We start from the raw sequence: 278,570 nt of genomic DNA, 5'->3' as shown, positions 1-278,570 counted from the left end.
ACACTTGGGATGTAGGGCAACAGATCTTCCAAGTCTCTCCTTTTATCTCTTGTCACAGGTCGAGGTCCTTGGTAAAGTTTCTCAAGCTGGATTGAGGCCAGACTAGCTAGACGTCCACGTCTCTGTGTGGGCGTAATGTCCAGTTTGGAGAATGGCATGTCCTCTAAGAGTGTATCTTTGAAAAATATGGTGAACGGATCACTCTTTGTATAACGCAGCCATTGTATTTTCAGCCAATTGACCTTTGAGTTGTCAGTGTCTGTTTTTCTTCTCGTCACTCGACTTTCAATGTTTTCTGTTGAGATGAAGTCATCACTCGTCATTACTGTCAAATGGAAAGCATTTTTCTTCCTAGCTGTCATAATTACTCGGTGCCAGTCTTCAGGACAGAAGATCTGTTGAAGTCTGCTGTGGTTTTCGATGCTAGCAAAATCACAGTCGTTAGGGAGGTATGAATGTCCACTCTGCATAAATTTGTGGTCAATTATAGAAATCTCACGATTGTTTTCACTTTGAAGAAACCTCATCAATATGAGGGACATTTTGAAATTTCTATTCTGGCCCGTGCAGCTATCGCTATACATTACCACACGATTTGCAGTGGATGCTCTTGTCTGAATATGCTTTAAAATACACGCACCTACTTCTTGGGATCCCTTGGACCCAACGGTCTCATCCCAGCAATACATAAAGCCTAATTTTGTGGCAAGTTCATGACAACCAAGATTGTACAGGTAACAATTTCTTTTATAGTACAGTAGAACCCCTCATATCCGGCCTCGGTTTTACCGCACCTCGGTTTATCCGGCCACTTCCCGGAAGCCAATATCGAAATTTATTTACCACGGCTTGTAGACGCGCAGTTGCACGCACTAGTCTCCCACGACTCTTGCGTTATTTTTGTGTATCTATTTGTTTACATTTTCCTGTGTTGTCCTCAGTTGAGCTAATAGGTTTAACCTGTAAACAGTTCGTTGATTATTTCCAGTGCGGTTAGTACAGTACAGTACAATTGTTTTGTTTCGTCAAGTGCTGTGTACTGTAGGTTGGTTTATCCGGCCGAATCGTTATCCGGCCAGGGGCTCGGTCCCGTGGTGGCCGGATATGAGGGGTTCTACTGTATGCGACTTGGCAGGTTAGTTTGGGAAATGCCAATGACTTCTCTAAATCAAAGGTAAAAGCATAGAAAGTGTTATCGGATTTTGATTTTTCAGTATCTGTTAACATGCTCTCTCTTGCCTTCTCTGCCTTTCTCAAGTGTACCACATGTTGTTGTTGTAATGTTCTTTTTTGTTCTTCATCAACTATGTGGTCAATTTTGTTTTTAAACTCGTCACACCTAATACATGTACTGTATCTTTGTGAGGAGCATGGAATTGAAGATTAAACTCAGTGTTGAATGTTCTTCGGTATATGCCCTCTTTAACGGGTCTTATGTTATGCTCCGTACAGTAATCTTTGTAAAGATTGTACATCAATCGAATGTTGAGATTTTCTGGCATATACTTTCGGTTAGGGTTATGAGCCCTAGTATAATGTGACTTGTAAGAAGGAAAATTTAATATGTGCTGCCTCACTACTGCCATCTCAACTTCAGGAATTTTGTTTATGGGATTTCGTTTACCCCGTCCATCTGCACCAGGAGAAAGGCCCTTCTTGGCCACCTTCAAAGCTCTGGTCATTCTACTGTCAGAAATTTGGTAAGTACCAAGAAAGTACTTTTTACAAACGTTGACGCTTGTCCCATCAATCAGTATGACATGAAAACGATTAGTGCTTGAATTTGTTTCTTTTCCACCGCCTCGAGGACGTTGACGTTCTACTTTGTGTTGTTGAACTAATCCACAAATGAAAGAGTTTTGAGCAGAAAATGAACCTATTTTTCAGAAGGTGTTGAAAGCATTTTTTCGAGATTCAATGGAAACTTTTTCTGAGCACTTTTTTACAATTGCAATTAGCGTTTTGAAAAGTTTTAGCTTTGACTTCCTTACCCCTTGCAGTTTTGTAGCATTCTCCCAGATTTCGTTTCTTTTTCCTCTGTTCTCTCTTACCCGTGCCTTTTGCCCTTTTACGGGATCTATTAATTGGATGAACCTCTTCATTTCCACCTGCTACATTCTCGTCTTCTCTACCTCCTCTTCTTACATCTTCTTCATCGTGGTCGTCTTCTGAAGAGTCTGTTTCGTCTGAAAAAACACACCAACTGTCAATAAAATAACAGTTGGCTCTAACTTTGGGTACATACATACATTATACAGACAAACATTTTGTAAAAAATGTTTACTTTAAACCTAAGCCTATGGCTTACTCTAACCTAAAAATTAATTTTTTTAGTTTACCTGAAAGTGCAGATTCAGATGGAATATAATCGTCACGATGCATTATCGTGTAAAATACTTGGCTCACTACTGTCATAATCCATTATCATATAACAAATAAACTGTGACTGTAACTAACACTGGAATATAAACTCACTGCTTCATCAACAAAAGCAAACAACCATGTGTATTCACTGTTTAGACAACAGCTGTTTCTGGAAATGTGATGCAAGTCCAAGTTACACCACTTTTCCTTATAACCAACAGATGTCTCTGTTGTCAGCTAAAAGTAGTGCTGCACTCTGTGTGGTCCCCAATAGTGTATTAGGACTTGCACCATCATTGCACAAAATAGATTTTGGTATGGAGAATCCATTGCTGACCATAATTCAAAATTTAAAAAAAAAAATGGACTTAACACCACTTTGCCTTTAACCGGCTCATATTACAAAACTGTTTTATAAAAAGATTTAAATTACAGTAGTAATTTAGGAAATAGTACTTTTTTAGTGACAAATAGGTTTTTATAAGATAAAAGTAGTTTAATAAATTATAAATTTATTTTCATCAACACTGGCATCTTCAGTTCTCCACACATTACTGTTCCATTTGTAGATTAAAATGACACACAGTACACAACAAATGACATATAAATAAATAAAAAAAAGTGTGAAAGTTAACCACGCTAGTTTGTATTTCAATTTGTAAATATTTTTATTTGTTCCTGTGTCATGTGATGTGTGTTTTTCATTTTAAACTATAATGAAATGCTAATACATGGAAACCTGAGTATGTCTCAGTGTCGAAGAAACACGTTGCAACATCACAATATTAAGGTACTGTCAGAAAGTAAATGAATAATTTATTATTATTAATTATCTTTCAGCATTAAGAAATGAACTGTAAATGTAGTTTGTTTTGAAGTTGTGCATTGAACTTAAATCTCTTTTTAGGTATGGTAATATTTTTTAAAATCAAAGATGTACAATAGACAAATAATTTTACACACAACGTAGCTATGATGGGAAGGGTTGACTCAATGAGAACCTACATACTGGCTTAATCAATCTGCACAAAATTCCAAATCTTTTCAATTTTTTTATTACAAAAGCTGTCTGTAACAACTAAATAAAAATAGAAACTTCCCTTGATCTAAACTCTGATCACTGACCTATTATTTTAACAAACAGTTCTTCTGTAGTGTTAAAAAAATCCCCAACCCTTTGCAACAAATTCATCAACTCGGACGTTTCAGGACACTTTGATCACAGAACAGAATTGAAAATTCTCTTAAAAACCACTGTAGTTTTTAAGAGACATGTATTGACGATACCATTGAGTCATTTAATCTATCTCTTCAGGAAGAAGCTTGGGAAAAACATCCAGTGTTGTCCAATAAACCTAAATCTATATAAAATATAAATTACCCTGTATTTATTTGGAAGAAAGTCGACAAAAAAGTTGTCTGCATAGAATTTGGCACATTCAAATATAATATCAAATATAAAACGGCCAATCCCATTCCTATAATTTTGGAACTGAATGATTCTTGCGCCTAATCCAGTCAAGAAAAGGCTGAGGTTTTTAAGTTGTATCCAAAAGTACAGATGTTAAAAAATATCTCTGTTCTTGAACTCAGTTATATCTACCAATAAAGTGTTTCAATCCATCTGACACTCAAGAAAAATCATGTGACTGCCCTGCATCAGTTGGTTAGCAGGATTGAGGAGTGGTTTGCAGCGAAAGAAGTAACTATAGATGTCTTTCTGTACATTTAGGGGCTTTTGACAATACAGACACTCCGGCGACTGTCAATGCAGTCTCAAGATGTGGTATTATTGGTCTGATATGTGACAGAATAAGGGCCCTCCTGCTCACAGATAATGTGGTTACTATCACTCATATGGAAGCGAGCATCAGTGCAAGAGCCTGTTGTGATGGAACTATCACCTACATTTTATAACTGACTAGCTGTTTCCCGCGGCTTCGCACGCGTCTCTTAAGCTTTGCCCGTATATTTCTTTGCCTTCAAATAGTGTTTGGATATTTTAATATACGTAACTACTGTGTTGTAATTGCAGTTTATAATGTGCAGGCGCTTTGATAACTTTTATATCTTGCAGTACAGCCTGGTGGTTAGTTACATCAATGGGCATTGCGTATAAACCTTCTACATAGAAAAATACAAATTTTCATAGTGATCGGTCCAATAGTTTCTGAGTCTATAAAGGACAAACACACAAACATTCATTTTTATATATTATGATTGCAGAAACAGTTTAAACAAAATTTGTCGTTTCTCTTAAGCTTACTCTATGCTTTAAAACTATAAGTGTAAAGAAATTTATATATAAATATATTTTTTGTCGCATTATATATGTTTACAAAGAACAGCTGATTAAAAATTTGAAAAGACTCTTTCACTTAATAACATATGTTTGCTGCAATGCATTTCTTACGGGTATTTCTGTAACCAGTGGGGCGGAATCCTGAATCGGGAAAGGGATAAAAAGTATCCTATAACCTTCTACAGATCAAGACGAACAAATTTAAAAAAAAAATTAGGCGAATCCGTCCAGCCGTTTGTGAGTGATGCTGTTACACACGAACAGTTTTCATTTTTATATATATAGATTATTGTGGTGTCTTCATACAGGTATGCAGATGACATTGTAAATCTTATGCATGGCAAGCTTAACACAACAGTTATAAGGAACTGAGGAGTGCACCTCTAAACAAGTTGGGAAACTGGTGTGCTGTAATGGGCGTTAGTTTCAAGGCTGCCATGGTCAGTTTTAGGGTATTGGTCTATTCTAGCTGGAAGGCTCTTCCACTGAAGGTTTGAAGCCAACTACTTGGCCGTCACCCTTGATAGGAGTCTGAACTGGGGATCCCATCTGGAAAGGTTTTTCACGAAAAGGAAATGGTCCTTGATGCAACGTGGACGTGTGATATGTGGGTTATGGAGACATAAGACTTCTGTATTGGATTGTTGTCTCCGTCATGAGACATATATTAACGTTTGATTCTGTTGGCATTAAACGGAGATTAGGATAGTGGTAGCCAGTCTGACCAGCATCTAAAGAATGGCTTGCCATGCTATCACTGGGACCTTTCCAAGTGCACGAGGCACAGTTCTAAATTCCTGTCTCGACCTTGCCCTTGTGGTCATTGTTATTCAGGCTATGGCAAGAAGTGCCGTCTTCAGCAGGTGGGGCTTTGGTCAGCCTCAGACTGTAACAGTGGGCATTGCAAAAATAGCATCTTGTTTCAGAGGGATGCTTTGCATATGATGTCTGATCAGATGCTTCGAAGCTTTTCCTTTTGTAAACCCTTCAGGGTTGTTACATTTTCTAGGGGCGCTTGGTCAGAGGGAAAGAAACGTTGTTAAAGGGTTAATCAATGTACCTATTTGCTGAGTTGACTGTGCTATAAGTACTCAGATTATGGGACCCAGCCAAGGACAACTTTGTTCCTTTTTACCAGTTCATTCAATTAATGCATTCCCATACTGCCTTGAGTCAAAGGAGAAGGCGTCAAAGCTGTCTGACTGATAGTATTCATATCCTGTATCTTTAGGTCCTCTTTATGTGAGCTTTTTGGCACATGTTTCAATTGTCATGACTTCAGCCTGGAAGATTATGGCATATTTCCCTAAGGTCATTGCCAATTTGGCTTCTGATCCATAAATTCCAAACCTTGTCCTGGAGTCTAAGCATGCACCATCAGTGTAATACTTCAGAACACTTTTAGTAGATTACGCATCCTTTGTAATCCATCTCTCTCTACCCTCTATGAAGACAAAATATGGTTTATCAAAGAGATACTTCTTTACCATGCACTTAGACATGTAAGTTATCATCGCGGTCTTAGGAAATTCTTGTATTATTACCGAGTGTTCTTCTGAGGAAGTAGGTTTCATCACCTTTTTACTCAACAGCTTCATAGCACTTAATGTGGCTCCTATCCCAGAGGAGTGTATCACAGTACCAGGGTTGTACAGGAGCTCATTGCCCAGGTAATGTTTATAAATGTTAGCCTTTGGAGACTGTAGCCTCTTGGCTGCAGTATTTTGTTCTGATTTGGGCCACCACTCAAGGGTTGCTTATGTAACCATTGGTTTAATTATAGCTTCATATATCCAGTATATAGTCATCGGTTTTAGTCCCCATTTATACCCAAAGAGTTTTTTACATGCCCAAGAGCTTTTATTTTCAATATGAGGATTCCATGTAACCCTTTTGTCAATAACTACTAATTATTTGATCACACTGGAATACATTATACTAGTACCTTCCGGAGCAGGTAGAGCTAGTTCAAATTCCTTTTTCTGGCAAAGGTTCTTGATGGGTTAATTCTCAGACCCTTCCCATGCCGCCTGTTGCTTATAAAGTTAAGGGCTTCTTAAGTGAGGCGTACCAACACACCTTTATTCCTTCCCTAACCATAAGAACTAGGTCGTCAGTATAACATTGTAGTCTTTATCCCTCTTTCTTCTGCTTCAATCAAGACAACAGTAACTACCAATGCGCAAAGAAAAAGAGAATGTACCAATCCCTGAAGAAACCTTTTCAGGCTGTAATTGTGACAGATTCCTCTCCGAGCTTTGCTCTTACTTAACGGTTTATTAAGTGATCTACAATCCACTTCACAGCATCTGAAGGAACTCCAACTCTTTTCAGTATTGCCTCCATATATTCGTATGCTACCCTGTCAAAATCTCCTTTTTTGCGTTGGGGTATTGGGGTGGATTCACAGATCCTCACACATCAACCTGAGCTTATTGTGTGCCCCTTTGATGTTAGAGGGGTAAGCCTATCTGTGTGCCCTTAATTAGACTAAGAAGCTTTTCCCCGATACTAGCATCTGGTTCGTCGCCTGGTTGTTTATCACCGAAAAGAGCCCTTCTCCTTGCTCCCAGTCTCTCACAGTCCAGTATTATGTGTTTTGCAGTCTCTTCAGACTTATTGCAGAGTCTACACTCCGAGTCCTTATTTCGTAAACCTAGAGTGTTTAGGTGCTTCCTGAAGTGGCCGTGTCCAGTGATCAAGGCAATCACTTGCTTAACCTGATCCCTGCCCAGCCCCATCAGCCATCTGGTGAAGCCGGAGCTAGAGTCAGTAAGCAGTCTTTTGCCGAGTGCTTGTCCTTGGTGACTCTGCCACAGTAAGCGGTGTGTCTTCCTGGACCATTTGTTTATAATTTGGTAAGCAGCTGACTTGCTTATACCACAACTCGGTTCTGGACCAGTGTATGGCATGCTTGCTCCGCTTTTGGCAAGCCTGTCGGCGCATTCGTTGCCACCTATGCCTGTATGGCCCGGTACCCAACCAAGACGTACAAAGTTGCGTGATCCAAGCTTGCAGAGAGTGTTGAAGCACTCCCAAACAAGCTTGGATGAATTGCTGTTGGAGTCAAGAGCTTTAAGAGCTGCCTGACTGTCTGACATTATGCAGATGTTCTTTCCTTGGTACCCTCTGGTGAGGCCTAGGTTGGCGCAGGCCAGGATACCATAGATTTCGGCTTGAAATATGGAGCAGTTCCGTCCCAAACTGCCGCAAAGGGCAGTTCTAGGGGATTGACTAAACACTCCATATCCGGTTCTGCCCTTAATAAGCGAGCCATCCGTGTACCAGACAAAGCTCTTTCTTATTGTTGGGATGTTATCTTGCGATTTCCACTCATCTCTGGAGTAGAAGTCAACAGAGAATGGCTTATTGAATACGAACTCCGTTCTCATTATGTCTGAGACCATTTCGAGAATAGCGTTTGGGTTTACAGCTTCGGTGATGGTGCCGTGGCCCGTTTTAGACGTGCCATTCCTCCACAAGTCAGCAACCATCAGCCGATAAGCTGACTTGCGCGCTTCAGCTTTTATGTAGACATCAAGAGGCGGAAGTCCTAAAGCCACCTCGAGGGTCGCTGAGGGACTGTTCCTAAATGCTCCGGTTGCAAAGATTGTGCCAAGCCTTTGTAAGCTTTCAAGCTTGGCTTTAGCAGTTACCTGATTCACCTTTGTCCACCAGACTAATGAACCATAAGTGATTTGAGGCCTTACAACTGCTTTGTAAAGCCATAGTGCTATATGGGGTTTTATGCCCCATGAGATTCCTGCAAGTCTCCTGGACGTCATGAGCGCCCACTTTGCTTTGTGCAGGATATTGTTAAAATGATCATTCCACGTAAGCTTATGGTCTAGAGTCAGTCCTAAATATTTGACTGTCTTTGACCACTCAAGCTGTGTGGATGCGAGTTTCAGCCTGGAAAGAGACTAGGTTCTTTTTCCTAGTGAATGGTACAACTACTGTCTTAGAGGGATTTACTTTCAGTCCCTCTCCATGACACCAGTTGTGTACATGTTGAAGGTTGGTATTCGTGATATCAGCAACAACATTTGTATGTTTTCCCTGTACCATAAGGACTATGTCGTCTGCATATCCTTGGACATAGATTCCATTGTTAGTAAGGTCCTCAAGTAGACCATCTACTACTAGATTCCACAGTAGAGGTGACAGGATGCCTCCTTGAGGGCATCCCCTTGTGGGTGCGATCACAAGCGATTCTTCATTGAGATCGGCCCTGATCCGTCTGGAGCACAGCATGGCCCTAAGCCACCGGCACAGAGCTGGCTCGAGGCCACGTCGCTGTGCTCCACTTACCATCGCAGTGAATTTAGCATTGTCAAAAGCTCCTTCAATGTCTATGAAGGTGCACAATGCCAATTCCTTGGCGGACAGGCTATCCTCAATCCTACTGACTAGTTGGTGCAGTGCTGATTCACAGGATTTGCCTTGCTGGTATGCATGTTGGTTGCGATGAAGGGGTGTCTGAGAGAACTCCCTTTCTCAGGTGCCTCTCCACCAGTCCAAGTATACCTTGTGTGCAGATTGTTATATCAATAACTTCCTGTCTAATTCGTGTTACGAACGTAGGGCGGTTACCATTATTACATATAAATAGATCCCTACTTAGAAGAAATTGTAAAAGTGCCTCACCTCTGGGGTTAGTGTTGGTGCTGCCCCATCCAGCAGAGTGATGGGCATTGGCGTCACAACCTAAAAGTAGTTGTTGATGTCTGGCTTGTGCTTCTTCCACCAGGAGCTCTAGGTCTCTTGATGGAGGGGGTTCCCTGGCATCATATGGCAAGTATACGGAGCCTACAATTGTGCTCTGTACTATGCCTCCCTTCTTCCAGGTCAGTGTGCCCACAGTGAGATCTCTGGAGCAGAATTCGTTGAGGGTTAGAAAATCCAAGCCTCTCTTCAACAGGATGCAGGTCCTGACATTCCTTAGAGAGGTACAGTAAATTAACTTACCTTTGGTTTCATTTAGGCCCGCCACTCTCCCTTGGTGAAGCCATGGTTCTTGAATTAATGCCAGATCAAATCCCTCCTGGAGGAAGAACTGGCAGAAGGCTGCCGAAGCAGCCCTACTGTGCTGTAGGTTGATTTGTAGGACTCGTGGCATTGACCTTGACTGTCGAGGAGACAATTGAGACCTGCCAGAGTCCTAGGTTGGCTCTACAGTTGGAAGCCTTCACAGCCTTGTAGCAGACCTCGTCCAGGAAACAGACGAATCCGTAACCTTTCGGATCTGGCTTGGATGGAAGGATTTTCCACTCGTTTACGTTTAGGTTGGGATTCTGCTTTTTAAACATTTCAAGTACCTTTTCAGGTGTCTTCTTCAGAAGCTTCGGTTGAGCTCTGAAAAACACCCTAGTGGACCTCAAGATGTCCTTACGCAGACCCACTCTCAGAGAGATGTCGTCTCCCAGAGGTTTTGTTCTTTGAATTACTTCTTCCAGCCAACGTTTGGTGTGCTCGTTGATGCAGGAAGCAATTAAAACACCTTTCTCTAGGTAGGTGCCCGCAAACGATGGAACGGAACCATCCTCCAGGGGTTGGATTTCCTCCATAATTGCGTCCTCGATGGCTTCTCCTTGCTCTTCACTAAGCTTCGCATCCGGGTAGCCATCGAGGGCTATGGCCATTTTGATCGCCGCGACCTCTCTGTAGGTAGCCTTGGATGTGCTACCAGAGGCCTCGGGATCGTGGGCTTCCGACTTTTGGGTTTCCCTCCTAGCCTTCTTTGCGGGCCCCTCAGCGGAGGGTGGGGTGGCCAATGTGCCTCTGGGGCGTTTGGCCGACCCCTCCCCCGCCTTGGTACCCGCAGTTGGGCCCGGAGTTGAGACCTCCTGCCGTTCTTTATTCTTTTTCTTCTTTTCCCCCCTCCTCCACGTGGAAGGGTCAAAAGCTTCACCCTTTTCAAGAAGTTTAGCCTTTAGTGCTTCTCTCCTTTGAGCTGTGGTGAGATTAGGCCTCTTCATTCTGAGGTTGCCGAGTTGCTCTGTGGCATCATCCAGCGTACCTGTAGACACGGGAGTGCCTGGGCTGTTGAGGAGCTGATCTTCTATGTCTTGAAAGGCTTTTGCTTCCTCAGCGCTTGTACTACCTTCCTCAGATAAAGCCTTGCCATGTATGGGAGCTTCAGTGTGCATTGGAACCTCCTGTGTTCCTGAGGCACTTTGTTGAGGAGAAGGTAGGGATGTTGGCATAACAACCTATTGAGTTGTGTTACCAGGTGATAGTGTATGCGAGGTAGCTTCAGGAGCTACCTCAGCAGGAAGAGGTAGGTTAGAAACAGCTTCAGGAACCGTTTCAAGGGTTGGTTGGTTTTGGTTTTTGTTTTTGTTGTTTTTCTTCATGATGTTCCCACGAGTAGCTAGTGAATGGAAGGTCGACCCAGACAGAGCCCCGCATGCCTGGGTAAGCTGCTTTAAACTGGAGGGTCGCCGGTATCCAGAGTCCGCATAGTACGACTGGTTTGCCACCAGCCATTCAGCCCGGGCCTATGCTGTTCCACCGTGGCTTGGCCCCTAGTGGGAGAAATGAAAGGAAAACTAAATCGAAGGGTTGAGGAAGTTTACCTCAGATAGAAGAGAGTGAAGAAGAAAGATAGGCTGACACATAGACAAGTGTGCCAGCCATAGGCCTCCAGAACAAGAAGAGAAGGGATCTGGAGCATTAGTTAGGGTACCTCGGGGTCGCCACTACCCGTACAGCCTCGAAAGTAAGACCGCCCCTGAGGGTAAAAAAAACTCCAACTCTTTTCAGTATTGCCTCCATATATTCGTATACTACCCTGTCAAAATCTCCTTTAGTATTCATAAAGACATTAACTAGGGCTTGCTTTTCCTTGAAGATGGTTTTCACTTACTTCACTAAGCTTTGGAGAGCAGTATAGTGGTTGGCTGACATTCAACATATGCATGTTGAAGTGGACATACCGACAAGGTTTCATGCCTTATGTGTTTATTTATTATTTTCCCATGGTTTTCACCACGAGAGAATTAGGTATAACAGCCTCAATCTATTTTTCAAATGCAAACACCGCCAATGTCGTCATCCAGTGTTTTAAAAATAGATTCAAAAATGTTGCTGTTCCTGAACAGGGTTATTAGGTTATTTAAGAAACCCCTTTTTAATAGGGCTAGAAAGACCTAGAAACCTACCATCCCTCTATGACCCATCCGCAGTTCTCGTGATTCACCTTGCAGGAAATTGTCTAAAGTGCTTTTGGACATTTTAACGCCATTGGTAGGAAAAACTGACTCTTTTGATCCAGAGATTTTGTAGAGAAGTCAAAATTCCTGAAGTTGACTGAAACTGACAAGCTAGTAAGTTTTGACGTTGAAAGTCTATTTACAAATGTAGCAGTTCCTGAAACTCAGAATCATTGAATCACGTCTCAAAGAAGACCAAACATTAAAGGAAAGAACTAAACATCCCGTGCCAGTAATTATGGAACTGTTAGAACTATTCACTTAATGCAATTATTTTGAGTTTGAGGGTCAAATTTACAATCAAGATGAGGGGATGGCAATGGGTTCTCCACTGTCTCCTATTTTCGCCAGTATCATTATGAAAAAGCTTTGACTTCAGCTCAGTTCAAACCAAATATTTGTGGAGGTATGTGGATGATACCTTTGTTATTTTTCCTCCCGGAGACACTGAATTGAATGAGTTTTGAATCACATTAATAGTATTTTTCCTTCCATCCGCGTCACAATGGAAGTGGAAGTCCAAAACAAGCTTCCTTTTTTGGATGCGTGTGTATTAAGAGATAGGGATGTCCTTAAGACAACTGTTTTTCGAAAGAAAACACACAGGAAAATATTTAAATTATAAATTAAGCCATAAAAAATCTGACAAAGAAGGAGTAGCCTACTCGTTATTTGATAGAGCAAAGAGCTTATCCTCAGATAAAGATGGCTTAAAAGAGGAATTTAAGACAGTTGAATCTGATCTTAGACGCAATGTATAGGTACCCTTAATTAGTAATAAATAAGTGCAAACGAACCAGAAGAATCATTCCTGAGTGAGAAAAACAAAATAGTAATATATTTGCTTTTATGTAAATACCTTATGTGCCGGGATTATCGGAGGAAATTAGAAGAGTAGCTAAACACATACAAAAATTACTGAAAAATGTTTAAAAAATCTGTCATCTACGGCACTATCTGAAACAGAATCAACTTTTTTATCCAAAGGGTTATGCTTTTCTGTAGTTTTTAAATCAGTAAAACCTCAGTACCTTGTAACTGGATTTAAGTCGTCTTTTTTGCAGTTATCAAAGGAAGAGGGTAATCAATTTTGGTGAGAGTCCATTCTTTTATTAAACAAAATTCCTACATAAAGCCCACTCTTAATACATTGAAATCAGGGCTGTATCGATCCTTAGAATATACGATACAGTAAAAATCTTATCTATCGACAAAGGAAACGCTACTGTTGAAGTAGGCACAGTGGCGCATAAAGAAAAAAAATACAGAAAATCTGAATGCTGCAAATAAATAAATCTTTATTGTCTTTACAATGTTTTGGTCTGAGGGTCGGTGTGCAGTGAATGAATGAATGAATGTTTATTCCATCAACTGAAATACACTTAAAATTAATGACAATAGTAAAGCACTAAACATAATTGTTTTGAAAACAATAGTTTAATAGTTATCTAGATAAGATATTACTTAAATACTTAATAAGGAATAAAGCCTGCATGGGCATTCAGCCTGTGCGCAGGCTTCAGTTGATCGTCCGCTACAATAACTTAAAATGAAGAACTTGATATCTTTAATAGCATTTAATAATTAATAGAATGTGCTAGAATTTTGAACATAAAATTTATAATTTAAAATATAAAAAAAACACGATTTAATATGAGAACTGGCTTGTTACGTTTAGTAAAAAAAAATTCAGTGTTAGTTTATCTATAATAATGCAACGGCATCATATCATTGTGTTTGGCCCATGGGAGATCAAGTCAGCATGGTTCTATGTAATAATAGTAGTAGTGTGGTGTGTACTAATGTAGCGTCTAGTATGAATGGTAGTGTAGTGTAGTGTAGTAGCAGTAGTAGTATGGTTTAGTAGTAGTATAGTGGTCTATTGGTCGGGCGCAATATTATAAAATGCATGAGGATGGGTGGTGCAGGTCAGGCCGCTCGGTAATCTGCAGATATAATAGACTCTACTGGTGTGATACATAATTGGAGTAGCAATTGTTTCACTCTATTTTTGAAAACAGGCAAGGAGGGTGATTCAAAGAGAGTGCAGCTATTATGATGAACACGAATATTTCTATATAGAATGTTAGATATATAAAAGGGGTTTGTTGTAGAATACTCTTTACGTAACTGTAAAGTAACAGTCCTAACATTATGCGCATATCTAGTATCATGATGGTGGGTAATTTCTGAAAAGATTGTGTTTAAATTGAGGTAAATGTACGTCAGGAGAGTCTTTAAAAAAAGTTGGCGAATAGTAAGAATAGCAGATTCTCTAAATAGAGTGTCAGTAGAATAACGTTGACTTTTGTTAAACCCTAATTTAGTATGCGTTTTTGAGAAACAAAGAGGGGATATAGAATAGATGGCCTTGTCCCTCCCCAAGCAATTATTCCGAAAGAAAGAAGTGATTGAATGTAAGCATAGTAAGCTAATTTAATTTCTTTTTCCATCAAAATTTCACTAATTTGTCTGAAAGCAGATATATTTTTTTAAATATTTTGTACTAACATATCTATATGGTGGGTCCAGGTCATCCGAAAATAAAAAATTACTCCAAGGTAGTCCACCTTCTCTACTTCCTCGCAAGTACACGTATTAATAAGATAGTTGTTACCACAACTATGAATAACCAAGTTTTGTAAATTATAATCTGTACTATTTCTTAGGTAAATCGGCATAAACTTTGTTTTTGTCATATTAAGAGAAAGGACATTTTGGTCAAGCCAAGTTTAAAAAAAAAGTAAGATCACTGGATGCTTTTGCCTGTACTTCTGGCCAAGACTTTCCTCTTAAAAAAACAAGGGTGTCATCCGCAAATAAGAATAATTTACCATTTAAATGCAATTTTGATATATTGTTGATATAAATTAAAAATAAAATTGGACCAAGAGTGCTGCCATGGACCACACCGTATTCCACAGGTAGTGGATCACTGTTTATACCACCAATAGACACACATTGTAACCTATCGATGAGATAGCTCCGAAACCATTAGAGAGCAGCGCCGCGAACCCCAACATTTTCAAGCTTCAATAGTAATTTGCTTCTGTATACGGAATCAAAAGCCTTTTTTTTAAATCCCGAAAAATTAACATTGAACGCGTTCCATCCGAAATGCTATCATTTATCTCTCTATTGATGTCAAAAAGAACGTTTGTGATGTTTTTGTCATTCCTAAACCCGTACTGAGAGTCACACAGTATTTCGTTTTCTTGGAGATTTATGTAACTAGTTGATCTTTTACTATGCGCTCTTACACTTTTGAAAATACACTCAACAGAGAAATTGGGCGGAAGTTGTTTTTATCATTGAACTCGTTGAACTTATGTAGAGGGAATACTTTTGCCAACTTGAAAAAATTTGGAAAAACGCCATTTATAGTATCACTTCTATAGGCCTTGGTAGGTTATAAGATATTTTCCCCAACCAGAGTAAAATAAATATCAATTGCCTGCACTCTAATGATATTTAATATATTTTTTAAAGGGCATAAGTCTTGTGGATTTTCTCTGGTCTAGAGAATCCAGTGAGCTATTCACAATATTATGAAAGAAAACATTAGATTTCGAAGAGGTGTGATCGATAACTCTGCTGATTATACATGGTAGGGTTCGATACGACCTTCAAGTTCGATTTAATTTTTATAGCATTGGCCTCATTTATTTAAATTCCCACGGTATAACTATTTTACAAATTACATTGCTTAGAATGACTGACAATAGCAAATGCTCATAAAAATAATACGGTATGAAAAATCAAATTCAACAACTAACCATGCCTATCACATAATAAATGAAACAAACAAAAGTGCTATCAATAACAATAGTGCAATAATAAGTAATAATATAACAAGTAATAAAAATAATAATGCAACAAGGACAACAATAAGAATAACAGACTAAAACAACAAAGATGACAATGGAATAATGGAGTAAATATTAATATAATCCTGTGTAGAACTCGACAAGCTCACTCCGACTCAAATGTCTCCAGCCTTACTGTCAACACAGCACGTTTCAAAGCTCCCAGTCGATTACAGAAAAAGTCAACTCCACTGCACACCTCGTTGCCTAGCCGAAGCATTCTTGGAACAGAGCTGAATTGCAGATGTTCATGTTCTACATTTGTAATAATAATACATTATTAATTACCAATAATCCCTAATTAATAATTAATACGTACAACTTAAGTAGGTACCAGTATACTACATAATACACTTGTAGATATCATGTAAAAGATATGAAGTATCTATATTTAAAGTGTTAAATGATAGTTACAATTTATCATAGAGTACAAAGATGCCTGTCATTGCATAAGCAACCATAGAGGTAAAACTTATCAATACAACACACACAGTAACAGCACAAGTTTACTTTCAAACCAATAAAAAGTTTTTACGCCTGCCACGTAGCGAACAAGAAAAAAAGTCAAAGATTATACACAGACCGACTAAATGAAGCGAAATGAAAACTCAGTTTGTCTCCGCTTTGAGTTTGACTGCTGACTTTAGACTTCGGACAATTAGGAGGACATTGTTATTTTAGTTTACGAGTTGAGTTGTAATGCAATTGAAATTAAACTGTGTTTAGTTCCGTTTTATCTCTGTGAGTACTGATTGTTGATTCTCGAAGTCATAGTGAATTGGCGAGAGCATATTTCGATTTTGTACAGCCTACTACTCTTTATGCTGAAGATGGCCTAATATTTTTGTAAGTTACTTGAAACACCAAGCTGTTACTTCAATAGCCTACTAGATTTATGCATTACTAAGTAATTGACTAGTTTAGTCTGGTTTATTATAGTCATAGTATGGCCTGATTAACTGGAAAGGGGAGGCTTGGGTGACTCATCTTCATGATTTCTGGAATAAATATTTTTGAGCATGTTAATATAGGTTTTGCAACCAGGCCTAGGTTTATTAAGACCAGGCTTTCAAATAGATGCAGGCCTACACTACAGGATTATAGCTATAAACATGCCTTATCTGATAATAGTGACCTACTCATAAACTGGTGATCTATTATACCAACTTTAGAAGAGCTGTAATGTAATTGAGGATGTTAATAGATACTAATTTCAGTCTAACCTACCCTCATTTATTGTTAGCTTAAAATAGTCGCACCCACCCAAAGAGCTTGCTGTGACTATGTGATGCATGTAGTGGACAAATATTTTTTGGGAATAATTGAGCAATTGATGAAAAAAGAAATTAATAATTAATAACAAAACAAATATATTGAAACTAAGAAATACACAGGGGTTATTTCGTAGGAAATCAACAGTAATGGAACCAGAGAAATGGGAGTGGTGTTATTTTACTCAGTTTTAAATGTTGATGTACAATACAACATTCATTATCGTCAAAAGGGTTTTTTTTAATTGAAATCAACATTTTAATTTTCTTAAAAAGTACATTTTTTAAATTTTGAAAAATTCCTATAAATAGTTTATATTTTTGATAAGTTACCTATTTTCAAAATTTCAAAGTAGGAGGTTAATGGGTTTGTAAATAAATAATTATTTAAGAAAGGGTGTTCACAAGTTTTTGTGAAAATTACATAGCCTACTATGTTTCCTTACTTTACTCAATTTCATTATGATGGTGATTATTATCATAAATATAATTAGAGTATTTAAAAGAAGGGTTGCTCCTAAGATAGCAATTTAGTTATTTATAAAATAATTGTTTTAGTTGAAAATTATTTTTATTTTATAGCCTAGGTACAGTAATCCACTTCATTTGAAAATGTTAGGAGACGTTCATAAAAAATTATTAGGAGACTGACTTGAAAAATCAACTAGATCAGAGTCTCCTGATTTATTTATGAGCATCTCCTTACATTTTAAAATAAAGTGCATTATAAAAACAATTATTTTGTATCTAACTAAATTGCTGGTAACTTGCGGTCAAATCCATCGCAGTGGTGATAAACCATGTTGTTCAGGAATCTCCTAGGCACATTTTCCTTACTTTTTTTTTTACTTATATGGTAAAATAAAAGAAAACATAAGTGCAGAGGGACAGAACTGCAACTAGCCAAATGTGTAAAACTTCATTGTTTTGATTATTCTGTTTTGTAACATATTAATACTCAGCTTATAATAGTAAGTTAGTACAAAAGTTTCACCTGGAATAATTATGCTAGTAAGGAAACCATTTAATGCGAGAGTAACTGTCATTATAGTTTATTATGTATAAATTATAAAGACGAGGTATATTTCAAAGAGCAATAACAGAACACAATATAATACAAACCATAATTAAGTACGTTGTGGTGATAATAAAATATAAGTTTTCAAAGGTATATTCTTGTTAGTTATAATAATTAAGTTGTAGGGTACTAAAATTAATAGGGGTCTAGACCAGAAATTATTTCCTATTCTGTTCGGCTGATTGCCTGAACATCAACCACAGGTGAGAAGATACTTTCAGTGCAGTGTAAAGAAAATATTATTTATGTTTGATCTACTATCTCTCTTTGAATATAATTCTGTTTTTTATATTCATTGTATATAAATTATTGTTACTGTAAATCAACTTGAAATAATTTACAAAACGTGGTTTATTACCATAAGTTTGTGCTAATTTTTTCTAGAAGTAAAGTAGACCCAAGTGTAAAAATTAACATTGTATCTAATTTGTCAGAAATGCAAGAAAACTTATATGTGTTTGATAGTACATTCTGCTTAGGGATATTTAGTGCGTTTCATGAAGATCGTGTGTATCACTATATAAAGCTCGTATTGTGAGGTATTAAAAGAAAGTGAATTTATTGAAAAGAATTAGTGTTTCTAGTAATTTATAGTTTTAGCTTCTCAGTTAAAAAAGTTTATTGTTTTGAAGATTCATGTGGTGCTCACCCTGGAAAATTATTAGTTAGTGTAAATATTAATTAATAAAATTAATTGCAAATAGTTGCTTGAAATTTGTAAATATTTGAAGGCAATTTGGAAACTTTCATTTGATATTTTAGATGAAATCTCAGTTTTATATTCTTCTTATACTGGTATATGTACAGTTAATGTGTTTAAAGTATATATTAATGCTTTGAAATGTGCTTTGTATGACAAGGTTGACTTTACAAAATAAGTATATACCGAAAAATATATTAACACTTATCATGATGGTTATATGGATGCTACACATTATCTATCCAAACATGTTATTGACATAATTTATTGAGAATCAGGGTACAGTAAAATCGTAAGTGAACTATCTGCAAATCCGAAACATCAAGTCAGGATGGCTGCATCGTCTAATATGCTACTCTTGACAGTGGAGTTGGTCTTGTAGTTGTGAGTTCGTTCTATGTCTGACACCAGGGATTTTTTGCGGTGTGGTGTACATATGAGTCACTGGTTTGTGGTAAGGCCCACCTTAAATTAATGGCTTGAGTGGAAGTTGGTGGGATCAGTGTATTTTTGTGTAAGTTTACCAGACTCAAATGCCCGTTTTGCATTTTTATCTTTACTAAAAAAAAAAGAAAAAAAACAATCAATTTGTGTTACCTTATGTTTTGAAAGTTATTATCAACTCTTTTAGTGCCAGGGGTCTTGTTACGAAACAATGTAAAAAATATACTTGAGCGCCAAGTCACGCTTTGAGATGATACGTATTTATGTGAAACGTGCTGACGTCTTGGAACGCGATGATTTCTATTTCATTTAGAGTACGTCTCTAACTTATCCAATACTGGATGACATCATACCAAAGGCAAAAACATGAACTGAACTAACCTTTTCAGCTGTTATATCTACTTTGTACTCCACTAGATGATGTATACAACTAAAAAAATAATCTTTCTTAGTTGGTTGGGGGTGTTGTGATGACTAGCAGGATGTTTATGTTGTGTAGTTGTGCATTTTTACTCATTGTGAACTTGGACATACAATTAAATTGTCTGGAAAAGGTAAGTTGTTTATGTTTGGAGTTTCATATTGGTAAGTAATGTTTTATGGTAAAATTATGTTTAGACTATGAACAAGAAATTAGTTAGTAGTTAGCTTTTACATGAATGCTCACATTTTAGAAGAAAAGGCTATAGTGCTTAATTGTTTTTTCCAATTATGTTTATAGTATTTAATCTTAGGTTTATCATACACAATATTTTGCATTGTTTTAAAATTATTATTATCATGAAAGTATTGAAATATCAAAATACATTTTTTATAATAGTTATTTCACCCCTAGATATACTACATATTTTTCGTTTCCTTTGAAGTGTTGCTATCTGAAGCGGTTTTAAAATTATATATATATATATATATATATATAAAATAATTAAATTTTACATATTTTATGATACACAGGTAATTGACCTTTCAAACGAATCAAAAGAAGCTTTTTATGATGAAAAATAAGTGTTAGGTGATTTTTTCCTTCAAACCAACAAAAAGAAAAGCCCTGCACTACAATGTTTTGCAGTTTTGTTTATAGCATTTTATTAGCCTATCACAGATGATTTTAATTGTTTTTAAATGCTTTTTATCATGTTAGTAGTGAAATTTCAAAATTCATTTTTTACAATAATAATTTTACCTCAAACTGGATATATATTTTTTCTCATGGAAATGTCATTGTGTAAAGTGATTTTTAAAATTATAAAAAAGTCAGAATTCTAGATATTGTGCGATGTACAATTCATGTACTTTAGAATGAAATTAAAAAATCAGCTTTTTAGGATAAAAAGAAGTTTTTGGTTTATTTTTTAAAAACTTTGCGTTTTGGTCCAAAAACCTGTGGCACTTTTGCATAGTCACTCAAAAAGACAATCCGGAATTTTTCAACATGGATTTTTTTCTCCTCTGACACTAAAAAGGTTAAATCATGACCATAATAATAGCTTTTAAGGATTAAAAACATTTAAACCTTAATAACAGGGAACCATTTAAATCCTTGTGACAAATTTACTGTGTTGAAGGGTTAATACACAAATTAACAAATTACAGCAAAATTTTATTTTAGTGTATAGAATTTTCGTTCTACACATTACGTTTCGTTAACGTAATGTATGTAGCAAGCTGATGACAGTTAATGTAAAAACATGATGTGGTTTTAACAACTTTAGTTTATTAGTTTTACTATATGAAAAGTGAACATATCGGTTGTCTGTTGTAATCTTAAATTGTTCATTTTCACTTAATTTACTTGACTCATGTTTTATTACAATAAATAAAATTAAGTCAAACCATTTTCTTTCAACACAGTGGCTGAACTATAAGTATTATTTTAATTACTTTTAAGACACAGTTTTATTCTTTTCAAATAAAGTTTAAAAGTAAGAAAGATTAATATGAACAAAACTTTTGTAAATTGGTTATATGTTATTTAAATGTTTTGAGTCCTGTTGAAGTTAAATTTAAATTAAATCTGTATTTATATTTAACATCATGTTAAAAAAAGTGCATGTATTATACATACACACTGAATGTATATAACTTAGTATGCTATTTAAAATATGTTGAAATATTAACCCTTTGACCAGTATCCCGCACATTATTAGAGAATCAACATGTCATGTGTCACCAGCGGTAACCCAAAACACTCTGCAGGATCTCATACATTACTAAACAATAACAATAATAATCTTTATTGCGTCAACAATTATTACATTGCATGCATGTGTCAAGTACATTCATAATAAGATACAGTTCCATTGCAGTTATTGCTATTTAATTGTATAACAGAACTGGGGGTTTATTTTTATTCTTGTTTTCAATAGTTTTCAATAATTTTCATCCCAGCAACTCAACATGAACTCTTCAACGGAGTAAAACGCCTTTGACACCAGGAGGTGTTTTAATCGAGATTTGAATAGTTTAGAATCAATGAGATGTTTTATTCCCTCAGGCAGCTTGTTTATCAGTTTCACACCAACTTGGGACGGTAAGTGTTCAAATGCACTCGTTCTATGTTGAACAATCCGAAAGTTGTCCCTGCCTCATGTCTCGTATTGGTGGACGTCACTGCCTTGGATCAACTCACATTTAAGTCGACAGTGTAGAACGACGTCGAGAATATAGAGACAGGGTAAAGTTAACAATCCAAGCTCTCTGAAGGCATCTTTGCACGACTCTCTGAAATTCAATTTCTAAATAATTCTGATAGCTTTCTTTTGAGCTCTAAATACTCTTTCGAATTTGTATTTAGAACAGCTACCCACAATCTCAAACCGTAAGACAAATATGGATGTATCAGGCCAAAGTAGGCAGTTTTTAATACATCAATAGAACAGAATTTTGCAAGGTTACGCAAAACATAAATGCCAGAAGCAACCTTGGAGCAGATGCTGTCAATGTGAAAGTCCCATGTCAGTCCTCGATCAAGGTACATTCCAAGGAACTTAACGGATTCGGCCTCTTCCAAGAGAACATCGTCCATCATTACTGCGGGACGATACTCCTGTTCTTGTTGATGCCGAAGGCAAAAATTTATTAAGTTTGATTTTAAGCTGTTTGTTTTCAGATTGAGTCTTGAGAAATGTTCGATGCATGAATTTAAATCGATAAATGATTTCACTTCAAGATCAGTTTTATATTTTGATTTAATACAGAGAGTCGTGTCATCAGCATATTGAATAACCTTTCCATTCTGGATTGATGTATTCAACTTGTTGACATAAATAAGGAAGAGAACTGGCCCTAATATTGATCCCTGAGGGACACCATAGGGCATTTTGACCCTATTAGACAGAGCATTCGCAATCTGTACGCATTGTTCTCTATCTTTAAGATACGACGAGAGCCAATCGTACGGCAAACCCCTAATACCACTAGTCCATAACTGGTGCAGCAGTGTCGCATGATGCACACAGTCAAAGGCTTTGGAGAGATCGAGAAATATGCTCATAACACGTTCTCTTTTCTCCAGGCCATCGACAACATTATGAATAAGTTCAGTTACGGCATCGATGGTCGATTTGTCTTTCCTAAACCCGATCTGTTCAGGACAGAGAATTTCGAAGCGGTCATGGAATTTTTCAAGCTGATTGAGGAAAGCTTTTTTAAAAACTATGCTAAGAACTGGGAGGATAGAAATTGGAAGATAGTTGCTAGAGGTGCAAGGATCATCTTTTTTGTAAACTGGAATCACAGTGGATATCTTCAGTACGGACGGAAAGACACCCTGTGCAAACGAGAGATTGATTAATTTTGTGGTGTCAAAATATGCTTAAAGCACTTTTTGATTAACCACACAGACATTCCATTAATGTCACAAGACCTCTTAGGTTTGAGATCCTGCATGATACGGGCCACCTCCACCTCACTCACAGGACGAAGGAACATGGACGAGGCCGATCTAGTCAATAACCCTCCGCAGGGTATATTCTGATTCAAAGAACTGTCTGTTCCAGCAACAGTTGAAAAGAAATCATTAAACGCAATTGCCACTTTTAATGGATCATCAATAATTTTGTTATTAATTTTAAGTTTCGGAATTGAAAATTTTGAAGTATTTTGTTGTTTTGTGTTTAGGTTAATTATATTCCAGGCGCTTTTTGAAAGATTATCGGATTGTTTTAGTTGGTTTTCAACGTCTCGTGCCTTGGCATTTCTTATGGCTTTGCGGTAATCCTTTTTGAAATTTCGAAAAAAGCGTTTGAAATCCTCATTTTCAGATTTAACATATATTGAATGATAAAATTTTAGTCTTTCTATTTGTTTGGAAAGTTATAATTGTTCCCCTGGATGGACATGTGATATAACAGAAAACGGTAGAATCCCTTTTACGTAGTTTCTGTTGTGCCCAACAGAATGCAGTGGCTTGTTTTTTCTGTTTATTTTCAATTATATACATCTCACTGATTCACTGTAACTTAAATCTGTTTCAGAACAGTAAAATATCAAAAGCAAAGAGCTGATTGTATTTTGTTTGTTTACATCTGTTGTTACATTCATCTTTTATATTAAACCAGTTTTGTACTAAATAAAAAGTGGACATGGCATTTACAGGTCTGTAAGTGATTCGGAAATAAACATTTGTTCAACTAGGGACTATTATGTAGAATGACATGAGAAACTTATGGATGCAACTTTAGTAGAGAATTTTATGAAAGGAAATATTGATTATTGTGAAGATAATACAGTTGAATGGATGGACACTCAGCCAGCAGCAGTATTGCGACACAGCATGGAAGTGATGTCGTGCTGTGTATCTCAGAATGTTTCAAAGACTTTCGCACTTAAAAGTTATAAAGCTACATGAACTGTCAGTTGGTCTTCTCATGCCTTTCCTAAGACAACAGATATTAATTTATTTATCTTTATAATGGATTTTAATCTTTTTTACATGTAAAAATAAAACAACTCTATTTTTATAAATAACATAACTTTTTTCTGAAATTTAGTCAGTCTGCTGTTTAAAACCAAATAAAACAAAACAAAATAGCTCATTTTAGGGACATGACTACTGTTTAAAAAAAGAAACTATCAATCAGAGCCTTAACAAACTTCTATAATAAGTATTTTCTTTCTTTACTGAACACATATTTTTGTATTAATTATTTAATTAATATAAACTAAATTATCATTTTTTCCATAGATGATAGTATAAAAGATAATTGGTTCAAAGTATTTTCCAGTGTCATAGTTTAAAAGTATAGTATAACAATTCTGATGAATTAATTCTAACTATTGAGAATAAATTGTCACTGATATAGACATGTTAAAACAACTACACCAACATGACCTAAACATCACATCACATCATGATCATGATCTAAATACTATTAAGATGAAGTTATAAACATTAATTGCATAGTTGTATCACCATTGATGAAAAAATATTTATCTTAGTTGCATCTACAAGATGTTTGATAACTGTGAACCTAATAATCTTTTGATACACTAAACTCGGCTAAAATAAACTGTTCCCATGCAGTAATTTTTATTTTACTTTTCAGTAGTTGTTTGTAATTACTTGAACAACTACTTTTTAAGTTGGTTCATACTAATAATGTTGGATAGGTTTTTATGCTACTTAGTAACATAACATAGCCAAAAATTGAAAATTTGTAACTAATTCAAAAATAGTTACATTTAAAATAATGTTGACATTACAAGGTACTAAACCCAGCATAATGCTAAAAACACAATAAAATTATTCAACAAATATGTAAAAAATTTATTACCCAATTTGTCTGGGTTAGATTAAAGATAGTTGAGGAGATAACATTTTCTTTCGTTTACAAGCATTTAATTAATGTATATAATTTATATTTAGTAAAATTGTAAAAATGCATTTCTCAGTATTATTCATTATTGATTTTGAAGTTTATTCCTGTTTTTTTCCCTACTGTTACTAAAAAAAAACAGAATTTATAAACATATATATTTTATTACTTTAAAGTTTACTGTATTCCAATTATTTTCTAATGTTATGTATTAGTTTGTTATATGTTTGTTGTTGTTAATTGTTATCAATGTATATGTTGTAAAAATTGGTAAACCGTTCGAACAAACATATAGATTTTAATCATATAAGAGCAAGAAGTGGTGTTATATACACTTTTTAATGTTGGAAAATGTTTGTATTTGTCTATCTATGTACCATATCTGTATATAAGTATCTGTTACGTCACCTTTTGTGAAAATGATTATAAAACTGTTGAAACAATTGCTAGTTTGGCTATATATTTTTAAACACCATCAAATTTCCATCCAAGGTTAATGGGACTAATATTTTGTTAACTTAACGTGAGTAGAATTTGGATATCTTACTATTGTACATGAATTAAGTAGGTCTGACAGTCCTGCCATAGGTTCGCAACAGCACATGCTGCTTTTACAAGAACAATGACATTAGAGAGCAAAAGGTTTCTTAATAACAGGATTGGTTAGATGGTCTTGATATTTAAATCAGACCATATAGATATAGGCTTTTTCTATATGTGCTGATTTCTGAAAGGTTATAGATATTTCTAAAAAAGATTAAAAGCATGGTAAATTCTGCAACTGATTTTGAACTAAATGAGAAGAACTTCCACAGTCAGTTATTTCAGTCTAAAGAGTATTAGGAGTAAAGCTTGAATAGGAAAAAAGATTGCAAATGGCTGCAGCATATTCCAAGACAGTTCTCCGAATTAAGAAGACTAACCGTGGCTCTTGTCAGGATATAAAGCTAACATCCATTCAGATTAATGTCTTAACCCTTTTGGTATTGTAGCCCGTGTGTCATTGCATTGAGTCACCAGTGTCAACCATTTATTTTTACATTATTATTGAGTATTAATATTGTTTTTAATGGACGACTTTAAGCAAATATCGTATTCTATAATCTACAGATTTGCTTATTTGTAAGACTATAACTTGAAATTCGCTAATTAATAAAAACCAAGAAATATACCTGGATTTTTTTCTCAACTCTCTCCAAGATATTTTTGTTACACCTGGTGAAACAACTGTGTCAACATGTATTAAATTCAAATGTTGAAATGAAACAGGTAAGTTTTCAAATGAGTTGTAATTATTATATCTTCAATACTGTGCTAATTTAATAGTTATAAAATACTTTAGTATTGTACACACACAACTGTAAAGGAATAAATTCAATTCAAGTTGAATAATCTTTTAAATGAGCCCTGATGTTTATGTTTATGAACTGTTACTGCTCTTTAAGACTGTAATCTGTAATCTCTAGAATGTCTTATAATTCATTCTTTAAATTTGACTTGTGCCTAATATTGGCTGTACAAGTTTTAAAAACTGCTATGGTTAGCCTCTACCAATTATTTTACTGTAAATATTACAAATTGTGTCCTAAATTTCTGTCTCATATTGAAGATAATATTATTTAATTTCCATAGTTCATGGTGTAAAACCACCATGTTAATAAAAAAAACTAGTAAAGAAGGTAAATTTAGTAAAGTATTGGTGAAAAACATTTTGCCATACTTTGGAAAAGTCAATTGTTTTTAGAATTTTTCACATAAACTACTATCATAAAAATAATTCCTACTATCTGTAATATCAGTACTGCCAGTTGTTTCTTTGGTCGTCAAAGTCAAAATCTCTCTGTATTAACAATTGTATTAGAAAATTTATTGATGTCTAAATTTTGGGACAAAGAAAAGTACAACACATTTTTAGTAGTCTCACGTGAACATCTAATTTCCGCCTCTGAGTAGGAATTCTTCCAGCGTCTGAGCATCAACCATCTGCTCTGCACCATCTGCAAGTTTTCACCCTCTGAGTTTTGATCATGGACAACAGTGAGTTTAGCTTGTGTCCCATATATGACAGGGGTTTCATCAGTAGTCAAACAGAAAGTTTGCCTATGGTTCCATGTCAACGTCTGGCACAGTAACAATCTCATCTCGTCTTCTAACAAATGTCAATTGCTTGGTTCTGATCATGTTAACTGCTAGTTCATATGAGTGCGAGTACTGATTGGCCATATTGAGTGCTGTATATGAGGCCAGTTCCTCTGTATATTTATATTTCGTGCAATTAGATTGTGTTAACTTAGATGATGATCCATGTCATTAGTGAGTTAAGTAAACAAAAACATGGTTTAAGACTTATCCCTGAGACATACACCTACACATAAGAGAACGTTTAGATTTGTGTTTTTTATAAATAACTTCTTTGTTATTATGAATAATTTCAACCACTTGCTGTGTTCTTCGAGATAACTCTTACTGTCTGAAGACAGTGTTACTTATGACAGAGTTTTGAGTATTTGTGAGATGAGGTTGTGTCCCAGGTAGTCAAAGACTTGCTGAAGTCAAGCATAACACTAATTATGAGTGTTCCCTCTTGTAGTTGGCCTCTCATGAATTCTGCCAGTTCTACAATCTTCCTGGAACAACCACTAGTTGTTAGTAGATTTTGTTGTGTTTAGATAGTCTCTAAGTATCAGTCTTTTAAGTATAACATTTTCTATTACTTTAAGAAAGGTGATAAAGAAATCACTGTTTAGATACTGATTTCTATGTGCCTTTTATGTTTGATATATATTTTGCCAGTTTTAGTGCCGATGAAAAACACTCCTGATAACAGCAACTTATTTATGATTGTGACAAGTATAGGATGAGAGCATCATTACAGTGCTTCAGTAATTTTGAAGATACATCATTGAGTCCTTCTGAGGTTTTGGTTTTCAAGCCCTTTACTCATTTCTTATCACTTCTCTAGTAACGTCAGAGAGCAGAATTGGACTATAATTTGCCATATTATATGAATCTTATGCCTTTTGTATGTTGATTATTAATGTGCTATGTTTGTTGTGCAACTTCTAGTGAAGATTTCATTTAGATTCTAAACTACTACATGAGAGTTACTTCTTTCCTCTCTATCTATTTTTAATGTCAGTTGTTATTTTTCTATGGTCTGCTTTTACTGTTTTGATAGAGCTTTTGATCAGTGGATGCTTAACCTGTATCATGGTTATGTAGTCTGAGGTCATATCCTTTCTTAGTTAGGTCTGTTGTTGTTTTATCCTATGGTTTGAAACATCCTTTAATCTTAATAATATTGTTTTGTCTTTGTAGTTAGTTACAGATTCTGTAAAAGAAACTGGATTTATTTTTCTTGACTCATACCACAAAAAAAGAGGAGGTGTTGTGTGTAAATATCAAAGTATTTAATATCGTATGTGTTACATTTGATCTTTACATTTTTACTACAAGGTTAGTTACAACAATTTTTAACATTTGGTGAAGGTATAAAATTAGAAATTTTTCATTAAGTTGGGATTTAATTATTTGTTGGAAAGACTGACAACTTTCTTGGACTTAATGAAGATCTTCATTTTGTATGTGAGTATAAAGTAAACTGTTAGATAATTATTAATCAAAGATTTCCCATTGATTTAAGTTGTTATTGATAAAGTGAGTTTTTAGTTCGAGCTATCATATAATTTAATAATTCAGAAAATCCTTTGTAACTTTTGCAGTTTTCTTAGAAGAAAGAACAACAACATTGGACTCATCATGGAAGGCTACACAAATGTTATCGGTAGTTCGTATGATTTTGATGATCTAGATATTGAGGGAAGAGTTGTTGATGAATGGTCTGCAGAAGATGAAAGAAAAAACGCATTGAATTTTAGAGGGCAAAAGGTATGAGCTAGATATTAATTTTGCATCCTATAGTTATTGATTTATTTTAATTTATAGTTTTGTTACACTAAATGCATTCCATAGTGTTTTTGTCATTAGTAACCAATCTTTATCCTTATTTTTAATAGTGTAATTGGTATTTATAAACAAGATTACCCATCATGACTACGTCTTTTTTTATAAAGAAATATTTGTGAGCTATTTTACTTTTATTAATGTTGAAAATGTTAAATAAATATGATATTATTTACTACATGAGCTAATATTACAAAAACCTATATTCATAATAAAAATATTAATATTATAAATATATTACTTGTGGTTCTACTTACGTACCTCTTTTAATGTCTTTCCTTAACATGTTGATTATTGTGGACGCACCTAAGTACTATTTTATATTTTATGTACTTAATACAAAATATTATCTGCAATGCTATCCTCACTGAATACTAGTCTTATGCCGCAATATAGCTGTTAATATGTAGCATAAGTTTTCCAGTTCACATCGCTTTAAAACAAACACATATTCAAATAAACAGTGTGCCCATTTGTAAATTCATGGATGATATTTAGCCTGGCACCTCAATACAATGCATAAAGACCATCGTGAATTTTGTCAAGCCAGGGGAGCAAATAAAAAAAACAAGTTTTAAATTATAAAAATATAGAAGACATAAAAAGATGATTACTTGGTGGTGGTATGTGGCACAAGTGACATGGCAAGAAATGAAGTTTTGACTTTTATGTTTGAAACCTTGGACGGAGCTATACATAAAAAACAATTTAGTAGATCTTCCAAATCAGTATGATCTGGTTAGTTGGTCATGTGTCAACAAATAAATTGAGAAGACAAATAATCGCCTCTTATGAATTTAGTGGCAAGTACTCTAATGTCACATTAGTGAATTCCAGTGAAGCAGACAGAGTGACACACTCATCAATATCTCTATTTTAATTTGCGAAGAAAGAAGTGGTTAGCTGAAATAATAGCCATAACTGCGACAAAGGAACCTGACTAGGGACTGGACCTGTGATTTACAACCTCCTCCTCCAGGTACTGATGTTGTGTCAGAGAACTTCTTGCCAATTGGTGAAAACTGCAGTCCACAAGCAGAAACTAACAAGAATTAAAGGACGCATTCCTTGTCATGTATCTAAAAAAATGCAGTGTATAAGAAATAAATTAAAGGAATTAAATCTATATGTAAATAACATAAATATATGTTTTAATTATAAATGAACACTAGCTCTGTCCAGAAGAGTCTTTGTTATGTGCCAGTAAGTTTTTGTGTAGGTAGTATTTTTTGTTGAAAACCTTCCCTTAGAAAAGGGACTACAGTATATATATGTTAAAAAAGTTACAATATATAAACTATTGAAGTAGAACACGTTTATCGATTTTGTTTTTGAGGTCATATGTAGTTCTTTAGTTAGTTTTAAATGTTATCATTATAACAATTAATTTATCAAACACCAAAATCTGTGTAATATCAATAAGTAAAATGATTTATTATTGAATAATTAGTGGCCATTGGAATTTTTCACTTTTTATCGTGTGAACAATAAATTTGACAAAATCATCTACAAATTATGTCACTCAAAATTATAGTGCAAATAGGAATAATGTAACTTTCTTGGAACAAGATGAAATGAGGATCAAAGGCCTGCTAAAGGTTAACTTACTTAAAATAATAGTAGTTGTTGGAATTGTGAACTTTTTATGAAGCAAAAAATTAATTGGCAAATATTAACAAGAAGTAAAAATAATTAAAAGAGTAGTCGAGTAAGTAAATGAGACCTAGGACTTAAATCTATTAAGGAATACTCCAACATCAGTGCAGCAATTGGTCATAAAAGAAATGGTAATCCGTACGTAGTGTTTTTTTTTTCAATTCTTGGAGGTGTCTGAATTTGTCTTCAATAATCTTCAATTTACTTTCATACAGTCTTGGAAACTGTGCTTGAATTCTGTCAATGATGTTGCCTGTGGACTGTTTTGGGTGTTGTTTTTAATGTGTTGATCTTCTTGTGATTTCTTCAACTTGATAAGATTTTTCTTCACAAGTAAGCAAAAGCTTGTACTCATCGTTAAAGTTGATCTTATAGTAAATTTTACTATTATCTCCATATTTCAGGCAGCGAATATCAGTTACTTTGGTATCTCCGTTCTTTATGCCAGGACAAATGGATTTATGCAATACTGGCTGTTCATAATTTTTGAAGAATGAATGCTCTAATTAAGTTACTTTATAAGTTCTTGTGGTTTTTCTGGAAATATTTACATAATCAGCTGGGGACATGGATATCTCTCTGCCTCAGATGCCGTTCGATGGGTGCATGCATGGAGTAGCATTCCATTTGAGTATGCTCTTTTTCCAAGTATTTGCTTTCAGTAGTGATCTCAATGGTTAAATACAACAGTGCGTTGCTAAAAACAGCACTTCTGTTTTGATAATGGGATGTTCACTGTATGAGATGATTTTCGATGTGCCTTTGCAGTTAATTCACCCTCTGATTTTTTCAACATATAGCAATAGCCATCGTGTATGATAGATTGTACATTCAAAGGTTGTGGACAGAAAGTTTCCTTCTGTAATACAGAGCAGAGACATTAGACTTAGTACATAATAACAGGGAATGTAGATCTACTGTATAAACATGCTCTTCATTTTTTCGGTTTCTTTTTCCTGCCTAGCAGCAATTTTCTTGTACATCCTATTTGAAACCTAACCTCTATGTTTCTATCTTGAACAAAACTAGTAACTCCTGCTTCCTTTTTAAATGTTGTTTTCATCATTATTTTACATGAACAGAAGGTTTTTATACTAAAACAGCAATGATTGTACTTCTTACCTTTAAAATCATAAGTAGTAAGGCACATCAGTTGTGTATGAATTTGTAACAGCCAAAGAAATGAACACTGCTCACACAACACACTACAGCATGGTAACAGGTGGCCACTACAAGGAGTTTATTGATTTGCAAAAAAACAATTCCCTGCTAATATATATATCCGATCCGGTCACTCGGTGAGTCACAGCGCTCTGTTCTGTACAGTACTGTCGTGTGTGTGCATCGCATTTCAATATGACTGAACGTGTTGAGCAGCGCATTTGCATTAAATTTTGCCAAAAACTTGGCCATTCAGCATCACAGACGATTACCATGGTACGGAAAGTTTATGGTGACGTGTCTATGGGCGATACACAAATAAAAGAGTGGTTTAGGCGGTTTAAAAATGGCCGCATATCAGTGGAGAGTGATGGCCGATCTGGCAGGCCTTCAACGGCTAGAAACTCTGAAAATGTTGAACCTGTTCGTGCAGCAATTAATGAAAACCGTCGATTGACTGTCCGAGAGCTGGAAGAAGATTTAGGAATACCAGAATCGTCAGTTTGTAACATTTTACACAAAGATTTAAAAATGAACCGTGTTTCAGCAAAATTCGTTCCTCGGCTGCTGACAGAAGACCAAAAGAACTGTTGACTTGAAATCGCACAGGACAATCTGTATTTGATAAAAAGTGACCCAGGGCTATTTAAAAAATTTATTACTGGTGATGAGTCATGGGTTTATGGCTACGACCCTGAAACAAAGGCTCAATCTTCACAGTGGAAAACTCGCGAAGAGCAATGGCCGAAAAAAGCAAGACAAAGTTGAAGTAATGCCAAGACAATGCTGACAGTGTTTTTGACCAGGACGGCGTTGTTCATCACGAATATGCTCCAAGAGGCCAGACAGTGAATAAGAAGTATTATCTTTAGGTCCTAAGGTGGCTACGAGATGCAGTGGGAAGGAAACTACCTGAACTGTGGACAAGCTGTGACTGGATCCTGCACCACAACAACGCGCCAGCTCATTCCTCAAATCTTATTCAGCGTTTTTTGATCAAACACAACATCAACCAACTACGACAGCCTCCGTACAGTCATGACATAGCTCCTTGTGACTTCTGGCTATTTCCGAAATTAAAAATTCCTTTGAAAGGAAAAAGATTTGACGATGTTGAACAAATAAAACAAAATGTGACGAAAGACCTGTTACCCATTCCGCAAAATGAATTTAAGGAGAATTTCCGGAAGTGGGAGGAGTGTTGGAATAAGGTAGTGCGTTGTGGAGGGGAGTACTTTGAAGGGGACTAGATTGCCGTTGCCACCGAGTAACGTTAGTTCATGCCAGACGTCAAGGTCGGATACTTTTTGGACACACCTCGTATATGTGGTTTGTTTTTCCCTTTTTTGTGGATCTATAATTTTTTGGAGTTACTGAGTTGTAAAGGGTTGTGTGGAGACCGTACACCAACAATATGCAATGAAAATCTCATTACCGTACATTTGGAAACACATGTTTTGTTAATTAGGTCAACGTTCTGTTCTAGGACTTACTTATTTACACATTTAGCTTCTGATATAAGAAATAGTTCCACCAGCATAATGACAATAACTTACCTATTGAATATTTACAGACTATGTAATAAATAACATTTTAAATGAAACAAATTAAAGTAAGTGATGTATTATATTGTTCACTAGGACCTACCCACGGCTTTGAACACAATTTACTTGGAATAACAGACACTTCATAGTTATATCCTTTTTTAATGGTGTAATAAACACTCCTGATGATTGATTGTCACTGAAAGATATTCATATCTCCTGATTTATTTCTGAACAAATAAAATTAAAGTTAAATAGCAATATTTTGAGATCCTGAAGCCAGAGAGTGAAACAGTTTTTATGAGTACCAGTGATATACACAGATTTCTCTGCAACATTCCGTAATATTTGAATGAATAACTTCAAATATTTCAGTAACACTTGAAATAGTTCAGGCAAGATTGGAGGAACACCAGGTCAGTATACAAAAGTTCTGCAAAAGTCTTTTTGGTTCAAAAAGCCCCTACTTCCGGTCATTATAATCTACTTCTGGTTTAAGACATTGCAGGTACCGATGTCTTGTCACGGGCATAATAAATGTGTGTTAAATTTCACCTTTATAAGACTACTGGATGTTCTAGAACTAGAATATAGTTTTTCCAGGGGTTTTATTGCCATTTAAACCTCTATGGGTTGTTGATCTTCATAAAAATGATTTTGTTTTTATATGTAGGTAGTGAGGAATGAATGTGTCAAATTTCATCTTTCTAGGATATGGAGAAGTTAAGAAACTAAATATATTTGTTCTAGTTGCAACAACCTCATTTCAACACCTATTGATTTCACTGTTGCCTGATCTTTATGAAAATATTTTACTCTGTCTATTTAAGTCATGAGGCATGTGTGTGCTAAATGTAAACTTTCTAGGATATCGGGAGGTTTAAAGTAAACCTTTTGGTAGTGAATAATAGTAAAACAGAACATTTAGATTATACTCTTGGAAACTGTATTCCTGGTAATAAGTATAGAGAACTTGTTAAACCATTAGGAATATACATGGGTACTCAACTAAATTGTGATGCTCATTTAAATTTTCTATGTAAAACATTAGCTAGTTTCATACCTTGTCATGAAATTAAAATATAGTATAAGTAATGAAATGTTGATCACAACATATTATCTCTCCATTCCCATCTATGGTATGGTAGAACATTTTGGGGAAACAGTAGTAGCCATAACTGCATTCAATTGGCAAGAGTTTCTTGTGTCCCAATTAAAAAATTTATAATCATGGTATTTAGTAAGTTCAGTTTTTAATAATTGAGAATTAGTTAATATTGATATCTATCATCATCTATTTATTTTTTTATTGTTATATATTTATGTACCTTTGAATGTATTTTGTATATAATATTTTATACTGTATATAGCGAAATGCTGCTAACACTACAGTTATTGTTTTAAGTGAGCAAACTGTAGTGTTGCTGTGTTTGTAAGTAATTTATTTTTTGAGAATTTTGTTAAAGTATAATTTGTTAAAGTCTAAATTATTACACACGTTTTATGGGATGTTAAAGCTGTGATAGGAGTAGTATTTTACTTTTAAGAAAAAGTGATGTTTTCCATTGCATTGTCATTTGCATCTAGGCAAATAAAGATTTCTTAATTGATTATCTTAGGATTTTAATTGTTTTTCCAATGTTTGACACTGTGAGAACAGGAAAACTAGTTGTCAAAACCTAATAATTAAAGTATATGTGATAACATGTTGGCTTTGGCCACCTCACCTCCACAATATATACTGCAATTGATATACTTAGCCAAAAGGCGTTTAATAAGATTACAAATTGAAATTAATTCAAAAAAATATGTTTTATTTTACAGATAAATGCTAATCATCTCGAATACATTTTCCCCATTGGATTGGGAGCTTTTTGGTTCCATTTTCATAAAAAACATTTGGTTCTTTGTTTTAGCCATTGAGTCAAAAGTTATTACTGATCTGTTGTCTTTAAAATGCTGCCTTAAAGTGCTTCATTAAGAAGTCAAAAAAGATGAAAATAACAGTGTTACAAGTCTGAGCTGTAAAATTGATGTTACAGCGATTTTTGTCGTAGAGGTAGCATCCAAAGTTTTTCTTTATACATTAGCCACAAAGTTTGGCATTGTTGTGCAAAAAAATGAAACTTTTGCCGCTTGCTTTTCTATTTTCTTTAAAATAACAATTTCTTCGTATTCAACACTGCACAATAATTTTATATATTAATTTTGTATGAATATAGAAAAAATGAACATCACCTTGCAGATACAAATGTGTTTCTATTATCACTTGAGCCAACAACCGTGTCTTTGCCTTAATCTGTGCGCTTTCTCTGCTCGTCCTCCAATTCACATTCACCTGTTTGAATTCAGGCAAGTTTGTCATCTGTGACAATACTAGAATTTACGTAAGATTCGCTGCAAAAAGCTGTAACTAATGTCACTGGTGGTCCTCCGATAACAGGTATGGAACCCATCAAGCTGCCATTTTGTGAAATCCCGTCTTCTGTTTGACACTCCAGTAACTGACGTTCAATTGCTTAACAATTTCATAAAGATGCACAGATTTTCTTCAGTGAGATTTCAACTGGCGCAACACTGGCCTCATTCAGATTTGTTGTGTGGCAGTTGTGTGCTACGTAGACACACAGATACTTGATAAGAGTATTGTCACAGATTTGTGCTTGTAATTGTCACAATCTTCAAGAAGTTTACCCCTTAAGTTATAAACTTCATTAAAATCTACTACTCCATAAAACTGTTAGGAATACAAGTAGATACTCAACTAATTTGGAATGCTCATGTAATTTTTCTTCATAACATGAGCATTCCAAATTAGTTGAGTTATTATTCGAATTCGATTATTCTAGAAAAAAGTAGATAGTATCTCAAAAATGAAACATATTAGATAAACAGTAACAAAGGCATGAGTAACACAAACTAAACACCACTACACAACACAGATGGTCTGTAGCAACACATGATGCACTCACCACATCATGCAAGCTGACTAAAGCAAAAAGTAGATTAATTTGTAATTTTTATTTTATAGGTTTATTTTACTGAGTCTTAGATTAGTTCCTTGTATTTGATTTTATTTTTAAACCATGATGCTTAATCAACAAAATTCAGCAATCAAAGTAACAAATACTTACAATTAATATTAATGGAAGGAAAAAACATTGTTATTTCCTTGTCTAAGGAAATTAGCATTTAAAAGAAATTTGTCAAGGAAAATTGTTTTTAGACTAATAAAAGAAATTTTTATAAATTATCACTAAATAACACACATACAAAATAGGATGGAAAAATTTAATACTACTTGTGGTTAATCGGGAGCACGAATTAAAAGAGTATATTTTATTGTTACATTATTGTGATCAGCACCACTTTGCCCATAGTTGCTACGTTTGCATAGTAAATACAGAACATTTTGCCTTATCTGAGAGCCATCTCCATTAATTTAATCTAATTCCTTTCAATCATGTGTTATTGGCTTTATAATATAACTGTAAAATATTCCTGTATTTTTAACCTTGCCAAGTTTAAGGTATTTTATTTTGACAGTTTTTAGAAGCTACAGTTTTGAAACTAATGCATGAGTTTAAAAAATGTTTACCACATTTATGTATACTAAATAAATAAGCTTGTATACACAATTGTATAAAAAATATGTGAATTAAAATATTAGCATAACATTTGGAATGGTTTATACCTGTTGTTGCCATAACTGAAAAGTATGTGTATGTTATATTTGGAAATATATAGTGTATAGGAATTATTCCCCACTATAATAGAAGAGAGTTCATTAAGAGTTTTATTTAGTTACACAATCAGATAATCAATAGTAAGCTTGAAATAACATATTTTTTTTAGTTCAGTATTATTGAGTTCTCTCATATAGTTATAAGAAGCAGCATCGTGAATCACAACACCAATAATCAGGTAAGTATACATTTTTTGCAGAGTGTTCAACAACATTAAGTTTTCCATATTTATTTTAGTTTATTTGAGCTTTAATGTAATAAAAAATGTTAATTCAATTTCTTTCATTTTATAAGAAGAGAAAACCTGTTATTAAGTCTATAACTTGAACATATTTAAATGTTTTATATATATATAATACATTGTCAGTATAAATATATTGTCTTGTTAAATCAGAAGTTAGGTTAAAAAACAAGTATTTTATATAGCTATAAATGTATCTAATTTTCACTTTCATTCAAAAATCATTTTGGCAGACTATGACTTTAAAGGACACATAGATTTGTTGTTTAATTCAACAATTTTCATTTACACACCCTAGTCTTTTTAATAGTGATTTGAACTTTTATATTGGTTGACAAAAGTCCATGTAATGTGTGTGATATAGTTATCGGAGCTGTAGTTTATGATAAATCGTCCACCAGAAGAACTATCTGCTGGAGCTCAGCGAAGATATGTTTATTCAGTTGTTATAGTTGATGTAGAAATGTTATCTGGATCCTTCAGTATCATCGCTTTATTGCTTCGTTATTGTGTTTGACACTGCCATTGGCCGTCTTTCAAAGTTTGTCTTATTCAAAGGTATTTATGAAAGGTGTATATGATAATAGTTGAATATTCTGTGATTCTCATGAACTTTTTACTTGTTTTTACAGTGAAGGAGCTTTGTGAGGAAATAGGTCTAAAATTGAAATAAAGTAAACTCTAGTTTGGTGAAATAATGTGTATCACCAATACATACGTGTATTAAACCTTCTGGTGCTAAGAAGTCTAAACTTTTTATCCAGTGATCATTTGGTCCTACCATTTTTTGGTTAAAATGCACTAAACTATAAAAAAAAATGGATTTACGTTTACATTAATGGATGCGTGCTCTGAAATTGAAACGTTTATTTTCTGCAGCTCATAGAATTTACTGAATTCCTGCAATTTAAAAATCTTAAATATTCAAACTGATAAAAATATGTCTTCGTACAACACAGAATGAAAACAACAAAAAATTAAACAGAATAGAATGTTGCTAACTCTAACAGCAACAGTCAAGATTGCATTGCGTGTCAGATACCTTAGCTTTTAATGAATTATGGACATTTCAGCAGTAGGAATGAACTATAATTTAGCTTTTAGTGGCCATTAAATATAGTAATAAAGGAATTTTTATACATACATTTAAAACACACGGTAGCATTTTGTCACTTCCAATCCCCGACGGATCCAGTAATTTGACCCAACCAACTTGTGCTGGCCACACACTCCGTTAGGCGCATATAGCCAGTCTCTAGGTTACCGCCTATAAGGCTGGGTCACAGAGACCTTCAGGCTCACTGCATCAGTCCCCAGATCTCGAATTTCTAAGGCTGCCATTAGCTCTACTAGCCTTCAGACAGTTTCGCTCTCCCCGATCACATCCTTCAGTGTATCACTGATGAGGTCACGGTTTGTGGTTTCCCCACAAAGTTCCAACAAGACACCTCCAGTTCTTGTCTGGCTGATGGTTTGGCTCAGTGCGCGAATCATCAAGGTATTTCTCCCGTTTTATCTTTTAGCAAGTCCACATAAGTCCGGCGACTGATCTCTCCCGGGGTTAACAGAGGTTATATGCCACTAGTACTGCTATTAGCAGTGTCTAGATAGTTTATTTCGCTGCTAGATCATGCTGGCATTCACATATCTTTTATCACTACTAATATCAGATTTCATGAATCCTTTTTTGTTTATTTATTATTTTATAACTTTTTACAGCCTTAACTTTTTTAAAGTTTATTAATAAATTGTGTTTAGACACGGTTAAAATGTTTGTATTCGTGGTTGTTAAGTCGTTAAAATGTTAACAAGATCGATAAAATTTTTGCAGATAGGGAACCAAGTTGATTAAAATTTTGTATACATGGTGTCTAGATGCATGTGAGTGTAATATTAGAAACATTATGTTAAGAAGTTATCAGTTGGATTTAGAAGACAACCCTGGAATTCCCTCAGAATCAATCATTGATCAGGACTCAGGCCAAGGTAGCATCCAGTTCATGCAAGATTTGATGTGTTCACAATAACGATTAATCTATAACATTATACTTGAGGTCTGAATTATGTGAAGAAAGGTATATGTTTGATAATAAACTTACGTTTCAGACATTTAGCGACAGATGTAATTTTTCCTTTTAATAATTGTTAAATTGTTTTAATACGTAATGATATATCTTCACTCTTTTCATATATATTATAGTATAAACATTGTTTTTTTTTCTCATTTTCATTTTTAGCATATATATAGCACATATATGTATGTATATATATATATATATATATATATATATATATATATATAATTTGTTTATCAGTCTAATATGTCTTATAGTGTAGTACTTGGAGACTACTGCACTTATATTTTAATGGGAATGTAATGGCCGTTGAATTACTTTCTTAAGTTTTCAGTAGAATGATGAACTATTAATTTTAAATTGCATTTATGACTAAACCTTTCAACAAGCTGAGACAGTGAAGTGTAACACATTTTGTGTAAAATAAGTATTTAAAAAATGTATACTAAGTTTTGTTAATGTATCCAAAATATCTACCAAAATACATTCTCAGATATTCAGTTATTGTTATCTTTGTTCAATGGGCTAAGGGTGAAGTGATTGTGTATGTACAAGGATATGTGTGGGAGAATATAAAGGTAAAGGTGTGAACAGGTGAGACCATAATTTTTAATAAACATACTTTAAAACATTTGTACATTGTGTCATTTCTAAGGTTCTGTTTGTTCTGATTGATTTGATTTTAAATTAAACAACAGTTTAGAAACTTTTATTTTGCATCATTACCAGGTTTTTTTACTTCAAGTGATGTGATTAACTAAACAAAATTGTAAAAATTTGTTTAGTGTAATTTCTAAGTATATTTCTACTCCAATTAACCCTACATCGGGCGCTAAACGGAGTTTTCCTCCGTGTGTTTTTTATTATTAAAAATAGTACTACTTTTCTGATGTTGGCAGTCGTTTCCCGCAGTGTACTTCACGAGCATCTTTCGGGGAAGCGAAACAATAGCCTCCCGCTTATCTTTGTCAAAATCTGTCAGTATGAGGTCTACTTCCATGCGAGACTGGACGATTATGAGTGCCAGTCTCATCATTTTACAATATATTTTATTTGAATTTTGTGAAATGGAGAATGAAGAAGAGAGACTTGTCGGTACAGTACCCGTGTGCTAGGGAACATTTCAGTACTGTTTATGGAGTGAACATTGTCGTTATAAGAACCAGAAGGAAAATGTTTTGAAACTTTGTGTAGTGTTAAACAAATTTTTAGTAAAGAATAAATTTTGATTTTAGAATAATAATTGACATTACAATTGTATAATATCTCAAGAATTGAAGTAAGTTGTTTTTGTAAGAAGTTAAAACTAAGTTAATTTCCATATATTATTACAGAAGTTTAAACATTTTTACAATTAATTGCATTATTCCTTAAAATAAATCATGTTGTTATTATACAATAAAATTTTTTTAAATTTCGAAATTCTTATTTGGAAAATTTATGACATAAGAGAGTAATTTTTATTTAAATTCTAAAAAAGAATATATTACATTGTAATTAAATCAGTATGAATATTTAAACAAATAAAAACAGTTTAAACGACTATAATATCCATTATTCGCTAACCTGGAGGAAACCTCCGTGAGCGCCTGATGGTGTTTCTAATTTTAAGCGCCTGATGAAGGGTTAATGTGACTGCCTTTACAGTCATCTGCACATTGTATATTTAAAAGTCTAATTTTACTACTAAAAAATATCCGAAATTCTGGTTGTAAAAATAAAACTTTAATAACGATTTTGATGTTCTAATAATAACAGTATAAAACAGTAAATAAAGTCATCCGTTGTTTTTAATATTAAGGGCAGACATCCTCACAGATACTGAGTGTGTTAAATGAAAATATATTCCATTTAAAACAAGGATTTATGTAATCAAAACAATTTTAGTAGCCTCTGAGGTAAGTTACATTTAATAGAAAAATGCTGTAATATGATGTTAGATTGTCTAGGCAACAATTACTGTTAGTCTGGACTATGATCTTAAGTTTCCAGTTCACACAGTTAAAGGAAGATTTAAACTATGTATGGTTTTATTATATTATTTAGAGATGTCAGATGTAAATGATATTACATGAATGTTTTTCGTTTATAAGATGTTGCAGAATAGAAGTCTCATTGTGGCTTGAAACACAGCAACTTTAAATTAAAGAAATGCGTAAAAAGAAAATGATAGTGAACACTTAAAAGTTTTACGAATCAGTGGAATCAGTGATTTGAAAACTTTACTTTTAATTAATAATGTATTTTTGTTTAATTGATTACTTATAATATAGATAACAACTTGTAAATTATTTTCTTATTTGTATTGTATATGTAAGTGGGTTTTATAATCATTTTACTAAGAAATATAATATTTCTATTTATATTTTAGCTAATAAGTAACGATTTCATAACATACAAGAATTATTGTATATAATCCAGAAGTTATCATTTAGTTCAAAAGAGATCTTATTTTATTTTGAATATTTATTTCTATTTTTTTACAGTAGTTAAAAAAAATTCAACAAACTTTATTTTGTTTTTAGTATTATTAATATTTGTTCATTTATTTATTTACAGCGGTTGGATGAAAGAAGTATATTAAGTGAACGAGTGAGGCTAGACAATGGACAACAAGCCCAGGTTTTCTCTACTGTCAAGAAACAGGACTCGGTGTGGTACACCTGTCATGTGTGCTCGGACACAGTGGTTGGACTACCACAGCTCCGGCAGCATGTGGAGTCCAAGAAACATCAAACCAATATGATGAATCCTGTTCACCCTCGAGCAAAGTTTATAAAATTGGATCCCAAAGGTAATTATAGTTTATAATAAAATATTTGTATATAAAACTATAATAGGAATTGTTTGTGATTATTAGAATTACACATTCAAATATGCATTTATTATGTTTTGAAAAATTCTTGTTTAAGACCCCACAGGTCATTCCTAGAATGATGCTTTCAGCAGTAGCTGTAGAGCTGCACTCGAGGATCTACTAGTGACTTCTCCCATTAGACTTCATGTCATGAGTTAAAAATATGGATAAATTCTGTTTAGTTTTTCATGAATAAAGATGGAGGGATGGAACGATATTTCTAGATAATAGAAGTCAACGACTTTGCTTTTTTTTAGTCACTGTTACAACTTTGCCCATTTCCCCAAAATGGGATTTGGAGGGGGGCTCAAAATTTTTGAATGTAAATACCCATTAAAAGTGATACCTCATTTGAAAGGTAACCTGTGTTTTTTTTAATCAGAGGTTTAAACTGCTGTCCTAGGACAGTTTGACAATGTCCAAGTCTGTTGTAGAAACTTAAAAAAAAGATACGCTGTATGGATTCATGCGGGATTTCTGGAATTTCGGATACTATTCAGATCCTAGAGTCATTAACCTACTGAGGTTTCGTTTTATAGATGTTGTTTTTAATGTGACCCCACACAAAGTAGTCAAGTGGAGATAGATCTATTGATCTTGGTGGTGACTTGACACTTTTCTCTCCTGCCTATCCAGTGATTTGGAAAAATGTTGTTTAGATACTCGTGGTCATGCATGCCATAATGTAGAAGTTCTTCATTCTGCTGGAACCAAACTTCATTATAGTTGTTGGTTGCTACTTGGATAGCTGTATAAATCTGATTTTGTAATATTTCCTGGTATACCCTCGGCATTAAGGTTTCCACTGTTCCTTTTCTTTTATCAAGACCTTTCAAATGAGGTGTCACTTAATGGGTCTTTACATTTAAAACTTTTGAGCCGTCTCACGGCTCAACGGGTAAAGTTGTAAAAGTGACTAAAACGTTCACTTCTGTGCCCTAGAATGGTAACCCGGGTTCCATCCCTCCATCTTTATCCATCAAAAACTGAACAGAGTGTATCCATAATTTTCACTGACACTGTATATAAAACCCACTTAACGAATGATAGCTGCTGACTACGGAGAGGAAGCTCGATTGGTAGGGCCCAGTGCAACAATGCTAAAGTGGTGTGATTCAGTGCTTGACATAATATTGAACATGATGGAGTGAAAGTAAGGCATTTAATGTACACTGTCTTAGCCTGTGTCAATATGGGGCTGACAAAGTGTTAGGTCGATCAACACATGAACTGATAGCCAGACTGCTCTTATGGTTATAAAGTCAACTGATTTGAATTTAATTTAATGTATCAAACTCACTTACAAATTAGTTTAGGATGCTTGTTGAATTTTGTAGTTATAAGTGAGAATTTAAAAAAATATAATAATCATGACGAAATATTATAAGGATGAATTGAATTATGATAGAATTGTCCTACTTACGATTGTTACAGAAAATGTGGCACTGGAGCCTGGAGAGCCTGTACCACCAGGGCTAGAGGAGGTCATCATTAAGAACTGTATAATTCAGCCAAAACTTGATGCTAGTAAATCTGCACCTCTGATAGGACTTGAGTTCATGATTGAATTGACTGAGTCCAGTCTTGGCGAAGGCACATACTACTATTGCTTGTTGTGTGACAAAAATGGCACAGAGCGCAATATCTTCATTCATTTTACAAGCGTATTCCACTACATGAAATACTTGGTAAGTGTATTTGGTCAGTAAGTTGTTTAAAAAATCAGGACATTGTATTGATGATGACTCCACTTTTCTTTTCCATCATTCTAGTTGAAACTCTTTTAGTCATTAATTATACATTGTTTACATTGAATAGCATCAACTTCAATATCAATACAACTGTGTTTTAAACATTAAAAGCAGTCGCTTTAAGTAAGATTTAAATTAATTAACTTTGAAAGATTCATTAATAGAGTGCAATGCCAGATTTATTATGTATTTAGATTTGTTTGTATTTAGATGTTTTATTGTTATCGCACGTTATTACAAGTCTGGGTGTTTGGATATAATATTTACATTAATATGCAAGGAGATATCAATAAATAATTTTAATACTAGTGTTATCACAAGAAACCAATATTCTATACTCATGCATAGTTTGGACATTTGATATGGCTGGACAATGTGGTGAGTTATTAAAAATATTGTTCTGGTAACTCTAGCTATTATTTTGGATGGGAAAGAGATAGCAATCTTTGGTTTTCACTATTATTTAAGTTTTTTATGCTCTTCAAAATGAGGCGTCACTTAAGAGGGGTTTACATTTTAAAATTTTTGAGTTGCTCCTAAAATCCCGCATTTTTGGCGGACACAAAAGTTTTCAAAATCACCACATGTAACTTTTTTGGGCACCACTGCCCAAAGGATATCTACTTATATAAACTGTAGAACAAAATAGAAATGGGGGTCCTGACTTTTTATTCACTCTATATGCATCAAAGAATTTGTCAAAATCATCATATTTGTTTTTAACATTTGTTGAGATCGTTTGATACAGAATGAAATAAAATATTTGGTTTACTTGAATTTTAAAGTAGCTCTTTACTGTCTAAGAAATCATTGAAAGGGTAATGGACAAAACTTTTATTTTATATGAATATTTACCAGATATTGTAATATTAGTGTCATCAGCATATAAACACAACCAGGGACAACTCCCGGCAATCCGCTCAAGTAACACAAGAACAAGAGAAGTCTTAGGATTGAACCCTGGGGCACACCATACCTGACTGGTTGCAGTTGTGAACATTATTTTGGAATAGTGGTGTAACTAAGACTTAATACTTGGCTCCAATTCTGCATACTGTTTTTGTCTGTAAAATAATATCAAAATCAGTTCAATTATTTATTTTTTTACCTTATTTTAGTTAATTCATTTCAAATTATAAAACAATAATCGATTTGAAGTAATAAGGAGAAATATTCAGTTGTCTTTTCAACTCTTGGATCACTTCGTTTGTAAATTTTCATAATATACAGGACTACCAGCAAAGTATCGATAAATTGAACTCAACAGTGATAGGTCAATTCATTGAGAGAGGCATCTCTGAAATCAAATCATATAATTTACTGAGAATGAGTCTGTTATTTTACCTTTTCGATAAAAGGATAAAAAACTACTACCAAAACATTAAACCGTATCGAAAAATTGATATATTGATGTTTATGGTTTGTTACAGAGATCATTTAATTTTTGTAGCATTTTTCAAATCTGGAAAAACATTCAAAAAGGAATTGCATTCTGTCAAAAAATGTGTTAGTAATAAAGTTTAAATTAATTTTGTGCTCTCCATATAACAGCAAGCATATGGTTATTGCAATAAACAGTTATTTGTGTGAGATGCTCAGTGCAATGAGACCTTTAGTTTTGTGTATCAAGCAATTCATATTTTTAAATAAACATTTGTCAAACTTATGTGTACTAAACAAAACTTTCCCAAGATACATAATCTATAACATCGGATATCCATAATCCATCATCGTTCCTCTCAGCGTAAGGGTTAAATACAATATTACAGTAATGTTGTTTATTTGGTTTATAAGTACTAGAGTATCAGAAATTTTCGACAGGAATTTGAAAAGTGTGGCCACCCTGTATGAACAATTTACAATAACAATTTTTTGTGCAACCAAAGATCGCTTGGCACTATTTTAAATCTACTGAAGCTTTTTCTCTACAAATATATTTTACTTCTACTATAAACCCTACGTACAATTTTATATTTAACACTTTGAGTGCTGGCCCTAAATGACATGTAACTCTGTAGAATGCTGGGCGTTTTTGGTGGTTTTCAAAAATTTATTTAAAAAAAAGTATTTAAGGTATGAGAAAAATACTTACATGCCTCAATTCAGCTTACTTTCGTCTTTCTGTTAACGTGAGATTGTTAGTGGTTTTTTAAAAAACTACACATAAAAAATGTTTTTTTAAAACATATACTTTTGGAAAAAAAAATATTTTTTGAGACAGTTTTTTTATCTAACTTACTAAACTAAGCATATATACAATTATTTACAATGACCCATTTGCAAATATAAACTGTCCTTTGAATAATACAAATCATGTTTTTTATGTTTTGTAGTTTTTTTGACAAAAAACTATGCCGTCATATTGATGCGTCGGCATCACTTTCGCTGTCAGCACTGTTTTCAGCATCTGTAACATAATAATATACTATGTAAAATATGAATATATTTTCATTTTATTCATAAGAATAGAATATTAGTGGAATAAAGTTAATTTATTATAATACAATTTATAGTTTGATTCACGAAAACAATAACATAACCAAACTTTTAGACTGATGTTTATATGATAAACAGACTTACATTTGTACCTGAAGTATGTGTCTAATCTTCTTCCATTAAATCAGGATCAATGTCAGAATCGTCAAAAATACTATCTACACCAATAAAACTATCTTCATCTAATACATCACTGATCGCAACGTCGTTCAAGCTGCGAGAAGCCATGATTGCGACATCGACTGCCGGCTGCAACGAACGTCACGTCAGCGACGTAAACAACGCGACGAAGTTGCTTTGTCATTAAGCTCATACAATACATCTGACGCTTTCTAGCGGTGAATTGTGTTACTAAAAACCGAAATAACATTGTAGAGTAGGCAAAACCCGTTTAAATACGGACAATGTAATATAATACCAATTGAAATGACAACCACGTAAAACTACGGGATTAGCATTCTTCAGAAGTTTCGCCGTTCCGTAAAATTACGGGATTAGCACTCTAAGTGTTAAGTTATGTATGTATTATACAATAATAGGATGTAATATTTTCCAGAGTGTCTATTTTCCTACTGTAGCCCGAAAATTGCAATCTCTTCCAAATAGGAAGGTAAAAAAGAGTTTTGGTCTGCTGGTAACAGAAATTGTGGCAGATATTGAGGCCAAGTATGGACGTTTAAAGCCAAGAAGTGAAACTCATGCAGATTTCCATGCTCCTGGGAGGAAAGATGAAATATTGATGACTATTCGTGATGGACCTCATTTTAAGTAAGTGTCTAAAATGCATGAGCATTAGTTACCTGATCCTTTATATTTATTTTGCAGTGCCAAATGTTTATTTATAGTTAGATACAATTTCAAAGGAAAAACTACCTATCTGCTATTTATTTAGTAAAACCTCAAAGATTTGTAATTTTTTAAATAAAAATTGTTAAAGGTTGAAAATGGATCTATTTTCTGACAATTTTTTACTTTTTATATCAAGAACAATAAAATCATTCCTTTTACCATCAAGCATAATTTTTAATTGAATATGTAAAAAAACAAAGGTGATTTGTTTTGTTAAGATGGCTTTTACTTAAAATATTACTTTATTTACTTTTATTTTCAAAGGTTTTATGTTAATGTTTTCTCTTTTGCTTCAAAATGAGTATACCCTTAAAAAATTTAAAAAATATTTTTACTATACAATGTCTTTTAATTTTTTTTAAATTCAAAGAATTATTTTCTTTTTGTTTGAAATATACTATTATTAGTGTTAACCTATCTCTTGCCTAGAATTAAAGATGTGTCACATGTTTATTTTTTTTTTTCAAAATACAGTTTTTCTATATAAACGATTGGTAAACTAACTCAAATATATTCTATAGTTAAATTCATTATCTAGGCGTAGTATATGTGGATAGCACGCACTTAGCCAGTTCAAAACTATGCATAGTACAAATACAAAAAGCTAGGGCCTAACATTTTTTTTTAACCAAAGCAAGTGGGAAGGATTTCTTTTTGACATGTTCTAAATATTACCTAATCTCTTTATCTTTTGTTTTTGGTAAGTAAAAACAAACTAAAAGCTAAATAATACCACAAATTAACTCAAAATAAATTAAAATATCAACTGTCTGATTTGTTTTTATTGTTTTAATGTCACAGAACACTGTAATATGAAAGCAAGAACCTATAAACAATACATAATTTTTAATAGAATATAAACAATACATAATTTTTAATAGAATATTATCAATTTGTGTAACCTTGAAGTAATTAGTAGCCGTATAGATTTGACCAATAAACATAATAAAAGTACTAATTATTTTTCAGAATCTATTAATTAAGAAATATCTTACATCTATAATTTTGTAATCTTTTACTGTACATTTATTTGCATTTAGTGTATTGAACCATATTTTTGATAATCATGATCCACATTAATAGTAAATAATATGTCTTTTTTTCTGCTCTAAAATTTGTTGCTACCTATATTTTAATCAAAACAATGAGTGTTCCGATTATATATTTACACTCCACTTTTGTGATATTCATTGAGCATACCTGGCATGTGTAGCATGTGAAGTTCTACTAGGTTACACATGTCTCACCTTATGATTCTGCTACAATATGGTAAAGTTTTTCACTTCAATTTTTTATCTGTGATATAATTATTGATTGAATTTTAATAATACAAGGGCTAACCAGAAAGTAGATTATGTTTCGCTTTGTAGCCAAAAGGAATAAAGCCAATGGCATTTCTCCATTCAGTGCTATCCAGATGTGCTAATGAGAGGTTTCTGTCGCTACTTGTTGTTTTACTATAGCAGTTCAAAATGTGTAACGCAATTGAAAATTTCATGAGTTGTGAAAAGCGGTAATACGGTTTTTGTTGGCTAAGCACAATAAACCAATTAATTGTGATTTATCGCTATTGTTATTACTGAAGGTGGAGTGCATCAGTGGTGGGTTAGGTTTAAAAATGTCCGAACTTACATGATAAACAAAGTGTACGGCCAAGCATTGTGACCAATGAAATTGTCTCTAAAGTTAAAAGATTAAAGAAGATTGCTGTATCACAATAACAGAACTCACTTAGTTTTCCTCAAATTTCAAGGAATTTGATAAATAAAATTATTATGCAGAAGTTAGATTACCATAAATTTTGTACAATATGTGTTTTTGCACGTCAACGTCTGACCACACACAGCAAATCGGACTTGAGTCCGATGCTTTTACCTGGAAGATATTTCCACATCCACCTTACATCCAGCAACTACCACTGCGAAAAGGTGTGACTTGTTGAAGTCTCAGGGGGAAGAATTTTATAACGTTGGAATTTCAAAACTAGTTCACCACTATGAAAGTGCCTAAATTTGTATGGTGACTGTAGAAAAATTATATTTTAGTACCATTTTATAATGTATATAATACAATTTTTTCTTGTATTTTATTTATTTTTTACATAAAAACTTAATACACTTTCTGGATAACCCTTGTATTATTGTTGTTTGTTGTTTTAGGTAAATGCCACATGACTATTTATGATTACGTATTATAAATATATATATATATAATATATATATATAATACTTGCTCCCGGCGGAGCAAGTACTTTTTGCGATTCAATGTTTATTGAAATTATATATATATATATATATATATATATATATATATATATATATATATATATATATATATATATATATATATATATATATATATATATATATATAAAATCATATGATGTCCACAAATTACTCAAAACAAAACAAACAGAACAAAATTTAAAAATTAATTCAGCAATACAGCACATTTGTTAGTTACAATTAGCTGATCTTTAATTAGCTACTAAACAAAATTTGTACAGAGGCCCCAAATCTGTGTAAATAACAATTTATTTATTGACAAACACTTACATTGTACTGAATTACAACATTTCTATACACTTGTCAGTACGTTTCGCCAACACTGTCTATCTCATTAATTGCATTGTTAATGTTTGTCTTCAATTCCTGTAGAGTTTATGAGGATTGCTCCTGTAAACAATTTCTTTTAAGTAGCCCCACAAAAAGAAGTAAAGACTAGACAGATCAGGGGATTGTGGTGGCCACAATCCTGTTGAAATTATTCTCCCGTCCAAAAATCATGGCATGCCCATACTAGAGTGAGGTATATGGCAAGTGTCACCATCATGTTGCAGCCAGCAGTAACGCTCATCCTCTTGCAATAAGCCTATGATCTGTTGTATAATGTCTTGATAGAAGGCAGCATTCACAGTTGTTTCAGAAAATAAAATGTTCTATTATTCTTCGTCTTGTAACCGCACACCTTACTCCTATTTTTTGTGTGTAGGGGAGTTTTGATGAAAATATGCGGGTTGTCAGTACCCTAGATCCGGTAGTTTTGGCTACTAACATAACCTCCATGATGGAACCAAGCTTCATCTGTAAAGAACGCTTGATCTAAAATGTCAATGTTGCCTCTAATGAATGTCTTGAACCATTGGCAGTAGTGAACCCATTTGACACTATCAGCATCCTTCAGTTCATGGAAAACCTGCAATCTGTATGGATAGCATTTCAGTATTCTTCTCACAGCAGAATAGTCTGAACCTAATGAAATGTTCTTTTCCCGGATTAGTCTTTGCAAATATTTATGTGGAGATCTCGTAACTGATGCTCTAATATCTTTAACGACCTGCTGAGTTAAAACTGACCACTGTCTGCCACAACAATTTTCTAACACTGAACCTGTTTCATGAAACTTATTAACTAACTTCTGTATTACACTTCAATTGGTACTTCTTTTTCAAATTTGTCCATGAATCGTTGCCGAAACACATCAGGAGATTTCATCACTAACTAAGTTTCAATCACGAATACGCGTTCTTCAACAGTTAAGTGCATTTTAACAAACAACAATGCACTAATATGCATCCTAACTCACTTTGTTCAAACATCAATGCTTGACCTTCACTGGTTCAACTGCAATACACAGGGATTAAACAGCCATACCCACTCCAGCTCCAGTCATACCAACATTAGAAACAGTATTTATCCCATTTCACACAAATATAGGCCTATGTATTCTCCCAAAAAACATTAATTTTTACAACCTAATTGGCAATGGGGCCTCTTTTAAGTTCAACACCCTGTAACTCGAGTAGTGTATTTTAAATGAAGGATGGTGCTCAACCTTTACTATTCCGTTATTATTTGTCATAGTGAAATAAACTGGTATGAAAATGTTCAAATAAAAGTAACCCATATTTCACTACCCTTCTAAATGTGTCATAAAATCTTCAATTTTAGAGTTATTACAGTTTGAAAATTGTGTATGGCCACCATTTTTAAACCTGGATGATATTTTTCTGAAATATAAAAAAAATATTCTGATATTTTAAAAATTAGGTCTTAATGTTTTAAATGTTTAATTTATGAAACATTTTGCAAAGTTGGAACTGTATACTTTTATTCACTAAAATATATATTTTCCCCCTAAAACACAGACAAAAGCAGACGATAAATGAATTAAGGTAGAACAATACTTTATAAGACATATTTTACCTAATTTTGATTTAACAAATCAAATGGTGAAGTTTGATAGAGTACTTTATGGACACCCTTTTTAGTTACTGCAATGTATTTGAAACAAGATGTAACAACATTAAGAAACTTGAAATGTTAAGACAAGATATAATCTAATGGGTTTTTTAACTTAGACGACCAAGCTGCACTCTAATCAGCGACAAATATAATTTCAAACAGTTCCTCTGACCTAAGTTGGATGAAAAAAGTATTTTAAAACAAAGGTGCGCCCAAAATGGGTTCTAATGATCAATTTTTTAAAATTTTAGAAATGCATAGTTATAAATAAAGATAATATAATAAAATAATCTCAGCATTAGAACTCATAATTTTGTATTCATATAAAAATATATAATTATTGGATTATCTACACAATGTTTTAACAATTACAATAGTATGTAAGCAATCAAAAAATAAATTAACACTCGTTGTCTGGGATTAAACGCAAGGTCATTGAGAGGTACTGCACCCTCTCAAGAATGTTCGCCCTTTTTCTGCATTTGAATTTCTTTAATTTCAATTCTGTTTTCAGAGAAACAGATGGTGAACTGTTTGATGAGAAAGCAACTGCAGAAAATGTGGACAAGAAGAATAAAGGTAAGGAAGAACACATTGTTATATAGTAACTAAGAGTATACTACACTAAATGGTTTTATTTTTTTACCACTAAAGTAAATCTGGCCAGTAGGAGTGGATAGTTTAAAGTTTCACACCACACTTAGTAATGATAACATTTTTTTTAGATATGATGAACATATAGTTTGTATATATATATATATATATATATATATATATATATATATATTTGTGTATGGATGTGGCAAATGTGCAGTAATGCACGAACATAGACTTTGGAATTTTTGGAATTAGGAACTGCAAACTAAATAGTATTTTTGAAACTGCAATAATTTGTTTCTTTTTTTATCTATCTACATGCTTTATCACAAAGTACTACAAAATACGTAGCAAACACGAATTGTAAACTTGGATTTGATCTACATTTTTTCATACAGAAATAATGTTATTAACACATTTAACACATTAACTGCGGTAAACGTACCGTACTGCTAATCTGGCTGTCCTAAATACAAAATATGACTCATGTCACAGTGAAGGTGTTAACAACGTAATCTGTAGCTATATATGTATCATATTTTAAACATTGGTTGCGGTGGACGTACTTTACTGCTAGTCTGGCTATTCTAAAATCGAGACATGATTCAAGTTGCAGTGAAGGTGTTAAGCGATTGGTCATTTATTTACTGCGAATCAGCAACTGTCTGAGAATAAACATAGCAGAAACATAGATACTCAATCATAAATGTATAAAATAAGAATTGTAAGCAAAATATTATTGTTCTAAAAACTGTGATTATTTTATCTATGTATAGGTTTACATATACAAAATACAACATAACACCTTTTAGCAATCGGTAATTTATGTACTTAGTAGTTGTCCACGAATAGCAGCAGCAGACTCGTGATGATGCATGATCATAAATACATAAATTACAACATTGAGCAGAGTATTATTAAAATAACTACTGCAATTATGTTAATTATCTATAGACTGGATTCAGTCTATTCGTTATTCAGCTTTGAAACATAACTAATTGTGATATTGTGAAATCGTGTTTTTGAAGCGTATTTTAAGAACTTCTGTTGGTTCTATTCATTATTTCATTTGTAAAATATTTAGAAAATCAGTATTGGAATGGAGTGAAAAGAGCCGCCAAATCAAGAATCCTCGATACCACTAAGAGTTGAGGTATCGAGTATTGGAATTGACTCATCCCAAAATTATTTCTATATTCACAGAAAAAAGAAGAATCACTCAAAATTACTAACCAACTTAAATTATAATCTAACATTAAAGTTACCTAATACCAGTTGGGCGGTTACAGAGTTGTGTGCACCTCCACCTCCTTCGAAAATCGAGGAAACTGGAAAACTTGACGAAAAAAAAGAGCTTACTGGAAGGTAAGTTTGAACATTTAAAAAATCACAAATTTGATTGTGCTATAAACCCTGTGAACAACATCTATTACACAATCTATGAATTTGATTCACAAGGAACTCAGGTTATCTTTGTAGGAATCCTCAAATCATACTGGAATAATTGGGGATGAGATGACGAACAAAGCAGTAAAGAGAACCCTCAATCTACTTATCTATGCAGACTTTGTATCTTTCTGCCTTAAAACCAGTCAGTCAATATAAAAGACATTAAAAGGGGAAAAGTTGTTAGTCAGAAAAGTCAGATAATAATCTCAAGGCTTTCAAAGACACAGTTGTCGTTTAGGTAGCTATTTGTCATTCAAGTAGCTATTTGTCAGTCAAAAATGAAGGGAGGAAATGGTGTTGTACTGACTATTCTCTGACTACTTGTACATGTCTTAAGAGTTATTCATAAACTGTGAGGGATCTCCGTTTTGTACTGGTTTTTGACGTGGCCCTTAGTTTTCGGCACATTCTCCTTTAAGAGCTGGCTGTAGTGAATTGAGTTTTGCCTAATAAATATAATGTTAAACTTCAAACACTTTAACACTTTATTTTCATTGGAACTATGGGAGACTGTTATAATGTTAATGTATAATTAATATGCACTACCATAATGTGAGTGTAATATTTTTCTTTGATAATAATCTAAATGTTTTTATCTCCTCACCAGTTACCACGACACACTCCAATTATTCTGGTGTAGGAGAAAAGTTTTCAAAATGCATAGGTTAATACATTTCAACAAAACTGTTACATGTTTAATTAGTTACAATATGATAGGGAAGTTTATTGAAATTAGTAGGCCTACAACATTATCGAAATTTTTATTTAAGGATATTATTTATTTGAATGTGTCATCATAGCACTACTGAACCATTAACGTCTCTTGGTGATTATTGTAGAAGTGTTTCAAATAATCACAAGAGAATTGATCAAGCAATTTGTATTGTTGCATTTTTATGAACAACTGATTTTAATGAAACAGATGATTACGACTTTTCATAAGATACAGCTAATTTCAATGTAACAGACAGATGATTATTGCTTATAAAACAATTGTATAAACACAAAATAAAGTAATTATCTGTTTATTCGTACTGATATAACCATACAACCAATTTTGTATTGGAATTATATAATTATGATGCTTATTAAATGTAACATTTATTTAATCAAACTTCATGTTGATTTTAATCCTTTTTGTTTAAATTTACTAAAATTTGATCACCTTAATCTTATAAAATTAAACACATTTTGGCATACTAACTAGAATCGTTTACCGGACCTATGGATTTTGGTACACCAAAATAAGAAAACAGCTAGATCACAAATCTAACACTGAAGATGGTAATCCATTAATTTCAGACAGTTGTCGAAATAATGCACAAAATCAAGAACGAAGCAGTAAAAAAAATATGTAATGTGCCAACAACACAGAGACCTCATGTCAGCATGTCCCTACAGGTGGCTAAACATAGAAGAAATCTCAATGCAATAACACCAAGCAATAGAGCCAGCACCAATCCAAGTCCAGTAAAAATATCAAATCCGCCTATAAGCAAGGAACCACCAATGAATGCAAAAAAGAGAATGGCAGGAGAGAGTTATGAAGATTTCTTCAACAAACACATTCAATTTTACAAAGAGTTACTAAGAATTGCCGAGACAAAAAACCCACGATAACGATAAAAGACAGGCATAAAATCTAGAACTCGAGAATCATCCCTTATTACCACATTGTGAAGACCAACAAAACACAGCACTTGAAGAAGTCACCTCAACCAATAATCAGACTATCTCCAAGACTAACCCAAATTCTCACAATTTTTTAGGAGTACTTCAGATGAAAAACACCAAAGAATGACAGGAAATACACTTACTGTTCTCCACCAAAACATTGACAGAATCTCTAATAAAATCGAGCGCCTTAATACTTTCCTTACCAGCTTAGAACCGGATCTCGTAATCCTAACGGAACATGGACCAAAATAAGGAAATAATTGGAAACACAAGGCTAATAGGATATGTGTTAACTGCAGAATTCAGCAGAGAGCGTTATCGCAAAGGGGGGAGTAGCTATTTTCTGCAAAACCCACTTGAAAGATGATGTTGAAATACACAACACGCATGATCTCTGTGAGGAACTGGTCTGTGAAGTAGCGGCAGTTAGAGTGAAACTTGGAAAATGCTGCATTTTTCTTGTTGGAATTTACAGGAATCAGGGAAACATTGAAGCTAGTCTTGGAGATAGTCTCAGATGTCTTAGAAAGTATTCCAACAAACAATCCAATAATCATCATGGGGGGATGTTAACATTGACAGTATAACAAAAAATCATGAATACACTCTGATGAGGGATATGTTGAGCGGACATGATATCCAGAACTAGACCTGCCACCAACAAGAATAACGCCAACTTCAGCAACGTCAATTGATTGTGTCTGTACTAATATTACGCTCAAGGACCTCAATGTAGAAATAGTCAACACTGGGATATCAGACCACACAGGTCAACTCTGCACAATCAACTGTAATAGAAAATCACCTCCACCGCCCACTATCGAACAAAGAAATATGTGAACGGAAATCTACTTCACCTGAAATATTATCTTAGGCCAGCAAGACTGGCCAACAGTCTACCATGCAAAGGACATAGAAGAAAAATACAAACAATTTTCAAAAAATACTCCTAAACTCAATAGACTCTACATGTCCATTAATCAGGTATAAAATTAAAAAACCCAAATACACATTGACTGACCAAATTGCAATACACATGAAAAGACAGTTTCTCGAAGCACAAGAAAGGTACAATATATCAGGAAGTGAAAATGACAAATTGATAATGTCACGGCTCAAAAAAGACTATGACTTGAGGCTGAAACTCCTTAGGAAACAAGACCATGCAGAAACAGTATCAAGGTCAGATAACAAATCAAAAACTCTTTGGCAAATTATAAATTCTGAAAGGAAATCAAAAGATGAGAAGTCCCTACCTTTAGCACTGGATATCCACGGAAAACATGTACAGGAACCAAAACTGATTGCCGATCACCTTAACACGTTCTTTACCAATATAGCCCACGAAACCATTCAACTGAATGGACACACTAATTTACAGAAAATAACACCAGCAGAAAATTTCAATGTCCCAACTTTGATACTTCAACCAACAAACAGAGAGGAAATGACTAAACTCATTCAATCATTGAAGGTAAAAACTCTACCGGTTACGACAATGTCTCTACAAGACTCCTGAAAATCTGCAAAGAGGAGCTTGTCGATCCCTTAACAGAAATTATCAAATAGTTCATTTAGCCAAGGAATATTCCCATCTGCATTAAAAATAGCTAAAGTCTACCCCAAATACAAACAAGGACCCACCACACAACCTTCAAACTACCGTCCCTATATCATTGATACCAACCTTCTCTAAAGTAATTGAAAAGCTTGTTCTTAATAAGATTTTAGAACATTTATCAATGAATCAACTTTTGACTCCACATCAACACGGTTTCTTACCAGGTAGATCAACTACAACTGCTTTGATAAGTCTTGTAGAGTTTTTAGCTGATCAACTCGAAGGTGGGAAACACTTCCACAGCCATATTCCTTGACTACAGCTAAGCCTTCGACTGCCTTAGCCACGACCACCTGCTATCAAAACTAGCTACGCTTGGAATACAAGGACAATCCCTGGAATGGTTCCGAAGCTATCTCACAGGGACGAAGCCAGATGACAGAAAGTGAAATACACAGCCAAAGGAGTTACACGCCAAATATGCTCAGGACTACAAGCCATCACTCGAGGAGTGCCGCAAGGCTCTGTTCTTGGACCAGTCCTCTTTATCCTCTACACAAACGATTTTCCTCAGTACATGGAGGATTTCAGCAGTACACTGATGTATGCTTGATGATACTGTGCTTCTGCTCGGGAAAACAAATCAAGAAGAGCTAGAGATAGCTGCTTACACAGCTGTTAATATGGCAGTGCAATACTGCCATGGCAATGACCTTGTTGTAAACGAGACAAAAACAAAACAGCTATTCTTTGGAAGACACAAAGACACTGTAGGAGGACTGCCTGAACTGGAGGAAGTCAGCACTTCAAAGTATCTTGGAGTGACAATAGATGACTCTCTGACGTGGACACACCACATTGACAACCTCTGTAAAAGGCTTAGCGCAGGACTGTACGTGATCCGCAGGATGAAACATATCAGCGACCTAAGAACAGCTAAAAACTGCATACTATGCTCTCTACGAATCACATCTTCGATACGGTATTGCAGTCTGGGGAGGTACCACACTAGGCAACCTGCAACGGGTCCTAATACACCAAAAGAGAGCAATTCGGATCCTTGCAAGCCTACGCACAAGAGAATCATGCAGGCAAGCCTTTCAAGAACTGAAGATTCTCACTGTGGTCAACCTATACATCCTAGAAGCTGTGACCTACGTACACCTGAAATCACCCGATGAAGTGATGACTGGAGCACAGCAACATGACTACAACACTCGGCATGTTGCAAACTACCATCTTCCAGCTCACACCGCCTAGCGCCCACGGAGAAGAAGCCAACATATGTTGGAGCAAAGCTGTAGAACGCCCTCCCACTAGAACTGAAGAGGAGAGACCGGCTGCAGTTTGGACACAAACTAAAACTCTGGCTTCAAGACCATCCATTTTACACGATAAATGAATTTTTAAATTGTACTGTTCTCTAAGAATATGTTCAATAAAGAATTTACCACCTGGTTTATGAAAACGTTATAAAACTGTTCTTAACCCTATAAGTGGCAAGCGCCGTCACAGCCATCGCTTCACATTTAAGGCTGTTGCTCCGCAACCGTCCATTATTTTTAGGCCTAGTTTGAACTATCATAATCTCCATGAAATTTCCTATACATATCATATAGTATAGTGTGTATTCATGTTACTAATGTTTGCTGGCTTAAATGAATCCAACAGTTTTCGTTTGACCTGGTGGCAGACGAGAGAACAGCTGTCTACTCGTCTCGTCACTGTTTTGTTTGGCGAATTTGCGTACTGTTATTGTCAGTATATTATTGTTAATCGCGTTGTTTGTGTTACCGGTAAATGTTTCGGTTATTCCTTCGTCATGGAAAATGTTGGGGTACTTTGGGATTATACCGACCACACCAGTATGAGGAACACAAACATATAAATTTATAGAAAAAAAAAAAACATTATAGAACGAAAAAGCAACTCTTTAATTACAAACTTACAATGATTATCAATTGTTAATGGGTTTCCTGTGACGCCCAGAATGCAGCAATATCAAGAATGAGTGAGTCTAGTGGATTTCTGCCTTCAGCCGCAACTGCCGACCGCCACGCATATTTTAGATGTAGGCAACTAGTCATGATCTTGTAAAAAACGAATGGCCCCCTCTTCGCTCCTGGGTAAATCCCAAATTCTCATAGTGTCACCCATCACTAATCTATTACATACACAGTAAAACACGGAAGTACAACAAAGCGACGCACTCGACAGACACTTCGGCACGAAAGTACAAGAATGCGGCGCACCAGCTGAACGGGCGGCGAGATTCTGTAGTCACGTTATCTACTAGACCGCTCGACTTGGACCTCTGTCTGAGGATGGGGAGGGGTTTGCGATAAGACAATTCCTGTTTTATATTTACGAAATATACTGTGCTATGACAAACTAAGCCACTATTATAGGCCCTACACTACTGGGAGGAAAAGACAAGCCCCTTCTAGTGACTCGGAGTAAAAAACCAGTTTATACATAGATTTAGTTTTTCCCATCTAACTTTTTTGTTCTTGTAAATAGAAAAAAATGTATAGGAAGTAATTTGTTTAGAATAAAATTGTGTATATTCTGTGAATTTGACATTATTTTGTAGCTCCAGTAGTTTCAAAGTGACGGACAGTAGAACTTAAAAATTATTGTTTCGAAAAAATTTTTTTACACATCTACTATGATATTAATCTGAAAATAATGATAAGGAACCAAATATTATATTTTTTCTTATCCTACAGTTCATAAGGAAAACAAAAATATATAATGTTGCTAGGTTATCACTTAGACAATATTTTCTAAAAATAAGTTTAACGATCACGGCAATTTACACGAAAACGGCCTGCCACTGAGACCAAAAATGACCGCCACTTATAGAGTTAAACATTGATTTTGTGTGGAAACTGTTTACCATTATACAATAGTCTATTCCCTCACAATTTATTTGAGATGCCTTATATTATAAGAGCTATTGAAAATTATGGATTTGAACAATTCTGGACACCCTGTACAAGGATTAAATCTTGGTTTGTTTTAATTTTTCCTCTTAATTTTAGCAAGTTTAACAAAATCAACCGTATAAACATGGACAAGAAACAACTTCGATCAAGAGATGAAACTAATCGGAACAGCAGTCCGGATGTTCAAGTAATAGATATTCAGCTACCCAAATCTCCAGGTAAATTTCTACTCTCTCATTCTATTTCAAATCATTAGTTGTTTAAAAATAATATTTAGTTGCTTTATAATATTCACATGAGCATTACAAATAAACTGAGTGGTCAATAAAAGTTTTTCTCAGTAGGCTACGTTAGGGACGTGACTATCCAATTACTATGGAATCAAGCCCCGACTTCTGGAAAGTCAGAATACCATTAAACTCTTATTTTCAGAAAGGCCTATCAGAGTTTACCTTGTGCATGTGTGTTTTCTACACTACCAAGTATGATTGATTTTTTGGATCTGCTTACTTCCAAAAATCAATATTATAATAATTTTATCAAGAGAAAACACATAGTAGTTGAAATAGCGTGATTTGTATTGAGTTCATATAATTCCTTTGTTACAATAATTTTGTGTTTCAATGTAAACAAGCTTAGAAAATATATTATTCCTATTTTATATTGCAGTTTCATAACAATACTGCTGAATACTTTTTTAAAGTGAAATAGGTTAGTTTTCAGTCTTGATATTGCCAAGTTATAAGGTATGTAAGAATGTGGTTTAAATTCTTCTTATGCACTTTTATGTAAAGTCATATTAGAAATGTGTGAAGAAAACATTTCAGACAATGACATGTATTTAAGAAAGCATTTGTTCTAAATCTTTAATTGACGTTTGGCTATGGCTTTCCATGTATTCCTAACACAAAATCTTTGCTAGGTTCTCCCATCTAGGGCCAGATAGACTTGAGAGTTTTAAAAACTTAATTGCTCTAGCTCCTTTTCTCCATCTCTTATAAAAAGTGGATTGCCACCAGTAGTAGGATGTTTGTAATATGTTGTTATTTACACACATAGCCTATATTAGAAAAACATAAATTTTGTCTTTTATAGTTTATGTTTGCTGTGTTATTAATAAAAAATACTAATAAATAGAAAATTTAAAAAATTCAATCTACAAATAAAGCCAATATACAGTAAAAGATCCTGAATTAGTATGAAAGAAGTTTATATTTATAACCAAGTAAATATAGACTATATAGAACCAAGTAAATATAGACTATAGAACCAAGTAAATATTTAAGAAGAACATTCATCACATGACAAAGTTTTCACACACGTACATTAAAAATCGAACTTCTCACCAATTGCAGAAAAGAAGAGACGCTCGAGGAGTTTATCATCGATTTCAACAGTGTCCAGCTCATCATCACTGTCCAGGAACAGAAACCGATACCACAGACATCATTCAAAACTATCGAATAACTCAAGGTCACATCGAAACTGGTCCCGTTCAAGATCCCGGTCACCGGGATACTATCGCTACCGTCGCCGTGTGTCCCCCTCGTACCCGAAGAGATACTCACCGGGACGGCGCAGTCGAGACAGATCCCCTGTTAGGAGATATGACCGAAGAGGATACAGTCCTGATAAACACAGGTTGGTGTACATTGGTTTCTGTTTGACAATTTAAGCCTGTCTCTTGCACGTTAGTACATACCTAGTTGTAACATAAATGGAATGACGTCATTTGACGTCGTGCATTGAATTCTATAAACTGCTGACGTCTTTTGACGGCGCCGACTTTTACAGTAATAAAGCATTTCACAGAGCACTCCACAATTAGTGGCAATAGGCAATAACTCTTATTCTTTAAGGGGACATATTGAACCACAATTTGTTTTGTGGCAACAATCACAATCCGATCATATAGTGACAGTTTGTTTTGTCCACTATGTATATTTTAGAGGGCACGTGAGTTGAACACACACATATCTGCATCAGATGAACAAAAATATTTTTCTTACCATATAATACTCTGGTGTTAACAAGGATTATTTTCAAATTTTTATTGAAAAATATCTTATGATCACAGAGAGGTTTCTTGAAAGGATGTAAGTTTTCATTTATAAGTGAAACCTAGATACTTGATCTAGGTTGTTTATTACACTACATACAATGACATATATCTTTGCTGCAATTTATTGGATGAATCCTTAAGGATTTGCCAAAACTGATAAGATTGGGACCAAGAGAAAAATGTATTTAATGTGTTTGATACATTCAAAGATAACTTATTACAAGGAAACCATATAGATATTTTTATATATGTTATTGAGATTATTTAGAATGCCCATATATTTTATTTAGATAATCCTGCTTACTTGAATATAATTCACCAACTGTTCATGCACTATAGGAAAATGCCCTACCATCAGCAATTACTGTCACTACTGAAATTTTCAGAGGAAAAGCCATGAACAAAGATTTAAAACAAAATAGGCCCAAGAAATGACTCCTGAGGACTAACAAATTTGGAATTTGTAAACTGTTTTCAAATGCAGACTAGTCAGGTATCTCATAAACAATCTAAAGGGACACATCGAATATCAGCAGATTCTGTTTAGCAGCAAATGATGTGTAAAAATAGCCAGCATAGATTATGGGCTGAATCTTTTTACATATATGTAATGGTCATCAATACACTTCTAGACTGGTCAGTGTTTTTTATCCTAAGGTATTTTGCAAAATTAAACATATTTCTATTGCACTAAACATTGCATTAAACAAAATTGCTCTATTTCTTATATTTTTTTAATCTCTGGTCTAATAACTGTTTATCATTGGCCTATAAATAAGGTTTCTCAATTTCATCCTTCAACTATAGTTTCTACAAAAATGTACCTAAATGTAAAAAAGATTACAAGTTTTGGAGAATTCAATTAAAACATTTTAAATTTTACTAAATTTTATTTATTTCCGTTCAACGGCAACACCATTAATTACAGTGCAATAACAGGATAGATAATAGAACAAGTAGCAAAGTATAAATATACAACAAATTGTAACAGTATAAAAAATAAATAGAATGATGGGTATCAAATAACAAAGCCTCATTAAAAATTTATTGATTTTATTAAAAAAACATAAACAAAGGTACAAACTGATTTTAATGGTAACAGAAGTAAATATTGATGTATTGAATATAATACAGGTCAAGCACTGACTATACTTTAGAAAGAGAGGCCATATGGATTGAATTTCACTTCACTAATATTCCACAAACATGTTTCTTAAATGGGCAAGGGAGACACTGAAGAAGTCAATCTCAAAAAACATAAGGCTTCCCTCCCTCATCAACCTTGATGGACTGCTATTACAGTTGTCTGTAGCTTATAGGTAGACATCTCTGCCAAAAGACGTATTTGGATCTCGTACCTCAAGGGACTCCTAAGTCAATACTGTACAGCAATGTACTCTAGTCCATGAAGCCATTCTTAAGTTTAAAGAGCAGGCTGAAGTCTGAGACCCTATGTCTCAACTGCAACTCTTAGAGCCTCTCCGAAACTGTTATGCCAGGACTACTGTGCCATCCAACAGTTTTCTTTTTTTTTATAGTTTTCATGTTCTAGGCATCTTCCAAAAACAAAAATAACAGGATTCCACAAAGTAACACTCATATTTGCTAGTTTATAGTTTTTAGAAACTCAGTAATGTACACAATACAAATTAGTGTTATTCATTCAACTACAGTAAAAACATAAAATAAAGTCAAATCATTTGCACAACAAAAAAATTAAGTGGGAGAAAAAGAGTGACAATAATAGCAAATATTTTGGAAAGCAAAAATTTATTTAGCAAATAAATTATATGAAATATCTTTTGAGCCTTAAATCTAAAAGAAAAGTAATGAATGTTACACAAATTTAAAGAGGAAAAATCATTCTATCCAAATATGCAAAATACAAAATCTAGTTTTTTTGAAGGCGACTCCTTCCAGTTATCTTGTAACAAGAAATATCATTCAAACCATTGTTTTTTCAAGTTGGTGTAAAGCCAACTATGTACTGAGACTCTCTCCAAAGCAAAATAAAAATTTAGAAAGAAATCTGCCTGTTAACAAATAATTAATAAGCCTTATTTTTAATTTTTTTTCTAATAATTTAGACAAAATAGGATGTAAAGAAATTTGATGCTAATTTTATGCTGAAAGCTTTTTTCATCTTTTAACCATTCACATTGTTCATCTGTTTTCTCTTGTCTTATTTCAGAGTAAAAGAAACAGATAGATTTGGAAGATCTCGTGATGCCAAATACCGCAGGTAAGCCTAATGAGATATTGTTGTTGTCTTGTTCAAGATTTACACTTTCATTAATTAATAATAAATACTTAGATACGGTTATTTAACCAGTTTAACCATGTACAATTTTGTGAAGCTATTGTAGACACATGTAGAAATCAGGATCAAATATGGCTGGCAAAATGTCTTATTTGTCCATCCACAGTATATCTTAAAAACAAATTGAGCTGTAAATTTAAAATTTTCCAGGAAACTTGATTTCTATATAGGCAACATAATATTAAGTTTGGTGATAGTGCATGTCCCTCTATAGAACTTTCATTCCATTCTGAGCAAAGCCTGTTACATAACATGTAGGCAATGGAAATTTTGGTCCACCGTAGACCATAAAAATGAAATGTCTGCCTCACAGCTGATAGCAATATTTTTGGTTATTATTTTTTCATTAAAATTTTTTTCTGAATTAGATATTTTTCAAACATTCCGGAAAGTTTAAGAATGAGTGTTAGGCTCACAGAGATGTAAACAAGGAGCGAGTGTTGACTGCCTATCATGTATTATCTTTCACAACATCTGAGTAACTTTTGTCTTTGACTTGTAATATATTTTATATAACAAATGTCCTTCATTGGCTTTGCAACTGATTTTAAAAACTTAAAAATTCGGAATCTTTTAAATTACTCTAAATTTGAAAAGAAAATAATCAAACAATGATTAGGAACAGTATATTTAATTCAAGAGGAAACTTTTTAAATTTTGAACTGAACATGACAGTTAAATTTTACAAATAGAAAGTAATTATTTTATTAGAATAAGATGTCGAAAGGGGGACAGGACTTACGGTTGCTGATATTAAGCAGGGATCCATATTCTCTTAGATACAGCTTGGAGCCTCATTCAAACGTTAGGAACTGGTTAAGAAAGGAGGAAGGGAGAAAGGAGAGCTAGAGACACTATGTACATAAGAAAACAAGTTCAGGAACAATGGTCTGTTGTGTACTGTCAGACAGAACAAGTGAGCGAGCCCTAAATTACGCCTCATGCCCAGAAGATGTGGTCACTACATGTGTGGCTGTCCATCCAATTGAATGGGATCTAAACAGTTTTTAAACTAAAATTTCCAAATCAAATATTTTTTAAAAACTAGATTTCCCTTTGATAATTCGATTTTCAAAACAGGAGCCTAGTGCGCCCATTAAAGTTTAAATTAAATTAAAACGTGTACATGAAACTTGCTGTGTTTACATTTTTGTGGTGGTTTCAATTTAAAATATATAGAAATGAATCTCATGCATGCCAATTTCAAGTTTCTACATTGTAAAACAACGTTGTAAAAATATTTAAAAGTTTAAACATGGGTTGTTTTATAATATAGTATATATGTACTGTTTGAAAATAATAAGTTTTATTGTGTAAATAAAAATCCAGTTACGAATTAGTTTCTGTGATCATTGTAGTCTGCATATAATTTGGAACACTGATAATATTATATATATTGAAAAAGTAAGTTACTCGACTTGAATTGTTCTGTACATATGCCTTTGATACATATTTTGGTCCTCAAGAAAAATTTCAGTAAAAAGAAGGCAAACTTTTCATAATTGCTTTTTAAATATAGTAGTAAATTCATTAAATAATATAGGCTACAATTGTAAATTAGTTTATATACAACTAAAATAGCTTTTTTAAGGAGGTGAAGAGTGTTATTCAGCCTTTGCTCCTGAGTCATGCAGAATGGTCCCCTTACTTCATAGTGAGGATCTTATTATACAGAGTGGTGCGAGTTAGAACAGTACAAAGTTGACAGTTACAATGATAAAAAAATGCTCAAGTTACAAACATGATTTGAACCTGTGCTGTCTCTAACGCAGTCTCCAAGTCCTATGCCTTAAACCTTGCAGCTACCAGCTCTTCAAACTTCAAAAATAATTATATAAATAATTAATTATACAATTATCATTGAGACAAAACAAAATATAATGTTGTTTATTTTTTTTAGGGAGAAAACAGAAGACAGATCACCAGGAAGTACTGAAGAAAAAATTAGATGGGCAAAGTTTAGGGAAGACTTGACAAAAATTGAAACTGTAAAACTAGAGAAACTAAAATATCATGAAAAGAATCCTGAGAAACACCCTCAATATCCAGAGGAATGGAAAGCATTTTGGAATCGAAGGTATAATGAACTTCAAAGATCTGGAATAGATCCTTCAAAACATGATTTTAAGCCTGAATGGATATCTTTCTGGACAAAAAGAATGAAAGAGCTGTATGAAGAAGATTTGGGGAAAGCCAAAGATGAACTGAAAAAGAAGTTTGATCTACCAGAAGATCCTGTAGATCATATGGAGAGAAATATGCCCTGGAGGCATTCAAGAAAACGAAATACTAGCCCTGGTTTGGTAGATATATCACCTCCAACACCCGATAAAAAAGATGTGATAGCTGACATTAAGACTACTTGGAAGGCATTTACAGGATCTGATATTAAAGATACACCTAAACGGCCATTATCTCCTTGGGAAGATGAAGGTAAATCACGAGACTACTTTCCGCCATCAAAAAGAGATTCAAGGTCAAGACAATCAAGATCCCAATCTCCAACACAAATTTTAAATGATAAACTTTTGGAAGATATGCCTCAACGGAAAACTAGAACTTCCTCTCTCATATTTGTTCTTAGAAAATTGACTGTTTTAGAGCCACAGCTAGGTTCCCTTGCTCCTAAAGTATTTGAAATTTTGACACAGTCATTAGCATTGGAAAAAATAAAAGAGGATGCATCATTAGATTTACTGTTTGATATAGAGAATTGTGTATTTCTTGAAACCGTCAGAGAAAAACTAATTGCACTATTATGTGCTGGAGTTGTTCCAAGAAATGTTGTTAATACAGCTCGCTCAGCAATCAAACATATTGACATTTCATTATATTTGGCTTCTAAAAGAGAAAGAACCTTACCGATTGAAACATTGAGGAGTGGTGTAGCAGGGAATAATCAAAGTTTACTTGCTGCCCAATATATTCCCCAACCAAAACTAGAGCCAGTTGTTGTTCCAGGAGTAGGTCAAGTAGATAAAATTGCAATTGCTCAACAAATTGCTGCTGCATTAGTTGAACAAGGTAAGACTAATGTGACTGAATCAGAACTTGAACAGCTAATAAATGCTGTGGTTGGGATGGCTGAAGCTTCTGTAAATTCTACTCAGCCTATGACAACAGCACATTTTCTCCATCAGTTGCAGTCAACGCATAACACATCTACTGCCCAAGTAGTTCCTACATCTTCATCCATGTTCCATCCAAAGACAGATGTTTCAAGTCAGCCTCAGTCTATTGTTTCGAATTCTCAACCTGAAGCAGCATATGGAGCTCTCAAATTGTTACAATCAGCATACAATGATACAATGAAATCAGAACAAGAGTCTCCTAAGCCAGAAAATAGTGATAATGTTGTACCTACTCCATCAAAGATATCTGATCAAGAATTGGCTGCTACCCTTTCAGCATACAACAACATGAATAAAGATGACCAGCCCAACTTCATCCAGAATCTTCAAAGTTCTAATCCAGAAATGTACAACAGGCTTCGTCCCTTTATCCCTGCAAATGTAACAACTGTTTCTGATCACTCAAAAAGATCACCTATAACTATTTCACTATCAAAAGAAAAAAGTGAACAGAAAATAAAACCACTTGCATCAGGTAGGCTTTCTCCATTTTCTTCAAGATCTGGAGGTGCAAACCCTACTGTTGGAGAAGAGGTTATATTGGAGGATGATGATGATGAAAAAACAGACGTAAAATTTGTTTCTGAATCTAAAACAAAACCTCAATCTTCTAATCTTTTTCCAGATATTTCCAAATATAAGAGTGATAGAGATGAAGAAGAAGACGATGATGATGATGATGATTATTCTTTTGAAGATGTTTGTAAAGCAGCTCAAGAAAAGTTAAGGCAAAAGCAAGTTGAGGAAGATAAACAGATCCCTCAGTCTGTGGATAAAAAAGAAATTAACACTAACAAAACATTTGGTAGTAGTAGTAGTGTTACAAAGTCGGTTTTGTCAAACATTGATAAATCTAGTGAGTTACTATCAAAAAATCATTCATCATCAAACTCAAGTAACCAAATAAATAATATTAGAAATGAACAATCAACCCAACAATTGATTCAACAACCAATCAATCCAGAAAAGATCAGTGAAATTCAATCATTTAATTCTCAACCTACTCCCTTTCACAATGCTGGTACATCCTCAACAACCAACTTCCAAGAACAAATGAGAAACCAACAACAATCAGTAAAATCGAACATTGATCCAGCACATCAGTCATATGATGACGGTTCATATCAAAACTATCAAAATAGGAATTCTAATGAACAAGTATATCCTAAGCCAATCAATGAATCTTATGATAACAGTAGTAACTATTATGCTGAACTACCATATTCTTCATTTAACAAGGAAACTTACCCACAAAGGACTCCATATGAAACTCCTTCTAGAGATGTACAGAGAGATCCATATGAAGCACCATATAGGGATCAATATAACTATAACGCACCTTCAACAAACCTTGCTTATGGAAATCATATGAATACTTATGACGATCAGTACAGATATAATGATGGCTCATATGGAGGTGATAACTTCAATACAGCTCATCCATATGAACGTTATCCACAAACAAATTATCCTAACCCTCCTGCTCCATCTCAGAGATACCCTTATCAAAACTACCCCCCTTATTAAAGTAAATTTTACTTTCTATTTTTTATATATATATATTTAGTAGATGTTATAGTTATGTTTATATTCATTTAGCATGAATTATCCTGTTTAGTTTGTAATGTGCAGTAGCATTAATGTAATTATAGGATTGATAATAAAATGTAAAAACATAAATATTATGTATCTGTTTTCCTCTTTAAATTACTTTAAAGTAAGACAGTTGAAATCTCATGTCTTTGTCTGTACTGTTTTGTATCATTTGATTGAAAATTCTTTAGATTATTATTGAAGATAGTTTAGTTGTAGTAGATGGAGGATAATAACTTTCTTAAGTATAATATTTCTTATATTTCTTACCGAACAGCTAACCTAATTTTAACTATGTACAGAAAAATTCATCTCCATTGGTCTAATGTCATTAATTAACAGCTAGGGAGCGAGTGTCGTGAATATACATAATATAATATAAGAATTGAACCTAATTATTCTTAAAACCCATATAGAGGTTTGCCCTAAGGTGTCAGCTACACTAGTTTTGGTGGGAGTCAAAACAGAAAGATTGTGAAAGGGTTAAAAAACTACCAAAGTGAGTAAAATTTTCAAAAGTCATATTTTTTGTAACACACTTTAAACCTGCAAGAGTTTTAAAATTTAAAAAATTGTGATGTGGTTGTTTATTTTGTTTGATGTCTTTATTAGTTCTCTTTAAGCAAACTTGATGTAACTAATTTCTTTTTAACCAAAAGTTACCAAATATATACAGTTTGTGATAGCTGTTGAAACTTGTTATAAATAGATAAAATGCTCAGTTCTTCCTTTTGCATGATGAATTTAATATCACATTAAAGGTTGGTCACAAATGTGTTGCCAAAAGGGTTTTTTTCAAAAATTTCGAATTAACGGAGCTTGTATGTAATTAACGGTAACAAATAAAAAAATACATCAATTTGGGAGTTTGAGAAAGTCTAAAAAGACTTAAATAAAGCATAATAAACTAACACTAGAAGTAGAGAGCAGGAATAATCTGGTAGGACCATCATCTTAAGACTAGATCCAGGAACAAAATAATTGCTATTACATCAGTTCCAGGTATGTTGTATGCAGGCTTTCTTACTGTCAGTCAAGTAGGATGAACCATGATCACAAATGAAGTCCATTTTGGGATTACTGATCTGCACTCAGCTCAGTAGATGCAGCATACAATATTTTCTGCATAAATAAAAACTCCCTGTGTTAGGGGTATTCTCATTTATTTTCTCACTCCAATTATCCAAGACCTACACTCTTTAAGCTCTTTTCTTATTGGAAATTAAATATCAATTTAAACAAACTCTCCAATAATATAAGTTTTTATTTTTGTGAGGCCTTTCGTACTCAATGAGAACATCTTCGGACCCACATAACTGAATAAAAGTAATAATAACAATGTTATTATTACTATAATAACATAGCCTCACAAAAATTTCAAGGAGGATTTTGTGGTCTCTGGTTACTAAAGAAGGGAATGGGGTTTTAATGTTTAACCTGTTGAGGAGTAGCTGAAAGTTGTTCCAAAAGAGTACAGACGGTTATAGCCGTTTGATCCCAAAAGAGTATTGACGGTTATGACCGTCCATGACGGGGTTGCTAAAACAATCAATATTGCAACTATTTATACACTCTAGTGGTGTTCTTACATACTATTTCGACTGTGAAATGTTCAAAGTAATTATTGCTGTACGGTGCTGGCTCCTAGTGACGGAATACATAATCACAGATTTGCCGCCAAATGTTCTGTAATTTTCTCGCGCCATGTCCATTTATAGGCTATACATGGAATCAAAAAACCCAAATGCTAAGGTTCACATCATGGACTTCCGAATTAACGTTATCAGACAGATACTGGAAGCACATGTTGCACCAAGAGAAGAGGCCGCAACTGTGACGCGTCTGTTGGGTGGAGCCCAGCAGCCGCTACGCTTGTCAGGTCGCCATTTCCCCCGCCCACTACCAGTAAGGGGAAATGGCCGAAGGAAGCTAAAATGCTGCTTTGTGTGTTCAAATACAACACGGGGTGAACGTAAAAGGAAAGAAACTGCTTATGAGTGCACAAAATGTGAAGTACCCGTGTTTTGAACACTATCATACGTTTGTAAAATTCTAAATAAAAAACAAAATGTATGAATTTATCAAGTTGTAGATCCAAAAAATGCATTTTATTATGATATTTTGTAATGTTTCAATACATTTTGAATGAAAACAACAAAAATTTTTTCTTTACTCCCTGGAGTATTAAGGACAATTTTGCTTACTCTAGTATACATTAGGTAGGATGACGGTTATAGCCGTCAGGACTCCCCAACAGGTTAAAAAACAAAACATTTAAATTGATTTAAAAGTATATTTTTACTATTATTACCATTATTATGTGTATTATTATACATTACATTTTTACTAGGAATAGATCAATTCCGATACTTTCAGATGCTGTGGCTCTTTTTACTCGAATTCGATACCAACAGAAGTGCTTGAAATATGTTTGGAAAATTACAATTTCACTAGTGATATGGAGAAGCTGAATCTTGAATCCTAATAAGTGTATTTACGGATGACAGGTGATTGTCAGTACGCAAATTACGATTGCTAAAACGTGTCTTTGTAGTTCTTTGTGTAAAAAACTACTTAGAAATATACAGCAACAAAATAACACGATTTATAGATAATATTTTAATTGAAGTTCGTATTTTATATGTCTGTATTTGTCAACTCTAGCATGTCTGTGTGGTTGTAAGTTCGGACATTAGGTGCTCGGCGATAGTAAAGATTATGAATAAATTTTATTTCGTCTATACTTTGAAATCTATATGGGATTTCCCATTTTATGCGTGGGAAGAGTTAAGTATACATTAATTCCCTTTTTATAGATAAGAGCTTAAGATGTGAATTTTGAATAGATTTTATTTTAGTCTTTGCACTTATATTATCACTTCTGGTTCGATTGAATTACATCTCTGACACTTCGGTTGAGTTTGCCTTGTTGCTCTTATAAAGAAAATATGTACATAAAATTAGGTTTGTGAAGTCTACATTGGTCAAAATTGCCATTGTTATTTACTCCGGTTTAAAACATTTCTGGTGTCAAAGATGAGTTTACCTTCTTTCCCTGATCAAGAAAATATGTATAATTACATAGGTCTCAGAAGCATAATTCCATTTGAATCATATAGAAGAGTGGCTACTTATGCAGGAATTAACCAACGATCAGTACTCGGCATCTTTAGAGACAGTGAAATGCACCTGTACTTCACTTCATCAAGAACTGCATGAAGATGACTACGTTCTAAGAACGAACTTTTGTTTGTGGTCCCGTGATAAAATGCATGAAGATGAATATATTTTTCGCAAGGTTTTATGGTGTGACGAAACTACCTTTCGGAGCAATGGAGAAGTGAATCTTCACAACATGAGGTTCTGGGCTTTTGAGAATCCCCAATGGATGCGAGAGGTAGATAACCAGAGGTACTGGATTCTCAGTACTTGGTGCGATAGTATTGGTAACCAATTTGTTGGACCTTTTTATTTCGAAGGAAGCTTGGATGGAAATAGTACAAAAACTTCCTTATCGATAACTTACCTCATTTATTCTCGGAATATTCCAGAATAAACTGTCCTAAAATGTGGTTTATACACGATGGGGTGCCAGCCTACTACTCTGAATGGTACTACAAGGTTTGCTATTTATATTTTTGGTTTTGGCAACACTGTCTGTTTCCAGGCATTATTTCCGGTGTTAACTTTACATTGTTGAACTTAACCTCAACCATAATATTTTGTCATTTAAGTGTGATTAGTGCTGTTAGTGTGATTAGTGTCGATGGGTATCAGTATGGCTAGCATCTACAAGATTCTACGTAACGCTTCATTTGGCTGTAAAAAAGTTTGTTCCCGTTGGATGCTGCATAACCAGACCAATGATCTAAAGAAAAGAAGGATCATGTCGACTGGTGCATCGAAATGTTGAACAAACGTTCTAAAGGTGCATAAAAGGCTTTGTATAACATCTGCATTGGTGAATAATCATGGATCTACGCATATGATCCCGAAACAAAATGGCAATCGTGTGTGGCTCTTTCAAGACGAGCCACATCCAACAAAAGTTGTTTGCGGAAGAAGCACATTGAAGCAAATGGTCACCCGTTTCTTTGGCATTATCAGTCATATGGCAACAGGGGTGTAAGAACAATGTAAGACAGTCAACTCTGAATGGTACACAACCATTTGTTTGCCAGAAGTCATTGGGGAAATTCGGAAAACGTTAAAGAAGAGGCGAATCATTCTTTATCATGACAATGCAAGCTCTCACACCACTGCTCAAAAAATTGAATTTTTAACGAACCAGAAGGTCGAGTTGATGGGCCATCCACCATGCAGCCCTGATTTGGCACCCAATTACTTCTTTTTGTTCCCACACATCAAAAAGAAAAAACTGTGTTGCCAACAATGTTCAACATAACAACAATGGATTACAGTTAGAATATCTGTATATATAAGGTAAGTTGAATAACATAATTGTTGGACTGAAAAAGTTAGAACATAAATCATTGTAGGAATAATTTTTTAAATTTAAAGTTTCTGAGTTTATTATTTTTGTTGTCATTTTAAGATATTTTTAGGTGTTAAAATGTTTTTCCTGAATTCTTAGGAGGTTTGAAATATGAGAGTTTTTGTTAAAATAAAGAAGGTAGGTTTCTCGGTTCAACCGCCATACATCACTTTTATTGTAGAGGAAGCTTTTATCATAGAAGACTATTTTTGCTTATTGGGAATTGGATATTTGGGTGGGCCAAATTTATCACACACTGAATTACGATGTGAGGAAAATTTTCACAAAACCCTGCCTAGTAATGCTGTAATCATTAATATTGTTCAAAAATTTGGAATAACAGGTATTGTTTTGGCACAACTGAAGGTGTGCTCTTGTCACCCAACTACTGTCTGTACAAATGAAAACTACAGAAGACGAAGTATTATAGGTACCGAAAAGAATCCTAAACTGAAAATCATTGAAACTGAATATAAGCAATATGTTATTGATAAGAATGTTCATAAACATTGGTGGTTTTCCCTACAAAATATAAACTGGGCAACCTTTGAAAAGTATAAACAAAAAAATCAGAGTTCAGCTATGGGAGAGGTGAAACAGTCACCCCTTATTCCTATGATTCCTTCAGATTATGTTTAATTTTAAAGGATTGCAGTTTAAAGTCAAATTGTTCTCTGTGACAGTGCGAAATAGTTCAAGAGCAATCGTTAGAAAATGGCAGGGGTGGATTTAAGGAGTTTGTGTTCCACCCATGGCCAACCGTGTGTGGCCTGCTCTTGATTAAGCTCTCCTGACAGTCTGGTGATTGGAGGTGAAATGAGAAGCTTATCAAGTATGGCAGAACAAGATACAAGATTTTACAGGTTTCCAGGATATTGAACACCTAAGAATGCTTAGCTTAAGACAAGATAGTACCTGCATTTATTTGCACATGTTTTCTAAAACGTTGCAGAGGTATAACATTTAAAGCTGGTGCATCATCTATATTAATCCTAGAGTAAACCTTTTATAATTGGAATTAAACTTACATGATTGACCTCTCAGCTCACCTGGCCACATTGGTGGCTGTGTCTGTTTCTCTGTGACACGTCATTAATTTATGACCTCGTTCTGTCTCTCAGCTCGGTGGGCCAAACCTAGTGGCCCTCACTTTTCCCATTCAGCTCGTCGGGCCACTAGGTGTGATCCAATGTATTGCGCAGTTTTATAATTTGTTTTTTGTTCAATCCTTAATTGAGCGTTGCTATAAAGTGCTGTAACCTATCGGCAGAAGTCTGAACTACGTCTATACAAGGTCTGTTAAAAAAAATACACACAACATCTGATGTTTGGCATTAGTTGTCATTCTGCAACTAATGCGCTGCACATCTGATGCAGAGAATCCACTAATGTGTAATTTCCACCGGCAACTGAACCGCCAAACCGATGTTTGGCATCTGGGTGATGTAGTGTGGTGGTGGAAACTAGACATTAGTCACCACAGACTTGTTGATGCTTTCGAATGAATACTAGAGTTTTATGTTGTGTTATTAACCTGAGTTGTGACACATGAGTGAAGGTGCCCAGTTTATGATTGTAATATTATCGGTCTATATTTTTTGTTTACTTTTTAGTTTCCGAAGCGGTGAGTTATTATATTTGCTGTAATGGATTGAAGGAAAGGAAGTCCTATTTGGAATTATTTTACTATAATTGACTTTGATAATAAAATTGCCAAGTGCAACCATTCTGGGCTGGACATTGATACAGTTTCAAACTTTCAAGCTCACATTTTGAAAGAAACATCCCAAAATTGATTTAAATTCAATTTCTAGTTAAACAGTGGTACCAAAATGTCTGCCTGTTCATTCTGCATATATTGGAAAACAATGTTGATTGTGGTTATGCTTTGCAGTCGATGATGCAGTAAATCAGGCTCAATTGACTTTCAGCCTAAAATTCAATCATCAATCAAATCATTCGTACAACAATGAACATTTTTCGATTGTTAATGGTGTTGGTTTTAAAGCTTATAGTAAAGCGCTCAACCCATCTTATGAATTGCCTATTAGAAAAGTCATTGCAAACAGCTATACACCTGCCACTTAAAGCATGCAAAACTAAAGTGCTGGGCAAGATGGCAACAACAGAACGAGTTTGTTGGTGCTTGTCAAATATGGAGAGTTATTTGGCACTGACAGCTCATTTCGTTAATGATAATTAAGAACTTGTGTCAGTTCTTTTGGATTGTTTACCTATTGAAGAGTCCCATACAAGTCAGAATTTTGCCAAAACGATCCACAGCATCACTGATACTTACAGCATATCGAAAAAAGTGTTGATTGTACTAAGTCATAGTCATAGTCATAGAATCTTTATTGTGATTTCTTTGGAGAAATACAATGGAGTCATTTATACACTAAAATACAATTAAATAACTACATATAGTATTTAAAAGTTAAGTTTATAAGTTTTCCAGTTGAGGAATTCTTCTATGGTATAAAATGATCGGTCTAGGAGCCATTGTCGAGTTTCTTTCTTGAACCGTCTATCTTCTGTTATTTCTTTAAGGTGGTCTGGCAGTAGGTTATACAGCTTTGGTCCCATATAGCTGGGCTTCTCCTCAGACAGGGCGAGGCGGTGGGTGGGCAGTGCAAAGTTGTAAGCGTGTCTCGTATTGTAGGAGTGGGTCCCTCCTAATCTTGTAAGATTGCAGGACTGGGCAAAGCAGATAACTTCGAGTATGTATAAGGACACTATTGTAAGTATCTTCAGTTCAGTGAAAGCAGCTCTGCAGGAGTCAGATGGGTTTAGGTCAGCTAGTATTCGAATAGCTTTTTTTTGTGCTACCAGGACACGATGGAGGTTTGAGTGGGAGGAGTTGCCCCAGATCACCAATCCATATCTCAGGTAGGATTCAAATAGTGAGTAGTAAGCAGTTTTAGCTGTTTCAATGTTGCTGATATTTTTTATGCGTCTGATAATGTAAGTGCTACTGCTGAGCTTTCTGATTAGTTGATCAATGTGTGGGTTCCAGGTTAATTTGCTGTCAATGATGACTCCTAAGTATTTAACTTCATAGTTAATTTGTATATCTGGTAGGCCAGAAAGATCTGTGTTTCTTCGTCCAAAGATAAGTTGTTGGGTTTTTTTGTTCGTTTAACACCAGATCATTTTTTTCACAGTACTGTTTTGCTAGGCTTAATGACACATATGAGGCTATTTCAAGTTCTTCGGTATCTTTTTTTGCTACTAGCATGGCCGTGTCGTCAGCGTACATTATTACCTGGCTGTACTCTTCGAGATATCTAGGAAAGTCATTGCTGAGCAATATGAAGAGCACAGGGCCAAGAACAGAGCCTTGTGGGACGCCCCTATTCACTGGTAGTGGTTCAGATGTTGCTTTACAGACGCTGTTGTTTTGTGTGTATGAAATTTCTACCATTTGCGACCGTCCCTCAAGGTAGCTCGTTAGCCAGTTTTCTGCCATTCCCTTAACACCCATTTCTCTCACTTTTTTATAAGAAGATGGCCCAGACAATCAAAGGCCTTGCTGAAATCTAAAAACAGGCTGGTGACGTTTTTTCTTTCTTCTCTCTGGTCGATAATAAATTCTGCAAGTTGAATGAGTGCGGTTGTTGTGGATCTCCCTTTAAGAAAGCCATGTTGCTGACTGGTAAGGATATTGTGATCAGTTAGATGTTTTATCAGCTGGATTAACATTACTTTCTCAATCAATTTTGATATTGTTGAGAGCAGGGATATTGGTCTATAATTACTAAATTGCTCTGGTGGTCCTTTTTTAAGTTTCGGGTATACTTTAGCCAATTTAAGATTTTGAGGAAATGTGCCTTGAAGAAAAGATTTATTTACTATGTATGTGAGGGGTGGTGTTAGTTCTTCCTTGCAGTGCTTAAGGATGTTAGAGGAGATCTCATCAGCTCCGGCAGATGTTTTTGATTTCAGTCCAGATATTGTATCTATGATTTGTTGGTAGCTTACGGGCTGAAGGATGAATTCAGGTAAGCGACAATGCTTTAAAATAAATATTGTTGGGGCAGTAAGTAGTTTCAACTGGAAACATTTTGGGTGTTATGCCCATAAAATAAATCTTATTGTACAAGATTCTCCCAAGATCATTAGTTTTGTACAGGGCAAAGCTTATATTGGAACTTTTTTAGACGTAGCAATCTTGCAAAAGAAAAACTGATGACACATCAAAAGGATTCTGGCAACAACAGTCCAAAGAAACTCATACAAGACGTTGCAACTCGCTGGAGCTCAACATTCCTAATGTTGCAACGCTTAGTTGAATTGCAAGATGCAGTAATAACTCCTTTAGCTTTAAGCAACAGAGCCGATTTGAATTTAACACTCGAAGAATGGAAAATATGCTCTGAATTAGTCATTGTTTTGGAATCTTTTGAGAGTATCACTCATAAATTAAGTGGTGGACACTTTGTAACAGGAAGCCAGATAATTGTCTTTAACATCAGGCATCAGCAACATCTGCTCAATTTGTCTAAGGAATCCTACCATTCGGATGTACTGGATGTGGTAACAAGTCTCCAAAATGGAATTTCTACTAGCCTGAAAAACATAGAACATAACCAAACAACTGGAATCTGTACCTTTTTAGACCTCGCTTCAAACAATATGCCTTTACGTCACAAACAGCTAGACATTGTTATTAAGCTTGTAACACAGGGTTGTAATAGTGAAAAAAATACCAAAGCTGATTAAAGAGACAAGTGATGAACCTCCCAAAAAGAAGGCTGAAAATCAGAACTGTCAGCATTAGGTCTGGTGAAAAAGTGGAAAACCTTCCCAGGCAAACGCAACATCTGCAATCATGGAAATGGTTTATGCAATACAGTTGTTAAAGATCCGGTTTTGCAAGGACCAAAATTATGTTCAAAGGACCAATAAAATGTCCAATATTAAACTCACACTTCGATAGCTGAGCAGATGGAGCCCATACGTTGATTTTCTAAGAATAACTATTAGTCGAATTGGGAAAAATAAAAAATACGGATAAGATCAAAGAACATAGTATTAGAAAAAAGGCACACAATTAAATCAAGAATAGAGTGTGTTAAAATGGTTTTCGTTTCTATTAAAAAATGTCCAAAAATAATGTCCGAATTAGTTGAGGTTTTTAAATCTTGGTTGAGGAGAAAATTTTCTCTAATTATGAAGGACCATAAGAATGATGAAGCACTGTTACCTTGCACCGTCCATTGTCTGATACCTTGACACAAATGAAGTAAATGAAGTTGGGTTGATTGCAGTTCGACCTGGGTTGCTTCCAAGGAACGTTGCACTGTTGGAGTTCTTGTTGATGGATGAAGATTCCACATTCACTTGACACTGTCCTCGGTTCACTCACGAATGCTGATATTCCACAGGGACAAAGTTACCTTTGGCTCGTTAACAAGATAAAGTCCGGCAAGGGGTTGACGACAATTATTACACTATGAAGTGGCAAGACTTCTAATTGCCATAGAACGGCTCAAAGATTCACAAGAACAAGAAAAAGGGAGCACGGCCCCAAACTAAGTTGATGCTGGTGTTGACGTACGACCGAGCGGTACGGAGTCTGTAGAAGAACTGCAGATGATGCCTCTGAGGGCTTTTCTTGTCCGCGCCCTGGACGCCTGATTGGTCGACCTTATACCACGTGACAATCGGACCACTATAGATTTGGAATGCTGGTGGGTGTGTACAAAGATAAGTGAAAATAGATTGCTTATAATTAAAATGGTATCGAACAACGGTGGACAAAGAGCAGTCTAAATAAAATACAATTCTGGTTATTAGTAAAAAACTATATTAATGCGTAAATTTGATTAATTATTATAACTAAATATGAAAACCTAACAACAGTAATGTTATAGGTAATTAAAATTTATATTAATTTAATTATTAATATGTTTAGTTAGTGTTTTATCAGTGGTACAAAGGGTCGAGATGTGAACAGCGATTAGCGTGCCGGACGCCTGAGCACATCAAGAACAGATGAAAACATTGATGAAGTGAAGGCAATAGTATTTCCAATTTTCGATCACCGTTAAGGAAGTTTCTGAGAATCTGAACATATCGATTGGTATCAAAACTATCAGCGCATTACCATTGCTGTTGGACTCACGATTACACAAATTTGCTCCAGAGGTTCATAACTGGTTACAAATCATGGGTTTATGGTTATGACAGAAGCCAAAGCTCAATCATCCCAATGAAAGCTGCTGCACAAGCCAAGACCGAAAAAAGCACGCCATGTTAGGTTGAATGTGAAAGTTTTGCTTAAAGTTTTTTTCGATTGCAGGGGCATCATAAGTTCTTGCCACAGTGTAGAACTGTCAATAAGGAATATTATCTGCAATTTATGTACAATTTGCACATAGAAATCCACCAGAAGCACCCGGATTTGTGACAAAAATTGGCTTTTGCACCACGATAATGCCCCTGCTCACACATCATTTACTTGTGCATGATGTTATGTCAAAAACAAACACACTAATGATGCCGAAGCCACAATATTCCCAAGATATGGCCCCTTGTGATGTTTTCTTGTTCCCGGAAATGAAGAGGCCCATGAAAGGACGACACTACACTACAATTGACGAGATAAAGACGGCATCGAAGGAAGTGCTGAACAAGATAATAAAAAACAACTTTTTGAAGTGCTTCGAGGAATGGAAGAAACATTAGCACAAGTGTATAATATCAAGTGGGATGTAGCGTTTTTAAAGCTACATTGGTTTATTTTTTTAATTAAAACTTAAATTAAATGAAAATTTTGGGAAAGAAATATTGGGATTTAATTTTAAATTAGATTGTGAGAAGTTAGGATGAAAACGAATATGTAATCCTTTGGCAAGTTAGTACTGGTAATTTTAAAATTATTAGGAAGGCGGTTCTTTGCCTTGAATTGATCAGAACTTGTCTTGGCAGATCTGAGAAGGCTTATTGTTCTCCTAGGTGAATACGGCTGGGCCAATGAGAGAACACAGCGGATGTCCATCAGAATTGGTGGGAAGGGGAAGTATATAACCGCCAGCTCATAATTTTTGCGATTATCGTGATTAAGTGAATTACAGTACGCCGTGTTTCTAAAAAAATTTTCTGCGAGGGATTTTGAGGTAAGCATCAAATTTATTGTACGTTATATTGAAATAGTCTTCCAGATCTGATATTAAATTAATTTTGTTGTCTTTTTTTATAGGAAAAAATTAAATTTATAGAAACTACAGAGCAATCTGAATAACTGATTCTCAATGAACAATAGAGCACAATATAATCATAGAAGTTACATTAGGTTCAAACTTGCAAGAAGAGTGAATTAAAATTGAACTTTGTTAATAACTTTAATTGAAATTCGGAAATTTAGTAATTTTAAAAGGTCCTTTGGCAAGAAATCAAAATATTAATCAAATATATCAAACTAAAAATCAGACCTCTCTTCTGAAATAAAATAATAAAGTTTTCAAATAAAAATCAAATACCACTTGGAAATAACTAAAATTTAAAATGTTCACTTAAAATTCAAAAATAAAAATTTAAACTTCTCTTCCCACTACTTAACTTTCAAGTCTTTGCAATTCAGATTACAACTCTCTCAAACAATTATTAAAATTCAATTAATTACCAATTAATAATTCACAATAAAACAGTTCCAAATTTCCAAATTTCAATTAAAGTTAGAAGAAGGATTTTGAAAACGAGTTCCACTATCATGTTGTGGCTGAGACAAATACAATAATAAGGTCAGGCTACACCACCAATCTGTCTGTTTTAATTACTAAATTGGGCGGCATAGATTAAGCAACAATGTTTACAACAAGCTGGCGAGAATAACCTTCCTCTTCAGAAGACTTAGAAACATGCTATCTGAGCCACATTTGGTCACGAATCTACCATGCCTTGTTTTATAGTCACATTAGATATGGACTGATGCTCTGGAGTCACGCAGCGGGCTGTGCTTCTCCTTCAGAAGAAAGTACTTTGTATAATCTCATCCGCTGGTTATCGAGATCACTGTGCTCCAATTTTTCAGAACTTGGGATCCAGACTGTTTTCGGCCGATATATTCTTCAGAGTCTGGTTTATATAAGAGAGAACTTAAGACTCCTTCCAATCTAGAGGGGACACACACTCTTACAATCTCTGTGGTTTAAACAAAAGGGACTTACCCTACTGCCGGATTAGTAAGACAAGGGACTGTTTTCCAGTGCTGGCACTCAGGATGTTTAACAAACTCCCTGAGGCCATTCAATGTTTGAAGAAAAAGGAATTTGAAGTCAAAATTAAATTATGGTTACCCTCCAAATCATGTTACTCTTGATGAGTTTTTTGCTGTTTAGATGGAGGAATGGACTCCAATCTCGTGTAGTACCGCCATCTTGCATAGAGTTTTATTTTAAATATTATTTATTAATTTTAAGTACAATGACACAGTCTATCCAGCTAGTCTGGTCAAAAGATGCAGTATTCAAGTAAGCTTGCAACATTTTATAAGAATAACAGAAATTTCATCTACTCCAGCAGAATAAGCAAATTTCAGAGTGCAGATTAATTGATGATTAGTAGGTGTAAGAATTGAAAGAGAGTTTACTGTGAGGCCTGATAAGATGCTTATGCCAATTTTAGGTTGTTGATCATTTTTCTTCAGTCTCCTCAGCAATTGTTGTAAAGTACTCATTGAATGTACTGGACACCATGTCAACGTCATCTATCACCTCACATTCATTATTTACTGTCCGCCAAATAGCTTTGTGTTTGTTGGTAGCTCTATTGATATAAGATTCATTGGCAGATCTTACAGGTCATAAGCTATCGTCCTTGCTACAGCTTCTTCTCTGTCCCCGTGACATTTAGTTGAAACAAATCTGTCTTCAGTTTCAAGGAATTGTCTCCTCAAAAGATTAGAATCATGGTGTAGCAATTCATGTTTCTTATGTTTGTAAGAGTTGTTTCTAGATGAGGTCTTAGGGCAGGCAATGTCCAAGACAATAGTTGTCAGTGTATATATAAAGTTGAAATACACTGTTTCTGTGTCAGTTGAATGGTACACTCTGTTCCACCTCTGAAGAGCAAGAAGTTCCTTAACCCATTGGCCTAGTAGTTTTTCTGGTGCTGCGTGGACCTGAACTAGCAATTAATTTTGCTGAAAGTGTAAAGGTTTCATATAATTTTTATAGAAACCTAACTAATTAAGTTATTACCATGGTTCTTTTACCATCATGTTTCTAAGAAACTAGGCTACATTTTACAGCTATAAAATTAATTTTTATTTAGTTTTACATTTACTAATAATGTTAAATATAACAAATAATGTTTGGTTTTTTATGTAAAAAAACTTTAGTTTTAATTTTTTTCACTATTAAAATTATTTATTATCTAAAAACTGAATATATATTATTGTTCAGTAACTCTTTGTCATGAAAAATAAATAATATTCAAATTTTTATTTGAACATTTATTATTTAAAAAAATTATATTTGAGTACTCATCAAGTGCAGTTTTTCCATCAGTTTGCACGGGTCGCAGATTTGTAGCATTCACACACAATTTGCATATAAAAACAAAGACTACACTAAAAAAATACACTTTAATAATAAAATAAAAAATAAAAAAATAAAACTTCACAAACAACGTTGTTTCTATTTTGCAGACTAGCCTTTAGCCTTGCAACAAAACAAAATTTTACTGAATATAACAAATAAATATTTAAATGGATTTTATAAAACTACTGTAATAAACTTTCAATAAAATTGTCAGAAGTGCTAGCCGTAATATTAGACGTAACATAATCCTAGTATCAACACAAAATAAGAAACTGGTAATAGATTACAATTATTGAAAAAAGTAATAATTTTCTGCCATAGTTGGCACATCTGAACTCACCAACAACTCAAAAGATCTGCATAAAGCGTATTGGCATACCATCTAACGGGAAAAACTATAAATACTTTAAATAGTACATCGCAACGTCACCAGATTGTGCTGCGCACGTGAGTCCAGGTTCGGTCCGTGCATCACTGCACATGGTATATACGTGAGTCTAGGCCAATGGGTTAAAACTGTCATGTTTTGAAAATGGAAGTGTCTTCTTGTTTGTTGGTAAAGTAACTACAAATTTTGAAGGAATGTCTAGCTGTGAAACTTGTCCTAGGTGGTCAGAGAGCCCTATGTGGATTACCTTCACAGTTATGGAGTTATGTTTAAGTTTTATGCAGACTATGTCAATAGATGTTGGTGATTCTAGTTAGAGGGTGGTCCATTTGAGTTGTTAAAAGAAGTGAGCATGTCAAACAACAAAAGTGTTTCCTATTTTCCCTTGTCTAGTATGTCAACATTGAAATCACCCACAATACAAATGCCATTATTCTTCAGGGGAATATTATCAAGCCAGTCAGATAAAATGGTTAACGCATGATCAAGCATGGACCTAGGAGGACGGTAGACTCCAATAATAATAAAGTGGTTACTTTTTCTTTATCAGAAGTTTACTGCCGTGAGCTCGCAGACTAATTCACTGCTTAGCTCTTCCAGATTGGGTCCTTCCACTAGCCACAGGTGTTATTTTTGTAAATAGCTATTCCTCCTTTTAAGTGGTTTTCGCCACGAAGGAGAGATTACTAGATTGTAGTTTGGAAACTGTGCAGCTTTGATTGTCTTAGTATTTAAGCCATCCTCTCCAAGTACAACAATGTCTGGATTTGAAAGATGAAGGTAATGTGATAATTGTTCAATCTTGTTAGTGCTATTGAACCCTATTTTTATAAATCCACTAGTCTCGTCATTATAAGACCAGATCTTTTAATAACTAGTTGTATAGTCCAAACCTTAGTGGAAAGACTTTCTCTACAGTATGGCAATGTCATAAGTATACATGTGTTTACTAACAGAATGCACACAGTGTAGAATTAGCTGAAACACTGTATAACTTGAAAGTGCATATCACTGGTACTGTTATGAAAACCCAGAAAGGAATGCCTTTGACTTAAATAAAAGAAAGCTGAACAAGGGATCAGTGAACTGTTATAGAAAAGAGACAAGATGTCTTGTTGTTTAAGATAAGAGACAAGTCATAGTTCTTGATACTCTCTATGACATATCAAGAGAAATTGTAAAGTGTATAGTCAAGCAAGGAGTCACAGAACATCTACAAGCCATCAGTTATTTGCAAATGCAATGAGTACAGGGGCAGTGTTAATATTGCAGATTATTATATTGCCTTTTATCAATTCGATCATAAATGGTGGAGAAAGGTATTTTTGTAGTTGCTAGAGGTAGCAATGGTCAATTCCTTCATACTATTTAACACTAACAAGCAGTCTGGAAAAAGGAGATTCTTCAACAAACTTTCAGGAAAAGTTGATCAGACTCATAGTGGCCGACCAGAAATACAAGAAAAAGAGGAAGATATGCTAATGTGGATAAAGGACAAAGATTAGATGGAAAACTTCATGTAATTTATTCAAAGTAAGGGCTCCAGAAATAAGGTTTTAGTGTGCAGTAACAGGTAAAAGAAAACAAATCAAATACTTTTGCAACACATGCCTGAATAAACGACTAGACCCAGGCCATGCTTTAAGACACCATTATATTATGACTTATGATCATTCTCAAAAAAAGTTCAAGAACTACTTGAGAGTAAAAAGTTAAGTGATTATTACACTTACGTGAAAGGGTATCACGATTTCCTAAATATGTTATGGTTGTTTTAGTGGTATTCTAATTTCAAGTGTTATTTTTCAGTAATTTAACAGAGATTTGTATGTAATATATCATAGCATACTATGCCATTGTGATTTTATTATAATTATTTTAGTCCCAATCAAAATATTTGTAATTATATATTTTAACACTTGATGTAATAATATTTTGCAACACATTGTAACATGTTATTATATTGTGGTGGTAATGTGATTATTTCAGCTTTAATCATAATATTTGTAAGTGTTATTTTGAAGCATTTTATAGTGATTTTTATACAATATATTATAAGTTTTATGCCATTGCATTGTTATTATAATTATTTTAGTTCCAGTCAAAATATTTTTAATTTTATATTTTAAGATGTTATGTAATAATGTTTTTGCGACATATGGTAACATCTTATGGCATTGTGGTGGGAATAAGATTGTTTAAGTGCACAATATTTTTATGTCTATGTGTATGCATTTTATGTAGCAGTTCACCTTTAAATTGCTCTATTTACATGTGTGAAATTCCTTTTAATTGTAAATTTTTGTAAATAATGTTGGTAAAATAAAATATGTATGAAATAAATGCTTTTCATGAAATTGTTAGTAATTTATTACCACATATTCAATTTATTGCAAATAGCTCTCGGATACCAATATTTTTTTACAAAATAAGATACTTTTAAAAATTACATTTATCACAACTCGTATGTCATAAATTATTATATCACTTAATATTTTTATAAGAGATGAGAATATAAAATCAAATATAACAAAATTACAGCTAGAAAAATGTAAGAATTCCATTTAAAACCCATCATTTAAAGAGCTGAGGACAATGACTTCCTTTTAAATCCAATTCAAAGTGATGTGCATGATTACCCAATCACCACCACAATTCGTGGCCCAGTGAGCTGAAAGGACAATCATCTGAGACTCCATCTGAGCTGAGTGAGAGGTAAGTAGTTGGCCACATTTGGGACCTCCCGATCCCAAAGGGTTAATATTAAAAATTACAAACTAAATTTTTAAACTGTGACCATATTTGTAAACATTGTAATATGCTTTATATAGTAGTAATTTCTTTATTATGGATTAAAATGTTAATATAATTTTGTAATTTACTATGCAATTTAATATCTATGAATAGGACTTCTCTTAAAGAATGAGAAATTTTCTGATTTTATTTTTTGTAAATATTAATGGTCAACAATAATTTATTATGCTTATGTACAGTTATTGTGGTGAGAATTTTTGGAAAATTACCATTCTTATATCTCATAAATTACAAACTAGGCAGAATCATCAACTTCAGTTTTCTCAACAGCTTGTTCTATTAGCCTTAGCTATTACCCTTAATTATCATTTTTAGAACTTTAAAGACCTTTATGAAATCAGTAGACTAGACCCACATTGCTAATTTAAGCAGAAGAGTTATCCAGACGATCCCATATAAGTGTTCAAATTGCATGAGGAGACAGTAGAACTACTATAACTGGAATTTCCTTGATAGTCTAGTAAATGAATGGCCAAATAAGGGGTCTAAAAGGAAAGTCAATAAGTGGAAAACCAACCATGGAAAGTTGTTCGGGGTACCTGGTAGTATAACATACTACCACCTTAGTATAACATATTGTAGAGAAGTTATAGCATGACCGGTGACTTCGAGATGCGCCGTAGGCAAAGACGGAACTAAAGTGGTGGGGGGTGGAGCGGCTCAGTCTGTTGCTGTATTTAGCCTTGTGAACTTCGGTCACCAGTCTTCTATACGTGCCACCCAAAAAACATTCGCTTGTTCCAATTCACGAGTTGTAATACAATTTGTGAATTAATTTCGTTGTGCTCATTACGTTTTAAGTAAAGAGTTTGTGATGGATCGTAATGTAAAAAGTAAAATTGGAGGTAGAAAGGTTATACACGGCCAAACAAGAGAAGTGATTGCAAATGTTTACCATTTTATGAAACGGGAAGCAGAAACCAACACACTTATAAATTTGAAGAAAGTTCAACAGTGTGTCGTAGAGGCAACTGGAATTTCTGAAAGTAGGCTGAGACGAATAAGTCCAATTGGCAATTCTTTTAGTACGCCCAACAAAGTAAGAAAACGCAAACATACTAAAAGTGATCTGGACAACTTTGATTTGGGTGTAGTTCGAAGAACAATAAATAATTTTCATCGACAACGGGGTTTTGTTATGTTAACTATTGCGTGTGGATCGTTGGCGTTATTGTTATTTTAAGTATACATCATTAAATTAACTTGATACAAGTTGGTAGATAAAACTGAGTTTTTTCTTAAACTCAGAACTGAAGAAAAATGCAAGACACTAACAGTTCTCCATCAGAACGTAGACAGGATGGCAAACAAAATAGAAAGAATAAACCACGAGATCAGCACTAGAAAGCCGGACATTGTCATCCTCACAGAGCATGGTATGAATAAAGATCATTTAGAAAATGTACGACTATCAGGGTACTCACTAGTGAGTGGTTTCAGCAGAGTCAATCACCAAAAAGGAGGAGTCGCTATATATAAAAACGATGAACTGGGAAATAACATATCAAATCTCAGCATTGAAAACCGCAGTATCGAACTGATATGTGAGATAGCATGTATAACTCTCAAAATAACAAAATCAAAGTACCTTTATATTCTTGGCATTTATAGAACAACTAGCCACCTCGACACATCTATAGATATGCTGACTGACCTGCTGGACGATCTCCCAATGCAGAATAACCCAGTCCTAATCATGGGAGACATCAATATCGACTCTTTGAAAGAACATAATGAAAAAACCAGATTCAATGAATTCCTTGCCTCCTATAATCTGCGCAGACTTATACTCCCTGCAACAAGGGTTACACATAATACTGCATCCTCAATAGACTGTGTTTGTACAAACATAGCACAACATAACATCGACGTAGAGGTTGTGCACACAGGCCTCTCAGACCACACTGGACAATACTGCGACATAGGAATACCAACACAGGCAATAAAGACGCTGACCTCCAGTCGCAGACATCTCAATAACAGAAATCTTGAACACCTCAAGCAGTACCTGTCAACCCAGGACTGGGAAAGTGTGATCTCAGTGAACAGTGTGGAAGAAACCTATAACAACTTCTCCAATATCATAGCTTCTGCACTAAACACAGCATGTCCATATAAAAGAACACGAACAAGGCACAGCACTAAAAGAAGAGTAATAAATGACACCGAAGCTATGGTCATGAGACAAACCTTCCAAAGTGCATGGCAAAAATACAATCAGTCTGGCAGAGATGAGGACAAGAGAGATGCTGTAGAAAAGAAAAAGATCTATGACCTGAAGCTCAGAGCCCTTCGACGCCTGGCTAGTGAAGAGCACATACAACTAGCGAACAACAAGAGCAAGGCTTTGTGGGACATTATAAATGGTGAAAGAAGACCAAAGGGTGTACAGGCGTCAAATATGCAACTACGTATCAGAGGGAAATTGGTAAATTACCCCAAAGCAATTGCTGACCACATGAACTCATACTTCGTCAACATCGCTAATGAGACCCTTAAGCAAAACAATGTGGTATCTCAACTGCCTTCAGACGGGAATGATGTTCTGAGCCTTCAAACTATGTCGCTACAGCCAACTACTCTCAAAGAGGTCCAGAAGATTATTGACTCTTTAAAACCCAAAACATCGGCAGGAAATGATGAAGTATCAGCCAAGCTTCTGAAATACTGCAAAAATGAACTTTCTCCTATTCTTGTCCACATAATAAACAAATCTTTCTCCCAAGGAATCTTCCCATCAGCTCTAAAAAGCGCCAAGGTATATGCTAAACACAAGAAGGGAGATAAGACAGAGACCTCAAACTATAGACCAATCTCATTGCTGTCAACCTTCTCTAAAGTAATCGAGAGGGTTGCTCTTGCCAGACTGCTAGGACATCTCAAGTGGAACGGACTACTGACAGACAGACAGCATGGTTTTACTGGCGGAAGGTCTACCATAACAGCACTTATTGACCTGATTGAACATATTATAGACCACCTAGAAGATGGGGACACTGTTGTTGGCGTACTGCTTGATTATAGCAAAGCATTCGACTGCCTGAGCCACGACCTGATAATTAGGAAACTGAATGCCCTTGGAATCCATGGTGTGGAGGCCAAATGGTTCAAAGACTACCTGAATGGAAGAAGCCAGGTAGTAGAAGTAAAGCATACCCTGAAGGAATTGACAACCATAATTAAGTCAGACCCACTCCGCATCCAAAGAGGAGTCCCACAGGGATCTGTTCTTGGACCAGCCTTATTTGTACTCTTTACAAATGATATGCCACAACATCTCCAAGACTATACCTACAGTATTTTGTACGCAGATAACACAGTGCTGCTCACTGGAAAGAAAAGTACAGAAGACCTTGAAATTGCTTCATATATTGCATTAAACGTAGCAGCTGAGTACTCTTCTGTAAATGACCTCGTCCTTAACGAATCTAAGACAAAGCAGATAGCTCTGGGAATAAATAGAGAGAAAATTTCAGAGCTCCCCAGTATTACAGCAACCAACGAAGTAAATCACTTAGGGATCGTGATAGACGAAAAGCTGTCCTGGGAGGGGCAAGTAAACAAGCTCTGTAAAAAACTTAGCTCAGCTATCTTCGTTATAAAGAGGATCAAGACAATAAGCACTCAAGCAGCCAGCAAAACCTCATATCATGCACTGTTTGAGTCGCACCTGCGGTATGGCACTGTGCTATGGGGAGGCTCAACAGCAAGAAATATGCAGCGCGTACTGATCCTGCAAAAGAAAGCTGTAAGAGCAATATCTGGCCTGGGCACAAGAGACAGCTGTAGACAATCTTTTAAAGACCTAGGTATCCTCACTGCACCCTCACTCTACATCCTGGAGACAATAATGTATGCCTCTACACAAGACCTGCCTAGTCACCAAGACAGACATGCCTATCTTACCAGAAATGCTGCAAACTATGCGTTACCTCCACACAAGACAGCACGCTACGAGATGAAGCCAACCTATGCTGGAGCAAAATTCTTCAACTGCCTGCCAGAAGCACTCAAGAGTACCAGCCGTAACCTGCTCAAGAAGAAGCTAACTGCCTGGCTGCTAGGGAGATCGTTCTACAGCCTTGAAGAATTCTTGACCTGGAGAGAACATGAACATTGACCACTTAGTATCCACTGCTTAGTGTCCTCTGACAAATTATTCAAATGCTTCATATCCTATACTGTTTGACACCAATTCAGATCTTGAAGATCTTGTATTAAGCCTACTCAATAAACTCAATCAATAAACTCAATAAACTTATTCTAATATGTATATTGACAAATTAGTTTAACCAGTTTTATATTAATTTTTAATTTAGCAGCTAGGCTGTCAGTTGAAAATTTTGTAGTGTATAATTGTATCTACTATCGTAAATCCTGAAGCTTACACGGTTAGTATATGATAAATTGAATTTTAATTGCTAACAAAGCGTAACAATTACAATTCTGAACTATTGTCGTCATTGGAGATCAAGAATAATATAAATTCCTACCCCTTCCCAATTTATGAGAACCCTTTCTTACCACCAGGTATCTCTACTGCGAACTCATTAAGAAGGGTGAGCTATGAATACAATTTCGGCAGAACTAGTCATTGTTAAGATCACGTACATCCGGTCCCAATATTTCCAAGATTTCCTGTATTGAATTCCCCATCATAAAAGTCCGTCGCCGTAACTACAAAAGAGTCTAGAAATGTTCAAATATTCTCAAGGTCTCCTATACTAAATTTTGTTCATCATAAAAGACCACCATGGTAAGAACATAAGGGTCTAGAAATGTTGGCAAACACTACAATATTCGGCTCCCGCCACCACTGTAAGCCGGGAGCCGAAAACTCTCAGTAGGGGTAGTAGCACCGTATTCACTCCCCTACTCTAGATTGTGCCCCCACGAGCTCACCTCCTCCACTCCTCACGCGCATCCCACCGGTCATGCTATAACTTCCCTACTATACTAAGTCCTCAACTCTAGGGGTATCTCAAGAGGGGATACTAACAAGTAGCCTGAACAACTTCCCACAGGTGGTTTTCTGCTTATTGACTTTCCTTCTAGAATCATTCGTTAACTGGGCTATCAGTGAGATAGTAATGGGGGTTACAATAGATCTTTGCTCTTCTTTTCTTGTGACTCGATACAATACAAACCAAATAATGGAAATGCAAGCAATACAGCTGTTTGAACTGACAAGTATCTATCAAGGACGAAAAATCTTTCAATTTCTAAGATTTATTTATTTTATCATGTTGAAATAGTTCTAAAACAATTTAGAAGTGATAACATATTCTAAAGAACAACACTAGAAGAACTAAATCCAAATCTAAATCTAGAGCAACATAAAGGAACTAAATCTGTCTAAATACAATTACAATTTATTATATTGCAGGCAGGAGTGCTATTGGCTCAACAATGGAGCTCATGTATCACAGTTGTGTGTTGGAGCTATCCCAGCAATAGAGCAAACCGAGTTAGTCTACCCATATTACACTTCACATAATAAAGGGCTAAATTAAAAATTCAATATAATGTTTCACTATTGTAAAATCAAAACTTACAATGTAAAACATTTAGTTTAAAAATAGCCGTAGATCAAATACAATAGCACAAAATATCTGTTTGAGTGGACTGCAGTAACGATTAATTTTGTAATTTCAGCATTAATTCATATAATAGCAAGGTAAGCATGTAAGTACTTAGGGTATATGCAGCATTAAGTCTAGCTTTGTGGTGTAGGAAAGCTGACTAAATACACATTTACTAGATAAAACATAATAATACACCAATGTGTGTACAGAAACATTGCTATAGCCAACAACACAGTAAGGCTTATAGCAGCAGTCAGTTATGATTTATTCACTACTATGTATAACACTCTTGATTATGAAACCTGAAGATATATCACTATGGAACACCTGAGAACAGTCAGTATAGGCGATTTAACTTGGTCAGCATACTTGATCATCACCTCCCCTTTCCTCTTGCCAAAACGCAAAATTCAAAAGCATCCCAGAAGCTTGCTGAATAGTTAAGAGACTAACGAGTAATGTAAAATAGTTACATCCGGACTCTGAATACGCATACAAGAGCTATTTAGAAAGTAAGAACCATTTCCACTTGATGCCACCAACCACGATATATTGGTGTGCTCTTGCTCAGTCAGCGTCCAACTGTGACAATGGGAACATCTCCATGCTACCTATTTTTTGAATATTCAAATTTGAAATGTGTGCTGCAATTGAAAATCCTGCCTATTGTGAAGTGTGGTCTGTGATTCATTTTTTGTTGGGAAAAAAACTTAAAACCAATAGAATATCATCGGAAACTGTGTGAAGTGTGCAGGAACAATGTAATGACTGAAAGTTCTGTCAGGACGTGGTGCATTCAGTTTTCAAATGGCAGAACAAATGTTCATGAACAAGAGAAGAGTGGATGTCCGAGCATTGTCACTGACGATCTGGTTGCCAAAGTTGACAAAAAGATTTGTAAAAACCGTTGTTTCATAATAACTGAGCTTTCTCTATGTCTCCCACAAGTTTCACGGACTTTATTGTTTGAAGCGGCAAGTAAATGTCATCTTAAAAATTTTGCTTTTGCATGACAATGCCCAACCTTACATGCCAAATTATACACAAGAACTCTTGGAACTGGAAGGTTTTCCTCATCCCCCACAGTCCTGATCTTGCTCCAAGTGATTTTCACTTGTTCCCGAAAATGAAGACCTGGCTTAGCAATACAGCATTTTTGACAATGATGAGGAGCTGTGTATGAACATATTTGAAGTATGTGTCACTGAGATCACAGGTAGCAGAATTCTGACAAGAATTTCTAACCTTGTTCACCCACTATGATAAGTATCTGAATCTGTATGATGATTACTATATAGAAAAGTAGTATATTTTAGTCCCCTCTTCATATGTATGTAATAAAAAATGTTTTTCTTTTACTTGGTTTTTTAAATTCCAAAACACTCCTTACTTTCTGAATAGCCCTAGTATTACCGAGTTAACAATAAAATAAGTTGCTGAAAAAAAACACGTAGATGGAAGGGAGAGGTTGATAATAACCATAAGAAAGGGGCTTTAGCAGGAGTGATGCCAATTCATCAAGGTTGTTGACACTTCATGCCAGAAACACACAGGGTGGATCACTACAGAGGGCCGTTGGTGTCGTCACTTCTATCACTCCAAGAAACAGTCACTGGATCGGGCTGGGACACATGGTTTAAGGTATTTCATAGTTACAATAATGGAGTAAGACTAAGAGGACCTCCAAAGCGTCTCCGGCACCTCGCTGCCTAAGGGGCAATGAGAACCTCACTTTGTTAAGATCGAATGACCGCTTTACGTTAGGTCGTACTAAGACAAGTTTCAAAGTGGTACAGACATCCAGTTGATGCTCTTTCAGATAGACAGATCCACGCTATATCAGCTGTCCAATAGGTGAGAACTATCGCCTCATCTGATGTCAGAGCTTAAAGCCCATTAAACCAGTTTATTGATTTTCTCCACACCAAGAGTAAATCCAAAAGAAACTATTCCAAGCAATGCAGCTAAAATTTACTCCAACTAGACATAATTATAAATATTATACACTAGCAGATGTTCAGGTTTTGTGGGTGGTAGTCAGAATACTGCTTGGCTATGCCTCCCCACAGATTTGCTCAGAGTTGATCAGGCGGCTCTAACCACACCCTGAGATGCTAGTAGTAGTCACCAAGCGGCAATCCACAGTCAAACCTGTGTAGGTTTAATAGAACAACACACAACAATTGCAATTTATCAAGGGGAATGGTTCACTGACGGTTAACAAATCCTACCTTTTTTTCAACAATACACAACAAGTACAGAATAGTGTCATCACAGCTTTATATATACGAGGTCCAATCAAAAAGTATCCTACCTTTTGGTGCAACGTAAAACTGAAGTTACCTGAAAAAAGCTGGCGTTAATTTTCTTCAAAATAAGCACCCTGAGAAGCAACACAACGATTCCAGCGACGTTTTCCACTTCTGGAAGCAGTCTTGAAAATCACTTTTCGGCATCGCCATGAGATCAGCCGTCGTTTTTTTCATAATTGCTTCTCGACTTTCAAATCTGGTGCCTTTCAATGGTTTTTTGAGGTGGGGGGACGAGCCAAAAATCGCATGGAGCCATATCTGGAGAGTACGGAGGCTGAGGAACTTGCGGAGTGCCGTGTTTCGCCAAAAAATTTTGAATGAGCTGGCGCATTGTCGTGGTGTTAGCCGCCAATTTTGAGACGACGCCACAAGTCAGGTCTTTTGCGGCGAATCGCATCTCGGAGACGACGTTGGACACTTAAATAGTTACTGTGCATTCACAGTTTGACCCTCAGGGGCATATTCATGGTGCACAACTCCACGGTGGTCGAAAAAAAACAGTAAGCATCACTTTGACATTGCTTCGAACTTGCCTTGCTTTTTTTGGCCGAGGATCCTGGGGAGACTGCCATTGTGATGACTGAAATTTGGTCTCAGGGTCATATCCATAGACCCAGCTTTCGTCTCCAGTTATTATCGATGTCAAAAAAGTCCGCATCATCCTCACAACATTGCAGCATGTCCTCGGCAACATCCAATCGCCGGTTTGGCTTCTGCTCGTCTGTCAGCAATTTTGGCACAAATTTTACGGCTACCCGGCGCAATCCCAAGTTCATCCGTTAAAATTGCTTCAGCTGATCCGAAACTGACATCTAACTCCAGTTACTTACTTCCTCCACAGTCATTCGACGATTTTCATAGATCAAAACTTTTGCTTTCTCGATGATTTTCCGGAGTTCGACTTGTTTTTGGTCGGCCCGAACGCGCGTCACTTTCTGCCGAGGTTCGACCACTTTTGACACGGTTATACCACTCTTTAATCTGCGTAACACTCATTGCCTCATTTTCGAATGCTAGCTGAATTTTCCGAATGGTCTCACTTTGTTTTTTCTCCGAGTTTCACGCAAAATTTAATGCAATAACGTTGTTCCACTTTTTCCGTCATCTTTCACAGTTAGAGAAAAACCGATACGCGCACTTGACTTATCAGTTACATACTGACCCGTCTCCGGCGAACCAGTCGGGGGATCAAGATAAAGACTTTGTACCTTTCCTTATCATAGTAGGAAACTATTGTCGCAACAAATTCTTATCTCATTTATTGGCAGCAGAAGCCGCGATACACGACGAGGTCGGATACTTTTTTATTGGACCTCGTACACTAAGAACACATTTAAAATACTTTTTTGGCATAAAGTTCTTATAATCCTCTTTTTAAGAATATTTTTTATTGTAAAAATAATAAATCTATTTAATATAACTGATCAACTTATTATATTACGAACTAAAGAAATGATATGAAAAATGTAATATTTCAACTTTTTTAACTTAATTAATTAGTAAAATTTTTCAGATGCATACAGAGGGCCTTCTTAGGCATAACTAATTTTAATTTAATTTTGAAAGTATTAAAATCGTCTATTGTTTTCATTTCATGGGGCAGTTTATTTAAATATTTTAGACCTGAATATGATTGTTTATTTTCATACGTAATTAATTTATATCAGTTAAAAGCCAGGTCATTTTTTGCCTTGTATTATATTCATGACAATCTCTATTGCTCATGAAATTATTACAATTTCTTTTGATAAATAGGCACAGTTCAGAAACATACTGGCTATAAACAGTTTAAATATCCAGCTCCAAAAATTATAACTTTACTGAATCATCCCATTTTAATTTTAACGTGCTATGTAGTGTAACATTAGCATTTTATTTAGATTAGATTTACTTCTACCACCATAAAATATGATGATACCATAAGTAATATGTGAATGAATTAACCCAAAATAAATAGTTTTTAATGTATTTCAATTAGAAAATTTTTATAGGCGTTTTAATGAAAACAATCCGGAAGATACATTTACTACAAATTTGGTCTATGTGCAAGTTTCAGTTAAAGTTTTTGTCCTAATTTTAACCCTAAAACTTTTGTTTTGTCTGCATATTTGATCATTTATTTCCTCATTCAAAATCATATTCAAGTTCACCAGCTGTTTTTTTACATATTTTGTTTTTAATGGTTTCAATAACAAATTTCTTGAACTTATGGATTGGTCTGGATATAAAAGGTTAACAAATGTTGAAGTTTTTATGTCTTTAATTGAATTTACTGATATTTTCAAGTTGATATCTGCATACAAACAAATTTGCTGAAATTGTCTTGTTTGAGGCAATCGTTTGATGTAGTATAAAATAAGTAATGACCCCAAAATAAATCCCAAAATATTTTACAAGTTTGTAGTATGAATTAACATCAGTTAGGTCTTTAAAATTGAATACAAAATTTATTTGTACAAATTTTAACGTATTCACCAGATATGTAATGAACCAATTAAGAGTCCTTCCTCTAACACTTAATTTGTGTAACGCATCAATCAAATCACTATGTGCTACACTATCAAAAGCTTTACCAGTACTTAAATCTAAGGATATTCCAATTTTTTTTAACCTCATCTATTTAATCAATAATTTAATCTATTAGTTGTTTAACAGCACTAATCACTGATTCCCCAGGGTGAAACACCATGCTGTTCTTTATCAAAAAGACTATTAATTTATGAGCATTTCATTAGTTGACTTGACATAGCTCACCCATAAAGATATAGAAACTTCCCTGTTGTTAGTTAAGCAGTTTGGCAGGCCATCTATAAATAAAGGTTTAACCTTGGATATTTTTAGTTTCTCTGGAAAAACAACATTACTGAATGAAGAATTAATTAAATGAACAAGAGGTTTAATTACATACAGTCTAGCAAGCTTAATGACTGGTATCGGGTGCCTCTTCATAGCCTGTTGAATATTTATTGACAAATGACAAGATAATTTTTCCCAGCTAAATTTCTCTAATGCTTGTGATATAAAAAAGTATTGATTTATTTATCAGTGTTACATTTTTACTACATGACTCAGCTAATTGGGAATCAAAAATTTTGTTGTAAAAAGTTGTTAAACGTTTCTTAAACTATTTTAGGATTGTTAACAACTAAACCATCATTATTCAAAGCTGTGTTTGTGTTTCTATAGGTTTTTTTGTTTTCTTACCAGTTTCAATGTTAATAACTTGCCAAGTCTCCCTGATTTGAAAGGACCTAGAAATCAGTGAATTCAGATATATTTATTTTTCTACTTAACATCAACAATTTTAATTTTAAAACTCTTTCAATTTTCATTGTTAATTTCTCTTTACAAAGAAGTAATTCTCAAAATTGCATTTTTAATTCTAATTAAATCTTCACTTATCCATGACTTTTCTAGAAACTTGTTTAGTTTTAACTTTAACAAAACAAACATCAAAATAATAAAAAAAGTTAAACAAATTTATCATACTTTTCAGATATATTATAAACACTGTTCCAGCTTTCTTGTGATATAAATTTTAGAAATAGTTCATTACTTCCGTTATTGAATTTTATCCTAAACCTAGTTACATTAATTATTACCCCTATTATTATCTAAACTCCACTCTATTACAAGTCGGACATCATGTCTGAGTTATTTGTAATAACACTGTCTACTGTACTTGTGTTTAGCAAAATTGGTTAAAACATTATCAATACTAGTCTGAACTGTAGCACAGACACTGGTAGAAGAATCTAACAGATGACACTCATGCCCAAATTGTTAGATATTAAATGTAAAAAAATACATTATTCATTTTCAGATGAAAAATTATTTGTTGCTATTTAATTTTTGTGCTGAAATCATTAATAGTATTTTGTTGAAAACTTATGTCATAACTTTAAGGTATAATAAGACAAACTAGTATGGATTTGGCTAAAAAATACTGCAAACTTATATTTAGGTAGTGAAAATAAACACTAGGTAGAAATAAATCAATTTAATTCACACTTTAAAATATTTTTAAGGACGTATTTTAAAACATTTAAATAAAGGCATTATGTTGGATACATATAATGAAACATTCTTTAATAATAATGATCAGTTAGAAAGTAATTTAGGAGCTTCAAACGATAATAAAAAGACTTTCGACTTATACCACTGCCATAAGAAAGAAGCATCTAATTAAAAAGTGCAATAAAGTATACCTACAAATTCATTCAGAATTTCATGGAACAATATTTTTAAAATATCAAAACAACAATCAAGAAGTGAATCAAATGTTGGATTCCAAATCAAAGAAAACATAATATAGCCTCTTATTTTATTGAACTATCCATCTGAATTCAAAATAATTCAATTTCCAGAGTCATGTAAAGCTGGTGCCACCCATTTGAAATAATACTTTGAAATACATTGGAATCATTTGTTTATCTATTAGCAGCGATTGTTTGACATTAATTTGTAAAATATTTAAGTATTGTTTTGTCCCTGCAAGTGATGCCACTTCTACGAAATTTGTGATCTTGAAGATTCAAAAAACGATACAAATTTTGGTTAGTTTTGTTTGGGTGCCACTAGTAATCTAGAATATTTTTGAATATGTCATACAGAAATATTGAACAGAAACTAAAAATACTACTATTTTTTTTGTTTCATTAGGTAAAAATAGCAAAATAAACACTAAAAGACATTTCTACTAGTTTTTCGTGTGAATTGTTTAGTTGTTATTACTTTGGTTTCAACGGTCACTGGTTTGATGATGTGTATTCTATAGCTGGGATTACGTCATATAGATATTTAGTAATACAATAGAATAATAAAAAAATTATCATAGTTCCAGTGATTAATGTCACGATTTACAAATAGGTTACTTACTGATAATAAGTGAAAAATTCCTAACTCAAACATTCACAACAAGTTTATAAAAATAATTCTAAATTTTCTTTAAATAATGCTCTAAGTTTTGTTTGTAACATAAAGACCTAAATCGACATGTAAAACATTTCATTCAGTTTATGTGTGTAAATCTAGGGGCACCCACAAGGTTTTTTTAATATTTTGTACATGAACACCAAACAAATGGTGCAAATATCTAAACAAACGATTGCAATTAGCTACAAAGTATTTTTTGAAATAAAGTACCGCCAGCTTCACATGGCTAAATTTTCATTAATATTTGTTTTGCAATTATAATCAACAAGTACATTCATAGCATTTTAAGATTCTTATTTTGTTAATCATTGTCACTCAACCGCAACATCCCTGGCAGGATTTCATGATGTCCACTTTTTCACAAGCACTGCTCTATAGAGTGTTCCTGATATAACCAGAATGCCATCTACAATAAACTCATGGCCTCTAAACAGCGGGGAGGGGGATATATCTTTGGTATCATTACAGGGTAACTTTTGGTACATTTTTACAGAAAGTCGGTCAAGGCAGCTGTTTAGACAAAGGGATAAACCATATCTCAGTAAGATGCCATTGAGAAACATCCATGGCTTTGAAAATTAGTGAAGCCTTTTATAAAACACATGATCTGACAAACTTTGTTTGATATAACAAATTTATGGATGGAAATTGAAACACAGTAAACAAAATTAACATAATTTAAAAGATTAATTTTCAATATAGGTGTTGGAGAGTACTTAATTTTTCACAACAGTGAAAAGATTCACGGAAAAAAATCATTGAACGTAAAAATATTAAAATAAAGATGATTTGTTAGATGTATTACACACATTTTTGTGTTTTTTCAGATGTTTAAATGTTTAAAATGGACAGAAAACAGTGGAATGTGAGTGCACAAAGTCATTGCATTTCTTTAACTTCGCTTTCAGCTGAACTGTTCTTCTCCCAATCCTCCAGAAACTGTGCCACTTTGTTGTGACCAGAGAAAATTGCTTCATCCAGAGCAGTTTTTCCCCATCTGTAAAATTAATATTTTATTAACTGGTGTTATATAGAACGGTTTTAAGTAGTATGTTTAATATAACTTTCATTTATAAAACGTTAACCATTTTGATGATTAATGAAAATCATATTTATAGTGATACCCAAAAATGCTTAAACATGTACAAATGTTTAAGTCAAGTATTATATCTTTTTTTGGAATCATCTACATCCATATCTTTCAGATTGTTATGAATATATATTTAACAGCAAAATTAAAATTAATAATTCTTTACCCCCATCACTACAAATATTGCATTGCAAATTTACCATCACGATGGTGTTACTTTTGATCTTATTCAAAGTTTACACATTGATTTGTGTTTGGAAATTAACATTTAGCCCATGTTTTCAGTGAATATGTAAACATTTTTTACTTCTAGTTATCACTTAAAAAGATAAAATTTCATTTTAAATTGTTTTATTAAGCTTAATGATGTGTATAGTCCATCTTAAAATATGATTAAAAAAGATTTATGAACAATACTTAGTACATAACATATATACAAGGTTATCAACACAAATACATTCCTGCCAATCACATTATTCTTTTTATTATTTATGCAACTGCAAAGTATTTTTTGCATAGTGGATTTTAGATCTTATGGTTGCACTCAGACATTTTCCATTATGTGTATATATTCTATTTTTTTAGTGATCGCATAACGTTTCTTATTCGGATATGCCTGGAGAAATACGAGTATGAGAAACTTCAAAGTACACTAAACTTGCACAAATAATTATGATGGTCCATAAAGTTATGACTGTTTTTACTAGAGTATGTATAAAAAACTTAAGTTCTATTCAAAATTTGTGAAGATGGTCTAACAATAGCTTTATATTTAGATAAAACCTACACACTATTTTTGTACATTGTAAACAACATAAACAAAAGAAATTTTAATAAGATATAAAACAAACGATAGAGCAAGATTTAGTAACTATAACAGTGACTCTGTTCAGTTCACCTAAATGTAGTATGTGTGGGTGGATTATATTATCCCACACAATCTTGCAGTATGTTGGTCATCTTATTCCCACCATAATCATTTTGGTTTCATATTTTAAGTTACATCTGTTGTACATTATATGCTGAGGTATACAATAGACCTCTTCAGATCTGTACATTTTGTGTTAGTATAATCACCTGTCTTTAGAGTTTAATATTACCCCACACAATCTTGCAGTATGTTGGTCATTTTATTCCCACCATAATCATTTTGGTTTCATATTTTAAGTTACATCTGTTGTACATTATATGCTGAGGTATACAATAGACCTCTTCAGATCTGTACATTTTGTGTTAGTATAATCACCTGTCTTTAGAGTTTATAGGTACTCCACACTGCTCCACCAGGAAGACTACACAGTCATAGTGTCCTTCAGCTGCAGCTAGATGTAATGAAGTCCGACCATCGTAATCTGCCAGTGCCATATTCATACCAGACAGTCTGTATCTGCATCACCAGTTAATTATATCAACAACATCCCACTAATATTATAAATGCAAAAGTTTGGATGTTTTCGAGGTTTGTCCTCCAAATCACGCTGAAACTGCTATAACGGATTGTGCTGAAATTTGGAACATGTATAGCTTTTTGGTCTGAATTAACATTTAGAGTGCTTTTTACCACCCATAACACATTCATTTCACCATATAAAGTCGAATTCAAATTGAAAAATTAGTTTGTGTTTACATTCAAATGTTATGATAAGAACGAAACGTATTTTGACAGCTATAGTTCTACAAACTTTCTGAAACATCTGGTACATTTGAATTTTACATTTGAATGTTATCGTGTAATAAAACAGATAGAAATAAAACATTAATATATAAATTTTACTTCAGATTGCCCAGTGACGAATTAAAATCATCTAATGCATTAAATACTGTTATAAAACTAACCTTAATGAAACAAAGTTATGAAATGTTTTCACATATTTTACTTTAAACTGGTGGGCTTCCCTTACCTTGACATTAGATATTACATTTTAACAATGGCTTACGGAAAAACAGAAATGAATACTAACATCCCTTACCGATACATTCTTTCCCTGGCTAAAGTCCAAAAAACAAGTCTAACGCAAAACTTTAATAACGATTATTTTGGAATGTTGCATAACCTTAATAAGGATTTCCCCCTTATACTGGAAGTACATAAGAAGTAGGTAGGACTTCCTCCTAGGTCGTAATGGGTTTTTCAGTCCTTAGCAAACTCAACTATGTCAACACGATTTTGACCAAAAGTAGATTTCCGAGAACTAGATAATTGAACGTATATAAAAATTTGATCAAGGCAATATGGGAAGCTAACCTGTGACATAGTAGGTAAGTGAACTTAAATGGTCTTAAGTAGGCACTATTTAACCAAAGTAGGCATCTCAGTCCTACGTAAGTATATATATATATATATATATATATATATATATATATATTTCTTCTTCGTCAGAACAACAAGGCAAATTCTACTATAGTACTGGAAATATCTTAGACCTGAAATATATGACAAGGATTGGAAATATACGCTTTGTGACTGAAGTAAGTTTCCGAGACCTGTGTGATCTGAGATTTGTGTTTTCTTGATCGGGATGACAAGGCAGATTCACTGTGATGTTATGTATATAATTAAATTTAAAACCAGAAATGCTCCTACACATGCCAAACATCGATATAATAATTAAGTTAAACTCTGATACTATTTACCACGAACTTAAATAATATCTACCTGATGTATGCCTACTTACGTTTTTAAAAATTTTTATAGGACTCCCATCATATTACATCATATTAATTGCTTTTACTAAGTAATATAAGGACTTTGGTTCTAAGATTGCATGTGAAGCCGTGGGTAACAGCTAGTTTTATATAATTATAACAAATTATGAAATAGCCTACCCATTCGGTGTGATCTTGTATTAATTTTTTTTGTTATTTGGATGTTTCATCTACTACTATGTTTTTTCTACTACACAGCCCATGAACAAGTCTCTGTTGATGAGTCCTAATAGGTACAAAATCAAAACAATTCTGCAGCAGTACTTACCAAATAAAAAGAATCATTAGATGGGGCATAAAACTATAGATGATGTGTGACTCAGTTGCCATGATATTGTGTAAGATATTTGTGTACAAAGATTTCCGTATGATGACGCCAGAAAAAAATAGAAGAGATGTAGGAATTGCGTACTGGTTTTTTTTTCTCCCTTGGAGCGGCCTACTGCCATGCACTTAAGCCTCAAGGGCTTTTTGCGCGCCCCGGAAACACACCACGAGGCCTACCAGTCAATGATTTCAGCAGTTCCACAAACTGCCGAAAACAACCTATCAGGTCCTCCTGGGGAAATTCACCACCCTTGTCCAAACTACCAAAGATGACATACCGCTCCCTTGCTATTGAAGTGCGATCAAAGAGCAGGTGCTCGGCAGTTTCATCCTGCTCATGAAGTAAAGAAGCTTTACTTTATGCAATTACCTAAATAAAGGTTATCATGTCTTGTGTGGCTATTATATTTGTCCTCATTGCCTTTAGTACAGTACTTATACATTGTTACTACCTATTACACTGGGACAATACAGGACAACCGAAAGCATTTACCTGAACAGCCAACAAGGCCAATATTTGCTGTTGGTATCATAAGTTTTTTTTTAAGCATTTATTCTTCTGTGTGACCACAGGAATAAGAAGTAAACAAAAGTATAAGTTATTCTGACCACTTTTAAGGCAACAACTACTAAAGTGACCAGTAGAATTCAAAATCAGAAAGAACGATTCCTAAACCAGGTGTCAGATTATAATAAATACATGGGCAGTATAGATAATATATATCTGACATGATGCTTTACACTTGAAAGGAAGACTTTGAAGTATTTAAAAAAAGTAAGGTTTAGTGTTATGAACAGAATATTGCTCAATTCCTGTATATTGTGTGGTGAGCACAAAAAACTCCTGTTATGAAAACCTACGGACCATCTAAAATATATTCAAACCATTATTTCTGAAATTGGAAAAGAATGAATTGACATAAAAATCAATGTTCTCCTCCTGAGGATCAACCAAGGAAAGTCTTAGGCTTGCAACAGCTACCTCTGCAAGGAGTGCAGCACGGAAGACACAAACGTCTGTCAACATATTATGTATCAAATATAAGAAAGGAGTACATGTTAAGTACCTAAATAAGCACATTTCCAAGAAGTTAAGTAAAGATGGTGTAGGACTAGTATAAATAGATTTTATGTACCGGTACATAGAAAAACATTTTGCACTTTTAGAACGATCAAAAGAACAAGAACCAAAATTTATGAGTAAGTAAATTTATTATTTGATGTATTGTATTACTTTTTATTTTTTTAAACTTGTTTAGGATAGGTCTAGATACGTTTTCATAAGTGAGTGAAATATGACAGTTACAATATTATTTTTGAATTTTTGATAGGTTATACAAAATGTATTTTTGCCGTATTTGTTTTTTATTGCAATACCATGTTACATTATAAGATAAAATAATCTATTATGTAAGGTTTTTATTTAGTTTTACATGTTCTTTCACTTGCTTAACTGAAAAAATTTACTTGTAATTTTAAAAAATTTCAGTTTTCATGTTTGTGTATGTATAACAACCTTTTTACATGAATAAGAATAGAACAAAACTGTTACATACCTCATAATCCTAATTTTATTACAAACAAATAACAATTACAAACCAATCTAAGTTTATCAAATTAGGTTGGTTAATATTTTTATATAATTTTTCCACCAGGTACTTGCAAAACTGTGAGAAATGGTTGATCAATTTATGTATATCAATTGGGAAAATGGCAGTGGCAATAAAGGGTTAATTAGCGCAAATTTAAATTATAAATTTTTCATTAAAGTACTCCAAGAATAAATGTCAGTAACTTTTCATTCCAAACTTTTACAAGCTTAACTTCTGTACAATTTTTGTATGAATAAAGACATTAATGAATTTATATAATATGTATGCTTATTCTGCAATATACATATTAGCTTATTAGCTAACATGTACATATTTTAGCTAATATCACACCTGCACAGAGCTTCATAGTCCCCTCTTGCAGCAGTAAACAACAGATTCACAATATTGAGACCGTGAGTCTCGTACTTGTGCCGCTGAGGATCTTTCTTGTTTGAATTGTGTTTGTGGTTGTCAAATCTATGGAAGTTGAAAACTCTCACCATTTCCTAGAAAATATGACATGCCATTATCAGTGCCACTAATAGAATATTAATTTCTAATAAAAATTGTGTTATCTTAAGCTTTTCAGTGAAAACTAATAACAGAATACTCATATTCACAATGTTTATTCATGATTTTTGTGTGTGAAGTTTGTATTTTAGATCAAATGTTCAATTGCTCTGTCTAAAACATACAGTATTATTTAAGACTTAAATCTAAACCACCCTGCTAATCAAAAGGCATGGGCCAAACATTTCTAAATTGTTTTTTAACCATATACAATAGAGTCACAATTGATCCAATCACAAATCCAAATTAGAATTTCTTATATAGGAGTATCACAAAAGTCAAAATTGAGAAATAGGGAGACTGTAGCTCTGCACATAGATGTTTTATCTGGCAAAAGAAGGCTACAAGAACCAAAATATACATTCCAGACAGAACTTCATGTTTGTTTACAGATCTTTAAAGAACTAAACTTTTCCTAGTTTGTGTAATTGGAATAAAGAATGTTAAATTTACACAAGATATTAAATTCTCACAACTGTAGACAGAACTATTTATTATAAACAGTATTAGTTGTATTCAGGAAATAAAAAACCAGTCATATCTTTATGAAAATAAAATTTTTAAAAATCAAAAAGCTTTGAACTGGTGAATATGTGTATAACAAATTTTGTCTAAAAGTATTTAATCTCATTTTCCTGGCCAATTCTAATGCCTCATGGGCCACCACTGCCTGAGTGAAGATCTTATCGAACAGAAGGGGGAGATTTATTACAGTACAAGATTGATGGTACTTATAAAAAGTGCTATAGTTACAGACATAGTGTCCTTCAGCTGCAGCTAGATGTAATGAAGTCCGACCATCGTAATCTGCCAGTGCCATATTCATACCAGACAGTCTGTATCTGCATCACCAGTTAATTATATCTTAACATGTTCTATCCATAACTTAAATCCAAGGTTAAACATCTTAGACAGCTCGGCCTTCGGCATTCCCTGGATATATTACATACATCTATTTATAAATAATATTCATGCCATAAATGGGATGAAAAGAATGTGCTGGATATAAGTATCTATTCTATTTCCTAACAAAACTGAAAAATTTAATTTATGGCCCACTTAGCTTGGAATAAGCCATTTTTATTGTTAGATGAGTAATGACAATACCATAAGCTGTACCATAATGAATGCTGAAGTTGCCCACATATATGACAAGACAACAGAACAGTGGAAGAACAGTGTCTCACCATGGGGTATAGGGAGGGTTGTGAAATTTGCTATAATTGTTTCATAAACTTTAACTGTCATTATAAATGTAATCCACATAGCTTGGTTTCATTGTCTTTCCTAACATACACAGCAACACCACCAATTCTATGAATTAATCCTATAGGTTTATTAATAGCTGGAAAGATTGCTTTGTACACAATTAATTTGGTATGCACTTATTTACCCCAGTTATTGCACTTAACATATCTGGGCCAAGTGCAGATAGACGTTGGTTTTATTGTATAATTGTTTAATTAGAACAATCTGGAGAAAACTTAGGGCAGTCATTATTGCTTGTGGACACAAACGTCACTCCAGCAATCAATTTTAACAAAACCTTGTAGTAATATTGATTGCAACTTTCATACTTCACAGAACTGAACTCCTCGACAGCTGTTGCCTAACTGATCGAGAGGTGGGGACCATGTACAGATTCCCATCACATTGGGAATCACTATCAGCATCCCTCCACAGACACCTGATTTAGCTGGTAATCCAACCTAAACAGATGTGACATTTTTGTATCAGAATATAATATCACAACCTATAATTATAAAATTAAAATTCTAATTCAAATAATTTTATTACATTTTATTGCAAAACATCACAAGAAATAATTTCCTAACATATCCCATATAAGATGTTAATATGCCAAAGATTTATGCAGTTTAAATTTTGATACACCTGATGCTTGAGGTGTATTCAGGTTCTTCTGCTGAAGAACCAACATAAGTATCAATCACCATATTTTACCATTTTTTTTGTTTACCATTCTAAAAAATGGATTGCCATAAAAAGATTTCTTTAGAACATTTTTATTTGTATGAATAACATAGAAAATGTTAGTAATTGCTAACAATTAGTTGAAATTAAACTAAATTTAATCAGGTTAATATCCAATTGTCTTGAAAAGATATCAATCTATTTCCATCTATCCATTTATACAGCCCAGTTGTAGAAGAAAAGATATTGTAAAAAATTGTATTTATTAATTTTTTCCAAGATTTCATTAGCCACCTCCAAAATACTCTCCATTAGATGTGATACATCTGTCTTTTCTACATTATTTGAAGCATCTCAAAAATTCTTCAACTTTGATATCATCCAAAACCCGTTACTAAACTACTTTTATTGCATTCACTTCACAAAAATGCTTTTAGATTTTTCTTCATTTTCAGTAACATAAAACGTAACAAGGGGCTAAGATCTGGTGAATATGAAGAGTGTGGAACAACAGGCCATCCCCAAGACACCAATGATAGGATGAAGGAATCATTCCCATAGGAATAAGCTCCTAGCTAGTAGTGGTGTGGTGTTAAGATTTGACTCTAACCATATACTTCCTGCTTACAGGTCTTGAATAAATTGCAATTACAATATTTAAAATAGCAGAAATTTCATGCAGATTTCACATAAAAACTTTTCAATATAGGTACTAATAAAAGAGCTGTCACAGTTTGGACTTTTTGACCAAAATCTTTTTGAGCAGAGTGAGTGAACATCACAACCAATAATCAACTTGACCACATTCATTTGTTAGACCTGTTATCACGCACAACTTTTTCCATTTAATCTTTCCTGTATCTCTTATAGTTTCTAAGTTCCCTTCAGTGTGCATAAAATTTGGAATACACTGTATATATTTCTTAAATATCTGAAGAACACGATAATCACTATTGACAGAATAACACTATTTTAAAGGATAATTAGAAGCACATGCGAACGTGAGTGGGCTTAGTTAAGTAATCTAATATTGTCATATTATTGACACTTATACGACTATTTAAAAATATATCACCAAATGAACTGTGACCTGCCTTAAATGCAAACTGGCCAGAGTAATCATACATCCCACAACTGTGCATGAGAGAAAGGACATCATGGATGGAATCCGGAAACAACACAGGGTCTTCTGTGGTAGGGCAGACACCACTGTTGGCCAGAGTAGCCGCTATTACTGACATGCTTTCACAGCTCACCTCCAGTGAACAAATCTGTAATAATTGTTTTTATATGTTATTTCTTAATAGTTGCCTTACTTCTCAAGAGGTGTAGGCAATGTAGAAACTCACATTTACCATTAACTACCAATATCCTTCCACAAGTATTTGTATCTGAATAATAGCACAATCCAAACAAAGTTTAATTTATTACTTTTTTTAAAGGATGTTAAAACTGTGATAATATGAGTAGGCCACTGTATTTATAAGAAAAAGTGGTGTTTTCCATTACAGTTTTATATATGTTTAAAAACAATACAGATTTCTTGATTACTTTGACATTTTTGATATAGGTACACTTACAAAGACAATATTACAATGTAGAATCATCCAAACAAAGCATCTAAGTTGTCCCAGAATTATTGTAAATGCTACAATTAAGATTTTATTGATTTTTAATTTGAATGAGAGCCATTAGTAGTATTTTATTTAACACGTTGACTCTAATGTAAACTGGATACATGTTGACTGTGACAGATTATTCAACAATTGTATCTTAACAATTGTGTACTCAGTATAAATCCACAGTGAATGTGTTAACTACGTGTATTGTCTCTAGGCAGTTATTGTTCGCTAGTTTAACATGTTGACTGTGACGGACACCCTAGAACCTACGCTATTGTTAAGATATTTAAGATCTCTCAGTATAAAAACACAATGAATGTGTTGTTGTTAGACAGTTATTGTGTATCACTATAATAATATAATATCATTATTGGTCACATAATTATTCCATTTTATAAATAACCAATTTTTTAAATATTAATAGTTAATCTGACCCATCACCAAACAAGTAGTTTAAGGTTTTGAGCCCAGAAACTGAAATTTAATATTATTACAATAGAAATAGAACAAAGTTATGGAGCTAGAACATGTTAACTGCTGTCTCTAGACAGTTATTGTACAGTAGTTTAACATGTTGACTGTGGCTGATGCCCTAGAATGTACTGAATGGATAAGATATTCAAGATCTCTCAGTATAGAGCTGTAATGAAGGTGTTAATTCGTAAAGAAATTTACTTCAAATACATCTCATTTGTTTTTGCTAAACAACTGATCTTATTACACAATCAGTTAAAAATTACCTGAAAATAAAAATCTAAACATTCTTGCAGGTTTGTCTTGGGTGGGTAACAGTTGTGTTCTCTCATGTAGTGTGCCAGAGCGTAGTTGCGATGAGCTGCTTCTCTCTCTGACAGGAATGTTGCATTGTTGAACCCCAAATGTTCTCCTCCAGCCAATCTCTTTGCCACAAACAAAATAATTGATTATTGATATAACATTTCTGTACTTTATAAAGTATTTAAGATGCTTTACAAAAAATTTGGTTTTTAGATATATCACATATTTTCTGATGTTTTAGGGGGTGTCCATTTAAAATTTTTCCAGGTGTGCAGAAAAGTTTAAAAATATATTTATTTATTTTAGTTTTTAAACAATTATCTAGATTCAACGATTTGTTAATTTTTCAGGGTTTACAAAGAAATATTAAATGTAATTTCCCTGAGAATAATGTCTTTTAAAAGGCTTTTTGAGTGTCTTCAAACACTTTTTGTGTTAAGTCTTTTTAGATAAGATCTTTTAGATAAGATTATTAATATCAAACTCCATTTGTAAAATCAGTATCCTTTTTAATATTTTATGATATTTTTATATAAAAATTAAGCTTATTATTTTTATGCACTTAAAAGTATATAAAAGGTGCAGTGTAGGTGTAGAGGTCCTATGTATATTTGGTGAAAGGATTTTAAACTGAAACTGGCTAAACCAGTGATACGCATATGCCTTATAAATGTGAGTGGAGCAGGATTTGCTGTGATGTATAGTAATTGACAAACATTTACTAAAAATAAGCTTTGTATCTTACCGTCAATCCAATCCAAGTTCATGTGTTCATATGGTGGCATGTTACCCATTCAACAGTAAATATGACGTTATCACAGACAACCAACCTTTTGATAATATGATGTTGTCTTCTTTATTGAAGTTATTTTTTTCCTTCTGTATGCATTTATAACACTCTTATAGAAAGTCTCACTATCATAGTAATCTATCAATAAAAGGTCTGTGTCAGAAGAAGGTTTTTTAACCAGATTAAGAGAAAATCTAAAAGATGTTGAACTGTTTATTATTTTAGAATAATATATTTTTGAAAATATAGTGAGATTTTGTATGAAAACTGCAACAAAATCTAAGTCATATTAATTACTATTTGTGAACTAAAATACTAAAAAATAAAAGTATTTTTGTGGCAAATTATTTAGACCTAGAATGTTCAGAATGGCAATGAATTTGTAAGCTACAAACCTCACACAGATAATTTTAAAGAAAGATAGTTGAAATTAATACAACAGATAGAAGATTAAAGCGTGAAAAATATTTGATTACTTATGTATTTTCACAAAAACGTACAAATCATCTGGGAGATTTCGGACAAATTAACATTATTTGTCTGCAAAAGTTTAGTTTTTTTGTAGCAAATAAAATTACAATTACACTTGAAATAGAACTGATACAGTAACTAATTCTTACCTTATAGTAGTCCATTGTAAAGTCAAATTTCTCTGCTGCAGTCAAATCTGGTTTTACCAAAGTTTTCAAGAGGGAACACACAAGAATGGCACCAGCATTAATCATGGGATTATGTGGTTTTTCTGTTCAAAGAAATAAAACAAAAAGCAAACTCAGCTTTTACAATTGTAGCCTTTAAATACTAATCAATAATGGTAACTCTTTTAAATACCATAATTATATGTCTTTAATATAATTTTTTTTAATATTTGAAAACACCTAAAATCATAAGTTGAAAAGTGAATGTAGCTACTTATTAACTTTAAACTGTAAGTGGAAACAGTTTTATTTTTAGCTATCAACTATTTTATAAATATGCTTTATAAAACCAAGTAATCACGGTATTTGTTTTCTTGTTCAGGCTCTCATGACTGTTGTTAGCACTAGCTCAAAAGAACTAATTTTATTGTCTGAGCATTAGCAGAGCCTATCACTCATAGAGTTGGAAAAATTTCATTTCTGTCTTTTCGCACAATATCTTGAGAGGAACAACTAACGTGTAAACTAGAAATCTTGCAGCTTCATTTCTATAAAGACGATATTGAGTTTAATGATGATGCATGTCACTCCACCGTATTAAGTGAACATTGTTACATTGGTCTTATGGGTAACCAACCATAATGGCAACAAAATTGCAGAATAAACATTTCTTTTACAAATTGAGTACAATCATACGTTTTTATGCGTGACACATGTAGCATAACTATCTACAAGATATGTTGAGAAAGACTTGATCTGCAGACTTAAAATTTTTCATGAAACTTCATTTTATGTTGCATGTCCATCCATAAGATTAGGCTAGGTGTCATTGTAACCAATTACTCAGTAGGCTGGCACAATTATTTCTCTTTTCTCTGGCAGGACATCTCAAGAATGAAATGAGCTATTGACTTGAAATTTTGTAATCAACCTCAGTAAGAAGTCTGTTACACAACATGGTACTATTCATTAATGATTCAAAATAATTACTTACTATAGTTGTCAAGGATGAGCTCATTGAAAATTCTGCCACTCGGCTCGTGTCCCACATACTGATGCACAGTCTGTTGTCCGAGATTGTCTAGCGCTATCCCATAGCTCAGCGGTTTACTTGGAAAAATAAATAACATAATACACACTATTATACAAAATTTTATTTCCTGAATAGTTGTTATATTTTGGTTAATTTTTTTGGGATATTACATTGTTACATTTTTAAAACCTTTTTATTCTTAAATTTTAAAGCTGGACCTTTTTCATGTTCACTTTCAAAAGTTGTTTGGTTAAACCTTATTAGTGAAACATTTGGTAAAACATTACCTAGGTATTTATTCAAAGAGTTACATTTGTACTGTACTCAGAATCATAAGAAGAAAACTCTCTCAATAAAAGAATTATTTGTATGCGTAGCACCTTAGCTACATTTGCATAGTTTGTTTTTTTTTACTTTTAAATAAATTGAAGAAACAAAATAAAAAAATAAATTAGCTGTATGTAGGATTATGAACAGATAGGCATAAAATGTATTATGTTATTCCTCATGAAAGGGTAGAGTCTAAAACGGAGAGGAAGATTGTAACTTGAATAGAAGGGGAGGATTGAATTTCAATATATTCTATTTGATTTGCTATTGGTTAGTTAAGAACCAATCAAACTCATGGGAAATGATGTAATTGGACCATTGGAAGGAAGTTAGCATAAAAAAACCAGTTTCAGAGACTGCAGATTCTTCTCATCTTTTTCACTGTACTTAGGAGTATTATTTCATTTTGTAGTGTTTTCTAGTCTTAACATCGATCTGCAGGGATGTTGTGTAAGCAGGTAAATCAATTAGTTTTTTGTATTATATAAATACGATCCTTAAAACAAATTAGTTTGTTTTGTACTTAAGGATTTTGGAGAAACACTTAATATTAATTTGAGAAAACATAAATAGATTGAAATATATTAAAAAGATACCTGCATCAATTTGTGAAATTAAGCAAGTAAGCATGAATATTAAAAATGTTCAAAGATTTTACTACAGGGAGATATACTGCCATCTAGAAACAGTACTGTAATACTGTACTTGGAAACAGTACTGTATGTCTCGTGTATTGGCACTAATTTTAAAATTGACTAGCGTTTAGGAAAAATTAATTTTTTTACACTACTAGTAATAACTACCTGTAGGAGTTCTTTGATGTATTATAGAAAGAAAAGAGGGCCCAAAGAAGTTCTGAAACCTCATGGTTTATTGGTTTTGAACTTTATGTGGTGAATGTTAAGATTCTTACAGCTATTTCTTATGTATGAAATCTCAGCAAAATGTTTTCTCTCAAATTAACCCTTGCAATTGTTATGATTACACATGTGGTAAAAACAGATCATGTATCAACAACACTAATAGAAGACATTATCAGAACATTTGAATAATATTTTTTTATTTCTTTATCCTATTTGTACAGTATTACCTGCATGACTGAATAGTAAAAGGTATATTAGTGTCACCCAGGGAAAACCTTTGGCCATCAACTGTACATACACTAACTCCCCAGTAGTCTGGACTCATTCTTGCTAGTTGTGGGATGTACGAAGCCACCTAAATTAACAACAGTTTATTATGTGTACTTATTTGTAGGTATTATTCTTTCTACTAAACTCATTTACAAAATACATAAATCATCACTGATATCTGTTACACTATGTATTATTACAGGCACTATAGTCTGGTTTATTAAGACAAGTTTTGCAAGCCATCCCGATTCAGAAGCAATTGATACTAACAGTAACTAATGTGTTGACATATTAAAACTGTGAAGGCTGATATTTTAGGTAGACTTAGTGTACAAGTGTAATTGTTCTCATGATAGAAATTATAAAAAAATTACTTAACTTTATTAAACATAAACCCTAGAGTTGAACGCTCCCACCAACTCTTGAATACTCAAAACATCTCCTAAACTTTTTGTTATTAAATTTTGTATTTCTAATAGTTTTGGATATTGAGTACATGTAAATACCATGAAAAATGTATTAATAATACAAGAGCTGTCTATAAAGTAACAGACGTTTTGATATGGCGCGGCAATGGGCAGGACTAGCTCCGCCATCTCGGCGTTAGAGTGTTCCTACACTCAGTATGCAACAGCCGTGGTAAATTGTGCATCGTGTCTATGGTACTTTGTAAACAATGGAATGTTGAATTGAGTGCTGCAATTGAAAATCCCGTCAGTTGTGAAGTGCGATCTGTGATGAGGTTTTGAAACAAAACTTTATAAGACACTTTATAAACAAAACTTTCACAGTTTTTTTTGACAGCTCTCCAAAGTTATGAAAGGAATACAGTAGAACCCCTCATATCCGGCCTCGGTTTTACCGCACCTCGGTTTATCCGGCCACTTTCCGGAAGCCAATATCGAAATATATTTCCCACGGCTTACAGACGCGCAGTTACACGCACTAGTCTCCCACAACTCGTGCGTTATCTTGGTGTATCTGTTTGTTTACATTTTCTTGTGTTTACTTTTCAGTAGCTGTGTTGTCCTCAGTTGAGCTAGTAGGTTTAACCTCTAATCGGTTCGTTAATTATTTCCAGTGCGGTTAGTACAGTACAGTACAATTGTTTTGTTTCGTCAAGTGTTTTGTATTGTGTTGCAGTGTCATTTTTATGTACAGTATTGAAAAAGAAAAAATGAGTGCGTCAAAACGAAAACGTAACGTGGTGACAGTGGAACAAAAACTTAACGCGATCGAACAAATTGATAAAGGCGAATCAGTGGCCAAAATATGTAGTGAACTAAACGTGGAAAAGAGCACGGTTAATGACCGGCGTCGTAATCGAAAAACTTTGATGGACTATTGTACACAAATAGAGAGTGAAAAGGTTTTATCCGAACGGCGGTATTTGAGAAAACCTTCCAATGAGATGGTTGATGACGCTTTGTGGCTTTGGTTTTTACAAGAGAGAAGAAGGGCACTCCTATTTCAGGACCAGTTTTAAAAGAGAAGGCTATGATTTTACATACAAAATTGGGAGTAAACACTGAGTTCATAGCCAGTAATGGCTGGCTAGACCGCTGGAAAAAAAGACATGGAGTTACATTTGTAAACATTTGCGGCGAGAAAATATCAGCAGATGCACCATCGGCGAGTGAATTTGCGGTCAAACTGGAAAAGATGATACAACAAGAGAAGCTTGTCCCAGATCAGGTCTATAACATCGACGAGACCGGGCTGAATTTCAAACATTTGCCACAAAAGACATTCTCTGTTGGGGATTCAAGTTCAGCTTCAGGGTTTAAACTAAACAAAGAGCGTATAACGGTTGCCCTGTGTTCAAATGCATCTGGGGAGCATAAACTCCCACTTTTAGTCATCGGTAAATCCAAGAAACCCAGAGCCTTCAAACACATTAATGTTTCTTCTCTTCCTGTGGTTTATCGTGCCCAGAAGTCAGCGTGGTTGGACTCATACATCTTTATTGACTGGTTCCTAAACGAATTCATTCCTAAAGTCAAGAAATTCTTAAAAGAGCATAAGTTGCCAGAAAAAGCTATTTTAGTGCTTGATAACGCTGGAACCCATCCCCATGAACTAGAGTGTGAAGAGTCTCCCGGAATAAAATTGTTTTTTCTACCTGCCAATGTTACAAGTCTTATCCAACCTATGGACCAGGGTGTAATCGAATGTATGAAAATGCGATATCGGCGCAAACTTATGTCTGAGATTTTAGGTAAAATGGACACTGACGGCGTGGGTCTCGTCTCGGCTCTGAAGCAAATTAACATAAAGGATGTTATCTACATGACTGCTGAATCATATGATCAAATCCCCAGTACAACATTTGTCAAGTCTTGGCGGAAGCCCTGGCCAGATATTGAGAAATTGGTCAATGGCACAGTCAATTTGATCCAGATAGCAGATGAGCAGCAAGAGAATTGTAATGCAGAACTTATAAATGACCTTGTAGCATTAACTGGTGGTGAAGAAATCTTAAATCAAGATGTCCAGGAATGGGTAACTGGTGATGATGATTTAGAAAACGAATATCTAAGTGATGAACAAATCATGCAGAGTGTTGTAGAAGAGTACGAAAATGAAGAAGCAGAAAAATCAGATGATGACACTTCGGAAGAAGATAAAATAAGCCATGAGGAGGCAAGAAATGCACTTCAGACATCACGAGCCTACATAGAGCAACAGGACCACTCAACAGCTGTTGACGTTATGTTATTCAAAAAGTGGAGAGACTATGCCTTCAAAAAAACAATGGACATCAAAGTTCAGCAGAAAATTACGGACTATTATAAGCCCTAATGTAATCTTCAAAACAAATTTATTGTGAGTAATTTTTATACCTCCATCTTTATTTAACATTAATTTATGTTATCTGAATTCACAAATGTACTGTATTTTTATGTTAATTATTTAACCACTTTTTCTTATACAATAAATTTTTTATTCGTTTTACAAACGTGTGTATTTTTATAAAAAATAATCCCAAAAGAGATTTTAAACACTACTTTTGACTATATTTATTAATTACATATTATTATTAGTTAAAATTATCGTTTTTATAATAGGTTGGTTTATCCGGCCGAATCGTTATCCGGCCACGGCCTCGGTCCCGTGGAGGCCGGTTATGAGGGGTTCTACTGTAGTTATGTTTAAGGTATCAGAAATCATAGAGCAAAACCATACATAATTTTAGATGTCTAAAAGCATATGTAATAAATTTTGTTCTCATACAAGTTTTGCTGCTTTTCCAAGATTCAAGATAGTGGCCTTGTAACATTTTGACAGGTATATATAAATAGGAGTGCAGGAGTAACCATAATCAATACAGTCATTTCTAACTGATTGGGACACTACCTGACATGATTGTATTTAATATACCCTGACCAAGTTTGTAACTTATTCTATTAAAATTTTCTGTACATTAGCTGTTTATATTAATTAGTGAACAAAATTTTCTAAGAATTTCAAAATATAGGATGAATAAAGTTACTGTTAAAATATTTGTATTGGGTAAGATTACTATTAGCCCAGTCAGTGTTAAAAAAAGCTTAAAGTGAAAGTTCTGGTTTAATTGTTTTTGTGATTTGCTTTATGTTTTCAGTGTTTCTAAACAAATGTGTTGTTTTCAAAAATTGTGTTGTAATTTAAATTTTTTTTAATACAAAAATGTGATTATTCTGGTTTTTGACTTATGACTTCAAAAATAAGCATTCTACCAGAAAAAGGCCCTTTAGTATAAAGAATGTAACATTTTCTATAATTTATGTCAACAGTTTTCTGTAAGACCTATATGTAATGAGCAAGGTTTCGTTGAATATAAGGAAAAATCAGATGACTAAGTGTAAAAGCAAAACTTGCGTTTTATTCAAAAGTGCTTACTTGCACTCATCTCTGTCGCCATATTACTGTCATAGTGCTGTGTAATTGTTTTGTTTAGTAATGTTTTATATATATATATATATGTATATATATATATATATATATATATATATATATATATATATAACATTTATTATCTTGTACAAAACTGTTAGTCCTGGAAGCAACATCGTTAGATAATTAACATAACTGAGGTCTGCATACAAAACAACCGCTCATTTTCTACCTTCAAGGGAAGCTGCAGCATAGCAAAATACCCTAAGAGTGTATTTTCAGATTCAAGATTGGCTTGCAAATAAAATATATACTGTACAAATTGGGCTTGAAGAAAACCAAGAAAGGGTTTTGTGTCCATATATCGAAATCTTTCACTCTTATTGTACCAAAACCATTACAGTGCTAACATTTTTAAACTATGGATTTTTCTTTGGTGATGCATGCCATACAAAATATGTAATAAATATTGTATACTTCAGTACTTAGTTTATTAAACAAACATTTTTATGATGTAACATTTAATATAGTTAATCATATATTGGATTTTAGGCTCAATAGTACTATGTAATTGTAACAGTTTATTTTAAATGCTAGTATTTTATTGAAACCACAACTTACATGTCCACTAATGTTATCTTTGCATTTCCAGAATATCTGTTCAATACGTTTTGTAAATCCTGGAAAGTCTGGAATGACAAAGTTATGCCTTAATGCTTGTGATATAAGTTCCAAATTTGTAGAGATCAAGCTGAAAAATAGACAGAAGCTTAAGATCATTTCTTTGATGAATACATATTATAGAGAAAATATTCAATATTACTTAAAAAGATAAAAAAAGCATACCATGTTTTCCATACCAAATGTGCATATAACATTGCCATATGCACTTTTAACTTTTCCATTACAAATTAATATTTGGTCAGCAACGCTAAATACATTTTACCTATCTGAATAAATAAAAACGTATTTTTACAAAAAAAAATTAGTAAAATAGATCCAAGCATAATTTTAGAAGATCATTACGGAACTCGTCTCCTGCTCGTTTCACAGTTCCGGGTTGCTCTGTTCACACAACTTTCTTTGACCACTAAACATTTAACTTTTTTTAACATTACAAGCAACGTAAACAGAAACAAACAGAGAAAGGGATAGTACTAAAAGGAAAAGAAAGAATATTAAGAATGCCACTGATACTCTCAATATTTACCTTTTTTAATTCACTCAATTCCTACATGTGGGTTAGGTAAATGGCTTATACAATGACGTCCCATACAGTTCACATAGCAATAGTAACCTTATCACCTAGTCTTGGAGAGCCCTGCACACAGTTCTAAGCAGCAAGGATGAAACTGAGCCAACATCAAGTTGTACTGGACCTCCAAATGTCATCTTCTCCTTATAGTACATACTCCTGTACGAAGAAAGTTGGTTAGAATGTGAATGACTGAACTTAACCTCAACCTGAAATTCCAAGAAAAGCAGAGTCTATCACGCCTATTGATGAGGATGGTCTCTCCCTGGAAGTCAGATCAAAAAACACCACTGAACTCATGGAATGTACATAACAATCTATGGAAAGTATTCAAATTGATTTCAAGGGTCCATTTGAAAATTAAATGTTGCCTGTTATTGGGACGCTTACTCTAGATGGTCTTAAGTGTTCCCAATGAAACAATAAACCAGTCAGTCAGTAATCACATGTTTACGATACGGATTGGTAAGATAAATAGTAACTGATAATGGAAATCAATTTTCAGAGTTTTGTTAAAAAAACATTTTACATGTGAGAACTACACCATATTATAGAAGTTCCAATCGATATGTGGAACGAGTAATACAGACTTTTCAAAATAAATATCTAATGACTGATATAAGTGACCACTTAATACAGACTGTGCTAATGTCATACAGAAACACACCACACAGTTCAACTGGTAGCAACACCTTAGAACCTTACGAATCTGAGAGAAAACTGAGAACGTTTATTGATACCTTAAAACCTGATGTATGAGGAAAAATGGAGTGTTCTCAAACAAATAAAAAATTGTAATATAACCAGCACTCAAAAGAGAAAAGTTTTAAGAAAGGAGATACAGTGTGAGTAAAAAGAAATAAAAATGAAAATGGAATGAAGGAAGCACATTAGGTACTTAAAACACCATTAACTTATTGGGTCCATATTTAACACGAATGTTGAGTTTAGCTCCAGTTTATCTTTCCCTTAGTGCCCTTCCCACCATATGTGGAGTCCAGTTTGACAATCAAGAATTTATAAAGCATGCCGATCACTTGAGGAACCAGACAGAGTAATTCAAACAAACTTCAAACCAACACTAGATGACGTGAACATCAATAATTATGAAAATGAAAGTAATACCATTAATATTTCTGAAAAGATGCTTACTGAAGAACCCTCTGAAGTATGTGAGACACTTGTTCGAAGATCACAGAGACTCATCAAGAAACCAAAGTATTATCATGATGAAATACTAGAGAATAAATGAAAGTAGGGGTATTGTAATATAAACTAACAATATCATATGCTTTTATGTTTAATGTTGTCAATGTTAGTTTGAAATCACAAGTACAAATCTTACCTTTTCAATATGTTTTTTTTTATTTCTTATTTTATAATTCTTAAAACATTACAAATACATCACATAATAACATAATTATGATGAAGTTAATGTGTTGTATTGGTTGGTAAAACTTTCGTTACATTTTTAAATTACTTCGATACTCTGTCATATCCTTAGCTTGATCTTCTTTAATTTTACTAGGAAAAACACTGCATTTAACAAGATTAAAGAGAAAACTTTGTGATGCAGTGGTCTGATCCAACTGATTAAAATTGTCTGAAAACTAACACTTTAGTTTCACTAACAAAATAATTTTCCAATAATCTGTTGTTAAAAGCCAAAGAATTTACTCTAACATTTTTGATCACAAAGCCCTCATCTTGGGACGAGGCTATTAAAACAACATCCACAAGAATCTCCTTCTAGTATCTCTTATCATCTACATATCACCTTGCTTTGTACCACATATCACAGTAATCATGCAACTTCCCAACTGCCACTTGAAATTGACACTTTTTTTATAAAACAAAAAGAAGAGACCGATCCCCTTTTAAGCCTTATTCTGTCCGTCCTCATGGGCCACCGGCCTGTAGAAGGATCTTATCAAACAGAATAAGGGGGAGAGTCGATACAGTACGAGGTTGATGGTAATGATAAAAAGTGCAACGGTCACAGACAGGATTTGAACCTGCGCTATCTCTAACTCAGACCCAAAGTCCAACAACTTAGACCGCTTGGCCATCGGCACTCCCATGGCCGATACTCTGTTTAAAAAGACTTAATATTTTTCCTGAAAACAATTTGGCACTTCCAACCCTGTAAAAAGTTGGAAAAGGCAAATTTACTCATGCTATTAAATGCCTATGCAACATATACAGATACAACATGAAACTGATTGAAACTTAGATCATGCTTCTCACAAGATGTTATAGCAATATGGGCACAAACTTGTACTTTTGCTTCTTGAAAATAGATATAAAAGATGTAGGAACTGCATGCTGGTGTGTAGGAATTTTCCTTGCCTACTTGCAGACGAGAGTGATAGATCTTAGCAGCTAGAACTTATCACTGGTCATCATATCCCAGAGGAGGGACAAACCACTCCTTAGTGGCACTTTCAAACTTGCTGGAACAGTGTGTGTGGTTAACTAACAAATGAAACCCATGGTTTCAGCAGCACTTTTGCAGGAGGAATTTCTTTATTTCTGGTCACATAACCAAAATCATCTCTCTCCCAGCTCAGCTCATATATACATTGTGGACAAATATATTACCATCGCCTCAACATTGTATTCAAGGAATATTGAACCTTAGTCCAATGCAATAGTATGTAATATACTCTGTAGATTTCTCTATTATTATATTTCAAACTACATTTTATTGACATTATATTAATATTATCATTACCTCTTAAATGAATTTCTATCAATTAACACTGTCTCTGAAGGCCGATCTTCATAGTCTGATATTTTCAGTTTTCTCATGGTACTGTAAAATTCTTTCAATCTGGGATCATTCTTTCTTAAGCCAGTTACCTGTAATGCCTGTTGAAAAAGTATAAAATTAATATGATAAAACATTTCTGCAGACACCATTTTAATTCAAAACATTAATTATAAACATTTCAAACTATTTAATCCCCATTACTGGATTTGTCTTCAAATGTAAAACTGATAAAACATTTGAGGAAAGATTGGAAATTAACACAATGTGCTCTATCATAGCATTTTGTAGGGCTCTAGAATGTGATTGTATTACATTTTCTACTTTCAATACAAAGATTTCACATTGTCAAATCTAAGCAGGAGTGATTTTTTTAATTAGAATTTTATTTTACAAAACTTACAAATAAATATCATTTTTCTACATATTCTTCCACTCCTGAAATATATGTTTCCCATCGGACTGGTAGCTATTTTATTCCATCAATGTAAACACTTTTTCCATGTTCTCTTTGCCATTGGAGCACAAACGCCTCCATTACTTTGTCGTTCTCGAAACATACCTCCAAGCTCTTCTTTGAGGGGCCCAAAAAATAATGTCACAAGGTGACAAGTCTATGCTATGGATGTGCCAGTGTTTCTTACCCTATGCAACAAATATTTGCCTTGTGGTGTTACCTGCATGTAGTCTGGGATTGTTGTGAAGAATAATGACACTTCTGTCACAATCTGTTGTACACTCCCGTAACCAATATTGAATTCCTCAACAATTTCAAAGAGCTATACATATTGTAGCTATGTTGGGAAAAGTTGTATCAACGTGAATGTTGAGTTTAGCTCCAGTTCAACTTCCTCTTAGTGCAGTGTCTGAAATCTAATGCTGTGACAGACTTGACTCTTCGAATCTGGAGCCATCCAGATTCCAGGAGTCAAGTCTGTGATGTCAAATTTCAGACACTGCACTAAGAGGAAGTTGAACTGGAGCTAAACTCAACATTCACAATTTCAAAGAGTTTATACATCAATTTTCATTAATGAAATTTTGGACTGCCTCGCTGTTTACCTCGTTTGCACTTGTCCTTGAGCAACGATTGTGACTCTCTTTCTTGACTTTTTCACACACTTCAGAAAATTCCTTGTGCCAAGCTAACATGGCTTATTAGCAGGGTGTTTTCCCCAAACTGTGCCCGTAATAGCTGCAAAATTTTGGTTGGGCTTACCTCTTCCTGGGGCAAAAACTTTATTATAATCAGCTACTTCACGGAGACAGCACTTTATGTTCACTTTTGGAAAGTTGCGATCGTTTTCCCCCTCCCCTTAACATAACAGGCTACCTGTGCATCAATAAACTTTGAGGTTATATAACTAGTCTTGTTTACATTTGAGACACTCTTGTAGTATTTTCAAGCTATATTTCATAATTTTCTTTGGAAGTAAAATTAAAACCGGAAATAAAAAAATAAAAAATAACTTGTACTTTACTTTACTTCCACCCAGTTGAATCCACTAATTAAAAAATTATTTCCATACTGAAATTTACAGAAAGTTTTTCACTATAAATATGTCTTCATGCAAAAATTGTAACATATCTAGGTATAATTTCTTTTTTACTGCTATTTCAGTAGGGTGTTTAATGGAAAAAATAATATAAAGGCGTGACATTGTAAATATAAAATGTAGAAATATAAAAGAAGTAAGAAAATGCACAAAAATAATACTATATATGAAACATTGAATTCTAAAAACCACAGATAATAACAAACTTACTGCTAGAAATTTACCGACATTGACCAATTGACTTCCTTCTTCTCTGAAGATTTCAAACCAAACATCCTCTGTAGTCTTTTCAGAATCAAAAGACCTAAAACAGAAAACATCTTTTGTTAGCATTTGAATTAAATTATGACCATTTTAACAACATTTCAAAAATTAATCTTAAAAAACTAAATTCTATGTATGAAGATTTGATTAACATAAGAAGTCATAAGATAATGTAATCTAAAGTAAAATTAAACCTAGTAACTTTAAATTGTTGACATGCTTCAGATTTTTAGGATAAAAGTACTATTTTTGGCAAGATATCTGAATGATATTTATACCATTGTATTCACGAAGTATAAACTACAGATTTATATATATATACTATAGATCTTTACCTGTAATGAAACAATTTTGGTTAAATGCTGTTAATAAATATAACTTCGGAAGCTCACGGCAGCGGTCTGAAGAAACTACCAACTATATTATTTCTAACTAATAACAGGACTGATATGATGTGACTGACACACAATTGCAAAATAACACCAAATGCAGAAAATTAATTATCTTTTCAGCACTGTGACTGTCATTTCGTTCTGTGTCCTACTTTGTTTACAATAAACGTTCTCTCAAACCCTTACAACGGACCCAATAAATTGCATAAAATACATTGTTCGGGAAAACATAATAAACTCCTTTACGATTTTATGGATCTAAATTTTTTTTATCTCCTTGAAGATGAAGATCTAATCCATCAAAAGAATCTGCAGTAAGGTATTTTGTGCTGCGGGGTTGGCAAGAGTTTCAAAACGAAGTTGGGAGAAATTTCTCTCTCCCAAAATGTGCGTATAGTCAGTTTTCCTTTTTTATAATTCTAGTGTTATTTATATATGTTATATTATTATGAATTTGAAAAGAAAATAAAGAATAGCATATAGGCCAAGTGAGAACATGTTATATGCAAATCACATATATAAAGCGATGGAATGGTATAATTTTATGGGTATATATACCCATAAACACTTACCCAATAAAATCACTAAAGATCATGATTACAATTCTAAATAAAGAGACAGACTTACATACCCAATCCAAAGAACCGAATTATTTGAAATATCTCCTTATTATAAAGGACTAAAATTTTACAATTAAATTCCTATATCTCTATCCTCTTTGTCACTAAAAAAGTTCTCTATAAGGTTAAAAAAATATCTTAGTAGAGAAAGAATATTATTTAAAAAATGATTTTCTATTTGATACACCGTTCATTGAACAAATTAATCTCCAAATATTTAAAATTTTATCACTAATTATTTTTAAACGTTTTTTAAATTTTGTATATATTTTTATTTTAGAATAAGAATATTTATGCATGGTAATATAGGAATAAAATATTAATGATTTACCTGTGCTTTTAGAATTGCATAGTTTCATGTGTGAGTATATATGTATATGTATTGGCGCACTGTTTTATGTGTCATATTATTCATTCATTAATTATTAATCATGTTTATAAATTGTTTTATTTTTAGGATAAGGATATTTTAATTATATTGATGAGTCACCTGTTGTAGATTTGTAGATTTTATAAACTATCACTTACGTGCTATGATCCACTTCAGTAAGTACACTTTTGTAAAACTCTGCATCAGGTGGTGCATAAACAGCTTCATGCATTTCTCTTGAATAATTAGCCTAAAATATAATAAATGTCTTGATTAATACAAAAATTAAATCATTAATACTTGATAAGTAATACAAATACTGTTTAAATTGCCCTATAAATGAACTGTATATTTTTGTTATGAGAATTTCATTAGACAAATCACCTGTCACAAAATGTATTATGTAATTTGATGCTTGAAAATGAATAAAACATATTTATTTGGTTCTAAGTGCTGCACATTCTGAATTTCGTAATTTGCTTTTTATAGATTTTATTATTTATATTTTATCCTATCTCTTGTAATAATAGAAGAATAATCTCATATATTGACCTATTTGTATAGCCGTTATCTACATCTGACATGTTAGTAACATGATTAATTAATGTATCAACTGAAACTTCTGAACTTCTAGGCAGGATGAAAGTGAGATTGGCAGTTCAGATACCAATTATGTGTATTGGTTCGATCACTTACTAATTAAAATTTTATTCAAGATGGAAGAAGAGAAGTCAAATTGAAAACTGCAGGAATATGAAAACTGATTGATATGAATTTATATGCAGCCATGGCTAACAAAATAAAAATGGGAAAAATAGATATAAACAGATTTGTCATAAACACCTTTGAGGCAGGCTGCATCCTATTTAGTGATTTCTTATGACAATCAAGAAAATGTCAGTAATATAACTCATTGTAAATTGGATATGTTCTTAATGAACTCTTAATAAAGAGTTAAATAAAAAATCAAAGTACTGTGTTAATTTGATTACCAAATTTCGTAACACCTTGATACTATTTTGAATGTAGTCCTAAAAAAGGTAATTAGATTATTACATTTATTTAGTAAAACTGATTGTGAACAAGTTCGATTAAATTATATACAAGAGCGGAAATGCTATACAAAATTGTATGAACAAAATATGCCATAAGGGATTATTATTTTGACCACTTATAATATGAATTCAAAAGGGATTTAGTTTCGGAAGGTGATAAATGGTTTCAAGGAGAAAAATGGGAGATTGGTATGACATTTTAATGAATTAATGGATTTCACATTTTGTGCCTGCAAAATCTCCTTTATTGTCAAGTGACATTTGTTATGCAGAAATTGCTGTAAAAGGATGCTATGACGTAATTATGTTACAAAAATAGAACTCTACAGTTTGAAGATTGGATTCTTCAAGATTCAAAAAAATCAATATAAAGTTAACCATATACAATAAACATGTAATGTTATTAAACAGGAGTTATCATGTTGACTAGCGCAGACGAATTTAAGCCATTCTTTGTCATAAGAGTACTCAAGCTTACTCAGTATATGATGACTCAAAAGTAATTATTCATAATAACTGGACCTTTAAGAATTTATCTCAAATGAGGTTTCTAAATAGTATTTGTGAAAACAATATTTTCAGAAGAATCCTTATTCTGCACTATGTGTGAATGAGGCATACCCCTAAAGAAAGGGTTTTTGGATTGTAGATTTTGGATTACACATCTCAATAAATGCTTTATAATAATAAATTCGTTTATTTGTTGTAAAACATGTTACATGCATTGGCAAAGTCTAATTCAGCTACAGACTAAATAGCATTGTCTATAAATAATATTGAATAAGTATAATACCAAAATATTATGTAATTAATTTTCCAGTTGAGAATAACACATTGTTTCATGAGTTTATCTTGAAACAATAATTAAAAGTCTATTTTGTTAATAGATAAACTAATCAATAATATAGGAAAGGTTTTGTTACAGCCATTCATAAAGTTTATTTTTATACATTTTAAGAGAGTATTTTTCAGTCAGATGTTTCAGTTTGTTATGCGCTTTTAAGCGAACTACAACATGACTATTCAAATAGTTTATTGTGGTGTCGGTTAATTTCTTTAGTTTATTCAGGTTATTACTACTATTGAAAAAAGGTGTGTCGTCAGTGTAGAGAAGCGTATTAGCATCAACAGCCAATGTTATGTCATTTATATATAGGATAAAAAGTAAGGGTCCAAGTACTGATCCCTGAGGGACACCATACTCTATTTTGACTTCCTGTGACCAATTTCCTTTGACATATGTACTTTTTGTGTTGTATTAATGAGGTATGATTTTATAAAAATCAAGAACACATCCATGAATTCCATAATACTTCAATTTGGCTAAAAGAGTCCTGTGTTCTATACAATCAAAGGCCTTACTCGGATCATATGTATAGTAACTTGCGCAAAGGCCTTATTTTAAAAGTTGACAGTATATTTCGTATTAACTTGTTAATGGCATCAATAGTGGATTTACCTCTTCTGAAACAAAATTTTGATGTACGAGGTCTGTCCAAAACGTATCCGACCGCCGACCAGTAGGCGGCCGCGGCGTAACCGACCGGCTCGAACCGGTTATTGGAGGGGAGGGGCGAGCCTACTCCTTCCCATATTAGGCATTGAATACGATTCCGGTCACTCAATGAGTCTCAGTGCTCTGTTCCGTACAGTACTGCCGTGTGTGTGCGTCGCATTTCAATATGACTGAACGTGTTGAGCAGCGCATTTGCATTAAATTTTGCCAAAAACTTGGCCATTCAGCATCAGAGACGATTACTATGATACGGAAAGTTTATGGTGACGTGTCTATGGGCGATACACAAATAAAAGAGTGGTTTAAAAATGGCCGCATATCAGTGGAGAGTGATGACCGATCTGGAAGGCCTTCAACGGCCAGAAACGCTGCAAATGTTGAACATGTTCGTACAGCAATTAATGAAAACCGTTGATTGACTGTCCGAAAGCTGGAAGAAGATTTAGGAATACCAAAATCGTCAGTTTGTAACATTTTACACGAAGATTTAAAAATGAACCGTGTTTCGGCAAAATTTGTTCCTCGGCTGCTGACAGAAGACCAAAAGAACTGTCGACTTGAAATCGCACAGGAAAATCTGAATTTCATAAAACGTGACCCAGGGCTATTTAAAAAAGTTATTACTGGTGATGAGTCATGGGTTTATGGCTACGACCCTGAAACAAAGGCTCAATCTTCACAGTGGAAAACTCACGAAAAGCAATGGCCGAAAAAAGCAAGACAAAGTTGAAGCAATGTCAAGACAATGCTGACAGTTTTTTTTTACCAGGACGGTGTTGCTCATTACGAATATGCTCCAATAGGCCAGACAGTGAATAAGGAGTATTATCTTGAGGTCCTAAGGCGGCTACGAGATGCAGTGCGAAGGAAACTACCTGAACTGTGGACAAGCCGTGACTGGATCCTGCACCACGACAACACGCCAGCTTATTCCTCAAATCTTACTCAGTGTTTTTTGATCAAACATGACATCAACCAACTACGACAGCCTCCCTACAGTCCTGACATAGCTCCTTGTGACTTCTGGCTATTTCCGAAATTAAAAATTCCTTTGAAAGGAATAAGATTTGATAATGTTGAACAAATAAAACAAAATGCGACGAAGGACCTGTTAGCCATTACGCAAAATTAATTTAAGGAGTGTTTTTAGAAGTGGGAGGAGTGTTGGAATAAGGTAGTGGCTTGTGGAGGGGAGTACTTTGAAGGGAACCGGATTGCCGTTGCCGCCGAGTAACGTCAGTTCATGCCAGACATCAAGGTCGGATACTTTTTGGACACACCTCGTAAGTCCATCAAAACTTTGTTTAAGTCATATAATAAAATAATCAAAGTCAAAGTTTATTTTCTTCTAAATAGTCACTTATTTGGTCATAGACCAGTAGTTCTAGTAATTTAGAAAAGACTGGGATGACCGAGATGGGGCGGTAGCTACTTGGATCATTATTGGAACCTTTTTTAAAGACTGGACAAATTCTGGGCACTTTCAGTTGCTCTGGAAAAATACCCTGACTCATACACATATTGAAGCAAAGTGTCAATGAGTCAACAAAAGTATAAATCAATCTCTTTAACAGATTATTAGATATATTGTAGATGTCATTACTGTCTGAATTTTTTAGTCTTTTAGCTGTACCAATTGTGTCAGATGGCTTGATTGATTTAAACAATAAAAATGATAAATTAATACAATAAACTTTTAATGAATTTAAACAGCTATTAATAACTGTACCAGTGTTCACCTTTATATTTTTAGTAAGTCAATCAAAACTTACTAAAGTCTTCTAAAGTAATATCAGTTTGAAGCCTATGGGGTGTACTTTTACTGATGCTTTGAATTATTTCCCATGCTACTTTATTTTTATTGCTGATGGTCTTAATATAATTGGTGTTGTGATAAGTTTGGTGTTTTTTATGGATAATTTCTACTCTGCTTTTGGTGGTTAAAAGTTGGAGAAGCTCATTTAAAGGCTCCCTAGAACTTCTGATTAAAGAGTCAAAACAACTTTTCTTTCATATTCTTTAATTCACTAGTGTACCATTTATATTTAAAATTGCTTTTAGTTATAAGTAAATTTTTCTTAACAACTGAGTAATAATTTATATTATTTAAACGAGTTAGAAAAAAGGACTGAAAAGATTGTTTAGCGTCAGTGATCTTAATTTTATTAATTAAGTGTTCCCAGTCATTCAAACTTGATATTAAATTGCATATTTCTGGATTAGGCAAAACAATTTGTAAGAACATGTCTTTCCCAATAAAAACATTTTTACCATTTGATGGAATAAGAGCTTGAGTATCTTGTACATTAAGATCAGCCATTACACCATTATGATCAGAAAAGGGAAAACAAAAAATGTTACAAGAGTTAACCCTATTCTGTTCACAATTAACAAAAATGTTGTCAAGGCAATTTGCACCTCGTGTAGGAGATTGGTCCAGACAATAAAAATTGTACTCCCTTAATACATTTAAACAATATTTAATGGATAGTTTGTTCTTTGTAATATCAAATTTAATGTTCAAATCGCCTCCAATAACTATCATATAGCTGGTCCATTGAGTTAAATATAATAAAAGATTTTCAAATTTATTGACAAAACTTTTATGGTCACCATCATTTGAATGGTACAATGAAACAATGATTAATTTGAATTTATCTAATAATATAGCTGTTTCTTCAAAATTAAGTTCTATACAAAATTCTGTAACATCATGAGGCCTTACATGAAAATTATTGTGGACAAATATTAATTTCCTCCTCTAATCCGGTTTACTCTACAGAAAGCAGATGCTCAGTAAAAACAATTTGGAAAAGACGATAATACCACTGATTGTTTAAGAAAATGCTCTGATAAGCAAATGACAAATAGGTTCGATTAATTTTTTATTAAAGTTTCTAGAACTGTGGTTTTGCCATTAAGACCTGGAATGTTTACAAATAGCAATTTTATTTATAATAGTGACTAGTTAGAACAATTTTCCAAATGACGAAATTGCAAATTACCTAGTTTTAAGTTAATTAAATTTCTATAGTTAGATTCCTTTTGTCCTCCAAAAAATGACTTCAAACTGATACACCCACAGGGTGCTCCAGAGGATACTGATCACTATCACTTGTGACATTCACAAAAAGTATGATCACTTGAAATGCTCTTATTTTGCTCACGGCACTTCACTTGTGAAGATGACAGAGTGTTGACCTCAGGTACTGGGCTCTCGAAGTTGTTGTGAGGGGTGTTTGTTCTGGCTCCATGATACTGATGGCATTCTCCAACCTCCTCACAAATCTAAGATATGGGAGGCCACTTCTCAACTTCTGGGTAGGATGTTCATCACAGGTAACAATGCTGACAGAGGCTCCTGTGACTTGACTAAATTGTAGTACCCTTGCAGCAAAATGTTCAATTGGAATTCCATCTCTGACACATCCCATAGGGGAGGAGCATTAGATAATTTAGATCCTTTTTTATGAAAACCTTCAGTAAAGTGCTTAAAAGACAGGTCATAATCATCTAAGTCTGGTTTATTAAAAAAACAGTTTTGTAACCAGGCCATAAATGGAGGCTCTAGATTTTAGTTTCTGCTATAGTAAACACCAGCTTTAATTGTTACCCTGCATTCCGTGAAATCAACTAAACTGATACATCTTGGCCATTATTTACAGAGATTGGTAAGGTTGGGGTCAACCTGAATGCTGCCACTGTATCGGCAGTTGTTTTTACTTTGAGTTGCTGTATATCTCTCATAACAATGTGGAAAAACAAAAGTTAATTGCCGATCAGTTCACAGTTTTTGGTTCATCTGGTAAACAATGTTGTCTGTCTGAATACTGAGCTTGACATCATTGTGTGGCAATTTATCAACTATCAATTTGAACTGTTTCATTCATTATTGTAGGCACAACTCGTAATGGAAATTAGAAGATAAAGATTTTGTTACAGGTAAACATGACAACACATGCTTCAAAAATGGTGGGAGAAAAAAACTGACATTGTGATCTGATTCACTAGCTGGCAATTTGCTACTGAATCAAAACAACCGCAGTGACTTGATAAATAGCCAATGGATGGGTGAAATATACTTAGATATGCAAATATTAAAATACACCCTAACAGCCCTTACTTCAGGGATAGAACTTGTACATATGTATTATTTATGTATCCATATTCAACCATTTCATATTCAATATTGTCACAATTTTATTTTATATTTGTCACTCTCCCGACCAATTGCCTCATCATCGGTAAGTCTGATACCAAAGTCCAAAAAATGTTTGTCACCTAGCTCTGCTTTATCAATGATTTCTGTTTAGTGCTGCCATAACACAGTTTTTAAAATTACATATTAAATAATATATTAACAATACCATTGGGCTTCTTTACTAAATGTTATTCTGCATTGTGTTCCTATATAGTTGTAATATACAGGGTGTACATAAAGTCCTGCACGGGTATAATATTTTCTGAACGATAACAGATAAAGAAACAAGATTTGGTACATTAATACTACACCTAAAAATCTACTTTTTGAAGGAACTATCAGTTTTCTGTAATATCATGGGGACGTCCCGCAAGGAGTCAGAAGGAAATCTTAAATAGGAGCATAGGTCAATATGGACATCATTTTAAAGGGCTTATCTAGCAGAGTTTAATGCCGCAAACCGCACTCAAAAAGATTGATCCAGTACAAAATGGCGGCTGTTCAAAGATTTTACTTGGTTACATTTTATTAGTAGCCATAACCCCAGTAAAGCAAAACTGCAACCAAACGAATACTGCAGCTAACTACTACATTATGCTTGTCAGTTGTACAGAAGTGAATTATGACATTAGTTATCCTCAAGGGTTACAAATTTGGTCCTAATATATTGATAACGGGGAAAACCTGATAACAGTAACAATTAGAAATCTCTTATCTTTGGGTCGCAGTTAGGACTTTCCTATTAGCCAGTCTATTCATAGTAGGCTATTCTAGTTTTCTTGTTTTAGTAGTGCTGTCCATCCATTTTATCAGTGCGCTTTAGTACAAAAGAGTTTGTCGTATTGCTTGTAGTTCTTCAACTACACTATGTCGCTTGACGAACGTGAACGTATAACACTTCTTATGATGGTTGGGGAAATAACAGACGATCACACGAGGAAGCATACCATTTATTTAATGACTACTTTCACGAGAGGCAGCCAATTTCTAGAACAACTGTAGGGAGAACTGTTCAACACTTTTTGAAAACAGGAAGTGTTTCCGATCGTCATAGTTCGCTGAGATTTCTAATTGTTACTGTTATCAGGTTTTCCCCGTTATCAATATATTAGGACCAAATTTGTAACCCTTGAGGATAACTAATGTCATAATTCACTTCTGTACAACTGACAAGCATAATGTAGTAGTTAGCTGCAGTATTCGTTTGGTTGCAGTTTTGCTTTACTGGGGTTATGGCTACTAATAAAATGTAACCAAGTAAAATCTTTGAACAGCCGCCATTTTGTACTGGATCAATCTTTTTGAGTGCGGTTTGCGGCATTAAACTCTGCTAGATAAGCCCTTTAAAATGATGTCCATATTGACCTATGCTCCTATTTAAGATTTCCTTCTGACTCCTTGCGGGACGTCCCCATGATATTACAGAAAACTGATAGTTCCTTCAAAAAGTAGATTTTTAGGTGTAGTATTGATGTACCAAATCTTGTTTCTTTATCTGTTATCGTTCAGAAAATATTATACCCGTGCAGGACTTTATGTACACCCTGTATATTTGTTCTGTACCTTGCTCAACTAAAATTGTGATATTCCTCTCTACAGAAAAAAAAAAAAACAGTTTTATGGAGAACTATCAGTTAAAAACGAAAATATTCAGATTACTATAAATAACTCATTAAGATACTATAAATGAATAACATGCAACTGTAATTTTTATATGTATAAAATTTAATTTTTATAGAGAAATTAAATTTATTATATTTATACCTTGTAAACATTCAGATTTTTTAAATGCCACCACTTAATCATTATAGACAAAAATGATCTTTCCGACAATGCATCACAATTAGTAATTATTTACATGAGTCAGTAATATTACAAAAATACAAATAAGTGTTTTTCCGTAGTAGGGTAGCTGGATTAAATCAGGCCATTAGTGCTAAAAGTACTTTGCCATAATTCAACAAGACGGTTAATTTTTAAAATCTTTATACTCATCTTATCAAGATTTTTAAAATGACATTTAATTCTGTCTGAAACTATAATGATGGTGATTAATTAAAAAACCTGGTGATGGTGTTTATTAGTGAACTTATGAAATAATTATGGAACATAATCATGATTTAAGACATACTAACTAATATCACAAAGAAAATTATTCTTTTTATAATTCAATGTTGAATTACTTACTGCATGTAAAATAGATGGAGTTGACATGTTCTGAAAGTGGAACTGTAGTTTTGGATATTTCATCCCAGATGATACTGTAAAGAAACATCTTCTCAACATTTTGTTATTGATTCGATTGAGCAACAAAAACCTTCCCAGAATAGGTAGCATGTTGAAGTATTCAACAAATACTGACCACTTGTATTTATTTGTACTGTAACTCAAATGATAAGAATTCCACAAGTGTTTGTAACTATGTCGTCACATCAGCAATTTCATAGATAACGGATAGACTCTTCTGTACACCTATACTTTTGTATTATTTTGCTTCATAAACTAACAAACAAAACACGGCAACATATGTTGATTAGAACAATGATTTGTTCTGATAGTATTTCATGAATGATACTGCATAAAAATGATGACACTCATATTCTTTAATGATGAGAAAGACTTTAATTTGATACAACTAGTAATGTTAAAATTAAAAATAATAAGATAAAACTAACAAAAGATAATAATAAATGTTGGAAAAATGTGTGATTATTGCTAGTTGGTTCTTATTAATAAAATAAAATACAACAAGGATGTACCCAATCCTAGGTTTATAAAGCCTATTGCACTAGTCCATTTTAAAATGTCCAGTAACACTTGCCCGTCATAAGTACCAATACTTAAAAATGAGTCGATTACAATCATGATGCAATGATAACAAACAGTATTATGTAGTGTTAAGAGTAACAAATGACTGTGGTACAAAGATGCAACCCATATTCTCAAAAGATGGTATCCCAAACAAAGACAATTTGGATTGGAACAAATGATCATTGCAATAAAATACATTGTGAATTTTATCTAGTATGAACTACTGCAGTACAGAGAAGGTTAAATTTGCCATAGATTCCAGCTGGCAGGGACTGAGGAAACTGTTTTTCTGTTGGTTCTGGTTCTTTTCTTAACAACCAATGAATTTAAAATTAACTGTATGTACCGAGGCCTCAGTCATTACAAAATATTACATTAAATAGAAAAATATTTGCATTAGTGATATTTTTCACTGAAATGAATAATTTATTTAACAAATATTTACCCTGGAATGCCTGTAATCAAATGTAAAATTTGTGAAACCATTTGGAGGTTATTCACCTATTGCATCCCACGGACGCATGCGGCCAAGTGCAGTTTGTGATTGCTGTGCTTCCTTGATTGACTGAATAAAAAGAATAGATACTTATTTAGTACCATTTTATTCAGAATAAACTGTTCATATAGTACTGTGTATTTAATTTTAAATGTAACATTTGGGACTTGGGATTTAAGAGGTTAATAAATATCAAACACATAGATCCATACAGTCATGTACATAATAGCCTTTGTATATCTGAAAATCACTTAATCATTACTTTATAGATTCTTTAATTTTGAATAAAGTTTAAAATTGTACAGCTAACACCAAATATTAAGTAAGTTTACAACCATATAATAGCTTACTCTCAATTCTAGGAATGAGGCTATAAGCTTGAAGTTTCCTTGGCTAAGGTACTTTAAAATATAAATTATTTACGTTTTTAAGAATGTGAGGATTTTGTAATAACAAAACAAACTTGTTTTGGATATCATAAGAGCCAAAGATTTAATCATAAATAATTATTATTAAATACTCAATGATTTATGAGGACCAGTATATGACATTGTGTATTATCAAAATTGTTCCAAAAACTAGGCAATGCAATTTTTTAAATGTTAAAAATTAATATATCGAAATAAAGCCTACAAGAAATAGAACTATTCACTTAGATTCTTTATCCATTGGAGACTCAAGTCTCTAGGGATCAAGCGGGAAAAAATCACAAACATTTAAATTTAGGTATTTACAATGTATTTATTAAATTATTGTCAGTCACAATTAAATGCATTTCTTATATTATGTACAAATTATAAATTCAAATTTCAATTGCTTTCTAGAGTAAAAAAATAGTTACACAAATAAATATTGTTTAGTTTGATTAATTAAATAACAGTTTCAGTCTTATCAGGTGAGTGGAGGTTGTACGCTGGAGGGCCGCGGCTGAGGAATGTGGAGGGAGGGTGACTGCCCGTGTAACTAAACGCTCGCGTCCCGTGGTAGTTGGAGTAGACAGACCTAGCAGACGAGGGTCTCTCACTCTCCTGGTCCAATGAATGTGTGGAGCTCTGTTGGTACATTGGGTTTGTGTGGCCCACCAGTCTGCTGCCATCTAACCATCGAGTACAATTATTAACAATAATAACGTTACTTGCAAGAACAGTTTCATTAACCTTTCAATGTGATTTCAGCCTCGGCTTGAGACCTAGCACCTCTGTTGTAGTTTCAAATGAATGTCACTCTTTGGTGTAAATCATACGCTAACAGACACAGATGGAGTTTCAAATGGTTTAGGTATCACTACAGCAAAGACTTTTTTTACTTTACTCGATGTATTTTTTTCTATTCAGCTGTTTATCAAATGAAAACATATATCAAGTTAGTAGGATGCTCTCTACTGTTGAGAAAGATTGCAGTACAATCAAAAATTTCTAAGTAAATATGTGTACTTTCATGTGTCTTTATGTGCACTTTTTTCAAATCAGTGAATCCTCAAAGATAGTTTTTCAGGTACACCTCCTGATTTTCCTAGGCATTCTACAGAAAATAAGATACATGTATAATATATTTCTTCTCTATAAGAACATATTTGTTGTAGTTTAAATATTTTCACTTTGTTCTAAAAATTAGCATATACAGTACCATCTTTGGAGTATGAATGTGAAACCGTTTTACTGTTATAATTTACTTTCCATTTATTTTGAATACTTAAATTTCAGAAATAAAACAACATAGAAGACTGTAACTTAATGTTAAGTATTCTTCATAATGTTACCTTTCATTTAAGTACACATATGGCTATGATCAAATAAACTATGATAAATGAATTTTTGAAAATACACTTTTGTTCTTATAAAAATCTGCCTGCCATCGAACACTGCCAGTCTAAAGGTTAACTCATCCTGGCTAAAACAAAGTAATTAACTAATATTATATATATATTAGTATTTTGCACACAATTTATTCTTCTTCTGTCACTTTTACTACTTTCATGTATTGTACAGGATAACCTAGTTCATCCAGACTTTATTTATTCAGATCTCCAATTTATCCAGATTAGTTCTACAAAATGGAGGAAGTTCAGAATAATGCTTACAATATAACAACAATTGTAGTAATATTAACAACATTGTAGTAGGTTGATACAAGGTTTTTTTTTTTAGAGAGAGGCAGGAAAATGCTTTTGCGCACAAAGGTGGCCAGCCTGTAGTGTGGGACTAATACTTACGTAGAATACCCACTAAAAACCTCCTCTACTCTTAGGATTCTAGCCTGGAAACCGCTTATCGCTTTAAACTTCGGGCTAGGCCTAATTTTGGCTTACGCCCAGAGGGCTCGCACCTATCTAGTCCCGCGTTCCGGTCCGGATCACGCTTTTTGGCGCAGAGTATACCCTGTGCAAAGCTGGACCAGCAGCACCAGTAGTCCTTGCCATCCAACATCCGGTCACAGACCGTGTCCACCGAAATCATACCGAAGTTTGAGTCACTTCAAGGCGGAGCCTTTCCCAACGCGGGCAGCGGAAGAAAGTGTGTTCCGCGTCGTCGGGAACGCCTGAGCTATAAATACAATCCGGCGAAACGGCCTTGCCCATTCGGTGTAGGTACGACCGGAAGTAGCCGTGACCACTCAAAAACATTGTAAGGTAGTAATCCACCTCGCCATGCCGCCGTTCTACCCACGGTTGGATTTGTTTGATAAGTCTAGCAGTCCAACGTCCACGGGCGTCTTGTTGCCAGCTGTTTTGCCATTGCTGGTACGTACGAGAGCGCTCCTCGGTCCTTGCAGTGTCCTTGCCGATTTCGCCTTGTCGCTGATAAATTGCCTTCCTCTCCCCTGCCAAAAGCTTGATGGGGATGACTCCAGCAATAACCAGGACGGCAGGCTCAGACACTGTACGGTAGGCGGAACACACCCTGAGCGCCGCTTGACGCTGTACCCGGGCGATCCGTATCCGATAAAATTCAATATTTAGTGCGTCTGCCCACACCTGAGCTCCGTAAAGGAGCACGGACTGGACTGTAGACATTAACAGTCTTCTCCTGCTGGACTTGGGACCGCCGACATTGGCCATGAGCCTGCTAAGATGAGTTACCATCTTAGAGGCCTTGTCCGCTGTAAGGAAAATCTGGTCCCTCCAAGTCAGCTTATTGTCCACCAAGACGCCAAGGTATTTTGCGGCTCGCGTGGTCTGGACCATTACATCTCCCACTCTTAATGGGACGACGGTGTCGATTCGTTTCTTAGTCAAAATCACGATCTCTGTTTTGCTCAAAGCGAGCGACAGTCCGTGATTTTCCATCCATCTGTTAACGACTCGCATGACCTGGTTCAGTTTAAGCTGGGCCATTTCCACGTTGCGTGCAGCAATCAGGGCTGCGACGTCATCGGCGTACCTAACTAAAACCGTTTCCTCCGGCATCTCGGACCTAAGGAGGCTGTCGTAAGCGACGTTCCAGAGATCCGGGCCTAAGATGGAACCTTGTGCGGCACCGGAAGTGACATCCACCGTGCGCGGTCCGTCTTTCGTCTCGTAAATGAGAGTTCTGCATCGGAGGTAGTCTTCTATCAGCCTCCGCAGATATGCCGGGATGCGAAAGGTGTTATGCAACGCGTCCAGCATATCAACCCATCTCGCCGAGTTAAAGGCGTTCTTGACATCAAGCGTAACAAGAAGCACTACTCTGCGAGAGAAACGGTTATAGCTCTCGGCTCTGTTCACCGCTTGCTGCACCTCTCCGATTGCGTCGATCGTTGATCGTCCCTTCCTGAAGCCGTACTGACGCGGAGACAAATCACCGGCAGCTACAATGGCGAGAGTCAGTCGGGCTCGAATCAACTTCTCGAAAAGTTTACCTGCCGTGTCCAACATACAAAGAGGCCTGTAGGACGACGGCATATCGGGATCACCTTTCCCCTTGCTAATCAGTACTAGCCTGGCGATTTTCCAAGGAGAAGGAAAAATCCCATTGGTCAGACAGGCGTTATAGTACATATTCAGCAGGAGTCGGGGATTGATGTGGAATACTTTTTTGAGGGCCTCACTAGGAATTCCATCGGGGCCGGGAGCTTTGTTGCTCTTCAGGGAGCGAACGGCCATTTCCAACTCCTCGTTGCTGAAGAGAGGAAAGTCCTCTACCCGTCCAAAAGCGACTTGTGAGCGTAGCGGGTGGTTCGGAAACAGAGATGTGACGATTCTTTCCATGGTGGCGCCCTCCATAACGGAAGGTGGAGTGCGGGCGCAGAGTCTCTTAGTTACAATCTTGTAACCCAGACCCCAAGGATCGGAATCGACATCATCTATCAGTCTCCTCCAGCTCTCAGCTTTGCTCCGGTTGATGGCCCAGCGAAGAGTTTTCTTAGCAGCCTTGTAAGCCTCCGTCTTGTTAACTCTGTCTGCGAGTATTCTCGCTCTAGTGGCGACTCGTCTTGCCCTCAGGCAGGTGTTTCGTAGCTCTGCAATTTCTGCTGTCCACCAATAAACGGGTTGCCTAAAGCGCCGGTGTTTCCTGCGTGGCATTGACTGGTCGCAAGCCGAGACAATTAATCCCATCGTAGATGTTACCAACGCCTCAGCACTAACCTCACCAGCTGCCGCATGATCCACTGACGCTCCCTGTGCTATGACATTCGTGAACTTCACCACGTCCAGCTTGTTGGTGTTCCAGCGGCGTGGGACTTCCTGAGATACATATCCTCGGAATTGGGTCGTGTCATTATTGTGGACGTCGAAAAGAATATACTGCTGGACGCTTCCCACGAAATCCTCCAGTACTCTCCAACCAGAGATCCTCGCCAGCAAGGACTCAGACGCGAGAGTTATGTCGGGGATCGTACCCCTCTGCCCGGGACACCGGGAGGTAGGTATGTCACCCTCGTTCAGAACGATAAGCCCGGCCCTGGAAGCAAAGTCCAGGATATATTTCCCCCGGGAGTTAGTAGAGGGCATTCCCCACTCGACAGCCCTCGCGTTAAAATCTCCGCCTACGATGATGTGCCCAGTGGTGTCAAGCACACGCTCTTCCAAACGATCGATTTTGCTACGGAAGTCCTCAATGGCCTCGTTGGGAGTGAGGTAGCAACTAAAAAACGTCACGTCCCTACACTTTACCCAGGTAAAACCGCGGCCGCATCCATGACTCCGCACCGGCGATTCTGCATTGTTTCGCGCCCAAAATTCAGCAGTACCGAGACTGTCGGGAAACCAGGACGGTATGTCTCTATTACGATACTGCTCGCTAACTAAAAGCGCATCAACACTGTGTTCCTGAGCAACCTGGCCCAAAAGAGCATCAGCTGTTCTGGATCTCTGGAGGTTGCACTGAAGTAGTCGCATCTACGTGACTTTCATCTTTGCTTTTTCAAGTGCAGCTTTGAAAATGCTGCACTTTCCAGAACCGGGAATATGCCCCAGAGAGTTCCCGCCGAGGCCCTTAGCTTTGCAGAGGAAGCAGCAGGACTTATCGCAATCCTTCCTCTTGTGGTCGTTTCCGCCACACCGAAGACAGTTTTTACTCCGGTCGGGCCCCTTACAGTTTCTGGAGGAATGACCGCACCCGAGGCACCGGAAGCACCTCGAGACGACCAGCCTCCGTCTGAGCCGGCAGTTTACCCAGCCGACCTTCAGGTGCTGGAGGCTCAGCAGCTTATTGGCGAACTTGTCACTTAATTCGACAACCGCCATTCGCTGCTGGCTCCGGTTTGGTTTTGTCAACCAAACCTTAAGGCCCGCTTCATTTCCTTTAAATTCGGGAACAGCGTTCACGATAGATTGGATCACCTCCTCTTCCGTGGAGAGCCCGTCGAGGTCCCGGATTTCAACCGAGGATTTCGGGTCCAACTCCCGGATCGCTCCCTTCTCTCCCAGGGCTGCCTTCAGAGAGGCGGCAAAGTTGGCCTTGTCTGCAGAATTTCCCAGTTCCAGTAGAATATCTCCGTTCTGAGTTCGACTGATAGACTTTACCACGGTCGCTGTATCCTCCGGCTTGGCTTTGGTCTTTAGGTCTCCCAGGACTTCAGCAAAAGATCGCCCCCCTAAGGGCTTGATCAGAATTGCTTCTGACCTGTGTTTTCTTGGCCAAGGTCTCTTGCGCGCTGATGGGGGTTTCGCCCTTTGCGACTCCCTTACCGGAGTGTGCGGAAGAGCTTTTGGAGGAGCTACTACCGCTTGTTCTTTACAGGCTGCCTCCGCTCGCCTCATCTGCCGCCTCTCCTTCTGAGAGAGTCGTTCCTCCACTCCCCGTCACCAGATGGCTTGGAATCAGGAGGTAATTCCCTCTCGGAGGCATCCTGGGGCCTGGTCAGTCCTCTTTGAGAGACCTGCATCGCCCTTTCCATCGTGCTAATTGTTGGCATCTGGTCGCTACGGCTCTTTGCCTCAGGGCTTGGGCAGGACGTCCTCCGGGCTCGCTTACGGCCAGGTAACTTCTTTTCAGAAGTGCCAGCTCTCTGGTTCAGCCTTCTTAGAACCAGGTCCATCATCTGTTGGAGCTGGTCCTTTAATTTAGGGAGGCCCTCTTTTACATTGATATAAGGTTTACATTGCTACGAGAGGTTGATAATTGCAAATGTAGAAGAATTAAATAATTTAACCTTTTGTGTGCCAAGCACGTGATCGTACTTCCCAGAAGTAGTGTACCAAAGAAAAGAAGACAAGTTTTTTTATATGAAAAAGGAAATATTTCTTTGTATTTGTTTTCTCATAATTAATTTCTGTAAAACAAAATATTAAGCTGTTTGTATTTGTAAAAATTCCTTGTTATGTGTAAATAATTTTTACTGTATTTCCGGTTTATCTAGATTTTTGTTCATCCGGATAATTTTCGGTCCCAATTAATACATGAGATTGTACTGTATTATATAACAACCAAATATATCAGTGTATTATTTTTTTATACAAAATTGAAGACTGATTTCCCATGTATAACTACAGTAGTATTGATAGTGACTCTGCATTTTCTTATATATGTATAAACCTACCTTGACTTTGTTGCTGATCTATGAGCCTTGTGACTGGATTTTGATGGGAAATCCTATTTCTGCGTTGAGATGATCGCGTGGCGTGGACGATCGTCCATGGTTGGAATGTCTTTGGGATGAATAATACTGAGACATCGGAGCACTGGTCCTCTGCAGGGGCAATCCCCTGGAGTTGACACTTCTCCTCTTTACTCTTCGAGGAGTCATTGGCCTAGGTGATGACAGTCTTGACTCGGGGTCTTCTGAATCAAGTTAATGAATTACTATTGTATAAAAAAACTGATACTAAACCTTTGAAAATAGTCTTTACAAAAAATTATTATAGGTTCAGTGTAAAAAAATGACACTATTTTTATGAACATAATTAAAATATTCATTTCTTTCTTTTGAAATTGTTTCAAAACAAAAATGAAAAGTACTTCATATTTTTTGTGAAAATCATATTATTTTCAATGCTATTGCCTCGTAGAATTTATTCACTTTTTCTAAGCTACTCTGATTTTTAAATTTTACTAAGGATTGGTTAAACCCAATAAAAAACCAAATATTGGGCCTTTTTTATAATGTCAATTTTGATTGAATAAAACTTTATCATTGAACGTCTATTTTTCATATTGTGGCACATACATAAATCTAAGAGCTCCAAGTCCAATATGAAGAGCAAGTTTTTTATCTTTTTGCACTAAAGCTCATTTGGCTTGGTCTCTCATCTCTTGTTTCAAACTTATTGAAGATAATTCATATTTTATTAACAGTGTTGAAGAAGTTTCTACTGAAACAGCTGCAAAATAATAGTCCTTGGTACGCATCACTATATCTGAACAATTCAGTGTTTTTGCAAATCACTTGGCATGCATGATTCAAACACAAGATAAAAAGAGAGTAATAATAAAAATTGGCTGAAAATTATGAGTAGTGTTTACATAAGATGCCACTAAGCTTTTAGTACCACTGTACATCTTTATACAATAGTACCATCTTGTTCAATCTTGTCTATCAATTGAAAATTGCCATAATATGTAGAATCCTTTAGTTTTGGTGCCAGAACTAAAGATACTTAAGATAGCCCAAATTTATATTTGAGGTGGATAATGTTTGAAGTTATCACCATTGACAGAGGTTGATTGTTTAGATAAGTAAATAAATAATATATGTATTATTATGTATCATATTATAAATGAAAAAATTGTATTATATATTGTATATATATAGAGCTGATGGCCAAGTGGTCTAAAACGTCACACCTGAATAGATATAATACAGGTTCAAATCCTCTCTGTGGCTGAAGCACTTTTTATTAGTAACATCGACTTTGTACTGTATCTCCTTCCTTGAAAATACAAAATAATGATCATCCTCTATAATTAAACTCAATTTTATCAATGGTAATCAATAGGTCACATTTTCTTGATCCATGAATCATACATGATCAGTAACTTACGCATCATCATGGCTTTGTAATAGATGTTGTATGAGTATATTGCACTGACAACTAGTAGAGTTAGTATTCAAAAGAAGAGGGTTAATGGATGCCTAATTTATATATCCTTAGGTTCTTTGTTACCCTTTGGGTTTTGTACTAGAAGCTAAATCTATGTTATCTAGAACCAAAATAATTCCAGCCATGCTAGTTTTGTGTTCTATACCAAGCTGAAGGGCATCAAAGAGTCTTTATTTCCTTTCTCACAAAGTTCCACCAAATAGGAATATTAAACCAGTTTGTTGCTTCATGAATGAATTAGTAACGATTCTCAAATTACATCCCTAGAATTTCAGGGCATGAAATTTACTTCCTAAAAATGATAACGGGTCAGAAATTGAATGAAACAGATAATGTCAACTACAGTAATCTCTATAAATAAATGCATAGATTCTCCAGCATCTGATTTTTTCTATAATAGAGGTAAACTTTTATCTTAGTGAATTTGGGGAACAACATTATATGAATTGGCTAGGAAATACCTCTATGACTAGTCTGGAAACAGCCACTTCAGTTGCCTAAATCAACTTAAAGTACGTTGTTTCTGTTCTGTGGTTTGCAGTTATAAACACATTTTTTATGAGGAAATTGTGATTGAATGTTAATTTTGACTGTTATGAGCCAAATTCACATTTTTACAACCCAAAATTGAAGAAATCTAGAGATTGAGAAACTTATGGTTCTGACAAAATGAAGATATGTCAGTTTTACCAAGAAACCAGCTTGTGTCAGTGTGTGACCAAGAAATTCTCTCAAAAAGAAATGTTTTGAAAGAATTATTTCCTGGAAATCTATAATCTATCGTTTTGGTGATGTCAGATGGCCTATACCCTAACCAGATTTGAGTATATTTATATGACTCTTTCTTTATCTAAAGGCAAATGAGTTCAAAGATTCTCTTCTGTGAACAAGATATTCAAAGCTGTATATCTCTCCTTATGTCTGTGGCAGCTAATGAACTCAATCTTAGTGACTTATTTTGTAATGCGAGGGTTGACCACAAAGTAACAGATGTTTAGGACTAGCTTGTCGGAGCTGCCATTTTGGGGTAGTAAGATTCCTACACTCAGTACGCATGGAGCTATGGTGATGGGCAGTCTGTATCTCTCCTATTTTTCTCACTTGACTTGTTCTCACCTATCTAGCCTTTGTCACTCACTGAGACTAGTTGTAAAATGTGTGGTGCAAATGAAAATCCAACCACCTATAAATTGTTTTCGGTGCTTAAGTTTTTGTTGGCAATAAACTGCAAACCGATTAAATCTATTGCCAACGTGTGATATTATGGGAATGGAATAATGAGTGAAATCGAGTGAGGCAGTGGTAAAGGTAAAAATCACTATTTCACAAGCACCGAACTATCAGATCAAGCATGAACTAAACTTCATGAAATTTTTGTGAAAAAGTTTGGCTACCACAAATTTTATACCAAGTGGGTGCCAAAATTCTTACAGAGGACGACAAAAAACAATTTTTTTCAACAATAATTTTGTTGTTAGTTTATATACTTTCTACTGATGATCTAACTCACTTATGATGACATTAGACTCTAACGCTCTTTGTATCAGTTTGAAATTGATCAGGTATCCACACTAAATTATGAAAATAATTTTATTTATTGGTGCAATTCTTTGAAGGTTATTTTTGACGATGCAAGGATTGTGAAGGAAAGAGGATTTTTCCGGACATTTGCCATCGTTCAGTGAAACAATAAATCAGTAACACTACGTTTCGAGATCTGCAATCTGATCTCTTCCTCAGGTAATAACTAACTTAATACATTATAATTTATTATAAACTACATTTAGAGATATACAGCATTGAATTTCAGTTAAAAGCGCTACCCTTTTTCTCGCTTGTGCGGTACCAAGTTAGCAAACAAGGGCTTGTTTAAATCATTATGTTAACAATAAACTTATATTTAATGCTCAAAACATTATATTCCTTATTTAAACCTACTTAGGATTTACAATAAAAATTAGTGACCATCTTGATCACAATACCACGACTGTGTACACATTTTAACATCACCTAATTAGTGAAATAAAGAAGATAAACTCTAATTTTGAAATGGTAATTTACTTTAGCGTTGGAGCAAGAAGCTAGTACATAAATAAGAAAAACTTCATTAATGTTTGCCTACACAAAAATGATTTCGGTTTAAAAGCAGAGTGGAATTTCTTTGCCTCATCACACGGGAAGAATTCTTGCGATGATATTGGGGAACCACGAAACGAGGAGTTACACTAGCTTCACTTAAAAGACCTTACACTGAACATATTCTGACTCCACAAGATATGTTCAAATATTGTTGAGAAAATGTTACTGGAGTTCAGTATATTTTTGTTCCTTCAGCCGAAATCAAGCAAATGGAAACAAAACTTACTGAGAGATTTGAATGCTATTTACCAGTGAAAGGAACAAGAAGCTATCACAGGATACATCCCCATAAGAGGCAACCAAATAAGATGTTTTGTTATTTCTGCAAGGAATATAATGTTTTGAGCATTAAATATAAGTTTATTGTTAACATAATGATTTAAACAAGCCCTTGTTTGCTAACTTGGTACCGCACAAGCGAGAAAAAGGGTAGCGCTTTTAACTGAAATTCAATGCTGTATATCTCTAAATGTAGTTAAGTCTCAGTCATAATTTTTTTTATGAGATATTCCTATTTGTATAAAGAACATTGTGTAAAATTTTCATTTATTTTCATTCAGTCCCTTTTGAGTTATTAACCCTAGAAAATTGACATTATTAGGCTTTCGGCCATTTTTGAAAAGCTCTAGAAAAAAAAAAGGAGAGCATTCTCAGGGCTAAAACTTTTTCAGTAGGTAGTTATATTAGTTTTCAACAAAGAAATAAAATATTAGTAGTGAGTCTCTTTTCCTTCTTAAACTTTTAGGGTCTTAAAAAGTAACAATTGACGATTTTCTTCCGAGATTTTGCAGAACAAGTTTGACTGACTTTCTTACACAAAAGAAACATTATTATAATGTCAAATTGAAGTTCATTTTATGCTGAACACACTGGTTTTTGGATTATTCTGATATCTTTATTTGGCAATTAAACTTTTCGAAAAACTGCGTATTTTACTAAAATCTGCAAAACCGCCATTTTAAAAATGGCCGCTAGGAAAAAACTATGACTTGTAAAATTTTTTCAAATAGTGTTTTGTGATTGTCTACCCATAGGGAACTCATAATAAAAAAAATTAGGCAAATTAAAAATGTTGAGCAACAAATTTTATTTTTATTGGGTGATTTGAAATATTGACCCTTATTTGGTATAATCTCATTACTAAAAGTAAAAAACTAAGAGAATTAAGATGCTTAAGGAGAGATGCTCGAGACTGATTTATCACCGCATGAAAATACACACAGCCAAAATATCAACTTGTGATGCATCGTATTTAAAATATGAATATAAATAAAGTGTATATTTAACTTATATATGTTTTCGTTATGTGTATTGCTTGGAGCTTATTTTAACTCTTGATGAACATACAATTATTATATTAATATTCGACAAAACTCACCCTCTGGTAGTTCATGAGCACTTAGGTCATCCCCGGTGTTGGTTGATTGTCTTAGGCTATACTCAATGGAATAAAGTGGTGGTAGTCCATCAACTTTTTTCTTTTTACCACTTGGAGCTAAAACGAAATTTAGTTTATTATCCCGTCCATTTAAATTTATGTTAAGACAGAACTTACATCAATATAAAATTAGGACTAGACACTATTTGATGTTACTCATGAGACTAGTTCTTAAAGACAATCTTTGAACTAATAGCCAAACAGATGGACTGGTGAGTTAGAAAAGAATCACTCACAAGTTTTCCTTCATAACATTTTATTAAATTCAAGTTTTCAGTTGTCAATTGGACTAGAAAAGTTAAACATGATCTATGGTTTTCTATCCTATTTGAAAACTGTAACTACAACACAAAATAAAACTATGAGGCAGCATAATATACAATATGCTAATTTTTAGCCCAAATCTACCAATATTGTATTTCTAATAACTTTTAATTTTCCAACTACTGATTTGAGTAATATTATTGAAAACATTATCATGCTTTACAATAACTCAATACATGTTTAATATATTATAGTGACTCTATGCTAACAACTTTCGTTATAGTAATATGTTATATCTTTTGATAAACTTATTTATATGCACTTAAAACATTGTTAAGTTTCATCTTCTTAAGAGCCAGCTATAGTAAATTGACCATGAGTTTTCCCCCATAAGAACAATATTAAACCTTAAATATTTTATGGCCTTATTTTTTTATCATAGTGTTGTGGGAGATGTCTCATTTATATGTATTATTAATACATATCCAAATAATTTTTAGTTATTTTTGTTAGGTGTATATTTTTTATATTTAAACAATGAAGTACAAAAAAGTTGAATTAGCTGAATAGCTCAATATTTCAAAAACTAAAATACGTTTGGATGCATATTAATTATATCTTTAAAACGAGACATCTTCCATAATTCTATTACTAAAACTAAGGGTGTAAAACTGCATGACATTTAAAATTGTTCTTGTGGGGAAAAAACTTAAGGTCATTTTACTACAGCCAGCTTTTAAGCATGTCAAGAGTTCAAAATAAATCAAAACATTTGTGGATTTTGCAAGGATTTGAATTAGTAAGACACTACATTTTGATTTACTTTCTCAGAGAAGAAAAATTGCTAAAACTGCATAAATATTTATTTTGCAGTGTATATAAGTATATTTTAAATTAACAATATTACGATATAAGTTGAAAATTTTAATGAATTGGAAATCATATTTATATAACAACATAAACCACATAATTAGATCTGATTTATTTATCAATTTCATGTAAACCTCTTGTAGTTATAAATGTAATAGGATAAGAATATCTTCTAATAAATTTTGTTTTCACATTTCAAGTTATTTACGTCTTGAAGCAATATAATAGCATCAAATAACTACACAACTCTGTCAAATACTACAGTACTAAGGCTCCTTAACAACTTAACACATTCACTGCGGGTGACGAGCATGCTTGTCATGTGAAAATGGCGCGCCGGGTGGTGGACGGGCAAACTCGGCATACGGCAGCTGCTTTCATATTTCCTCAGTGTGAGCTGAGCAGTTGCCTGGGAAGGCTGTAACACTCATAGCGAGATATGCCTTTTCGGTGAGTCAGTTGGTGCGATTCGTCGCAGGTTCACCATTTTCGTTGGTTGTGTATGCTTTGCAATATTGTGTAAGTGCATTATAGTGTCTGTTGACTGTGTAAGTGTATGTACTCATAATGGAGGAAGACAATAATGTTATTGACGATAATTTTTCATCTGATGAAGACAATGAGTCGAGTTTGAACAGTTCTAGGGACGGTGAAGGCGGTGTCCCCCACCTGCCGGCACAGCCAACGACATGGCTGGTTTACGTGACCTGCCGTTCACTGGTCAACCTGGCTTGCTCGTTCTCATTCCAGGTGACAATAAACCAATCGACTGGTTCAATCTCCTTGACACCGTGTTTTAGAGAATATCATTAGACAAACCAACCTGTATGCCCTGGAACTATTTTGTGGCCCCACCACTACTCCCGCGTCTCGCATAACAAAATGGAAAGACTTAGTGATGGCCGAACTAGGAGCATTCTTAGACCTTCTACTGTTGACTGGCAACATCAGACTGAATCGATTGAACGACTATTGGAAAACTCATCGGTTGTTGAACTTTCCTATGTACAAGGAGTACATGTCTCGAGATCGATTTCTTGGCATTTTGAGATGTCTGCATTATTCAGGAGTTGATACCCCTGATCACCCCGAAACTGCTAACGACCGGTCTTTTAAAATTCAAAATATTGTTGATTATTTCAACAATAAGATGCGAAAGATCTATTATCCCGACCGTGACCTGACAATCGACGAAGAGATGGTACTGTGGTGTGGCAGACTGGTCTTCCGCCAGTACATAAAGGGCAAGCGCCACAAATATGGAATCAAAATTTATTCCCTGAATGAACCTGAGGGACTCATGCTGTGCTTCCATGTTTACACGAGGAGCCATGACTCTTGTAGTGGCAAAATACCGTCAAAGTCGTCATGAAGATGATGACTGATTTCCTGGGGAAAGGCCATTCCCTGTTCATGGATAATTTTTATAATAGTTTTGTCTTATCATCCAAACTTATACGTCACTCAACCTACACTACCGGCACCCTACGCATTGACAGACTCCATACACCTCCAGCAGTGAAGACAAAGGCATTGGGCAAAGGTTAAACAATAGCGAACTATGCCCAAGTGTCATGATTGGAAAATGGAGGGATAAGCGGACAGTGACCTACATCTCCACACAATATGACAACGAGATGGTCCAAACCACCAACAGGAGAAATCAAAAACGAACGCTGCCAAAACCAATCATGTACTACAACTCTCAAATGAAGGGGACTGACCGCTTGGACCAAATGGTATCCTATTACCCCTGTGAGCGCAAGACCCTGCGATGGCACAAGAAAATTTTTGTGCACTTTCTCCAGGTTGTTGTAGTAAATTCTTTTTACCTGTACAACTCGGATAGACTGTCCCTGTATGACCTCCGAGTTCGTTTTCTTGAAGACCTGCTCCCTCCAAAGGAAGCCCTACTGCTCATCTTACTGACGCGCAACAGCATGCATCGTCTCTCCAAACTAACGAAGCACAAAGGAAACAGCAAGTCAGTTACCCGGAGGTGCCGCGTTTGCTACCAAGAAGGCAAGCGTAAGGAAACAGTGTACTATTATGCAGTGTGCCCTGACGAACCAGGTCTGTGTGAACTCAGTTGCTTTGATAAGTATCACAAGGACAAATAAGTAGTTTTTAGTCTTTGGCGATGGGTGGGGATGTATATAGTTTTTTTCTAACTTTTACTCGGGGAAGGGGGAGTGTTAACTGTTTTTGATGTATATTTTTCAAACTAATATGTAATATATACGTGTAATTCGCGAGTGTTTGTGCCGAAACCTAGTGCGCTGCGAGCACATACAACATGGGGACAAGCACCCGGTGCAGATGACAAGCAGACTCGGCACGGACATGACGTCACCCGTTCCGGCCAACGAAGCTTCCAGGATACCTTGGACAACCCTTTCGGCTATCCTGACTCCATTTAGGGTAAGTAAAAAAATTCCTGCATTTTCTGTCGCCGGTAATTTTGTCATCCACAGTGAATGTGTTAACAGTGTTCTCATATAGAGATATCTTTTTTTTTTCATTAATTCGATCTATTTATAAATTGTATAAATACTACAAACTAAATAAACTGGTATGTTTACAGAATAGAAACATGAGGACTAAGGAAACCCAAGTACTGTAGTCTTCATTTTAAACTTTGACTTGCTGCCATTTTGGTTTTCACAATTATCTTTGCTTTTAAGATATTAAAAGAAAGTGGTCATTAAAATGAAAAATGGGTTTACATTTGAATATTTTACAACTAAATTATTGAGAATACTCACACACTGAATACAACTGCAAAGTGATAAGTAAGACATGGAGACAGTCGGCATGGTAGCAATATGGTACATGCTACAGACAAAGTTTTACCCAAAATATAGATAAAACCTTGAAAATTAGTATTTTTTGTATGTAATCGTTATAACATATTTTGTTGGTACAAAAGACAAGCTTGGAACTGCGTGATTTGAAATTTATTTAGACAATAAATATTGATATACATTATAGTTAACTATATCAATCTATTGCAAAAGGATAAATATTTTTTTAAAGCAAACATAAAATAAATAGTTGTTGTTAATGAACTTGTCTGAAGTGTACAGTTGTTATCACTGATTTCAAAATTTGACTGTGTTAGACACCTCAGGACATTCTAGGTTTTAACCCTAGAAGTGTGGAACCAGCATATTTTATGTCGGTTGTAATTTATGTGTGTTGTGAGGAACCAGCATATTGTATGTCGGTTCAGTTTTTCATTAAAAATAATAATTATTTATCTTCAAACAATCACCATGTTTTTGGTATCATTGAAATTGTGAGATTCCACTCTACAATTTTTATTTAAACTGTTATTTTCTAACTTCAATATTACGGTCGTGGTGAAATGTTTTCTGAAGAAGTCATCATTTGAGTTGAATTTTGCGGGTGGCCGGGTCAAAGAAATACGTCATTTTAAACCAATCACAGCAAGTTACGTATTGCCTGCAAACAGTGCTGCCATATGTCAATAGACGCGAAATGAAATATTCTTTCTTCCAGTGGAAACAGAAAGTCATTAGAACGAATAGTTGATTTACTATGAATATTCTAAAAAGAAACAATTCTAAAGTTGTAAACCAGCATATTTTATGCTGGTTAGTATAATAACATTCACACAGTTATTTATTGTCAATAAAGAAAATAAAAAAAAACAGTGTAAAGTGAAAGAAACGATCTACCGGTAAAATCTTTCAACGGTAAATTTAGTTCAGTAGGTTTCCGGCAGTGCGAAACGAAAGAGATGAATCACGACGTCGCATCAAGACCAACCCAACCCATCCCTGTCGGCCATTGTTGACCATTTTATTTCACCACGAGCTTATTTTTTTACCGATTTTCATAATTTAGGTCTCTATTTTTTCAGGTTGAAATACTCAACTGCATAAATGCATATGAAATGACAAAAACATTATAAAACAATGTTATTTTGAACTATAATATCTATTGTTTATATATTGTCAAAAATTTTACAATGCAAGGTTTTACAATATTTGATGCACAACAATTATTTTTTACTCAATTTCAAAAATTATTGAGTGTATTTCTTTCAAACATTATGTGCTAACATAATATAACAAGTAACAAAATTTAAAAAATGTTTTCATATTTTTTTTACATTGCAAACCAGATTATTTTTTATGAGTAAATTCTTCAACGTGGGACTGTTAACAAAAAATGTCATAACTCAGTTCCTTCTCAAAGTATTTGAATATATCTTACATTTTATTTTAGCTAAACAAACATACGTACTAAGGGTATATTCAAAAATTACATAAACATAAAGTATAAGTGAACATTTTTAGCTTGTTTCTGAATTTTGTTACAAAATATTTTCATTTTTCAAAAGATTTTTTTTTGTAAGCTTATAATAAAATAATAGTTTATTTTTCGTTGTTTACTTTTAGTGTTTTCAAATAGCATGTATAATTTACAATAGAAAACGGTTTTTCATATAAATATATAGTCACATTTGGAGGTAAAAAAAAATGAAAAGCCTAAACCCTTGTACATTTTTGTAAATTTTCGCTTTTGTAAAAAAAAAAATTGGCAAAATTACAATTTTTGTTTAATAGAAATTTTTAATATAATTTCTAATTTGGCATAGAATTCTCTACATTTTATACATTTAACATTTTGACCTTACTGTAATATTTCAATACCTTACAGAGGTCCAAACTTGAAATTTTCATATAAAACTTTTTGCAATTTCTCATTATTTTCATGAAAATATATACTAAACCAAAGAATATCAAAAGATTTATTCCTATTTCAAATAGTGCAACTTCTGAGAAGAAAAACGATATATAACAATATATGTTTTCTTGATATTAAGTATTTTTTACGAATTTTTTAAAAAACCCTTGCAACACGTCAAAAATGGACTGACGTTTTATCTTTGGTAACATGGACACACTTCTAGGGTTAAGAATACTCACGATCACTCAGTATACACCCACAGTTACAATGTTAACCTGTGGCACCAAAGAGTATGGCTCATCAATGTATAATAAACACTACATTCTTTATTTAACCCTATAAGTACAATTTGCATATTTTGCAATTTTTATTACTACATTAAAAGAAATGATTAAAAATATTTAAAAAAGACGTTTTTTACTCTGCCAGTTGACAAGACCATCTTTTTATACAAAAATTGTATTTTTTTTCTTCACTTTATAGACCACGTTTTTCTGAAAAAGGTGTATAATACACGATATATGAATGCATTTTTCTATTTAAAATATTATTTTAAACCCTTTCCAATCAGATTTTCTTTCACCTGTTTCCCTCCTCACCTTCTATTCATTTCAGCATATTTTCAGTGAAAAACCAACTTTTAGCAAACTGGCTCAAATTAAAGTAAAAGTACACCATTTCAAAGTCGAATGCCATCCGACATACAAATGTAATGGCAAAAACCCAATGTCTGACGTTATCAGTTTAAATAAACCATATCATATGCTTGAAAATGAGCCAGCACTTGGAGGATTAAAGAAGCTTAAGGATAATATATGAATTGAAAGGATAGCAATCTTTCGTTATATTACTTGTGTGTATTTAACAATCTGAAACTGTTCTTAGGGTAATATTTCAATGTAGTAGAAACTTTTTTTTCTACCCACCCATCCATTTAAGAATACAACTGACTGCCAAGCTTAATTACAAAATAGACACTGGAACAATAAAAACTATTTTTCTCTACCAGGATATGCTAGAAAATTAAACCAGATTGTTATCTTCAGCTGTGTACCATATGTCTGATATTACTTTATATCAATGAAATGTATGCAAAAGCAGGTAAACATGTACTGTGTATGGTTTCAAGCAGGTTCTATGATATATCTATAAATACTTTTTAATGGGTGTTTTTGTTACACCCATTATTTATTAGCATAATTTACAGAGTGAGAAATAAAAGTACAACAATTTATTTTTTACTATTTTATTGAAACAATCACTTTTCAGTTAAAACAACAAATCTAATAAATAAATAAATTTATTTTCATACTTTAAACAAGCAACTGAATGTTTAGTTTATAAATTCTTTGTAATCAATATTATGAATAAGTAAATTAAAATTAATCTTTCAATAGCCACTGATAATTAATGAGAGTCACCTATGTTATTTTATTTTGTACTACAAATCATATTGAAGAGATCAAATTGATAAATGAGTGTAAAACATAAACAACAAATTAAACTATAATAAAAAATTCCAAAAACACTACAAAATGTAAAAATTCATTTCTAAAAATATTTATTTGAATATTAATTTAAAATTTGAAATGTAGGCACTGATTAAACCTATAAAACTTGCATCACTGAAGGACAACATTAATTTTTAAAGTCCATTATTTCTTCTTGATCTTACCATCACCGTTTGAACAAAGAGTGTGCATACTTATTGATTTAAGAATTAAATACTTATTCATACCATGACAATTTGCACGTATGTTCGTGGAATAGTTTGTAAAGAAACATTAAATTGCGGCAATTATTGTGCCTCAATTTATTATTCAACATTCAATTATGTGCTATGACTGCTTGTCATAATTTGTACGAAATACACAAATTACGTTTGCTGGCCACTCATTATTTGCCGCAACTGTCATTTTCTGTACCACACCGCCTAAATTGCCAAAATTACAAAACATACTATATGATATGCTGAATTGACATTTCATTTTCCAAAATTACTAAAACGACACAAGGAAAATCAGCAAGCTTACCTTGAATTAACTTTTTTTTATTTTTTTCTAGATACTGTTATCACTGTATAACTGTTGATAATGTATATATACATGACAAAGAAATTTAGTAATTTTGTCTTGTGAAGTAACTAATTTACTTTCAGTAGTATGTTTTATGTCGGTTATGTAAATTTGAAAAACAATTTCCAACAAAAAATTATTTTTTTTACCTCTACATTTGTTGGATAACAGTAAATAGGGGTTTTCCTGTCTTGTCTTCAAGAAACTGAGAGTATTCAATAATACCACGTAACTCCTTATCAACATGAGGTCAAGGTTCAGTTCCTCCAGCCCTTTTATCTCAGGCAAACATAAACTGGTTTAGGCAATACAAACAGTACTGTCACAGCAAAACTCCACAGTTTTGTATTTTTAATATCAGCTTGGTTTTTAGTATAATTTTGTCCACGTAAGATAAAGTTGAAAGTCTTCACTAGAAGGTACTGCAATAGTTATACATTTTTTTACTTAAGTGTTTACATTTTATTCTACTAGTTTTAAAAGCAATGTCACTTAGTGAGTTTGAGAGAATCACGCTGCTTATGATGCGTGGGTATGGATATCTAGTTCGTCCCTATGAAGAAACAGCGCATTTGTTTAATGACACTTTTCTTGATAGACCCCCAATTAGTAAGTCAACAGTGTTTAAGACAATAAATAACATAATACGTATTAATAAACTTTTAACACTTTTAAACTTTTATTCTTCTTACTATGTACATTTCGGAATCATTGATTCCATCTTCAGGTACAAAATAAGGAAGTTTAAGACAGTAAAAAGATTTGAAGAAACTAGAAGTCAAAGATCGCGAAAGAAGTGGCAGGCCTAAATCAGCAACAAATGAACAAAAATCTTTGGTTGTACTCCAAACATTTGTTGAAAATCCCAGCACCTCGGCCAGAGTGGCTGCAGAAGATCTTGATATGAGCCATACCTCAGTGTTGAATGTTTTACACAAAAACAAGTATCACCCTTTTAAAGTAACCCTAACCCAAGAACTTGCAGAGGATGATTTTGATCGAAGGACTGAATTTTGCGAAATAATAATGAGAAAATGTGACGAAATTCCAAATTTTTTAAGTTCGATATTGTTTTCAGATGAAGCTACATTCTTTGTTAATGGACAAGTTAATAGGCATAATTGCCGTTACTGGGCCGACCATAATCCACACTGGATGATAGAAGGCCACACACAAAGGCCTCAGAAAGTGAATATGTGGGCTGGAATAATAAACAATAACATTGTAGGACCGTTTGTGATAAATTTCTTGCCGTTCTTGGGGCAAATTTTAATGCAGTATGGTTTCAGCAAGATGGAGCACCGCCCCATTACTATTTGCGGGTGCGCAATCTGTTAGATGAAGTGTTTCCTAACCGTTGGATTGGTCGCAGGGGTACCGTTGAGTGGCCGGCTAGGTCACCGGATCTTAATCCACTAGATTTCTTTTTGTGGGGCTTCTTAAAAGATAATGTGTATAAAACTAAACCAGCCAACATTGAGGAGCTGACAAATCGTTTATTAGAAGAAGCAAGAAGAATTACACCTGAGATGCTTCTAAATGTGTCTGCAGTAGGTTTTTATAATAGACTAGCCCATTGCCAACAAGTGTTCGGAGAGCAGTTTGAGCACCTCATTTAAAAGGTATGGTTATTTTTTTGTAATACATAGATAATTTTTAATTTAATTCTTTTGGATAATTGTGTTCCATAAAGTGTCATTTTCAGTCAGAACAGTTTACTTGAGACTGTGAAATTGCGGAGAAATAATAATTAATCAAACGTTACTTATGAAATTCAAACGTTTTTACTCTGGAAAACACATGGCCCGTACTCTGGATAGGGTCAACCTTTTTAAGTGCGGTTTGCGGTAATGAGTTTCTCTTTACTAGACCTTTAATTTGATACCAAACTCGGCCTATGCTTACATTTAAGATTTTCGTTCGACTCCTCACGGGCCGTCCCCCTGAAAAGATAAAATGTCCCCACTGGTCTCAAAAACTAGGTTCTTAATACAAGTGGTGATGTACAAAATTTAATTTGTATAAGTGAAGCCATACAAAATTAGTGAAAGCGTTTCCATACTTTTTTCCACCCTGTATAACTGAATCGTTTATTTCAGAAAGGGCACAAATCACATTTTTTTTCAAATATGGTTTTTTTGCAGAAATAGTTTCTTTGGGTGTAGACACATTTACTGTTAAAAGGTCACATCTCTAACTGTATTCCATTTGTTACTATGGGCAATCTGAAAACTAGATTTATTTTGTGAAAGGGCACATATCCTGGACATGTGCCCTTTCTACAGCAAACAGACTACACTAGACAGATGCGCATGCTTGAGCAACAGTTGCCTGCACTGAGTTTGCTTGGTCTAACCTCAAATGTTTGTTATATTGTTCAGACGATTTGGTGAAAGCATCTTTGTTAGTCTTTCGTGTATTTATTTACAATATTAGCAGAAAGAAATGATGGAAAGTGACACTGACACTGACCAAGGTCTAGAAATTCCATTAAGTAAGAAGAGGAAATGGGGAGTTCACAACAATGATAAGTACAAAACGTAATATTATTAAGAAGGCTCGGTTATCTGGAGAGCCTTATAGAAACTACAAAGGAGCTGAAGTTCCTGGAAAGGTCCTGGGAAAAAAACAGTTGTGGGTAAGTTGTTTTAAATTATATTAATTAGGATTACATAATTTTTAAATCATACACAGAAAAAGGCCTACACTAATCAGTCTGACAAGAGTCCAGAAATTTATTACTGACTTTATCAATAGTAAAGCTTACAAAACTTAACCTATAAACATAAGCCATAAAATTAATCATGTTATTTGAACTTTAACGCTAAAATATATCTTTATCGTTTTAAATAAATCCCAGGTGTACAATAACTTGTGGGTTGTATAATCAGTGATATGTACAACAATTACTTGTAAGGTATTGCTGTATAAATATTTAATAACAAATACTGACAGTTTTAGTACAAATGTTTTTTTTTTCAGGTTGCCACAGAAATTGTTTGGATAAAATACCTAAAGATGATCAAGTACAAATGTTTTTGGAGTTGTACAAGCATAGATAACAAAAATCAACAAGATTCGTTTCTGCAAGGACTTATGGAAATTAAAGCAATTTAAAAGGTCTCGACCAAAGCCAGGTATTCCCGCTGAAAAAACAAAAGGTAAGAGGATACAGTTTCTTATCATTTATCATACAAAGGAGAAAAATATTGCCGTTTGTAAAAATGCAATCATAGCATTGTACTCTGTCACCACTAAACGACTTAGAAGGATTTCAGACTTACTAAGTGTAGGAAAAATCACCAAAGGACAAACGTGGCAAAAACCCTACTAAGGTAAATGTTGTGCCTCCAGAAATATGTCAGAAGCTAAAAGATCACATTGAGTGCTTTCCAACCAAAGTGTCTCACTACACAGGAAAGCCTATAACTTATCTTTCTGCTGAGCTGAGCATTAAAATCATGCACAAACTGTTCACACAAATAAATCCAGAATTGAACGTTAAGTACAGTACATACTATAACTTATTATAAAGAAAACTATAACTTCAGATTTGGTAGGCCACAGAAAGATGTGTGCGGTTTATGTGAGGAGCTTACTACCAAAATCAAAAGCAATACGCTAAACGATAATGCAAAAAAGAGTAGCGGCAGCGGAAAAAATAGTACACTTGAGACGTGGAAAAAAATTCTATTCTGCTTTAGAATTTGTTACAAAAAAGTGTGAAGATGAGCCAGACACATATGGTATTTGTGTTGACTATATGCAGAATCTACCTTTACCTAATATCCCAGTACAAGAGATATTTTTACTACCGCCAACTCTGGGTTAACTGCTTTTGTGTCTATGACTTGAAAACAAAAAAGAGCACAACGTATCTCTATCATGAGGGAATCGCTAAAAAGGGAGGAAATGAAGTGTCTTCCTTTATTTTTGATTTTATAAAACAAACATGTACCCGAAACGGCACTAGAGATTCATGTTTTCTCTGATGCGTGTACAGGCCAAAATAGAAACCACACAGTATTGAGGGCCTTGTTATCAATATCCCACAACAGAAAATACCTGTAAAACAATACTTTCCCGTAAGAGGCCACAGTTTCTTGCCGTGTGACAGGACTTTTGGGGTTATTAAAAGAGCAATAAAAAACCAAGACAGAGTATATACACCCGAACAATATGAAACTTTGATAAAAGATGGCACAAAAGGGAAAATTGAAACTGTAATGTTAAAAGACAGTAGCATTATCTTGGATTTTGATCAGTGGTGGCCTAAAATACTTTAAAAAAGTATGTAAATTCAACAGAAACCATGACTATGAAAAACAAAGGTAGAAAAAAAGCTGAAAATATCTGAACTATACTATCTAGAAATGAATGAAGGTACTGTAAAAGGAAGTGAAACAATCAATGGATTGGTAAGCAGCACATTTCCTCTCATGAAACCTAATGTTGTACATATACCATAACCCATCAGAGCGAGCTTACAACGGAAAGAACCTAATTAATGAAAAAAAGATTGAGGACATAAAAAAAAGTTCAAAAATACATACCAGAAGAAGCAAAAATCATTCTACGACACTATCATAGCTTGGCCAACTACACGTCAAGATGACCTGGATTAAAACTAATAATGGAAAAAAATTTAAGTCTTTTTTAACAGTTAGACACACTGTTTTATCTATTTTGCAAATTAAAACATTAAATTGATTGTGTAAATATGTGTTTTATGATCATTTTCCCTGTTTTTAATGGAAGAAAGGGCACATATCCAAAACTAAAAAAAAATTGTAGAGGCTACAATTAAAAAAAATTAAATATGTAAAATTTGTGTGGAATATGTATTTCAGTATACTTCTTCAGATAATCTATTAAAAATTCACAATAAAACTCGGTTTCTTTTAATACAAACGGTTTTTTTATTGCTGGTGTAAAAATTAGAAAAATGTGACATGTGCCCTTTCTGAAATAAACGATTCAACTGTAGATATATAATACAGTACTAAATACATTATCAATAGTTATACAGTGATAAGTGTCTAGACAAATTTGTATTGGCAACCCTGCTCCCCACATTGACTCTGCAACCCAATTGAACAGACAATTAGAATGCCCTCTACTGGTCAAAAACAATTGCAGTATAATCAAAAATGTCTAATTACATGTTAAATATATGAACTTTTATGTGTTCTCTTAAATCAGTGCCCCCTAGAATGTAGCTTTCAAGATAAGGCTGCTGATCTTCCGATCAACTTGTAACAAATCCCTAGCTTTCATTAATAATTCAAACAAAATGACACAAGAATCTAGACTGCAAATTTATAATACAGTGTTGCCGCCGAACGGTCATGAATAGTTCTGAAAGTCTGATTAAAACTTATCCAGTCATTGATTTGGATTCAGCCCCCCACGAATAAATGTATAAATATTTTTTAAACTTATAGAGATTCAAATGACAATAAAAATGTGTTGTATTTGGGTGAATAAACAGAAGCAGAGAAACAATGTATTTTTTATAATTTTCTTTATACTAGTGAAATATATATTCAAACAAAAGTACTATTATTTATATCTTCTCTTTATTTTTTCTATAATAAAGACATTTTCAAAATAAAAAAGATGTTTAAATATTTACAAAAAATATAATAAACACATCATTATTTAATACGTTCAAATAATGATGGTCCAAGTACAATAGTCTTTAAAAGTGCCTTGCAGCGAGTATTTTTAGAAGGCATCAGTCGGCCAAACTGTGGTAAAAGTCCATATAAAAATATGTCCTACAGAATTACTGGCTAGGGATATAATTACATGTACATTTTTAATTGTTATAAAAACAAATTTGCTATGAAAAGAAAATTTAAAGTGTAAAAAATAACAATTTTGAAGTTTTATTTATATGTTATATGTAAATCTATTTGTAGGTGTAGAGTTACATTATTGCAATTATGACACTATTCCTTTGTACCCGGTTGTACTTGTTCTTAATGAATAAACAATATTTCAATTTGAATAACCTAGAGGACATTATTAGTTTATTATGTTTCAGTTTTCTTAAGCAATATAGACGTTTACAATTTTTTCTATTTGTATAATTAATAATATAGTCATGGTAATACTCTTTTTTGTTATATTTCTTAGTTATAATATATTCCTGTATGTAACTGCTTTCTGTGTATGAGAGTTATAGCATTACAAAACAGCACAAGTTTAGCGTGGTATATTTTTATACTAATGGTAATATCAAATTGTGTGCTAAATAAGAATATAAAAAAGCTAAACATTGTATCATCTTTAGACTATATTATTATTATTACAGTGTGTATATGTGTGTAAAATATCTATATTGTTTACCAGGTAATTGTTTTTAGAGTATTTCTAAGAGAATTACTGTTGAGGCTAATGTAATCCTTTGCATATGATTTAAATTTGACCTGATATATAACTGTTTGAGAGCCAGTAATTTTATTCTTAGTTAAAAGAAACAAAATGATTATCCAAAAACTAACCTATTTATATAGTTACACATTCCTAAATCAATAATTAATTTCTTGGATTCCACTACACAATCAATGCTAAACATCAATGAAAACTCTTGTAATCAGGAGCTGCCTCTTTCACAAACTGTTTTATTTGTTTTTTTTTTTAGTTAAATTAAGCCCTTTTTAATATCATTGTATGTGTTTTAAAGAATTCTTTAAAATTTAACTTAGTATAACATTTTATATCATTAAATAAAATATAAAAAGCACTTAAAGTTAATAAAGGTTTAAAATGTACTGATAACACACTAACAGCATTAATATAAAAGAACCATCTCTGACTACATTTAGTCTCATTGTTAGTGGATTAAATGTTATTCTTTTTGACTTACAGGTTTTTAAGATTGGTTATACAAAATGTATTTTACAAAAGAAATACCCTCTTCAGAAAGTAAAGCTTAATCACAGAAATTGCAGTTTGTTATAAAATAGTGTAATGGAAAATGCCCTACCATTCCTAAGCCCCTCAGAAATCTGCTTCAGAAAAATCATTTGTTTTATAATTATGACAGATTTTCTTGTTCCAGTCTGACAAAAAGACAAATGGTTAAAATTAGTGTAAATGTGAATGTCAAAAAAGGTAAATAATATATTACATATTGATGTATAGAAATTTAAATAATTATATAAAATATTACAATGAGTAATGTTTCTGTTTCATGGTAAAAAAATGTAAAAAATAAATGTGTAACATATTCTTAAATTGGCTTCAGCCTACAACTTACATTTGTCAAAATAATTTCTACTGTTCATAATTTCTAACTGAAGTTATATTTTATTTATGATTTTTATTTAGCATTATAACTAAAGAATATTTCTATATTATTCTTACAAAACGGTAGGAGTAAAGTTTTGTATGAAAATAACTTTTTTCTAATGAACTACTATATTATAAAATAGATATTATTTTTGATATTGGATTTTGGCTATATGACCTAAAAAACATTAGTCACTGTCAACCTAAAAGACTTGTTTTGTGTCAAAATAATTAAAATGTGTAAATCAAACAATCTGAAAGGCAAATTTAATAATTATGAACAGTGAGTACTCAAAAATATTATGAACTTAGGGTTGAAAAGATATGTTTGCAATGTTATGATTAAATGTGAATTTGTTTAAGTATATCACTTAGTATTTATTTAATAGCAATATAATTTTTTTAATATTAACAATAAATAGAACAAACAGAGAACTTAAATCTTAATTATTTATTTGTGATGCCAGTACACTAGTTTTATACATTATTTATGCTCTGTACATAATGACTAGCCAACATCACTCTTAAAGCTAAAGCAGTAAACAGTAAAACACCATGATAACATTACTTAAAACTTTCTATATTAAAGTAGTTTATAGTATCACTAACATTAAAATCAACACTTATTACAAATTAGCACCATGAGAAAAACTTATAAATTAGCATTATTTGTGTTAAAACCAAGCAATATCAACATGCACTTGACTAACTACCACAATACAGTAAGGCTGTTTCATCATTGTTCAATTCTTGGTTCGCTTTGTAATTGTGTTTGTCAGGTGACCAGACTCTGACAAGAACTGTTTTTGCAATCCTCTAGTGAGAGTGCCGGACTGGGAAGAAACTGGTGCGTAGTGAACATACATAGGCTGAAGGGCTAGATGCTGAGGGCTTTTTGACTCTAGTGCACCCATAAAGTCAACTACAAAAACAGAAAAAGAGAAGAACTAGCAATAATCATGCAAGATTTGTTATATTTTCTACAACTATTGTGCTATTGTGGCTACTACTAAAGCATCTGCTAACCATCACCAGATTGTATAAACAAAGAATAAGAACGTTTAGAATAAAACAAAAAAATTATTCTTTACAAGTTTATTACGTAACAAATGAGTAAAAAGTTATTTTTTCAATTATCTGTAAATATATTTTGCTAACTTAATTCTAGCAATGATTTGTACTGGATATACTAAAAATCCTAATAGTACTTTTCTATTTTATGGAACTTGGTTAAGAAACAGTTTTCTTACTTATATATTTTAAACTATTATATTCAATATTTTTTCTACGTATTATGCATGATACGTAGAAAAAAAGTTAAAAAATGCACAGGGTGTAAAAAAGTTTCACACGGGCTTGATAATTCTCGAACGGCTACAGATAAAACAATTAAACTTGGTACATCATTGCTGCATATATAAATCTACTTTTTGAAGTAACTACCATTTTTTTGTCATTTTAGGCGCATGGCCTGCAAGGAGCAGAAGGAAATCTTAAATAAGAGCATACTAGGTCAAGTAGTATCAAATTAAAGGTATTTATTAGTAGAGTACAATGCTGTAAATCTGACCTCAAAAGGTTCACTCTTAAAAAAATATACACTGGTTAGAAGTTTGAAACTTTTCACAGTGTAGTCCTGTTCGATATGGTTTAATATTCTTGTCTTGACTAAAATTGTGAAAGAGTACTGGACTTAAGATAGTTTTTAAGGTAGTTAGTGGCTCTTCACATGCAATGGAGTAAGGACTACAAAGAGTTCATACAAAATTTAAATAAGCGTAGCTCAAGATGTACATTGTTTTAAAGTGTAATTTAAGATGTACATCGAGTAAATTCCAAGGCCCAACGTAAATATAAGAACTGTCAATTATAATATCTGATACTAGGGTTTTCCCTTTATCATTCATCTCTGCTAAAGAACTCCTTGTAGACCATCCCTTACTGGATGTGAAGAGCCACTAACTACCTTAAAAACGATTTCTCAGTATGAAGTCAGTATTCATTTACTAAGTATAAATTTCAGAATTTGAGCCAAGACAATGACATCTAGACTAGGATCTATATAGTAAATGTTTCAATCTTTAAACCAGCATAATTTTTTAGAGTGAACCTTTTGAGGTTGGAGATTTGTGGCATTGTACTCAACTAATAAAGACCTTTAATTTGATATACTACTTGACCTATGCTCTCATTTAAGATTTCCTTCTGACACGATAAAAAATGGTAGTTACTTTAAAAAGTAGACTTATACGCGCAGTAATGATGTACCAAGTTTAATTGTTTTATCTACACATTATAAGTATTTATTCATGCAGTAAATAATATAGAATAAATATAACTGTACTAAAACCTGTCGTAATCAAAAGCTTTACTTTGTTTTCATGAAATGTTTATTAAAAAATATTTAGCACTGATCAGATCACTTCATCCACTTTAAAATAAACAACCAAATCAAATCTTACCACTTTACTTTTGATGTCCTTATTTTAAATGCATATAGTTATTAAAATTGTTAATTGAACTTATATACTCCTTAATTATCTCACTATGAGTACATAAACAAGTTTTCTTTCAAAGAGTCTGATGATTACAAGGGTATCTGAAAAATTTCAGACAGTATTATACTCAGGTCTGTTGTCAAGTTAAAAATTTTAAATGTAACAGCACTATACAATACTTTATTTTGATCTCCAGATATATATAATATATATATATATATATATATATATATATATATATATATATATAAGCATATAATCTTTCTATATATTGCTCACCATTTTACTAGTCAAGACGAGTCATCACTTTTGATTCCTCAACAATGTTTCTAACCTAATAATGTTACCTTGAATGATTCATGATCGATCTATGTTCATACTACAACTAGACCTGATTATGTTTGGCAAAGTCTGCACGATATCACTTCCTTAGGTCTCATTGTTTCTACCTACTGACCAAACCCAATTTATTAATTTTGTTAAATAGTTTATTTGATTTGAAAAATTGCTATTTTTTATATTACAATAGTTATCTTTATAAATATTTAATGTAAATCAAATTTGAAAGTATACACAAGCATTGCAAAAAAATTTAATTTTACACAATTTTAATGTTATATAATTATAAGAAATATGTTATAGTAAGAAAAATATGATATTCTGGATTACCAGTACAGCATCAATATTGGGAGAACCAGCAGTTGTCGCTCTGTCTAAGGCAGTGACTTTGTATCTTAGTTATGGGTAGCACAGATTAAAATCCTGTCTATGACCATAGCACTTTTTATCAATAACTCGTACTGTACTAACTCTTCTCCTTATTAAGGACCTGACAGGTCTGATAACTCTGGTCCAAGGAAGAACTCTATTGATTGATTGGTCAGAAGGTGAAAAATTGCAGTCCGTCCATCTATTAAATCCGAAGAACTCTATTCGATTTTGGGATCAAAGGCCAGTTCGCCCGTCTTTGCGATAACTCTTTTGTTACGTTCTGTTGAGTTCTTCGATATTCTATCATATTGGTTTATTCCCTTTGATAAAGTCCTTATTCAATCAGGATAAACCACATAACGTTAAAATGCATCTCTCCATAATATACGTAAAAGTAAGGCAGGGCTCATATTTTTGGTAACATAATATACTTAAAACAGAATAGCAGTCTTAATCTATTGGCTCACAGCTGTTACTTATGCAAAAACTATCCTACTAACACATCAAACCATTCCATCAAAGGAAATGCTTATTGCAATAAGATTTACATCACTAACATGATGTTTTTTCTAATTATGTGATTTTCTTAATACAAGTAGAAAAGAGATTTATTTCATAAGCATAACAAATTTGATGCTTAGCACCTGCATGCATGTTTCCTCTAATGCCCACAGCAAATACAAATTATACAAAATTGATAGTTATTTTGAAGAAACTATTAATTTTATTTTAATGTAATTAACATATTTTTAAAGTAGAAGATACAACATTATTTAGCAGGCTGTGTGTATTGTTTGGTACTGTTGGTGTGTCTGCAGATGGCAATGAAATATGAGTATGTTGATCTGCGCCTGTGGTTTGTGGCTGTGTTGCCAGCTAATACAATCCACTGAATAATATTTGGAAATATTATACTACAATGAAAATAATGTTAACAGCACAAAGTGATATGGTGTGAACTTTATGTTACTGATTACAAACATTCTAATGTTTTGCATATGTTATGTAATATAATTTTTAGATTAAATTTTTGTTGTACTATTTGCATTATACTGCAAACATTTTACTGTTATGTTTTGCTTCAATGTTTTGATCACTAAGGTACAGTACGCGCGCTGAAGGTTCGGCTCCGAGTCAACCGAGCGGACTATGGCGGGGGACGGGTGGATTGCCCGATATAACAACTGTTCTGCAGACATCCGCCAATGTTTGGCCCGTTGCAGTCTGAATATTTATTGTCCCTGTTCTCAGGATTCTTTATACATCAGTGTTTCGTATTCATTCATCTGTCATAAAATTAGTGTATAAACAATACACCCCAAAACACTTTCTATTCGAATATAATACAATGAAATGCAACATAATTTCATTAAAGTTTAAACTTTTAGTTTATCACAGATCACCACTATGGCCTAAAGTGTTTTTTTTTTTTTCAGAAATAAACTATTGCAAAGTGATTAAATGTTAAACTTTCAAATGGTATTGCCGAGTTGCATTTACGTGAATGGGCCATAAACTGTAGGGCAGCGGTGTCGGTGATACATTCCACTTCAGACTAAGTTACGGCTAACCTAAACTATGTATCTGAAAAAAGTTAAATCTAAAATTAACTTCAGTTCATTCAGAAAAACTTTCCCGCTGGTGAAAGTTTCCTGACCAAATAAAAAAAAAGTCCTCACATACAAACTTTTTTGTATCACAATTTTGGCACAGTTAATTTTAAAATATATTTTATTGAAGAAAAGTAAAAAATCATTGAAACTTAATACATCCATTAGCATTGGCATAAACAGGAAAATAGATCTGCGAAGTTTCAGAATTTTATTTGTACAGGAAGTTGGTCTAACCATAAGTTGATTGTCGAGCGAGAATTAAACATTGCCGTCCGTGACGGATCATTGGAGAGTCAATGTTTTTATTTGGTTAGTAGGGCAACGACAGGGCCGAACCTTCAGCGCGCGTACTGTAAAAATAAATACTTACAGTATGAATTTTATACAAGGCAGAGTCAAATACGAGGGGGTACCCAAAAAAAAACCGGAATTATTTTATAAAAATTATATATTATCAAATTTTTTACAATACGACCTTATCTCCTTCAAAATAATCTCCATTACAACTAATACACTTGTCCCAACGGTATTTCCATTGATCAAAACATTTTTTATAGTCATCTTTAGAAATGGCTGCAAGCTCGAGCTTCGTTTTTTTCTTAACCTCTTCAACGCTGTCAAATCGTTGACCTTTCAAGCCTCTTTTCATGTGTGGAAATAAAAAAAAGTCGCATGGAGCGAGGTCAGGCGAGTAAGGCAGCGGAACCATGCCGTTTTTGGCTAAAAACTGCCTAACTGAGATGGCTGTGTGTGCCGGTGCGTTGTCGTGGTGGAAGAACCAGTCTCCAGTCTGCCACAAATCGGGTCTTTTCTGGCGAACACTGTTGCGCAATCTTCTTAAAATCTCCAAATAACTACTCTCTGATAGTTCCTCAATTGTCTGTCGACGGTCGGAGAGCACAAGTTCACGAATTTTCTCAACATCTTCGTCCGTTCGAGAGGTTGATGGACGTCCAGAACTAGGTTTGTCTTCAATCGACATGTCGCCATTTTTAAATCGAGCGAACCACTCGTAGACCTGAGTTTTCCCCATAGCATCATCTTTGTAAGCTGTATTCAACATTAAAATAGTTTCTGCAGCATTTTTACCAAGTAAAAAACAAAATTTCACAGCTGCACGTTGTTCACTTAAACTAGCCATGACAAAAAACGAAACAAGAACAAAACAGGGTTAGCGAAAACAGTTACTACGAACGAACAGAATGCACTAGGACAACGGAACTGGGGTCACTGAGCTCGCAATGGGTTGCGCGACACACGCCTAGCGGCAGGAATGTGTACTACACGCTGCCGGCTGCCAGCAATACAATTCCGGTTACTTTTGGGTACCCCCTCGTAGTTCCCGGAATTGGGTTATGTATATTTATTGAATAAAGTTAAAAACTTACACATCTGTTTTCCCTCAAAATACTCTCATTTTGCAACATACTTGCCCCAACGTTCATACACCTGTTCAAACAATTTTGGGACTCATATTGTGCAATGTCTTTAATTGTTTTTATTGCCATTTCCTTGATCCTCAGCATCTGCAAATTTTTTCCCTTCAACAATGTTTTCAACCACGGAAATAGGATGAAATCGGCTGGCACCAGATAAGGAGAAGTAGGGTAATGTTCTAGTGTGGTAATACTGTTCTTGGCTGGATAATTATGTACCAACAAAACCAATGTGCAGGGGGGCATTGTAATGAAGCAAAATTAAATTCAATCTATGTTCAAATGATTATGAAAGATGCTATGGATACTACCATGTGATGAATTTACCTTTCATACAATTTTGTCAATTGTTAGTCTTCTGTTTGCTTGTACAATCTACTATTTGTGCCATTCATAAACTTGACTCTTCTTCATCGGCTCGTCTCCATAAGCATGAAAATTTAATGTTCGTTCGCTGTTCACTAATTTCCATTTTTTTTAATCCAAAATATTAATTTGCAGACATATGAAAATATTCTTCACGAGTAAACAATGGCAACTGAACGATATTAACATTACAGATATTCTATCCCCAGAAATAGTACCAACTGCTAAAAAACAAATTTCCCACTGGTTGTATATTTTAATCGATTTATATAACTTTTTGACTCTACCTAGTATTAATAAAGCTTGGATTCAAGACAGTGTATTAAAATTGTTCGCTTTGAAAAAAATATAAACTGGTATACAACCAATTCTTTGCCAAATATCTTATGTTTGTGTAACTTAACTTTTTTCACCAAGACTTAGAAACTTATCTTATAGTAAAAGTTTTTAGGTTATCTATGACTTAAAACATATTGGGATTACATGTTAAGATGTATTTGTATTGGCTCATAAAAAGTGTTTGTAGTTACTTTGCCATTTTTAATAATTGTTGGTAATGAATGCACAATTTTTATAATTTTACAAAGTGCTTTATACTTTTATTATTGGATGATAAATTGCATGTTTTGGTTATTTGAAAATTGATATGAGGGGATCTATCAGGAGACTTAATTATGTACTTTCACACAAAAGGTTTTTTTGGCAAATACTTTTTTTATATTGTTTTTGTATACAGAACTTTTATTTTATTTCTATATGCAAGTTATGCATTCTTTAGCAAAAATAAAATTGTATAATATGTTAATAAAGTGAGTGCATTTTACAACAGTTTGGAAACAAATCAGCCAAAATAGGCCTGCCTGTACCAATGGATACCACTACGGGTTTTTTAGTGAAGTATCCATCCTCCATTTGCTAATCAACTGTTACGCGACCAAACGTCTCAGATTGGTTATGTAGATTAAGGGGGAACCCTTCCGAGACTGGGAAGAACTAGAAATTCGTTGCAATCTGCCCAATCAGTGAGTCACTGTACTCTGCTTAGTATTACATGAGTGCTTCCATTGCGCTTCCAAGACTCAATGTCTTGAATAAAATCTATAGCAGGGGGTCAGAAATTTGGCCTTCTTTAGAAACACTATAATCTCTATGATACACAAAGCTTTTAGTGACAAGTTTATGGGTGAAAATCAAATAAAAGTTATTTTTAGGCAATTATGATCTGGCAGGCTTGTAACGAATAAAAACCCATTACAACATTAATTGATTGAATGGAGTTGGGAGATCTTTGCATTAAAAAATCTGCAGTTTTTGAAATTTTACAACAGAAAACAATGAAGAGACTCCTCTTCACCCCATATGATCTGAAATGATCAGTCGTATAATAATCGGTCAGCAATGGAAGGTTGAATACTTTTCTATCAGACCTTGTAGACAGGCAGTTGGAAGGCGTAAATATTATTTAAGCATTTAATAAGTTTTGAACTGTAAAAGTTTAATTACAATAATGGAAACCTTTAAAAACTTATTTTTATATTTTTATGTTAAGGAAAACTAGAAATTATAAAATTACTAATAAGTGTTTCAATACACATGTTGCTACATATAACACAATATAATTAATAAAAATTAGATCAGCTGTATAGTCTATAACAGCTTCAATATGTGTACCCATATTAAAATATATAGACACATAACTTTTGATTTGATTTATTACAAGAATGTGTTTATCCCATTGTGTTAACATTCAATGGGCTATTAATTGTGAAATTTAATAAACTGTTAAAAGCTTCAAACATAAAAATAATCCATTTAGCAAGCTAAACATAATGTAAAATTTGAAAATGTAACTTTGTGATTGTCTTTATATATACCTTATATACACAAAGACAAATACAATTTTTTTAAACACATTTACTTTATGGTAATAGAGGAAATCCATTGATTTTAAACCTAACATGTAAAAATTAATTATTTAGTAGGAAATTGTCAAATGGGGAGAAAGTAAAATCAAAAAACTCATATAAATGTGTAAATTAACAAGAAACATTTATTGTTTTGCATGAAAACATGAATTGAGGACGATTACTATTTAGTTCATAACTTCCTCCAATTACATCAAAAAGGAGAAAACAAGAATTATTGGTTCATTCTAGATGAATTTCTCAAACTTCTTGGAACTATACTGTTTTTTGATACTTTAGGTTTCCCTGTTAGTTCATTTTTCAGAATTGGCAACCAAAGCAGGTTAATTTCGCCTAGTGGTTGACTGATTGGTTGATCTGCTAATTTAATGTATGCCTCAATTAATTTCCTTTTAAAGAAATGAGGTTCCTGATGTATTATGTTGGCTTCATCCCAGTTAATATTAATATGATAGTCTTCAGACCAACAATGATGTGCATTTTTTTTTACTTTTCTTTTAGTTCCTTTCTCGTGTTTTCTATGTTCTTTTACCCTAAGATTATTGGCCTTTTTTTTTGCCTATGTATTACCTATTGCAACTACATTTTATACCATAAACACAGTTTTTGAAATCCTGGGTGTGGTTTTTTGTCTTTGTTTTTACGAGACTTTGTCTCAGAGTGTTGTGTGTTTTAAACGCAGTTATAATATTAGGCTTTCTACTTATTCTTCTAGTTTTTTCCGATAATTCCGGCATATAAAATATTGACCAAAACACAAATTTATATCTATTCTGATTTATTGACCAGGAATGATTCTTCTATTTCGTTTGTACTTGTTTATTACTGATTGAGGGTGTCTTGGATCTGAATCAACTCTTAAATTTATTTTTTAATCCATCTTTATCTGAACATAAAGATTTTGTTCTATAAAATAATGAGTAGGCCACTCCTTTGTTGGCAGATTTTTTGATTTGATTGACAGTTTAAATATTTTCTATGTGTTTTCTCGAAAAAAAAATTTGGAATCTTAAGGACTTCCCTTTATCTCATTACACATCCAAAAAAGGAAGCTTGTTTTGGACTTCTATCTACATACCTCCACCAAATCTTTGGTTTAAACTGAGCTAAAGCCCAAGCTTTATGTTCAAATTCCTCTATAAATATATTGGCATAAATAGAAGACAGTGGAAAACCCACTGCCATCCCTTCATCTTGATGATTAATTCTGAAAAATGAACTAACAAAGAAAACTAAAATATCAAAACAGATAAGAGATTGGTAATAAACCAATGTGGAGTCCCAGTATGGTTTTGTGAAGTTTATTTAGAATGAACCAATAACAAAAAAGGCCCAATTCTGTTTCCTCATTTTAGATGCTGATCGCTATTTTCTGTGATGATCGCTACTATTGGCCTCTGGTCATTTTTCTGTCGTTGGTCAGTGAGTATAGACCTATTGTGACCTGTATTCTGTAGTTCAGTTTTAATAATTAGTGTTTTATTTTCTTTTTATTAAGTGCATGTTTTAGAGTTAGGGTGCATGAGCTGACACACAACATGGTTGTTGTGATTCCAGACACATTACCCATGTCACAACGCTCTGATATGATTTGTTTATTTTAACCTAGTTAGCTGATGTAGAACACTGTAAAAGTTAGTTTTTTACTTCAAAATTAACATAAACCAAAAAGAGAAAACTAAATAAAAACAATTCTACTTCAGCTCAAAAAAGTCAGAAATGTTGGATTCCGTTAGAATCTCACAAATACCATTTGATCTACAAAGATCACCCATCCATAAATATAATAATCAATAGTGTATGATACAAATTTGCTCACTTTGAATAAAATAATATCTAAACCAAAATCAAAATTATTGTTTAAAAACAACCTCCGCTGTATAAATGTTAACAAGTTCACATCTGGAAAATCACACAAAAGCATTAAACACACATTAAAAACAACTCATAGGCTTTTGATGATTGACTTGAAATCTAAAGTTCTTTGATCAGTAATATTGCTTTACCGGTAAAATACGCATCAACACCTGCTGTGTCAATTGCTCTTTGGAAGTTACATGATCGATACCAAATGGGTCGGTTGACGTTTCCAAAGTGAACTCTTATGTTTTTTTTCATACATCTTCTTTATACATCTGTTTTTTGAGTAGAAATCACATTTATTACAATCAACCATTCATTGGGAAAATAATCACAAGTCTTTCAAGAATACTAATAATAATTCATGCAATTTTATTAACAGCTGATTAAATAAGAAAAATTCTGTTATCATAATGCATCCTACAATGATGTTTTCACTCAATCGATTTTAGACTCCTAACAAACAGTATAGAATTGTAATTTTATCAAATTTACAATCACTGACAATAATTATAGAATCACTTATATCCTTGTTTTATTATTAGGCTTAAATACTCTTTTTTCATATATTATATGAGCAACTAAGTGATAAATGTATGTTTTTCATACAAATAATTAAAAATTCTCATTATAAAATAGATACAGAGTGGATTTGTTTAGCATGCAAAGCAGTTAATCAAAGATTAGATGACATGCAACTAATATTAAAAAGCAGGCACAAGCAAAGCAAAATACAATCGCCTAGTTCCCTGATAACTCAAACCTTGCATTGTAATGTAATAAACCAAAACACACCTTTAAATAATATTTTCTCACCTAAATGTAATACCTATAAGTTGAGGCAAAAACAAACAGCTTTGTAAACTCAAATAATAACATAGTAAAAAATAATTATTTTTGAAATTATTGCAATTCTTTTGACCTTTAAAACATAAATATGTATAAATAAAATATTTTCAAATTATTTTGTTTTTAAAAATTGTTGGAATGAAATACAACTGTTGCAATGACTGCTGATTTCACATTCTTTCTATTCCTGTAACTCAAAATCTTTATTACCCAAGTCTGATTCCAAACTATGTAATTTGTAATTTAGGTATATTACAGTGGAATCCCGCTAATCCGAAGATCCAGTTAACCCAAACAGAGCTCCAATAAAACCTCATCTATTAGCAAAGTAAAATTAGGACTTGTATAACAAATGGAATCACAATTATGAGGATTTAAAAATTTTAAATTAATTTAAAATCCAATCAACATCAAATGACAGACAATTTGGGGCTAACATCTCTTTCTACACTGACAATTTGATCTACAACAAATGACATCATTATATCAAAGGATGTCATTTAAAAACTGATCTACATCAATTGATTCCACAAACTTGGGGCTAGGCCTATATACATCCAACTATGCATTTTATATACATTAACAATACCCTAAAGCTTGTGTACAAATTATTTTACACCCTATATAAGCAGAAGGAGGGTTAAAAAGTCGCCATAACAAGATCTTTGTACAAGTAATCTTAAAAAGTAGTACCTGTACTAATAAATCTAATGCAATGTGTTGAAGATGATAACCATGCTTGATATATACATTCTTTCCTACAATCATTATACCATATAAACCAGAAAAGATATTTTATATTAAAATGTGTTACTAAAAATATTTAATTTACAGAGTTTTGATTTTGCTTGACGTTTTAATAGAAAAGACATTTTACATTCTTCCACATTTAATTTATTTAAAAAGCGCTTTCGCCAGTTAAGGGATCATTTGCTTGACGTTTGTTTGACTACAAATTATTAAAAAACAAATGGAATTTATAATATCAATTTTAAAATTAAAATAAATGAGCTTCAAGAAATGTAAAACTGTAAGTAATAAAATTTAAAAAAAACTAAAAGTAAAAAATTACTTTACTTTGGGAAATCAAGTCATTTAAAGGCAATACCACACAATTTCTGAAACAGCGCAAAAAAATTAAAAATTATGTCCAATAGACATTTTCCCTGTATTGCAGCCCTTCTAAATAAAAGTGTAATGTTCCATAAACAACAAAAGGGATCACAGTCACAAAGTTTAGTATTTTATATCATAACAACAATGAATATTCATATTAATTACAAAATATCAGATACTTCATTAATGAGAAGGAGATTAAAGATACCTTACAAATATAACAGATTTACTGTTAAAATAAGTCTTGTAAATGTTCAGAAAAATTGGTTATATGAGATTAGTTTTAATAATATTTTTTTCATTTATTTCTTCATTCTTAACACTCTGACCATGGTAGATGCACTAGTGCATTCTGACTGGATAGTTAACCCTAGAGGCGGCTATATTAAAAGTACCTGTTGCCAGCTATTTTTGGACCATTTTACAAACAATTTTTGTCCATAAAATTATAAAACCTATTTCTCTTACACAAACCTATTAGTTTTTTTATATAATTTTATTCAGCGTTAAGATTTAAATTATAAATATATTAATTATATTACGTTAGATGAGCACATGAAAAAATTTATGATCAGGAAAACGAGAAAGTTTGGTTTTTGGATCAGGATTTTTTTTTTTAATTTAAATAATGCTTAAGAAAAATATAAATAATTTCTTTATCCCATCAATGTAAATGTAAAGAAGTTTTTAAATATTATTCCCTATACATATAAATATTATTTTTTTGATTCCTCTAAAATAAAAAAGTCAGTGTTAAATAAAATTTCTATAAAATTACACTTATATGTCTAAAATGTCTAAATACTCGTAATATATAATTAAAGAAAATAATAACGCAAATCACATCATTCTGTTATTTTATATGAAATCAGTCAAAACACAAAAAATTATTTTTTTACAGCAACATTTCCTAAAACTATTTTGTTTTCTATTATGCAGAAAAATATAAACAACTTTTAACACCTGTAGTCTAAATGTAATTCCATACATAGAAATGTATATTTTAAAATTCTTAAATACATAAAACTATAATGTATAAAAATGCAACAAAAACACATTTTCAAAGGGTTATTTTCAGCTCTTCATATCTTGTAACCTTGTAAAATATTTTATGAAGTAGCAATGTTGTAATTATTCATTTGTACATTAAGATATGTAAGTAAATATGATTTAGCAATGTACAGAGTAAAAAGTAAATTTACAATAATAATCCCAGTTAGTTCAAGAATTCACTTAAAATTTAAACAATGAAATTTAACCACTATATCTGGCCAAAACTCACTATATTTTCCACAAACACAATAGATTTCACAACATTTATAATGGTAAACTACACTACGCTTCACTTCACTACATATAACTACAACATAAACTGTGCAACGAAATCTGAAAACTAAAACAACCTTCACCGAGAATATTGCGGACGCGAACCAACCACTCAAGAAAATAGTGACTCACTATATTATAAAGCGTAATTTGGTTTAGTTTTGCAAAATCAACAAAAACTAAATACACAACTAGTTTGATCGAGCCAAGAGAGAAACTCCAGCTTGAAGTGTAGCATATATGTAATTTTACTTGGTAACTTATAAATTACACAGGCAATAAATACTTTAGATAGCAATACTTTTGTAGCTCTTATGGCAAATTAGGAACACAACAAAATACTGATTGCAGATGTAGAATAAATAATTCTTAGCTCGAAAACAATTTTTCTAGTCAAAAACTTACAACAGGCAAGATTTAGTGCTTGATTTGAGCTTTCCATTGGTACTGTTTGCTATAAACCAATCCAGCTATGATTTTTTATAAATTATGTAAATGTCAGCTAGCGGTGCACAAACTCTCATGTTACTCTCACAGTAAAAGGTTTTTACCATTGACAGGGTGGCCACTCACAACCTCTTTTCAAATTCCCAGTTTTTCCTGGTTTTCCCAATCGAAAATTTCTGATTCTCTAATATAATTTTAAGCTAAATAAAACAACTGTAAGACTGTATTTAACCCTTATGCCAAGTGCAGCAGTGACGGCTTATCGTAACCAGCTATATTTGCAAGAAATGCAGTGCTCTAGCAAATTTCGCTTTATATTCTTTAGAAGAATTTGAGCACTTTCCCTTAAGACCTTAATATTAAATTTTGTAATAGTACAACAAAATGTGCAAATTAATAATAAGGATTATTTTGATTTTATTTGATTACGAAGTCTGAGATGTCTGGGGAATGTTTATAATTGAAATTTTAATAGCCGACACTGATCCAGGTCTTGCAAACAACTGTTCATCACTGGTTGCAGCAGTAATCGTGAGAGCTCTTGCACCTGTTTAGACGTGATTTTTACAGTTGGAAACAAAACTTGCGTAATTTCTTGCCAGTGTAAACGCAGCTCAGTGGGCTTTAGATGTTACTGTGATATCATAACACAACTTAATTTTCTTTGTTTTAACTATGTAATCTGTAAGACCCAATCAGAATGTGTATGAGGAGCACTCAATCAAAGACCAACCATGGCCTTGGCCATGATGGAGCGGTAAGCAGTAGGTTACGCGTGCCGGATCGAGCTGAAACTTAAAGTTTAATGTTTGTATTCTACACATAGGGAACACTCGACACTGAGACAGACATGAGTGGCAGGGCGGTACCACACAATGCCACTTATCCGCCACCAATTCTAGAAAATAAATTGTCTCGGTTTCTCCTGCCGCTCAGGCCTCAGCTCATTCTGTCATTGCTGTGCACCATATCAGATGCAAATGCGCCCTTCTTGGCGTTACTTGTTGTAGCTTACTCACTAATTTCTTCTCCAAAATGACACCTCAAAACTGGGTTGCACCTCTTATAAAACTGTCAAACATATTATATTATTCAACGAACCATACTATTAACCTTGTTTAAAGGGTGAATAGTGTAAATTTTAGGCCTGTGCTATCTATCTTATACACGTCTTGTCAAAATAACCATTTTCACTCAAGAATAAGAGTTGAACAATATCGTCCGGAGACCCTACTTCAACAAAACTGAATAATATTTAAATAGATAAAACCCATTTGTATTGCGGTCAATACCTTCAGATGAAGCTCCCGAATATATATATATATATATATCGTCGATCTTCATTAACAATTTCACGATCCACGTCGCAAAAAATACAATGTTTCGAGAATAATCAGTTCTCGATTCAAGGAACTTTCAAATTATGTCTTGGTTTTTTTATAAGTTCTTGGACATGGAAAAACTGTTTTTAAAAATTTCCCGGTTTATTCCAGGTCAGGTGGCCACCTCTACTTATATAAATTATGAGGCTGTGGAAGATGTATTATAAAAAAGCAAGTATCTTTTGATTGGTATGCATTACTTTGCATTTGGAGTAGTATTTCACAATTAAATGTTGATTTGTAACAAAAGCTACCAAAACGACTACATTGTAGCTCCACCGCCACCAAAGATAACATTTGAAGAATTACAAAGTAGGTCTACAGCCATTCTGGGGTTAAGAGTAGTCAAAATTACCCAGTATAGAGAGAGCCACAGTGATGGTGTTGATACTTCACATTTTACATCATACAAAACTTCTTTTCTTTTTTCAGGAGATGTTTTGTTATATTATTGGTTTTAATGAATTTCTATATCAATATATTAAAGCTTTACTAAAATTATGAATTTTTATATTACAACAATTCAATATAACAACATTCAACATTTCCATATTTCTTGCAATAAGTTATATCTGTATAAATAACTTTATCTAAAATTATAATTTTGTATCCAAGTATTTAAGATTTACAAAAATATATATTTAAACCCTAAATCGAGCAAGCTAAAGCTCTGAACTAAAACAAATATAAATATTTCTATTTATTTTTACCAATTCTCAAAATGTTGGTCCATATTTTAAAATACCTTGTCTGTGTAAATTTAAGTTGCATTATGTAGCAGAATATGGAGGGATTGGGATTACTTGTGTATACATCATGCTGCTAGGCACATGCCTGGTTTAATGTACACTGAATTGTATTTTGTTCTTACTGTCCTCATTTTGAGATAAAATTTTCATTATTTACAGTTTAATATTTATAATTTTTTAAACAATATAAATACTAATATTCAGATTATTATTGAGATAGTATAAAAGAGATTAATGCAAGTGAAGCATTTTAATTAATTTAATCTATTGATTTTATTTTATTAAGGTAATGGTGCTTATTATTTACATGTATAATTAATTGTACTTACAGGTGTCATCTTCATCCATAAGGGACCAGCTTATGATTACACTTGATACCAATCCAATAGCCTGCAATAAAAATATTAGTTAGAGCAATGTTTGTTGTACAACACAAAAATATTTATAAAAACTACTCGTACCTATTACAACTTTTCATAATGTTGGCTCCAAGTTATTCACTGTATCTCAACACAAAAGGAGTAAAAAATACCTTATTGACGCTTTACGATTGATCCCAGTAACAACTATTCATGTAAGATAATAACATTTTTACAATAATTATAACAAAGCATACAGTTTTTGAAAACTGATATAATGTTATATTAGTCACCATACTGTAATGGTTTAAACTTTGCTCTTCAAGTTTACCATAGTTTTATCATGGTATTGCATAAGTAAAGCAGTCTGTACTAACGGCCAAACAGAGGTGGAGCAAAGCCTGAGCAGACTCCAGTAGATGATATTCCAGGAGACAGTCGGAGACAGAGTCTGGCCGCAGAGGTCGCCAAGGCACCTCCAGAGTGCTGAGATTGGCCAGGTACACAGGCTTACAGCCCGGACCGTTCACCTCCCACCAGCTGACACTGCCTGTACCCAGGTTCAGCAAGTCACTGTCCTACATTACATAATCACACAGAGAGTACAGATTAGATAGTGCCTGAAGGTGTTAAAATATTCTAATTTTAGTTGAGTCTTCTCTAATACAAGTTTGGCCAATATATCCTACTCAAAAATCAAGTTAACTGTAAGAATGATATGTTATGTCAAGCTTGGAAGTGGACAAATGATCATTACCCATGATATGATATAAGAATAAAGAATAAATATAAAGAAATAAGAAAAACAACAAATGTGCCAAAAGTGAATCTGGCACAAAGGACTAAAATTATTTAACAATTAGAGTATTATGTGGCATAAGTTAAGGACACAGGCCAAGGTGCAATGTGTCCAAATGATGAAATACTTGGTCACAACCAGAATTTTCAAAGTTTGCTTACTATATAATATTTTTACAATTATGTTTCAAACCACACTTAAACAATCCAGAAACATAAATTACTGGCACTAAATGCTCTACTTCGTAACCAATTTAAATTTAAAAATACAGTATAAACTCTTAAACCTCACAAGAAGAAATAATCTTTTCTAACAGGTGTCAAAATGTGACACGCATAAAGAAAATCTTTCAATAAAATCTTACAACTGCTTTCCAAGTCCAAACATTTAAATCTAGTATTAGGTATTAGTATTAAGAAGTCCAAGTATAAATTAACCAAAAGGAATTTTTTAGGTTAATGTGAATCTCCCGAGATTACTACGAGGGCTGTTTTTTAAGTAAGGGCCGTTTTTTTTTTTTGTAAATAAACAACAATTATTTTTTTCAAAATACATTTATTTTCAGAATCTGCAACTTTTCTTTATTTTTCTACATAGTTGCCTTGTTTGTTAAGGCACTTATCATATCTTAAAACTAAGTTTTGAAATCCCTCTTCAAAGAAATCTGCCGCCTGCTATGACAACCAGGAGTTCACGGCCGTCTTGACTTCTTCGTCGTCATTGTAGCGCTTCCCGCCAAGATGATTTTTCAAGTAACGAAAAAGGTGGAAATCGCTCGGAGCAAGGTCGGGGCTGTACGGCGGATGATTCAAAACTTCCCAGCCAAAAGAGTCGATCATTTCCTGTGTCCGAGCAGCGGTGTGAGGCCTTGCATTGTCGTGGAGGAGCAGAATTCCCTTTGTCAGCATGCCGCGTCTTTTGTTCTGAATGGCGCGTCGGAGACTGGCCAGGGTTGCGCAGTAGGCTTCTGAGTTAATCATCATTCCTCGCGGCATAAAGTCCACTAGCAAAACACCGCGCCTGTCCCAGAACACAGTTGCCATAACTTTGCGCCGCGACAGCGTTTGCTTGGCTTTGACTTTGACTGGAGATGTTGTGTGCCGCCATTCCATGGACTGTTGCTTTGATTCAGGAGTGATATGGGATACCCATGTTTCATCTCCTGTGACAATTCGACTCAACATGTCGTCTCCTTCCTCGTCGTAGCGGGTCAAGAAAGTCAAAGAACTGCTTAATCTCTTTTTTTTTTGTGATCCTCAGTGAGGAGTTTGGGTACCCATCTTGAGCACAATTTTTTAAAGTTTAGGTTTTCTGACACAATTTTGTACAGTACTGACCTGGACACTTGAGGAAATTCCATAGAGAGAGTGGTTGTTTATTAATTTAATTGACTAGTTTATATGAAGAAACATGTTATTTAAAAGCAGTTATAGTTAAAAATTCAAAAAGGCCAAATATTCAATGGTTTACGCCAAAACTTAAGAATTTTAGAAGTTTTGTTTTAGTTTGTTATGACAATTTAAAAAAATAGTAAAGGTACAGAAAGAGAACTGTTGGCTTAAATCAGTGTACAAGGAAGCTAGAAAACTGTATAAAGCCTTGATTAAGGTAGAAAAGCTATTGGCAAATGAAGATTACATTAAGAGGTCTAAAAATAAATGTAAAGCTGCATGGAATATTATCAAAGCTGAAAAAAGCACAGAAGTGCAATCTAATGAGTCTTATATTGATTCTAATGTTTTTTAATGATTATTTTATAAATTGTAGCACTAGATATGAATAAAACTCAAGTACCTGATGATTTTAGTGTAGCTCTTAGCTTAGTAAATAATTATGTAAATAGTTGTACTCCAAGAAATACGTTATATTGGAAAGTAAATTGTTGTTGAAGATGTCCTAAAGTGTGCTTCTGAATTAAATCTATCGGGTAGTGAAGATTACTATGGTTTTTCGAATAAGATTACTAAACAGATTATCAGTGTCATAGCTGAAACCACTAACTTATCTATTTAATCGAATGTTAATTGAAGGCACATTTCCTCAATGTTTAAAAATAGCAAAAGTAGTTCCTATCTATAAGAAGGGTGATAAAAAAAACCCCTTCCAGTTATCGTCCCATATCTTTAATACCTATTTTTAGCAAAATATTTGAATATTGCATCAAAAACCAATTACAAAACTTTTTCATGCTAAATGGTCTCTTATGTAAAAGAGGCAGTTTGGGTTTTTTACCAGGAACTGAATACTACAAAAGCTGTAGAAACTCTAGTTGGTAATGTTATTCATAATTTTGAGTATAAAAAGAACATCATCTGCAACCTTAATTGATTTGTCTAAAGCCTTCGACAGCATTACCTCATGAGTTACTTATAAGTAAACTTTATTGCTATGGTGTGCAAGGTAGTGAGTTGAATTTGTTTGGTATCTTATTTGCAAAATAGAAAAAAAATGGTTGTTCAGGGTTCTACTTCGTCTCTCATTAAAAAAAACAATTCAAATTGGTGTGCAACAAGGCTCAGTTTTAGGTCCTTTTTTATTTATCGTTGCAGTTAATGATTTTCCTTTCAATTTACCCTGTATGTCAGTTTTTGTTTGCTGATGATACTACTCTTCTAAATCACCATAGTACACTTAATGGTTTTAATAAAAAATACAAGAAAATGCAATGAAGGTAGCAACTGAGTGGTTTCAGGCTAACAGGCTTGTTGTAAACAATAGCAAAACAGAAAAATATAATTTTTTCAATGGACCATGTAATTTACAAATGTTTTAAGCCTGTTAAACTATTAGGAATCTTTTTAGAGACAGTAGACTAAGCTGGGAAAAGCCATATAGAAAAATCTTTGTACTAAATTGGCGAGAGTAATTTTCCTATTGCGCAAATTGAAACTCTGCATCACCGAAGAAATGCTAATAAAACCTCCTACTATGCCTTTTTCCACTCCCACTTAGTCTATGGAATTTCTTTATGGGGAAATAGTTGCCATTCAAATAAAGTGTTTGTCTGGCAAAAAAAAGCAATAAGAATTATAAAAAATCTTAATGAAAGGGAATCTTGCCTGCAAGCTTTTAGGGATTTAAATATCATGACATTGCCCTGTTTGTATATATATTATTGTTTACTGGATGTGAAAGCAAATCTGCAAAGTTATACTGTTAGAGAAACCAAACATACTTATAAAACTAGAAAAAAGTACATGTTAGGAGCTGCCAAGGACCAGGCTTGAAAAACAAAAGGTAGTCATATCTATATGAAAATAAAACTATTTAATAAATTACCAAAAGGAGGATGGATTGTAAATATAAATAGGTTTAAACGAGTTGTAAGCAAATGGCTTAAAGAAAAAGGCATTTTACTCTGTGGATGAATATTTGGCCTGTGATATTAGTTCCTTAAGTTTATAATTTTGTCTAGTCAAGTTTTAAGTTTTTTAACCTTTATTTTATAGTTTGGAGATTTTATGTTTTAACCACCTGACTTACATATTTTAAATATTTATATTGTTTACATTTTTCATTGGGTTTTAATTGTATGTGTTATTTGTGTTTCTTGTCCACTCTGTGTTTTTTTATATATATTTACCCTACAATGCTTTCTTATTTCTTAAATAATTTTATACAACCACTCTCTATTTATACCAATTATTAGTTTTTGTAAGTTCCTATATCTTGCAACATTCCTGTTAATTTTAAAATAAGTCTCCCAATTATAAAAATTGTTAATTTTTTAAGTATTACTGCCCAATAATGTGACGAAGTCTATTGTAACTAATTATGTTACTTAATGACTAATAAAGACATCTTGAATCTTGTGAAACCGTCGGTCCTCATGAATTTTTGCGTCAACTGCAGTAATCAAATCTCCCGTGATCACAGATGGCCGGCCTGAGCGATCTTCATCGTGGACATTTTCGCGGCCATCTTTAAATTCTCGGACCCATTTCCGCACTTTACCTTCACTCATTGCCTTGGCACCATACACCTCACAAAGCTGACGGTGAATGTCAGCAGCCGACATGTTTCTTGCAGTCAAAAATCGTATCACTGACCGAATCTCACACGCGGCGGGTGATTCGATAATCTTAAACATTTTAAAGATCCACAGTAATGCATACAGGTTAGCTACAGAGCTGCAACTGGCATGAAGTTGTTCGCTAAGAATGCCGGGAGGCGGGGCGCACGCTCGTTACGGCAGGAACGCGAACTACTACCGTGTACGGGAGAACGGCCCTTACTTAAAAAACAGCCCTCGTATGACAGTCCCAACATTTAATTTAGTGTTAGCCTGCACAGTCTATATAAATAGTTTCTGTTATTAAAAGTAACATAATACAAATTATTTATAAATATCGATGATTTTACAATAAACTTAAGCATAATAATTTGTTAGAAAACTTCCTATAAAAATATTTGTAAAATAATAAGTATAAAAATAATAAACAGGAACAAAAGTTTTGGCAAATAGTTCAACTTCTAATATTTTTAATTTTGTTCCAAAAGTTTAAACATTTTCATCAAGTCATAATCATAATACAGTAATTTCCAAATCCATATAAGGCATAGAAATGTAAGCACAACTTCTTTGAAACGTTTAGGTAATTACTGAGTTCTAAGCACAAGTTATAATGCATCAATTGATGGATATTTATAAACTTTCAATTGGAGTTGAAATTTCATGAATAACATGACATAAGATAATTTACAAATAGTACATAAATATATTTTTTGTTATATAATGATTACTTTTAAATATTCTTAGTTGATACTGTAATTATTTTCTATGGTATGCTTTTTTATTATTTGATGGTACCTTAAAATAGAAATGTTTTAAAAATAATGTAATATGTAAATAACTTATTTGACTTAAAAAACTGTTATTAGTTTCTGATCAATTACTCTATACAGCAAAGTTTAGTAATAAGCAAACAAAACAATTTTTGTAATTCTGAATTACCTTGTCTAGTCCAAAAGCGTTCAAATAGAAACAGGCAACAAAAACATTCCAACAGCACCAAAACACACACCAAACTGAATACTAAAACAACAACAAATAGATGTCAAATAAATAAAAAAAATCATAAAATTAAAATAATGCAGACTAGTAAAAAGTTGTACAATTCAATTTCAAAAAGAGAAAATGAGACTTTCAGTTTAAACGGTCAATCCTGGTGACACCCAAATATAGAAATATTTTTTAAGCCACAGATTTTTTTTATTATTTAATAATAAGTTATAATTTTTGCTACATTAAATGTTCATATTTATATATAAGAATACCAAATCGTCCTTAGTTTCCAAAAATCAGTATTGATTATTTTTTATGTTTACAACTTAAGTATCAGCTGATTTGTAGTCAACTGTTCTGATTAGTTGACTTGATTCCCGCCAGTCTCTCAAATGTTTCTATTACTATTAGGTGACTTGGATTCCTGTTATTTTTTACCATGTTCACTATTATTATTTGATAAATGCGTTGCATGTCAACACCATTAGTATGCCACAGTGGCGTCATAGTTAGGTACTTTTTATGCAAAAACACTTTTCATCAAAAAGTGTTTATAAACATTTAATCTACAAAAATGATGTTATTTAGCAATATTACTAGTATACAGGGTGTACATAAAGTCCTGCACTGGTATAATATTTTCTAAACGACAACAGATAAATGAACAAGATTTGGTACATCAATACTACACCTAAAATCTACTTTTTGAAGGAACTATCAGTTTTCTCTGTAATATCATGGGGACGTCCCGCAAGGAGTCGGAAGGAAATCTTAAATAGGAGCATAGGTCAATATGCACATCATTTTAAAGGGCTTATCTAGCAGAGTTTAATGCCGCAAACCGCACTCAAAAAGATTGATCCAGTACAAAATGGCGGCTGTTCAAAGGTTTTACTTGGTTACATTTCATTAGTAGCCATAACCCCGGTAAAGCAAAAACTGCAACCAAACGAATACTGCAGATAAATACTACATTATGATTGTCAGTTGTACAGAAGTGAATTATGACGTAGGTTATCCTCAAGGGTTACAAATTTGGTCCTAATATATTGGTAACAGTGTTTAAAATAGGCTCTTACGTCAATGCCGTAGTGTGGGGGTGCTCCGTCCTGTTGAAACCAGATATTCTGGTAATGTTCTCCAAACATGTTTCGAAGTGCTGGTGTAATTTCATTTTCTAGCAAACGTTAATATGATATTGCACTTAAATTTCCTTCAATAAAGAAAGGACCTACCAACTGGGTACCTATCACACCAAGCCAGACATTCACCTTTAGTGAATACTGGCGTATGTGCTTCCCGCATCCAGTGAGGATTTTCGCTACTCTAGTACGTAACGGCAATTGTGCCTGTTTACACTTCCATTCAGCATAAATGAACAATCGTCTGAAAACACAATATTGTTTGCATCAATTTCGTTGCAATCTATTTTGGCCATCATAGTTTCACAAAATTCTATACGTCGATCGAAATCAACTTCGTTGAGTTCGTGCACCAAATGAACTTTATAAGGCTTAAAATTAGACCCTTTCAGAATCTTTTTAACAGACGTAACAGAGATGTCATGAGTTTTGTGTTGCTGAGCGTAGGGACTCTTGCGTATTCTCAATAAATGAGTGCAATACATCTAAAGAGTTGCCTTCAGTTGTCGCAGTAGCGGGCCTTCCTGTCTATGACGATCGGAAACACTTCCTGTTTCCATAAAGCGTTGAACAGTTCTCCCTACAGTTGTTCTAGAAATTGGCTGCCTCTCGTGAAAGTAGTCATGAAATAAATGGCATGCTTCCTCGAGTGTGATCGTCCGTTGTTTCCCCAACCAACCATCATAAGAAGTGTTATACGTTCACGTTCGTCAAGCAACATAGTGTAGTTGAAGAACTACAAGCAATACGACAAACTCTTTTGTACTAAAGTGCACTGATAGAAAGGTTGGACAGCACTACTAAAACAAGAAAACTAGAATAGCCTACTATGAATAGACTGGCTAATTGGAAAGTCCAAACTGCGACCCCAAAGATAAGAGCTTTTTAATTGTTACTGTTATCAGGTTTTTCCCCGTTATCAATATATTAGGACCATATTTGTACCCCTTGAGGATAAAACCTACGTCATAATTCACTTCTGTACAACTGACAATCATAATGTAGTATTTATCTGCAGTATTCGTTTGGTTGCAGTTTTGCTTTACCGGGGTTATGGCTACTAATGAAATGTAACCAAGTAAAACCTTTGAACAGCCGCCATTTTGTACTGGATCAATTCTTTTTGAGTGCGGTTTTGCGGCATTAAACTCTGCTAGATAAGCCCTTTAAAATGATGTGCATATTGACCCTATGCTCCTATTTAAGATTTCCTTCCGACTCCTTGCGGGACGTCCCCATGATATTACAGAAAACTGATAGTTCCTTCAAAAAGTAGATTTTTAGGTGTAGTATTGATGTACCAAATCTTGTTCATTTATCTGTTATCGTTTAGAAAATATTATACCAGTGCACGACTTTATGTACACCCTGTATATGCCTGTACGTACTATATCAAGAGTTCTAAGCCAAATATTTGGTTAATGTGATACATGTCCACACAGTTAGTACAGGTGGCATCAGGAGTACTTTTATATAAAAAAATACAGTTTTTAAAAACAGTGTTTATATTATGTAATCATAATGCTAAATGAATTCAATAGGGTAAAAAAACTAAGTTAGCGATTTCAGGTGTGCCCAAAAAAAGGTTCAGTTTGAACGTGTTAACAGAAATTTAGCATATCACTAAGTGATATTTAACAACAATTGTATTACTCATTTTAGTACTCACTCTTTATTTCTGCCTCAAAATAAAATTTCAATTAACTTTATGTTCTAAAAGCTAAGTTTTGAGTTATTACCATTTGTAGTATTTCAATAAGGCTATAAAGATTTACAATTTCTATGGTAATTCAAAAAGTATGTACATAGACATCCTATGTGGCTATATTATTGAAAAATACAAATAGGTACATTTTTGCACGGAAATGTATAAAAAAATATTATCATCCTTTCTTAAATTTCTTTGATTTTAAAGAGAATAAAGTTTTACAGCAGTGCTACTAGGTGTAACATATTAATAATTTCCAACAAAAATAATTTATTGCTTGTATTAAAGTTCAAGGGTAAAACGAAGGTTTTAATGTAAACTTTATTCTTGTTATCATTCTAACGCAAAGGAATATCCTACTGAATAGTTGTTGGAATCCTATTTTTTTTCTTATTGATACCAAAAAGATCATATCTATTTTTGGGAGCAGATAATTGGAGATTGAATTCTGTGTACAAACATATACCTGTATTACATTACCTATTCATACCTCGCTATACCTTCGTGTACTACCAAATCAAAAATTAAAAACAAAAAATCTGCTTTATTGACATTACAACAAAAATTGATATAAAGTACTTTTAATGAGGTGAGTTGTTGATTTTTCATTCCTAAACACTACATATCACAAATATTACTACACAGAAGTTATAGTTTCTGTATAGCATAAGTTTTATTTTTGTATATGTTTTGGAAATAAAACCAGTTATTTGTTGTTTTATTTAGCAAACACAGTTTATTTTTTGTTTTAACACTAAAATTTTATTTTCTCAATCTGGCAATTAGTTTTTAATTTTATTAAGCTAACATATGTGAAACATTTAAATCTATTATTGTATTGCAAAACCATCAATGTTGTCTTATGTAGGTAATATTCAGTTTTCATTTTCAACTTTGAAAGAAAAAGAAAAATAGTAATAATAGCTTGGTACATACTATTTTACACTAAGTATTGCAGTATATCTAATTTAGTTCAATTTTAAATGAACTGACTTATAAACTAAATTAAATACTTACTGCAATTGTGTATCTAGGACGGTATTGATAAACTCCAAAGAAACCAAATATAACAAATATTATTTGAAAAAAATTTGCAAGAATAGGTCCCCACATATATCCTAAGAAGTCAAATACTTGTCGTAAAGTTGTTAAAATCTGAAAAAGACAATTTAAAAACATTTTATTGATACGAAAAGTAAACACAGTTAAACTAATAGTTAAATAAATAATAGTTAAACTACTTGCTTCCTTCAATATAGTAAAGATACAAAGCCTAGAGTTTAGTTTATCCTTACACAGTATACGATATCAAATTATAAATATGAAATCGAAAACTAATGTTAAACTTCCTAGTCAACTCAAAAAGCATGAAGGTTTTGGTAGGTCATAAAATAATCAATCCAATAATCAATGTAAAATATGTGCTATCACAGAACAAAATGATTGAATGATCTGTCAAATGATATACCCAAATGCACACCAAGTTGGGTAAACATTAACATCACTATTACAATGCAAAATACATAATACAGGGTTTAATAATTAGTTTCGTTAATTAGCCATGTCACTGTTAAACAAATTTCTCAAACTGGAAAACTGGTAAAATATTTATGAACCATCATAGATTTATTTTCTTTTTATGTAGTGTAACATGGAAAATTTGACTGTACTTAATTCAATATGACAGATGACTCAAAATTGTCTTTAGTTTTTCAACATTTGTATTACATGTAATGTTAAAGAAGATAGTTCGTTAAAATTTTGTTTTTTATAATTAGATTTTGTTATATCCATTATATATTAAAATTTCCTTCTGAGCTAGAATAAATAAAAGCAATAAAGCAATATTAGCCAATGAGTGTACACACTGTTGTACCGACTAAATTGGCTGATTTACATGATGCTTTCAGACAAGGCCTGTTTCCAAACACAACATTCGCTATACCTGGTTTGTTCAATGAATTTAGCAAAATGAGAGATCGATCTGTGTTGGTTTTAACAATGTGAGTATTCCATTCCCCCACCCTACAAACACATCCCCCTACACACCTTGTCCTTACTGCAAAGTTAAAAAAAAGAGAACATACAATACTAACTTTTTATTTGCTATCTGCATTTAATCGCTACTTATCAAATACCGTAAATTGTAACACTAATTTTTTATAAAATTCAATTTTAAACAAATGTTTCAGTCAAAATTTAGTTGTAAGTGTCAACAGCTGTTTAGTGTCAGTTAAATTTGGATTGTGAAACATAAATACTACTTTTTTTCTGAATTCCAAAATATTTCATGGAACTTTTAAAATCTTTCTGAAATTAATATTTTATAAAAAGAATTAACCAAATTGGTTTAGCCATTTCCGAGATTAGCACTTATGAACACATTGGCCTTATTTTATTTTTTTGAAGTATTAAATTGTTTTGTGTTTTAAAATGTGCAAGAGTGAAATTAGTCCTTAATTTAAGCACCTACAAATCAGGCACGTGTTTTTAATAAGTTTTTATAATTGTAATGTTAAGTGTGATAAGTGATCATTCAAACCACAAACTATAGTACTGTCAATTAACTAATTTTCAACCGAAATTAATTAATTTATGTTCCAAGTTCACACAACACATTCAGGTAAAGCATTGATATTAAGGAAATAGCTAGCTTTAACACACTAAGGAGTAAACAGAGATCATGTAAAAAATGGGTTTTTCCAATTGAATCATGATACAAATCATTTGGAACCCTTATCAGTGACCTAAGGACTTGTGGTTTACATCTTATCTTCAATCACAAGTGACTTAGTTGGATAAGGCATCTGTCAGTTATATCCTCTGAGCTTGGGTGCCAATTTTCAAAACCCAACAAAGGCATTAACTTTTTGCTTTTCTATTTTTCAAAAAAAAAAAAAAAATATAATAATAATAATTATGGTTTATATATTAATTTTGTATTCTACTATGTAATATTACTTTTTCTAGAACCAGATCATTATTTATCTCTTTGCAAATGATCTCAAAATTGACCTCCTGGATAGTATAAATAAATGACTGACTCTCAATTTGAATACATCATCTTTGTCAATTAATGAATCACAATTAAAAAACAACACCATTCAGGATCCATCATCAAACAAACATGTTAAACAATCTAAATAAATGAAAAACAATACAAAATAATTGCAACTGATGGTATTTCAGATTTATCCCTTGGTCTATTATAAACCTAGACTGGTTATGTGAGGAACCTGTATGTATTTATTATGATTTGCTAAACTACTTTCTGATTTATAATAACAATATCTACCTAATGAATCCAGTAATATCCTAGGCAGTTAAATATCTTTTAAATCTGGATCACATTATATTACTACCTCTTGAGCTAAAATAATAAATCACTCATCCTAATACCAAATCATTAAGCCCCAGAAACAGAGAGCTCAGGTTCACATTGGAGACTGTTGGTTTTAATCAAAGACTTGATACCTGGACTCATTGGAGAGGTATAACTACAACCATGCAGCAAAGATTGTCTTGGCACTGAGCAACTATTTGGGTACATCTGAAAGCCTGGATATAGATATTGTACCCACACCACAACAGATAAATTATTATGATTGTGAAATCTATACAATAATTTTCACTGAGATAAATTTACAGCTTAATCTCAAGACCAAACCATGGAAATACACTGGTTATATCATCCCTACACTGACAATGACTGACCTTCTTACTAAAAGAGCACAAATTTCTATATTAGTAAATAATCATAAAAATTCAACCTCAAACGGGAGACCTTTTAAAAACAATGATGATAAAACTTAAAAGAAATATGGATTATAAAAATATTAAAAAGACAACCGATAAACAAGAAAATGAAAATGTTCCTAATAAAAAAATTTAAACTGGAAGGAGTCAACTCTACTAGGATTAACCCAAAAAAATCCTTAACAAGACCATGTGTAGCAATATTTCTGGATGGACAAGATATCCACAATCAATAGGTTAAGGTTGAATAAAACTGAAAAAATGCCTTTGTATCCAAAAATACACCAGAAATCAAGCATAATAAAAATATTTTTAAATCTAATCCAACAGCAAACTCTACACAATCCCTGTACCAAAAAAGATATTATGATGGCAACATTATAAAAGCTGATTTCTACATAGATAGCCAAGGAAAGGATCTCCCTGAGATAGTAGAAAAGTACAGCAGAAACAATGTAAAGCTGAGTGGACTAGTCACTCAATCCAGGTGCTGACTTAAAAAAGTACTAAGCAACACTGCGATCTTGACTGTCCTTTAATAATATTAGCTGGGTCAAATGATACTCTAGAGACAACCTTTAGAAATAATATACAGCAAACTAGAGGATGAACTACAGACTCTTGGTAAGGAAAGTGCTGTATACATTACTGCTATTCCACATCGCTATGATTTATGAAAGGATGACCCAGCCGATGATAAAATAGTAATGACTAACAATTACATATGAGAATCTTTAGAGAGAACTAACAGTATACATTTTATTGATCTAGAGACTTATTAAAAAGATACCATTTTACCACACATGGACTACATCTTAACTACACAAGTAAAACAAATCTAGCATACCTCATTATAAACACTTTAAAAGATACTAAAAACAGCTTCAACAACCAATGACCAGGCTACTCCCATCAAAACCTTCTTCTATACGCTCTACAAAGTCTTGTGTTAAATTAAATAAAACCCCACATGCTCAATATACATCTTCACACCAAATTTCTGAGATTGAAGACATATATATTAAAAGTACGTGCGAAGATCACTGAGACAAACTTTAAGAACACTATCATTCAATATGAAAATGAAGAACTAGCTTTTGCTGACTGTATTTAAAAATACCTAGATATGGGAGTAGGAGTCAAGCAGTGATTAAAGAGCAATTCGGCAGATCACAGCAGTACTTCAAAAATTATTTAGCTCATAAAAACCAACAAATGATGCAACAATGCCATAAGCCAAATAACTAAATCTAAATTTCACCATAAACTTAAAATACATAGTTATAGTGTGGCTTTCCAACACCTGACAGAAGACTTTAGAAAAAGAGGTTTCATACATCTAATATGTTCACCTTTGGGTTGTACTCGTGATAAAATTCAGATACATGAATTTATCGTCAATAATTAATGAGTTTCATCAAAAAAACTGCAGGCTCAGTCAATATAATTACATATAATGAACACTACACTCGAGAACTCAGAATTGGACTTCTATATCAAGAGTTTGTGGAAACATTACAACGTGCTGTCTAACATAGCTGTTGAGATAAGACGCCAATCACTAGCAACCAACCAGTAACATTATCATATATGGCTGAATTTCCACTGTTCAGCCGGAGTTCAATAAAGAGTCTGGTCGAGAGTGAAGTGTCCACTAGCATTGTGAACGATAAACATATTAATAATCATATTGCTAATTATAGAGGTAACAGGGATACCTATAATTCTAGTATATTTCTACTTTTATTCTAGTAATTTAACCCTTTGCGATCGGTCGTCGACTATAGGTCGACCGCGGCAGTTTCGCTGAACGCTCGCATGTCGACAATAGGTCAACCGGATATTAACTAACAGAAATTAAATAAGACCTGAGGACTGTCGAAGCAATTTTTATTGAGACCTCAAAGGGTTAAAAGATGTACCTAACCAATAGTTTAAGAATCTTTTACCACAATATTTAGAGCTTAGGATTAAAAACTTATAGAATTCAAATTTTAACTGAAGAGCTTCAACCTCGTTTTCAATAGTTTTATGTTTTGTTGAATGTCATTTACTTTCAGAATATTTAAAAACAAGTTGATTAAAAATATTACATATGTGCTAGTTACTTTAAAGTTAACAGGGAAAGGGTGAGGTAGCTATTAACATCAGTATGGTACTATTTCAAAATAAGGTGAGCCAGTTAAAATGGGTATCTACATGTAGCGTTGAAGACACTCATAAGTTTTTAGCCATATTTCTTTTCAAAATTAATGTATGTATTATAATATTGGCGCTAGACAGTGGAGCAGTTGAAGATAAAACGTCTCACAGTATTCTAATTTGACTAATCTTAAAGAAAGCTTCTAGTCCAAGAGATCATCATCCTAGTAATTCATATTTTATGGAAATTCCTTCCATCTATTATTTTATTTAGGCATTTTAAAAATGCATACTCTTTTCCACAAGTAAGTATTTACTATTATTTGTAACAATGTTTAGAATAAACATCAAAGCCACAAAGTTTTAATTGTAAGAAAAACTGCTTATTTACTTACCAACTGAAGCACACAATTTGTCAGGCAGAAATTTCGAAGACTACAAAGTCCCATGTCATAAAATTAATATAATAAATTTAAATATCATTATGACACTGGTAGCACATAGTAAAATGCTACCAGTAAGTTAACAATTTTTAATTGACTATATTTAAATGTAATTTGATTAGCCCTTTAAATAAAACAGGCATGATTCTTCCTGAGAACCAATTACTGTTTCATATTTGAAATATAAAGTTCTATTTCTTTGGAATTATCAAATCAGAGTTTACATATTATTGAATCTTTGAAGAGATTTATTTATATCTTCAGACAGCCAGAAGACACCTGTAACAAACAATATTAAATAGTTTACAGTGTGATGTAAAATTATTACTAAAATTAGTCTTCAAATATCATGATGGTATACTTCAAAGAGGGACAAATTTGTCACAATGATGTCCAATATAAGGCAGAATATATGTATGGACATTCAACAGCACATGTGGGTGTCATCGAGACACTGCTCAGTATTGACTGTGCAGTTGGGTGATCTACAATTCACAACTTAGTGATATCGCATTCGGGTAAAAGGATAACTGTACCAATTCTGTTAATTATACAAGCATATGCTGTCAATATAATAGATAAATGTACATAATAAGAATCGTAGCATTACAACAAAATATTGTTGTTAACATTTGCAACAATGTGTTGAGAGATACATCATCAAACAATATTAAAATAGGCGATTCTCACGGAGTTTTTCACTGGTTTTTGTCAATTAGTTTTCAGTAACTAGGCTAGGCCAACCACTACGATCTATGACGTGTACATTGAGTGGCCATTTTAAAAATCAATACACCATTGTACCACTCATATAAATGTCAAAATTTGTGACAGTATTTCAATTTCAGCAGACATTTCAACTAGTTAATTAGTGCCATTCCTATCTTCAGTATGCATCGAGCTGTGGCAGCGGGAGGTCTGTGTCTCTCCTATTTTTTTCTAGGGTAGCTCACAAGTTAACAAGACAAACTGGATTTTTTGTTGACTTTAAAAATGGAAAGTGCTTCACAAGTGACTAGGATAGCAATATAAATTAAATAAAAATAAGGAAAGGCAACAAAAAATTTTAAAAAGAGAAAATACCTCCTGGATAGAGGAGATAAAACCTCAGATAAGGCAGTTTGCTTTTGAATATACCATTGAACCTAAGATAGTAGAGTGGTAAATCTTTGGGCAGTGCATTCAGTTATCAGCTAGGGCCTTTGAGTAGGTATGACAGTGAGGTAGTAGGTTAGGTAAGGTTTTGTTGGCTTCGTAAAAAAATAATATATTTTACTGTTATTTGTATATTTGTTCAGCATTTTTTTCTATTTTAGTATTTTTTGCCTAAGGTGAAAATGGGTAGTCATACAATGAGATAATAGATTAGGTAAGTTTTTGTTAGCTTCATGAACAAAATAATATATTATTTTACTGTTATTCTCATTTTTTTAGTAATTTTATTTTAGTATTTTTGGCCTAAGGTCAATATTGCTATCCTTAACACTTTTTTAAGAACTAGATTTTATAGTTAGAAAAACATGTCTTATCACCTAAATAATTTGAATTGCTGTGTAGAGAACTGACTCGAGTTACTATGGAGAGAATATGGAGAGAACGTACTAACTTTGTCATATTTCAGTTATTTTTCACTTGATTTACATAAAGGATATGCCATTGTATTTATAATAAAATTTGCTAAATAACGTTATTCTAATAAAATATTTGTAATAATATTTTAAAAATTAATAAGTATTTTTAAAATGAATTTATGTAAAATTTTCATTATAAAATGTGTATTATAAAAGTCTCCAAAAATTCAGATAAAGTCTGATGTTTGCAATATTGTTGTTTTTTATAGGCCTAAATGTTTTATTTTTTCATTTTTTATTTTTAGAGAGTTTATATTTGAATAAAATATGTGTATGTATAATTATGAATTATAACCAAATCATTAAATATTGCAACTACATATTTGGGACACACTACGATAAGTGAATGCAATTTATAAAATCAATATCAACAAACTATATTGCTTATTTACACCCATCGAAATAATCAACCAATACTGATTAATGCATTTGAACAAAATTAATATCATCTATACTAAGTGTAAACAAACACATTTTCAAATTGTAAACATAATATTATAGAATTTTAAGTAACTTCGTTGAAATAAGAGTAGTTGTAGGTAGGTATAGAAAAAAAAACTAAATAACATTGAAAGATAAAAAAATTATATTTCTTAAATTACATTTCTTGGCTTGAAGCCATATATATCTTGAAGCCAAGAAATATAATTTATATATACCTATATATATACCTACAGGATGTTTCGTGAGATGTTGGCACAACTTCAGGATATGGTAGTAGACATAAAAACAAGCTAAAAAGTTCATAAGAACATAAGTCCTATCTCGCTTTGTTTAGTGTGTTAATTTAAATTAATCCTCAATATTATTTGAACTAAAACTCACATTAGGAACAGATCATTATAATACTAAATTAAAGTAAAATTTTTGAAATAAGAGCAATTTACTTAATACATACAGTGAAATAGTCATGTAAATATTGAAGCGACCATGACCATAAAACAAACAGACCAAAAAAAATTCCTATTAAATAATAAAGGGAAATGCAGGGGAGTACTATTTATTATTATGTAATAAATAATAACTAGTAAAGGGAATTGTAGTTCAAATAATGATGATTATTAATTTAAACTAACACAAATAATGTATACAGAAATTATGCTTTATTTGTTTTATAAATATTTCATCCTCCTTGTACAGTCTTGATATTTGACAAAATACATCATAATTATTATTAAGTGTAAAGGAATGTTGACAGTAAATGAGTAGGTCAGCAGAAAGACAGCTGACAATGCAAAGTCTGCACTTGCGTGGGCAGAAAGGCAGTGTAGATCAAGTCTCAGACTTGGTAAAATGTGATTCTTTGTATCTGTACTATAATAATTATCTAAATTGTTCTTTAAACTATGTAGTAACGTACCATCTTACAATCAGAAGTGTTAACTCCTATTTTAACATTTCAGAATTGTAAAATTTACTAAATCAAACAGTAGAATAAACCGTTTTTCTTTAGTTTAAACTTTGGTATAAAAAATGCATTGTTTTTCCCAAACCATCCGGTGGTAGCAGCGGTATCTACCATATTTTAAATATTTTTTTTCAGATTCTTCACAAATTTGGTGGCATCAGTGGGATCGCCACTTTGAAACAAACTTTGAAACAATTTAACTGCATAGTTCATTCATTTCTTGACTCTGAAATTCCAGTGACTACATGAATAGAGAAATTACTTGTACCATATAAACCAGTGTTTCAACGGCAAGAAATAGCTTTCAAGTTGGATTGTGTGAAAATTTGTAAGAAAACACAAAACAAGACAAAAGAAGAGGATTAAGTTGGATGAAGAAATCTACACATGCCAAGCTGAGAAAGGATGCCAAGGGACGATGACATCTTCGTCTTCACCTACATGTCATCAGTCTGGTAGGAGACTGAAGCAGAGCAGCCAACATAGCAGTGACAAGTAATATACTAGTAAATATATTATTTATTAATAATAGTAATATAAAATAACATTAAATTAACTGTAGTTTTAAAAACTAAACATAAAATAATTAAGGCATACAGATAAGAGAGGATAAAGGTTTACAGTGAAATAGTAAATGCAGCAATGAATGATAACACAATTATTGGTTTATTTTGGGACTGATTATTGAATAAGTTCAGTAAATTAAATTTTATTACTCTAACACGGAGGGGTAAAAATGTGTACTCCAACGTCAGGTCATCGCTTCCATAGTACCTAATTCACATAAATTTAAAAAAATTTTTAAATAATGAACATATTATTTGATTTTTAGATAAGAGACCTCTTTGAATTCAAAATGGTGGTTAGCTTTATAAAACTTAATAAAATTGCTTTAAAAAAATTATTAACATGTTTATCTTGGCTTTAAGATATTGGTCTAGTACCGAAAACCTTATGTAAACAAAAATAGTCACAGACATGTAAAAGACAAATTTTGGGTTGAGTGAATATGCTTTTGTGCTTTTTACTGTCAACAGTAGTGAAAACATCTTAGAACCAGCAAGTGGTGGTAATAATCAATATAATTGAAAGCTCTTGGAGGGCCGTGAAACAAAGTTTAAAAAGTGACATAGCACTAGACCTGCTTGCAGTTTATTTCTATGAGTATCTGTACAGAAGAGAGGTACATTTTTCTGGAGACAATGATTTTAACAACCTCTTCAAAGCAGTTAATCATTACTACCCAGGAGAAAACATAATAATTTTGGCAAATTTCCTATTTTACAAATTAAATTCTTACTTTGTTATCATTTTATTATTTTTTAGTTTTTTCGTACTTCTTGTTCAAATTGATCAATATTGATAATTTATTACCGATAAAATTGTCACTATGTAGGCCTGTATTAACTTAGATTAATTATTTTAAAACCAAACATGATTGTTATTATGACTATAGATATGTTGATATCAACTGATAGTATCGTATTCAATATATGAATATTACGTATCTATCAATAATTACTACTCGATACAACAACAAACCAGGTCCACTTATCATATTTTAACTGGAGGTTCTTGAGCTCTTATTTTTGGAGGTTATATTATACTTCTTTAACAAACCAGTGCATCAGCCCCCACCAAAATAATTTTCTATCTACGCCACTGCTGTTTAATGACTAAAAGTAATATAAAACATGGTAGTAATGAGAAATTTTACTCTTCCTCTTTGTAAAAATATGGGTTTTGTCACAATCCAATAAATTTTACTCCTTAAAAATAACGTAATATGTTGCAACATAGTCAGGTCAGATACCTGACTCTGCCACTTGAACAACAGCCTACCATACCACATATCCATAGCCTGCCAATTTATAGAGTTGTTATTTTACAAACTTACTCATGAGTACATATAAGTTAAGCCCAATTAGTATATTGCGTTCAGAATATTAGCTTTAAATTTCTTGAAAATCTGTATAAAAATTCCTTGCTGAAGCCTGTCTGAATTACACTAAAATTTTGTTTATGCTGGGCAAAAAGTTAAGTGCTGGAGTACTGAAACGATTTCAATACATATAAAATAACTTGTAAACACCTTTTGACTGTTTTCAAGAGGGCAGGTAGAAAAAGCTGATGTTAAAATAAATGGGTTGATAGCACAACAGGCTGAATACTAGGGTATTGTTGCTATGCCTAGGCTAATAGGCTTCCACAATACAAGCAGGCTAAAACAGACTTTTTGTAGACTTTAATTATAAATATAATGGTAAACATGTACCTAGCCTTGATATAAAATCTAAATAAATCATTATACAAATTACTGTTTGTGCTAACTAGCCTTCACTCATAATTTATAACGATTTTTATAACTATATTACAAGAATTAGGCTATAAATTATTTAATTCACTTGTAGGCCTACAAATAAATTATTGATATTTTTCTTATTTACCTGTTCAAAAATTCCTGTTTAAAGTGTTAAGAAAGGTCGGCTATGATAAAGGAAATATTTTGATTACTATAACACAAGCACTGAACAACACAAGAAAACACAATTTTGTACGTGTGAATTAACGCAGGGAATATGATTGTTACCTGTTAGAAACAAAAAGAATAGAAATGAGTAATCTAAGAATTTAATAAAATGACAACATAGAGTAATAGGAATAAAAATCTGAAAGATAACTCACTAAAGTCATCGTTATTTAAGTACAACTCAATTCACTTTACTCTATGCACCAGAGCACAGAGGTGATAATGCAAATAAAAGGCTTGGGAGACATCAGGAGTCTATGATGTTAAAATTATAATATCAATATCAGCCAAGCAAAATTACCTTTTTCAATTAGAGTGAATTAACTCATCTACCCTTTAATTAAAAAACCCTTCTGCGTTTATTCACCTACTCAGTCATACCTAGCAAGCTCAAAGGTGATTACTTTTTGATTTTTGGTTTCACTTATCACAGTGGGAGGCATATACTTCGCCAATCACCTTTATCCTTTACTGCCGGAGAACATGTGACTGCACACTTCTCGACTCAAGGATACTTGTATGAGAAGATTTCGCGACAAGTTACACCATTTGGTAAAAGTAAAACTTTTCGTAAAGCTCGTAATATTCTTTTATCAAAATTATTATTTATTACTGCTCAAATATGTCGTTTATTTGTACAAAATGTTATTTTCATTCCTTATGTAGAATGGTTTTAACGTTAAAAGTATAAATTTCTCATAAAATGAAGTCTGTATTAAAAAGAACAAAAGAATTTATATTTTATTGCATTATAAATTTTCTTTGAAATTGTACATATATTGCCAATATTAGTCTAATTGAAAAATAATTATTAATGAATCAGCAATATGATTTATTGGTTACTAGACATGATGAAGTTTTTAATAATTAGCATTTAAAGTCCAAATACAATTTTGGAGAAATGAAGTCAAATATTTTTAACAATTTTTATACTTTGCTCGGTAAACCTTCGCCCTTTAATGTTTATGTATAGACCTTTTACAGCACACCTTGTGTACAATAACCCTTTACGTGAACCATTTCAAATATTACAAGTGTGCGGTGAAAATTGTTTATCACGAACAAAAGTGTTTTGAGTCGTTTAAGCGATTTAGAAAATTAACGAAGATACAAGTGATGACACGCGCAATGGCAGACCACTTTTGGTTTTTACTTTTTTTCTGTCAGGCAACTCAAAATGAAGCATGAAAAACAACCGAAGGTTTCGATGGTTTGATATAACCGAGTGAATCGATTATTTCACATCTTGACTTGATCAGGCAGCTACAACAATAAAGACGATTTTTGTAATGTTGTTTTCGGTTGAACTTGCCTGTACTTGTGTGGGGCAATTTGGTTATGTGTAATGTATTTCAAACCTTTTGGTATTTTTTTATAAAATAGTATAATTATCAATAAACAGTGAAATATGACCCATTGCATGTTTATATACTAATAATAAAACAGGTGAGCTGCTCCAATAATAATCAAGTGATTAGGCAGCTACACAATTAATTTAATAGAGAATTATTAAGCATTTTTTGTTCGTTTTTTAATTTGCTTTATGTTCTTGAACTGTCATAAGTCTTTTTTATAAAAACCAAAATGGCAGGTTTTATTTTTTATTAATTTATTTAAAGGTTTTTCATTTAGTTTCTAACATAATTTAATTAGAGGCATACACTTAAAGATTCTTCTAGAACTTAGTAGGTTCTACATTTATAATAGGGTATTTTGTTTTGTGACTTCACTGATAATGATTTAAAACCACTTAAACAATATGACCTGCACCACAAATTTAGCACGGAAACCTTTAAAGGTACCAACTCGTCATAGAAAATATGGCAGTTCAGACTTTATCATCAGTGCAATACACTTTGGCCTTACATGCTGATGCAGCTCCAGCCCCCATAGACTATGTTACCTAAGGATGTAAATCATCTATCTCGACTTCCATGCTTGGTCATTCCTTATCACAAGAATCCTTGTGATAAGATTCCTTTTCTTGCTTGCTAAAGAGCGTTTTGTTCCTAATTCGAGTGGGGAATATATAGCCTACCTATGAGTTAAATAGGGTTGCTTCCTTCAAAAACTGTCCTGTTATCACTTAGCTGGCTGCTAAGGCATAGTGGGTACCACTCACTTGCTGAAGGAAACAGGATTTTTCTACACATTTGCAGTCGTTCAGTGAAACAAAAAAATCAGTAACACTACGTTTTGAAATCTGCAATCTGATCTCTTCTTCAGGTAAATAACTGAATTAATATAATAAGTTCACAGTTATTTACCTGAAGAAGAGATCAGATTGTAGATCTCAAAACGTAGTGTTACTGATTTTTTGTTTCACTGAATGGTGGCAAATGTCCGGAAAAATGTTGTTTCCTTCACAACTCTTCCATCGTCAAAAATATACTTCAAACAAAGAACCCACTTTCTATGCAACTTTGGCTCCCTTGGGAAACCTTGTGTTAGGCAAAGAGTAGATATTCCGGGTAGACATTAATAAGCGGCCTACACATGTTATTGGGTTGTTTTTATCAAATGGTTCGATGTTTTTATCCAAAGGAATAATTTAATATTACAATTTATTTAACTTAGCATATGATTTCAACTTATTAGTTATAGTAATTGTAATGTAAACAATAAACAACAAGAAGAAACTAATATTTTGAGAATTCGAAAATGGAGATGAATATGAGGATTATATGTCAGATATTTCTCACAAGTGACGAGATTTGTTTAAGTAGCTTCAGCATGTGGTGTTGACTTCTGGTAACACATAGGGAGAATTCTTTCCTCCATTTTACAAAACTGGTTACTCATTAATATCAATCAGGGCAAGTTATAATTATTATTTTAAGGTTTTTTGATATCTAAGTCTAGGCCATACTTGGTTTTGTTGTTTTGTAATGCTAGTTTTAAACTTGTGTTTTTAAAACTGTAATTTACAAGATTCTTATTGTTACGGTAATTTATTATAACTCTTATTGTGTATGATTTTTACATATCGGAGTTGGATAATATATCGAATTTTTAGATAAAAACAACCGGATAACGAGTGTAGGCCGCTTATTAAAATCTCCTCGATACCCTGCCTAGTGAAGCTGTTTCGACATTGTTTCATCTCTTCATACAGATGGATAGAAGATTCCAGCTGTCACTATGTTACAGTGTACTCAGCTGAAGATTGAGATCTTCGCTCTCTTATCCCAACCAGTGTAGGAGACTAAACTCTATTACTAAAACTTATAATATCTGATATACTATATCTTGGCCATTTCCTCACATTTTGAATAACTTATCATCTGGGTTGTAGTATAATAAGTGGCCACCATGACAACCGAATCAGTGAACAATATTATTGATTACAAATATCAAAAGTATCAAATACAAAAACATTATAATTATTATTGCTAGCTTTCTTAATAGCCATATGATAAATAACAATATTGTTTAAAATGTATTAAAAGTAAAGTTATTTGTCTAGTATTTGAGTATTGGGTTCAAGTAAAAAGGTGATGAACATACGTTCTAAGGTATTTATGTAACAAGCTGTCTGACATGTTACGTTTATCCTTAATAATAGTAAGTTTTACACTGCTACTGTAATACTAATTTAAAATACACAATACTTTTATATTCATAATTAAATTATTACTTTTACAGCTTTAATAACATAGCTGAAATATACTTTTATTTGAAATACCAATAACTTATTCGGTTTGACGTGAATGTTAAATTTAGCTCTAGTTAACCTTCCTCTTGGTGCAGGGTTTGAAATCAAACTAATCGTTTTTCAAATTATTGAATATAGGGTAAGTTTATTTATATTATTCATAAGAACATGTAATTTCTTTTAGGTTTTTTTTTACTTAAAATGCCATTCTTTGTACTGATGTACAAAATTTGAATTTACACCTAGACTACAAAATATAAAAATATAGAATAATCTTGGTGCCGTGTGTCTCGAAGAGAACATAGTATGCAGTTTTGACTGTAATTGAGTCACTTATGTTCATCATTCTGAGTGTTACAAATAGTCCTGTGTTTGGTGTACTACAGAATACCTTCTTCATCTCCGACCAGTGAAGCTGAATAGATTGTGTCAACAATTAATAAAAATAATATTTAAAACTTGCAAAGCCGGTTAGACTCCGTCAACAATATTTACAAACTTAAACTAATTTTAGATGGTGGGTTGGTGTTTATGTGTCCCAGTTGACATGAAGATATTCTACAGAGTAGAGTGGGTTAGATTTCAGCTGAGACTAAACCTTACGCCCAACCATAACAAGATCTAATGTCTTCACTTCATTTGGCAGGACATTGTATAGTCTAGCAGCTAGAACAGGGAAGCAGTTTCTTTTTGATTAGCTGACAGTACTGTATGTCAAGTTTCAGCCTCCTGTGGGTGTTATGGGTATGTACAGTAGAACCCCTCATATCCGGCCACCACGGGACCGAGCCCCTGGCCGGATAACGATTCGGCCGGATAAACCAACCTACAGTACACAGCACTTGACGAAACAAAACAATTGTACTGTACTGTACTAACCGCACTGGAAATAATCAACGAACTGTTTACAGGTTAAACCTATTAGCTCAACTGAGGACAACACAGGAAAATGTAAAGAAATAGATACACCAAAATAACGCAAGAGTCGTGGGAGACTAGTGCGTGCACTGCGCGTCTGCAAGCCGTGGTAAATAAATTTCGATATTGGCTTCCGGGAAGTGGCCGGATAAACCGAGGTGCGGTAAAACCGAGGCCGGATATGAGGGGTTCTACTGTATTTCATTTCTCATGGAGAGGGAATTAATGTGTGGTACCCATGAAAAGTTGTCATCTACCAAGAACACACCAAGATATTTAGCGGAGGTAACATCTTCAAGGTCAGGGAATTTCATCATGTTCTTGTGTTTTCCCAGTATTACTTGCTTGCTTTTGCTTTGATTAATCACCTGATCGTTACCCCGACAGTATTGCATTGCAATGTTTAACGCTATGAAACTTTCTATCTCGAGTTAGTCTGGCTGAGCAATAATTCTAATAATCATTATATCCTGCGGTTGGTTTTGGTAAGGGATTATAAGAGGTCACTCATTTCTTGGCGGCTAGTAGCTTCTAAAATGAGTGTAGGAAAGTTTTGAACCACAGGGAGAATAGGCCTTGTTCTTGTTTGTGTATTATTTTTTAGTTTCATCTGGCAACAGTAGTAAAGAAGTGATTCATGTAGTCAGAAATTTCTTGTAAGTTTGTTAGTTCATGCCCTTGAAAAATGAGTTTGTTAAATTGTTCATTATCTCCTTTTGGCTTTCGTTCAGAGTTTATTATGTCCCAGATTGTCTTAGGTTTGTTGCTTTATTCCCTGATTCTAGCAGCATTATTCTGTTGTGTGTCATTTGTCTAATATGAAGGTCATATTCCTTTTTCAGGAGGAGTCCTCATTTTTCGTTCTTCCCTACCAGTTGCAAGGTATAAGTTATGGGCAGACAAGAAGTTTTGTCTCATCTGTAGAACTGAATTCTTTGAGTTGGCAGTTATTCTTCTAGGTGGAAGTTCTATTCTCTGTATGCTTTTAAGGTGTTGTTCATTTGAAGGTAGTTATTTCCCTTAGCTATGTTGATATCTCCTACAAAAACATTTGGTTGGTTATCAGCTGAAGTAATTTCAAGCACATCCGAGATTATGTCCAGGCCTGCTTTGAGATTCCCTAAGTGTCTGTATGTATCTTAAACAGGAATAGTCAATAAGCCAATGATTATTTTAACAGCTGTCATTTTACAGATCATCTCAACTGAGAGCTGTTCTAAGTTGTTGATGGTTTCCACTTGACAATCTTGAAGTTTTTTCAGTTCTTTATCTCTGGTTTAAACCAGTAGACACTGAAGTAAATATATGGATTTTAAGTACGGGTTAATCAGGTGTTCGATTTGGTCCTGGTGTACTTTTAGCTCAGCCAGTTTATGGAGAAAAAATGAGGAGTGGCTCACAAAATTAAGAGTCTAGGTTTGTGGTTTGGGTCTATGAGTCTTTAAAAGTTTGGGATTTAAGATGTGTTTATGGTTCACAACTCTTTGAATGTTTAAGTTGTGTTATAATTTCTTGGAGACTGATAGTTTCTTTTTCAAGGTTGCAAATGATACGCTCATTCTCATTATCCTTTTCCACGTACATGAGTTCAAGTTTTTTTTTGCATTTTCTTTTCTTTTGATAGCTGGTTTTCCAGTTCTTTAATCGTATTCATTAAAGAAGTAATTCTGTCTAGAAGTGTTTCTTTTTCTGTCTCTAGTTCGTTGATTTGTGCTATATATTTTACCTGACCAAGGTTACTTAAACCTGTGATGTGCTTAGGTAGTTGATTGTTTTTTTAAATTTATTTATGTAAATCTTTTTCAAGCTTACAATTTTCTTCTAATAAGGCAGAGCATAACTCTGCCCCAGGTCGTCATCTTGAACATTTTGAAGCTTGGTCACAATGTCATCAGTACTGCCCTGTATGTGTAGTGAATCAACTTATGATAAATTGAAAACTGTGGCGAGAACAGCAAACTTTTGATATATTAGAAAGATGATATATGGTTTGCAAAGATGAACAAAATTATGTATAATGGGCAGTATATTTACATTTGAAAATGTTGAGATAATTATATTTTTAACTTTTCAAACTTTGGACTTAGACTGAAAAAAGGGAATTCTTTAAGAAAATGGTCATGGCCATTTTAAAAATAACTGAGTTTAAAGTCAAAGTAAATATGAAGATACTTTTTATAAATTATCTTCATATTTCTTCATATCTACACAGCCCTCATTATGGTGTAACTTTGGCTACATTTCATAGTTATTTGGCCACTATTTTAAAATTAATAAGGATACAATATTTAAGTTCTGTTATCGCCAAAGTGTTTAGCTTACATAGACTTAAATTTACATAATTATAACATTTCATGTGTTTAAATTAATAAAAAAAAAAAAAAAACACTAGAAGTGAACTCCAGTCATATGGATATTGGCACTCTGCAAACTTAAAAATTTATGGAAACATTGTTAAACTGTTCTATGGGTTAATTTTACAGAAAAACAATCTTGTTCACTATTCTATGTTAATCTATTGTCTTGCAATTGATTTGTAACACCTTATATGAAACACCTCATATAAAGTCTTTCCAGCCAGTGTTTCATCTTCTATATAGAGAGAGAATGAAGTTTTAAATTGAAGTTCTCAGTGACTTAATCATTTTAATTTCATCATAATTTGCATAACTTATCTGGATTTCCACGTGATCATTTCAAAGTTTTAAATTACATTTCTCCAAACTAAATCACATATAGTTCTTGTGTAGCCAAAAATATATTTCAATAATGCCACAATCTTAAATTATTTTTTGTATTTTCCTATGGAATCATCCAATTTAGAAATATGTACATACTGTACTTTAATTTCTTTTTGTTGTAACCTGAAACTAACAGATAATGTCTTGAGTTATGTACCTTTCTCAAGCACAGTCTTTTCATTATTAGAATGGTAAAAAACTGGCAAGCATAACTACTTGAATATTTGGCATAACTACAAAAGAGTGCAGTAAGGATCATCCGTAAAGTTCTGTATCACACCCCTTTCAAATCACTCATTAAGCTAGGGATCTTAATACTACCATCTTTATAATATAAATTGTATTTTATATACTTTACATTCTTCCCTATGTACACAAAAATATTTACATGTGTACCAGTAACAGTATTTTAGTTTAATAATAATTGTGTTCCATTTCATTACATCATAAAGAAATGCTATGAACACAAGTTATTTAAACTATACACTACTCTACCACAAGAAATAAAAAATAACTCCTTATATTGTTTTAAATCTAATATCTGGATTGATGACAATGAATGTATTGCAATAAATTAGAAATTATGAAAATTAGAAAATTATGAGTTATTTTGATAGGTACAGTAACTTAGTATAGTTATTATTTTCTCTTAGTTATTTTAGAATAGTAAGATGGATATAATGTTTATCTTATGTTATTAAATCTTTAAATATTTGAAACTTGTTTTGAGTTTAAATGTTTTCTTAAGTAAAATCAATATAGTTCTTATTTTGTAATAATTTTAATTGTTTTTATTCTGTTTTGTTTATTTTTTTTGTTTTGTTTGAATTTTTTATGACTGACAAAGCTATATTATATGGTCCTAGATATTTTTATATAATTTTAAAATGTGTAGAATTTGAATTTCTGGCCATTGGTTCAAATATGTCTGTATATTTGGGTGTTGTAATTGGTTTTACTTCCCAGATAGGCTGTAAATTACATAAGTGCTAATCATTTCTATTGTTTTTTTTATTTAATTTAAAATTTTTAGTATTAGAGTATGTATTTGACAATGACAATATTGTTCTTTTATCAAAAGAATCGTGGTATGATATATATTTTTGTTTAGTTGAGGGAAAATATGATAAATTTGATTACTTACTCAAATTCTATTTCAATCAAGCATTCCCCATGAAAACAATTGAACAGAGAAATTCAAATAATAAATGGATAACATATGCGTTAAAAGAAGAAAAAACCAACCTGGTTCAGTTAAGTAAACAATTTAGACAATCTAAAGATAAAGACACAAACACAAAATTGAAAAGAAAACTGATGGATTATAGGAAAAACATTAATGAAACAAAAAAAGCATATTATAATGATAAGATTCTCAAGTCGGAAAATATTGTAAAAACAGTATGGGGCATAATTAACTCTGAAGTAGGAAGCAAACATTGTCAAAAACATTATGATAACTTTAAAATTAAAGTAGGTAATAAAATATTAACAGACCCTACAGATATTGGAAACAGTTTTAATGATTATTTTGTAAATATGGTTGATTTATCTAGCCAACATAGTCTCCAGCATGTCTGCCTTGATGAGACATCTAACGAATTTTCAAATAATAATTTAAGAAACCCAACTTTTAGATTTAAACCTGTGACTGCTAGGGATGTCAATAATGTATTAAGCTTAATGAAAAATAATTATTCAAGTGGAATTGATGAAATACCAGTTATACTTTTAAAATCTGCTAGAGAACATCTGTGTGAAATACTAGCACATTTAATAAATTCATCATTTATATCTGGCATCTTCCCTGATAAATTAAAAATAGCCAAAATTTTTCCGATACATAAAAAAGATGACAAAAAAGAAATGTCAAATTACCGTCCAGTATCTCTACTTCCCTCAACATCAAAAATTTATGAAAGAATCGTTCACTCTCAGCTAATGGCGTTTTTAGAGGAACATAATCTATTAGATGATAACCAGCATGGATTCTGTACTGGTAGATCGACAATAAGTGCTGCAGTACAATATTTAGAGTCGATAATAGATTCTGTTGATAAAGGGGAACATGCACTAGGTATTTTTATGGACCTTTCGAAGGCTTTTGATAGCGTAGACCACTCAATTTTAATTAAGAAATTAAATTGTTTAGGAATAAATTCAACAAATTTAAAATGGTTTCAATCTTACCTTAATAATAGATTTCAATATGTAGAAATTCCTTCGATATCCTTACCAAATAAAATCTCAAGAGTATCCTCCAAACTTAAAAAAATAGTTTTTGGAGTTCCGCAAGGTTCAATTTTAGGACCATTGCTATTCTTGTGTTACTTGAAAGATATGCACCTTAGCTTAAAACACATTCCCCAAGAAAACCTGTGTTTATATGCAGATGATGCAAACCTCAAATTATCATCTAATTCAGTAGATGAGATAGAGAGGCTTTCATATTTGGAATTGAATAACATTAATTCTTTTTTAAATGAAAACAATTTAAAATTAAATATAAATAAAACAAATTATATATCTTTTAAAACCCAACAAAAAAAGGAAATAATTGAGCCAATGATCATAGTAAATAACCAACTAGTAACAAAGAATCAGAGTACCAAATTCTTAGGTCTGACTATTGATGAAAATCTTAATTGGGATCAACACGTACAATTGTTGATTACAAAATTAAACTCGGGAATTTATGCTTTGACGAAGATGTCTTTTATCTGTAGCCAGTGGTTAATTTCAGTGGGAACGCAAGGGAACGGCGTTCCCTTACCTCCCAAGAGTGCCGGAACGCAAGGGAACGCTTTTAAAAATACGAGTACAAGTTTTAGTTAAAAAAAATTGTAGGTAGGATCAATATTATGCTATGCTTTGTTTGCGAGTGACTCGTAAGCAGATAGTAAGCGCCCCGTACAAGCAGTTGTGAGCTGTGCTGTGATGAGTCTTGCACGGAATCAGGCAGGAGGAAGGTGACGGGCGAGTCATCCTAGTTCGCGCATGCGCGGCTGCGCCTCTCAATAACAAAGCAATACCCACCCCACCCCCTTCCTTTCCCCCTCCATTCCTTCACCGCGCCACCGCCCCAGTGATCACAAGTGTGTTGACTAGTTGACTTGACCTTGGTGTGTTTCGCGTTTAAGTTACAAGTTGCATCGCATCCCATCACGCTTAAGTTCGTTTTTGAGGTGCAGGTCGTTGATTGTGTTCGTGTTTATGCTTATTAGTGCTGGTGCAGCTAAATAGTTTCCTAATTGACTATGACTACCAGAAAAAATTGTTAATTTCTTTAAACCTAACCCTAAGAAACAAAAAGGTTATGCGAATAATGAGAACTGCAGTTCGGAAGCATTGACTACAACTTCAATTGTTGATCAAGATAAAAAAGAAGACGCAATCGGGATCAATGAGGATAATTGCGATTACCATTCCCCTTCGACTTCCTCGTCGGTCAAAATAGTATCCAGGTTGGTGGGTTTGGGATCTGATGCAGCAGACGAAGCTAAGGTTAGTAATGAAAATAATGATTTTTGTTAATAGGGGGTGAACAGCCAGTTTGTTGGTCTGAAGAACAAATTGTTGAATTTAAAGCTAAAAATCCATGGTTAATTGTGAACAGAGAACTAGGTTGCAACGTTTGCCGTAGTGTGAGTACTCTAGGTGCAGAGAAAACGAAGGGCCTAAAGATTAGCGAAGAGTGGGTTTTAGTAACTGTTTACCGCTTATGGAAACAATACAAAAGACCAGCAATCCTCTCTTAGGAAAAAGATATTTTTACACCGTGGGTCTCGAGCTCATTCATTAGCTGAAAAAATACTCATTGAAGCTAAGAAAGATACAATGAAAAAAACCTGTTGCTTCTATGCATAAAGAGAGCAGCAGATTGTAAACTGAGCGCATTTTCCGCACGGCTTATAAGCAAGCTAAACTAAATAGGCCATTTTTTGAGTTTGAAACTGAAATTGATCTTCAAATAATGAATGGCTTAGATATGGGGCGAATCCTACATTCAAATGTTGCTTGTTCCAATATAATTCATCATATTTCTGATGAAATGAAATCAGACTTGATAAATGGCCTAATCAAGTCAGACTCTAAATTTTCCCTGCTTTTGGATGAAGCCACTTCAGTTTCAAACAAAAATGCTTTGGTGGTTTATATCAGAAACTGGTTCTAAAGGGAATGCAAAACCCTATGACAGTGTTCTTAACACTTTTTGAGCTAAATAGCACAACATCAGCTGGTATATTACAAGAACTTTTAAATCAGTTACAAGCATTAGGTCTAAGCTTTGAATTCATGAAAGACCATATGATTGCTCTAACTTGTGATGGTGCTTCAGTGCTACTAGGCAAGAAATCTGGCCTTGCTATACAGCTTACTGAAACGTTCCCCAACTTGTTTTATTTGGCATTGTTTGAAACCATCGTTTAGAGCTTGCCGTGCACGATTCCATAGAAGAAGTAGCTGGAATCAATCATTTTAAGATATTCATGGATAAAATTAGAAACATGTTTAGTTGTTCACCGAAAAACAGCAGGGAGTTGGCAGAAGTTGCTAAAGGACTAGAGGAGCAAATGTTTGAAAATCGGCCGTGTTTTAGATACTCGTTGGGTATCCTCCAGCTTAATGGCGGTGGCGGTGAAAACAGTTTGGACAGATTTTAAAGCTTTGTACAATCATTTCATTGAAGCATCTGAAGACAAACAAAGGGACTCGAAGCAACGTTCAACTTACAAAGGGCTTTGTAGTACATTATCTTCTACAACTTTTGTACACAACCTGGCATTGATGTTCGATGCTCTAGAAGAGTTATCGGATTTGTCCTTACAGCTTCAAAAATCAAGCCTCAACCTTATCCAAGCCCACAGTGATGTAACACTGTTAATCAAAGTGTTTGAAAACCGAGTTGAAAACATGGGTTAGACGTTCAGTGGAAGCTAAAATTGCTATTGACGATTTGATGTTTCAAGATGTTAAACTTTGTGTAAGATCCAAGATACCCAGTATTCCAGAAAAACAGTTCTATCGGAGCCTCGCTAACAACTTGACTTCAAGTTTGCTATCATCATCTTCAAATGCGGCTGAACACTACACCAAAATCATGAATGACATCAAAAGTGATCCACCCCATGTATTGGCCAAAAGACTTATCCATCGCCTACGGAGAATGTGAGATCCAGCGAATCTGCGATAGATTTAAGATTAGCAGCTCTCAGGATATAATTAGAGACTTCAGACACTTCAAGCAGGGACTGAAGCCTATGTTAAGTGGAGAGAAACCTACTATTCTAGAGCAACCGCCGTCGTTTAAGAAACTGATTTTCCATCATAAATAGTATTGCAGTGTCTAGTGGCTGAATGTGAACGTGGGTTTTCTGCAATGAATCTAATTATGTCTCCTCTTAGATCTTCACTCTACATTAGCACTGTTTGCGATTTATTGCGGATCAGGCTCCTAGGACCTCCTGTGGCTAGATATAATCCCGCGAGCGACACGTCAAAACCTGGCTGGCGAAGGGACACCATTCTGCACTTGACACCAAGTCAAAACAACGAGGGCAGAAAACTTACCATGAAGACAGCATTGTGGGAACTTTTTTCCTAAATCTGTTTTTTTAAATGTCTTTTTAGAATTTCAGAACATTAAGTTTTCATTAAAATAACTAGCCTATGCCTAACTTATAGTTGTGTTCTGAACTCAAGTTTCTGAGTTCTTTTTTTGTACTTACAGTTAGTTTTGTGTATTGTTGTTTTGTTTCTTTTGTAGTTTTCACTTTAAAATATTAACAAACAACTAAAAACTAAGTTTACCAACAGTCTTGGCATTGCCTTACAATATTATACCACAAATCCGTACATATTTGTTATAATAACTAATAAGCAAATAAAATAATCAACCTTAACTTTTTAAAAACTACACTAAATTTTAAAAAATGAAACCGTGTTACTCCACTCTGTGTGTCATTTATTTTGTGTGTAATTAAAAACGCTTCCTTTTCCTTTCCAAGAAGTTGGTTTATTTTGAAATGTATTAATATTGTTTTGTACCCATAAGGTATGAAATTTTTTTGTAAAATATGCAAACTTGTAAAAATGCTGTTATATTAACAAACATCCATTTACATATTAATATGTATTATTATTACTACTGTAATGTGTATAAATAAAACTGTGAATAAGGTTCAATTTGTTTTTATTTTACCATTCATTAAAAAAATTAATATTGGCGAGCTTCATTGATTCAAACAAAATGGTCAATGAAATCAAACCAAATATTTCTGGGAAATTTAAAGTAGGCAACAAGGTGTTAATGGGAAGTAGAGTAGAGAGTAAACTTAATAATTTAAATTCATGTTTTTTATTTTCTTACATCGTAATCAAGCACCTTAAGAAAATAAACAGCATTAAAATATCACTTTGTATTTTATAAAAATGAATGTATTATTATGTCTGGGTGGCCTAAAAAAAACAAAGGTTTACAGTTATAATTTTCAAAAGTTTTCCTGGGTGAGGGCCCCCTCCATCCTGGGGTGTATTCCATACCCACCGGTCTGAGCTTCCGCTTTAAGAGTTCCCACACCTAAAATTTTAGAAATTAAGCACTGTCTGTAGCACTGATACATTGAGGACAATCTATTTCTCTTATATACACTCTTATATTGCATATGGCCTCTGTTTGTATGGTGCTACGAAAAAATCAAATCTTGATGAAATTCTCCGGATACAGAAAAAATCTCTGAGAATTATGTTAGGACTACAAATAAATGATTCTGTGAAAGAATATTTTAAGGAATTCAAAATTTTAACTGTCTACGGTCAATATATAATGGATACAATTATGTGCTCTAAAATTAAAAACTTAAATACTGGTATGACCAACGTAATTCATTTGTACAATACACGTAATAAAAATGATATTTTAATACCTCACCATAGGCTAAATTTTTACACAAAAAAAACCAACATACATTGGATCCAAATTTCTTAAATCCATTCCACTTGCTATCAAACAAGAAACAGAACTTAAAATATTTAAAAGAAAGCTTAAGGCATACTTGATAGACAAGGCTTTATATTCATTAGATGAATATTTTGATTTGCAAATCAGGTAGTTTTATTATAGGCTTATTTTATATTAGTTTTTAGCTAGTTTAAACTGACACTATTCAAATGTTACATCATTGTAACTAAAATGAATAAAGATTTTTTGACTTTGACTTCTTGAAACAATCTGATAACTACTAAGTTCTTATTCAAGAATTCGAACTATATAAATGAATGTGTAGACATCTAGAGTAATTGCTATTTATTTGGAATATAATTAAAATGGATAAAAGTAAATCACTATTGTATGGTTATTTATTAACAGCTTGTTGTCAGTAGTAGGCTACTTGTCTATTGCACTTCTTGGGATTTAAAAGATTTACGCAATGGTATGTATTAGTTTTGATTGATAACACTTGGAATACTGAGTGACACAGCACCTGCTGTTTTACATGATGACATACCTCAATGTTTCTCTGCTAATTTTTTATAGTTCACATTTTAAGGCTAAAACCAAATATGATCAATATCATCAAATCTCAAAATAATATGGCAAAATAAAATAGAACATTTATTAAAAATTATATTCAACTAACCAATTTTATTTATTCAAATGAATTTTTAACCACAGAAGTATGTGTATTACATTTTTTATATATGTGTTATGTTTTAGTACATTGGCCAATGATTAACAACAAATATAGTCATAAGCATGCCTACAAATGAATGATTGGTACAATCTATATAACATGTTCATACACAGATATATAAGCTGTATTACTAAAAGAATAGAGTATGTTACATAGATTTAAGTATATATTGTTCAAGAATAGTTTAGATTTAATATTACATAATTAATATTAATGTAATTTTTATTTTCTGTAAGCCATGCTAACTAGTTTACTGTTATAGGACAGTAGAGACATATTTCCTTTGACCTGAAGTGTTAAACAACATAATTATCTAAACCACAAAATGGAAGTCGACGAAGCGGTTCAGGCAACTAATGATGATGCCAGTGAGTGCAAACGATGTGCAGTCCAGTTGGGGTACTGGGAAGACAGATATATTCATCACTTGGTTCGAGGTAGGGAAAGAAAAGCCCCGGAAATAAACAGAGGATATTTTGCCAGAATTAAAGGAGTTGAAATGTTACTTACAAAAGTTTTAAAGGTATGTATATCTTATATTATATTAAACTTAGAACTGTCAATCACATTTTCCAAAAATTAGTATTAGTTGTCTTTATCAAAATATTGAAACCAAATTTGTTGGGTTGTAGACTGGTATTAGTAATTTTTATATTAAATAGAGTATTTGATTATTTTAGTTTGTTTATTCAATACATAGTCCAATTTTTTTACCAGCAGTAAGTGTAAGAGTCAGATTTAATTAATTTTAAAAGATAAAAAAGTATGTAGATAATCATATATATATTAGAAACAGAGACGTAAAGCCAGTATGTTTGTTATTATGAATAGGCAAGTTTTGTAAAAAGGTTTACAAAGCTACGCATGGTATCACTATTTACTCAAAACGTACTGATTATCATTACATCAGTGAAATACCCCTGTAAAAATAGACCTATTAACCCATGAACGGCAGTGGAGCTTTTTCTTCTATGGGGCAGCCTATTGCCATGCACTTAAGCCTCAAGGGCCTTTTGCACCCCAAAAGCTCACCATGAGGTCTACGTTTTCAGCAGTCTTACAAACCGCTAAAAACTGATCAGGTCCTCCTGAGGAAATTTGCCACCCTTGTACCAAACTACCAAAGATGGCATACCACTCGCTATGCTATTTCAGGACAGTCAAAGAGCAGGCAGGTGTTTAGTAGTTTCCTCCTACTCGTCACACATTCTACAGAGCGGATCCTCCCGAAGGATACAGACTCTGTAAAGATGCTTCCTAAGGTAACCATGTCCTGTAATCAGACCCATAACCCGAAAATACACCATTGAAAGATTATTTTCAAATTAGGGGTGCTCACCTCCATGCTCTCCCCCCCCCCCCCCCGTACTCAAAGCCAAAATTTTGAAATGGCATCTAATACCTTGTGACACCTCAAATTGAAGCTCATAAAAAAGTCTGTATTTTTGTAACAAAAATTGAAATCGGCCAAGCTGTTCGGTATTAGCAGCCAATAATGTAATCTCTTACACAACAATTATTAGTCTACAAACTACTGTACTACTGCTGATAACAACAAAATTACTCACTGAATACTGTTGTAAATCCTCTAATATTTAACAAATATTAAAATTAAAAATATGCCTATTAAATAAAAAGAATCACATTCAAGAAATTTGTCAACAGAATACATAGGATGTATTTTAAGCCAATCAAAAAGTCTGTCAGAGAACATCCTACCATGCATATTGGTAGCTTATTATACAATTTTTCAGCAAGTGTATTGTGATATTTTTGTGTCCTTGTCTACATCTACAATCTACATCTTGTTATACCAATTTTATTTTTAAACCTAGTATTGTATACATAGACATCAGACCTGGGCATAAAACCATCAATATCATTTCTCACAATCTTAATTATTTCATAAATGTACAAGTATACAACTGTCGGAATTCCTGTTTCCACAAACGGGATAAGCTGTTTTGAGCCTGATAAAAGTATTAAACCTACTTTTTTTCTGTAGAACTTAATGTTATGGCTGCATTTTGTGTAGCTCAAAATCTATAATTTCTTATAACATCAAAGATCTAATGTTTTTCGGATAGATCTCTAAAAATAACAGTTTTACATTGGTACATATTATTAAAACACGTTTCCTCTTAGAGTTTTGAACAATAATTGCAGAAGATGGTAACAGGAGTTACTACAGCAGAAGTAATCAATTTTGAAAATTTCTGCACCATTGGAACACAAGTATTACAAAATTCGAAAACAGAAAGAAGTCTGCATTCAAGTTGGTGCATAAGGACTATGATTTCCTATACTTTACGTAAAGTTACCAGAAGAGGAGGGAACTGTTAGCTCAGCTTTATCGTTGCAATGATTGTACAAAATATTGGTGTTCCCCCAAATACACCATTTTGAAGAAAGAGACAAAATTGCAAAAATAACCAAAAGTACATTTTTATTACACTATTAAAGTATGCTAAGTGTTGTTTTCCTGGATATAACTGTTAACACATATAGTAGTGTTTCCACACTTTTGCGTAGTAGAATATTTTAACATTTCAAATAGACACCATTTCCTTATGGTCATTCCTTATGGAATTATGTATAGAGACCTCAAGTTTTCATCATTCATATTCATTTACCACTACTTGAAGTTTTCATGAGAAATATTAGTGTTGCCTCCCCAAATACCCCATTTTGACAAAAGTGGCGAGGTTGCAGAAATCACCAAAAGGTATATTCATAGCCTATTAATAATTATATGCCGAGCATAATTTTACTGGTTAAAGCGGCTAAAAAGATAAATGGATGTTTTCACTTTTTTGAATAACCCTATAGGCTATATATATTTATGATATACATGTGTGAATCTTAAATATGTGTGTGTGTGTGTGTGTGTGTGTAAGTATGCGTGCGTGCGCACATGTGTGTATTTAATGTTAATATTTTATGCCTGTTAGTTTCTAAAAAATTTTACATTTTTGAAGAGCACATTATTGATAAATAATTTCTCACTTGATTTTGTGTTCATATCATCACCTCAATCTTCAAGTAGCATAACTGCCGTGATAAAAAAAATCATTTTCAGATGTTCACTTTAAATCATCTGAAAATAGATTAACCATATGATATAATAACTTTGTATGAATAAGAAATACGTATGTAAACGTATCCGTTATATTTACTATGAAGAATCGTTTTGACTCTCCTGAAAAATTGTATTTTGGCACTTATGCCACTTTGTGTTTGAGTCTACTATATGAAGGAGAATACTTAATTGTATAAATAGGTAAAGTTTCTTACAGACTTCATATATAAACAGTATTTTTTATAACTATAATTTATATTCCAGAAAACGGGCAGAAACTGTCAAATCATCAATTTGGGAGCAGGTTTTGACACAACATACTGGCGTTTGAAAGATATGGGCTACAATGTTGTTAACTTCACAGAGCTAGATTTTCCTTCAGTCACATCCAAGAAATGTTTTTACATCAAACGTAACAAAGCACTACTTGATGAAATATATGTTGAAGGTAATGTTTTGTTTAGTATGATGGTGATTGATATTATATGCGTATAATATTAAACCTATTGTGCACTACCCTCGCACTGTGTGATGTACTTGAAACACTTTAAACTGCATCACACTGTGATATGTTTTTGTTTTGTCAAACTTTTTATTCAATATTTGCTTTCTTTCTAAAATAAAACATTGGAGAGACATTTCCTCTGTGCACTGACAGAACTGAAACTACTAATTCGGAGGGTTATAAGAAGTGTGAGAAACACAAGTCCGCTGAATCATTCGGTGTGGTGCACATCAGCTGACTGTCAAATTTGTGTTTTGTTCAAAAAACTTTAGTTTTTATCTTAGTCTGAATAAAATTTGAAATAATTTTATATTTTGTAATATTTTTTACTACATTTAAATAGAATTATAACTCATCAAGAAAAAAAAATGTTTACCCTGCCAGTTGTCAACAAGACCGATTTCTAAATTAAAAATGGAAAGTATTATGTTTGTTCTTTGCCTTATAGAGCATGTGTTTTCCAAAAAAATAATGTACAATACATGATTGTGAATGAATTTTTAAATTCAAAAAGTAATTTAAAAAAAATTATGTCATACACACTTGAAATGAGCCAGCACTTTGACATTGACTGTCTTAAGTTGGTTTAAAGTTTGCTTTAATTAATAAAAACCATTAAACAGCAATGTTCATAAGAATTCACGTTGAATTTTATTAATTATAATCTATAACAGTTGTATAAGTGCAATAGACAAAGTGATTAAAATGTAGAATCTAGTGCTTAGACATAACAACTATTTGTGAAGTGAATAAATAAGAGCTAATTATAACTAAGTGTAACTTATCCAGTCCCAGAAAAGAGTAGAATCTATTAAGTAGTTACTACTACTAGAGTAGAATCTTTGTGGAAGTTACATCTTTAGGTCGAGATACAAATAATTTTTACTTTGATCAAATATCAGATATATTGATAGCACAAGCCACAACTAAAATAATTGTTTTTTGAGTCATATTTGTTTTTTTTTCAAGATTTATTCAGTTTAAGTAGTTGATAAATATTCCTTTTGATCATAAATATGTAGTGTCATCAAACTTTAATTGTAAAATCCATTGTACAAGAACCTTTTTTTCAACCTCCTGTCTCACGCAATGATGGCCGACATGTGGTAGGTCCACTGTGTGAGCATTAGTCGATCCTGCATGTGCCCCGCTACAACATTTGTCAATGCCGAGCTCAAGTAGCTAAGTTTGCTCTTGTTGAAGAAATTGAAAAAGTTCTTAGAGAAAACCGTAGATTCACAATAAGTGCTTAGACTTTAGAATTTCCAGAAGTGTGAAGATCTTTTCTTTATTCTATTGTACAAAACATTTAGGCTACAAAAGGATTTGTGCTCCCTGGATGCCAATTATGATGACTGACATACACGAAACTCATCGAGTGGCTTCAGGTTTGACATTCTTTGAATTGATCCTTGAATTTGACATTCAGCCATCTTTAAACTTTTTGATGCAATTCACGCACAACGCCATCACTCATGGCATTTCTCTGTAAACACATCACATTATGTAATGGATTTCTGCTGTGCTTTTCCCTTCTGTTTGCAGGACACCTCTTATTTTACGTGTGTTTGGAGAATTAATATAGGTGGCTATGTTTATGTGACTACAGCTTAGCACAAACTAACTACCTGAACTCGTCAGTGACAAATGTAGTGGGGAAGATGTGTGATCGACTACTGCGCTCACCACTGACCTGCCACTTGTCTGGCCGTCACGGCTTGAGATGGGGGGGGGGGTTTAAAAAGAAAACTGCCCTTGTATAATAACAATAACTACCATACACAAATGTTGAGTTAAGCTCCATTTCACCCTCCACTCAGTGCAGCGTCTGAAATCTGACGTGTTCTCATTGTCTTATTGGGTGCACAACTGAGTTAAAGTTATTCTGTATCTGTGCAAATTTATTAGTGTTACAAGGTGTATTATAAAAGTAATAGGAATTTTTAACTTTTGTGGGTTTGAAGAGTCTGATTGTCAAGATTTGTTTTATTATGTTGGTATTCATGTTTGTGAAGTATAATAATTTAAGTATTTCTAGCTGTATACATTGTTCACTTTTTCAGTAGCAGCTGCTAAGGTTATGAACTCAATAATTTCCGTATGAAATTAAAATGTAAAATTTTGTATGAAAAATTAAATAAAGTGTGGAACTTGTTAACAAAGGCCTATGTCTGCTATGAGTAAATCAAGGGTTTACAAGTGGCATAAACGCTACAAAGATGGTTGTGAAGACATTAAAGATGACTAGCGCTCTGGTTGCCCCAGGAGCGTTGTTGACACGTTTTCATATATCTGTCAACAACCAATGAAAACATGAAAAAAGTTGAAGAAATGGATGAACAACCACTATATTATGATCAGAGAAGTTGCTGATTATGTTGGGATATCAATTGGTTCATGCCATGAAATATATGTTTTGGTTATAAAACTTGTGGCAGCAAAATTTGTTCCAAATTTGTTGAATTTTAAACAAAAACAGTGGCAAATGGAAGTTGCTCAGAAGTCACTAAATGAGATCAACAACAATGCAGAATTACTGAAACGTGTTATGGCATGTGACAAAACATGGGTTTGCGGATATAACAATGAAACCAAGGCTCAATCGTCCCAGTGGAGGCATTCTGGATCGCCAAAACTGCAAAAGGCTTGAAAAGTGCAGTCAAACGTGATACTACCTGCAAGTTCAACGCTGTTTACTTGAATCAATCACAAAAACACCCGGATTTGTGGGAAAACAATTTAAGGCTTTTGCACATTGACTATGCATCCACTAACAAATACTTAATTGTCTGTTCATGAATTTTTGGCTAAAAACAGTATTGTAACGATGCCTCAGCCTCGGTTTGGATCTATGGAACATGGATTAAGAAACTTTCACAATCAGAGAGAGAATCTTTGTAGAAATACTAATCATGGTTATGTTCCAGGTGAAGAATGGTACAGTGTCACAGAATTTCACACAAGAAACTACCATGTGGTAGGTATGAATCAACGGAACTTGACTGAGGTTCAACAAAAGATGTCATAATAGTAGATAACCTTTGTAGACATATTATAGTTCCTTTTTCTAAAGAAGATCTCTGACATATCGGGATCCCGGCAACCTCTCTCACATGTTAAACATCTCTCTTAAAACGTCTACCACATTGAAATAGACACTGTTATTACCTCGGAAATAATTTTTTACTTTTCAGGTAGTATTTACCTGTGTATTCAAGTAAAAGAAAAATATTGTGTTTGTTATTGTGGATTGTGATAACCAAAAATTTTGTAAAGAAAAACCCATGTTTTCTGTTTAAAATTTAAGCTTTTTCCACCTTAACTCATCATTATTCAAAAAGTAATAACATTACAAAAATCTTATACAGCATTTTTTTGTATGCCTCTCAGAGAAGGAGATACCAAATTTTAAGAGTTCTAATTTAATAATTAAAGGCGTAATTAATTTTTTTGTAAACCCTGGCATAATCGGTTATTAGGTTATATTTTAAGATTTTGAATATACCATATGATACTTTATGTACTGGTTAAGAATACTGATTAGGATTCGTATTAATTCAATTTTACACCATCTCACAAATAGGAGATATCAAAAAGAGATTTTGGTGAGCAGTGGCTGCTTCCTAGGCGGGGAGTAGTCTTCTTCAGGCGACAATTTTGGATGAGCGTTATCATTACTCAGAGGTTGGTGAAGTTCACATACCCAAAATAACACATAAGTTACCACATTTTTCCATTCTATAAAATATCACTTTACATTATTTAAATTCCCAAGTGTCTCGTAGGACGCATGCGGGATATCACATTACACATCGGAAATATCACTTTATATTATTATCACTTTTGTATTTTATATATATATATATATATATATATATATATATATATATATATATATATATATATATATATATATATATATAGGGTGGCCATGGCCTAGATTGAAATTTTGGTGTGGATAATAATACAATATTAATGTGACTCAAATACGGGAATTAAAAGTTATTATTACACACACACAACCAGAAAAAATAAATTTTATAAAAATAAATTATGAACATTTTGTCAAAAATGTTAAATTTATGATATTGTAATACATTTCTCAAACTTTTTACTACCGTTGTATTGTATATTAAATTCTGAGTAAGTATGGATGACTTTTAATAGGTCTGAATCTCCAGAAATATTAATTAAATTGACTTAAACTGGAAAGTATTAATTTTTCTGAAAACATTTTTAAAAGCTGCCATTCACAATTCTTTATAACAAAATGCAAAAGACTAGTTAATGTCATAAAAACTGCTTCGAAACCTAAGCTTTCAGAAAATATGATACATTGTTTTATTTAAGTGCAGTTATGTAAGTTTCGTATGTGTGTGGTGTAAAACATGTTATAATCAAAATTTCACTAGGAAAGCACAACTGGTTTTAGATTTTTTTATAGTGTCATGACTTACACTGACACAGACATATTTTTCAATTAGATTCGGATTTAAATCAAACATATTTAGGTAGTAACGATTGTGTGACTAACTCATCTTATCATGAGATAAGGTCTGACACCATTGATATATTTGGTTAAGATAATTTTTATTTGTTGTGGATTTGGGTCATGTACTAGTTGGCAGTGATTTCAAAATGTCTTTTTCAAATCAGGCATTTGCAGAAATGCATTTTGAGTTTGGTTTCTGTGATGGCAATGGTAGTGCGGCTCAAAGGGGGTACACTGTCCGATATCCTGGTCAGCAAGTTCTCAGTATTCAAGTATTTACAAAGCTGACTTTTTGCAACACAATTTGCCTCAAATATTGGATGTGTTCGACACTATACACCGCCAAGATATTATTTATAAACAAGATAACGCTCCTCTTCACTTCACCATTGACGTACAAAATTGGCTAAATGCTAACTATCCAACTTGGATATGCAGAGAAGGTCCTGTACCTTGGCCTGCAACATCTTCTGATCTCAACCCATGGAGGACTTTTTTTGTATGGGGATTCCTAAAGTCTGAGGTGTATGCAACACTTGTAAATAACGAAGAGGAACTTTTGAATGTGTTCCAACTTGCAGCACAGAAACTTTGGGAAAAGCTAAGCCATAAAGTGACTGTTAAAGCAATTCAAAAGAGAGCCAGAGCCTACATAAGAGAGAATGGAGGACATTTTGCAAATAAACTGAAATGAAACTCTAAACCGGTATGTAGCTTTATTTAATTTAAAAAACTATGTCTGACTTATTAATGTGTATTACCAATATTTAGAGATCTAAAAGCAGTTGTGTTTTGCCAGCAAAATTTGTGTCATACTGTGTTTTACACTATTGAAATTCACATTACTGTACTTAAATGATAAAAAATAAAACAATGTATTGAAGATAAGAGCCATTACAGGCCATTGAGCACATTAACCAAAAGAAATGTTGCTGTTTTTTCCAGTTAGGAACGCTGCATTTAAGAAATTTACGTTCTTGAAAGGATCCATCTAGTTGCTCTTTTCATTCGTAGATTCAATTATCCATACGCTTCCAAAAAACGTAGTGCATTGTCACTGAACAGGGTACAAATGCTAGGTCAGTTCTGTTCTCCCAGCTTGTTCGTCCTTTTCTTGAATTAAAAATGCCATTATTTATAAGCATTCAGGCCTAATTTAACATCTCACTGTTTGGTTTTTGTGAACACATAATTGTTAATATTTTATCTTTTGTTTGTTTGAAACACACAGGATAGGTAGGTGTGCTTCATTATTATGGCGTAATATACCACGTTTGCAGCACAGTGGGGGGTCTGGCCAAACGCAGCGTATCTAGAATTCAGTGTTGTGATTGTACCTCGATTGATCTGCACCCTCACTCATAAGCAAAGAGAGTCTGTAATAAATATTGCCAGCTTTCTAAATAAATATAAGTCTAATGAGTGTAAATCCAAATCAATATTCACATCCAGGACGTACAGTATGTTTAAAATCTCAAAATATTAACTAATAACCGGTTTTGTAAGGTTTTACAACAAAAATTTATTATGCCTTTAATTATTAACATAGAACTTGCAATTTTTTGCATAATTTCATTCTTTAAAAGATATACAACAAATTCAATGCAATATTTTTTTACAGTCATTATTTTTTTAATAATTATGAGTTAAAAAGTATGAGCTTAGATTTTAAACAAAAAAAAGTGTTTTTCTCCATATTGTTTGTTATCACAATCCACAATAACACCCAAAATATTTATTTTTACTCGAATACGTGGGTAAATACTACCCAAACATTAACAAATTATGTCTGGGGTAATATAAGTGTATATTGTAATGTGGTAGATGATTGAAATGAGATTTTTAGCGTGTGACAGAGGTTGCCAGGACCCGGGTCCATCAGGGATCTTTTTTGGAAAAACAAACTTTAATTCTGACTGTTTCAGATTGATACGTAAGTCAGTGCTACAGATTTGCATGCTAGCAACTACCATGTAGTCGGCGTGAGTCTAGAGAACTTGACTGAGAGTCAACAAAAGTTGTCACAATGGGAGATAATCTTTGGAAATATAATAATTCTGACTATATTCCAGATTGAGAGGTGAGACAGTGCTACAGATTTGCATGCAAGCAACTACCATGTAGTCGGTGTGAGTCTAGAGAACTTGACTGAGATTCAACAAAAGTTGTCACAATAGGAGATTCTCTTTGTAAATATAATAATTTTGACTATTTTTCAGATGGTGAGGTGAGACTCAGTGCTACAGATTTGCATGCTAGCAACTACCATGTGGTCGGTGTGGATCTACGGAACTTGATTGAAGTTCAACAGAAGTTGTCACAATCGGAGATAACTTTTGATGTACCAACAGTGTTTATTGCAGAATGTGTTTTGGTTTATATTGAGACAGCATTAGTTAATCAGCTACTCTCTTGGATTGTGAGTGCGTTTCCTACAGCCTTCTTTATTAATTATGAACAGGTAATAAGATTCTAATAATTGCAGTTTTTAATTTAATTTTTTCTCTTATTTTAATTTGAGAATGATTGTGTTTTCTTTGAGGAATATTACATTTAAACTTGCAGTTATCCGCGGCTTTGCATGTAATTTCATTTTGAAAAACAGTTCTTTTTAAATGACATTCCAAACATTCCTGAGATAAGTGACAGTCACTTAAAGGTATTCCAATCCCTTGACCCATTTTAGATTTAAGTTTAAAGGTGGGTTTTTAGATTTTCTCTCCCAATATATTTTATTTTATAGCTCCAAAGATTTCAGTACCAATTAAATTATTTTAGGCTAGTATGGAAAAATCTTAAGTCTAAAGTGAGACTAAAGTTGAACTCGTTAGCTTTTCAGTTAACACATTTACGATGTAATGAATGATGGCATTTTAATGTAGTTGATTAAAATCCTCAAAAAATAACACAGACAAAGAAGAGCTTCTTTATGTAACATTACATTTGTAAAGTGTAAGTGACTTTGACAGATGAATAACAACAAACATTTACTATCATCAGTTCAAATGTACGTAAATTATTATACTTATTATTTTTGACTTTGACAGGTGATTAGAAACACATTTACTATCTCCTGATTAAGCCAAGTAATCCAGAGGGATTTTTGAAAATGGAATAGGCCCATATATTAACCAGAGACCCTTAATAATAAATGTCCATGTAAAGTTTCAGTACAATCCATTCATTAGTTTTTACATGATTTAGTAACACAAACAGAGAGACACAGTTAAATTTTTGTATAATAGTATAGATTTGAATCATACCCTTAAATATTATAACATAAATATAGGAATGGATGATCTTTAATACAAGAATTATTCTGAAAGTAATGTCAGTTTTGGTTTAAAAATGAACCAATCATATTTTAAAAATGTTTTTTGAGTTAATTTTAATTCTTTTAGATAACTTTAAAAAACTGAAAATCTTTCAGCACCAAGTCTGTCCTGCACAATGGGTGATCTTTCTATTCCCATCTAAAAGATATTGTGTTTGAACAGTACAACAAACTCTAAATATCAGAAGACTACGTGATTTATTATACAGGGTGTCTATAAAAGAACTCCGGGGTTTAAAAAATTAATATTTTTAAAACTATAAAAGATAGCAACATTTGATCAATTCCTTTGAAACAAGCAGCTCAAAGAGTTTTACTCATACCAATTGGGAATGTTTCTCTCAACAGTTGGCAGCACTGCGGAGCGTTGACCTTGAAATGACGTAGCGGCTGCGGCAGGCAGTCAGTGTCGTCTGGACTGCCGCGCTATGGCGACCCCTCAACAAAAGGCTCAGTGTGTTATTTGGCTCATAGAAACTAATTCTGTTGTTACTGTACAAAGAAACTTTCGACGTAGCTATGGTGTTGACCTGCCAACAGACAAAACAATTCGTCAGTGGTTAAGTGCGTTCAAGGAAACAGGAAGTGTTTTGAAGCAAAAGTCACCGGGTAGGCCGCGTGTGTCTCAAGAGAATGTAGACAGAATCCGAGCTTCATGCACTCGAAGCCCTAAGAAATCGGTAACAAGACGCAGTCTGGAATTGGGGTTACCAAGATCAACAGTCCATAAGGTAATTCATAAAAGACTTCGTTTAACTGCCTATAAGATTCAACTTTTACACCATATCAAACCGGCAGACAAGGTTAAGAGATTCGACTTTTCTGTTTCCATGCTGGCTAAAATTGATGAAGATAATGATTTTTTTTTAAAGTGTGGTTATTAGTGATGAAGCTACTTTTTATGTGAACGGAACTGTAAACAGGCATAATTGCAGAATTTGGGGTTCACAGCCGCCCCATGAGTTTATTGAGTACGAACGTGACACGCCCAAAGTGAATGTTTGGTGTGCTCTTATGCATGACAGAGTCATAGGTCCCTTCATTTTTGCCGAAAGGAATATCAATGGTGATGTCTATTGTGACATGTTAGAGGAGTATGTTTATCCTCAGTTGGATGACATTGAGGCGGAGAAAGGTTTAGTTTACTTCCAACAAGATGGGGCGCCGCCACACTTCAGTTTGCGTGTGCGTGAGTCACTGGACGCTCGTTTCGGTAACAGGTGGATTGGAAGGGAAGGACCTATTCCATGGCCACTAAGGAGCCGCCCTGATATGACTCCGTTGGACTTTTTCTTCTGGGGGCATATCAAGAATCTTGTTTATGCGGAGAAAATTCGAAATATTCGCCATCTCAGGGAACGAATAGTGAATTGCGTGGCGTCCGTTCCCCCAAACATGCTCACCAGGACATGGGAAGAGGTAGAATACTGTTTCGACGTGTGCCGTGCCACTAACGGAGCTCACATTGAACTTTACTAAGTTGTTAAAAAATCTTGAAAATGTAAGCTTTCTAATCATGTATAAAACATGTATGTAAGTTTTTTACTTTATTAAAATATTTTGTCTTAAAACCCCGGAGTTCTTTTATAGACACCCCGTATATTGCTTGTTGAAGTTTAGCTAAACGGTTATCAGTTACATTTATTGTTGTCTCTTGCTCCATCAACTTAACTAAAGAGATTCCGTGCTTATTCCAAACTCAAATTAGACACTTACCTTCATCAAACAATCCATTAGTTAATTTTATTCTGGTCATAAAGATTTTTTCTTTGTCTTCAGACCAGCAGCTCCTGTCGAGAAGATAAGGTGTTGTTAAAAAGTTATTATTGCACAACACATAAACACACAAGTTCATTTTGATAATGAAACATATATCATGATTCCAATCTTTCACCAGTGTTCACCACTGTATACTGTACATAAAGGGTGTACATTTAATAAGTGTTTAATACCAAGGGTTATAGTCCTTTTCACATTAATTACAATAATAACCCTACATTGTGGAATTAATAATAATTAGATGTACTTGTATGTTGTTATAAGTTGTGGAATTTTAGTTTTTTTGATTAACCCTTTCCAGACCAGGCAGCAATATATTGCCGCCATAGATCGCGTCTGAAAAGTGCCAGGTGGCAAAATATTGCCGTCGGTGATATACACGAAAAGGGCCAGGCGGCAATATATAGTCTCCTTGATATTTGTCGTTTTCTTAAATAAATACGACGTCAAATGATTAAAGTTTTATGTTTTTTTATTCCCTGGTATATTTGTAGATAATTAATATGAATATTATTTTTATTTTGGAGGTCTATGCATTTTTATTTCGTAATTGTCACGTGACATTATCAGCTGACTCAATCTATTGTTGTTAATTCTTTATGCTTTAGTGTAATCGTACTATTGTATGCTGGATTCTTCCTCATTATTTTATTTTGTGGTTGTAAATATTAGTAGTGTTAGTTGTTACGTGCTTAGCTATTGTGTGTAGTAGTTACAATGACTGACAATTTGCGATCTCACGGGAGTGAAATTGTAAGTAGCACATTTGTAAATAGAAAAAGTGTAAATAAATTTCAAATAAAATTGTGTAAATATTTTTTGGTAAATAGTGTTTTTTTTAACTGTATTGAAACTGTTTATGGATCCTACAATCATCTGTTTACCGGTACATCCATAATGTGAATATTTATTTTAAGTTTCTTGCAATGTAAGAGTCAGTTGCTTTAACACTTATAAAATGTTGCGAAGTACAACTATGCGTATTTATACAAAATGTGTCATAAAAATTTATTTACGAGAGAAATAACACAAAGTTTTGTATGGTTGTTCCTTTCTAAATGTACAATATAATAAAATAGCTTCCCACAGTAAAATTATTTTTCCTTTTTTAGTTATTTACAAAAAAAATAAATAAAAAATAAAAAAAATTTTATGTAATCTATATAAACAATATTAAAAAAAATTAAATTACTTAAAACTACATCTATACTGGGTGCCCCAAAATTACAGGACCAAACTTCACCAAATTGTTCAGGAGGTCAAACTGAACGAAAAATGTTATATAATGTATAGTCCTATCTTGCTTCGTTTACCTTAGATCGGCCATTTTGTTTTTTACATACAATTAATTTTATTTTCAATACAGGTTTACCGATTTTGTTGAAACTTGGCATAAATATTATAAACATGAATATAAGTTGTAAAAAAATATTTTTAAAAAATCTTACGTGTATTTTCAAAATGGCGGCCATAAAAAAACTGTTGGTTTTCAAGTTATTTAAGTTTTAACATTTTAAATGGCCGCCATTTTGAAAATACACATAAGATTTTTTTTAAATATTTTTTTTACAACTTATGTTCATGTTCATAATATTTATGCCAAGTTTCAACAAAATCGGTAAACCCGTATTGAAAATAAAATTAATTGTATGTAAAAAACAAAATGGCCGATCTAAGGTAAACTAAGCAAGATAGGACTATACATTATATAACATTTTTTGTTCAGTTTGACCTCCTGAACAATTTGGTGAAGTTTGGTCCTGTAATTTTGGGACACCCTGTATATATTTTTGTTGATAGTATATCTATATGAGTAATTTGGTGCAACTTTTAGGTCATTCTCTAATTTTTATGAAAAATTATAAATTTTAATCTAAGAGACTGCAAAATTGCCAATTTTAGCCTGGCACTTTTGACTAGTCACAAGGGGATATGAGATGTGAAAAAATTTTGCAACATCTCATATTTGGTCCTGGCCCTGAAAGGGTTAAGGCATCTCTTTTCCACTGCAGCTGCTGGTTTGATAATTAAAAAGAAAAGGCATTGGAAAAATACTGCCATACACTAAACAAAGTTAACTACTGGATTGTTCGAAGAAGATAAGTACATAGTTTAAGTTTTGAAAAGCAATCTTGAGACAAAAAAACATTTATTATACCAAACCAAAACAAGGTTGCCATTACCTTGCATGATGAAATTATCTTCTTTGTCTTCTTGCCTAGATTGAGGATTTATTGTGTCATTCTATTGACTAATGTTAAGATTCATGTTAGAAATCTATGTCTTATCGCCTGTGACAATGATCTCTAATAGTTGATCACTTTTCGTCTGTGATATTGAATCAAACAAATCAAGAGAACAAACTTCTTTTTATTTGATTGTCATTATGTAGCCCAGGAACCCAATATTAGCAAAATATGTCAATTTCAGATATTCAGACAATTTTGTGCAAAGTTATTCTTCTTAAATTTGGAAATTCCAATTCTAAGACTAAAATTATAAATCACCAATCTTCACGAATTATTTCGTCCAATTCACCATGGTCGGCTTGATTGTGGATTATCATGGACATTTCGTACTGTCTTGAGAGCTCTTAAACACTTTGTTGTCATTATCACATTGGAACTGTATACTTCACTTATTTTTTCATAAATTTCAGTGGGCAGATCAGTTGATTTAAACATTTTGTACTGCCTATACATGTAACAAGTTGCAGCGGTTTTTACAGCAATGAGGGATGAGACCACTTCATTAATTGTCTTTTTTTCTTCGATCTAGACATAAGAAACCTATATTTCATCACCTTTTTCATGGTGATCCTACCTGTTAAAAAAGCTGATCCCATTCTCTTTGTATTGGTACCACCCATTGTGCACAAAATTTATGGTAATAAAAATTCTCAGTTTGAAATATCTGTGGTTGTGAACCTTCAATTTTCTCTAACCTCATGAATGGTTTATTAATAAAGTCATCGGTAATCACAGACGGTCGGTCACATTCCTTTTTGTTGTATCATTAGTTCGTTCTTCACAAAACAGTTGACACCCTTTTTAACTGCAGTACAGCTCATAATAGGACTCCATACATAGAACACAAATTTTATGATGGATTTCCACCGGTTACATTTTTTATTAAAATAAATCTAATAAAGCTGTATACTTCACATTCATTGGGATATTTGATTTTGGTGGCCATCTTATCTTATACACTAATTTATAGTGCTTAGAATGGTATAGCGACCTTCACTGTAACACGGGAAGATGCGTATTGAATGCAGCATCACTCAGTTTACGCCTCTACCTCCACGTGTTTGGCGATCATATGCCTCAGCGTTTTACTTTTCAAATAACCCTCGTAAAATGATTGTAAATGTTTTATTTCCTGTATTATAAAAAATAGTGTACTCTTGTTTATATGAATGTGAATATTTTCAGGTAAATATGGGCGACAAGTTTGGAGAAGTAATGCTGAACAACTTGAGAGCAAGAGGTTGTCCATTGGCAGGAGCTGATGCTTGTCATTCTCTTGATACCCAAATGCACAGGTATCTATGTCCACAGCGACTTCTATAAGTTAGGACAAACAGTTTTTGTGTGGACGTCATTATAGGTCAGGTTACTATTTATTTATAGAAATGAGATTTAGTCCATTCAATTTTTGTCCTAATTTTTATCCCAATATTTACATTTAAAACTGCCATAAGAGAAACATGTGTAATTTTTTTCCCAAACATTAATAGTAACGTAGAAATACTTCTTACCATAAACACATTACTAGATAGTTAAAACCTGAGGTGTCCGGAATTTCCTACTAGGCCCTGCTTTGTAAATTCAAATAAAGTAATAGAATTTCATGTTCTAGTTACAATAGGAAATTGGGAATAGTTATTTATTTACTATAAGTTTCTTCGTGATCTTGAAGCGGTGGTCCTCCGTCTGGAACTTTTATAGACATAATTTAGAACAATAGTGCCCAGAGTCACTTTGCCAAGTGTCTAACTACTAATATCTTGTCCCGTTACACCCACCTTTGGTGTACAACAATTTATATAATATGTAATAAGTTAGTAAGAAAAGGTTCCTGACCCCTACTACTTGTAAATTTTACCAAGTATTCTATTACAAAATTTACATAATGCTTCTACTTTGACGGCACAAGTAATACCTATATATTACACGATTCAAATGTTTTACAAAATGAGCCCCACAGCTGACCCTACCACACCTATCTAAAATCTAGCACCGAATATTATTTATAAATAGCAAACAATGTAATTACTCAGTGTTTCCCAAACTTTATGGACTCAAGGCTCCCTTTAGGTTTGTACTACTTTCTGCGGAACCCCACCCCCTCAGCTCATCTCAGTAGAATTGATGAAGAATAAAAATGAAGTATTGTGAATAAATCAAGTATAATTCACATAATAATTCATTCCAATCGTTCAAATACTTGTCCGCATGCCTTTGTAAATTAGCCATCATCAAAGTATCAAGTAAATCTGTATTTGTAATAAATTATGTAAAACTATGTACTATTCACTATTACTGATTTTTGAAGAAGAACACTATTGTTATTATTGTTAGACTTAAAGTAGTAAAAGTAAATATATAGAGGGAAGTAAGTAAAGTACAAAGCATTTAACTTTTTAAATACTGTTTTAATAATTCAATGATTGCTTCATAAAAATTATAGTTTGCTAAAACACATAGACATATTTGCTAAAAGTCTTTGTGAAGGATAAGAGTTTTTCTTTTAATTAGTATATCAAAATCTGGGCTCATGTTCGAAACTGCAACACATGTTTCTTTTTAAATTTTTTAGTTTGGTCTGTATTTTGATTTGATGACTGCCACAGCTGAGAAGCCTGTCTCACTAAGGTAGGAAGTAGCAGAGGGAATCAGCACAAGCAACGCTTTCCTGACAATTTGCGGATTCACTTTTTTAGGCGTAATACCAAAACTCTAGCAAATAATTCGTTTTGAATCCAATCTTTAATGAAATATCTGTTTGGAATTCAACCAGTTGTTCACTCTCTGCGTTAAGATGATTGAACAATCTCTTCGATAACGATTTCTTTGTCAAATGGATTTGATACCCACATTATAGAGTTGAAATCACTGATAGGGAAATATTCAACAAAACACACTCCGTTTGGAAAGATCATTCTTCAATAAACCTTTAGCTATCAAGTTTCTTTTTAAAACCTTCCACTTTGTCTGACAGGTTTAAGATATTTTTGTTCTATTTTTGCAATTAATTACGTAGTATGTTCAACTTTTCAAACAATTCAGTAAGAAAAGCTGTCTGACAAAAAGTTTTTATCAGTAAATTTATCAGCAATGACATAAATTTATCTTTACCCTTCTGGTAAGTATATAAAAAACAACCCTAGAAAGGGGTTACCAAGAGACAACCAACAAGAACTACTGTAGAATAAAACATTAGTGGTCAGATCCTACATCCATGTACTTTGTTCAAAAATCTTACTTTTTAGGAGTGTTATAATGTAGTTGATTGTACCAATAACAATGTTAAGTATACCATGCAGTTCCTTAATGACAGTGACTAATGCTTCTATATGCATCATGCAATTGGTCCAAATCGCAATGGTCGATTTGAAATCCCCTTTTTCGACCTGTCATTAAACTGCCACTATCAGTAGACTACATATTACAAATTTATTTTGCCGGTAAATTTTAAGCTTATTGGCTTGTCTGGGTTGAGTGATGTTTATCATCAAGGCAACACGTTCCAAGAAATAGTGATGAATCTACCTGTGAGTCTCTCACAGAACGCTACTCATGCGATGTTGTAGCAAACTCTTCTGTTTATGCTTAATTGTTTTAATATAAAAGTAATTTTAAATCATTTGTGGAGCTGTAGGTATATTAATGATAATGAAATAATTCAATATGACATTATAAATGTAGTGTAGCGTGAAGGCAATAATAAATAAATATTTTAAATATTTTTACTTGATATGATATTTTTTTAATCACTGCCGCTCAACTGCGGCACCCCTGGCAGGGTTTCAAGGCACCCCAGGGCACCGCGGAACACACTGGAACACACTGTAATTAATGATAAATAATTAATAAGTGGTACCCATCCAATTACAGTAGTTCGACACCGCTTCCTGACTGCCTTGAGGGAGATACCCCGACCACACACCTCGCTTCTCTTACCCTTCTCAATAGCATGCCGGTCACTACAACTCTATGAACAATGTCCTAACTTATGACCTTACTTATCTTTGTCATATTATACTGTAGCCAGCTGACAAGGGGGCAGGCAATTTGAATGTCGTGGCGGTTTAACCGCCACAAACTTTCCTCATTGGAGGCAGAAGAAGAAGACCTAGTTTCGATGACACGAATGGGGACTTAACTGGAGAGATGATATTATGAAGAATTAGATGATTAACTCTATAATTTCGTTTGATTATGATAAAGTGCACCTTCCCCCCTTCCTCGGAATAGATGGTTTCAATTTCTGGCTGATTATGAGGTTTATGTATCAACCTCATGGTGATTGGTTTGATACATAAATGTACAAAATATGGTTTTAATACAAATTAGTTGATATATTTATGTTTTATTGTGTTTTAAATTTTAATATGCACATTTATGTAGGATTAGGTTAGCATGTCTAGAGAAAAATTGTATTTTCTTGAAATTTTCCTAAAACATCTGGGGCATTATAGGTGATGTTGGTGTTTTCAAGTAGCCAGAGATTTTATGGTTGACAGAATGATCTGAGGATATCATTGCGTGAGTTAGGACTGTGCTGTTATGGTGATGGTGATGATGGTGTTATCCTGTATGTCCCCGTATCTTCAGCACATTACAGGGGATTAGTTTTATTCTGCTGTGTTCTCTGTCAAGATAGGATGTTGTGTCTACTGCACATGGTTTAGCAGTGGAACCTTCTTCCCATTTATGATTGGTGGTATTCAACAAAGATCCCGGCTTCACGTCCTACCCAAACTACATGGCTTATGTATTCAACCTTTAGTAATATGTTATTTGCCTTTAGTTATTTATAATAGTGCACAAAAAGGAATATTCTAAACTACCCAATCATCATATAGTTGGATTTTGGTATAATTCTATAAAATTTTGAGTGAGCTAGGGGTAGTTATGTGCATCCGATAATCCCGAAATCTCTTAATTGTAGCTGTACGAAGCTGATTGGGTTCTACACCACATTCCCAAGTTGCCGATAAGTGAAAAATTAATTTCATAGATCAGATACGGTATGTAGATTTGGGGATGGTTGAGGATTTGATGGCCTTTGCAGGGTGATGAGGTTTGCAGTGTATGATTAATTAACCCATTGCGGATCACTGACGAGCTGGGCTCGTCACGCAGCGGCCGGGCCTAACGGCACGATGACGAGCTCAGGTCGCAAAAGCGGTCTGCTTTTAAGTTTCCCTCCAATTAGTTCTATTAATGCCTGATAGATCAGGGCGATCATCTTTACTTGTCAACTAAGAGTGTTTAACAATGGTCTAGGTTTAGAGTTTTCAAAAGTGTTATAAATATCCTACAGATCTCAGTTGTATGTCGAAGTTGAAAAATCATTCATATGAGTTTACTCTCTGTTTTTTAGTGCTTCTGATTGGGTGGTTTCCTCAGTTGTTATAATACTTTTTAGGTTAGTTACACAACTAAACGACGCAGACGTACATGTTGGCAGGTTTAGTCTAGACAATGGCCCGGATGTTGTAATCGCTTCGCCCGACCCGCATTATTTAGACTATGATTCAGACATCATCCCTGCCACCCCGGAACCTTGCTCGCGTGTTATCGTTCCTACATCACGGATACCCCAGCAGGCCCATGTTCCATCTGAACGAATACCTTCACAGCTGAATTTTCTAATATACAATAGCGAGCGATACTGTGGCGCACCATTGCTGTTTGTGTGGCCGCTGACCGTAAATTAATTCGTGCCCGCGCACCAAAACAATACGATCCGCAATGGGTTAAAGGTTAAGAAAGTTACTGAAACTTTACTAAGGGGAAGTATATATTTGGAGGCAAAACTCCATAAAAATTAACAAAACATACATAGATGTAAGTTAATAGAGATCAACACAATACATAAAACGTTCTAAAGTATCCAAAATACAATGAACATATTGATATATATGTATACGTATATACACATGTACATATATCGAACGATTTAAAGATTTCTATAAATGGCTTCGAAATAAAATTGACCTCCGTTAATTATTCATGACCTGTATTAAATGAATATTGATATACATTGATTTTAATTGTAGTTTCTACAAAAAATACTATAACCTCTACCCTTAAAAGCTTAGTAAGAGTAATGACAATAAAATAGATAGAAAATAGAATAGAAATAGAAGTGTGTATGTGAGGTGACAAAATTGTGTGTTGTATGTGTGTATTGTAGTAATGGACTTTAGCATAGATCGGTTATGTTGCAATCAGGAGCAAGGGGAACCAATTTCCAGCAGTCTTCCAAAATAATGTGGAGTAGCCCAAACTAAAAGATTACTTGATGATTGTTACTGTTCAAATTTAATTTAAGTTAAGGGAAAGAAAAAACTGAATACATTTTATAAAGTAGAAACTGGGAAAACTAGAAGATTAAGTTAATAAGCCACTTGATTGTTAATGTAGCTTTTATGAGTGGAGTTAAGAAACATCAGTTTCGTAGGTGCAACTTACGAGACATTACACCTCAGACTCAGGTCAGTTGTTCCACCAACGCCCATTATCTGGAGAAGAAACCCTACAAAGATAACAAGAAACAGATGCGAAAATGTACTACCATTTCTAGCTTAATCTAAGTTCAAGGTGAGAAGATAAACTGTCAGTAACTGGGCTGAAAGAAGGTTTTCAGATGAGAAGTATGAGTAGTTGTTATAAATTGGGCAGTTGAAGGGTTCCCTAATTGAACTGTTACTGGTGAAATAAATCGCTCAATTGCCCAAGGTTTCTACCTCAGTGGCAGTAGTTTTAAATTTATGCTGTCAGATGCTTTGCTAATGGGATTTAGTCATTACATTACCAATTTTAATGGATTTTCTACACGACCATGGTTATACTGTTTCTGAAGAGCCTCATGGTGGTTCGTGGTCACCTCAGTCCTGTTGCTTTCTGTTGACACAGCATTATCTGGAGGTACAAGCTAATTCAAAATCCACACCAGTGGAAGGGAATGATTCAACTCTCGGCCTAAAACCAGTTTAGAAGGTGTATAACATGTCCTCTTGTGAATTGCTGAGTTATAGGTGATCTGAAACCAATGTATATTTTGACCCTAGGTTTGGTGATTGGAGTGATAAAAGATTCTTATGGCAATATTCTTTGTTGACTCTCAGCAATACTTGGATTCGGGTAGAAAGGGGAAGTAAAAATATGTTGCATACTTCTTGAAATACACATTTCGGCCACGAGATTGGAGTTAAACTGTGAGATATTGTCACTGACTAGGAATTTTAGAAAACCATAATGCATGTTAAAAGACTGACAGTAATGGATGTAGTTTGATTTCTGGCAAAAAGCAACAGTGTATTCATGTAGGAAATGAATCAATAATGGATAATAAATATCAATTTAATTTTTTCGATCATGGTAACTTGCCAATGTAGTCAATGAAAATTATCTTGAATGGTTTGGTAATAATCTTTGATGATACTTTAGTGTTTCTGGCTTGTTTTGACTTCTGACACATTATACAACATTTAACTTTGTCAGTTATAATTGAGTTTAAATTTGCCCAAAAATATCAAGTTATTACATGTGCCAGAGGTTTCCAAACTCCTAGAGGCTTTGAAGTCATGCCGTGTGAAAATACTTAAAAGCCATGTCAAATAATTTAACTGGCAAAACAATGTGAGGTGTTCTTTGGTGGGGGGGGGGGGCCTTAATGCATGAAAATGTCTTGTATGATAAAATATTATTGTTTTGGTCTGTGCAAATCTTTATTATTATTTTATTTGTTTGAAAGTTATGTTGGTGATAGAGGATGTTTTAAACAGTTCTGGAATATTATAGTAAGAATATTTGCTACTAGCGTTTCCCCCATGGTCATTGGGTGCACCTGAATTTGGTTGTTTCTGAATTTTCAAAAAGACTGCTGAGCCAATTGGCAATGGTGTTGTCAGTTAAGGAAACAACTCAAATTCTTTATAATTGGAAAGAAACCCAAAATAAATTGAGGATGCAAACATGGGTGAAATAAAAAAATAGCCAATTTTAATGCTCAAAATTCTGAATTAAAACCTTGGATTACAGGTAGTCTAATAAATTCTATACATCAATGTGATATTAAAGTTACATAAAATGTTACAATCTCAGCCTTTTAATGAAAATGTAACAAATAGATTTAACAGATACAGAAACATACTTCATTCTTTGATCAAGCAAGCTAAATTCAACTACTATAAGAATGAAATTTAACAGGCAACCAGGGACTTGTCCATTGACAAGTGGATAGCAGGGTGACCGATGGACAAGGACCGCTTCCTGTTCGGACTTACTGTGTGGATACTGTCACACCTAGCTTGTCAAAAGTCACCATTCAGTTTAATACATACTTTGCCTTATAATAACTTTCATTTTTATCATGTAAATATTAATATAACAAATATTCGTATTATAATTTGTTAATGTTCAAAAAAATCTATTGGATATTTAATGTACGTTTAATTGGTTTAATTTTCTAAAAAAATATATATTGGTTTCTTTAAATTATGTAGTAGGGCTTAACTTCACCTGGCTTTATTAACATACTACCATTTCTTAGAGAGAGAGAGAGAGAGAGAGAGAGAGAGAGAGAGAGAGAGAGATTTATAAGAACAAAATTTTTCTTAACATAACCTCCAGTAGGGAAATAAGGGAGTAATTGTAATTTAAAATTATTTTATTAACAAGAAAGGTAATTTCAGATTTACTGGAACCGGGTGGGATGGATCTCGGGCTTGGGACATGGTGGAGGTGTACAGCACGATCCCAGCAAGTGAGAGGCAGAGGATAGAGCAACTGGAGTTCCTGGATGAGCAAGAGTTACTGACCCAGCTGTTCCAGCATTACTGCATCAGTACGGCATGGCGAGGGCAGTTGCTGAGTGAAATCGGCATCTCATAGCAACCACCCCTCGACTGGCATCACCACTTCACACTCAAACTTACCATTTAAACTCTCTGTGTTGTGTTCATGTATTTGTGTGTGTCAAAATTCATCTTCAATGTGAAATGACTTGAAGCTAAAATCCAGCTGTTCCATGACCCAAAAAAGTCAAATTATCTTAGGTTAAGCTTTCATGAACAGGTCTCCAGTAATTGAAAGAGGTTTGGTAACGGTTTGTTTCTTAACATTATAACGTTTTAAACAGAAACATAGCTAAAATGAGAGATGATTCCATAGTTGTGCTCTTTGTGACAACAGTATGTTGAAACAGTAAATGGAATTTATAAGAGACAGGCTTCATAATTCATAAATATTGGATGTTTGCTGTGTATTCAACTCCTGTCTCAGTGAGGAGAAATGGTTTCCATTGTGTAATTTCCCTGCTTCTTCATAATATAACAATTACAGAGTCATGATCAATGATGTTAATCTCCAAACAGGTTTAGCTGTACAATGTTGCATTATTGCTACTGAATAAGAATGTTAAGATTCAATAATGTCTTAAATAATTTAACTGATAAATCTTCAATTAGTTTTTATATTGTATTCATATCTCTATATAGTACTTCCAAAACAAATACTTAGCACAAATTCTAGAATAAATTAGTACTTACAATACGACAATTTAGTTTATAAATCCTGACTGCAAACAGTATTTTATCAAATCTAGATTTATTCATAAATATGATCAATCTTCAATGTACATATTATCGCCTATGAATGTATGTGAACGGAGTTTATTGTACATTAGGAGAAACAAAACAAATGAGCATTTTTATCTTATTATGTTTGAGACTCAGTTGTAACAGTAAATCATAATCATTGCTTGAATCATGCACTAAATTATTCTAACAATTTTAAATATGTGATTTCTTTGTGTACTCTGTTCTATAAAAATTGTGTAAATATTAACCATTCTTATTTTAAATTGTTGTTTGTTCGCAGAGATATATGAAAGTAAACATATATGATTACGTTTCCTATTTTACAAGTGGTTTTATTTTCACTTTAAAAATCAACCCTCTTAAAAATTAAAGATCTGACCAATTTTTTCCTGGCACTTTTAATAATAATTTCAAAAAATAAAGTTTGGTTAGTCCACTGTTCTTGTAGGTTTTCAACCTTTATTTGTTAGATTTAAAATAGTGTAAGATAAAACATTGGAAGATAAATCAATACTTACCATTCAATATTCAGATGGGAGCACAAAATAGTGTATATTTTATGAAATATTTCCTCCAAAACACTCTTAACCCATATAAAGTCACATTAAAATCTATATGACAGGCCCAAATTTGGTAAAAAAGACTTTGTTATGGACATATTTAACCATTTTTTCAACATTTCTAATATCATACAGAATTAAAAAATCCTTTCATTGTCAAAAATAAACCTTATACAAAAAACACAGAGATATGTAGCTGCCATAGTTTGCAACAGTCCTTTCTTGGTTAAAATTATTTCTATAAAGTATGTAATTATTCAGTACTTCATGATTATTATGAACCCTGCACAACTATGTTGAACAATCAGCCTTTCACATCTCCAGATTATTAAGTTTTTGAATATCCACATTCAGGCCCGTTTTACCGAATAGGCACGGTAGGCACGTGCCTAGGGCGCTAGGCAATTGGCATTTTTGGGGGGGCGCAAAAAATGGAAAAACACGTTGCCGTGGTTGTATTTGCACGCATAATCATCAAACGGACTTTTTCTAGGCTATCTTGAGCTGATGAGTGTATTTATTTGATCTATTTCTCGCGAAACACATAGCAACACATGGTAACAAAGGCAAAGGTAGTGTATTATACCTTTCTTCTGACATTTGCAGTGAATTTATTGAGATTATAAGCAAAGAAGTACTGAAACAAATCTTAAATGAAATCAAGCAAGTTCGCTATCTCTCTTTAATCATAGACTCCACACCTGAGGTGTCGCACACAGACCAATTGGCTGTAGTACTGCGGTATGTTTCATTGCCCAATGCTTGCGCCAACGAACGCCTGATACAACTCTTACCAAGTGTATGCCACAAATCTGGAAGTTTGGAATAAGCAACCCTCAGTGTACTAGAGAAACTTGGGCTGGATGTCGATAACTGTCGTGGACAAAGTTAAGACAATGCATCAAACATGTCGGGCATATACTCAGGTCTTCAAGCAAGGAACAGCAGCAAAAATGATCTTGCTGACTATGTACCATGTGCAGCTCATTCACTAAACCTTGCTGGGTGTTTTGCTGCCGATAAGGCGTGTCCAGATAACACACAATATTTTTTACATTCGTACAAGGGCTGTATGTTTTTTTTCTCGGCACCCACTTACAGGTGGAACGTCTTAAAAAGTCACATTGAAAAGAGTTACGAAGGAGAACCAGAGAAAGATTAGAGAAAGCTAATGATAAAACCTCTGAGTGACACAAGATGGTCTGCTAGGGTAGACACTCTTCGAGCTTTAACAATAAGTCGACATGGATTAATAGATGCTCTTGAAGAGCTAAATAAAGCTGTTACTCAGACACTATAAACGCAATGCACAGCCGCTGAGTTTCTAAAATCACTTGGAAATTTCCAAACCACATTATTAACTGTGATCCAGGACGAAATTCTTGAGACAGATGATAAAACAAGTAACAAGTTTGACTCTTCAAAATCAAGATTTAGACATATTTAATTCTACAAAGGAACTTGAAACACTATCCTCGTTTTTGAGGGAAAAGAGAGATTTATTTGATGATGTTGAGTCCAAAGCATTGAAACTTGCAGAAAAAGAAGAAGCTGTATATGACAAAGTAAGAAAAAGAAAACTATTGCCCGATGAAAAGAAGGACAGAAGCATGGAAGAAACATCTCCTCGAGAAAGATTTCGCAGTGGGGTGTTTATTGCCATTGTTGACAACACAGCTTCGCAGCTCAACAAAAGAAGGGAGGTAAATAAAATCTCGATACAAGATTTAAGATCTTACAAAATATAGAAGAGAAAAATTCCAAAGAGGTGGCTTGTGAAGCTAAACTGTTAGGAGAAGTATACAAGAACGATATTGATGGACAAGACTTTACCCAGGAATGTAACCATTTCAAACAATGCATGGTCTTGGAGAACCTTTCTAAGATCAAAGATATGTACGCCTACATAAAATCAAACGGATTAGAGAACACGTTCCCCAATTTGGAGGTCGCTCTCAGGATATTTCTAACCTTACCTGTGACAAACTGCACAGCTGAACGTACTTTTTCAGCTTTGAAAAGAGTCAAGTCAGAAATTAGATCATCAATGGTTGATGAAAACATTAATGGATTATTGTTTATTTTAAGGGGTTATAGGCGTTATGGTAGGGCTTGGGGGGGCGTAGTCAGCTGGCAGGAGTATAAAAAGGGGTGCAACTCTTCGTTGTTGTGCCTAGGGCGCTGGCAAGGTGTAAAACGGACCTGTCCACATTCAGTTACAGACAATATATTAATGAATAAAAATTAACAGACCGTATAAAAATTTAATTAATTTTGAGATAACATCTGAGATGTAATTTTGATATTACACATGAAAAAGACATTATAGTTAGATACAATGAACATAATATTAACAATGACACTTTGAAGTAACTATGTACAAAGAAGATTTTTTTAAATATATTTAAAATGAGTTAATACTCTTACTGGGTCTGACCTTACCAACAAGTTTTCAGAAACTGTCTTGGTCAGAGTGTCTACTTTTTCATTTCCAGGAATACCTTCCAGGATGACCTTTAGCAGCCTGACCTTCAGATAGTACTCAATATTCAACCTATTCTGGATAAGCCTTTTGGTGCATTTCAATTGCCATAACTGCTGGAATACTTCAATAATAATAGAAGATTACCAGATAGGTCTACTATGTAAGTCACAGTAGTAGTAGTAGATAAAGAAAAACCCACTTGTTCCCGTTTTCTCAGGAAAGGAAAAAGTGTGAAGCACCAATACAAAGTAAGATTTAAGATTTTATTTGTCTAAACATTTACACATGGAACTGAAATCATTAGGTTTCTTAACTTTAAATATTGATATATTCATATACAAAGTCATTAAGTAAATTTCCTCTTTTAACCAATGCTAGAAGTTGGTTTATAGCATATTTTTTTAAAATACATACACCAAAAATTAACGAATAATAAACTCAATAACAATAATAAATAATACAAAACAAAAAAATTAAGTAACAATTGCTAAAATTTTTTGTTCACTAACATCATAGGACAAATAATCGTTAAGTGAATAAAAAGCCGTTTTTTTAACCAACCACTAACAGAGTTTATAAACTTCTCAAGGTTAACTGACCACGCTTCATCAGGTAATTGATTGATTGATTTGATTTCTATACAGAAATAACTTTATAGTTTTCTCTAGCCTTAAATGTAGCGTATCTAGCTTGCCTTTGTTTCTTGTGCCATTGTTATGAATATTCTGTCTGCTAAGAAAGACAACAGGCAATAAAAGAGACTATCGGGAGAATGTAAGAAAAAGCTTTTAAATGACACGCTTGATATAGACAAATCACCATGCAAATGGTGCAACTGCTATTTTGGGTAGGTAGTATATCTCAACAAATCTGGATATCATCCTAATCCAGGAACCTTGGGTAAACAAAGGAATCATCAGAGGCCTAACAATTCAGATAGGTAATCTAATATACAATCGGACTGTTGAAAACTCATGAGGACATGTTATGGAGTGGCCACAGAATAACATAGACCGGGCATTGAACGTACCCATACATGATGAGAAGAAAGGCTTTTCACCATCTTGGATTATACAGTAAAAGTTTTAATTTCAGTTAAGGATAATAAAGTAAAATACTAAAAATAAGAAATAAAAACTGTAATTATTTATTTTAAATTATACAACAAATATGTTACCAAACAAATAGATAAAGCAGACAGAATTGTAATCATAATAAGAATAATTACTGATTGACTAAAATATACTAAAACAGATCAAATCAAGATTAAATTGCTGTAAACAGAACAGAACAATCTAAAATATATTAAAACAGATCAAATCAAGATTAAATTTGCTGTAAACAGAACAGAACAATGACTTTTTATTTTATAAGCACATATACCAATGTATCTTGCACGTTTTTATTATATGTTATGGAAAGTAAACTCACAAATATATATATATCTGGTGTAATAGGTTGTTGCCAGCATATCCAAGCTAACACCTTTTCTTAGTTTACGTTTAAAAGAAATGACGTTATATACTTTTTTACGCATCTTGCCACAAATGGATTGAAAGAAAGGTATGCAAACCCAAAATCATCGATTATTATCAGCGATCCTTTGTCAATGTACCAGAAAATACAGTAAATTCTCTTCATTGTGAAAAAATATCAAGTGAACTTATATTGAATCAACAAATAGAAGTTCTATTGGTGTTCTGAAACCAAAATTTGTACAAGAAAGTAGCTCAAATATTTTTATCTGATAGTTAACAGTTTACAAGGCATTATCTCATAGTGGACCTACGTTTTTAGTACATTCAAACTATTTTGTTAATAAGAGATCTTGCACTTAATTATCCTGAATTTGAATATGGTTTCACAAAAGATTGTTACTACAAACTGTTTTCCATGTCCTTAGATTTTTCTTGTTATTATATCTATTGACAGTTATATTGAATCAAATATGACACAAATGAGATGAAAAACATCAACTGGCTTGCAATGAACTTCTATGTATAAGTTTGGCAAAAGCAACCATCTTATAGTCAAATGCAGATTCAATAGACATAATATTTCTTGTTAGTGTCTAAGAAAAAGGGACATGTAGAATAGGTCTGTATTTTGACTTTATTTAAAGCACGTCTGTCCAAGTCACATAGTTCAAAAATTCATTTGGTACTGTACTCTCTGAAAATCGTAAAACTCAGAATTATTAATATTGAATACAAAATGGATGTAAATATACAAAAATTAAAAGTGTGAAAATGCTTTAGAAATGATTTTTTATTTTGGTACCTACATAACTCCACAGGACGTCTTAACATTTTAAGATTGAATCTGAGACACAACTTTTCTAATATCAGAAAATGATTTTAATCTCCTGACTTTGATAAGGATCGAGACTTAGAGTTTATTTTAAGAATATTTTGTTTGGAAAACATATGTCAGTTTTATTTAACCACTCAAAATACTTAAAGTTATCCTAACACAGCTGTTCCTCAAATGGCTTCTCGCTTAATTTTAATTCTTTCAGCATACCATTCTGCCCAATGTAAGAAGGGAATAGACATCAGAATGTGGACTCTATCACAAGCTCTGATCAAAGTAAGCACTGACACTGTAACATATGAGTCCATAAGGTAAAGAAGCAAATAAATAAGTTTTTTTTTTCAAATATCTAGTAACAAAACCACTTAATTTGCCACTAAGAATGAGTCAGTAAAGGATAATTGTCATCAAGACGAAGTAGCTTGTTCTGCGTTATGTATATTGGCTAGTTAACAACGAAAAACTTCCAACTGGGAATTATGCAATTTAATTATCTCTTTGAAAATTATAATTTTATAGTATTAGTTACTCAAAATGAAAGTGGTCTGAAATAAAAACTACTATAGATGAAAAGTGCTTCAATATTAAATTGTGTGATAATACTTTTCAACACATGAATATCCCCAATGCATATCAATGCAAGAAAATTCACCAAAATTGCATTGGTATTGATTATCCAGCAACTAATGAATGGACTTCCAAAATGGGAAATTTTTAAGCTTTAAAAAAAGAAACTAATAGCTGGCTGAAATAAAATAAAATAGAACCAGGAAAAAGTGTAGGAAATCCTCTTACGTTGTCAAGTGACATCAGTTGTGCATAAAAAAACCACAGTCAAATTGTATCTATTCAGATACATACTTTCCCGTGTGATGAAAAGAACAAATAACATCCAGGGAGTCTAGCAGCCGGTAATAGTCAGGGAATTTTAACAATATAGAGGGCCAGTGATGGAAAAGTCAAGGAATTTCACGATAAACCAGGAAGATTGTCCGGTTATTCTTGCAGTGTCTACCTTTCGGGAAGTCCTGTAAAAGTCACGAGTTTTAATGAGCGGTCACGGAAGTCACCAACACCTCATGGATTATGACTTTGTCACTGAAATGTTCTGTATAAAAATATCACTTTGTATGGCATGATATTAACTGGTAATGTACCGAAGCCGAATTTTTAAAAAAGATTAGGGTTTGACAATACGACGTGATACGACAGTCGAATCTTTGTAGCCGCCGCTTCGTTAATTATTGCCTGATCGGTAATACACAATTTTATTGTCTATCACTCAAACGTTTTTGTCGTGATTTGTGTTTAAAAAATCGTAAAAAGATAATCTTGTCTTTTGTTAACCAGTTTTTTTAATTAATTAATTAACAAATTGTTTAAGTTTTAAAAAATTATATTTTGGTTGTAGTTAGTATTTTTTTTTTTTTTTTTTACGTTCGTGGACCGCTGTACGTCTGGTGCGTATATACTCTCGGACGCAGCCTATCGACATTTTGTAAATTACCGATGGCGAAAACGTAATTTTTGTATAAAAACTTGTAGACAGATAACCTCATTAACAAATCATCCTAATTCAGTAAACTCGTATGTTTGCTCGCAGTTCTGTATTTATGTACATTCATTGCCGCGAGTCTGCTGCGTATATTTGCGGTCGACAGCCGATCGGAATTACGGAAGTTAGAGAAAAACGTGATTTTACTATACTTTGTGTATGACAACCGGTACATAGATATCCTAATTCGCGAATTATCCTAGTTTTCTAAATATGTTGCTTGCAGTTCTGTAGGTTATATATGACATGCATCGCCGTGAGTCTGCTGCGTATATACGCGGACGGCAGCTAAAAAAGATCATCATGCTTTTGTCAATTATATTTTGTTTTCAATTTTTTACCAGTCAAAATTATTTTGATTTTTTGCAAGTATTTAAATGCTATCTATTAAAATTGCTTGGGCTGCTGAACGCCACACACACACACAGTAAGGTAACGTAATAAAATTATTGTTCAAAAACATCTTTCTTCAATCTTTCCATATATTTATCAGTTTAGTTATGGCAATATGCCTTAAAATATTAGTTTGTACAGAAGTTTTCTTTCTTTTCCTTAGTTTTGTAATGGTTATCAAAAATGTCGTTAAAAGTTATCGATAACTACTACTTGTAACTTTGAAAGTAAATGTTTGCTTTTTACTAACTTTTTAATTCACTATTGTATTTTGAGTGGTATTTGTGACCATATTTTGACAGTCACATATATATACATTATTAGGTTAATTTATATATATATATATATATATATATATATATATATATATAATTATTAAAAACCCATTTGATTTTATCGGTATTGGATAATATGTATTCTACTCTTGTTCTTATAAACAGTGACCCTTGAACCTACACAATTATTTAATGTTCCACGACCATCGATAAACACATTATTACTCAGAGAATATAAAATGAAACCCGGATTAGTATAAATGAGTTCAATCAATGTTTTGTTAATTACCAGTTGTGACATTGCTCCTTGTACAAAACCTTGGGATTCCTCAGTTGCTGTGAACCATAACATTAATAAATACAAGTTTTTAACACAAAATATTGCAGCAATCATTTCCACATAAAAGTAAGTAAAGTAATTTATTATAGTTTGATACATATCATTACAAGTCTTAGTAGTGGTCAGTAAACTCTTGTTTAATGTATTTAGGCCAGAGATATATTGTTCAATCTTTGAATGAGTATAGTAGATTAGTTTCTTGCAATAACACTAGTATTAACATTATTAATTGAGATCCCTTAACATTACTAATAAATAATAAAGCCAAACGGCCAGGCTTGCAATGATATTCCTCGTACTATAGTTTTGATAGGATAAATACTGTATTAGATCATTTGAAATTGGCGCCACAGATAGAAACCGGAAAACTAGAACATCTCAGAGTACTAAAAATCTTATCTCATTTATTTTTCTTTTATACTCCATGCCTGACTGAGTTTATATCAAGGCCAGACTATAATACAGACCGGAGTCCTGTTACTGTGACGTCACGAGACCCGTCCCACCTCTCAGCTTCATTTAACAGGAATAAACGCGTGTCGGCCTCATAATACAGAGTGGCCCATAAGTCAGTTGTCACTTGCAATTTTTTTAAGACGATGTTTGTATAGAACAACGTAGAAGCCACTTTGAGCACATATTGTAGGTTAGATACTCTTTAAATTAATAATTAAAAATAAATAATAATAATTACATTAATAATACAGTACTTTGTACAAATAAAGTATTTGTACTTTTCTGGTAACTTTGTATTTTCATTTCTGACAACTGACTTATGGGCCACCCTGTATTTAATATTGTGTAGATTCTTCTGTAATTACTAGAACATCCAGAGACTCATAATCTATCAAGTATAATTAAAACATAAACAAGGTTACTTATACATCAGAAGAGTTTGTAACAGACAACTCTAATTATATATGGTTGGTGGGCTTATATAATAAATAAACCAACTGTGATATATACGTGAGGACGTCGGCCGGACGGATAATGTAACGTAGCGACCAGTTTTGGGGTCAGCACTCCGGCCTATATTATAGTCTGGCCTTGGTTAAGTCCTTTTTTCAAGGAGGACTTTAGAACCATTTGTTATAATCCCGGTTGGCGAGGTTTATCGTTATTGCTACAAAACTGCATAAGGAAATATTTCGATTTCTAAATCAACACGTTATTGAAAATTATTCTGAACACTCTTTAGACTTTTAACTGCAATTGGAACTTCCAGAATGCTACTTGGTGCACATATGGGTGGTGAATTAACGCTTCTAACAAGAATAATACTATGAGAGGAAGTGGCATTTGCGTAGATACCTACATGGTACATGGTATGAGTGAAAGTGAAAGTGATAATAAGTATTGTGTACTATTGTTTTGTCTGTTAAATATCAATATGTTCCTATTAACTACCCAAAACATCTCTGTCACGCGTGTATTGTACATGCATGTCTCTCAGAGCATGCTCCATCCTCAACCGTATTCTTTTAACCAGAAATTTCAATCAAAGAAACAAAAATAAGTTTAAACAGTTCCTTCAAAACGGAACTTGGGAGTCTGTGCTTCGTCAGTTGATGATACGTTTTATAATTTCATAGTTATATTTTTTTACTATTTCATCCTGCCATTCCTGTTAGGTAAAAACACATTTCTAGCAAGCCTGAATGGATAACTCAGGAAGTTCGTGTGAGTCGTAGAAGAGTGCTAGACGCTCATATACTGCACTTAAACAGCCCTCTCGATCTGAAGAAGTACTATCGTCATCTGAAAATGAACATAGAATACTTATTAGGTAAGCTACATTCGGCAAGCCGAATTCATTGCTAAAAGCCACAGCCTTGTGAAGGCAACCTTGTATATATACAAACTGATAATCATTGACCGAGTGTGGAGTGTGTGAGCTTGAGCAGATGAACTACAGATGTAGGCTATGTATCTAACGTCAATTTTAGCTTTCACATTTGTTCCCAATATTCATTAAAATAGATGCTTATTTTACTTGTTGATTATTATTATACATTTTATACCATGATATCGTAAATTCTTTTACTTCTTTGAGAAAAAGTAATGTTAAAGATATAATTGACGTTTCTCCATTTTTGAATGAATTTATCGTCGTAAATTTAAAACAAACCTAAAATTAACTAAATCATTTCCTATACTCAAGGCCAAATAAGGATCAGTCTTACAGACCGATTTTCATTACTCCAGCCGTGTCCAAAACTAGGTGGACAGACGAAATATATTTTCACCGTACGGTACCAATTTGGGTTAGGTCTAACTTCACATCATCAGCTATAAATTGTATGTCTAAACATTCATGTCTGCACTTGACTCCGGTGGACATACTCTGGGCTTATCCTACGACCCTAGCAGACCATTTGATGCCGTGGACCCACGATATAATTCTTAGTAGACTAGAGAATAACGGTTTTCAGCGATCATCCTTTGACGGTTTAGGTTTTATTTGAAAAGTCGCATTCAATGCATTCGAATACGAATTAATGGTTCAAGTTATCAATAAGATTTCTTGTTCCTCTCTGCTCCTTAAAATAATAGCCACTAAGCAACTTCTCTTTCTGCGGATGATATCTTATTATTAATCATAAATCTCTTAACCGTCTAAACAATATTAAGTTTCACAGTATTTGCAGTAAGATTTTAACCTGGGTTTCACCCAAAAAACTTTTTCTCAGCTGTCGAAAATTCAGTAATGAAATTTAAAACAGTAAATCGTTACAGTTTCCCCGTGTATTCTTCTATCAACGGCCTAGTACTAAACAAAATATCACCTATTAAGTTTTTAGGTGTTCACTTTTTGACGAATTGTCAAACGAGATAAATAATTCACAAATATAAGCAAACAGCTTCATTCTACAATATATCTAAGGTGCCAATCAATGTTTGCAGACATGGAAAAGCTTAAGATGGGTTATTTATATCCTGGATTGTTCACTAATTCCAATAATTTTTCATGCATTTTTCTGCTCTAGAAGAAGGGTTTAGGAGTAGTTAGGGGTATCAGGTACCGAGACAGCTGTTCCGAACAAGAGTCATCCTCCCACTTGCAGGCCTGTTAATTTATTAAGCTGTAATTTGTTGTTTTCACAAATCGTCATGTATTCTCTGTATTATACCACTCATACAGTACTAGGAAAATGAATGCTGTTTGGGGGGGGGTGGGGGGGGGGGGGGGTGGGGGGGGGGGGGGGTGGGGGGGGGGGGGGGTGGGGGGGGGGGGGGGTGGGGGGGGGGGGGGGTGGGGGGGGGGAGGAAAAGGGGAAAAGGGAGAGGAAAAAGAGAGAGAGAGGGAGGAAGGAGGGAGAGGAGAGAGAAGATCGGAGAGGGGAGATTGCGAGACGAGAGAGGTAGGGAATGAGAGTGAGAGAGTCAGACGGAGACGAGAGAGGGAGAGAGGGGAGTGACGAGGAGAAGAGAGAGGAGGCGAGGAGAGAGAGAGAAACTGGAGAGAGGATGGAGGAGAGAGGGACTGAGGTGAGAGACGAGAGAAGAGATGGGAAGAGAGTGAGGAAGAGAGAGAGACGAAAGAGAGGAGGGAGAGAGAGAGAGAGAGAGGAGGGAGAGAGAGGTGAGAGAGGACGAGTGAGAGAGAGGAAGAGAGAGAGAGACGATGGGAGGAAGCCGAGTGGAGAGAGGAGAGATGGAGGTAAGAGGAGAGAGAAGAGAGAGAGAGAGGAGAGGAGAGAGAGAGGAGAAGTGGTGGAGAAACGAGAGAGGAGGAGTGACGATGTAGGAGTAGAGTAGAGTGAGAGTGAGAAGAGAGCGAGGAAGAGGAGAGAGAGAGAGGATCGACGAGGAGTGAGACGAGAGGAAGAGAGAGATACGACGAGAGAGGAGAGGAGAGAGAGAGAGAACGGAGAGAGGAGAGAGAGAGATAATTGCGGAGGAGAGAGAGAGAATGAGACGAGGAGAGAGAGTGACGAGAGAGAGAGAGAGAGATCGAGGAGACGAGAGAGGAGGAAGAGAGAGAAGAGATGGAAGATAGGGAGAGGAGAGGAGAGCAGAGAGGAAGACGAGAGAGAGGAGAGAGACGTCGAGGTAGAGAGAGAGAGAGAGGATGAAGGGAGGAGTGTGAGAGATGAGTGAGGGGAGAGCAGAGAGAGAGAGAGGAGAGAGAGAGAGTGACGAGGAAGAGAGGAGCGAGAGATGAGCTAGAGGGGAGAGAGAGGGGGCGGAGTGGTTAGAAGAGGAAGAGAGAGAGGAGAGAGAGAGAGAGAAGACGAGAGAGTGAGAGGTGCTAGAGAGGAGCAGAGAGAGAGGGGTGAGGCGAGAGAGGAGAGAGTGCGGGAGAGAGGGGTAGAGGACGGGAGAAAGAGGAGAGAGATGAGGGAGAGAGAGAGTACGATGATGGAGGAGAGAATTAGGGGAGAGAGGAGAGGAGGAGAGAGAGGAGGAGGAAGAGAGAGTGATGATGGAGAGAGACGGAGAGGGAGAGATCGTCGAGAGGGAAGGAGAGAGAGAGAGAGAGAGGGAGAGAGGAGAGAGAGAGAGGGGAGTGCGGGGAGGGATGAGAGAGAGAGAGGAGAGAGAGGGAGAGAGAGGGGAGAGAGGTGAAGAGAGAGAGAGGGTGAGAGCCGGGAGAGCCGAGGGGAATAGAGAGCGAGGGTTGTGGAGGAGAGAGTGCCGTGGGAGGAGAGAGAGAGAGAGATGGGAGGCGAGCAGGAGCTTGAGGGGAGGAGTAGGCGGAGCGAGGGATGATGGGAAGGGGGAGGGGGAGAGTAGAAATCGATGAGAGAGGGGAGAGGGGGGAGAGAGACGTAGACGGACAGAGAGAGAGAGATCCCGGAGAGAGAGGGTGGGAGAGTTGAGAGAGACGAGAGAGAGAAAGAGACAGGGAGTGGGAGACAGGGAGAGCGTAGACGGTGTCTGGAGGAGAGAGAGAGACGAGGCAGAGCGACGGTTGGCAAGGAGCTTGTGCTGAGGACTGAGAGAGAGAGAGAGAGAGTGAGAGAGATGAGAGAGACGAGAGAGAGAGAGAGAGAGGTGAGAGAGAGAGAGAGAGTGAGTGAGAGAGAGAGGAGAGGAGGAGAGAGAGAGAGGAGAGAGAGAGAGGAGAGGAGAGAGAGAGGAGAGAGAGAGAGAGAGAGAGAGAGAGAGAGAGAGAGGAGAGAGAGGAGATACGGAGAGAGAGAGAGAGTGATAGAGAGAGAAGAGAGAGAGAGAGAGAGAGGAGAGAGAAAGAGAGAGAGAGAGAGAGAGAGGAGAGAGGTTCGTGCCAACCTTGTGCCCTTGAACAAAGAGGGGTTGTATGCGAGACTAAATCCTTGCAGAAGTAGAAATGTCGTAAACAATAAGGTCACGTAGTCCGTTCAGTGGACACGTTTATGGTGTGACCTTGCGTCAGCTGTCACACAGAGGATGTGTGAATTGAGTGACGCTGTGTGTGCCTCACTGTGGACACAACATGTCCTTAACCGAGTCGACCTTTGTGGTCCACACCACAGCGCTGTGTGTGTATGGTTTTTGTGATGAGTGTAACAACCTATAGGTGATCATACAAAATGTATAATCATCTGGTAGACTGTAACTGTATCTAGTTACACTATTTCAACATCAAGTCAAATTGGTGTAAAGGCGGAAGACAAGTTTGAAAATTGGAATCAAACCCCACTTTACCAAACGGCGGTTTTGAGCAGCTGATCATAAAGGATCAATAACAAATAGTTTAGTGGTTTTATGCAAAGTAAATATCTTTTTTCATCACGCATTGTGAGGTACTGGTATGACTTCCCAAAGGCATGACTGATATCTGCCGAAAGATGATTTTCCATCTCACAAACATTTTTTTTAACTACTTTCCATTACTTTCCCTATGTAATAAATTCCTCCCCTTTTTGAATAATTGAAATTCCGTTATTTGTTTGGACAGTACTACGTTCAAACGGTTGATTTAACACCAACATGAATTATAAAATAGTGTTACGTTTCCTTATAGGAATAATAATTGACAGACAATTAAATGTCAGATAATCTTTTAAAAGACATCGTGTGCTTTCTTGCATTGTATGAAAATTATGTTTCAATAGCCATCTCGAGCGTAAATGAAATTTTGCCCCGCAATAACTTCCTTTTAGAGAGTAGTAATGAAGTGTAAGCCTACTATTTCCTATCACTTCCTGGGAAGACTGGGTTGATATTTTTTCTATTGGCTCAAAACTGTTAATAGCGTTTGGCATATTTCTACCAACTGCGTTGCGTCGACTGAGGTAAGCCTACCCAGCAGTTAGGACATTGAGAGAACCCAGCAGTTAGGACATTGAGAGGTCCTTTTTTGAAATCGCACCGTGTCCGTATGTCTGTGCGATAAAACTTGAAAGATAGAGTCCTAGAGGTCTTAAAACTTAGCACATATGTTCCTATTAGATCGAAGAAGAACTCTATTGATTTTTAGGTCAAGGTCAAAGGGTAGTAAAATTACAGTCCGGGATAAATCTCTAGTTCGGAAAAAAATCATACAATTTGGTGAACTTCTGAACTTTCTGACCATGGACACTCCGTTGAATCGGGTTTATTATACTAATCGTGTTTTTACCCCTTGTTGTACGGAATGAGGTGAACGAAACAATTACATCCGACCATTAGATGCCAAGCACTCGTTTCTTTTAACATCATTATAACTTCGCTTCGCTTACAATTGTATTTTATTATGTTTGTTTTTTTCCTTTAGGATGCTCGCCACAAATATCTTGCCACAGCTGATCTTTTAACCAATAAGGAAAGTTTTACTCCACAGTTGCATAGCTCTTTTAGTTGTAACCAGTGGGGCGGAATCCCTGAATCGGGAAAGGGATAAAAAAGTATCCTATAACCTTCTACAGATCAAGACGAAACAAATTAAAAAAAAAAATTAGGCGAATCCGTCCAGCCGTTTTGTGAGTGATGCTGTTACACACGAAACAGTTTCATTTTTATATAATAGATATAATAAAATATTCTAAAATCATACAGGTAGGTACTTTCCTTAATAAATGCTTTTTTAGTATTTATGACATCACAACATACTTGCTTTTGAAATTCATGACAAAATTGCTTCCGAAAACACAAACTTGAACTCAATTCTCAGCGGAGAGACTCCAGACTTCTCTTTTGTTTTGAAACAATTATTTAAGTGTTATTTCGGACTCATTTTTAAGTTGGCTGAAGTGAAGTGGAGTGGAGTACCCTCCCCTCTCAATGGCAATGTTGTTGTAGGCCCACGTGCGCGAATCTCGTTAGTGGGATACAGAACAGTTTAAATACTTAACCCTGACCCGGTCTCAGTTCCTGGCGTACATATCAAGGCTAGCCAGTGGAGTTGAAGTGCCTTCAACCATCACGGGCGGAAACATGGCTGTTCTAGATTTATCGTCATTGAGCTGGCATGTGTGTGATAACAATTTCATAACAAACACAACACGTGCCTCAGCGCGGCCATAGTGAGCCCATTAGTTGTCATTGGTGGTTTGGTTACAAGGTCGTTAATTTGAATCGGCGAATTCCCAAGGTTTGCAAGAGGAAACAATAATACTTGGGAATTGTTTAAGAGCACAGTTTTCTAATTATTGGAACGTATTATAATCATACAAATTTTAAAACTAACGGGTGAGCCTAGTTCATTGCCAGATGCTTCGCTTTTCCCTAAGAACTAAAGTTAAACAAATTATATAACCATTACAACCTAAGAGACAAAAATACATTCATGAGCGAATGAGATATATCGGGATTGTGCTAAAAGTCAGATTTATTTTTCAACTAGCAGTTACCCACGTCTTTGCAATGCAATTTTTCTGTTGTAAAAAAAGTGACACTACGGGCATATGAAAACAATTACATTTCTAAATACTCCTAAAAATCACACTGACTGCTACTCCAACCTTCTCACCCCCATTTTATGTTTAAGCCAGTGTTTTGGAAGTCGGATAGTGAAAGATTTTTTATAAGTGTCCGTAGTCTTTGGTGTGTGTAATGAAGCATTTTCTGGTTCGAAATAATTACATTTTCGAATGTCAAGGTTTGAGTTTGCCTTGCTGCCACACGATCAAGAAAATATGTCAAATAGTGTGTTGTATACTTGTGGCCTTTGTAATTTTAATCAGGTCTAAGGTATTTCTAGTGTCAAATTGAGTTAGCATTCTCTCGCGGATCAAATTATAATTATTATACATACGTACATCCATAGGTCTGAGAAATCTATAACTACAACGGTTATAAAGTGTCTTATTTTAAAACAATTGTAATTTACTTCCCGACTAAGGTATTTCTTGTGCTACAGTTGGATTTGCTTTGTTGCCTAAGAAGTTACACGTATTCATGAGACACCTTCTTCTGTCAACAACAATTGTAATTTACTTCCCGACTAAGGTATTTCTTGTGCTACAGTTGGATTTGCTTTGTTGCCTAAAGAAGTTACACGTATTCATGAGACACCTTCTTCTGTCAACAACAATTGTAATTTACTTCCCGACTAAGATATTTTCTTGTGCTACAGTTGGATTTGCTTTGTTGCCTAAGAAGTTACACATATTCATGAGACACCTTCTTCTCAACAACAATTTTGTAAATTTACTTCCCGACTAAGATATTTCTTGTGCTACAGTTGGATTTGCTTTTGTTGCCTAAGAAGTTACACATATTCATGAGACACCTTCTTCTCAACAACAATTGTAATTTACTTCCCGACTAAGATATTTCTTGTGCTTCAGTTGGATTTGCTTTGTTGCCTAAGAAGTTACACATATTCATGAGACACCTTCTTCTCAACAACAATTGTAATTTACTTCCCGACTAAGGTATTTCTTGTGCTACAGTTGGATTTGCTTTGTTGCCTAAGAAGTTACACGTATTCATGAGACACCTTCTTCTGTCAACAACAATTGTGGTGGGTTTTATAATAGTCTTTAATTCTGTATTAAGGTACTGTAGCTAATAATTGCGTCTACGACATCTGCATTACACTACTGATCAAGCACTGCACACTTAATATTTGCTCAGATGTAGAGTTAAAAGTATATTTTTAATAATACCTACTTCTAATTCGCTTATTTTAATACAACATATTATCTCATCAGTGATTAAAAAAAGATTGAAATAAGAAATGTTATTTTAAGCTTACTCTGTGATTTTTAAAGCGCAATTGTAAATAAACTTAAATTGCAGTTAAATTACTTAAACATACGGTTTTTAAGCGGTCATTTTAACAATGTTCACAACAGAATATTAAATTTGATTACAATAAACACGCTCTTTCTTCAATAAATTAATAACGTGTTTGCTGTGCTATGCATGTATTATGGGAATCTTCACAGAGGCCAGTGGGTGGAGCTCCAATGTCGGAGAGAAAGATCATTCCTTAGTGCGTTCCTATGATCAATATGATAAAAGTATAACTTCTCTGCTATTGAAACTAGCTTAATACTATTAATGTCTGCTCTGAAATTTGTCTCGATAATGGACAATAATAAATAAAAAAAAATTGCATATATTGCCTAAAACCAAAATAATTAATTTTTAAATATTAAACCTTTAAAAATTTCACAGGATTTTCCGCACGGTAGACAATTTATTTAAAGTATATATTATATAAAATTAAACATAAAGATGAAGTTTATTATAACATGCATAACTAAAATCTTGGATTATGGAACCTTGAGTAGGTTCAATAATCCAGGCTCATACTTTTTTTAACCTCACAGGTTCTAATATAATGTTATTCTGTTATTCAGCAGTCTAGATGTGTGTTTATACTGAGTCTACTCGCCTTCGGCTCCGCTGGGGGCTACGCCCCCAGGCCCCCAAAGTAAACGCTTGCAAATTCGGGGATAAGCGGAATTCGGTGACTGGTTAAGTCCCGGACATTAAGTAAATGACAAGGGATTTAAAAATTGACCTTTTTCATAGATTTTTTCCGGATTCGTAAAAAACTTTTGACTTTGAGGGCATTTTGCGGTTAAACCGTTAGAGATACGACAAAAAAGTGACTGGACCTTTCTTGTTGGGAAATTTAAATTTTGTCTTTCGATTGTGCCCTCAGATCTGATCTAACGACCTATGGTTTAGCCAGAAATGAGCTCGAGAGAAAAGTCTGCACGGGTCAGCTATCTTGAATTGTTTTAGTATAAACATAAATAAAAACCGACCTCAAGGCAGTATTTTAAGTCGAACAGGGGGTTTAATATCACCAGGGAGACTATCTAGTCAAGGCGAGAAATTCCCTGGGTGGGTGATTAATGTTAAGGAGGTTAAGACAAGAGGGGGTTTAATTTCGTCAGGATATTGTCTGGTCATATGAACAAATTCCCAGGGGGGGTTAACGTTACCGGGGGGATAAGTCTCCAGGGGGTTATCTGGTCATACCAGGATCTTCCCAGGGGGGGGGGGTTAAGAGATTTGGTGACTGGTAAAATTCGGACATGAGGTCATGGCAGGAAATTCCCTGGGGGGGTTTAATGTTACCAGGGGGGTTAACACATCAGGGGGTTGAATGTACAGGAGGTTATCAGGTCATACCAGGAAATCCCCGGGGGGGGGGTTAATATTACCGGGGGTTAATGACACACTTGGGCCTTTTTTAGAGGGTATTGTGTCTGTGAACATAATAAATATTCCTCTGTCCCTATCTACTATTGACGCTTAGCTAACGCTCAGGCCAACTCCCGAAGTCACTGAACCTTTTCTGTAGATCACGTGATTTCCTAAATCCCGTTTTAAAATTTGTTTTGAGTTACGACCAACCGTTTAGCCGCTATCAAGCCCGGAATGTAAATTTTTTAGGCGAAAATGTCCAATATTTTCACTTAATCGCGTTTTGCGGGTCAAACTAAGGGAAATATAGTAAAAAGTCACTGGACCTTTTTTGTAGGTCATCTTATTTCCTAAATAAAACGTTAGTCTTATTTTGACCTCCGACCAATGGTTTCGCCGCTATCGACCCCCAAAAAACAAAAGTTTCGCGTAAAAGTTACAACAAAATTGTACATAATCACGTTTTTCGGCCAAACCAATCGAGATAGGGCAAAAGATTACTGGACCTTTTCTGTAGATCGCGGCAATTTGCTAATTTGATGGGTCAATCAGATTTGAGCTACGACCAACGGTTCGGCCGCTATCGGGCTTGAAACATTATTTTTATCGAAAAAATCTCTGGAATTTCAAATGTTCGAGCGTTTTGTCGCTTAACCATGGAAGATAGAGCAAAAAGTCATTAGACCTTTTTTGTAGTTCACTTCATTCCTGACCATGAATTTTCCGTCAGATCCGAGCTAGCTCCAACGGTTCGGCCCGCTGTCGGGCTTACAAAAAATGCCTGCAGGGGTGAAGAATGCGCGATTTTTTGGGAATTTTTTTGAGGGGTTGAAAATGAAAAATTCTCACTTTTCGGGATTTTCGTGGTGGTTACACGTGGAAAGCTATCTGTGTACCAAATTTCAAGTCTCTAACTCATCTGGAAGTAGGTTAGAATTAGTATACGTGAGTGAGTGAGTCAGTCAGTCAGTTACACATGCGGTTGTATATATATTAGACTCGCCTTCGGCTCGCTGGGGGCTACGCCCCCAGGCCCCCAAAGTAAACGCTTGCAAATTCGGGGATAAGCGGAATTCGGTGACTGGTTAAGTCCGGACATTAAGTAAATGACAAGGGATTTAAAAATTGACCTTTTTCATAGATTTTTTTCCGGATTCGTAAAAACTTTTGACTTTGAGGGCATTTTTGGCGGTTAAAACCGTTAGAGATACGACAAAAAGTGACTGGACCTTTCTTGTTGGAAATTTAATTTTGTCTTGCGATTGTGCCCTCAGATCTGATCTACGACGACCTATGGTTTAGCCAGAAATGAGCTCGGGAGAAAAGTCTGCACGGGTCAGCTATCTTGAATTGTTTAGTATAAACATAATAAAAACCGACCTCAAGGCAGTATTTTAAGTCGAACAGGGGGTTTAATATATCACCAGGAGACTATCTAGTCAAGGCGAGAAATTCCTGGGTGGGTGATTAATGTTAAGGAGGTTAAGACAAGAGGGGGTTTAATTTCGTCAGGATATTGTCTGGTCATATGAACAAATTCCCAGGGGGGGTTAACGTTACCGGGGGATAAGTCTCCAGGGGGTTATCTGGTCATACCAGGATCTTCCAAGGGGGGGGGGGTTAAGAGATTTGGTGACTGGTAAAATTCGGACATGAGGTCATGGCAGGAAATTCCCTGGGGGGGGTTTAATGTTACCAGGGGGGTTAACACATCAGGGGGTTGAATGTACAGGAGGTTATCAGGTCATACCAGGAAATCCCCGGGGGGGGGGTTAATATTACCGGGGGTTAATGACACACTTGGGCCTTTTTTAGAGGGTATTGTGTCTGTGAACATAATAAATATTCCTCTGTCCCTATCTACTATTGACGCTTAGCTAACGCTCAGCCAACTCCCGAAGTCACTGAACCTTTTCTGTAGATCACGTGATTTCCTAAATCCCGTTTAAAATTTGTTTTGAGTTACGACCAACCGTTTTAAGCCGCTATCAAGCCCGGAATGTAAATTTTTAGGCGAAAATGTCCAATATTTTCACTTAATCGCGTTTTGCGGTCAAACTAAGGGAAATATAGTAAAAAGTCACTGGACCTTTTTTGTAGGTCATCTTATTTCCTAAATAAAACGTTAGTCTTATTTTGACCTCCGACCAATGGTTTCGCCGCTATCGACCCCCAAAAAACAAAAGTTTCGCGTAAAAGTTACAACAAAATTGTACATAATCACGTTTTTCGGCCAAACCAATCGAGATAGGGCAAAAGATTACTGGACCTTTTCTGTAGATCGCGCAATTTGCTAATTTGATGGGTCAATCAGATTTTGAGCTACGACCAACGTTCGGCCGCCGCTATCGGGCTTGAAACATTATTTTTTATCGAAAAAATCTCTGGAATTTCAAATGTTCGAGCGTTTTGTCGCTTAACCATGGAGATAAGAGCAAAAAGTCATTAGACCTTTTTTGTAGTTCACTTCATTCCTGAACATGAATTTTCCGTCAGATCCGAGCTAGCTCCAACGGTTCGCCCGCTATCGGGCTTACAAAAAATGCCTGCAGGGGTGAAGAATGCGCGATTTTTTGGGAATTTTTTTGAGGGGTTGAAAATGAAAAATTCCTCACTTTTCGGGATTTTCCTGGTGGTTACACGTGGAAAGCTATCTGTGTACCAAATTTCAAGTCTCTAACTCATCTGGAAGTAGGTTAGAATTAGTATAATAACGTGAGTGAGTGAGTGAAGTCAGTCAGTCAGTCAGTTACACATGCGGCTGTATATATATTAGACTCGTATTAAACGGTCATCAGATTGTAAAGGATTATACAGGATGTGTAAAATTTTCTGGAAACAACTTAATATATTTTTAGACCAGCTTAATATACACTGAAAAACTGGCGCACTATTATAACGAATTATCTTAACTACCTTTGTTACGTAAAACAGGTTACTTTGGGGTGATGGGACGTATAAGAGTGTCTTAGAAAATGTTGTTTATATAACAATAAAATGTTTGTTTATTGTTATTGTTAAACACAAGTCTAGATAAATATGTATATATTTTTTTAAAGATCTGCATTACGAGAACATAATGTCGCAAAACCAAACTGCAGTAAGCTTTAATTCATTAACACAATGGGCGGCTGTTGAAAGTAAGATCAATATTGAAACCTTAAAACGGCTAACATTTTGTTTAGGATAAGTGTTTATAGGAATCACTCTAATCAGAATATAGAGCACTTTGAGTATGACATCAAGGGACGCCTATGAGTGTCGACAGCTTTCGTTCGACAGTTGGAACGAATGTCACTCAATTATGATGAATAAGATGTTCGCGTTTATGAAATGTTTCTTCCCCTCTTATAAATCCATTTAAGGGAGATCTAATTCTGTTGGAAAGAAATGAAAGATGAGTTGGGTCATTAATATTTGGTGACTCATGTGGCGGATGTGCGTACATCATTCTCATTCTGCGCTGAGTCACCACATACTCACTTATTGCTTTAGGCTCTGTTGTTATAGTGATCCTGTGTTCATATAGTCTGAGTTTTCAGTTTCTTAATGAAATATCTTTATACACTGGAAAGATATAACATTTATTTAACACATCATTGTCTTTTCTTCTGAAGAACTGTAACTGGGACTTTTGTTTCATTCATGGGATGGTTTGAAAATTCACTAATTACTTCCTGCACTAATGTTGTCATTTGATTGTATACCGTAAAGCTACAAATGTCTAGTTTGGTCCAAAACGTCCTTCGATACAGGTTACACAAAATGGTGTGTATGCTGAAACACCTTGCCACACGCGCGTCTCCATGTGTAAAACATAAGCCAGAAGACATTTATTTACACAATACAACATGCTGGTTTTCTGTGCAACAAAATGTGTATCCAGGAAAAACACTAAACTGAGCTTAAAAATCACAAAATGAATTTTATAAATAATATCGCACTTAATATAAATGTCGCCAACTAAGTTTAACATTTTTTTAATTAATAATGTTTTGCACTGATGGGCTCACACATCCATTCAAAGGCCTTTTGCAGCAAATATATAACTCCCCTGCCAAAGTATTTCCTCACTTTTTATTTTTAAAACTGTTGTGAGCGCAATATAATTTCAAATGTATTGTCACAGAGTTGAAAGGTTTAAATCCACAACAATGTACTGACTTTTTGTGTTAAGTGATAGTCTGAATCCACGCGAAACAACAGCATTCATTTTCCTAGTACTGTATGAGTGGTATAATACAGAGAATACATGACGATTTGTGGAAAACAACAATTATTACAGCATAATAAATTAAACAGGCCTGCAAGTGGGAGGTATGATGACTCTTTGTTCGGAACAGCTGTCTCGGTACCTGATACCCCTAACTACTCCTAAACCCTTCTTCTAGAGCAGAAAAATGCATGCAAAAATTATTGGAATTAGTGAACAATCCAGGATATAAATAACCCATCTTAAGCTTATTCCATGTCTGCAAACATTGATTGGCACCTTAGATATATTGTAGAATGAAGCTGTTTGCTTATATTTGTGAATTATTTATCTCGTTTGACAATTCGTCAAAAAGTGAACACCTAAAAACTTAATAGGTGTGATTATTTTGTTTAGTACTAGGCCGTTGATAGAAGAATACACGGGGAAACTGTAACGATTTACTGTTTTAAATTTCATTACTGAATTTTCGACAGCTGAGAAAAAGTTTTTTATGGGTGAAACCCAGGTTAAAATCTTACTGCAAATACTGTGAAACTTAAATATTGTTTAGAACGGTTTAAGAGATTTTATGATTAATAATAAGATATCATCCGCAGAAAAGAGAAGTTGCTTAGTGGCTATTATTTTAAGGAGCAGAGAGGAACAAGAAATCTTATTGATAAACTTGAACCATTAATTCGTATTCGAATGCATTGAATGCGACTTTTCAAATAAAACCTAAACCCGTCAAAGGATGATCGCTGAAAACCGTTATTCTCTAGTCTACTAAGAATTATATCGTGGGTCCACGGCATCAAATGGTCTGCTAGGGTTCGTAGGATAAGCCCAGAGTAATGTCCACCGGAGTCAAGTGCAGACATGAATGTTTAGAACATACAAATTTATAGCTGATGATGTGAAGTTAGACCTAACCCAAATTGGTACGGTGAAAATATATTTCGTCTGTCCACCTAGTTTTGGACACGGCTGGAGTAATGAAAATCGGTCTTGGTAAGACTGATCCCTTTATTTTGGGAGGCCTTTGAGTAATAAGGAAAATAGAGGTTTAGTATAATTTTTAGGTTTTGTTTTAAATTTACGGACGATAAATTCATTCAAAACATGGAGAAAACGTACCAATTATAATCTTTAACCATTACTTTTTCTCAAAGAAAGTAAAATAGAATTTTAACGATATCATGGTGAATAAAATGTATAATAAATAATCCAACAAGTAAAAATAAGCATTCTATATTTAATGAATATTGGGAACAAAATGTGGAAAGCTAGAAATTGACGTTAGATCCATAGGCCTACATCTGTAGATTCATCTGCTCAAGCTCCACACACTTCCCCCGCCAGCCACACTCTGTCAATGAATTATCCGTTTGGTATATATAACAATGGTTGCCTTCACACAAGGCTGATGGCTTTCAGTAGCAATGAATTCGGCTTGCCAGAATGTAGCTTACCTAATCAAGTAATTTCTAAGTTCATTTTCCAGATGACGATAGTAACTTCCTTCAGATCGAGAGGGCTGTATTAAAAGTGCAGTATATGAGCGTCCCTAAGCAACTGCTTCTAACGACTCACTACGAGACTTCCTGAGTTTATCCATTCAGGCTTGCTAGAAATGATGTTTTTTCTTTACCTAACAGGAATAGGGCAGGATGAAATAGTAAAAAAAATATAACTATGAAATTTATAAAACGTATCATTCAACTGACCGAAGCACAGACGCCCAAGTTCGCGTTTTGAAGGAACTGTTTTAAAGACTTAATTTTTGTTTCTTGCTATGATTGAAATTTCTGGTTAAAAGAATACGGTTGAGGATGGAGCCCATGCTCTGAGAGACATTGCATGTACAATACACGCGTGACAAAGAGAATGTTTTGGGTCGTTAATAGGAACATATTGATATTTAACAGACAAAACAATAGTACACAATACTTTATTTATCACTTTCACTTTCACTCATACCCATGTACCAATGTAGGTATGCTACGCAAAATTGCCACTTCCTCTCAATAGTATTATTCTTGTTAGACAGCGTTTAATTCACCACCCATATGATGTGCACCAAGGTAGCATTCTGGGAAGTTCCAATTGCAGTTAAAAGTCTAAAGATAGTGTTCAGAATAATTTTCAATAACGTGTTGATTTAGAAATCGAAATATTTCCTTATGCAGTTTTGTAGCAATAACGATAAACCTCGCCAACCGGAATTATAACAAATGGTTATAAAGTCCTCCTTGAAAAAAGGACTTAAAACCAAGGCCAGGACTATAATATAGGCCTGAGTGCTTGACCCCAAAACTGGTCGCTACGTTACATTATCCCTCCGTCCCGACGTCCTCACGTATATATCACAGTTGGTTTATTTATTAATATAAGCCCACCAACCATATATAATTAGAGTTGTCTGGGGGGGGGGGGGGTGGGGGGGGGGGGGGGTGGGGGGGGGGGGGGGTGGGGGGGGGGGGGGGTGGGGGGGGGGGGGGGTGGGGGGGGGGGGGGGTGGGGGTCTCATCTCGAGGTGAGAGTCCACCGGAAAATGATCTACAGAACCAATTCTAATATCTTCCTACTCTCAGTTAGGCTACCATTATTGCCTTAACAAAGACCATTCGAAGGGTTTGAGTAGTTGTTTTGGAGGAGTATTATGAAGTCTAGTAGCCCCTTATTACAGTTAATGCATTTACACAAGTTTCTCCAGCTTCCCTTTTATTTTCCACACATTTCTCTCTTATATTCGTTAGGCCATTTTGATATAGGCACCAATTAGCCTGTCCTTCTTGTCCATTATAAGTTTTGTCTTTTTGTTTTAATGAACTTCTAGCTTATGTCCACCATGGTAATTGTTTCTTAAACCTATTACTATCTAAGGAAGCATTTTTCTCATAGGCTTTATATTGATATTTTCTAACATTTGGGTTGACTTTTCCAGATCCATCTCATTTTATACAGTTAGTAGATTTAGAAACCCCGTGTCACATTTGTCTCTTCACCTACCTCTAGGTTAACCTATAAAACAATGTTTCCAATTATGAGGCCTCCTGTGAGACATGCCACCCTAGTTTTTTACCATTCAGGCCTACAGTTAAGTTCAAGGTCATGGGTTAAGATAACCGTAGAAGTTCCTCACCTCATACATTGATATTGAAGTTGCCCCAATAAGTATGGTGCGCATTTGCTGTTGCAGCCAAGGATTAGATTCACTCCTCTTCTTTTCCACAGTACTACAACAGTCTTTCTAATGTCTATATTGTTCGACACTTTGTTGATATATTAAGAAAATATATATTGAGGCAAACAATTACTTCTTTTTTCTTTCCCCTTTCTAATGTCACTGCTAACCAAGTCTCTCATTATTTTGTAACAGGAAGACCACTAATTCGTTTTGAGAAGCAAAATACATGCTCTTGGGTTTAACAATTGATCATATATTAGGTTACCAAGCTGAGTCATTTGGGCTCTTATTATTCCTTTATTAATGCAATGTTCATGGAGTAAGGCATATACAGGCCTGATTTGATAAATTCCCAAGATTTTAGTTGCGTCTTTTGCATGGTGAAGGTGTTCTATTATTTTAACGCTCCACCCCCGCACAGGTAGTCCATTCTTTTCACTCTTGGTATGCTTTAGAACTGTGCTCACTTTTCTTCCCCTTAGCTGAAACCAAAGGTCCTTCAGTGTGGTGCCTCTCTTCAAGAAGAGAGAGCAGGTAGGTTTTTCTTTGTCCTCAGCAACTGTCACTTTTGGAGCAGATCTTCCAGTCTTGGTTTATGTCAGGAAAATTTGATTCCACAGCAGCTTCCTCCACTTGTTGGTCCCAAAGTGCTGGTTTGTTCTTTTGTAGATGTCTCAGGCATTTTCTCCTCCTCCTTTCCTTTTGGGGTCTTCCAACAACCTTTTTTCCTTTCAAACCTAAGTAGATTTTTCCAAACTTGTAGCTGATCTAGGGTCCTCTTTTTCAAGTTTTTTTGGTCTATAGTCTATTGTCTATAGCCAAGGTAAGCAACACAGACTTACCCTCATAACTCCTGTGCAGGACATACTACTACCTCACCATGAAGTTTTTATTTTCTACCTTAAACAATTTAAGAATATTCTCATTGGAGTCGTTTTGTGCTGTTTGGAAAATGGGCAATCGCAATTCTTGCATGAGGAATTTTTCCCTCTAACACAATCCTCAAACTTGCCCCTCCCAAAGCTTAAGAGTATCCTTGTCTCCTGTTGGTTCCATGGAAACATGGAAAGTTTGGCCCCTCTTCTACAATCCCTTCCAGGATAGCATTTTGGATTAGTTACATTTTTTCAGGTGTAAGAAGGGTTTCTGTAAAACTGGAAGTCAACCACCCTTAATTCACAGCGTAAAACAAAAAGAAACTGAGTGAGTGTTAAATGATAGGAAACAAGCCAGTCAGTTCAACTAAGCCTGATCAGCAATAATGAGAAGATAAGAAGAGATCAGAGAGTCTTCAGGTGTGTGCACAGAAATTCGCTTGATGATGCACTGAAATTGTCACATGTCTTGAAGTGTGAAGACTCTGCCAATTTGCTCTCAATAAACATTACGTATGTAGTGTAAATTTGGGTGTTGATTTTACTTCATGTCACCATTCAGATGTGTAAACATTTGACGAATGAAAATCTTTCTCTTGCAATACTACTCAACATTATTTACTAAATCCTTTTATTCTTGAGTACTATATGCGGCAAAGGGATGGCTGTGCATCCTCAGCATGTAGTGTAAATACGTGATGCTGTGTGTTTAAGTCATGTTTACTACTCTATATTGTTTTTATTTTTCAAAATAGCAGCCAGTTATTAATGAAATCGAGAATGAATATTTCAGACATGCCCTATCATTGTGATATACATTGGCTAAGCAGAGAACAAATTTTGCAAAGATTTTGGTCAATGTCAAGCTAGATTTATTCATGATTAAGAGGCCAATTCGATAAAAGAGCTTTCAGATGATCAATGGCTTTTGATGTGATCATGGCCACTGCATTTGCAGTAGACTAGATCTTACCTCTTTATTTTTTAAACTGGAAATTTTAACGTAAAAATTTGATTGTAAACTGTTTTTCCATTATGTGAAAGTTTTAGAAATTAAGTTGCTCTCTTTGAAAATCATTTGATACGAGAGTAATTTGAAATGAAAAATTTTGCTAGTCAAACTGGCCTTTTTTGTCACATTACACCATTGTGAATCTAAGAAAGGAATTTCCAAATTGTTTGCTGTTCATCAGTGATGTCATCAGCAACTGAACTAGATAAAACCTTTTAGGATTTTCTTTAAAATCCTAAAAGCTATCTTAAAAAGTTGAAGTTTAAAATTGCACCTTCAGAACTTTTAACTTGAACTGATGAAACTCCACTGCAAATCTCTTTCTTTTATTTAGCAGAAAGTTTCAAAATGTATTTCATAGTTTAGGTTATTTATTAGATTAATTGATAATTTATTAATAGTTTAAATCAGCAAATTCAATCATTTTTTTGATGTCATCAACATAGGATATGAAATAAAAAGAAAGTTTGAGTAAATCACGTTAATTTTTTTCGGTACTCATGAAATGGGAGTATGCAAAGAGCAAGATATCTATGAGAATGATACGTACAAGGAATCAACCATCAGCTATAAACGATATGAAAAATGGTCTTGCTCAATACCTTGGATGAGGCTAGATTCTTTTTAGTTTTATAAACAACAATAACCACTGAGTGAAAACACCCCTCCAAGATATGAAATAGCTTTAATTGACAGAGAACTTTGTGCAGGAGTTTTAGTTGAAACTGGCCTGGAAATATCTAATCCACTTATAGCAGAATCACAGAAATTTTTCCAGTGATGGCTACTGAGGACCTCATACCCAGCAGATCAATTATGCTTTTTTAATAAATACTAAAGGAAGCTTTAAAAAACAAACATGGCCTCACCAAAGAGTTGAAAACAAGACGCTTAATAAGAGAAAGTCTTCATAAGAAATCATTTAAAGAAACTGAACATATGCATAAGGCGGATCTTTGAGGCTTCTTTTCTCATCCCTTTGAATAACCAAAATGTAATAAACCTAAAATGTTACAAACGTAAGAATAATACAATGATGACTTGGGCTCAATTGTTTGAATGAATTTTTTAATATACAGTTTTGAGTTAAAAAGTATGGGTACATTGCTAATTAATGATTTTTTGATGAGAGGGATGGAACTCGGGTCACCTTTCTAGGAAAATAGAAGTTAACGTTTTAGTCATTGTTTACAACTTTTCCCCATTTCCCTTTCCCGACAAAATTGGATTTGGGGAGGGGGGCTCAAAATTTTTAAATGTAATATTTTGGGGAAAAATTTTTCCATTCAAGTGACAACTCATCGCGTCATTTGAATAGTGTCCTTTATAAAAAAAGAAGAATAGGGTAGTGGAAACAAGAGCTTTTTCTATCTCAACCCAGCACAAATGGCAGCTCATTGAAATTAATTAAGTTTATAAAGCATGGATAGGATCCTGCTCAACCTACAATCGACAATAGATAGAACAAATGAAAACTCAGGACAAGACCGTTCTAGGGAAAAAAGTGAACCATTTCCCAAAAATGGGATTTTCTGGGTGGCAGTAGTATAAAATTTTTTAAATGTAAAGTTTACAGTGAGCAATAAGGTTAATTACAATTACGGTTTAAGCAATAAAAACAGTCTAAAACTTACTAACCCAAGATTTTAGATATCAAGACGTTCAAACTGCTGTCCCAGGACAGATCACAATGTCCCAAACCTTTTGTAGAAACTTGATACTCTGTATGATTCAGATGGGATTGTTTTTGAATAATACGCTACTATTTCTGTCCCTAACGTTATTAATACACCTGGGGTTTAGTTTTATAGAACATTGTTTTTGAAATGTTGACCCGACAAAAAAGTAGTCAGTGGTACAGATTTCGATAAACCCTGATTTTGTAAGATTTCCTGATATACCTCGGCTATTGTGGTTTCAATCAATAAAAAGGGGGCCCAACAAAACTTGATCCCCGCCCACAATTCCACAGCCCAAACTTTTAATTTTTTCAGAGTGCTGAATATGTTGCTACTCCTCATCATCCAATGAGGGTATAGACAATCAGCCCAATAGATGACCACCTGTCTGTTAATGTTACCATTTAACATGAAAGTCGCTTCATCTGTGAAAAACAATTTTGTAATTAATTTAATTGTTTTATATATCAATGTAACCCGCTTCATTATTTCACAAAATTCTAATCAACGTTAAAAATGGTCCCCTCAGCCAATGAAAACCCAAACAAATTTTGTTCCGCTAAACTTTACGAGAAATCTGGATGTTTGAGAACACCTAATCTTTTGAGAGACACATTTCCTTGTGTGAGGCATGAGGATTTTTCAACAACAGCCTAGAAAATGTCATGTGGACAAATGTCTTTGTAGCTGATTTTGGCCGTCCAGGAGCCATTGTGCGGGCGGTTTTTAACACTAACCTGTTTCCTGGCACCTTACGTATGGATTGTTTTTGGAACTATGATTTACACACAGGGTTTTGATTAGAATGTGTGATTAAATCAAATTCCTTACTCTTTCATCAATAAGATCCACCTGGTCTTCCCGTAGTCATTCCGCAATCAAGGCCATAATATACACTCTTGTTCACTTTAAACACTCCATTTCAATGTAAAATGGGGGGGGGGGGGGGTGGGGGGGGGGGGGGGTGGGGGGGGGGGGGGGTGGGGGGGGGGGGGGGTGGGGGGGGGGGGGGGTGGGGGGGGGGGGGGGTGGGGTAATATTAACAAAATGGTTACCTGCTGAAAATTTATAGTTAAATACCAAAAAACTCAGTGTTGTTATAAAAAATTTACAAGTTGCCTACTACTTGCAATTTTATTACAATTCTAAGAATACTTTTTTCAAGTCATTAATTTTGTCTGTTGAAAGGCATCAGCTATTTTAAGATTTGTCACTCCTGGCTTTTGAAAGCATACCTTTAAAGTGGTCTTACTCACCTATGCGTTGACAAATTTTAATGAAATATACAGGGTGTAAATTATGACCTGATACGCCTGGATATATTCCAAACAGATTGTGATTGCGATATCGATGTAAAAACATCACCATTACCTAATAAAATACTGTTATGAACTTTTTGAAAGACAAAAATATAAGTAGATAGGCGAGGTCACTTGACATTTTTAAATTGCAACCCCTATCTTGTGACATATCATTTGACAGGTAAATTCAAAAGAAACAATGACGTGAACAAAACATCTCAATATAAAAGATTATTTGTCCATAACTTTTGCTAGGATCGTTGTAGAGATGTTTTGTTCATGCCTTTGTGTTTCCATTAAATAGACCTTTAAAATGACATGTCACAAGATAGCGGGTTGCAATTTGAAATGTGAAGTTACTTCCTTTTACCCCTTTTGAAAAGGGAGGTGAAATTTTTGTTACCCTTTAAAAATCCAAAAAAGTAATTTAATAAGCCTGGTGAACGTTGTACATTGCTATCTCAATCCGTTTGGAATATATCCTGGCGTATTAGGACTTGACTTACACCCTATATATAGATTACTGTGTTACACACTGTGTCTACTGCACATGTACATACCCCCAAAACCCCATATCCTTCAATGTTATATAATTCCGAAAATTAAATAAATAAATAATACTGGTTTAAACAGTAATCACACTACTACTGAAAATATTTAAGGAGAACTTTCATATTAAAGTGGTCCAACTAAATTTGTTAGATTACAAAATGTTCTTATAATCCGATTGTACACGAAAAATAGGAAAAACTGATATCTTGCAGTTCTGTGAGGATTGAGGTTTAAGGTGTACCATTATTTTGTTATATTATGTATAATACATATATTTTCACAACTCTGTTAATCGTTACTGGTAAGTTCTTAGAACTAAATTCTTGGTGGAATGATAACCTAATTGGCATCTTTTCTCTCTTGAACTCTGTAGCCGACCAACTGCCTACCAGGATAGACCTCACATGCTTGTCCGTAAGTAAAGTTAACATTTTTCATATTATAAATTAACCACTTCAGTGAGACATTTATTTCAAATGTATTATAAAGTAATATTTATAAATAGTAAAGTAATGTACCTGTGATAATGTTTTATTTGCCAGACTGGAATGGATATAAGTTGTGGTGATGTCATTCTGACGAGACCATGTTGTCGTGATTGTAAGTTGTCCCAATAATTGGCTAATCCTGTTGCAATTTTGTTTTAGGTGAGTTTGACTTATACCTTGATTCGAGTAGAATACATTCTCCTCCCATTCTATTTTGAGTCCTTCCTTTTTGCAACAACTAAAATGTCGAGCCAAGTATGCTGACACTGCAGTTTTGAGTCAGCGCCATTGTTTAAGGGAAGTCAAATTTAATGTTTTATACATGATTTGAGTTTCATAGGCAATATTCCAAAGAACATTGGAACCACTACGCCCACCCCAGATAACATTTAAGTTTATTCATGTTCTATTATGGCACCAACGTGGCAAAGTCATATTTTTATTCAATATCTGGAAGTGGTGCATGTAAGTTTCTTGCCACAATTAAACTTGCATTTAAACTTTGAAATTTGAGTATTTATTATTACGACCTCAGACATCTCTACCCCATGTGTTTTGTCCATTCGGCACTTGTAACTTCCTTGGCTAGGAATTGCTGGTGCAACTACCCTGATACAAGGCGATGTAGTTTATCCGAAGATTTGCGTGGTAACATTGTAAGCAAATTCATACAATATGAGCCATCAAAATTTCGTATATGTATCATTTAGTCAAATAACATAAGCTAATATTGAAAAATTATTAGTTGTGTAGAATTTAACTCTAAAAGGGTGCATTTGTTTTAAATTGTAAAATAACAACACTATTCTCATTTTGATATTCAAAATACATCCTAGAAGCAATATAATCAGGTTAAAATATATAAAAATCTATAAAAGAGCTAAAAATCTAAAAATGGCCAGCATACATGAATTAAATTTCATTTCTTTCTTCAAAAGAAAGCACAGAATTCCTTGTTTTATAAAAAAGAAATTCAGAATGACATGTAGTTACCATCTTGTATATCAAATTTCTAGGTTGGGAATATGATTAAATTAATATTAGATTGTCCATTTGACTCCAAAAAAGGTTAATTTCTTGATTATTACAATACATTTTTCTTAAATCAAACACTGTTTATGGATCCCATATTGTTGGTCTAAGTTTTATTGCTATGAGTTTATTCATTAACATAAAACCATATTTCTAAAAAGTTTTAGTTGTGAGAATGTAGCATAACAAAATAAGGATATCAGGTAAAATATGTTAATGAAAATCTTGGCCAGTGCACATTTTAGTATTGCTATGTTGTTTTAATTTTGTTTACATTCAAATAAAACACAAAACATGTATAATACATATACTCTTGTAAATATGAATAAATAGTAATACATCTTATCACAAGAAATAATATAGACAAATTTAAACATGAGAAAAAATACATTTTTCAAATTTTGTAATGTAAGATTTTTGTGTTTTAGTAAAACAAACCACTTAACAAAAGAATATTTATTAAATTTGACAAATAAAAAGAACAATAAATTCATCAGGCATTGAAGGCAAGAGGGACTGTCATTCCAAACATTGGACACAACAAGCTCGTCGCGAAATTACTTACTTTTAAAGGTTGATATAATATTTTAGTGTATGCAGATCACATCAATATTTCCGCACATACCTGGAAAAGACAGTTCTAGCTCAAGTATTGACACAGAGGTGACAATAATCCGAATATTTGTTTTATCCAATTATATTACCCAAAAATAAAATTAACATAATTTTTAAGTTAAATATAAACAATTTTGAAAATTAGTTATAATGTAAAAACTTGTTAACATGTTCACTGCTGAAAATACTAATTAGCATTTGGCATTGTCAAGGTGTGCAGAAGACGCCTTTGGCATTTCTCATAGGAAATTATCTCCCACCATGTTTCACTGTTATCACTTGGTCTGGACCCACAGCTGATCTTGATCAGTCTCAAACAAGTCTTCGAGTAATAGCCTATGCGTTTCATATCCACATTGCATGTTTTTTATTTTTGAAATGAGTCATAACATAAGTTGTAGTCTGCATGATCCAAAATAATTTAACCATTAGTGAAACTGTTATATATTACGATTATGCCTTTGAATCGGCATAGTAGTGGTGATACAGACCAAATGATAACAGTAATTTTGGATAGACCTTGATACTGTGAATTGTACCCCAGACATGTCCATGAGTAGTCAATCATTTCGTATTTCTCGGGACCAACCCAAACAACCAGAGCTGCCAAATAGGGCTCACAAATAATATTCCTCAACTAAAAATAGTATGCAATGATGATCCAATGAGTTAAAAAAATGTAATTAGCCCACTGGATTTCTTGTTCCTTTACCTGGACATAATACAATTATCGATTATTTAGATATAATCAGTAATGAGTCATTACTCATTTCTCTTACTAAACAACTAATGCTAAGTATTATGTCAGTATTATTATTACTAATGCTATGCTGAAGTGTTTATGTCTTCTGGTGCCAGCATAATTATGTATAAATTACTAGAAAATTTAACATTACCTGAATTCAAAAGATTTTACGACTTCTATTTCACATGGGAATAGTCTGAATACCAAGCAACCAACACTATTAGCTCAATTTATGTCACGAGACAAGTTTCTCAATAATTTGAAATGTTTACATTATACCTTTTATTTTAATTTATAAAGCTCATTGAACGCCAATTGGCATTACATATATTGTGATATTAATGATGAAATGATTATGATTAATGATGATGCAAATTGGCATTATTATTACTATTACCTTTTTAATTAAACATTTGTAAATATATATATAAAAGGATATAATTTTAAGTAATTCTAAACTTAAATAAAACATAAATCAGAAACTATGAACATCCAGTATTCTCTATTGAAACACATTTATTTAGCAGCGAACGTGTTAACCAAAAAAGGTTCCATTAATTAATTAATATCTAAACAACTACAACATTTAATTATAAATTTAATGTTTAAATAATTCATACATAGCATGTGATAAACTCAATCATTCATTTTTGTAAACAAGATTTCAGAGAAAAACTGTAATTTTAATGTTTATAATATTAATACTACGGTTGAATATTCTGGATGGCTTCACCACAGATACATCTACCATAAGCAAAGTGACGTATCTCTAAATTTTTGGTGATTTTTATGTGCTTGTTAGAGTGATGGGGTGATTTCCCAAAAAATTCAATTCTGATACCAAAATTGTGGTCTTGATCCTCAATTCCGATTCTTGTTATTTGTTACTAAGAAATAAGAATATAGTCCTATTCTGAAATTGTGTTATTACTTTTATTATGGTTGTACTGACACAAAAATTCTTTTCTGTTTCTGAACTGATAAACTAAAATTTGGTCTTAATTTTCAATTCTGAATTCAATACAGATTCCTATACAAATAATAACTAAGAATATTATGCACTAAATGGTTTGGTTTTATTACCATTCAAAGAAATCTGGCCAGTAGGAGCAACCAGCTAAATGATTCAAACAATCTTTCACATGACAAAACCTTTATAATACATAAACATGCTTATGCTTATAGAAGAACAACTACTGCCTTTTTGATTTCAAACTCAACTCTTCTATTTGATCTACCTTAACTGTTTTCACCTTACTTCTTTTATATCTCCAACAATGTAAACAAACACCATGAGCCATAGGTTGACTGTGATACCAGACCATTAAATAGTTAAATTGAATAAATATTATAAAATCATAACTCAATAAAATAATAAATATCTTAATTTATCAAATGAAAAGTTTAAATTCACTATATTAATGTCAAATACATCTCACATCAGTACTAAACACAAAAACCTTTAAACCAATGGTGAACTTCCTGGCTAACTACATTAATTTTGTTCTTTTATCAGAAAAATATTATAAGGACACCCAATTCATTATAAGCCACCAGTTCAATTAGCCATTCCACACTAACAGAACTGATTTTTCATCAAATGTTTTCTATCTCAATTTTCAATTGTTCCAACTACTTTAGAAACAATAAGAAACCATTCTTTCCTGAGAAGTGAATTCCACTACTTGCTTCTTTGAATCATCTAGCAAATGTTCTCACTGTTAAATGAACACGCGGTTTTTTTCCTTTTAATATATTCATTGCATATTCACATGTGTACGTGCATGCATATATGTATGTGTGTGTGTGTATGTATGTGTGTGGTGTGTAATGGTGTATTATTTTGTACTATATTTATATTCTTTTTTTTTTTTTTCTTTTTTTTTAATTAATTATATGCGTGAGCAACTCGAGTCTGCGCACAGGCATCATAGCCCATGCAGGCTCATTTCCCGAGGACAATGTTTTTTTTTTTTTTTTTTTTTTTTTAACATAAATTTGTTGCCCAGGTCAAATTGATAGAAAACCAACTTGTAGCAGGAATCCTGACCTAAGAGATGGCTTACGGAATTTTAACTGGTGTATGTTTTCGTATCCTACTGCAGTGGGTTGTCAATAAAAAGCGAATTATCATTCTCACTGTCTTGTAGATCAAATGTTCTCACAAAACTTAGTGCTGGCTTCCCAAGTTAAGGTAGGTAAGACAGCAAGTTTTACCCCACTTACAGTGAGCAGCAGAAAGACAGTGACCTACTGGCACAGCTTATATAATTCCAATCAATCACAATAAGTACCCATTTTGACAACCACATTTTAGTTATTCTGTGCAACAGTTGACATCACAGCTAAGTACTCGTGTAGTTGCCCAGCATTATTTGGCAACAGTGTTTGGCAACCTACCTTATTTAGTAAACTTTCATCTGCACTGAGAAATTGCAAAATATAAGTATTTATTATTTTATTTTATTTGACCTGAGACTATATCCAGTGCTCATTCAACCTATTTTAAATTAAAATACTACAGTAATAAACATAGACGTATATGACATCTGTCTAAGTTCATTATTCATGAATTAAATAGTAAACATTTGAATGTGGAGTACAACTTTTGCTATCTTAACACACTATACTTTTAATCAACTACTAATAAAGCAAATTACTTTTAATTCTTTATTTAAAATACATCTCTAACTCATCCTAAGATTGTAATTTTGTGAGCATTATTAATGATCTGTTATATAACCGAACAGCATCACACTAATTCCACTTCTGAATTAGATTTTATTATTATTCCAGAGACTCGCTTATCAGTGTGTCTCCTTAATTTGTTATTCTATTAATGAAGTCCAACATTCTTCTACTTTACCCTCAACCTCATTTGATATTTATTTCATGATTTGTGATGTTAAATGTTAGATTTATCTGGTCTTAAATTTAAGATGATCCATAAATCCGAATTAAAAAAACGTTATTTAGAGAAAATAATATTACTCATTTAACTTGAGAATTTGCATTGAAATTTCTTTTCTTTTCTATACTCACAATATTACACAGTGAGGAAAATATAATCTGGGATCCGTATTTTTGCAATACAGAAGATTTACTTATTAATATAATTTGAATAAGACAATGTTATGGTGCAGTCAGAAAATTTCATTGTATAAAATATTTTTGAAAATGCACAATTCACCTTTTTAATACAAGTGAATCATGCATTTATTGCACATCTCCCAGTATTAAGCCTTTGGACTTTTCAAATTCATACTTTAAAAGGTGGGAAGGTGAGACAAATTAGAAGTGGGACAGGACTAAAACCTCAAATTTCAAACTTCTAAGTGTTTAGTTTTTGCCTTGTTTTAGCACCAAGTCACACTTCACTAGATTGTGTAAATAATTACATTTTAAAATTAGACCCCTGTAAAATTTAGATTTATTTGGTCGACATAAAATACATCTTAACACTCTTTAACACATTAGCTGCAGGAGACTGGAATTCCAGCCCTGCAACATTAGTGCATGCCCGCTCCACCCTGACCAATTGCCTCAAGGTGAATCGAGTAACGTATGTGGAACACTGCGATGCTTACACAGCACGTAGTACTGGTTCTACTTTTCCTTTTGCACAAACCGTTCTTGGATCTCTATTTTGGATCGTTTTATCTGTTATGTGTTGGTTTTCTTATTGTATTTAGTGTATCATGACTAAATCATGTGTATCACTTGTAAATGTAGCCCAATGGAGGAGGATACTGAACTCAATAAACACTTGTTTTCTGACTGAGAAGAATCGTTTCAAGTTCAGACAGTTCTGATGATGACGACTTGTGTAAGGTGGATATTGTTGGGAGAGGGGAGGTAGTGTAAACATTTTTTTATAAATAAATATTATAAAAATAAACTGATTTGTGGGGACAGTGGGAATGGGGGAGTATTGAGTACAGATTGGACGAACACCAGCACCAGATGAGGCTGGCTGGAATTCTACCCCCAGAAAGATATCAATTCCAATCAACAGTAGTTCCTTGACATCTGTAATGAACTTTTTGGATATCCAGACGTCATTTTTGGCTGAGTTTTATAATTTTCAGCTTTTAGGTTCACATACAGCCTCATTTCTTGCAGTGATTGTGTTAAAAATCTATATTTTATGCATGTATTAATATTTTTTAAGATCTAGATGCAGATTATCATAATTCTATTCCTGACTACGACAGTAAGTCAAGTATTTCAAACAAGATCATCAAGAAAACTATTCCTTTTATGATCAAAATTGTATTTGTAATTGTATAACATTTCAAATACCTATTTTAATTTTCCTTCATATCTACAACATACTATTCCTTATTATTTAAATTTTAAAGCCATAAGTTGCAACTTAAGGTATTCTGTCATATATGCACCACCACATTTACCAGCACAAAGCCTGTATTAGATATTGTTCCAAATTTGGTTTTCTTTTAGGGAGTAATTTTGTAAAAATGGCTTTTGCAAAAATAATCGACAAAAAATTTTATATACTTCCAGTTTTAATAGGTACCACAATCAAATTCTCAGGAATTGTTTAGGTGACACTACTAGTTTGTTTTCTGAACCTTTATCTTGTGAAAGCACAGTACAGTACATGTTGACAGTAAATACTGTGAAAAAATGCATTTTTGTTATATAACTCATAATTTATGAAAGCCATAAAATGAAAATGGTTATGTATAGAAGTGCTCCCATTAAAAAAATTTAACTTGTCTGTTTCTTGTGATTAGATTAAAAATCAATTGTTAATTAAGACTGTTCTTTGGTTAATAATTAGACCATTTTAATTATATCATAATGTTAAGTTTCTAAGTAGTACAATGTTGAATTTATTCTCTGTTATTTCAGTGTTATTAACAATATTATATTTTTCTTTGACTAAAAAAAAAACACGTGGTACAAAGTTACTTGTACAATGTCTTATACATTTTCAATGATTATTAAAAAACATGCTATTCACTCTTTTTTATTACAACACGTCTCTATTATAATTAACATTAAATAATATAGATATTCTATGTTTAAATTAATGCAACTTACAAATTAAAAGTATTTTCCTGCATATTATAACAATATGTTTGTAGAAAAAGTAAAAAACCAACCATTCATTTGTCATGAACCAAGACTCAAGACATTTTGTATTTTTTAT

General features: G+C 33.7%; 6 protein-coding genes across 9 annotated transcripts in view; 3 read left to right on the top strand and 3 right to left on the bottom strand.

The window, feature by feature from the left end:
- Positions 1-16,328: 16,328 nt before the first annotated feature.
- On the top strand, positions 16,329-69,063 carry LOC124362780 (uncharacterized protein CG7065-like). Of its 2 annotated transcripts, XM_046817559.1 has the most exons (11): positions 16,329-16,592; positions 28,778-28,943; positions 42,001-42,235; positions 43,733-43,986; positions 47,102-47,313; positions 52,153-52,217; positions 53,525-53,600; positions 59,967-60,088; positions 61,226-61,511; positions 64,124-64,174; positions 66,153-69,063. In XM_046817559.1, exons 2-11 carry the CDS (start codon positions 28,815-28,817, stop codon positions 68,908-68,910), a joined length of 4,188 nt encoding a protein of 1,395 aa, XP_046673515.1. In that variant the 5' UTR covers positions 16,329-16,592; positions 28,778-28,814; the 3' UTR covers positions 68,911-69,063. The 2 variants fall into 2 exon arrangements, with proteins under 2 accessions (XP_046673515.1, XP_046673516.1); XM_046817560.1 differs by lacking the exon at positions 28,778-28,943.
- Positions 69,064-98,100: 29,037 nt separating this feature from the next.
- LOC124362778 (glutaminase liver isoform, mitochondrial-like) lies at positions 98,101-133,844 on the bottom strand. The gene is made up of 14 exons (XM_046817558.1): positions 133,653-133,844; positions 124,852-124,943; positions 123,258-123,351; positions 121,456-121,592; positions 118,088-118,217; positions 113,548-113,675; positions 112,089-112,204; positions 111,077-111,198; positions 109,630-109,788; positions 108,362-108,538; positions 106,913-107,044; positions 105,117-105,271; positions 101,387-101,527; positions 98,101-100,047 (listed from the first exon to the last, which is right to left on the bottom strand). Exons 1-14 carry the CDS (start codon positions 133,800-133,802, stop codon positions 99,930-99,932), a joined length of 1,851 nt encoding a protein of 616 aa, XP_046673514.1. The 5' UTR covers positions 133,803-133,844; the 3' UTR covers positions 98,101-99,929.
- Positions 133,845-135,730: 1,886 nt separating this feature from the next.
- On the bottom strand, positions 135,731-199,367 carry LOC124362777 (sodium/potassium-transporting ATPase subunit beta-1-interacting protein). 2 transcript variants are annotated; one of them, XM_046817556.1, is made up of 9 exons: positions 199,159-199,367; positions 193,625-193,951; positions 188,349-188,486; positions 184,431-184,511; positions 179,055-179,255; positions 178,648-178,708; positions 146,754-146,870; positions 141,736-141,977; positions 135,731-135,868 (listed from the first exon to the last, which is right to left on the bottom strand). In XM_046817556.1, the coding sequence occupies exons 2-8, from the start codon at positions 193,676-193,678 to the stop codon at positions 141,754-141,756; spliced, it is 876 nt and encodes a 291-aa protein (XP_046673512.1). In that variant the 5' UTR covers positions 193,679-193,951; positions 199,159-199,367; the 3' UTR covers positions 135,731-135,868; positions 141,736-141,753. The 2 variants fall into 2 exon arrangements, with proteins under 2 accessions (XP_046673512.1, XP_046673513.1); XM_046817557.1 differs by lacking the exons at positions 135,731-135,868; positions 141,736-141,977; positions 146,754-146,870 and adding an exon at positions 162,477-162,962 and having other exon boundaries at positions 199,159-199,364.
- A 1,122-nt stretch (positions 199,368-200,489) lies between these two features.
- Positions 200,490-239,597, top strand: LOC124362776 (leucine carboxyl methyltransferase 1). Of its 2 annotated transcripts, none has more exons than XM_046817555.1 (6): positions 200,490-200,687; positions 214,517-214,772; positions 217,593-217,776; positions 224,545-224,786; positions 230,873-230,982; positions 238,369-239,597. In XM_046817555.1, exons 2-6 carry the CDS (start codon positions 214,575-214,577, stop codon positions 238,565-238,567), a joined length of 933 nt encoding a protein of 310 aa, XP_046673511.1. In that variant the 5' UTR covers positions 200,490-200,687; positions 214,517-214,574; the 3' UTR covers positions 238,568-239,597. The 2 variants fall into 2 exon arrangements, with proteins under 2 accessions (XP_046673511.1, XP_046673510.1); XM_046817554.1 differs by having other exon boundaries at positions 200,491-200,687; positions 214,512-214,772.
- Positions 239,598-250,564: 10,967 nt separating this feature from the next.
- Positions 250,565-250,954, top strand: LOC124363591 (octapeptide-repeat protein T2-like). Its single transcript, XM_046818848.1, has one exon. It carries the CDS (start codon positions 250,565-250,567, stop codon positions 250,952-250,954), a length of 390 nt encoding a protein of 129 aa, XP_046674804.1.
- Positions 250,955-272,475: 21,521 nt separating this feature from the next.
- The window catches only part of LOC124362775 (myeloid leukemia factor 2), a 17,640-nt gene continuing 11,545 nt past the window's right edge, over positions 272,476-278,570 (bottom strand). The window contains 1 exon segment of the mRNA XM_046817552.1: positions 272,476-272,659. Within this exon segment, the coding sequence (XP_046673508.1) occupies positions 272,641-272,659 (19 nt within the window). The 3' untranslated portion in view covers positions 272,476-272,640.

This window comes from Homalodisca vitripennis, chromosome 5 (assembly GCF_021130785.1).
Source record: "Homalodisca vitripennis isolate AUS2020 chromosome 5, UT_GWSS_2.1, whole genome shotgun sequence".
Lineage (NCBI taxonomy): Eukaryota > Metazoa > Arthropoda > Insecta > Hemiptera > Cicadellidae > Homalodisca > Homalodisca vitripennis.
The sequence above is the reverse complement of the archived record's forward strand: the minus strand, read 5'-3'. Positions and strand labels throughout refer to the sequence as shown.

Coding starts and splice junctions, on each gene's coding strand:
- LOC124362780 (XM_046817559.1), top strand. CDS start 28,815: ATGGAAGGCTACACAAATGTTATCGGTAGTTCGTATGATTTTGATGAT. Junction 52,218..53,524: donor TGTGGACAAGAAGAATAAAG/GTAAGGAAGAAC, acceptor GGGCGGTTACAG/AGTTGTGTGCACCTCCACCT. Junction 53,601..59,966: donor AAAAAAGAGCTTACTGGAAG/GTAAGTTTGAAC, acceptor TCTTAATTTTAG/CAAGTTTAACAAAATCAACC.
- LOC124362778 (XM_046817558.1), bottom strand. CDS start 133,802: ATGCTACCTATTCTGGGAAGGTTTTTGTTGCTCAATCGAATCAATAAC. Junction 123,352..124,851: donor ACTGAAGTGGATCATAGCAC/GTAAGTGATAGT, acceptor TTTCTGTTTTAG/GTCTTTTGATTCTGAAAAGA. Junction 108,539..109,629: donor GTTTAGATTTTTATTTTCAG/GTAATTTTTAAC, acceptor CAATTATTACAG/ATTTGTTCACTGGAGGTGAG.
- LOC124362777 (XM_046817556.1), bottom strand. CDS start 193,678: ATGGGACTTTGTAGTCTTCGAAATTTCTGCCTGACAAATTGTGTGCTT. Junction 188,487..193,624: donor CAAATTGTGTGCTTCAGTTG/GTAAGTAAATAA, acceptor TGTCTTTTTCAG/ATTTTAACAACTTTACGACA. Junction 184,512..188,348: donor GTCCTAGATACACAATTGCA/GTAAGTATTTAA, acceptor TTGTTGTTTTAG/TATTCAGTTTGGTGTGTGTT.
- LOC124362776 (XM_046817555.1), top strand. CDS start 214,575: ATGGAAGTCGACGAAGCGGTTCAGGCAACTAATGATGATGCCAGTGAG. Junction 214,773..217,592: donor TACTTACAAAAGTTTTAAAG/GTATGTATATCT, acceptor TTTATATTCCAG/AAAACGGGCAGAAACTGTCA. Junction 217,777..224,544: donor TGATGAAATATATGTTGAAG/GTAATGTTTTGT, acceptor ACTATTTTTCAG/ATGGTGAGGTGAGACTCAGT.
- LOC124363591 (XM_046818848.1), top strand. CDS start 250,565: ATGAGAGTGAGAGAGTCAGACGGAGACGAGAGAGGGAGAGAGGGGAGT.